Source organism: Pimephales promelas, chromosome 3 (assembly GCF_988280905.1).
Source record: "Pimephales promelas chromosome 3, fPimPro1.hap1.1, whole genome shotgun sequence".
Taxonomy (NCBI): Eukaryota; Metazoa; Chordata; class Actinopteri; order Cypriniformes; family Leuciscidae; genus Pimephales; species Pimephales promelas.
This window is the reverse complement of record NC_142771.1, coordinates 3,262,401-3,534,831: the sequence shown is the minus strand read 5'-3', so window position 1 is coordinate 3,534,831 and position 272,431 is coordinate 3,262,401. Positions and strand designations below refer to the sequence as shown.

The 272,431-nt window shown below is 40.2% G+C and overlaps 9 protein-coding genes, 1 long non-coding RNA gene and 3 pseudogenes across 25 annotated transcripts in view; 3 read left to right on the top strand and 10 right to left on the bottom strand.

The window, feature by feature from the left end:
* Nucleotides 1-90,269: 90,269 nt before the first annotated feature.
* LOC148981870 (uncharacterized) lies at nucleotides 90,270-97,909 on the bottom strand (annotated as a pseudogene). The gene is made up of 3 exons (XR_016155283.1): nucleotides 97,719-97,909; nucleotides 96,244-96,447; nucleotides 90,270-92,498 (listed from the first exon to the last, which is right to left on the bottom strand). The product of XR_016155283.1 is annotated as an uncharacterized LOC148981870 (transcript).
* Nucleotides 97,910-98,598: 689 nt separating this feature from the next.
* Nucleotides 98,599-110,047, bottom strand: LOC148981869 (uncharacterized). 8 transcript variants are annotated; one of them, XM_089129124.1, is made up of 5 exons: nucleotides 109,967-110,029; nucleotides 109,752-109,876; nucleotides 108,651-108,906; nucleotides 103,542-104,920; nucleotides 98,600-99,420 (listed from the first exon to the last, which is right to left on the bottom strand). In XM_089129124.1, the coding sequence occupies exons 3-5, from the start codon at nucleotides 108,706-108,708 to the stop codon at nucleotides 99,415-99,417; spliced, it is 1,443 nt and encodes a 480-aa protein (XP_088985250.1). In that variant the 5' UTR covers nucleotides 108,709-108,906; nucleotides 109,752-109,876; nucleotides 109,967-110,029; the 3' UTR covers nucleotides 98,600-99,414. The 8 variants fall into 8 exon arrangements, with proteins under 8 accessions (XP_088985257.1, XP_088985250.1, XP_088985254.1 ...); XM_089129128.1 differs by having other exon boundaries at nucleotides 108,651-108,790; XM_089129127.1 differs by lacking the exon at nucleotides 109,752-109,876 and having other exon boundaries at nucleotides 109,986-110,047.
* Nucleotides 110,048-112,918: 2,871 nt separating this feature from the next.
* On the top strand, nucleotides 112,919-118,797 carry LOC148981868 (uncharacterized). The gene is made up of 2 exons (XM_089129096.1): nucleotides 112,919-113,175; nucleotides 116,343-118,797. The coding sequence occupies exons 1-2, from the start codon at nucleotides 113,118-113,120 to the stop codon at nucleotides 117,980-117,982; spliced, it is 1,698 nt and encodes a 565-aa protein (XP_088985222.1). The 5' UTR covers nucleotides 112,919-113,117; the 3' UTR covers nucleotides 117,983-118,797.
* Nucleotides 118,798-119,758: 961 nt separating this feature from the next.
* LOC148981867 (uncharacterized) lies at nucleotides 119,759-121,205 on the bottom strand. Its single transcript, XR_016155302.1, has 4 exons — nucleotides 120,721-121,205; nucleotides 120,554-120,628; nucleotides 120,365-120,433; nucleotides 119,759-120,282 (listed from the first exon to the last, which is right to left on the bottom strand). It is a non-coding gene; the product is annotated as an uncharacterized LOC148981867 (long non-coding RNA).
* Nucleotides 121,206-126,367: 5,162 nt separating this feature from the next.
* Nucleotides 126,368-139,168, bottom strand: LOC148981866 (uncharacterized). The gene is made up of 2 exons (XM_089129044.1): nucleotides 138,781-139,168; nucleotides 126,368-129,543 (listed from the first exon to the last, which is right to left on the bottom strand). The coding sequence occupies exons 1-2, from the start codon at nucleotides 138,836-138,838 to the stop codon at nucleotides 127,526-127,528; spliced, it is 2,076 nt and encodes a 691-aa protein (XP_088985170.1). The 5' UTR covers nucleotides 138,839-139,168; the 3' UTR covers nucleotides 126,368-127,525.
* Nucleotides 139,169-145,054: 5,886 nt separating this feature from the next.
* On the bottom strand, nucleotides 145,055-163,045 carry LOC148981865 (uncharacterized). Its single transcript, XM_089129020.1, has 2 exons — nucleotides 162,908-163,045; nucleotides 145,055-150,187 (listed from the first exon to the last, which is right to left on the bottom strand). The coding sequence occupies exons 1-2, from the start codon at nucleotides 162,963-162,965 to the stop codon at nucleotides 147,867-147,869; spliced, it is 2,379 nt and encodes a 792-aa protein (XP_088985146.1). The 5' UTR covers nucleotides 162,966-163,045; the 3' UTR covers nucleotides 145,055-147,866.
* A 63-nt stretch (nucleotides 163,046-163,108) lies between these two features.
* Nucleotides 163,109-230,474, bottom strand: LOC120486165 (uncharacterized). Of its 7 annotated transcripts, XM_089129087.1 has the most exons (6): nucleotides 230,422-230,443; nucleotides 230,161-230,227; nucleotides 220,179-220,497; nucleotides 219,856-220,067; nucleotides 217,176-218,841; nucleotides 163,109-163,173 (listed from the first exon to the last, which is right to left on the bottom strand). In XM_089129087.1, exons 4-6 carry the CDS (start codon nucleotides 219,911-219,913, stop codon nucleotides 163,158-163,160), a joined length of 1,740 nt encoding a protein of 579 aa, XP_088985213.1. In that variant the 5' UTR covers nucleotides 219,914-220,067; nucleotides 220,179-220,497; nucleotides 230,161-230,227; nucleotides 230,422-230,443; the 3' UTR covers nucleotides 163,109-163,157. The 7 variants fall into 7 exon arrangements, with proteins under 7 accessions (XP_088985213.1, XP_088985214.1, XP_088985215.1 ...); XM_089129088.1 differs by lacking the exon at nucleotides 220,179-220,497 and having other exon boundaries at nucleotides 219,856-219,995; nucleotides 230,422-230,474; XM_089129089.1 differs by lacking the exon at nucleotides 220,179-220,497 and having other exon boundaries at nucleotides 230,422-230,452.
* Nucleotides 183,034-196,975, bottom strand: LOC148981864 (uncharacterized). Its single transcript, XM_089129042.1, has 2 exons — nucleotides 196,843-196,975; nucleotides 183,034-185,215 (listed from the first exon to the last, which is right to left on the bottom strand). Exons 1-2 carry the CDS (start codon nucleotides 196,898-196,900, stop codon nucleotides 183,168-183,170), a joined length of 2,106 nt encoding a protein of 701 aa, XP_088985168.1. The 5' UTR covers nucleotides 196,901-196,975; the 3' UTR covers nucleotides 183,034-183,167.
* Nucleotides 199,324-209,560, bottom strand: LOC148981863 (uncharacterized; annotated as a pseudogene). Its single transcript, XR_016155305.1, has 2 exons — nucleotides 209,488-209,560; nucleotides 199,324-203,418 (listed from the first exon to the last, which is right to left on the bottom strand). The product of XR_016155305.1 is annotated as an uncharacterized LOC148981863 (transcript).
* Nucleotides 220,208-237,284, top strand: LOC148981862 (uncharacterized; annotated as a pseudogene).
* Nucleotides 237,285-238,464: 1,180 nt separating this feature from the next.
* On the bottom strand, nucleotides 238,465-243,808 carry LOC120486170 (uncharacterized). The gene is made up of 3 exons (XM_089129134.1): nucleotides 243,502-243,808; nucleotides 238,932-240,285; nucleotides 238,465-238,762 (listed from the first exon to the last, which is right to left on the bottom strand). Exons 2-3 carry the CDS (start codon nucleotides 240,278-240,280, stop codon nucleotides 238,684-238,686), a joined length of 1,428 nt encoding a protein of 475 aa, XP_088985260.1. The 5' UTR covers nucleotides 240,281-240,285; nucleotides 243,502-243,808; the 3' UTR covers nucleotides 238,465-238,683.
* A 3,044-nt stretch (nucleotides 243,809-246,852) lies between these two features.
* On the bottom strand, nucleotides 246,853-253,681 carry LOC120486169 (uncharacterized). Its single transcript, XM_089127490.1, has 7 exons — nucleotides 253,585-253,681; nucleotides 252,991-253,305; nucleotides 252,544-252,894; nucleotides 250,205-250,291; nucleotides 249,737-249,796; nucleotides 249,511-249,591; nucleotides 246,853-246,928 (listed from the first exon to the last, which is right to left on the bottom strand). Exons 1-7 carry the CDS (start codon nucleotides 253,679-253,681, stop codon nucleotides 246,873-246,875), a joined length of 1,047 nt encoding a protein of 348 aa, XP_088983616.1. The 3' UTR covers nucleotides 246,853-246,872.
* An 11,350-nt stretch (nucleotides 253,682-265,031) lies between these two features.
* Nucleotides 265,032-272,431, top strand: part of LOC148981861 (uncharacterized) — a 25,122-nt gene continuing 17,722 nt past the window's right edge. Inside the window, exons 1-2 of the mRNA XM_089129260.1 lie at nucleotides 265,032-265,494; nucleotides 265,801-266,151. Coding sequence (XP_088985386.1) covers nucleotides 265,113-265,494; nucleotides 265,801-266,151 — 733 coding nt within the window. The 5' untranslated portion in view covers nucleotides 265,032-265,112. The remainder of the gene's footprint in view (nucleotides 265,495-265,800; nucleotides 266,152-272,431) is intronic.

Sequence of the window (272,431 nt, the reverse complement as noted above, 5' to 3'; positions counted from 1 at the left end):
GAAATATACAGAGCGACCGCAAAAACGGAAGTTCAAAGACAATATTCTAAAGATGACGGCGCCCACGTTTCTCTGGTGCATAAGGTCTATAGGAGAGGAAGAATTTTGCAAACTCGTTAATTCATCTAAATCAACAACTTGTATGCTAGACCCTATACCAACTAAACAACTGAAAAACACATCTCTTTGACCTAGCATACACAACACACTATCGACTTCCTACATTCAAAATTAGGCTGCATAGTTTAGATCAGCTGGAACCGGGAACACGTCCCATAAATCCTGATGTACTTGCGTGATTACTTCAAAATTAAGTTTTATTAATTAAGTTCGGGAGGAGCACGTTCAGATAATTAACACGAGTGGACAGCAATCAATGATAAGAGGGTACATATAGACTCAGCAGTTTTACCTCGATCCATTGACAGTTTGCAGCATCCCTTCTCCACACTCCTAGTTCTCCACACTCCTCTTTCTAAAAATCACTTACGTACAGGGGGAGTACTCTGGGTTCAGGCAGAAATCCGAGCTCGGAGCCCTCCATCCGGACAGCACGCCAAATACGCATTGAATCTTACTCACTCAAAATTATATGTAAGTGTGAACTCGTGAAATGGACAGATTCTCTTAAAGGGTTAGTTCACCCAAAAATGAAAATTAAGTCATTAATTACTCACCCCCATGCTGTACCAACCCCGTAAGACCTTCGTTCGTCTTCGGAACACAAATGAAGATATTTTTGATTAAATTTGAGAGCTGTATAACTACCACATTGGCTCCTAAGGGACTGCCTCTTGGCGGCCCAAAAAGTCAATGAAGAAAATGTTTAAATATCCCAAGTGACTACCGTGGCTCAACTATATGTTTATCAAGCGACGCGAATACTTTTTGTGCGAAAAAACAAACAAAAATAACGAGTTTATTCGACTATTTCTTTTCTTCCTTGTAGGCCAGAACGAGACTTCCTTATAGATTTCCACGACGCATGCGCGAGAATTGCGATCTGAAGTAGTGAAGCTGGTGTGAGCAGATCGCAAATCTCGCGCATGCGTCGTGGAAATCTATAAGGAAGTCTCGTTCTGGCATACAAGGAAGAAAAGAAATAGTCGAATAAACTCGTTATTTTTGTTTGTTTTTTCGCACAAAAAGTATTCGCGTCGCTTGATAAACATATAGTTGAGCCACGGTAGTCACTTGGGATATTTAAACATTTTCTTCATTGACTTTCTGGGCCGTCAAGAGGCAGTCCCTTAGGAGCCAATGTGGTAGTTATACAGCTCTCAAATTTAATCAAAAATATCTTCATTTGTGTTCCGAAGACGAACGAAGGTCTTACGGGGTTGGTACAGCATGGGGGTGAGTAATTAATGACTTAATTTTCATTTTTGGGTGAACTAACCCTTTAATGTTTCGATCCAATTTGTTTTGTAATCACTGTGTAATCACTGTTCCTACGTTGGCCACAGGAGAACTGGCCCCCGACTGAGCCTGGGTTCTCCCAAGGTTTTTTTTCTCCATTCAATCACCTGATGGAGTTCTGGTTCCTTGCCACTGTTGCCTTGGCTTTTGGCTTGCTTAGTTGGGGACATTTAATATTCAACAATATTATTGATCGGTGTTGTATTATTTTCATGTTATCACTGTGAAGCTGCTTTGATAGAATCTGTATTGTAAAAAGCGCTATATAAATAAACGTGACTTGACTTGACTAGAAAGTCTAAGGCCTTCAACAGGTTGACCAAACCTATCTAATCTGATGCCTATTACACGCCAAAATAAGATTACTGTGGGGACAAAAAGTAAGACTATTAAGTTAGCACTTTTAAACATCCGCTTACTTAAAAATAAATCATTTCTAGTCAACGACTTAATAACCACATAAAACCTGGATTTCATGTTCCTAACTGAAACTTGGCTAGAAGACAGCTGTAGTGCAATGGTCCTAAACGAAACATCCCTTCCAAACTTTTATGAGTGTCTGCAGAGCTTTTAGGAGAGGTGGGGGTTTAGCTTAGCCTGGATGCCAGCCCGAACCCCGCCCACAAAATTTTTGGGTCGGGAAGTTTGGTCTGGACTCGATCCATTGAGGAGAAATTATGATTAGTCAAAAAATGAACGGGCCAATCAGATTGCCAGGGCGGGCTTTATACGATGAAGGACAGATGATCTGCAGGGACGTAATCATCACGTTATCAAAGAGCGCTTAACTGGTTTCCCTCAGAGATGACTGCAGCTGGAGAATTGAGATGTATAGATTCCGCTGTCGCGTCTGTTGTGAAATAAATTGACAGTGCTTTCATTTTAATATACAAACAGAAAACTGCAATCAAGGCATTTGTCGATCGGAAAGATATTTTTGCCGTCCTGGTCCTTCCTACATGATTCGGGAAAAGTGTAACTTATCTGCTGGCTCTGATGATCGCTAAGAAGATGAGACGTAATGAAAAGCCAGTGGTCGTTGTGGTTTCTCCTTTGGTCGCACTCATTGAGGAGTAAGTAAAAGAAGCAACACTCATTTTTTTAACTTTCTATAGTTCTATAGTTGAAAACTGCGCTATGCAAAGTATTTGACTTACTGCGTTGTTCTGATTGGTTGTAGGTCTACCGACTATCCAATTGAGTGCAGAGGTTTTTTTTTCCCTGGTTCGGTTAAGACAAGCCTCATAATCAAAGCCCTACGGAGCAGTATCAGACTCACATTCTGACTAAAATATGAGTATGTCGAAGTCAGGCTATGTTTAGCTGCTCTTTTTAAAGATGTCTACCAATGTAAGCAAATATCATTTGGGAATTACCCGTCTTTCGAATATCTGGGTATTGTGTTAATAGGTGCCCCACGCATTTTACTTATCAATGTTTACAGGCCTCCAAAATACTCTCCAGCCTTTGCTGAGGACTTTACAGAACTGTTATGAACAATTGCCTCTGAGTTGGACTGTTTTGCCATTGCTAGAGTTTTGAATATTCACATAGATAATGCAGAAAACAATATGGCAAAAGAAATCAAAACTGTTTTTAAAACTTTTGATCGAGACTCAGGTCTAAGTCTAATGGCCCTCTATCAGGATCCAGAGTTTCAAGAAGATGCAAGAAAAAGTTTCTCTGATCTTCTTGAAACTCTGGATTCTGATCGAGGGCCACGGGACTTAGACCTGAGTGCCAAAATGGAGGCTCTAGACCCTTCCAGAGCTGAGATATTGAGACATTTATAATGGCATTAATGCTATGTTGGATCTCAGTATCTCAGCTCTTGAGGGGTCTAGAGCCCCTATTTTGGCACTCAGGTCTAAGTCTCATGGCCCTCTATCAGAATCCAGAGTTTTAAGAAAATTGGAGAAACTTAATTTTTCGCCCCGAAAAAAAAAACAAAAAACGAAAGGGGTACCACTGTCGTTTTTTTTTTCGGGTCGAAATTTTGAGTTTCTCTGATCTTCTCGAAACTCTGGATTCTGATAGAGGGCCACGAGACTTAGGCCTGAGTGCCAAAATGGAGGCTCTAGACCCTTCCAGAGCTGAGATATTGAGATATTTATAATGGCATTAATGCTATGTTGAATCTCAGTATCTCAGCTCTTGAGGGGTCTAGAGCCCCTATTTTGGCACTCAGGTCTAAGTCTCATGGCCCTCTATCAGAATCCAGAGTTTTGAGAAAATTGGAGAAACTTAATTTTTCGCCCCGAAAAAAAAAACAAAAAACGAAAGGGGTACCACTGTCGTTTTTTTTTTCGGGTCGAAATTTTGAGTTTCTCTGATCTTCTCGAAACTCTGGATTCTGATAGAGGGCCACGAGACTTAGACCCAAGTGCCAAAATGGAGGCTCTAGACCCTTCCAGAGCTGAGATATTGAGATCCCACGTAGCATTTATGCCATTATAAATATCTCAATATCTCAGCTCTGGAAGGGTCTAGAGCCTCCATTTTTGCACTCAGGTCTAAGTCCCATGGCCCTCGATCAGAATCCAGAGTTTCAAGAAGATCAGAGAAACTCAAAATTTCAACCCCAAAAAAAACGACAGGGCTACTGTCGACTTTTTCGGTGCAAGAAAAAAAGTTTATCTGATCTTCTTGAAACTCAGGATTCTGATAGAGGGCCATGAGACTTAGACCTGAGTGTAAAAATTGAGGCTCTAGACCCTTCCAGAGCTGAGATATTGAGATCCCACATAGCATTTATGCCATTATAAAAATAGTGGGTTCGCAGACGGTGGAATTTTAGGACGGTGCTTGGTGCTACGGACCCCAGGGGGCCTGCTGAGTGCAGTAAAATAGTTTTTATCTCAACAGGAACTTTACTTAAAATGTCTATCAAATATTCTACCCGAAACCCCATTCAATAGATTGCAGGGATGGTGTCCAATTGCAGCATGTTTCATGGCAAGTGAGCATACATGCACTCTGAAATTTTAACGGCTATAACTCTGGGACCAAGCTGCCCAGATGCACCAAACTCGGGTCAAAGTAGGGTCCCTCTCCAACGGGCCCTAACCCGAGGCTCTAGCGCCCCCACAGGCCGAGATATGGAGCCCAACAGGAAAGGGGTCACTTCAGAAGGAAGGTTCCCAGAACCTCGGGACTCTGGGGTCTGAGAGGGCCCCTAGTGGCCACTCATCACCACAAAGGATGATCCTCTGGGACTCGTCATTTCCGAGATATTGACCGTTTTGTCCATTGTGAAATGCTCCAGAAGTTGAAAAAGGGGGCTGACATATGACGTCCATTGTAATGGACACAGGGTCTGAATGGGTTAAAGTCAAGTGAGACTCAATCTCATGTCTCCATTGCAGCTTTTGCTCCACGCATCCACACTTTTGTGTCCAGTCTCGAACCGGGAACCTCCCGACAGGGGAGAACACGCTCAACCCACTGTGCCACTGGCACTTCCACATGAAGATTTCTTTTTTTGGGTGTATGTCATTTTTATTTGTACAAAACCAGTGAAAATGAAGCATTTTAACACAAAGAGTGAGATTCGAACCCAAATCCTCCACATGATGGAGTAACGCTCAAACCACTGAGCCACTGGAGCTTCCACACTTAATCTTTATTTTGGTGGCATGTCTTTTTTATTTTGGCAAAACTGTTCAAAATAAAGCATTTAAATGCAATGAGTGGGATTTGAACCCAAATCCTCCACATGATGGAGCAACTCTCAAACCACTGAGCTTCCTCTTTTTTGGGTGTCATGTCTTTTTTATTTGGACAAAACTGTTCAAAATAAAACTTTTGAATGCAAAGAGTGGGGTTTGAACCCAAATCCTCCACATGATGGGACAACACTCAAACCACTGAGCCACTGGAGCTTCCACTTTTACACTTATTTATGTTGGGGTAATGTTTTTTTATTTGGACAAAACCAGTGAAAATAAAGCATTTTAACGCAAAGAGTGGGATTTGAACCCAAATGCTCCACATGATGGAGCAACACTCAAACCACTGAGCCACTGGAGCTTCCACTGTTGACCCTCTTTTTTTCCTCTTTTTTTATGTGTTTTTTTTTTTTAGAAAACCACATAAAAGCACATAACCCACTATTTCTGAAAAGTACTAACCCCGGCCTTCATGCAATAAACTGCAAGTGGACAGAATCCCACCTGCAATCTATTGAATGGTGATTCAGACAGTTTATTTGATGGACATTTTATAATTAAAGTTCCTGTCATGATGAAAACCATTTATCTGCACTCAGAGGGGCCCCCTGAGTCTGTGGCACCAAGCACCATCCCATAATTCCTTCGAATACGGGCTTTGGAGGATGCATAACTGAATTGGGACAGCCTTCATGACACCGCGATGATGCAATCGCTTCGCGGCTGCAGCCTTTGAATTGGGACGTCCTTTGTCGAGCGGCTGTGACGCAATCGGCCTTCAAATACGGCCAAGCGTCCTTCAAATACGGACTTCGGAGGATGCAGCAGATTGGAGAAACTTAATTTTTCGCCCGAAAACGAAAAAAAACGAAAGGGGTAACACTGTCGGATTTTTTTTCGGGTAGAAATTTTGAGTTTCGATATCTCAGCTCTGGAAGGGTCTAGAGCCTCCATTTTTGCACTCAGGTCAAAGTCTCGTGGTCCTCTATCAGAATCCAGAGTTTTGAGAAGATTGGAGAAAATTAATTTTTTGCCTGAAAACGAAAAAAAACGAAAGGGGTAACACTGTCGTTTTTTTTTCGGGTCGAAATTTTGAATTTTGATATCTCAGCTCTGGAAGGGTCTAGAGCCTCCATTTTTGCGCTCAGGTCAAAGTCTCGCGGCCCTCTATCATAATCCAGAGTTTTGAGAAGATTGGAGAAACTTGATTTTTCGCCCGAAAATGAAAAAAAAAACGTAAGGGGTAACACTGTCGTTTTTTTTTTCGGGTCGAAATTTTGAGTTTCGATATCTCAGCTCTGGAAGGGTCTAGAGCCTCCATTTTTGCGCTCAGGTCAAAGTCTCGCGGCCCTCTATCATAATCCAGAGTTTTGAGAAGATTGGAGAAACTTGATTTTTCGCCCGAAAACGAAAAAAAACGAAAGGGGTAACACTGTCGTTTTTTTTGGGGTCGAAATTTTGAGTTTCGATATCTCAGCTCTGGAAGGGTCTAGAGCCTCCATTTTTGCGCTCAGGTCAAAGTCTCGCGGCCCTCTATCATAATCCAGAGTTTTGAGAAGATTGGAGAAACTTGATTTTTCGCCCGAAAACGAAAAAAAAAAACGTAAGGGGTAACACTGTCGTTTTTTTTGGGGTCGAAATTTTGAGTTTCGATATCTCAGCTCTGGAAGGGTCTAGAGCCTCCATTTTTGCGCTCAGGTCAAAGTCTCGCGGCCCTCTATCATAATCCAGAGTTTTGAGAAGATTGGAGAAACTTGATTTTTCGCCCGAAAACGAAAAAAAAAAACGTAAGGGGTAACACTGTCGTTTTTTTTTCGGGTCGAAATTTTGAGTTTCGATATCTCAGCTCTGGAAGGGTCTAGAGCCTCCATTTTTGCGCTCAGGTCAAAGTCTCGCGGCCCTCTATCATAATCCAGAGTTTTGAGAAGATCGGAGAAACTTGATTTTTCGCCCGAAAACGAAAAAAACGTGAGGGGTAACACTGTCGTTTTTTTTTCGGGTCGAAATTTTGAGTTTCGATATCTCAGCTCTGGAAGGGTCTAGAGCCTCCATTTTTGCGCTCAGGTCAAAGTCTCGCGGCCCTCTATCATAATCCAGAGTTTTGAGAAGATTGGAGAAACTTGATTTTTCGCCCGAAAACTAAAAAAACGTGAGGGGTAACACTGTCGGTTTTTTTTCGGGTCGAAATTTTGAGTTTCGATATCTCAGCTCTGGAAGGGTCTAGAGCCTCCATTTTTGCGCTCAGGTCAAAGTCTCGCGGCCCTCTATCATAATCCAGAGTTTTGAGAAGATTGGAGAAACTTGATTTTTCGCCCGAAAACTAAAAAAAACGTAAGGGGTAACACTGTCGTTTTTTTTTTCGGGTCGAAATTTTGAGTTTCGATATCTCAGCTCTGGAAGGGTCTAGAGCCTCCATTTTTGCGCTAAGGTCAAAGTCTTGCGGCCCTCTATCATAATCCAAAGTTTTGAGAAGATTGGAGAAACTTGATTTTTCGCCCGAAAACGGAAAAAAAAACGTAAGGGGTAACACTGTCGTTTTTTTTTCGGGTCGAAATTTTGAGTTTCGATATCTCAGCTCTGGAAGGGTCTAGAGCCTCCATTTTTGCGCTCAGGTCAAAGTCTCGCGGCCCTCTATCATAATCCAGAGTTTTGAGAAGATCGGAGAAACTTGATTTTTCGCCCGAAAACGAAAAAAAAAAACGTAAGGGGTAACACTGTCGTTTTTTTTTTTCGGGTCGAAATTTTGAGTTTCGATATCTCAGCTCTGGAAGGGTCTAGAGCCTCAATTTTTGCGCTCAGGTCAAAGTCTCGCGGCCCTCTATCATAATCCAGAGTTTTGAGAAGATCGGAGAAACTTGATTTTTCGCCCGAAAACGAAAAAAAAACGTAAGGGGTAACACTGTCGTTTTTTTTTCGGGTCGAAATTTTGAGTTTCGATATCTCAGCTCTGGAAGGGTCTAGAGCCTCCATTTTTGCGCTCAGGTCAAAGTCTCGCGGCCCTCTATCATAATCCAGAGTTTTGAGAAGATTGGAGAAACTTGATTTTTCGCCCGAAAACGAAAAAAAACGTAAGGGGTAACACTGTCGTTTTTTTTTTCGGGTCGAAATTTTGAGTTTCGATATCTCAGCTCTGGAAGGGTCTAGAGCCTCCATTTTTGCGCTCAGGTCAAAGTCTCGCGGCCCTCTACCATAATCCAGAGTTTTGAGAAGATTGGAGAAACTTGATTTTTCGCCCGAAAACGAAAAAAAAAACGTAAGGGGTAACACTGTAGGTTTTTTTTTCGGGTCGAAATTTTGAGTTTCGATATCTCAGGTCTGGAAGGGTCTAGAGCCTCCATTTTTGCGCTCAGGTCAAAGTCTCGCGGCCCTCTATCATAATCCAGAGTTTTGAGATGATTGGAGAAACTTGATTTTTCGCCCGAAAATGAAAAAAAACGAAAGGGGTAACACTGTCGTTTTTTTTTTCGGGTCGAAATTTTGAGTTTCGATATCTCAGCTCTGGAAGGGTCTAGAGCCTCCATTTTTGCGCTCAGGTCAAAGTCTCGCGGCCCTCTATCATATTCCAGAGTTTTGAGAAGATTGGAGAAACTTGATTTTTTGCCCGAAAACTAAAAAAAACGCAAGGGGTAACACTGTCGTTTTTTTTTTCGGGTCGAAATTTTGAGTTTCGATATCTCAGCTCTGGAAGGGTCTAGAGCCTCCATTTTTGCGCTCAGGTCAAAGTCTCGCGGCCCTCTATCATAATCCAGAGTTTTGAGAAGATTGGAGAAACTTGATTTTTCGCCCGAAAACGAAAAAAAACGTAAGGGGTAACACTGTCGTTTTTTTTTCGGGTCGAAATTTTGAGTTTCGATATCTCAGCTCTGGAAGGGTCTAGAGCCTCCATTTTAGCGCTCAGGTCAAAGTCTCGCGGCCCTCTATCATAATCCAGAGTTTTGAGAAGATCGGAGAAACTTGATTTTTCGCCCGAAAACGAAAAAAACGTGAGGGGTAACACTGTCGTTTTTTTTTCGGGTCGAAATTTTGAGTTTCGATATCTCAGCTCTGGAAGGGAATAGAGCCTCCATTTTTGCGCTCAGGTCAAAGTCTCGCGGCCCTCTATCATAATCCAGAGTTTTGAGAAGATTGGAGAAACTTGATTTTTCGCCCGAAAACTAAAAAAACGTGAGGGGTAACACTGTCGGTTTTTTTTCGGGTCGAAATTTTGAGTTTCGATATCTCAGCTCTGGAAGGGTCTAGAGCCTCCATTTTTGCGCTCAGGTCAAAGTCTCGCGGCCCTCTATGATAATCCAGAGTTTTGAGAAGATTGGAGAAACTTGATTTTTCGCCCGAAAACTAAAAAAAAACGTAAGGGGTAACACTGTCGTTTTTTTTTTCGGGTCGAAATTTTGAGTTTCGATATCTCAGCTCTGGAAGGGTCTAGAGCCTCCATTTTTGCGCTAAGGTCAAAGTCTTGCGGCCCTCTATCATAATCCAGAGTTTTGAGAAGATTGGAGAAACTTGATTTTTCGCCCGAAAACGAAAAAAAACGTAAGGGGTAACACTGTCGTTTTTTTTTCGGGTCGAAATTTTGAGTTTCGATATCTCAGCTCTGGAAGGGTCTAGAGCCTCCATTTTTGCGCTCAGGTCAAAGTCTCGCGGCCCTCTATCATAATCCAGAGTTTTGAGAAGATCGGAGAAACTTGATTTTTCGCCCGAAAACGAAAAAAAAACATAAGGGGTAACACTGTCGTTTTTTTTTTCGGGTCGAAATTTTGAGTTTCGATATCTCAGCTCTGGAAGGGTCTAGAGCCTCAATTTTTGCGCTCAGGTCAAAGTCTCGCGGCCCTCTATCATAATCCAGAGTTTTGAGAAGATCGGAGAAACTTGATTTTTCGCCCGAAAACGAAAAAAAAAACGTAAGGGGTAACACTGTCGTTTTTTTTTCGGGTCGAAATTTTGAGTTTCGATATCTCAGCTCTGGAAGGGTCTAGAGCCTCCATTTTTGCGCTCAGGTCAAAGTCTCGCGGCCCTCTATCATAATCCAGAGTTTTGAGAAGATTGGAGAAACTTGATTTTTCGCCCGAAAACGAAAAAAAACGTAAGGGGTAACACTGTCGTTTTTTTTTTCGGGTCGAAATTTTGAGTTTCGATATCTCAGCTCTGGAAGGGTCTAGAGCCTCCATTTTTGCGCTCAGGTCAAAGTCTCGCGGCCCTCTACCATAATCCAGAGTTTTGAGAAGATTGGAGAAACTTGATTTTTCGCCCGAAAACGAAAAAAAAAACGTAAGGGGTAACACTGTCGGTTTTTTTTTCGGGTCGAAATTTTGAGTTTCGATATCTCAGGTCTGGAAGGGTCTAGAGCCTCCATTTTTGCGCTCAGGTCAAAGTCTCGCGGCCCTCTATCATAATCCAGAGTTTTGAGAAGATTGGAGAAACTTGATTTTTCGCCCGAAAACGAAAAAAAACGAAAGGGGTAACACTGTCGTTTTTTTTTTCGGGTCGAAATTTTGAGTTTCGATATCTCAGCTCTGGAAGGGTCTAGAGCCTCCATTTTTGCGCTCAGGTCAAAGTCTCGCGGCCCTCTATCATAATCCAGAGTTTTGAGAAGATTGGAGAAACTTGATTTTTCGCCCGAAAACGAAAAAAAACGTAAGGGGTAACACTGTCGTTTTTTTTTCGGGTCGAAATTTTGAGTTTCGATATCTCAGCTCTGGAAGGGTCTAGAGCCTCCATTTTAGCGCTCAGGTCAAAGTCTCGCGGCCCTCTATCATAATCCAGAGTTTTGAGAAGATCGGAGAAACTTGATTTTTCGCCCGAAAACGAAAAAAAAAACGTAAGGGGTAACACTGTCGTTTTTTTTTCGGGTCGAAATTTTGAGTTTCGATATCTCAGCTCTGGAAGGGTCTAGAGCCTCAATTTTTGCGCTCAGGTCAAAGTCTCGCGGCCCTCTATCATAATCCAGAGTTTTGAGAAGATCGGAGAAACTTGATTTTTCGCCCGAAAACGAAAAAAAACGTAAGGGGTAACACTGTCGTTTTTTTTTCGGGTCGAAATTTTGAGTTTCGATATCTCAGCTCTGGAAGGGTCTAGAGCCTCAATTTTTGCGCTCAGGTCAAAGTCTCGCGGCCCTCTATCATAATCCAGAGTTTTGAGAAGATCGGAGAAACTTGATTTTTCGCCCAAAAACGAAAAAAAACGTAAGGGGTAACACTGTCGTTTTTTTTTCGGGTCGAAATTTTGAGTTTCGATATCTCAGCTCTGGAAGGGTCTAGAGCCTCCATTTTTGCGCTCAGGTCAAAGTCTCGCGGCCCTCTATCATAATCCAGAGTTTTGAGAAGATTGGAGAAACTTGATTTTTCGCCCGAAAACGAAAAAAAACGTAAGGGGTAACACTGTCGTTTTTTTTTTCGGGTCGAAATTTTGAGTTTCGATATCTCAGCTCTGGAAGGGTCTAGAGCCTCCATTTTAGCGCTCAGGTCAAAGTCTCGCGGCCCTCTATCATAATCCAGAGTTTTGAGAAGATTGGAGAAACTTGATTTTTCGCCCGAAAACGAAAAAAAAAACGTAAGGGGTAACACTGTCGGTTTTTTTTCGGGTCGAAATTTTGAGTTTCGATATCTCAGCTCTGGAAGGGTCTAGAGCCTCCATTTTTGCGCTCAGGTCAAAGTCTCGCGGCCCTCTATCATAATCCAGAGTTTTGAGAAGATTGGAGAAACTTGATTTTTCGCCCGAAAACTAAAAAAAAACGTAAGGGGTAACACTGTCGTTTATTTTTTTTCGGGTCGAAATTTTGAGTTTCGATATCTCAGCTCTGGAAGGGTCTAGAGCCTCCATTTTTGCGCTCAGGTCAAAGTCTCGCGGCCCTCTATCATAATCCAGAGTTTTGAGAAGATTGGAGAAACTAGATTTTTCGCCCGAAAACGAAAAAAAAACGTAAGGGGTAACACTGTCGTTTTTTTTTTCGGGTCGAAATTTTGAGTTTCGATATCTCAGCTCTGGAATGGTCTAGAGCCTCCATTTTTGCGCTCAGGTCAAAGTCTCGCGGCCCTCTATCATAATCCAGAGTTTTGAGAAGATTGGAGAAACTTGATTTTTTGCCCGAAAACGAAAAAAACGTAAGGGGTAACACTGTCGTTTTTTTTGGGGTCGAAATTTTGAGTTTCGATATCTCAGCTCTGGAAGGGTCTAGAGCCTCCATTTTTGCGCTCAGGTCAAAGTCTCGCGGCCCTCTATCATAATCCAGAGTTTTGAGAAGATTGGAGAAACTTGATTTTTCGCCCGAAAACGAAAAAAAACGTAAGGGGTAACACTCGTTTTTTTTTTTCGGGTCGAAATTTTGAGTTTCGATATCTCAGCTCTGGAAGGGTCTAGAGCCTCCATTTTTGCACTCAGGTCAAAGTCTCGTGGCCCTCTATCATAATCCAGAGTTTTGAGAAGATTGGAGAAACTTGATTTTTCGCCCGAAAACGAAAAAAAACGTAAGGGGTAACACTGTCGTTTTTTTTTTCGGGTCGAAATTTTGAGTTTCGATATCTCAGCTCTGGAAGGGTCTAGAGCCTCCATTTTTGCGCTCAGGTCAAAGTCTCGCGGCCCTCTATCATAATCCAGAGTTTTGAGAAGATTGGAGAAACTTGATTTTTCGCCCGAAAACGAAAAAAAACGTAAGGGGTAACACTGTCGTTTTTTTTCGGGTCGAAATTTTGAGTTTCGATATCTCAGCTCTGGAAGGGTCTAGAGCCTCCATTTTTGCGCTCAGGTCAAAGTCTCGCGGCCCTCTATCATAATCCAGAGTTTTAATAAGATTGGAGAAACTTGATTTTTCGCCCGAAAACGAAAAAAAAACGTAAGGGGTAACACTGTCGTTTTTTTTTTGGGTCGAAATTTTGAGTTTCGATATCTCAGCTCTGGAAGGGTCTAGAGCCTCCATTTTAGCGCTCAGGTCAAAGTCTCGCGGCCCTCTATCATAATCCAGAGTTTTGAGAAGATTGGAGAAACTTGATTTTTCGCCCGAAAACGAAAAAAAACGTAAGGGGTAACACTGTCGTTTTTTTTTCGGGTCGAAATTTTGAGTTTCGATATCTCAGCTCTGGAAGGGTCTAGAGCCTCCATTTTTGCGCTCAGGTCAAAGTCTCGCGGCCCTCTATCATAATCCAGAGTTTTGAGAATATCGGAGAAACTTGATTTTTCGCCCGAAAACGAAAAAAAAAACGTAAGGGGTGACACTGTCGTTTTTTTTCGGGTCGAAATTTTGAGTTTCGATATCTCAGCTCTGGAAGGGTCTAGAGCCTCCATTTTTGCGCTCAGGTCAAAGTCTCGCGGCCCTCTATCATAATCCAGAGTTTTGAGAAGATCGGAGAAACTTGATTTTTCGCCCGAAAACGAAAAAAAAAACGTAAGGGGTGACACTGTCGGTTTTTTTCGGGTCGAAATTTTGAGTTTCGATATCTCAGCTCTGGAAGGGTCTAGAGCCTCCATTTTTGCGCTCAGGTCAAAGTCTCGCGGCCCTCTATCATAATCCAGAGTTTTGAGAAGATTGGAGAAACTTGATTTTTCGCCCGAAAACGAAAAAAAACGAAAGGGGTAACACTGTCGTTTTTTTTTTCGGGTCGAAATTTTGAGTTTCGATATCTCAGCTCTGGAAGGGTCTAGAGCCTCCATTTTTGCGCTCAGGTCAAAGTCTCGCGGCCCTCTATCATAATCCAGAGTTTTGAGAAGATTGGAGAAACTTGATTTTTCGCCCGAAAACGAAAAAAAACGTAAGGGGTAACACTGTCGTTTTTTTTTCGGGTCGAAATTTTGAGTTTCGATATCTCAGCTCTGGAAGGGTCTAGAGCCTCCATTTTAGCGCTCAGGTCAAAGTCTCGCGGCCCTCTATCATAATCCAGAGTTTTGAGAAGATCGGAGAAACTTGATTTTTCGCCCGAAAACGAAAAAAAAAACGTAAGGGGTAACACTGTCGTTTTTTTTTCGGGTCGAAATTTTGAGTTTCGATATCTCAGCTCTGGAAGGGTCTAGAGCCTCAATTTTTGCGCTCAGGTCAAAGTCTCGCGGCCCTCTATCATAATCCAGAGTTTTGAGAAGATCGGAGAAACTTGATTTTTCGCCCGAAAACGAAAAAAAACGTAAGGGGTAACACTGTCGTTTTTTTTTCGGGTCGAAATTTTGAGTTTCGATATCTCAGCTCTGGAAGGGTCTAGAGCCTCAATTTTTGCGCTCAGGTCAAAGTCTCGCGGCCCTCTATCATAATCCAGAGTTTTGAGAAGATCGGAGAAACTTGATTTTTCGCCCGAAAACGAAAAAAAAAACGTAAGGGGTAACACTGTCGTTTTTTTTTCGGGTCGAAATTTTGAGTTTCGATATCTCAGCTCTGGAAGGGTCTAGAGCCTCCATTTTTGCGCTCAGGTCAAAGTCTCGCGGCCCTCTATCATAATCCAGAGTTTTGAGAAGATTGGAGAAACTTGATTTTTCGCCCGAAAACTAAAAAAAAACGTAAGGGGTAACACTGTCGTTTATTTTTTTTCGGGTCGAAATTTTGAGTTTCGATATCTCAGCTCTGGAAGGGTCTAGAGCCTCCATTTTAGCGCTCAGGTCAAAGTCTCGCGGCCCTCTATCATAATCCAGAGTTTTGAGAAGATTGGAGAAACTAGATTTTTCGCCCGAAAACGAAAAAAAAACGTAAGGGGTAACACTGTCGTTTTTTTTTTCGGGTCGAAATTTTGAGTTTCGATATCTCAGCTCTGGAATGGTCTAGAGCCTCCATTTTTGCGCTCAGGTCAAAGTCTCGCGGCCCTCTATCATAATCCAGAGTTTTGAGAAGATTGGAGAAACTTGATTTTTTGCCCGAAAACGAAAAAAACGTAAGGGGTAACACTGTCGTTTTTTTTGGGGTCGAAATTTTGAGTTTCGATATCTCAGCTCTGGAAGGGTCTAGAGCCTCCATTTTTGCGCTCAGGTCAAAGTCTCGCGGCCCTCTATCATAATCCAGAGTTTTGAGAAGATTGGAGAAACTTGATTTTTCGCCCGAAAACGAAAAAAAACGTAAGGGGTAACACTCGTTTTTTTTTTTCGGGTCGAAATTTTGAGTTTCGATATCTCAGCTCTGGAAGGGTCTAGAGCCTCCATTTTTGCACTCAGGTCAAAGTCTCGTGGCCCTCTATCATAATCCAGAGTTTTGAGAAGATTGGAGAAACTTGATTTTTCGCCCGAAAACGAAAAAAAACGTAAGGGGTAACACTGTCGTTTTTTTTTTCGGGTCGAAATTTTGAGTTTCGATATCTCAGCTCTGGAAGGGTCTAGAGCCTCCATTTTTGCGCTCAGGTCAAAGTCTCGCGGCCCTCTATCATAATCCAGAGTTTTGAGAAGATTGGAGAAACTTGATTTTTCGCCCGAAAACGAAAAAAAACGTAAGGGGTAACACTGTCGTTTTTTTTCGGGTCGAAATTTTGAGTTTCGATATCTCAGCTCTGGAAGGGTCTAGAGCCTCCATTTTTGCGCTCAGGTCAAAGTCTCGCGGCCCTCTATCATAATCCAGAGTTTTAATAAGATTGGAGAAACTTGATTTTTCGCCCGAAAACGAAAAAAAAACGTAAGGGGTAACACTGTCGTTTTTTTTTTGGGTCGAAATTTTGAGTTTCGATATCTCAGCTCTGGAAGGGTCTAGAGCCTCCATTTTAGCGCTCAGGTCAAAGTCTCGCGGCCCTCTATCATAATCCAGAGTTTTGAGAAGATTGGAGAAACTTGATTTTTCGCCCGAAAACGAAAAAAAACGTAAGGGGTAACACTGTCGGTTTTTTTTCGGGTCGAAATTTTGAGTTTCGATATCTCAGCTCTGGAAGGGTCTAGAGCCTCCATTTTTGCGCTCAGGTCAAAGTCTCGCGGCCCTCTATCATAATCCAGAGTTTTGAGAATATCGGAGAAACTTGATTTTTCGCCCGAAAACGAAAAAAAAAACGTAAGGGGTGACACTGTCGTTTTTTTTCGGGTCGAAATTTTGAGTTTCGATATCTCAGCTCTGGAAGGGTCTAGAGCCTCCATTTTTGCGCTCAGGTCAAAGTCTCGCGGCCCTCTATCATAATCCAGAGTTTTGAGAAGATTGGAGAAACTTGATTTTTCGCCCGAAAACGAAAAAAAACGAAAGGGGTAACACTGTCGTTTTTTTTTTTCGGGTCGAAATTTTGAGTTTCGATATCTCAGCTCTGGAAGGGTCTAGAGCCTCCATTTTTGCGCTCAGGTCAAAGTCTCGCGGCCCTCTATCATAATCCAGAGTTTTGAGAAGATTGGAGAAACTTGATTTTTCGCCCGAAAACGAAAAAAAACGTAAGGGGTAACACTGTCGTTTTTTTTTCGGGTCGAAATTTTGAGTTTCGATATCTCAGCTCTGGAAGGGTCTAGAGCCTCCATTTTAGCGCTCAGGTCAAAGTCTCGCGGCCCTCTATCATAATCCAGAGTTTTGAGAAGATCGGAGAAACTTGATTTTTCGCCCGAAAACGAAAAAAAAAACGTAAGGGGTAACACTGTCGTTTTTTTTTCGGGTCGAAATTTTGAGTTTCGATATCTCAGCTCTGGAAGGGTCTAGAGCCTCAATTTTTGCGCTCAGGTCAAAGTCTCGCGGCCCTCTATCATAATCCAGAGTTTTGAGAAGATCGGAGAAACTTGATTTTTCGCCCGAAAACGAAAAAAAACGTAAGGGGTAACACTGTCGTTTTTTTTTCGGGTCGAAATTTTGAGTTTCGATATCTCAGCTCTGGAAGGGTCTAGAGCCTCAATTTTTGCGCTCAGGTCAAAGTCTCGCGGCCCTCTATCATAATCCAGAGTTTTGAGAAGATCGGAGAAACTTGATTTTTCGCCCGAAAACGAAAAAAAACGTAAGGGGTAACACTGTCGTTTTTTTTTCGGGTCGAAATTTTGAGTTTCGATATCTCAGCTCTGGAAGGGTCTAGAGCCTCCATTTTTGCGCTCAGGTCAAAGTCTCGCGGCCCTCTATCATAATCCAGAGTTTTGAGAAGATTGGAGAAACTTGATTTTTCGCCCGAAAACGAAAAAAAACGTAAGGGGTAACACTGTCGTTTTTTTTTTCGGGTCGAAATTTTGAGTTTCGATATCTCAGCTCTGGAAGGGTCTAGAGCCTCCATTTTAGCGCTCAGGTCAAAGTCTCGCGGCCCTCTATCATAATCCAGAGTTTTGAGAAGATTGGAGAAACTTGATTTTTCGCCCGAAAACGAAAAAAAAAACGTAAGGGGTAACACTGTCGTTTTTTTTTCGGGTCGAAATTTTGAGTTTCGATATCTCAGCTCTGGAAGGGTCTAGAGCCTCCATTTTTGCGCTCAGGTCAAAGTCTCGCGGCCCTCTATCATAATCCAGAGTTTTGAGAAGATTGGAGAAACTTGATTTTTCGCCCGAAAACTAAAAAAAAACGTAAGGGGTAACACTGTCGTTTATTTTTTTTCGGGTCGAAATTTTGAGTTTCGATATCTCAGCTCTGGAAGGGTCTAGAGCCTCCATTTTTGCGCTCAGGTCAAAGTCTCGCGGCCCTCTATCATAATCCAGAGTTTTGAGAAGATTGGAGAAACTAGATTTTTCGCCCGAAAACGAAAAAAAAACGTAAGGGGTAACACTGTCGTTTTTTTTTTCGGGTCGAAATTTTGAGTTTCGATATCTCAGCTCTGGAATGGTCTAGAGCCTCCATTTTTGCGCTCAGGTCAAAGTCTCGCGGCCCTCTATCATAATCCAGAGTTTTGAGAAGATTGGAGAAACTTGATTTTTTGCCCGAAAACGAAAAAAACGTAAGGGGTAACACTGTCGTTTTTTTTGGGGTCGAAATTTTGAGTTTCGATATCTCAGCTCTGGAAGGGTCTAGAGCCTCCATTTTTGCGCTCAGGTCAAAGTCTCGCGGCCCTCTATCATAATCCAGAGTTTTGAGAAGATTGGAGAAACTTGATTTTTCGCCCGAAAACGAAAAAAAACGTAAGGGGTAACACTCGTTTTTTTTTTTCGGGTCGAAATTTTGAGTTTCGATATCTCAGCTCTGGAAGGGTCTAGAGCCTCCATTTTTGCACTCAGGTCAAAGTCTCGTGGCCCTCTATCATAATCCAGAGTTTTGAGAAGATTGGAGAAACTTGATTTTTCGCCCGAAAACGAAAAAAAACGTAAGGGGTAACACTGTCGTTTTTTTTTTCGGGTCGAAATTTTGAGTTTCGATATCTCAGCTCTGGAAGGGTCTAGAGCCTCCATTTTTGCGCTCAGGTCAAAGTCTCGCGGCCCTCTATCATAATCCAGAGTTTTGAGAAGATTGGAGAAACTTGATTTTTCGCCCGAAAACGAAAAAAAAACGTAAGGGGTAACACTGTCGTTTTTTTTCGGGTCGAAATTTTGAGTTTCGATATCTCAGCTCTGGAAGGGTCTAGAGCCTCCATTTTTGCACTCAGGTCAAAGTCTCGCGGCCCTCTATCATAATCCAGAGTTTTGAGAAGATTGGAGAAACTTGATTTTTCGCCCGAAAACGAAAAAAAAAACGTAAGGGGTAACACTGTCGTTTTTTTTTCGGGTCGAAATTTTGAGTTTCGATATCTCAGCTCTGGAAGGGTCTAGAGCCTCCATTTTTGCGCTCAGGTCAAAGTCTCGCGGCCCTCTATCATAATCCAGAGTTTTGAGAAGATTGGAGAAACTTGATTTTTCGCCCGAAAACTAAAAAAAAACGTAAGGGGTAACACTGTCGTTTATTTTTTTTCGGGTCGAAATTTTGAGTTTCGATATCTCAGCTCTGGAAGGGTCTAGAGCCTCCATTTTTGCGCTCAGGTCAAAGTCTCGCGGCCCTCTATCATAATCCAGAGTTTTGAGAAGATTGGAGAAACTAGATTTTTCGCCCGAAAACGAAAAAAAAACGTAAGGGGTAACACTGTCGTTTTTTTTTTCGGGTCGAAATTTTGAGTTTCGATATCTCAGCTCTGGAATGGTCTAGAGCCTCCATTTTTGCGCTCAGGTCAAAGTCTCGCGGCCCTCTATCATAATCCAGAGTTTTGAGAAGATTGGAGAAACTTGATTTTTTGCCCGAAAACGAAAAAAACGTAAGGGGTAACACTGTCGTTTTTTTTGGGGTCGAAATTTTGAGTTTCGATATCTCAGCTCTGGAAGGGTCTAGAGCCTCCATTTTTGCGCTCAGGTCAAAGTCTCGCGGCCCTCTATCATAATCCAGAGTTTTGAGAAGATTGGAGAAACTTGATTTTTCGCCCGAAAACGAAAAAAAACGTAAGGGGTAACACTCGTTTTTTTTTTCGGGTCGAAATTTTGAGTTTCGATATCTCAGCTCTGGAAGGGTCTAGAGCCTCCATTTTTGCACTCAGGTCAAAGTCTCGTGGCCCTCTATCATAATCCAGAGTTTTGAGAAGATTGGAGAAACTTGATTTTTCGCCCGAAAACGAAAAAAAACGTAAGGGGTAACACTGTCGTTTTTTTTTTCGGGTCGAAATTTTGAGTTTCGATATCTCAGCTCTGGAAGGGTCTAGAGCCTCCATTTTTGCGCTCAGGTCAAAGTCTCGCGGCCCTCTATCATAATCCAGAGTTTTGAGAAGATTGGAGAAACTTGATTTTTCGCCCGAAAACGAAAAAAAAACGTAAGGGGTAACACTGTCGTTTTTTTTCGGGTCGAAATTTTGAGTTTCGATATCTCAGCTCTGGAAGGGTCTAGAGCCTCCATTTTTGCACTCAGGTCAAAGTCTCGCGGCCCTCTATCATAATCCAGAGTTTTAATAAGATTGGAGAAACTTGATTTTTCGCCCGAAAACGAAAAAAAAACGTAAGGGGTAACACTGTCGTTTTTTTTTGGGTCGAAATTTTGAGTTTCGATATCTCAGCTCTGGAAGGGTCTAGAGCCTCCATTTTAGCGCTCAGGTCAAAGTCTCGCGGCCCTCTATCATAATCCAGAGTTTTGAGAAGATTGGAGAAACTTGATTTTTCGCCCGAAAACGAAAAAAAACGTAAGGGGTAACACTGTCGTTTTTTTTTCGGGTCGAAATTTTGAGTTTCGATATCTCAGCTCTGGAAGGGTCTAGAGCCTCCATTTTTGCGCTCAGGTCAAAGTCTCGCGGCCCTCTATCATAATCCAGAGTTTTGAGAATATCGGAGAAACTTGATTTTTCGCCCGAAAACGAAAAAAAAAACGTAAGGGGTGACACTGTCGTTTTTTTTCGGGTCGAAATTTTGAGTTTCGATATCTCAGCTCTGGAAGGGTCTAGAGCCTCCATTTTTGCGCTCAGGTCAAAGTCTCGCGGCCCTCTATCATAATCCAGAGTTTTGAGAAGATCGGAGAAACTTGATTTTTCGCCCGAAAACGAAAAAAAAAACGTAAGGGGTGACACTGTCGGTTTTTTTCGGGTCGAAATTTTGAGTTTCGATATCTCAGCTCTGGAAGGGTCTAGAGCCTCCATTTTTGCGCTCAGGTCAAAGTCTCGCGGCCCTCTATCATAATCCAGAGTTTTGAGAAGATTGGAGAAACTTGATTTTTCGCCCGAAAACGAAAAAAAACGTAAGGGGTAACACTCGTTTTTTTTTTTCGGGTCGAAATTTTGAGTTTCGATATCTCAGCTCTGGAAGGGTCTAGAGCCTCCATTTTTGCACTCAGGTCAAAGTCTCGTGGCCCTCTATCATAATCCAGAGTTTTGAGAAGATTGGAGAAACTTGATTTTTCGCCCGAAAACGAAAAAAAACGTAAGGGGTAACACTGTCGTTTTTTTTTTCGGGTCGAAATTTTGAGTTTCGATATCTCAGCTCTGGAAGGGTCTAGAGCCTCCATTTTTGCGCTCAGGTCAAAGTCTCGCGGCCCTCTATCATAATCCAGAGTTTTGAGAAGATTGGAGAAACTTGATTTTTCGCCCGAAAACGAAAAAAAACGTAAGGGGTAACACTGTCGTTTTTTTTCGGGTCGAAATTTTGAGTTTCGATATCTCAGCTCTGGAAGGGTCTAGAGCCTCCATTTTAGCGCTCAGGTCAAAGTCTCGCGGCCCTCTATCATAATCCAGAGTTTTGAGAAGATTGGAGAAACTTGATTTTTCGCCCGAAAACGAAAAAAAACGTAAGGGGTAACACTGTCGTTTTTTTTTCGGGTCGAAATTTTGAGTTTCGATATCTCAGCTCTGGAAGGGTCTAGAGCCTCCATTTTTGCGCTCAGGTCAAAGTCTCGCGGCCCTCTATCATAATCCAGAGTTTTGAGAAGATTGGAGAAACTTGATTTTTCGCCCGAAAACGAAAAATAACGTAAGGGGTAACACTGTCGTTTTTTTTTCGGGTCGAAATTTTGAGTTTCGATATCTCAGCTCTGGAAGGGTCTAGAGCCTCCGTTTTTGCGCTCAGGTCAAAGTCTCGCGGCCCTCTATCATAATCCAGAGTTTTGAGAGTATTGGAGAAACTTGATTTTTCGCCCGAAAACGAAAAAAAAAACGTAAGGGGTAACACTGTCGTTTTTTTTTCGGGTCGAAATTTTGAGTTTCGATATCTCAGCTCTGGAAGGGTCTAGAGCCTCCGTTTTTGCGCTCAGGTCAAAGTCTCGCGGCCCTCTATCATAATCCAGAGTTTTGAGAAGATCGGAGAAACTTGATTTTTTGCCCGAAAACGAAAAAAAACGTGAGGAGTAACACTGTCGTTTTTTTTTCGAGTCGAAATTTTGAGTTTCGATATCTCAGCTCTGGAAGGGTCTAGAGCCTCCATTTTTGCGCTCAGGTCAAAGTCTCGCGGCCCTCTATCATAATCCAGAGTTTTGAGAAGATTGGAGAAACTTGATTTTTCGCCCGAAAACGAAAAAAAACGTAAGGGGTAACACTGTCGTTTTTTTTTCGGGTCGAAATTTTGAGTTTCGATATCTCAGCTCTGGAAGGGTCTAGAGCCTCCATTTTTGCGCTCAGGTCAAAGTCTCGCGGCCCTCTATCATAATCCAGAGTTTTGAGAAGATTGGAGAAACTTGATTTTTCGCCCGAAAACGAAAAAAAACGTAAGGGGTAACACTGTCGTTTTTCTTTCGGGTCGAAATTTTGAGTTTCGATATCTCAGCTCTGGAAGGGTCTAGAGCCTCCATTTTGCGCTCAGGTCAAAGTCTCGCGGCCCTCTATCATAATCCAGAGTTTTGAGAAGATCGGAGAAACTTGATTTTTCGCCCGAAAACTAAAAAAAACGTAAGGGGTAACACTGTCGTTTTTTTTTCGGGTCGAAATTTTGAGTTTTGATATCTCAGCTCTGGAAGGGTCTAGAGCCTCCATTTTTGCGTTCAGGTCAAAGTCTCGCGGCCCTCTGTCATAATCCAGAGTTTTGAGAAGATCGGAGAAACTTGATTTTTCGCCCGAAAACTAAAAAAAACGAAAGGGGTAACACTGTCGTTTTTTTTTTCGGGTCGAAATTTTGAGTTTCGATATCTCAGCTCTGGAAGGGTCTAGAGCCTCCATTTTTGCGCTCAGGTCAAAGTCTCGCGGCCCTCTGTCATAATCCAGAGTTTTGAGAAGATCGGAGAAACTTGATTTTTCGCCCGAAAACGAAAAAAACGTAAGGGGTAACACTGTCGTTTTTTTTTCGGGTCGAAATTTTGAGTTTCGATATCTCAGCTCTGGAAGGGTCTAGAGCCTCCATTTTTGCGCTCAGGTCAAAGTCTCGCGGCCCTCTATCATAATCCAGAGTTTTGAGAAGATCGGAGAAACTTGATTTTTCGCCCGAAAACGAAAAAAAACGTAAGGGGTAACACTGTCGTTTTTTTTTCGGGTCGAAATTTTGAGTTTCGATATCTCAGCTCTGGAAGGGTCTAGAGCCTCCATTTTTGCGCTCAGGTCAAAGTCTCGCGGCCCTCTGTCATAATCCAGAGTTTTGAGAAGATCGGAGAAACTTGATTTTTCGCCCGAAAACGAAAAAAACGTAAGGGGTAACACTGTCGTTTTTTTTTCGGGTCGAAATTTTGAGTTTCGATATCTCAGCTCTGGAAGGGTCTAGAGCCTCCATTTTTGCGCTCAGGTCAAAGTCTCGCGGCCCTCTATCATAATCCAGAGTTTTGAGAAGATTGGAGAAACTTGATTTTTCGCCCGAAAACGAAAAATAACGTAAGGGGTAACACTGTCGTTTTTTTTTCGGGTCGAAATTTTGAGTTTCGATATCTCAGCTCTGGAAGGGTCTAGAGCCTCCGTTTTTGCGCTCAGGTCAAAGTCTCGCAGCCCTCTATCATAATCCAGAGTTTTGAGAATATTGGAGAAACTTGATTTTTCGCCCGAAAACGAAAAAAAAACGTAAGGGGTAACACTGTCGTTTTTTTTTTGGGTCGAAAATTTGAGTTTCGATATCTCAGCTCTGGAAGGGTCTAGAGCCTCCGTTTTTGCGCTCAGGTCAAAGTCTCGCGGCCCTCTATCATAATCCAGAGTTTTGAGAAGATCGGAGAAACTTGATTTTTCGCCCGAAAACGAAAAAAAACGTGAGGAGTAACACTGTCGTTTTTTTTTTCGAGTCGAAATTTTGAGTTTCGATATCTCAGCTCTGGAAGGGTCTAGAGCCTCCATTTTTGCGCTCAGGTCAAAGTCTCGCGGCCCTCTATCATAATCCAGAGTTTTGAGAAGATTGGAGAAACTTGATTTTTCGCCCGAAAACGAAAAAAAACGTAAGGGGTAACACTGTCGTTTTTCTTTCGGGTCGAAATTTTGAGTTTCGATATCTCAGCTCTGGAAAGGTCTAGAGCCTCCATTTTTGCGCTCAGGTCAAAGTCTCGCGGCCCTCTATCATAATCCAGAGTTTTGAGAAGATTGGAGAAACTTGATTTTTCGCCCGAAAACGAAAAAAAACGTAAGGGGTAACACTGTCGTTTTTTTTTCGGGTCGAAATTTTGAGTTTCGATATCTCAGCTCTGGAAGGGTCTAGAGCCTCCATTTTTGCGCTCAGGTCAAAGTCTCGCGGCCCTCTATCATAATCCAGAGTTTTGAGAAGATCGGAGAAACTTGATTTTTCGCCCGAAAACTAAAAAAAACATAAGGGGTAACACTGTCGTTTTTTTTTCGGGTCGAAATTTTGAGTTTCGATATCTCAGCTCTGGAAGGGTCTAGAGCCTCCGTTTTTGCGCTCAGGTCAAAGTCTCGCGGCCCTCTATCATAATCTAGAGTTTTGAGAAGATTGGAGAAACTTGATTTTTCGCCCGAAAACGAAAAAAAACGTAAGGGGTAACACTGTCGTTTTTCTTTCGGGTCGAAATTTTGAGTTTCGATATCTCAGCTCTGGAAAGGTCTAGAGCCTCCATTTTTGCGCTCAGGTCAAAGTCTCGCGGCCCTCTATCATAATCCAGAGTTTTGAGAAGATTGGAGAAACTTGATTTTTCGCCCGAAAACGAAAAAAAACGTAAGGGGTAACACTGTCGTTTTTTTTTCGGGTCGAAATTTTGAGTTTCGATATCTCAGCTCTGGAAGGGTCTAGAGCCTCCATTTTTGCGCTCAGGTCAAAGTCTCGCGGCCCTCTATCATAATCCAGAGTTTTGAGAAGATCGGAGAAACTTGATTTTTCGCCCGAAAACTAAAAAAAACATAAGGGGTAACACTGTCGTTTTTTTTTCGGGTCGAAATTTTGAGTTTCGATATCTCAGCTCTGGAAGGGTCTAGAGCCTCCATTTTTGCGCTCAGGTCAAAGTCTCGCGGCCCTCTGTCATAATCCGGAGTTTTGAGAAGATCTGAGAAACTTGATTTTTCGCCCGAAAACGAAAAAAACGTAAGGGGTAACACTGTCGTTTTTTTTTCGGGTCGAAATTTTGAGTTTCGATATCTCAGCTCTGGAAGGGTCTAGAGCCTCCGTTCGATATCTCAGCCTCCATTTTTGCGCTCAGGTCAAAGTCTCGCGGCCCTCTATCATAATCCAGAGTTTTGAGAAGATCGGAGAAACTTGATTTTTCGCCCGAAAACGAAAAAAAACGTAAGGGGTAACACTGTCGTTTTTTTTTCGGGTCGAAATTTTGAGTTTCGATATCTCAGCTCTGGAAGGGTCTAGAGCCTCCATTTTTGCGCTCAGGTCAAAGTCTCGCGGCCCTCTATCATAATCCAGAGTTTTGAGAAGATTGGAGAAACTTGATTTTTCGCCCGAAAACGAAAAAAAACGTAAGGGGTAACACTGTCGTTTTTTTTTTCGGGTCGAAATTTTGAGTTTCGATATCTCAGCTCTGGAAGGGTCTAGAGCCTCCATTTTTGCGCTCAGGTCAAAGTCTCGCGGCCCTCTATCATAATCCAGAGTTTTGAGAAGATTGGAGAAACTTGATTTTTCGCCCGAAAACGAAAAAAAACGTAAGGGGTAACACTGTCGTTTTTTTTTTCGGGTCGAAATTTTGAGTTTCGATATCTCAGCTCTGGAAGGGTCTAGAGCCTCCATTTTTGCGCTCAGGTCAAAGTCTCGCGGCCCTCTATCATAATCCAGAGTTTTGAGAAGATCGGAGAAACTTGATTTTTCGCCCGAAAACTAAAAAAAACATAAGGGGTAACACTGTCGTTTTTTTTTCGGGTCGAAATTTTGAGTTTCGATATCTCAGCTCTGGAAGGGTCTAGAGCCTCCATTTTTGCGCTCAGGTCAAAGTCTCGCGGCCCTCTGTCATAATCCGGAGTTTTGAGAAGATCGGAGAAACTTGATTTTTCGCCCGAAAACGAAAAAAACGTAAGGGGTAACACTGTCGTTTTTTTTTCGGGTCGAAATTTTGAGTTTCGATATCTCAGCTCTGGAAGGGTCTAGAGCCTCCGTTCGATATCTCAGCCTCCATTTTTGCGCTCAGGTCAAAGTCTCGCGGCCCTCTATCATAATCCAGAGTTTTGAGAAGATCGGAGAAACTTGATTTTTCGCCCGAAAACGAAAAAAAACGTAAGGGGTAACACTGTCGTTTTTTTTTCGGGTCGAAATTTTGAGTTTCGATATCTCAGCTCTGGAAGGGTCTAGAGCCTCCATTTTTGCGCTCAGGTCAAAGTCTCGCGGCCCTCTATCATAATCCAGAGTTTTGAGAAGATTGGAGAAACTTGATTTTTCGCCCGAAAACGAAAAAAAACGTAAGGGGTAACACTGTCGTTTTTTTTTTCGGGTCGAAATTTTGAGTTTCGATATCTCAGCTCTGGAAGGGTCTAGAGCCTCCATTTTTGCGCTCAGGTCAAAGTCTTGCGGCCGTCTATCATAATCCAGAGTTTTGAGAAGATTGGAGAAACTTGATTTTTCGCCCGAAAACGAAAAAAAACGAAAGGGGTAACACTGTCGTTTTTTTTTGGGTCGAAATTTTGAGTTTCGATGTCTCAGCTCTGGAAGGGTCTAGAGCCTCCATTTTTGCGCTCAGGTCAAAGTCTCGCGGCCCTCTATCATAATCCAGAGTTTTAATAAGATTGGAGAAACTTGATTTTTCGCCCGAAAACGAAAAAAAACGTAAGGGGTAACACTGTCGTTTTTTTTTCGGGTCGAAATTTTGAGTTTCGATATCTCAGCTCTGGAAGGGTCTAGAGCCTCCATTTTTGCGCTCATGTCAAAGTATCGTGGCCCTCTATCATAATCCAGAGTTTTGAGAAGATTGGAGAAACTTGATTTTTCGCCCGAAAACGAAAAAAAAACGTAAGGGGTAACACTGTCGTTTTTTTTTCGGGTCGAAATTTTGAGTTTCGATATCTCAGCTCTGGAAGGGTCTAGAGCCTCCATTTTTGCGCTCAGGTCAAAGTCTCGCGGCCCTCTATCATAATCCAGAGTTTTGAGAAGATCGGAGAAACTTGATTTTTCGCCCGAAAACGAAAAAAAACGTAAGGGGTAACACTGTCGTTTTTTTTTCGGGTCGAAATTTTGAGTTTCGATATCTCAGCTCTGGAAGGGTCTAGAGCCTCCATTTTTGCGCTCAGGTCAAAGTCTCGCGGCCCTCTATCATAATCCAGAGTTTTGAGAAGATTGGAGAAACTTGATTTTTCGCCCGAAAACGAAAAAAAACGTAAGGGGTAACACTGTCGTTTTTTTTTTCGGGTCGAAATTTTGAGTTTCGATATCTCAGCTCTGGAAGGGTCTAGAGCCTCCATTTTAGCGCTCAGGTCAAAGTCTCGCGGCCCTCTATCATAATCCAGAGTTTTGAGAAGATTGGAGAAACTTGATTTTTCGCCCGAAAACGAAAAAAAACGTAAGGGGTAACACTGTCGTTTTTTTTTCGGGTCGAAATTTTGAGTTTCGATATCTCAGCTCTGGAAGGGTCTAGAGCCTCCATTTTTGCGCTCAGGTCAAAGTCTCGCGGCCCTCTATCATAATCTAGAGTTTTGAGAAGATTGGAGAAACTTGATTTTTTGCCCGAAAACGAAAAAAAACGTAAGGGGTAACACTGTCGTTTTTCTTTCGGGTCGAAATTTTGAGTTTCGATATCTCAGCTCTGGAAAGGTCTAGAGCCTCCATTTTTGCGCTCAGGTCAAAGTCTCGCGGCCCTCTATCATAATCCAGAGTTTTGAGAAGATTGGAGAAACTTGATTTTTCGCCCGAAAACGAAAAAAAACGTAAGGGGTAACACTGTCGTTTTTTTTTCGGGTCGAAATTTTGAGTTTCGATATCTCAGCTCTGGAAAGGTCTAGAGCCTCCATTTTTGCGCTCAGGTCAAAGTCTCGCGGCCCTCTATCATAATCCAGAGTTTTGAGAAGATCGGAGAAACTTGATTTTTCGCCCGAAAACTAAAAAAAACATAAGGGGTAACACTGTCGTTTTTTTTTCGGGTCGAAATTTTGAGTTTCGATATCTCAGCTCTGGAAGGGTCTAGAGCCTCCATTTTTGCGCTCAGGTCAAAGTCTCGCGGCCCTCTGTCATAATCCGGAGTTTTGAGAAGATCGGAGAAACTTGATTTTTCGCCCGAAAACGAAAAAAACGTAAGGGGTAACACTGTCGTTTTTTTTTCGGGTCGAAATTTTGAGTTTCGATATCTCAGCTCTGGAAGGGTCTAGAGCCTCCGTTCGATATCTCAGCCTCCATTTTTGCGCTCAGGTCAAAGTCTCGCGGCCCTCTATCATAATCCAGAGTTTTGAGAAGATCGGAGAAACTTGATTTTTCGCCCGAAAACGAAAAAAAACGTAAGGGGTAACACTGTCGTTTTTTTTTCGGGTCGAAATTTTGAGTTTCGATATCTCAGCTCTGGAAGGGTCTAGAGCCTCCATTTTTGCGCTCAGGTCAAAGTCTCGCGGCCCTCTATCATAATCCAGAGTTTTGAGAAGATTGGAGAAACTTGATTTTTCGCCCGAAAACGAAAAAAAACGTAAGGGGTAACACTGTCGTTTTTTTTTTCGGGTCGAAATTTTGAGTTTCGATATCTCAGCTCTGGAAGGGTCTAGAGCCTCCATTTTTGCGCTCAGGTCAAAGTCTTGCGGCCGTCTATCATAATCCAGAGTTTTGAGAAGATTGGAGAAACTTGATTTTTCGCCCGAAAACGAAAAAAAACGAAAGGGGTAACACTGTCGTTTTTTTTTGGGTCGAAATTTTGAGTTTCGATATCTCAGCTCTGGAAGGGTCTAGAGCCTCCATTTTTGCGCTCAGGTCAAAGTCTCGCGGCCCTCTATCATAATCCAGAGTTTTAATAAGATTGGAGAAACTTGATTTTTCGCCCGAAAACGAAAAAAAACGTAAGGGGTAACACTGTCGTTTTTTTTTCGGGTCGAAATTTTGAGTTTCGATATCTCAGCTCTGGAAGGGTCTAGAGCCTCCATTTTTGCGCTCAGGTCAAAGTCTCGTGGCCCTCTATCATAATCCAGAGTTTTGAGAAGATTGGAGAAACTTGATTTTTCGCCCGAAAACGAAAAAAAAACGTAAGGGGTAACACTGTCGTTTTTTTTTCGGGTCGAAATTTTGAGTTTCGATATCTCAGCTCTGGAAGGGTCTAGAGCCTCCATTTTTGCGCTCAGGTCAAAGTCTCGCGGCCCTCTATCATAATCCAGAGTTTTGAGAAGATCGGAGAAACTTGATTTTTCGCCCGAAAACGAAAAAAAACGTAAGGGGTAACACTGTCGTTTTTTTTTCGGGTCGAAATTTTGAGTTTCGATATCTCAGCTCTGGAAGGGTCTAGAGCCTCCATTTTTGCGCTCAGGTCAAAGTCTCGCGGCCCTCTATCATAATCCAGAGTTTTGAGAATATTGGAGAAACTTGATTTTTCGCCCGAAAACGAAAAAAAAAACGTAAGGGGTAACACTGTCGTTTTTTTTTCGGGTCGAAATTTTGAGTTTCGATATCTCAGCTCTGGAAGGGTCTAGAGCCTCCGTTTTTGCGCTCAGGTCAAAGTCTCGCGGCCCTCTATCATAATCCAGAGTTTTAATAAGATTGGAGAAACTTGATTTTTCGCCCGAAAACGAAAAAAAACGTAAGGGGTAACACTGTCGTTTTTTTTTTCGGGTCGAAATTTTGAGTTTCGATATCTCAGCTCTGGAAGGGTCTAGAGCCTCCATTTTTGCGCTCAGGTCAAAGTCTCGCGGCCCTCTATCATAATCCAGAGTTTTGAGAAGATCGGAGAAACTTGATTTTTCGCCCGAAAACGAAAAAAAAACGTAAGGGGTAACACTGTGGGGTTTTTTTTCGGGTCGAAATTTTGAGTTTCGATATCTCAGCTCTGGAAGGGTCTAGAGCCTCCATTTTTGCGCTCAGGTCAAAGTCTCGCGGCCCTCTATCATAATCCAGAGTTTTGAGAAGATTGGAGAAACTTGATTTTTCGCCCGAAAACGAAAAAAAACGTAAGGGGTAACACTGTCGTTTTTTTTTTCAGGGTCGAAATTTTGAGTTTCGATATCTCAGCTCTGGAAGGGTCTAGAGCCTCCATTTTTGCGCTCAGGTCAAAGTCTCGCGGCCCTCTACCATAATCCAGAGTTTTGAGAAGATTGGAGAAACTTGATTTTTCGCCCGAAAACGAAAAAAAAACGTAAGGGGTAACAATGTCGTTTTTTTTTTCGGGTCGAAATTTTGAGTTTCGATATCTCAGCTCTGGAAGGGTCTAGAGCCTCCATTTTGCGCTCAGGTCAAAGTCTCGCGGCCCTCTATCATAATCCAGAGTTTTGAGAAGATCGGAGAAACTTGATTTTTCGCCCGAAAACTAAAAAAAACGTAAGGGGTAACACTGTCGTTTTTTTTTCGGGTCGAAATTTTGAGTTTCGATATCTCAGCTCTGGAAGGGTCTAGAGACTCCATTTTTCCACTCAGGTCTAAGTCCCATGGCCCTCGATCAGAATCCAGAGTTTCAAGAAGATCAGAGAAACTCAAAATTTCAACCCCAAACAAAACGACAGGGCTACTGTCGACTTTTTCGGTGCAAGAAAAAAAGTTTCTCCAATCTTCGCAAAACTCTGGATTATGATAGAGGGCCGCGAGACTTTGACCTGAGCGCAAAAATGGAGGCTCTAGACCCTTCCAGAGCTGAGATATCGAAACTCAAAATTTCGACCCGAAAAAAAAACGACAGTGTTACCCCTTCCTTTTTTCTTCGTTTTCGGGCGAAAAATCAAGTTTCTCCAATCTTCTCAAAACTCTGGATTATGATAGAGGGCCGCGAGACTTTGACCTGAGTGCAAAAATGGAGGCTCTAGACCCTTCCAGAGCTGAGATATCGAAACTCAAAATTTCGACCCGAAAAAAAAACGACAGTGTTACCCCTTCCTTTTTTCTTCGTTTTCGGGCGAAAAATCAAGTTTCTCCAATCTTCTCAAAACTCTGGATTATGATAGAGGGCCGCGAGACTTTGACCTGAGTGCAAAAACGGAGGCTCTAGACCCTTCCAGAGCTGAGATATCGAAACTCAAAATTTCGACCCGAAAAAAAAACGACAGTGTTACCCCTTACGTTATTTTTCGTTTTCGGGCGAAAAATCAAGTTTCTCCAATCTTCTCAAAACTCTGGATTATGACAGAGGGCCGCGAGACTTTGACCTGAGCGCAAAAATGGAGGCTCTAGACCCTTCCAGAGCTGAGATATCGAAACTCAAAATTTCGACCCCAAAAAAACCGACAGTGTTACCCCTTTCGTTTTTTTTCGTTTTCGGGCAAAAAATCAAGTTTCTCCAATCTTCTCAAAACTCTGGATTATGATAGACGGCCGCAAGACTTTGACCTGAGCGCAAAAATGGAGGCTCTAGACCCTTCCAGAGCTGAGATATCGAAACTCAAAATTTAGACCCGAAAAAAAACGACAGTGTTACCCCTTACGTTTTTTTTCGTTTTCGGGCGAAAAATCAAGTTTCTCCAATCTTCTCAAAACTCTGGATTATGATAGAGGGCCGCGAGACTTTGACCTGAGCGCAAAAATGGACGCTCTAGACCCTTCCAGAGCTGAGATATCGAAACTCAAAATTTCGACCCGAAAAAAAAAAGACAGTGTTACCCCTTACGTTTTTTTTCATTTTCGGGCGAAAAATCAAGTTTCTCCAATCTTCTCAAAACTCTGGATTATGATAGAGGGCCACGAGACTTTGACCTGAGTGCAAAAATGGAGGCTCTAGACCCTTCCAGAGCTGAGATATCGAAACTCAAAATTTCGACCCGAAAAAAAAACGACAGTGTTACCCCTTACGTTTTTTTTCGTTTTCGGGCGAAAAATCAAGTTTCTCCAATCTTCTCAAAACTCTGGATTATGATAGAGGGCCGCAAGACTTTGACCTGAGCGCAAAAATGGAGGCTCTAGACCCTTCCAGAGCTGAGATATCGAAACTCAAAATTTCGACCCGAAAAAAAAAACGACAGTGTTACCCCTTACGTTTTTTTTCGTTTTCGGGCGAAAAATCAAGTTTCTCCAATCTTCTCAAAACTCTGGATTATGATAGAGGGCCGCGAGACTTTGACCTGAGCGCAAAAATGGAGGCTCTAGACCCTTCCAGAGCTGAGATATCGAAACTCAAAATTTCGACCCGAAAAAAAAACGACAGTGTTACCCCTTACGTTTTTTTAGTTTTCGGGCGAAAAATCAAGTTTCTCCAATCTTCTCAAAACTCTGGATTATGATAGAGGGCCGCGAGATTTTGACCTGAGCGCAAAAATGGAGGCTCTATTCCCTTCCAGAGCTGAGATATCGAAACTCAAAATTTCGACCCGAAAAAAAAACGACAGTGTTACCCCTCACGTTTTTTTCGTTTTCGGGCGAAAAATCAAGTTTCTCCGATCTTCTCAAAACTCTGGATTATGATAGAGGGCCGCGAGACTTTGACCTGAGCGCAAAAATGGAGGCTCTATTCCCTTCCAGAGCTGAGATATCGAAACTCAAAATTTCGACCCGAAAAAAAAACGACAGTGTTACCCCTTACGTTTTTTTTCGTTTTTGGGCGAAAAATCAAGTTTCTCCAATCTTCTCAAAACTCTGGATTATGATAGAGGGCCGCGAGACTTTGACCTGAGTGCAAAAATGGAGGCTCTAGACCCTTCCAGAGCTGAGATATCGAAACTCAAAATTTCGACCCGAAAAAAAAACGACAGTGTTACCCCTTACGTTTTTTTTCGTTTTCGGGCGAAAAATCAAGTTTCTCCAATCTTCTCAAAACTCTGGATTATGATAGAGGGCCACGAGACTTTGACCTGAGTGCAAAAATGGAGGCTCTAGACCCTTCCAGAGCTGAGATATCGAAACTCAAAATTTCGACCCGAAAAAAAAACGACAGTGTTACCCCTTACGTTTTTTTTAGTTTTCGGGCGAAAAATCAAGTTTCTCCAATCTTCTCAAAACTCTGGTTTATGATAGAGGGCCGCGAGACTTTGACCTGAGCGCAAAAATGGAGGCTCTAGACCCTTCCAGAGCTGAGATATCGAAACTCAAAATTTCGACCCGAAAAAAAAACGACAGTGTTACCCCTTACGTTTTTTTTTCGTTTTCGGGCGAAAAATCAAGTTTCTCCAATCTTCTCAAAACTCTGGATTATGATAGAGGGCCACGAGACTTTGACCTGAGCGCAAAAATGGAGGCTCTAGACCCTTCCAGAGCTGAGATATCGAAACTCAAAATTTTGACCCGAAAAAAAAACGACAGTGTTACCCTTTCCTTTTTTCTTCGTTTTCGGGCGAAAAATCAAGTTTCTCCAATCTTCTCAAAACTCTGGATTATGATAGAGGGCCGCGAGACTTTGACCTGAGCGCAAAAATGGAGGCTCTAGACCCTTCCAGAGCTGAGATATCGAAACTCAAAATTTCGACCCGAAAAAAAAACGACAGTGTTACCCCTTCCTTTTTTCTTCGTTTTCGGGCGAAAAATCAAGTTTCTCCAATCTTCTCAAAACTCTGGATTATGATAGAGGGCCGCGAGACTTTGACCTGAGTGCAAAAACGGAGGCTCTAGACCCTTCCAGAGCTGAGATATCGAAACTCAAAATTTCGACCCGAAAAAAAAACGACAGTGTTACCCCTTACGTTATTTTTCGTTTTCGGGCGAAAAATCAAGTTTCTCCAATCTTCTCAAAACTCTGGATTATGATAGAGGGCCGCGAGACTTTGACCTGAGCGCAAAAATGGAGGCTGAGATATCGAACGGAGGCTCTAGACCCTTCCAGAGCTGAGATATCGAAACTCAAAATTTCGACCCCAAAAAAACCGACAGTGTTACCCCTTTCGTTTTTTTTTCGTTTTCGGGCAAAAAATCAAGTTTCTCCAATCTTCTCAAAACTCTGGATTATGATAGAGGGCCGCGAGACTTTGACCTGAGCGCAAAAATGGAGGCTCTAGACCCTTCCAGAGCTGAGATATCGAAACTCAAAATTTCAACCCGAAAAAAAAACGACAGTGTTACCCCTTACGTTTTTTTTTCGTTTTCGGGCGAAAAATCAAGTTTCTCCAATCTTCTCAAAACTCTGGATTATGGTAGAGGGCCGCGAGACTTTGACCTGAGCGCAAAAATGGAGGCTCTAGACCCTTCCAGAGCTGAGATATCGAAACTCAAAATTTCGACCCGAAAAAAAAAACGACAGTGTTACCCCTTACGTTTTTTTTCGTATTCGGGCGAAAAATCAAGTTTCTCCAATCTTCTCAAAACTCTGGATTATGATAGAGGGCCGCGAGACTTTGACCTGAGCGCAAAAATGGAGGCTCTAGACCCTTCCAGAGCTGAGATATCGAAACTCAAAATTTCGACCCGAAAAAAAAACGACAGTGTTACCCCTTACGTTTTTTTTCGTTTTCGGGCAAAAAATCAAGTTTCTCCAATCTTCTCAAAACTCTGGATTATGATAGACGGCCGCAAGACTTTGACCTGAGCGCAAAAATGGAGGCTCTAGACCCTTCCAGAGCTGAGATATCGAAACTCAAAATTTCGACCCGAAAAAAAAACGACAGTGTTACCCCTTAAGTTTTTTTTCGTTTTCGGGCGAAAAATCAAGTTTCTCCAATCTTCTCAAAACTCTGGATTATGATAGAGGGCCACGAGACTTTGACCTGAGCGCAAAAATGGAGGCTCTAGACCCTTCCAGAGCTGAGATATCGAAACTCAAAATTTCGACCCGAAAAAAAAACGACAGTGTTACCCCTTACGTTTTTTTTCGTTTTCGGGCGAAAAATCAAGTTTCTCCAATCTTCTCAAAACTCTGGATTATGATAGAGGGCCGCGAGACTTTGACCTGAGCGCAAAAATGGAGGCTCTAGACCCTTCCAGAGCTGAGATATCGAAACTCAAAATTTCGACCCGAAAAAAAAACGACAGTGTTACCCCTTACGTTTTTTTTCGTTTTCGGGCGAAAAATCAAGTTTCTCCGATCTTCTCAAAACTCTGGATTATGATAGAGGGCCGCGAGACTTTGACCTGAGCGCAAAAATTGAGGCTCTAGACCCTTCCAGAGCTGAGATATCGAAACTCAAAATTTCGACCCGAAAAAAAAACGACAGTGTTACCCCTTACGTTTTTTTTCGTTTTCGGGCGAAAAATCAAGTTTCTCCAATCTTCTCAAAACTCTGGATTATGATAGAGGGCCGCGAGACTTTGACCTGAGCGCAAAAATGGAGGCTCTAGACCCTTCCAGAGCTGAGATATCGAAACTCAAAATTTCGACCCGAAAAAAAAAACGACAGTGTTACCCCTTACGTTTTTTTTAGTTTTCGAGCAAAAAATCAAGTTTCTTCAATCTTCTCAAAACTCTGGATTATGATAGAGGGCCGCGAGACTTTGACCTGAGCGCAAAAATGGAGGCTCTAGACCCTTCAAGAGCTGAGATATCGAAACTCAAAATTTCGACCCGAAAAAAAAACGACAGTGTTACCCCTTTCGTTTTTTTTCATTTTCGGGCGAAAAATCAAGTTTCTCCAATCTTCTCAAAACTCTGGATTATGGTAGAGGGCCGCGAGACTTTGACCTGAGCGCAAAAATGGAGGCTCTAGACCCTTCCAGAGCTGAGATATCGAAACTCAAAATTTCGACCCGAAAAAAAAAACGACAGTGTTACCCCTTACGTTTTTTTTTCGTTTTCGGGCGAAAAATCAAGTTTCTCCAATCTTCTCAAAACTCTGGATTATGATAGAGGGCCGCGAGACTTTGACCTGAGCGCAAAAATGGAGGCTCTAGACCCTTCCAGAGCTGAGATATCGAAACTCAAAATTTCGACCCGAAAAAAAAACGACAGTGTTACCCCTTACGTTTTTTTTCGTTTTCGGGCGAAAAATCAAGTTTCTCCGATCTTCTCAAAACTCTGGATTATGATAGAGGGCCGCGAGACTTTGACCTGAGCGCAAAAATGGAGGCTCTAGACCCTTCCAGAGCTGAGATATCGAAACTCAAAATTTCGACCCGAAAAAAAAACGACAGTGTTACCCCTTAAGTTTTTTTTCGTTTTCGGGCGAAAAATCAAGTTTCTCCAATCTTCTCAAAACTCTGGATTATGATAGAGGGCCACGAGACTTTGACCTGAGCGCAAAAATGGAGGCTCTAGACCCTTCCAGAGCTGAGATATCGAAACTCAAAATTTCGACCCGAAAAAAAAACGACAGTGTTACCCCTTACGTTTTTTTTCGTTTTCGGGCGAAAAATCAAGTTTCTCCAATCTTCTCAAAACTCTGGATTATGATAGAGGGCCACGAGACTTTGACCTGAGTGCAAAAATGGAGGCTCTAGACCCTTCCAGAGCTGAGATATCGAAACTCAAAATTTCGACCCGAAAAAAAAACGACAGTGTTACCCCTTACGTTTTTTTTCGTTTTCGGGCGAAAAATCAAGTTTCTCCAATCTTCTCAAAACTCTGGATTATGATAGAGGGCCGCGAGACTTTGACCTGAGCGCAAAAATGGAGGCTCTAGACCCTTCCAGAGCTGAGATATCGAAACTCAAAATTTCGACCCGAAAAAAAAACGACAGTGTTACCCCTTACGTTTTTTTTCGTTTTCGGGCGAAAAATCAAGTTTCTCCAATCTTCTCAAAACTCTGGATTATGATAGAGGGCCACGAGACTTTGACCTGAGCGCAAAAATGGAGGCTCTAGACCCTTCCAGAGCTGAGATATCGAAACTCAAAATTTCGACCCGAAAAAAAAAACGACAGTGTTACCCCTTACGTTTTTTTTCGTTTTCGGGCGAAAAATCAAGTTTCTCCAATCTTCTCAAAACTCTGGATTATGATAGAGGGCCGCGAGACTTTGACCTGAGCGCAAAAATGGAGGCTCTAGACCCTTCCAGAGCTGAGATATCGAAACTCAAAATTTCGACCCGAAAAAAAAACGACAGTGTTACCCCTTACGTTTTTTTAGTTTTCGGGCGAAAAATCAAGTTTCTCCAATCTTCTCAAAACTCTGGATTATGATAGAGGGCCGCGAGATTTTGACCTGAGCGCAAAAATGGAGGCTCTATTCCCTTCCAGAGCTGAGATATCGAAACTCAAAATTTCGACCCGAAAAAAAAACGACAGTGTTACCCCTCCCGTTTTTTTCGTTTTCGGGCGAAAAATCAAGTTTCTCCGATCTTCTCAAAACTCTGGATTATGATAGAGGGCCGCGAGACTTTGACCTGAGCGCAAAAATGGAGGCTCTATTCCCTTCCAGAGCTGAGATATCGAAACTCAAAATTTCGACCCGAAAAAAAAACGACAGTGTTACCCCTTACGTTTTTTTTCGTTTTTGGGCGAAAAATCAAGTTTCTCCAATCTTCTCAAAACTCTGGATTATGATAGAGGGCCGCGAGACTTTGACCTGAGTGCAAAAATGGAGGCTCTAGACCCTTCCAGAGCTGAGATATCGAAACTCAAAATTTCGACCCGAAAAAAAAACGACAGTGTTACCCCTTACGTTTTTTTTCGTTTTCGGGCGAAAAATCAAGTTTCTCCAATCTTCTCAAAACTCTGGATTATGATAGAGGGCCACGAGACTTTGACCTGAGTGCAAAAATGGAGGCTCTAGACCCTTCCAGAGCTGAGATATCGAAACTCAAAATTTCGACCCGAAAAAAAAACGACAGTGTTACCCCTTACGTTTTTTTTAGTTTTCGGGCGAAAAATCAAGTTTCTCCAATCTTCTCAAAACTCTGGTTTATGATAGAGGGCCGCGAGACTTTGACCTGAGCGCAAAAATGGAGGCTCTAGACCCTTCCAGAGCTGAGATATCGAAACTCAAAATTTCGACCCGAAAAAAAAACGACAGTGTTACCCCTTACGTTTTTTTTTCGTTTTCGGGCGAAAAATCAAGTTTCTCCAATCTTCTCAAAACTCTGGATTATGATAGAGGGCCACGAGACTTTGACCTGAGCGCAAAAATGGAGGCTCTAGACCCTTCCAGAGCTGAGATATCGAAACTCAAAATTTTGACCCGAAAAAAAAACGACAGTGTTACCCTTTCCTTTTTTCTTCGTTTTCGGGCGAAAAATCAAGTTTCTCCAATCTTCTCAAAACTCTGGATTATGATAGAGGGCCGCGAGACTTTGACCTGAGCGCAAAAATGGAGGCTCTAGACCCTTCCAGAGCTGAGATATCGAAACTCAAAATTTCGACCCGAAAAAAAAACGACAGTGTTACCCCTTCCTTTTTTCTTCGTTTTCGGGCGAAAAATCAAGTTTCTCCAATCTTCTCAAAACTCTGGATTATGATAGAGGGCCGCGAGACTTTGACCTGAGTGCAAAAACGGAGGCTCTAGACCCTTCCAGAGCTGAGATATCGAAACTCAAAATTTCGACCCGAAAAAAAAACGACAGTGTTACCCCTTACGTTATTTTTCGTTTTCGGGCGAAAAATCAAGTTTCTCCAATCTTCTCAAAACTCTGGATTATGATAGAGGGCCGCGAGACTTTGACCTGAGCGCAAAAATGGAGGCTGAGATATCGAACGGAGGCTCTAGACCCTTCCAGAGCTGAGATATCGAAACTCAAAATTTCGACCCCAAAAAAACCGACAGTGTTACCCCTTTCGTTTTTTTTCGTTTTCGGGCAAAAAATCAAGTTTCTCCAATCTTCTCAAAACTCTGGATTATGATAGAGGGCCGCGAGACTTTGACCTGAGCGCAAAAATGGAGGCTCTAGACCCTTCCAGAGCTGAGATATCGAAACTCAAAATTTCAACCCGAAAAAAAAACGACAGTGTTACCCCTTACGTTTTTTTTTCGTTTTCGGGCGAAAAATCAAGTTTCTCCAATCTTCTCAAAACTCTGGATTATGGTAGAGGGCCGCGAGACTTTGACCTGAGCGCAAAAATGGAGGCTCTAGACCCTTCCAGAGCTGAGATATCGAAACTCAAAATTTCGACCCGAAAAAAAAAACGACAGTGTTACCCCTTACGTTTTTTTTCGTATTCGGGCGAAAAATCAAGTTTCTCCAATCTTCTCAAAACTCTGGATTATGATAGAGGGCCGCGAGACTTTGACCTGAGCGCAAAAATGGAGGCTCTAGACCCTTCCAGAGCTGAGATATCGAAACTCAAAATTTCGACCCGAAAAAAAAACGACAGTGTTACCCCTTACGTTTTTTTTCGTTTTCGGGCGAAAAATCAAGTTTCTCCGATCTTCTCAAAACTCTGGATTATGATAGAGGGCCGCGAGACTTTGACCTGAGCGCAAAAATTGAGGCTCTAGACCCTTCCAGAGCTGAGATATCGAAACTCAAAATTTCGACCCGAAAAAAAAACGACAGTGTTACCCCTTACGTTTTTTTTTCGTTTTCGGGCGAAAAATCAAGTTTCTCCAATCTTCTCAAAACTCTGGATTATGATAGAGGGCCGCGAGACTTTGACCTGAGCGCTAAAATGGAGGCTCTAGACCCTTCCAGAGCTGAGATATCGAAACTCAAAATTTCGACCCGAAAAAAAAACGACAGTGTTACCCCTTACGTTTTTTTTCGTTTTCGGGCGAAAAATCAAGTTTCTCCAATCTTCTCAAAACTCTGGATTATGATAGAGGGCCGCGAGACTTTGACCTGAGCGCAAAAATGGAGGCTCTAGACCCTTCCAGAGCTGAGATATCGAAACTCAAAATTTCGACCCGAAAAAAAAAACGACAGTGTTACCCCTTACGTTTTTTTTAGTTTTCGAGCAAAAAATCAAGTTTCTTCAATCTTCTCAAAACTCTGGATTATGATAGAGGGCCGCGAGACTTTGACCTGAGCGCAAAAATGGAGGCTCTAGACCCTTCAAGAGCTGAGATATCGAAACTCAAAATTTCGACCCGAAAAAAAAACGACAGTGTTACCCCTTTCGTTTTTTTTCATTTTCGGGCGAAAAATCAAGTTTCTCCAATCTTCTCAAAACTCTGGATTATGGTAGAGGGCCGCGAGACTTTGACCTGAGCGCAAAAATGGAGGCTCTAGACCCTTCCAGAGCTGAGATATCGAAACTCAAAATTTCGACCCGAAAAAAAAAACGACAGTGTTACCCCTTACGTTTTTTTTCGTTTTCGGGCGAAAAATCAAGTTTCTCCAATCTTCTCAAAACTCTGGATTATGATAGAGGGCCGCGAGACTTTGACCTGAGCGCAAAAATGGAGGCTCTAGACCAGTGGTGTAGTCTAGTTTTTTGTAGTGAGTATACTGTGATATACCAGCAGCCCCCCGCCCCCCCGCCCGCCCGCCGCCACCACCACCCATTTGCGAAAAATTTTCAAAACTTGTGTAATATTCCTTTAAAGTTCTGTCTTAATAGATTTGATTATTATGATTTTATAAATTACATTTTACTATGCAATTTCTTTCATAATTCCATTGAGTTACTTTATTTATCACTATAAACTGTTTTAAATTAAAGACATTTGAGCTTCTGTGTGTTTTAATAAACTATTATTAATAGCATTAGGCCTACTTGAAGTAGGCCTATACTCTACTGTGCAATAGTATTATATTTCTTTTAAACTAGATTTTGACAGGTTGCATGAAGCAGGGGCGTCACTAGGATTTTGATCATCACTTAGGATTTTTTCTAAAAAAAAAAAAAAAAAAAAAAGGTGACACTTTAGTTTAGGATCTAATGCTTACTATTAACCAGTTTCATTACATGCAAAGGCAGGATTTTATAATCACTGTTGTCCCAAATGTGAGGTAGGTTAGTTAGGGGAGTTCAGGGTTTTCCTGAGAAACATTTTATTTCTCTGATCTACATATGTGCATTTTAGGATGTTTTGAAGGCCAAAAAAAAATAGATAACAGCTTTAAAACCATGTCAGTGGGCAGCTGAGCAGCTGATTATTTTTCTCTCCCCATCAGCATCACCCTCTTTTTCTCTTTGATTTTCTCTTGCCCTGTCTCTTCCCCTCCTAAAGATGAGCTATGACTGATATAGGCTTTTCATTTTTGTCTGTCAGTGAAGAAAGTAAACATGGGGTCAACTGATAGGTGGATTTTCCCTATGAATAATTTTTCTCGGACACGTTTATTTACTGAAAGCTACTAAAGCTACGTAATTAGTTTATTAAATACATTCAAAACATATACACATTCATTATTGATCTTATGACTAATACAGGGCCGTAGACAGGGCTTTATAATCACAGGTGTCCTAAATTTGAGGTTGGTGCTTCAATTTTTTTGATTTCTCTGATGTGCATTTCAAGACGTTTTAAGACCAAAAAAAGAATAAGAAATAGCTTTAAAACCATGTCAGTGGGCAGTAAATTCTCTCCCCCTTCGAAGGCTGAGCTTTTTTAATGTAATAGCCTAAAGGCTACAATTTTTATTATATTCTCAATATGTACACATTCGTTACTTGTGGCTAAAATGATGAAAAGGTCTTTGTTAATGTTTCTTGTCCCCTCGCAATGACAGTAAACTATTAAATTGCATCAGTCACGTTACAGGCCTATTTATTTCACTTCAAAATGGCGAAATTAGACAAAACTATAGCCTATTAGTTTGCCTGATTATTTTTTGTCATTCGTTTAACATTTATGACCTAAAAAATGTAAATATGAAATGTTAAGTTTAGCCACTTACATCTTTTCTCGCACTTGCCCGTAAACTGAAGCGTCGAGTCGCTCTGCTGAAATTCGCGCTCAGCAGCGTCTTTGAAATAAAGCCCGCCTACTTTGATTTGATTTGTCATCTCAAATATTCTGACATTGACGAGCAGTGACAGACCAATGAGCTCAGATGAACACGAACACACACACACTACACACACCCTGTCCTCTGTTTTTGACGTGCTCTCTGCTCGCGCGCTGAATCTGATTATAACAGAACTTAAGGGAACACGAAATTCTGCCGCCTTACGTTTAGGGGGGCTGATGTCGTAGGAAATTTATTTCACAAAACGATGTTGTTACGAATCCTCACGCTTTTTAAAGTGGGCATACAGAGATCTTTGACATTTCCTAGTGGGTATACGCAAATCCTTGACATTTTCTAGTGGGTATACGGCGTATACCTGCGTATCACGTAGACTACACTACTGCTCTAGACCCTTCCAGAGCTGAGATATCGAAACTCAAAATTTCGACCCGAAAAAAAAACGACAGTGTTACCCCTTACGTTTTTTTTCGTTTTCGGGCGAAAAATCAAGTTTCTCCGATCTTCTCAAAACTCTGGATTATGATAGAGGGCCGCGAGACTTTGACCTGAGCGCAAAAATGGAGGCTCTAGACCCTTCCAGAGCTGAGATATCGAAACTCAAAATTTCGACCCGAAAAAAAAACGACAGTGTTACCCCTTAAGTTTTTTTTCGTTTTCGGGCGAAAAATCAAGTTTCTCCAATCTTCTCAAAACTCTGGATTATGATAGAGGGCCACGAGACTTTGACCTGAGCGCAAAAATGGAGGCTCTAGACCCTTCCAGAGCTGAGATATCGAAACTCAAAATTTCGACCCGAAAAAAAAACGACAGTGTTACCCCTTACGTTTTTTTTCGTTTTCGGGCGAAAAATCAAGTTTCTCCAATCTTCTCAAAACTCTGGATTATGATAGAGGGCCGCGAGACTTTGACCTGAGCGCAAAAATGGAGGCTCTAGACCCTTCCAGAGCTGAGATATCGAAACTCAAAATTTCAACCCGAAAAAAAAAACGACAGTGTTACCCCTTACGTTTTTTTTTCGTTTTCGGGCGAAAAATCAAGTTTCTCCAATCTTCTCAAAACTCTGGATTATGGTAGAGGGCCGCGAGACTTTGACCTGAGCGCAAAAATGGAGGCTCTAGACCCTTCCAGAGCTGAGATATCGAAACTCAAAATTTCGACCCGAAAAAAAAAACGACAGTGTTACCCCTTACGTTTTTTTTCGTATTCGGGCGAAAAATCAAGTTTCTCCAATCTTCTCAAAACTCTGGATTATGATAGAGGGCCGCGAGACTTTGACCTGAGCGCAAAAATGGAGGCTCTAGACCCTTCCAGAGCTGAGATATCGAAACTCAAAATTTCGACCCGAAAAAAAAACGACAGTGTTACCCCTTACGTTTTTTTTCGTTTTCGGGCGAAAAATCAAGTTTCTCCGATCTTCTCAAAACTCTGGATTATGATAGAGGGCCGCGAGACTTTGACCTGAGCGCAAAAATTGAGGCTCTAGACCCTTCCAGAGCTGAGATATCGAAACTCAAAATTTCGACCCGAAAAAAAAACGACAGTGTTACCCCTTACGTTTTTTTTCGTTTTCGGGCGAAAAATCAAGTTTCTCCAATCTTCTCAAAACTCTGGATTATGATAGAGGGCCGCGAGACTTTGACCTGAGCGCAAAAATGGAGGCTCTAGACCCTTCCAGAGCTGAGATATCGAAACTCAAAATTTCGACCCGAAAAAAAAAACGACAGTGTTACCCCTTACGTTTTTTTTAGTTTTCGAGCAAAAAATCAAGTTTCTTCAATCTTCTCAAAACTCTGGATTATGATAGAGGGCCGCGAGACTTTGACCTGAGCGCAAAAATGGAGGCTCTAGACCCTTCAAGAGCTGAGATATCGAAACTCAAAATTTCGACCCGAAAAAAAAACGACAGTGTTACCCCTTTCGTTTTTTTTCATTTTCGGGCGAAAAATCAAGTTTCTCCAATCTTCTCAAAACTCTGGATTATGGTAGAGGGCCGCGAGACTTTGACCTGAGCGCAAAAATGGAGGCTCTAGACCCTTCCAGAGCTGAGATATCGAAACTCAAAATTTCGACCCGAAAAAAAAAACGACAGTGTTACCCCTTACGTTTTTTTTCGTTTTCGGGCGAAAAATCAAGTTTCTCCAATCTTCTCAAAACTCTGGATTATGATAGAGGGCCGCGAGACTTTGACCTGAGCGCAAAAATGGAGGCTCTAGACCCTTCCAGAGCTGAGATATCGAAACTCAAAATTTCGACCCGAAAAAAAAACGACAGTGTTACCCCTTACGTTTTTTTTCGTTTTCGGGCGAAAAATCAAGTTTCTCCGATCTTCTCAAAACTCTGGATTATGATAGAGGGCCGCGAGACTTTGACCTGAGCGCAAAAATGGAGGCTCTAGACCCTTCCAGAGCTGAGATATCGAAACTCAAAATTTCGACCCGAAAAAAAAACGACAGTGTTACCCCTTAAGTTTTTTTTCGTTTTCGGGCGAAAAATCAAGTTTCTCCAATCTTCTCAAAACTCTGGATTATGATAGAGGGCCACGAGACTTTGACCTGAGCGCAAAAATGGAGGCTCTAGACCCTTCCAGAGCTGAGATATCGAAACTCAAAATTTCGACCCGAAAAAAAAACGACAGTATTACCCCTTACGTTTTTTTTCGTTTTCGGGCGAAAAATCAAGTTTCTCCAATCTTCTCAAAACTCTGGATTATGATAGAGGGCCGCGAGACTTTGACCTGAGCGCAAAAATGGAGGCTCTAGACCCTTCCAGAGCTGAGATATCGAAACTCAAAATTTCGACCCGAAAAAAAAAACGACAGTGTTACCCCTTACGTTTTTTTTAGTTTTCGAGCAAAAAATCAAGTTTCTTCAATCTTCTCAAAACTCTGGATTATGATAGAGGGCCGCGAGACTTTGACCTGAGCGCAAAAATGGAGGCTCTAGACCCTTCAAGAGCTGAGATATCGAAACTCAAAATTTCGACCCGAAAAAAAAACGACAGTGTTACCCCTTTCGTTTTTTTTCATTTTCGGGCGAAAAATCAAGTTTCTCCAATCTTCTCAAAACTCTGGATTATGGTAGAGGGCCGCGAGACTTTGACCTGAGCGCAAAAATGGAGGCTCTAGACCCTTCCAGAGCTGAGATATCGAAACTCAAAATTTCGACCCGGAAAAAAAACTGACAGTGTTACCCCTTACGTTTTTTTTCGTTTTCGGGCGAAAAATCAAGTTTCTCCAATCTTCTCAAAACTCTGGATTATGATAGAGGGCCGCGAGACTTTGACCTGAGCGCAAAAATGGAGGCTCTAGACCCTTCCAGAGCTGAGATATCGAAACTCAAAATTTCGACCCGAAAAAAAAACGACAGTGTTACCCCTTACGTTTTTTTTCGTTTTCGGGCGAAAAATCAAGTTTCTCCGATCTTCTCAAAACTCTGGATTATGATAGAGGGCCGCGAGACTTTGACCTGAGCGCAAAAATGGAGGCTCTAGACCCTTCCAGAGCTGAGATATCGAAACTCAAAATTTCGACCCGAAAAAAAAACGACAGTGTTACCCCTTAAGTTTTTTTTCGTTTTCGGGCGAAAAATCAAGTTTCTCCAATCTTCTCAAAACTCTGGATTATGATAGAGGGCCACGAGACTTTGACCTGAGCGCAAAAATGGAGGCTCTAGACCCTTCCAGAGCTGAGATATCGAAACTCAAAATTTCGACCCGAAAAAAAAACGACAGTGTTACCCCTTACGTTTTTTTTCGTTTTCGGGCGAAAAATCAAGTTTCTCCAATCTTCTCAAAACTCTGGATTATGATAGAGGGCCGCGAGACTTTGACCTGAGCGCAAAAATGGAGGCTCTAGACCCTTCCAGAGCTGAGATATCGAAACTCAAAATTTCGACCCGGAAAAAAAACTGACAGTGTTACCCCTTACGTTTTTTTTCGTTTTCGGGCGAAAAATCAAGTTTCTCCAATCTTCTCAAAACTCTGGATTATGATAGAGGGCCGCGAGACTTTGACCTGAGCGCAAAAATGGAGGCTCTAGACCCTTCCAGAGCTGAGATATCGAAACTCAAAATTTCGACCCGAAAAAAAAACGACAGTGTTACCCCTTACGTTTTTTTTCGTTTTCGGGCGAAAAATCAAGTTTCTCCGATCTTCTCAAAACTCTGGATTATGATAGAGGGCCGCGAGACTTTGACCTGAGCGCAAAAATGGAGGCTCTAGACCCTTCCAGAGCTGAGATATCGAAACTCAAAATTTCGACCCGAAAAAAAAACGACAGTGTTACCCCTTAAGTTTTTTTTCGTTTTCGGGCGAAAAATCAAGTTTCTCCAATCTTCTCAAAACTCTGGATTATGATAGAGGGCCACGAGACTTTGACCTGAGCGCAAAAATGGAGGCTCTAGACCCTTCCAGAGCTGAGATATCGAAACTCAAAATTTCGACCCGAAAAAAAAACGACAGTGTTACCCCTTACGTTTTTTTTCGTTTTCGGGCGAAAAATCAAGTTTCTCCAATCTTCTCAAAACTCTGGATTATGATAGAGGGCCGCGAGACTTTGACCTGAGCGCAAAAATGGAGGCTCTAGACCCTTCCAGAGCTGAGATATCGAAACTCAAAATTTCAACCCGAAAAAAAAAACGACAGTGTTACCCCTTACGTTTTTTTTTCGTTTTCGGGCGAAAAATCAAGTTTCTCCAATCTTCTCAAAACTCTGGATTATGGTAGAGGGCCGCGAGACTTTGACCTGAGCGCAAAAATGGAGGCTCTAGACCCTTCCAGAGCTGAGATATCGAAACTCAAAATTTCGACCCGAAAAAAAAAACGACAGTGTTACCCCTTACGTTTTTTTTCGTATTCGGGCGAAAAATCAAGTTTCTCCAATCTTCTCAAAACTCTGGATTATGATAGAGGGCCGCGAGACTTTGACCTGAGCGCAAAAATGGAGGCTCTAGACCCTTCCAGAGCTGAGATATCGAAACTCAAAATTTCGACCCGAAAAAAAAACGACAGTGTTACCCCTTACGTTTTTTTTCGTTTTCGGGCGAAAAATCAAGTTTCTCCGATCTTCTCAAAACTCTGGATTATGATAGAGGGCCGCGAGACTTTGACCTGAGCGCAAAAATTGAGGCTCTAGACCCTTCCAGAGCTGAGATATCGAAACTCAAAATTTCGACCCGAAAAAAAAACGACAGTGTTACCCCTTACGTTTTTTTTTCGTTTTCGGGCGAAAAATCAAGTTTCTCCAATCTTCTCAAAACTCTGGATTATGATAGAGGGCCGCGAGACTTTGACCTGAGCGCTAAAATGGAGGCTCTAGACCCTTCCAGAGCTGAGATATCGAAACTCAAAATTTCGACCCGAAAAAAAAACGACAGTGTTACCCCTTACGTTTTTTTTCGTTTTCGGGCGAAAAATCAAGTTTCTCCAATCTTCTCAAAACTCTGGATTATGATAGAGGGCCGCGAGACTTTGACCTGAGCGCAAAAATGGAGGCTCTAGACCCTTCCAGAGCTGAGATATCGAAACTCAAAATTTCGACCCGAAAAAAAAAACGACAGTGTTACCCCTTACGTTTTTTTAGTTTTCGAGCAAAAAATCAAGTTTCTTCAATCTTCTCAAAACTCTGGATTATGATAGAGGGCCGCGAGACTTTGACCTGAGCGCAAAAATGGAGGCTCTAGACCCTTCAAGAGCTGAGATATCGAAACTCAAAATTTCGACCCGAAAAAAAAACGACAGTGTTACCCCTTTCGTTTTTTTTCATTTTCGGGCGAAAAATCAAGTTTCTCCAATCTTCTCAAAACTCTGGATTATGGTAGAGGGCCGCGAGACTTTGACCTGAGCGCAAAAATGGAGGCTCTAGACCCTTCCAGAGCTGAGATATCGAAACTCAAAATTTCGACCCGAAAAAAAAACGACAGTGTTACCCCTTAAGTTTTTTTTCGTTTTCGGGCGAAAAATCAAGTTTCTCCAATCTTCTCAAAACTCTGGATTATGATAGAGGGCCACGAGACTTTGACCTGAGCGCAAAAATGGAGGCTCTAGACCCTTCCAGAGCTGAGATATCGAAACTCAAAATTTCGACCCGAAAAAAAAACGACAGTGTTACCCCTTACGTTTTTTTTCGTTTTCGGGCGAAAAATCAAGTTTCTCCAATCTTATTAAAACTCTGGATTATGATAGAGGGCCGCGAGACTTTGACCTGAGCGCAAAAATGGAGGCTCTAGACCCTTCCAGAGCTGAGATATCGAAACTCAAAATTTCGACCCAAAAAAAAACGACAGTGTTACCCCTTTCGTTTTTTTTCGTTTTCGGGCGAAAAATCAAGTTTCTCCAATCTTCTCAAAACTCTGGATTATGATAGACGGCCGCAAGACTTTGACCTGAGCGCAAAAATGGAGGCTCTAGACCCTTCCAGAGCTGAGATATCGAAACTCAAAATTTCGACCCGAAAAAAAAAACGACAGTGTTACCCCTTACGTTTTTTTTCGTTTTCGGGCGAAAAATCAAGTTTCTCCAATCTTCTCAAAACTCTGGATTATGGTAGAGGGCCGCGAGACTTTGACCTGAGCGCAAAAATGGAGGCTCTAGACCCTTCCAGAGCTGAGATATCGAAACTCAAAATTTCGACCCGAAAAAAAAAACGACAGTGTTACCCCTTACGTTTTTTTTCGTTTTCGGGCGAAAAATCAAGTTTCTCCAATCTTCTCAAAACTCTGGATTATGATAGAGGGCCGCGAGACTTTGACCTGAGCGCAAAAATGGAGGCTCTAGACCCTTCCAGAGCTGAGATATCGAAACTCAAAATTTCGACCCGAAAAAAAACCGACAGTGTTACCCCTTACGTTTTTTTTCGTTTTCGGGCGAAAAATCAAGTTTCTCCGATCTTCTCAAAACTCTGGATTATGATAGAGGGCCGCGAGACTTTGACCTGAGCGCAAAAATGGAGGCTCTAGACCCTTCCAGAGCTGAGATATCGAAACTCAAAATTTCGACCCGAAAAAAAAACGACAGTGTTACCCCTTAAGTTTTTTTTCGTTTTCGGGCGAAAAATCAAGTTTCTCCAATCTTCTCAAAACTCTGGATTATGATAGAGGGCCACGAGACTTTGACCTGAGCGCAAAAATGGAGGCTCTAGACCCTTCCAGAGCTGAGATATCGAAACTCAAAATTTCGACCCGAAAAAAAAACGACAGTGTTACCCCTTACGTTTTTTTTCGTTTTCGGGCGAAAAATCAAGTTTCTCCAATCTTCTCAAAACTCTGGATTATGATAGAGGGCCGCGAGACTTTGACCTGAGCGCAAAAATGGAGGCTCTAGACCCTTCCAGAGCTGAGATATCGAAACTCAAAATTTCAACCCGAAAAAAAAAACGACAGTGTTACCCCTTACGTTTTTTTTTCGTTTTCGGGCGAAAAATCAAGTTTCTCCAATCTTCTCAAAACTCTGGATTATGGTAGAGGGCCGCGAGACTTTGACCTGAGCGCAAAAATGGAGGCTCTAGACCCTTCCAGAGCTGAGATATCGAAACTCAAAATTTCGACCCGAAAAAAAAAACGACAGTGTTACCCCTTACGTTTTTTTTCGTATTCGGGCGAAAAATCAAGTTTCTCCAATCTTCTCAAAACTCTGGATTATGATAGAGGGCCGCGAGACTTTGACCTGAGCGCAAAAATGGAGGCTCTAGACCCTTCCAGAGCTGAGATATCGAAACTCAAAATTTCGACCCGAAAAAAAAACGACAGTGTTACCCCTTACGTTTTTTTTCGTTTTCGGGCGAAAAATCAAGTTTCTCCGATCTTCTCAAAACTCTGGATTATGATAGAGGGCCGCGAGACTTTGACCTGAGCGCAAAAATTGAGGCTCTAGACCCTTCCAGAGCTGAGATATCGAAACTCAAAATTTCGACCCGAAAAAAAAACGACAGTGTTACCCCTTACGTTTTTTTTTCGTTTTCGGGCGAAAAATCAAGTTTCTCCAATCTTCTCAAAACTCTGGATTATGATAGAGGGCCGCGAGACTTTGACCTGAGCGCTAAAATGGAGGCTCTAGACCCTTCCAGAGCTGAGATATCGAAACTCAAAATTTCGACCCGAAAAAAAAACGACAGTGTTACCCCTTACGTTTTTTTTCGTTTTCGGGCGAAAAATCAAGTTTCTCCAATCTTCTCAAAACTCTGGATTATGATAGAGGGCCGCGAGACTTTGACCTGAGCGCAAAAATGGAGGCTCCAGACCCTTCCAGAGCTGAGATATCGAAACTCAAAATTTCGACCCGAAAAAAAAACGACAGTGTTACCCCTTACGTTTTTTTTAGTTTTCGAGCAAAAAATCAAGTTTCTTCAATCTTCTCAAAACTCTGGATTATGATAGAGGGCCGCGAGACTTTGACCTGAGCGCAAAAATGGAGGCTCTAGACCCTTCAAGAGCTGAGATATCGAAACTCAAAATTTCGACCCGAAAAAAAAACGACAGTGTTACCCCTTTCGTTTTTTTTCATTTTCGGGCGAAAAATCAAGTTTCTCCAATCTTCTCAAAACTCTGGATTATGGTAGAGGGCCGCGAGACTTTGACCTGAGCGCAAAAATGGAGGCTCTAGACCCTTCCAGAGCTGAGATATCGAAACTCAAAATTTCGACCCGAAAAAAAAAACGACAGTGTTACCCCTTACGTTTTTTTTCGTTTTCGGGCGAAAAATCAAGTTTCTCCAATCTTCTCAAAACTCTGGATTATGATAGAGGGCCGCGAGACTTTGACCTGAGCGCAAAAATGGAGGCTCTAGACCCTTCCAGAGCTGAGATATCGAAACTCAAAATTTCGACCCGAAAAAAAAACGACAGTGTTACCCCTTACGTTTTTTTTCGTTTTCGGGCGAAAAATCAAGTTTCTCCGATCTTCTCAAAACTCTGGATTATGATAGAGGGCCGCGAGACTTTGACCTGAGCGCAAAAATGGAGGCTCTAGACCCTTCCAGAGCTGAGATATCGAAACTCAAAATTTCGACCCGAAAAAAAAACGACAGTGTTACCCCTTAAGTTTTTTTTCGTTTTCGGGCGAAAAATCAAGTTTCTCCAATCTTCTCAAAACTCTGGATTATGATAGAGGGCCACGAGACTTTGACCTGAGCGCAAAAATGGAGGCTCTAGACCCTTCCAGAGCTGAGATATCGAAACTCAAAATTTCGACCCGAAAAAAAAACGACAGTGTTACCCCTTACGTTTTTTTTCGTTTTCGGGCGAAAAATCAAGTTTCTCCAATCTTATTAAAACTCTGGATTATGATAGAGGGCCGCGAGACTTTGACCTGAGCGCAAAAATGGAGGCTCTAGACCCTTCCAGAGCTGAGATATCGAAACTCAAAATTTCGACCCAAAAAAAAACGACAGTGTTACCCCTTTCGTTTTTTTTCGTTTTCGGGCGAAAAATCAAGTTTCTCCAATCTTCTCAAAACTCTGGATTATGATAGACGGCCGCAAGACTTTGACCTGAGCGCAAAAATGGAGGCTCTAGACCCTTCCAGAGCTGAGATATCGAAACTCAAAATTTCGACCCGAAAAAAAAAACGACAGTGTTACCCCTTACGTTTTTTTTCGTTTTCGGGCGAAAAATCAAGTTTCTCCAATCTTCTCAAAACTCTGGATTATGATAGAGGGCCGCGAGACTTTGACCTGAGCGCAAAAATGGAGGCTCTAGACCCTTCCAGAGCTGAGATATCGAAACTCAAAATTTCGACCCGAAAAAAAAACGACAGTGTTACCCCTTACGTTTTTTTTCGTTTTCGGGCGAAAAATCAAGTTTCTCCGATCTTCTCAAAACTCTGGATTATGATAGAGGGCCGCGAGACTTTGACCTGAGCGCAAAAATTGAGGCTCTAGACCCTTCCAGAGCTGAGATATCGAAACTCAAAATTTCGACCCGAAAAAAAAACGACAGTGTTACCCCTTACGTTTTTTTTTCGTTTTCGGGCGAAAAATCAAGTTTCTCCAATCTTCTCAAAACTCTGGATTATGATAGAGGGCCACGAGACTTTGACCTGAGCGCAAAAATGGAGGCTCTAGACCCTTCCAGAGCTGAGATATCGAAACTCAAAATTTCGACCCGAAAAAAAAACGACAGTGTTACCCCTTACGTTTTTTTTCGTTTTCGGGCGAAAAATCAAGTTTCTCCAATCTTATTAAAACTCTGGATTATGATAGAGGGCCGCGAGACTTTGACCTGAGCGCAAAAATGGAGGCTCTAGACCCTTCCAGAGCTGAGATATCGAAACTCAAAATTTCGACCCAAAAAAAAACGACAGTGTTACCCCTTTCGTTTTTTTTCGTTTTCGGGCGAAAAATCAAGTTTCTCCAATCTTCTCAAAACTCTGGATTATGATAGACGGCCGCGAGACTTTGACCTGAGCGCAAAAATGGAGGCTCTAGACCCTTCCAGAGCTGAGATATCGAAACTCAAAATTTCGACCCGAAAAAAAAACGACAGTGTTACCCCTTACGTTTTTTTTTTCGTTTTCGGGCGAAAAATCAAGTTTCTCCAATCTTCTCAAAACTCTGGATTATGACAGAGGGCCGCGAGACTTTGACCTGAGCGCAAAAATGGAGGCTCTAGACCCTTCCAGAGCTGAGATATCGAAACTCAAAATTTCGACCCCAAAAAAACCGACAGTGTTACCCCTTTCGTTTTTTTTCGTTTTCGGGCAAAAAATCAAGTTTCTCCAATCTTCTCAAAACTCTGGATTATGATAGACGGCCGCAAGACTTTGACCTGAGCGCAAAAATGGAGGCTCTAGACCCTTCCAGACCTGAGATATCGAAACTCAAAATTTAGACCCGAAAAAAAACGACAGTGTTACCCCTTACGTTATTTTTCGTTTTCGGGCGAAAAATCAAGTTTCTCCAATCTTCTCAAAACTCTGGATTATGACAGAGGGCCGCGAGACTTTGACCTGAGCGCAAAAATGGAGGCTCTAGACCCTTCCAGAGCTGAGATATCGAAACTCAAAATTTCGACCCCAAAAAAACCGACAGTGTTACCCCTTTCGTTTTTTTTTCGTTTTCGGGCAAAAAATCAAGTTTCTCCAATCTTCTCAAAACTCTGGATTATGATAGACGGCCGCAAGACTTTGACCTGAGCGCAAAAATGGAGGCTCTAGACCCTTCCAGAGCTGAGATATCGAAACTCAAAATTTAGACCCGAAAAAAAACGACAGTGTTACCCCTTACGTTTTTTTTCGTTTTCGGGCGAAAAATCAAGTTTCTCCAATCTTCTCAAAACTCTGGATTATGATAGAGGGCCGCGAGACTTTGACCTGAGCGCAAAAATGGAGGCTCTAGACCCTTCCAGAGCTGAGATATCGAAACTCAAAATTTCGACCCGAAAAAAAAAACGACAGTGTTACCCCTTACGTTTTTTTTCATTTTCGGGCGAAAAATCAAGTTTCTCCAATCTTCTCAAAACTCTGGATTATGATAGAGGGCCACGAGACTTTGACCTGAGTGCAAAAATGGAGGCTCTAGACCCTTCCAGAGCTGAGATATCGAAACTCAAAATTTCGACCTGAAAAAAAAAACGACAGTGTTACCCCTTACGTTTTTTTTAGTTTTCGAGCAAAAAATCAAGTTTCTTCAATCTTCTCAAAACTCTGGATTATGATAGAGGGCCGCGAGACTTTGACCTGAGCGCAAAAATGGAGGCTCTAGACCCTTCAAGAGCTGAGATATCGAAACTCAAAATTTCGACCCGAAAAAAAAACGACAGTGTTACCCCTTTCGTTTTTTTTCATTTTCGGGCGAAAAATCAAGTTTCTCCAATCTTCTCAAAACTCTGGATTATGGTAGAGGGCCGCGAGACTTTGACCTGAGCGCAAAAATGGAGGCTCTAGACCCTTCCAGAGCTGAGATATCGAAACTCAAAATTTCGACCCGAAAAAAAAAACGACAGTGTTACCCCTTACGTTTTTTTTCGTTTTCGGGCGAAAAATCAAGTTTCTCCAATCTTCTCAAAACTCTGGATTATGATAGAGGGCCGCGAGACTTTGACCTGAGCGCAAAAATGGAGGCTCTAGACCCTTCCAGAGCTGAGATATCGAAACTCAAAATTTCGACCCGAAAAAAAAACGACAGTGTTACCCCTTACGTTTTTTTTCGTTTTCGGGCGAAAAATCAAGTTTCTCCAATCTTCTCAAAACTCTGGATTATGATAGAGGGCCACGAGACTTTGACCTGAGCGCAAAAATGGAGGCTCTAGACCCTTCCAGAGCTGAGATATCGAAACTCAAAATTTCGACCCGAAAAAAAAACGACAGTGTTACCCCTTACGTTTTTTTTCGTTTTCGGGCGAAAAATCAAGTTTCTCCAATCTTATTAAAACTCTGGATTATGATAGAGGGCCGCGAGACTTTGACCTGAGCGCAAAAATGGAGGCTCTAGACCCTTCCAGAGCTGAGATATCGAAACTCAAAATTTCGACCCAAAAAAAAACGACAGTGTTACCCCTTTCGTTTTTTTTCGTTTTCGGGCGAAAAATCAAGTTTCTCCAATCTTCTCAAAACTCTGGATTATGATAGACGGCCGCAAGACTTTGACCTGAGCGCAAAAATGGAGGCTCTAGACCCTTCCAGAGCTGAGATATCGAAACTCAAAATTTCGACCCGAAAAAAAAAACGACAGTGTTACCCCTTACGTTTTTTTTCGTTTTCGGGCGAAAAATCAAGTTTCTCCAATCTTCTCAAAACTCTGGATTATGATAGAGGGCCGCGAGACTTTGACCTGAGCGCAAAAATGGAGGCTCTAGACCCTTCCAGAGCTGAGATATCGAAACTCAAAATTTCGACCCGAAAAAAAAACGACAGTGTTACCCCTTACGTTTTTTTTCGTTTTCGGGCGAAAAATCAAGTTTCTCCGATCTTCTCAAAACTCTGGATTATGATAGAGGGCCGCGAGACTTTGACCTGAGCGCAAAAATTGAGGCTCTAGACCCTTCCAGAGCTGAGATATCGAAACTCAAAATTTCGACCCGAAAAAAAAACGACAGTGTTACCCCTTACGTTTTTTTTTCGTTTTCGGGCGAAAAATCAAGTTTCTCCAATCTTCTCAAAACTCTGGATTATGATAGAGGGCCACGAGACTTTGACCTGAGCGCAAAAATGGAGGCTCTAGACCCTTCCAGAGCTGAGATATCGAAACTCAAAATTTCGACCCGAAAAAAAAACGACAGTGTTACCCCTTACGTTTTTTTTCGTTTTCGGGCGAAAAATCAAGTTTCTCCAATCTTATTAAAACTCTGGATTATGATAGAGGGCCGCGAGACTTTGACCTGAGCGCAAAAATGGAGGCTCTAGACCCTTCCAGAGCTGAGATATCGAAACTCAAAATTTCGACCCAAAAAAAAACGACAGTGTTACCCCTTTCGTTTTTTTTCGTTTTCGGGCGAAAAATCAAGTTTCTCCAATCTTCTCAAAACTCTGGATTATGATAGACGGCCGCGAGACTTTGACCTGAGCGCAAAAATGGAGGCTCTAGACCCTTCCAGAGCTGAGATATCGAAACTCAAAATTTCGACCCGAAAAAAAAACGACAGTGTTACCCCTTACGGTTTTTTTTTCGTTTTCGGGCGAAAAATCAAGTTTCTCCAATCTTCTCAAAACTCTGGATTATGGTAGAGGGCCGCGAGACTTTGACCTGAGCGCAAAAATGGAGGCTCTACACCCTTCCAGAGCTGAGATATCGAAACTCAAAATTTCGACCCGAAAAAAAAACGACAGTGTTACCCTTTCCTTTTTTCTTCGTTTTCGGGCGAAAAATCAAGTTTCTCCAATCTTCTCAAAACTCTGGATTATGATAGAGGGCCGCGAGACTTTGACCTGAGCGCAAAAATGGAGGCTCTAGACCCTTCCAGAGCTGAGATATCGAAACTCAAAATTTCGACCCGAAAAAAAAACGACAGTGTTACCCCTTCCTTTTTTCTTCGTTTTCGGGCGAAAAATCAAGTTTCTCCAATCTTCTCAAAACTCTGGATTATGATAGAGGGCCGCGAGACTTTGACCTGAGTGCAAAAAGGAGGCTCTAGACCCTTCCAGAGCTGAGATATCGAAACTCAAAATTTCGACCCGAAAAAAAAAACGACAGTGTTACCCCTTACGTTATTTTTCGTTTTCGGGCGAAAAATCAAGTTTCTCCAATCTTCTCAAAACTCTGGATTATGACAGAGGGCCGCGAGACTTTGACCTGAGCGCAAAAATGGAGGCTCTAGACCCTTCCAGAGCTGAGATATCGAAACTCAAAATTTAGACCCGAAAAAAAACGACAGTGTTACCCCTTACGTTTTTTTTCGTTTTCGGGCGAAAAATCAAGTTTCTCCAATCTTCTCAAAACTCTGGATTATGATAGAGGGCCGCGAGACTTTGACCTGAGCGCAAAAATGGAGGCTCTAGACCCTTCCAGAGCTGAGATATCGAAACTCAAAATTTCGACCCGAAAAAAAAAAACGACAGTGTTACCCCTTACGTTTTTTTTCATTTTCGGGCGAAAAATCAAGTTTCTCCAATCTTCTCAAAACTCTGGATTATGATAGAGGGCCACGAGACTTTGACCTGAGTGCAAAAATGGAGGCTCTAGACCCTTCCAGAGCTGAGATATCGAAACTCAAAATTTCGACCCGAAAAAAAAACGACAGTGTTACCCCTTACGTTTTTTTTCGTTTTCGGGCGAAAAATCAAGTTTCTCCAATCTTCTCAAAACTCTGGATTATGATAGAGGGCCGCAAGACTTTGACCTGAGCGCAAAAATGGAGGCTCTAGACCCTTCCAGAGCTGAGATATCGAAACTCAAAATTTCGACCCGAAAAAAAAAACGACAGTGTTACCCCTTACGTTTTTTTTCGTTTTCGGGCGAAAAATCAAGTTTCTCCAATCTTCTCAAAACTCTGGATTATGATAGAGGGCCGCGAGACTTTGACCTGAGCGCAAAAATGGAGGCTCTAGACCCTTCCAGAGCTGAGATATCGAAACTCAAAATTTCGACCCGAAAAAAAAACGACAGTGTTACCCCTTACGTTTTTTTAGTTTTCGGGCGAAAAATCAAGTTTCTCCAATCTTCTCAAAACTCTGGATTATGATAGAGGGCCGCGAGATTTTGACCTGAGCGCAAAAATGGAGGCTCTATTCCCTTCCAGAGCTGAGATATCGAAACTCAAAATTTCGACCCGAAAAAAAAACGACAGTGTTACCCCTCACGTTTTTTTCGTTTTCGGGCGAAAAATCAAGTTTCTCCGATCTTCTCAAAACTCTGGATTATGATAGAGGGCCGCGAGACTTTGACCTGAGCGCAAAAATGGAGGCTCTATTCCCTTCCAGAGCTGAGATATCGAAACTCAAAATTTCGACCCGAAAAAAAAACGACAGTGTTACCCCTTACGTTTTTTTTCGTTTTTGGGCGAAAAATCAAGTTTCTCCAATCTTCTCAAAACTCTGGATTATGATAGAGGGCCGCGAGACTTTGACCTGAGTGCAAAAATGGAGGCTCTAGACCCTTCCAGAGCTGAGATATCGAAACTCAAAATTTCGACCCGAAAAAAAAACGACAGTGTTACCCCTTACGTTTTTTTTCGTTTTCGGGCGAAAAATCAAGTTTCTCCAATCTTCTCAAAACTCTGGATTATGATAGAGGGCCACGAGACTTTGACCTGAGTGCAAAAATGGAGGCTCTAGACCCTTCCAGAGCTGAGATATCGAAACTCAAAATTTCGACCCGAAAAAAAAACGACAGTGTTACCCCTTACGTTTTTTTTAGTTTTCGGGCGAAAAATCAAGTTTCTCCAATCTTCTCAAAACTCTGGTTTATGATAGAGGGCCGCGAGACTTTGACCTGAGCGCAAAAATGGAGGCTCTAGACCCTTCCAGAGCTGAGATATCGAAACTCAAAATTTCGACCCGAAAAAAAAACGACAGTGTTACCCCTTCCTTTTTTCTTCGTTTTCGGGCGAAAAATCAAGTTTCTCCAATCTTCTCAAAACTCTGGATTATGATAGAGGGCCGCGAGACTTTGACCTGAGTGCAAAAACGGAGGCTCTAGACCCTTCCAGAGCTGAGATATCGAAACTCAAAATTTCGACCCGAAAAAAAAACGACAGTGTTACCCCTTACGTTATTTTTCGTTTTCGGGCGAAAAATCAAGTTTCTCCAATCTTCTCAAAACTCTGGATTATGATAGAGGGCCGCGAGACTTTGACCTGAGCGCAAAAATGGAGGCTGAGATATCGAACGGAGGCTCTAGACCCTTCCAGAGCTGAGATATCGAAACTCAAAATTTCGACCCCAAAAAAACCGACAGTGTTACCCCTTTCGTTTTTTTTCGTTTTCGGGCAAAAAATCAAGTTTCTCCAATCTTCTCAAAACTCTGGATTATGATAGAGGGCCGCGAGACTTTGACCTGAGCGCAAAAATGGAGGCTCTAGACCCTTCCAGAGCTGAGATATCGAAACTCAAAATTTCGACCCGAAAAAAAAAACGACAGTGTTACCCCTTACGTTTTTTTTTCGTTTTCGGGCGAAAAATCAAGTTTCTCCAATCTTCTCAAAACTCTGGATTATGGTAGAGGGCCGCGAGACTTTGACCTGAGCGCAAAAATGGAGGCTCTAGACCCTTCCAGAGCTGAGATATCGAAACTCAAAATTTCGACCCGAAAAAAAAAACGACAGTGTTACCCCTTACGTTTTTTTTCGTATTCGGGCGAAAAATCAAGTTTCTCCAATCTTCTCAAAACTCTGGATTATGATAGAGGGCCGCGAGACTTTGACCTGAGCGCAAAAATGGAGGCTCTAGACCCTTCCAGAGCTGAGATATCGAAACTCAAAATTTCGACCCGAAAAAAAAACGACAGTGTTACCCCTTACGTTTTTTTTCGTTTTCGGGCGAAAAATCAAGTTTCTCCGATCTTCTCAAAACTCTGGATTATGATAGAGGGCCACGAGACTTTGACCTGAGCGCTAAAATGGAGGCTCTAGACCCTTCCAGAGCTGAGATATCGAAACTCAAAATTTCGACCCGAAAAAAAAACGACAGTGTTACCCCTTACGTTTTTTTTCGTTTTCGGGCGAAAAATCAAGTTTCTCCAATCTTCTCAAAACTCTGGATTATGATAGAGGGCCGCGAGACTTTGACCTGAGCGCAAAAATGGAGGCTCTAGACCCTTCCAGAGCTGAGATATCGAAACTCAAAATTTCGACCCGAAAAAAAAAACGACAGTGTTACCCCTTACGTTTTTTTTAGTTTTCGAGCAAAAAATCAAGTTTCTTCAATCTTCTCAAAACTCTGGATTATGATAGAGGGCCGCGAGACTTTGACCTGAGCGCAAAAATGGAGGCTCTAGACCCTTCAAGAGCTGAGATATCGAAACTCAAAATTTCGACCCGAAAAAAAAACGACAGTGTTACCCCTTTCGTTTTTTTTCATTTTCGGGCGAAAAATCAAGTTTCTCCAATCTTCTCAAAACTCTGGATTATGGTAGAGGGCCGCGAGACTTTGACCTGAGCGCAAAAATGGAGGCTCTAGACCCTTCCAGAGCTGAGATATCGAAACTCAAAATTTCGACCCGAAAAAAAAAACGACAGTGTTACCCCTTACGTTTTTTTTCGTTTTCGGGCGAAAAATCAAGTTTCTCCAATCTTCTCAAAACTCTGGATTATGATAGAGGGCCGCGAGACTTTGACCTGAGCGCAAAAATGGAGGCTCTAGACCCTTCCAGAGCTGAGATATCGAAACTCAAAATTTCGACCCGAAAAAAAAACGACAGTGTTACCCCTTACGTTTTTTTTCGTTTTCGGGCGAAAAATCAAGTTTCTCCGATCTTCTCAAAACTCTGGATTATGATAGAGGGCCGCGAGACTTTGACCTGAGCGCAAAAATGGAGGCTCTAGACCCTTCCAGAGCTGAGATATCGAAACTCAAAATTTCGACCCGAAAAAAAAACGACAGTGTTACCCCTTACGTTTTTTTTCGTTTTCGGGCGAAAAATCAAGTTTCTCCAATCTTCTCAAAACTCTGGATTATGATAGAGGGCCACGAGACTTTGACCTGAGCGCAAAAATGGAGGCTCTAGACCCTTCCAGAGCTGAGATATCGAAACTCAAAATTTCGACCTGAAAAAAAAACGACAGTGTTACCCCTTACGTTTTTTTTCGTTTTCGGGCGAAAAATCAAGTTTCTCCAATCTTATTAAAACTCTGGATTATGATAGAGGGCCGCGAGACTTTGACCTGAGCGCAAAAATGGAGGCTCTAGACCCTTCCAGAGCTGAGATATCGAAACTCAAAATTTCGACCCAAAAAAAAACGACAGTGTTACCCCTTTCGTTTTTTTTCGTTTTCGGGCGAAAAATCAAGTTTCTCCAATCTTCTCAAAACTCTGGATTATGATAGACGGCCGCAAGACTTTGACCTGAGCGCAAAAATGGAGGCTCTAGACCCTTCCAGAGCTGAGATATCGAAACTCAAAATTTCGACCCGAAAAAAAAAACGACAGTGTTACCCCTTACGTTTTTTTTCGTTTTCGGGCGAAAAATCAAGTTTCTCCAATCTTCTCAAAACTCTGGATTATGATAGAGGGCCGCGAGACTTTGACCTGAGCGCAAAAATGGAGGCTCTAGACCCTTCCAGAGCTGAGATATCGAAACTCAAAATTTCGACCCGAAAAAAAAACGACAGTGTTACCCCTTACGTTTTTTTTCGTTTTCGGGCGAAAAATCAAGTTTCTCCGATCTTCTCAAAACTCTGGATTATGATAGAGGGCCGCGAGACTTTGACCTGAGCGCAAAAATTGAGGCTCTAGACCCTTCCAGAGCTGAGATATCGAAACTCAAAATTTCGACCCGAAAAAAAAACGACAGTGTTACCCCTTACGTTTTTTTTTCGTTTTCGGGCGAAAAATCAAGTTTCTCCAATCTTCTCAAAACTCTGGATTATGATAGAGGGCCACGAGACTTTGACCTGAGCGCAAAAATGGAGGCTCTAGACCCTTCCAGAGCTGAGATATCGAAACTCAAAATTTCGACCCGAAAAAAAACCGACAGTGTTACCCCTTACGTTTTTTTTCGTTTTCGGGCGAAAAATCAAGTTTCTCCAATCTTATTAAAACTCTGGATTATGATAGAGGGCCGCGAGACTTTGACCTGAGCGCAAAAATGGAGGCTCTAGACCCTTCCAGAGCTGAGATATCGAAACTCAAAATTTCGACCCAAAAAAAAACGACAGTGTTACCCCTTTCGTTTTTTTTCGTTTTCGGGCGAAAAATCAAGTTTCTCCAATCTTCTCAAAACTCTGGATTATGATAGACGGCCGCAAGACTTTGACCTGAGCGCAAAAATGGAGGCTCTAGACCCTTCCAGAGCTGAGATATCGAAACTCAAAATTTCGACCCGAAAAAAAACGACAGTGTTACCCCTTACGTTTTTTTTCGTTTTCGGGCGAAAAATCAAGTTTCTCCAATCTTCTCAAAACTCTGGATTATGATAGAGGGCCGCGAGACTTTGACCTGAGCGCAAAAATGGAGGCTCTAGACCCTTCCAGAGCTGAGATATCGAAACTCAAAATTTCGACCCGAAAAAAAAAACGACAGTGTTACCCCTTACGTTTTTTTTCGTTTTCGGGCAAAAAATCAAGTTTCTTCAATCTTCTCAAAACTCTGGATTATGATAGAGGGCCGCGAGACTTTGACCTGAGCGCAAAAATGGAGGCTCTAGACCCTTCCAGAGCTGAGATATCGAAACTCAAAATTTCGACCCGAAAAAAAAACGACAGTATTACCCCTTACGTTTTTTTTTCGTTTTCGGGCGAAAAATCAAGTTTCTCCAATCTTCTCAAAACTCTGGATTATGATAGAGGGCCGCGAGACTTTGACCTGAGCGCAAAAATGGAGGCTCTAGACCCTTCCAGAGCTGAGATATCGAAACTCAAAATTTCGACCCGAAAGAAAAACGACAGTGTTACCCCTTACGCTTTTTTTTTCGTTTTCGGGCGAAAAATCAAGTTTCTCCAATCTTCTCAAAACTCTGGATTATGATAGAGGGCCGCGAGACTTTGACCTGAGCGCAAAAATGGAGGCTCTAGACCCTTCCAGAGCTGAGATATCGAAACTCAAAATTTCGACCCGAAAAAAAAAACGACAGTGTTACCCCTTACGTTTTTTTTCGTTTTCGGGCGAAAAATCAAGTTTCTCCAATCTTCTCAAAACTCTGGATTATGATAGAGGGCCGCGAGACTTTGACCTGAGCGCAAAAATGGAGGCTCTAGACCCTTCCAGAGCTGAGATATCGAAACTCAAAATTTCGACCCGAAAAAAAAAAGACAGTGTTACCCCTTACGTTTTTTTTCGTTTTCGGGCGAAAAATCAAGTTTCTCCAATCTTCTCAAAACTCTGGATTATGATAGAGGGCCGCGAGACTTTGACCTGAGCGCAAAAATGGAGGCTCTAGACCCTTCCAGAGCTGAGATATCGAAACTCAAAATTTCGACCCGAAAAAAAAAACGACAGTGTTACCCCTTACGTTTTTTTTAGTTTTCGGGCAAAAAATCAAGTTTCTTCAATCTTCTCAAAACTCTGGATTATGATAGAGGGCCGCGAGACTTTGACCTGAGCGCAAAAATGGAGGCTCTAGACCCTTCCAGAGCTGAGATATCGAAACTCAAAATTTCGACCCGAAAAAAAAACGACAGTATTACCCCTTACGTTTTTTTTTCGTTTTCGGGCGAAAAATCAAGTTTCTCCAATCTTCTCAAAACTCTGGATTATGATAGAGGGCCGCGAGACTTTGACCTGAGCGCAAAAATGGAGGCTCTAGACCCTTCCAGAGCTGAGATATCGAAACTCAAAATTTCGACCCGAAAGAAAAACGACAGTGTTACCCCTTACGTTTTTTTTTTCGTTTTCGGGCGAAAAATCAAGTTTCTCCAATCTTCTCAAAACTCTGGATTATGATAGAGGGCCGCGAGACTTTGACCTGAGCGCAAAAATGGAGGCTCTAGACCCTTCCAGAGCTGAGATATCGAAACTCAAAATTTCGACCCGAAAGAAAAACGACAGTGTTACCCCTTACGTTTTTTTTTCGTTTTCGGGCGAAAAATCAAGTTTCTCCAATCTTCTCAAAACTCTAGATTATGATAGAGGGCCGCGAGACTTTGACCTGAGCGCAAAAATGGAGGCTCTAGACCCTTCCAGAGCTGAGATATCGAAACTCAAAATTTCGACCCGAAAAAAAAACGACAGTGTTACCCCTCACGTTTTTTTCGTTTTCGGGCGAAAAATCAAGTTTCTCCAATCTTCTCAAAACTCTGGATTATGATAGAGGGCCACGAGACTTTGACCTGAGCGCAAAAATGGAGGCTCTAGACCCTTCCAGAGCTGAGATATCGAAACTCAAAATTTCGACCCGAAAAAAAAATGACATTGTTACTCCTCACGTTTTTGTTCGTTTTCGGGCGAAAAATCAAGTTTTTCCGATCTTCTTAAAACTCTGGATTATAATAGAGGGCCGCGAGACTTTGACCTGAGCGCAAAAATGGAGGCTCTAGACCCTTCCAGAGCTGAGATATCGAAACTCAAAATTTCGACCCGAAAAAAAACGACAGTATTACCCCTTACGTTTTTTTTCGTTTTCGGGCGAAAAATCAAGTTTCTCCAATCTTCTCAAAACTCTGGATTATGATAGAGGGCCGCGAGACTTTGACCTGAGCGCAAAAATGGAGGCTCTAGACCCTTCCAGAGCTGAGATATCGAAACTCAAAATTTCGACCCGAAAAAAAAACGACAGTGTTACCCCTTACGTTTTTTTTCGTTTTCGGGCGAAAAATCAAGTTTCTCCAATCTTATTAAAACTCTGGATTATGATAGAGGGCCGCGAGACTTTGACCTGAGCGCAAAAATGGAGGCTCTAGACCCTTCCAGAGCTGAGATATCGAAACTCAAAATTTCGACCCGAAAAAAAAAACGACAGTGTTACCCCTTACGTTTTTTTTCGTTTTCGGGCGAAAAATCAAGTTTCTCCAATCTTCTCAAAACTCTGGATTATGATAGAGGGCCGCGAGACTTTGACCTGAGCGCAAAAATGGAGGCTCTAGACCCTTCCAGAGCTGAGATATCGAAACTCAAAATTTCGACCCGAAAAAAAAACGACAGTGTTACCCCTTACGTTTTTTTTCGTTTTCGGGCGAAAAATCAAGTTTCTCCGATCTTCTCAAAACTCTGGATTATGATAGAGGGCCGCGAGACTTTGACCTGAGCGCAAAAATGGAGGCTCTAGACCCTTCCAGAGCTGAGATATCGAAACTCAAAATTTCGACCCGAAAAAAAAACGACAGTATTACCCCTTACGTTTTTTTTTCGTTTTCGGGCGAAAAATCAAGTTTCTCCAATCTTCTCAAAACTCTGGATTATGATAGAGGGCCGCGAGACTTTGACCTGAGCGCAAAAATGGAGGCTCTAGACCCTTCCAGAGCTGAGATATCGAAACTCAAAATTTCGACCCGAAAGAAAAACGACAGTGTTACCCCTTACGTTTTTTTTTTCGTTTTCGGGCGAAAAATCAAGTTTCTCCAATCTTCTCAAAACTCTGGATTATGATAGAGGGCCGCGAGACTTTGACCTGAGCGCAAAAATGGAGGCTCTAGACCCTTCCAGAGCTGAGATATCGAAACTCAAAATTTCGACCCGAAAGAAAAACGACAGTGTTACCCCTTACGTTTTTTTTTCGTTTTCGGGCGAAAAATCAAGTTTCTCCAATCTTCTCAAAACTCTAGATTATGATAGAGGGCCGCGAGACTTTGACCTGAGCGCAAAAATGGAGGCTCTAGACCCTTCCAGAGCTGAGATATCGAAACTCAAAATTTCGACCCGAAAAAAAAACGACAGTGTTACCCCTCACGTTTTTTTCGTTTTCGGGCGAAAAATCAAGTTTCTCCAATCTTCTCAAAACTCTGGATTATGATAGAGGGCCACGAGACTTTGACCTGAGCGCAAAAATGGAGGCTCTAGACCCTTCCAGAGCTGAGATATCGAAACTCAAAATTTCGACCCGAAAAAAAAATGACATTGTTACTCCTCACGTTTTTGTTCGTTTTCGGGCGAAAAATCAAGTTTTTCCGATCTTCTTAAAACTCTGGATTATAATAGAGGGCCGCGAGACTTTGACCTGAGCGCAAAAATGGAGGCTCTAGACCCTTCCAGAGCTGAGATATCGAAACTCAAAATTTCGACCCGAAAAAAAACGACAGTATTACCCCTTACGTTTTTTTTCGTTTTCGGGCGAAAAATCAAGTTTCTCCAATCTTCTCAAAACTCTGGATTATGATAGAGGGCCGCGAGACTTTGACCTGAGCGCAAAAATGGAGGCTCTAGACCCTTCCAGAGCTGAGATATCGAAACTCAAAATTTCGACCCGAAAAAAAAACGACAGTGTTACCCCTCACGTTTTTTTCGTTTTCGGGCGAAAAATCAAGTTTCTCCAATCTTCTCAAAACTCTGGATTATGATAGAGGGCCACGAGACTTTGACCTGAGCGCAAAAATGGAGGCTCTAGACCCTTCCAGAGCTGAGATATCGAAACTCAAAATTTCGACCCGAAAAAAAAATGACATTGTTACTCCTCACGTTTTTGTTCGTTTTCGGGCGAAAAATCAAGTTTTTCCGATCTTCTTAAAACTCTGGATTATAATAGAGGGCCGCGAGACTTTGACCTGAGCGCAAAAATGGAGGCTCTAGACCCTTCCAGAGCTGAGATATCGAAACTCAAAATTTCGACCCGAAAAAAAAAACGACAGTGTTACCCCTTACGTTTTTTTTTAGTTTTCGGGCGAAAAATCAAGTTTCTCCAATCTTCTCAAAACTCTGGATTATGATAGAGGGCCGCGAGACTTTGACCTGAGCGCAAAAATGGAGGCTCTAGACCCTTCCAGAGCTGAGATATCGAAACTCAAAATTTCGACCCGAAAAAAAAACGACAGTGTTACCCCTCACGTTTTTTTCGTTTTCGGGCGAAAAATCAAGTTTCTCCGATCTTCTCAAAACTCTGGATTATGATAGAGGGCCGCGAGACTTTGACCTGAGCGCAAAAATGGAGGCTCTATTCCCTTCCAGAGCTGAGATATCGAAACTCAAAATTTCGACCCGAAAAAAAAACGACAGTGTTACCCCTTACGTTTTTTTCCGTTTTTGGGCGAAAAATCAAGTTTCTCCAATCTTCTCAAAACTCTGGATTATGATAGAGGGCCGCGATACTTTGACCTGAGTGCAAAAATGGAGGCTCTAGACCCTTCCAGAGCTGAGATATCGAAACTCAAAATTTCGACCCGAAAAAAAAACGACAGTGTTACCCCTTACGTTTTTTTTCGTTTTCGGGCGAAAAATCAAGTTTCTCCAATCTTCTCAAAACTCTGGATTATGATAGAGGGCCACGAGACTTTGACCTGAGTGCAAAAATGGAGGCTCTAGACCCTTCCAGAGCTGAGATATCGAAACTCAAAATTTCGACCCGAAAAAAAAACGACAGTGTTACCCTTACGTTTTTTTTAGTTTTCGGGCGAAAAATCAAGTTTCTCCAATCTTCTCAAAACTCTGGTTTATGATAGAGGGCCGCGAGACTTTGACCTGAGCGCAAAAATGGAGGCTCTAGACCCTTCCAGAGCTGAGATATCGAAACTCAAAATTTCGACCCGAAAAAAAAACGACAGTGTTACCCCTTACGTTTTTTTTTTCGTTTTCGGGCGAAAAATCAAGTTTCTCCAATCTTCTCAAAACTCTGGATTATGGTAGAGGGCCGCGAGACTTTGACCTGAGCGCAAAAATGGAGGCTCTACACCCTTCCAGAGCTGAGATATCGAAACTCAAAATTTTGACCCGAAAAAAAACGACAGTGTTACCCTTTCCTTTTTTCTTCGTTTTCGGGCGAAAAATCAAGTTTCTCCAATCTTCTCAAAACTCTGGATTATGATAGAGGGCCGCGAGACTTTGACCTGAGCGCAAAAATGGAGGCTCTAGACCCTTCCAGAGCTGAGATATCGAAACTCAAAATTTCGACCCGAAAAAAAAACGACAGTGTTACCCCTTCCTTTTTTCTTCGTTTTCGGGCGAAAAATCAAGTTTCTCCAATCTTCTCAAAACTCTGGATTATGATAGAGGGCCGCGAGACTTTGACCTGAGTGCAAAAACGGAGGCTCTAGACCCTTCCAGAGCTGAGATATCGAAACTTAAAATTTCGACCCGAAAAAAAAACGACAGTGTTACCCCTTACGTTATTTTTCGTTTTCGGGCGAAAAATCAAGTTTCTCCAATCTTCTCAAAACTCTGGATTATGATAGAGGGCCGCGAGACTTTGACCTGAGCGCAAAAATGGAGGCTGAGATATCGAACGGAGGCTCTAGACCCTTCCAGAGCTGAGATATCGAAACTCAAAATTTCGACCCCAAAAAAACCGACAGTGTTACCCCTTTCGTTTTTTTTCGTTTTCGGGCAAAAAATCAAGTTTCTCCAATCTTCTCAAAACTCTGGATTATGATAGACGGCCGCAAGACTTTGACCTGAGCGCAAAAATGGAGGCTCTAGACCCTTCCAGAGCTGAGATATCGAAACTCAAAATTTCGACCCGAAAAAAAAAACGACAGTTACCCCTTACGTTTTTTTTTCGTTTTCGGGCGAAAAATCAAGTTTCTCCAATCTTCTCAAAACTCTGGATTATGGTAGAGGGCCGCGAGACTTTGACCTGAGCGCAAAAATGGAGGCTCTAGACCCTTCCAGAGCTGAGATATCGAAACTCAAAATTTCGACCCGAAAAAAAAAACGACAGTGTTACCCCTCACGTTTTTTTTCGTTTTCGGGCGAAAAATCAAGTTTCTCCAATCTTCTCAAAACTCTGGATTATGATAGAGGGCCGCGAGACTTTGACCTGAGCGCAAAAATGGAGGCTCTAGACCCTTCCAGAGCTGAGATATCGAAACTCAAAATTTCGACCCGAAAAAAAAACGACAGTGTTACCCCTTACGTTTTTTTTCGTTTTCGGGCGAAAAATCAAGTTTCTCCGATCTTCTCAAAACTCTGGATTATGATAGAGGGCCGCGAGACTTTGACCTGAGCGCAAAAATTGAGGCTCTAGACCCTTCCAGAGCTGAGATATCGAAACTCAAAATTTCGACCCGAAAAAAAAACGACAGTGTTACCCCTTACGTTTTTTTTTCGTTTTCGGGCGAAAAATCAAGTTTCTCCAATCTTCTCAAAACTCTGGATTATGATAGAGGGCCGCGAGACTTTGACCTGAGCGCTAAAATGGAGGCTCTAGACCCTTCCAGAGCTGAGATATCGAAACTCAAAATTTCGACCCGAAAAAAAAAACGACAGTGTTACCCCTTACGTTTTTTTTCGTTTTCGGGCGAAAAATCAAGTTTCTCCAATCTTCTCAAAACTCTGGATTATGATAGAGGGCCGCGAGACTTTGACCTGAGCGCAAAAATGGAGGCTCTAGACCCTTCAAGAGCTGAGATATCGAAACTCAAAATTTCGACCCGAAAAAAAAACGACAGTGTTACCCCTTTCGTTTTTTTTCATTTTCGGGCGAAAAATCAAGTTTCTCCAATCTTCTCAAAACTCTGGATTATGATAGAGGGCCGCGAGACTTTGACCTGAGCGCAAAAATGGAGGCTCTAGAGCCTTCCAGACCTGAGATATCGAAACTCAAAATTTCGACCCGAAAAAAAAAACGACATTGTCACCCCTTACGTTTTTTTTTCGTTTTCGGGCGAAAAATCAAGTTTCTCCAATCTTCTCAAAACTCTGGATTATGGTAGAGGGCCGCGAGACTTTGACCTGAGCGCAAAAATGGAGGCTCTAGACCCTTCCAGAGCTGAGATATCGAAACTCAAAATTTCGACCCGAAAAAAAAAACGACAGTGTTACCCCTTACGTTTTTTTTCGTTTTCGGGCGAAAAATCAAGTTTCTCCAATCTTCTCAAAACTCTGGATTATGATAGAGGGCCGCGAGACTTTGACCTGAGCGCAAAAATGGAGGCTCTAGACCCTTCCAGAGCTGAGATATCGAAACTCAAAATTTCGACCCGAAAAAAAAACGACAGTGTTACCCCTTACGTTTTTTTTCGTTTTCGGGCGAAAAATCAAGTTTCTCCGATCTTCTCAAAACTCTGGATTATGATAGAGGGCCGCGAGACTTTGACCTGAGCGCAAAAATGGAGGCTCTAGACCCTTCCAGAGCTGAGATATCGAAACTCAAAATTTCGACCCGAAAAAAAAACGACAGTGTTACCCCTTACGTTATTTTTCGTTTTCGGGCGAAAAATCAAGTTTCTCCAATCTTCTCAAAACTCTGGATTATGATAGAGGGCCGCGAGACTTTGACCTGAGCGCAAAAATGGAGGCTGAGATATCGAACGGAGGCTCTAGACCCTTCCAGAGCTGAGATATCGAAACTCAAAATTTCGACCCCAAAAAAACCGACAGTGTTACCCCTTTCGTTTTTTTTCGTTTTCGGGCAAAAAATCAAGTTTCTCCAATCTTCTCAAAACTCTGGATTATGATAGACGGCCGCAAGACTTTGACCTGAGCGCAAAAATGGAGGCTCTAGACCCTTCCAGAGCTGAGATATCGAAACTCAAAATTTCGACCCGAAAAAAAAAACGACAGTGTTACCCCTTACGTTTTTTTTTCGTTTTCGGGCGAAAAATCAAGTTTCTCCAATCTTCTCAAAACTCTGGATTATGGTAGAGGGCCGCGAGACTTTGACCTGAGCGCAAAAATGGAGGCTCTAGACCCTTCCAGAGCTGAGATATCGAAACTCAAAATTTCGACCCGAAAAAAAAAACGACAGTGTTACCCCTTACGTTTTTTTTTCGTTTTCGGGCGAAAAATCAAGTTTCTCCAATCTTCTCAAAACTCTGGATTATGATAGAGGGCCGCGAGACTTTGACCTGAGCGCAAAAATTGAGGCTCTAGACCCTTCCAGAGCTGAGATATCGAAACTCAAAATTTCGACCCGAAAAAAAAACGACAGTGTTACCCCTTACGTTTTTTTTTCGTTTTCGGGCGAAAAATCAAGTTTCTCCAATCTTCTCAAAACTCTGGATTATGATAGAGGGCCGCGAGACTTTGACCTGAGCGCTAAAATGGAGGCTCTAGACCCTTCCAGAGCTGAGATATCGAAACTCAAAATTTCGACCCGAAAAAAAAAACGACAGTGTTACCCCTTACGTTTTTTTTCGTTTTCGGGCGAAAAATCAAGTTTCTCCAATCTTCTCAAAACTCTGGATTATGATAGAGGGCCGCGAGACTTTGACCTGAGCGCAAAAATGGAGGCTCTAGACCCTTCAAGAGCTGAGATATCGAAACTCAAAATTTTGACCCGAAAAAAAACCGACAGTGTTACCCCTTTCGTTTTTTTTCATTTTCGGGCGAAAAATCAAGTTTCTCCAATCTTCTCAAAACTCTGGATTATGATAGAGGGCCGCGAGACTTTGACCTGAGCGCAAAAATGGAGGCTCTAGAGCCTTCCAGACCTGAGATATCGAAACTCAAAATTTCGACCCGAAAAAAAAAACGACATTGTCACCCCTTACGTTTTTTTTTCGTTTTCGGGCGAAAAATCAAGTTTCTCCAATCTTCTCAAAACTCTGGATTATGGTAGAGGGCCGCGAGACTTTGACCTGAGCGCAAAAATGGAGGCTCTAGACCCTTCCAGAGCTGAGATATCGAAACTCAAAATTTCGACCCGAAAAAAAAAACGACAGTGTTACCCCTTACGTTTTTTTTTGTTTTCGGGCGAAAAATCAAGTTTCTCCAATCTTCTCAAAACTCTGGATTATGATAGAGGGCCGCGAGACTTTGACCTGAGCGCAAAAATGGAGGCTCTAGACCCTTCCAGAGCTGAGATATCGAAACTCAAAATTTCGACCCGAAAAAAAAACGACAGTGTTACCCCTTACGTTTTTTTTCGTTTTCGGGCGAAAAATCAAGTTTCTCCGATCTTCTCAAAACTCTGGATTATGATAGAGGGCCGCGAGACTTTGACCTGAGCGCAAAAATGGAGGCTCTAGACCCTTCCAGAGCTGAGATATCGAAACTCAAAATTTCGACCCGAAAAAAAAACGACAGTGTTACCCCTTACGTTTTTTTTTCGTTTTCGGGCGAAAAATCAAGTTTCTCCAATCTTCTCAAAACTCTGGATTATGATAGAGGGCCACGAGACTTTGACCTGAGCGCAAAAATGGAGGCTCTAGACCCTTCCAGAGCTGAGATATCGAAACTCAAAATTTCGACCCGAAAAAAAAACGACAGTGTTACCCCTTACGTTTTTTTTCGTTTTCGGGCGAAAAATCAAGTTTCTCCAATCTTATTAAAACTCTGGATTATGATAGAGGGCCGCGAGACTTTGACCTGAGCGCAAAAATGGAGGCTCTAGACCCTTCCAGAGCTGAGATATCGAAACTCAAAATTTCGACCCAAAAAAAAACGACAGTGTTACCCCTTTCGTTTTTTTTCGTTTTCGGGCGAAAAATCAAGTTTCTCCAATCTTCTCAAAACTCTGGATTATGATAGACGGCCGCAAGACTTTGACCTGAGCGCAAAAATGGAGGCTCTAGACCCTTCCAGAGCTGAGATATCGAAACTCAAAATTTCGACCCGAAAAAAAAAACGACAGTGTTACCCCTTACGTTTTTTTTCGTTTTCGGGCGAAAAATCAAGTTTCTCCAATCTTCTCAAAACTCTGGATTATGATAGAGGGCCGCGAGACTTTGACCTGAGCGCAAAAATGGAGGCTCTAGACCCTTCCAGAGCTGAGATATCGAAACTCAAAATTTCGACCCGAAAAAAAAACGACAGTGTTACCCCTTACGTTTTTTTTCGTTTTCGGGCGAAAAATCAAGTTTCTCCGATCTTCTCAAAACTCTGGATTATGATAGAGGGCCGCGAGACTTTGACCTGAGCGCAAAAATTGAGGCTCTAGACCCTTCCAGAGCTGAGATATCGAAACTCAAAATTTCGACCCGAAAAAAAAACGACAGTGTTACCCCTTACGTTTTTTTTTCGTTTTCGGGCGAAAAATCAAGTTTCTCCAATCTTCTCAAAACTCTGGATTATGATAGAGGGCCACGAGACTTTGACCTGAGCGCAAAAATGGAGGCTCTAGACCCTTCCAGAGCTGAGATATCGAAACTCAAAATTTCGACCCGAAAAAAAAACGACAGTGTTACCCCTTACGTTTTTTTTCGTTTTCGGGCGAAAAATCAAGTTTCTCCAATCTTATTAAAACTCTGGATTATGATAGAGGGCCGCGAGACTTTGACCTGAGCGCAAAAATGGAGGCTCTAGACCCTTCCAGAGCTGAGATATCGAAACTCAAAATTTCGACCCAAAAAAAAACGACACTGTTACCCCTTTCGTTTTTTTTCGTTTTCGGGCGAAAAATCAAGTTTCTCCAATCTTCTCAAAACTCTGGATTATGATAGACGGCCGCAAGACTTTGACCTGAGCGCAAAAATGGAGGCTCTAGACCCTTCCAGAGCTGAGATATCGAAACTCAAAATTTCGACCCGAAAAAAAACGACAGTGTTACCCCTTACGTTTTTTTTTGTTTTCGGGCGAAAAATCAAGTTTCTCCAATCTTCTCAAAACTCTGGATTATGATAGAGGGCCGCGAGACTTTGACCTGAGCACAAAAATGGAGGCTCTAGACCCTTCCAGAGCTGAGATATCGAAACTCAAAATTTCGACCCGAAAAAAAAAACGACAGTGTTACCCCTTACGTTTTTTTTCGTTTTCGGGCGAAAAATCAAGTTTCTCCAATCTTCTCAAAACTCTGGATTATGATAGAGGGCCGCGAGACTTTGACCTGAGCGCAAAAATGGAGGCTCTAGACCCTTCCAGAGCTGAGATATCGAAACTCAAAATTTCGACCCGAAAAAAAAAAACGACAGTGTTACCCCTTACGTTTTTTTTCGTTTTCGGGCGAAAAATCAAGTTTCTCCAATCTTCTCAAAACTCTGGATTATGATAGAGGGCCGCGAGACTTTGACCTGAGCGCAAAAATGGAGGCTCTAGACCCTTCCAGAGCTGAGATATCGAAACTCAAAATTTCGACCCGAAAAAAAAAACGACAGTGTTACCCCTTACGTTTTTTTTTAGTTTTCGGGCAAAAAATCAAGTTTCTTCAATCTTCTCAAAACTCTGGATTATGATAGAGGGCCGCGAGACTTTGACCTGAGCGCAAAAATGGAGGCTCTAGACCCTTCCAGAGCTGAGATATCGAAACTCAAAATTTCGACCCGAAAAAAAAACGACAGTATTACCCCTTACGTTTTTTTTTCGTTTTCGGGCGAAAAATCAAGTTTCTCCAATCTTCTCAAAACTCTGGATTATGATAGAGGGCCGCGAGACTTTGACCTGAGCGCAAAAATGGAGGCTCTAGACCCTTCCAGAGCTGAGATATCGAAATTCAAAATTTCGACCCGAAAGAAAAACGACAGTGTTACCCCTTACGTTTTTTTTTTCGTTTTCAAGCGAAAAATCAAGTTTCTCCAATCTTCTCAAAACTCTGGATTATGATAGAGGGCCGCGAGACTTTGACCTGAGCGCAAAAATGGAGGCTCTAGACCCTTCCAGAGCTGAGATATCGAAACTCAAAATTTCGACCCGAAAGAAAAACGACAGTGTTACCCCTTACGTTTTTTTTTTTCGTTTTCGGGCGAAAAATCAAGTTTCTCCAATCTTCTCAAAACTCTAGATTATGATAGAGGGCCGCGAGACTTTGACCTGAGCGCAAAAATGGAGGCTCTAGACCCTTCCAGAGCTGAGATATCGAAACTCAAAATTTCGACCCGAAAAAAAAAACGACAGTGTTACTCCTCACGTTTTTTTTCGTTTTCGGGCGAAAAATCAAGTTTCTCCGATCTTCTCAAAACTCTGGATTATGATAGAGGGCCGCGAGACTTTGATCTGAGCGCAAAAATGGAGGCTCTAGACCCTTCCAGAGCTGAGATATCGAAACTCAAAATTTCGACCCGAAAAAAAACGACAGTATTACCCCTTACGTTTTTTTTCGTTTTCGGGCGAAAAATCAAGTTTCTCCAATCTTCTCAAAACTCTGGATTATGATAGAGGGCCGCGAGACTTTGACCTGAGCGCAAAAATGGAGGCTCTAGACCCTTCCAGAGCTGAGATATCGAAACTCAAAATTTCGACCCGAAAAAAAAACGACAGTGTTACCCCTTACGTTTTTTTTCGTTTTCGGGCGAAAAATCAAGTTTCTCCGATCTTCTCAAAACTCTGGATTATGATAGAGGGCCGCGAGACTTTGACCTGAGCGCAAAAATTGAGGCTCTAGACCCTTCCAGAGCTGAGATATCGAAACTCAAAATTTCGACCCGAAAAAAAAAACGACAGTGTTACCCCTTACGTTTTTTTTCGTTTTCGGGCGAAAAATCAAGTTTCTCCAATCTTCTCAAAACTCTGGATTATGATAGAGGGCCGCGAGACTTTGACCTGAGCGCAAAAATGGAGGCTCTAGACCCTTCCAGAGCTGAGATATCGAAACTCAAAATTTTGACCCGAAAAAAAAACGACAGTGTTACCCTTTCCTTTTTTCTTCGTTTTCGGGCGAAAAATCAAGTTTCTCCAATCTTCTCAAAACTCTGGATTATGATAGAGGGCCGCGAGACTTTGACCTGAGCGCAAAAATGGAGGCTCTAGACCCTTCCAGAGCTGAGATATCGAAACTCAAAATTTCGACCCGAAAAAAAAACGACAGTGTTACCCCTTCCTTTTTTCTTCGTTTTCGGGCGAAAAATCAAGTTTCTCCAATCTTCTCAAAACTCTGGATTATGATAGAGGGCCGCGAGACTTTGACCTGAGTGCAAAAACGGAGGCTCTAGACCCTTCCAGAGCTGAGATATCGAAACTCAAAATTTCGACCCGAAAAAAAAACGACAGTGTTACCCCTTACGTTATTTTTCGTTTTCGGGCGAAAAATCAAGTTTCTCCAATCTTCTCAAAACTCTGGATTATGATAGAGGGCCGCGAGACTTTGACCTGAGCGCAAAAATGGAGGCTGAGATATCGAACGGAGGCTCTAGACCCTTCCAGAGCTGAGATATCGAAACTCAAAATTTCGACCCCAAAAAAACCGACAGTGTTACCCCTTTCGTTTTTTTTCGTTTTCGGGCAAAAAATCAAGTTTCTCCAATCTTCTCAAAACTCTGGATTATGATAGACGGCCGCAAGACTTTGACCTGAGCGCAAAAATGGAGGCTCTAGACCCTTCCAGAGCTGAGATATCGAAACTCAAAATTTCGACCCGAAAAAAAAAACGACAGTGTTACCCCTTACGTTTTTTTTTCGTTTTCGGGCGAAAAATCAAGTTTCTCCAATCTTCTCAAAACTCTGGATTATGGTAGAGGGCCGCGAGACTTTGACCTGAGCGCAAAAATGGAGGCTCTAGACCCTTCCAGAGCTGAGATATCGAAACTCAAAATTTCGACCCGAAAAAAAAAACGACAGTGTTACCCCTTACGTTTTTTTTCGTTTTCGGGCGAAAAATCAAGTTTCTCCAATCTTCTCAAAACTCTGGATTATGATAGAGGGCCGCGAGACTTTGACCTGAGCGCAAAAATGGAGGCTCTAGACCCTTCCAGAGCTGAGATATCGAAACTCAAAATTTCGACCCGAAAAAAAAACGACAGTGTTACCCCTTACGTTTTTTTTTCCGTTTTCGGGCGAAAAATCAAGTTTCTCCGATCTTCTCAAAACTCTGGATTATGATAGAGGGCCGCGAGACTTTGACCTGAGCGCAAAAATTGAGGCTCTAGACCCTTCCAGAGCTGAGATATCGAAACTCAAAATTTCGACCCGAAAAAAAAAACGACAGTGTTACCCCTTACGTTTTTTTTCGTTTTCGGGCGAAAAATCAAGTTTCTCCAATCTTCTCAAAACTCTGGATTATGATAGAGGGCCGCGAGACTTTGACCTGAGCGCAAAAATGGAGGCTCTAGACCCTTCCAGAGCTGAGATATCGAAACTCAAAATTTCGACCCGAAAAAAAAAACGACAGTGTTACCCCTTACGTTTTTTTTAGTTTTCGAGCAAAAAATCAAGTTTCTTCAATCTTCTCAAAACTCTGGATTATGATAGAGGGCCGCGAGACTTTGACCTGAGCGCAAAAATGGAGGCTCTAGACCCTTCAAGAGCTGAGATATCGAAACTCAAAATTTCGACCCGAAAAAAAACGACAGTGTCACCCCTTTCGTTTTTTTTCATTTTCCGGCGAAAAATCAAGTTTCTCCAATCTTCTCAAAACTCTGGATTATGATAGAGGGCCGCGAGACTTTGACCTGAGCGCAAAAATGGAGGCTCTAGACCCTTCCAGACCTGAGATATCGAAACTCAAAATTTCGACCCGAAAAAAAAAACGACATTGTCACCCCTTACGTTTTTTTTTCGTTTTCGGGCGAAAAATCAAGTTTCTCCAATCTTCTCAAAACTCTGGATTATGGTAGAGGGCCGCGAGACTTTGACCTGAGCGCAAAAATGGAGGCTCTAGACCCTTCCAGAGCTGAGATATCGAAACTCAAAATTTCGACCCGAAAAAAAAAACGACAGTGTTACCCCTTACGTTTTTTTTCGTTTTCGGGCGAAAAATCAAGTTTCTCCAATCTTCTCAAAACTCTGGATTATGATAGAGGGCCGCGAGACTTTGACCTGAGCGCAAAAATGGAGGCTCTAGACCCTTCCAGAGCTGAGATATCGAAACTCAAAATTTCGACCCGAAAAAAAAACGACAGTGTTACCCCTTACGTTTTTTTTCGTTTTCGGGCGAAAAATCAAGTTTCTCCGATCTTCTCAAAACTCTGGATTATGATAGAGGGCCGCGAGACTTTGACCTGAGCGCAAAAATGGAGGCTCTAGACCCTTCCAGAGCTGAGATATCGAAACTCAAAATTTCGACCCGAAAAAAAAACGACAGTGTTACCCCTTACGTTTTTTTTTCGTTTTCGTGCGAAAAATCAAGTTTCTCCAATCTTCTCAAAACTCTGGATTATGATAGAGGGCCACGAGACTTTGACCTGAGCGCAAAAATGGAGGCTCTAGACCCTTCCAGAGCTGAGATATCGAAACTCAAAATTTTGACCCAAAAAAAAACGACAGTGTTACCCCTTTCGTTTTTTTTCGTTTTCGGGCGAAAAATCAAGTTTCTCCAATCTTATTAAAACTCTGGATTATGATAGAGGGCCGCGAGACTTTGACCTGAGCGCAAAAATGGAGGCTCTAGACCCTTCCAGAGCTGAGATATCGAAACTCAAAATTTCGACCCAAAAAAAAACGACAGTGTTACCCCTTTCGTTTTTTTTCGTTTTCGGGCGAAAAATCAAGTTTCTCCAATCTTCTCAAAACTCTGGATTATGATAGACGGCCGCAAGACTTTGACCTGAGCGCAAAAATGGAGGCTCTAGACCCTTCCAGAGCTGAGATATCGAAACTCAAAATTTCGACCCGAAAAAAAAAACGACAGTGTTACCCCTTACGTTTTTTTTCGTTTTCGGGCGAAAAATCAAGTTTCTCCAATCTTCTCAAAACTCTGGATTATGATAGAGGGCCGCGAGACTTTGACCTGAGCGCAAAAATGGAGGCTCTAGACCCTTCCAGACCTGAGATATCGAAACTCAAAATTTCGACCCGAAAAAAAAAACGACATTGTCACCCCTTACGTTTTTTTTTCGTTTTCGGGCGAAAAATCAAGTTTCTCCAATCTTCTCAAAACTCTGGATTATGGTAGAGGGCCGCGAGACTTTGACCTGAGCGCAAAAATGGAGGCTCTAGACCCTTCCAGAGCTGAGATATCGAAACTCAAAATTTCGACCCGAAAAAAAAAACGACAGTGTTACCCCTTACGTTTTTTTTCGTTTTCGGGCGAAAAATCAAGTTTCTCCAATCTTCTCAAAACTCTGGATTATGATAGAGGGCCGCGAGACTTTGACCTGAGCGCAAAAATGGAGGCTCTAGACCCTTCCAGAGCTGAGATATCGAAACTCAAAATTTCGACCCGAAAAAAAAACGACAGTGTTACCCCTTACGTTTTTTTTCGTTTTCGGGCGAAAAATCAAGTTTCTCCGATCTTCTCAAAACTCTGGATTATGATAGAGGGCCGCGAGACTTTGACCTGAGCGCAAAAATGGAGGCTCTAGACCCTTCCAGAGCTGAGATATCGAAACTCAAAATTTCGACCCGAAAAAAAAACGACAGTGTTACCCCTTACGTTTTTTTTTCGTTTTCGTGCGAAAAATCAAGTTTCTCCAATCTTCTCAAAACTCTGGATTATGATAGAGGGCCACGAGACTTTGACCTGAGCGCAAAAATGGAGGCTCTAGACCCTTCCAGAGCTGAGATATCGAAACTCAAAATTTTGACCCAAAAAAAAACGACAGTGTTACCCCTTTCGTTTTTTTTCGTTTTCGGGCGAAAAATCAAGTTTCTCCAATCTTATTAAAACTCTGGATTATGATAGAGGGCCGCGAGACTTTGACCTGAGCGCAAAAATGGAGGCTCTAGACCCTTCCAGAGCTGAGATATCGAAACTCAAAATTTCGACCCAAAAAAAAACGACAGTGTTACCCCTTTCGTTTTTTTTCGTTTTCGGGCGAAAAATCAAGTTTCTCCAATCTTCTCAAAACTCTGGATTATGATAGACGGCCGCAAGACTTTGACCTGAGCGCAAAAATGGAGGCTCTAGACCCTTCCAGAGCTGAGATATCGAAACTCAAAATTTCGACCCGAAAAAAAAAACGACAGTGTTACCCCTTACGTTTTTTTTCATTTTCGGGCGAAAAATCAAGTTTCTCCAATCTTCTCAAAACTCTGGATTATGATAGAGGGCCGCGAGACTTTGACCTGAGCGCAAAAATGGAGGCTCTAGACCCTTCCAGAGCTGAGATATCGAAACTCAAAATTTCGACCCGAAAAAAAAACGACAGTGTTACCCCTTACGTTTTTTTTCGTTTTCGGGCGAAAAATCAAGTTTCTCCGATCTTCTCAAAACTCTGGATTATGATAGAGGGCCGCGAGACTTTGACCTGAGCGCAAAAATTGAGGCTCTAGACCCTTCCAGAGCTGAGATATCGAAACTCAAAATTTCGACCCGAAAAAAAAACGACAGTGTTACCCCTTACGTTTTTTTTTCGTTTTCGGGCGAAAAATCAAGTTTCTCCAATCTTCTCAAAACTCTGGATTATGATAGAGGGCCACGAGACTTTGACCTGAGCGCAAAAATGGAGGCTCTAGACCCTTCCAGAGCTGAGATATCGAAACTCAAAATTTCGACCCGAAAAAAAAACGACAGTGTTACCCCTTATGTTTTTTTTCGTTTTCGGGCGAAAAATCAAGTTTCTCCAATCTTATTAAAACTCTGGATTATGATAGAGGGCCGCGAGACTTTGACCTGAGCGCAAAAATGGAGGCTCTAGACCCTTCCAGAGCTGAGATATCGAAACTCAAAATTTCGACCCAAAAAAAAACGACAGTGTTACCCCTTTCGTTTTTTTTCGTTTTCGGGCGAAAAATCAAGTTTCTCCAATCTTCTCAAAACTCTGGATTATGATAGACGGCCGCAAGACTTTGACCTGAGCGCAAAAATGGAGGCTCTAGACCCTTCCAGAGCTGAGATATCGAAACTCAAAATTTCGACCCGAAAAAAAACGACAGTGTTACCCCTTACGTTTTTTTTTCGTTTTCGGGTGAAAAATCAAGTTTCTCCAATCTTCTCAAAACTCTGGATTATGATAGAGGGCCGCGAGACTTTGACCTGAGCGCAAAAATGGAGGCTCTAGACCCTTCCAGAGCTGAGATATCGAAACTCAAAATTTCTACCCGAAAAAAAAAACGACAGTGTTACCCCTTACGTTTTTTTTCGTTTTCGGGCGAAAAATCAAGTTTCTCCAATCTTCTCAAAACTCTGGATTATGATAGAGGGCCGCGAGACTTTGACCTGAGCGCAAAAATGGAGGCTCTAGACCCTTCCAGAGCTGAGATATCGAAACTCAAAATTTCGACCCGAAAAAAAAAAACGACAGTGTTACCCCTTACGTTTTTTTTTTCGTTTTCGGGCGAAAAATCAAGTTTCTCCAATCTTCTCAAAACTCTGGATTATGATAGAGGGCCGCGAGACTTTGACCTGAGCGCAAAAATGGAGGCTCTAGACCCTTCCAGAGCTGAGATATCGAAACTCAAAATTTCGACCCGAAAAAAAAAACGACAGTGTTACCCCTTACGTTTTTTTTAGTTTTCGGGCAAAAAATCAAGTTTCTTCAATCTTCTCAAAACTCTGGATTATGATAGAGGGCCGCGAGACTTTGACCTGAGCGCAAAAATGGAGGCTCTAGACCCTTCCAGAGCTGAGATATCGAAACTCAAAATTTCGACCCGAAAAAAAAACGACAGTATTACCCCTTACGTTTTTTTTTTCGTTTTCGGGCGAAAAATCAAGTTTCTCCAATCTTCTCAAAACTCTGGATTATGATAGAGGGCCGCGAGACTTTGACCTGAGCGCAAAAATGGAGGCTCTAGACCCTTCCAGAGCTGAGATATCGAAACTCAAAATTTCGACCCGAAAGAAAAACGACAGTGTTACCCCTTACGTTTTTTTTTTCGTTTTCGGGCGAAAAATCAAGTTTCTCCAATCTTCTCAAAACTCTGGATTATGATAGAGGGCCGCGAGACTTTGACCTGAGCGCAAAAATGGAGGCTCTAGACCCTTCCAGAGCTGAGATATCGAAACTCAAAATTTCGACCCGAAAGAAAAACGACAGTGTTACCCCTTACGTTTTTTTTTCGTTTTCGGGCGAAAAATCAAGTTTCTCCAATCTTCTCAAAACTCTAGATTATGATAGAGGGCCGCGAGACTTTGACCTGAGCGCAAAAATGGAGGCTCTAGACCCTTCCAGAGCTGAGATATCGAAACTCAAAATTTCGACCCGAAAAAAAAACGACAGTGTTACTCCTCACGTTTTTTTTCGTTTTCGGGCGAAAAATCAAGTTTCTCCGATCTTCTCAAAACTCTGGATTATGATAGAGGGCCGCGAGACTTTGACCTGAGCGCAAAAATTGAGGCTCTAGACCCTTCCAGAGCTGAGATATCGAAACTCAAAATTTCGACCCGAAAAAAAAAACGACAGTGTTACCCCTTACGTTTTTTTTCGTTTTCGGGCGAAAAATCAAGTTTCTCCAATCTTCTCAAAACTCTGGATTATGATAGAGGGCCGCGAGACTTTGACCTGAGCGCAAAAATGGAGGCTCTAGACCCTTCCAGAGCTGAGATATCGAAACTCAAAATTTCGACCCGAAAAAAAAAACGACAGTGTTACCCCTTACGTTTTTTTTAGTTTTCGAGCAAAAAATCAAGTTTCTTCAATCTTCTCAAAACTCTGGATTATGATAGAGGGCCGCGAGACTTTGACCTGAGCGCAAAAATGGAGGCTCTAGACCCTTCAAGAGCTGAGATATCGAAACTCAAAATTTCGACCCGAAAAAAAAACGACAGTGTTACCCCTTTCGTTTTTTTTTCATTTTCGGGCGAAAAATCAAGTTTCTCCAATCTTCTCAAAACTCTGGATTATGATAGAGGGCCGCGAGACTTTGACCTGAGCGCAAAAATGGAGGCTCTAGACCCTTCCAGACCTGAGATATCGAAACTCAAAATTTCGACCCGAAAAAAAAAACGACATTGTCACCCCTTACGTTTTTTTTTCGTTTTCGGGCGAAAAATCAAGTTTCTCCAATCTTCTCAAAACTCTGGATTATGATAGACGGCCGCAAGACTTTGACCTGAGCGCAAAAATGGAGGCTCTAGACCCTTCCAGAGCTGAGATATCGAAACTCAAAATTTCGACCCGAAAAAAAAAACGACAGTGTTACCCCTTACGTTTTTTTTTCGTTTTCGGGCGAAAAATCAAGTTTCTCCAATCTTCTCAAAACTCTGGATTATGATAGAGGGCCGCGAGACTTTGACCTGAGTGCAAAAGTGGAGGATCTAGACCCTTCCAGAGCTGAGATATCGAAACTCAAAATTTCGACCCGAAAAAAAACCCGACAGTGTTACCCCTTTCGTTTTTTTTTTCGTTTTCGGGCGAAAAATTAAGTTTCTCCAATCTGCTGCATCCTCCGAAGTCCGTATTTGAAGGACGCTTGGCCGTATTTGAAGGCCGATTGCGTCACAGCCGCTCGACAAAGGACGTCCCAATTCAAAGGCGGCAGCCGCGAAGGCCGCATTTGAAGGCCGATTGCATCATCGCGGTGGCATGAAGGGTGTCCCAATTCAGTTATGCATCCTCCAAAGCCCGTATTACGAAGGAATTATGGGATGGTGCTTGGTGCCACAGACTCAGGGGGCCCCTCTGAGTGCAGATAAATGGTTTTCATCATGACAGGAACTTTAATTATAAAATGTCCATCAAATAAACTGTCTGAATCACCATTCAATAGATTGCAGGTGGGATTCTGTCCACTTGCAGTTTATTGCATGAAGGCCGGGGTTAGTACTTTTCAGAAATAGTGGGTTATGTGCTTTTATGTGGTTTTCTAAAAAAAAACACATAAAAAAGAGGAAAAAAAGAGGATCAACAGTGGAATCTCCAGTGGCTCAGTGGTTTTAGTGTTGCTCCATCATGTGGAGCATTTGGGTTCAAATCCCACTCTTTGCGTTAAAATGCTTTATTTTCACTGGTTTTGTCCAAATAAAAAAACATTACCCCAACATAAATAAGTGTAAAAGTGGAAGCTCCAGTGGCTCAGTGGTTTGAGTGTTGTCCCATCATGTGGAGGATTTGGGTTCAAACCCCACTCTTTGCATTCAAAAGTTTTATTTTGAACAGTTTTGTCCAAATAAAAAAGACATGACACCCAAAAAAGAGGAGAAAAAGAGAAAGCTCCAGTGGCTCAGTGGTTTGAGAGTTGCTCCATCATGTGGAGGATTTGGGTTCAAATCCCACTCATTGCATTTAAATGCTTTATTTTGAACGGTTTTGCCAAAATAAAAAAGACATGCCACCAAAATAAAGATTAAGTGTGGAAGCTCCAGTGGCTCAGTGGTTTGAGCGTTGCTCCATCATGTGGAGGATTTGGGTTCGAATCTCACTCTTTGTGTTAAAATGCTTCATTTTCACTGGTTTTGTACAAATAAAAATGACATACACCCAAAAAAAGAAATCTTCATGTGGAAGTGCCAGTGGCACAGTGGGTTGAGCGTGTTCTCCCCTGTCGGGAGGTTCCCGGTTCGAGACTGGACACAGAAGCGTGGATGCGTGGAGCAAAAGCTGCAATGGAGACATGAGTGATGTGCCTCCACATGATGGAGCAACTCTCAAACCACTGAGCCACTGGAGCTTTCTCTTTTTCTCCTCTTTTTTGGGTGTCATGTCTTTTTTATTTGGAAAAAACTGTTCAAAATAAAACTTTTGAATGCAAAGAGTGGGGTTTGAACCCAAATCCTCCACATGATGGGACAACACTCAAACCACTGAGCCACTGGAGCTTCCACTTTTACACTTTTTTATGTTGGGGTAATGTTTTTTTATTTGGACAAAACCAGTGAAAATAAAGCATTTTAACGCAAAGAGTGGGATTTGAACCCAAATGCTCCACATGATGGAGCAACACTAAAACCACTGAGCCACTGGAGATTCCACTGTTGATCCTCTTTTTTTCCTCTTTTTTATGTTTTTTTTTTTTGAGAAAACCACATAAAAGCACATAACCCACTATTTCTGAAAAGTACTAACCCCGGCCTTCATGCAATAAACTGCAAGTGGACAGAATCCCACCTGCAATCTATTGAATGGTGATTCAGACAGTTTATTTGATGGACATTTTATGATTAAAGTTCCTGTCATGATGAAAACCATTTATCTGCACTCAGAGGGGCCCCCTGAGTCTGTGGCACCAAGCACCATCCCATAATTCCTTCGAATACGGGCTTTGGAGGATGCATAACTGAATTGGGACAGCCTTCATGCCACCGCGATGATGCAATAGGCCTTCAAATGCGGCCTTCGCGGCTGCAGCCTTTGAATTGGGACGTCCTTTGTCGAGCGGCTGTGACGCAATCGGCTTTCAAATACGGCCAAGCGTCCTTCAAATACGGACTTCGGAGGATGCAGCAGATTGGAGAAACTTAATTTTTCGCCCGAAAACGAAAAAAAACGAAAGGGGTAACACTGTCGGGGTTTTTTTCGGGTCGAAATTTTGAGTTTCGATAGCTCAGGTCTGGAAGGGTCTAGAGCCTCCATTTTTGCACTCAGGTCAAAGTCTCGTGGTCCTCTATCAGAATCCAGAGTTTTGAGAAGATTGGAGAAACTTAATTTTTTGCCTGAAAACGAAAAAAAACGAAAGGGGTAACACTGTCGGTTTTTTTTTCGGGTCGAAATTTTGAATTTTGATATCTCAGCTCTGGAAGGGTCTAGAGCCTCCACTTTTGCACTCAGGTCAAAGTCTCGTGGCCCTCTATCAGAATCCAGAGTTTTGAGAAGATTGGAGAAACTTAATTTTTCGCCCGAAAACGAAAAAAAACGAAAGGGGTAACACTGTCGTTTTTTTTTTCGGGTCGAAATTTTGAATTTTGATATCTCAGCTCTGGAAGGGTCTAGATCCTCCATTTTTGCGCTCAGGTCAAAGTCTCGTGGCCCTCTATCAGAATCCAGAGTTTTGAGAAGATTGGAGAAACTTAATTTTTTGCCTGAAAACGAAAAAAAACGAAAGGGGTAACACTGTCGTTTTTTTTTTCGGGTCGAAATTTTGAATTTTGATATCTCAGCTCTGGAAGGGTCTAGATCCTCAATTTTTGCGCTCAGGTCAAAGTCTCGCGGCCCTCTATCATAATCCAGAGTTTTGAGAAGATTGGAGAAACTTAATTTTTCGCCCGAAAACGAAAAAAAAACGAAAGGGGTAACACTGTCGTTTTTTTTTCGGTTTGAAATTTTGAATTTTGATATCTCAGCTCTGGAAGGGTCTAGATCCTCCATGTTTGCACTCAGGTCAAAGTCTCGTGGCCCTCTATCAGAATCCAGAGTTTTGAGAAGATTGGAGAAAATTAATTTTTCGCCCGAAATAGAAAAAAAACGAAAGGGGTAACACTGTCGTATTTTTTTCTGGTCGAAATTTTGAGTTTCGATATCTCAGCTCTGGAAGGGTCTAGATCCTCCATTTTTGCACTCAGGTCAAAGTCTCGTGGCCCTCTGTCAAAATCCAGAGTTTTGAGAAGATTGGAGAAACTTAATTTTTCGCCCGAAAACGAAAAAAAACGAAAGGGGTAACACTGTCGTTTTTTTTTTCGGGTCGAAATTTTGAATTTCGATATCTCAGCTCTGGAAGGGTCTAGAGCCTCCATTTTTGCACTCAGGTCAAAGTATTGTGGCCCTCTATCAGAATCCAGAGTTTTGAGAAGATTGGAGAAACTTAATTTTTCGCCCAAAAATGAAAAAAAAAAACGAAAGTGGTAACACTGTCGTTTTTTTTTCGGGTCGAAATTTTGAATTTCGATATCTCAACTCTGGAAGTGTCTAGATCATCCATTTTTGCACTCAGGTCAAAGTCTCACAGCCCTCGATTATAATCCAGAGTTTTGAGAAGATTGGAGAAACTTAATTTTTCGCCCGAAAACGAAAAAAACGTGAGGGGTAACACTGTCGGTTTTTTTTTTCGGGTCGAAATTTTGAATTTTGATATCTCAGCTCTGGAAGGGTCTAGATCCTCCATTTTTGCACTCAGGTCAAAGTCTCACAGCCCTCTATCTTAATCCAGAGTTTTGAGAAGATTGGAGAAACTTAATTTTTCGCCCGAAAACGAAAGAAAATGAAAGGGGTAACACTGTCGTTTTTTTTTCGGGTCGAAATTTTTAATTTCGATATCTCAGCTCTGGAAGGGTCTAGAGCCTCCATTTTTGCACTCAGGTCAAAGTCTTTTGGCCCTCTATCAGAATCCAGAGTTTTGAGAAGATTGGATAAACTTAATTTTTCGCCCAAAAATGAAAAAAAAAACGAAAGGGGTAACACTGTCGTTTTTTTTCGGGTCGAAATTTTGAATTTCGAAATCTCAGCTCTGGAAGGGTCTAGATAATCCATTTCTGCACTCAGGTCAAAGTCTCACAGCCCTCTATCATAATCCAGAGTTTTGAGAAGATTGGAGAAACTTAATTTTTCGCCCGAAAACGAAAAAAAACGAAAGGGGTAACACTGTCGTTTTTTTTTCGGGTCGAAATTTTGAATTTCGATATCTCAGCTCTGGAAGGGTCTAGATCCTCCATTTTTGCACTCAGGTCAAAGTCTCACAGCCCTCTATCATAATCCAGAGTTTTGAGAAGATTGGAGAAACTTCATTTTTCACCCAAAAACGAAAAAAAACTAAAGGGAAAAAAACGGAAAAAAAAACGAAACACTGTCGTTTTTTTTTTTCGGGTCGAAGTATCGAAGTATTTCGATATCTCAGCTCTGGAAGGGTCTAGAGCCTCCATTTTTGCACTCAGGACCAAGGAAAGGGCCTCACAGTAAATGAGATCAGATCACAAGGTTACTGGATTCCAGGTATGAGCAGAGCAGTAGCATCCCATGTGCATCACTGTTTGACTTGTCGTAAGCTCAGTAGACCAACAGAAGAACAAAGAATGGCAGACCTTCCCTCAGAGCGTACAAATCCATCCCCACCATTCACATACTGCGGTATGGACTGCTTTGGTCCTTTTGTCACTAAGCAGGGTCGGCAGGTACATAAAAGGTACGGCCTCCTTTTCACATGCTTCAGCTCCAGAGCTATTCATATAGAAATGCTAAATGACATGTCTATAGATGCCTTCATTAATGGCCTGCGCTTTTTCGTTGCATTACGGGGAGCAGTGAGCTAAATCAAATGTGACCAAGGCACCAACTTTGTAAGAGCCAAGAATGAACTGAAAAATGCTCTAAAGGAAATTGACACAGATCGTTTGACAGTGTTCTTAGCTGAGAAGCAATTCAACTTTGTCCTGAATGCGCCCCGTTCAAGTCATGCAGGTGGGGTATGGGAGAGACAAATCAGAACAGTGAGAAATGTTCTTCGCTTGACTCTCTCACAGTCTTCTGACAGTCTTCTCTTTTATGAAGCTATGATGATTGTTAACAGTAGACCACTCTCAGTTGACAACTTAAACGACCCCAACAGCCTTGCACCTCTCACCCCCAATAAACTGCTTGCTATGAAATCCATTCCAGCATTACCACCACCAGGCAGAATCGTCAGAGAAGACATCTATGCAAGGAAAAGGTAGCGTCATGTTCAGTATCTAGTAGAGCAGTTTTGGAGTCGTTGGCGTAAGGAGTATCTATTCAACATCGCCACCAGGCAGTGCTGGGACACAGCAAGGAAAAACTTGTGAGTGATATTGTCATGGAAAAGGCTGAAGATCTGCCCAAAAATGAGTAGCGTCTCGGCCAGAGTTACAGAGACAACTACAGATAAAGACGGGCTTGTGAGACGAGTCAAGGTATGCCTTGGTGACCGGAATCTGGGAAAGGATGGTCGTGGACTCAACAAGCTGTCCGTCATTGAACGGCCAGTTCAGAAGCTGATCCTGTTGCTAGAAACTAATCTAGCTGCTTCTGAGAACAACCGAGTGTGTCCTTTTCCTCATATCAATTAAATTCTAATATTCACTCACCATAGTATCTGAGTTGAAGGTTAATTTTTTTTTTAAATCATTTGTGATTTATATTTCGTAGTGTTATACAAATCACTCATGATTTGGTGGGATTGTAAAACACCATAAAATCTCCCAATTTCTGAAATAGTCCGTCACCTTTACCTCCAGCCATAGAGAGCGGTGTGGTCATGGAATAACTGAATAAAGTTTTCACAAAAAGGGGACTCTTATTGAACCTGAGCTAAAAACTCTTAATTTGTTTTTTGTTTTGGTTTATTAATGTTTTCACTGAATACAACATCTTGACGCTGCATTTTTATTTTGTTTTAAAAGAGCATCTGTCACTTACCACACATAATGTCCATGTAAGGAAGTGCAGTGGCGCGCTGTGTGTATGTTGGCGCACTTTCGATGTGACGCATCATTCTGCTTAGAGCTTCCTGAGAAGTGAAACGATTTTTCCGAACTGTTAAAATGTCTATGAAAACATAGCTTTAAAACGTTTATTTCTACCTTTCAGCTCCTGGCTTATAAGACTGATCTCTTGAAAAGGCGTATGTATGACACACCAATTCGTATTTCCATTTTTGGCGTACTATCAACACGCATAATCACTTTCATCGTGTTTATGAACGCTGTTGACTTAACGTTACATTACTGCATATATAAATATATGACCTACCCCAACCCCGTCCCTAAACCTACCCCGGGTTAATAGCATTTACGAGTCTTCCCCTACCATACTAGGAAAAAAAATATTGCTCCCCAGATGTAGATCTACATTTTTCTTAGTTTTGCTCTGACATTTAACAGCATGTACATACATGCGGAATCACTCGGACATTTAACGGCGTAGACATACACGCAGATAGCTCAAAATACATATAGATAACACACCTCTTGACTTGAAAGTGGCGTGTAAGTGCAAAAGTCATGATGTCATGTTGACCTGATAAAGGGCTCAAGGTACCGTTTTCAATTTATGTTGTCCGCTAAATGAGACTAAAGTGTATGTTTCGTTATCATTTGAATGGTCAATGGTTCGTTAGCATAACCAATGCACGTGTATAAATCAGTGAAGTTATTCGAGTGTGTTTGATTGATTGTCATGCACATGCAAAACACTGTAGTGTTAATCAGTTTCTCTCAGATAGATTGTTTCAGGAAGGCCTTTATTTGGTCATTTAATACATTTCATGTCTTTCTCTCTGAATTGAGATTGTCAACTATACAAAATAATACATAGTTAATTCAGTTGTGTCATTTAGTCCATTGTAAAAGGAGATTGTTGTAATTAATACAATTTATAATTCACATTCAGGTTTTATCCACAAGTTTCCTACGCCCCATGAGGCCTTGCGTCAAAAGTGGGCGCGACTTCCGGTTGGAAGTAAACAAAGCGCGATTTGACATGCTTGACACTCGTTCATTCAACAGTTGACAGTCATTCAAGTTATAGCGATCCAAACTAGCTAACGATGTGGGAACACAACCTCAACGAAATTCAAAAGGGTGAAATAACAGTACCTTTACCCTCCGCAGTAGTTGATTGGGAGTATTATTATAACATTATTAATAATCAATACTCATCAAGGCATGGTGACAGACAGTTGTGTGAGCTGACAAACAATTAAAATAAAAAATACACACTTAGTCATTGTGCTTTGGAGTTTATTCAAAATTATAATATGAATGTGCTACTTGAATACATTAACTGGCACATTTGGTATTCTGTCAACACAGGCTTTGATCCTGAGTTTAGGTGTAACATCAGTAGAAAACAGCCAAACACATGCTGATAGAGTTTATAGAACATTAAGAATTTAAACAAATGTACACAGGAAGATTCGTTGTCTTTTGGGAGGTGATGGAAACTACAGTCGTTGGCAGCAGAGTATGTGAGCGGAGTGGAGCGGCAACAATTTCCCCTCCACGCTCCAAGCATTATATAATCACTCCGCTCCAGCTCCGCTCCGGGTTCACCATTTACCGCTCCCGCTCCACTCCTCGCTCACTGATATCAGAAACACCGCTCCGTGTTCGCTCCCCAATGAAATTCCGAATAAAGTATTTAAGTATGCTTTAAAATCTCACAAAATGTCTCCTCATCATAATAGATATATAGGCATAGTAAATAAATAAAAAAACAACGTTAGGAGAATAGTTGCAATGTTGTTTATTGGATTTGGATAGTGTGCAAACTTTTCCTATGACATGCTTATTACAGGTTATCAGCATTATAAATTAAATATCGTTGCTGCTTTTTGCAGAGCACATTTTGTTTGGAAAGCAGAAAATAACTACGTTTTCATCAGTTATTTATCTACGGGTCGCTACATTTCTCACAGATTCATGCTCATTTAAAATCAAATACTGACAGATAGCCGACTGTATGATTACATTTGTTTGAATGCAATGCATTAGTGAGAAAGTGATTGCGTTGGTGAATAAGTGTTACCTGTTTAAAATGTGCTTTCACCCCGCCCGATCCAGCGCCCCATCTCATGAAAGTGCGTAGGCTATCTATATTTTATTTCTCGTGGGCATAGCCTACGATACGCACTTAATGGCAAGAACGCACTTCACACCCATCCTAACCAAGGGGTTTAGTGTGCGTCATTTGCACGCACAAACAATTTTTTGGCATATAATAATAGGCACGAGAAATAAAATGTGTGCTATAGATTCGCACTTTCATGAGATCGTGGTGCCCGCTCATATTCAGTACAGGCTTGATAACTATAACCTCCCGCAGCCACTCATGTCCATCGGCGTCATCATAACCCTCACATTTTTTTTCTGATTTGAGTGATCCATCTGTATCATGCTAGCGTAATGTGTTTAACACGTGAATCCTTACTAAAAATGCAGTTCTATAATGAGCCGTTGGCATGAATTGTCCTCGTGATAGAGCGGTAGTGGAGCGCGCTCGGAGCGAGTGAAAACCACGACGCTCCGACTTTTAAAAAATCCGCTCCGCGCTCCATTCAAAATCATGCCGCTCCACTCCTCGCTCCGCTCCCACTCCACTCCGCTCACATACTCTGGTTGGCAGGATCAGAGACGGGCTCTGGCAGGATCACTCTGATTTCGTTTTCAGCTTATGTTCAAAACAATCCCGTTTAAGCCACTGAATTAGTTTAGAATTAGAGCAGCACATGTTGTCCCTGAGCTCCGTAACGACATCTCTCATAAAGATTTGCGTCTTTAAATAGTAAAATAATTCTCCGAAAAACAGCTAGCCTCTTCGCTAACTAACACACAAAATACCATTGGAATGCTACTTCTGCCGCGTCACCGGAAGTTTCACCCACTTTATTTTTTACAGGAGCGCCCCTCGGAAACTTGTGGATACAGTACAGTAAAGCAAGGATATTTCATCAGCCTGCTCAATAAAAAGTTGAGTTGTCGCAACATTCATTTAGCTATTACTTACTCGGAAAAAATTCTTTCAAAACATCAGTCCCTGAGAGTACCTTGCATCTGTTCAGCCGGGAATGCTACTATCTCGTCATAGTGTGAACATTTGTAAGGTTTTTTTCCAGTGTGAATCTTCTCATGTTTTTTCAGAGCTGATGAATCAATTAATCTCTTGTCGCAGTGTGAACACTTACAGGTTTTTCTCCAGTGTGGGTCCTCTCATGTCTTTTCAGAGATGATGATCGACTGAATCTCTTGTCACAGTGTGAACACTCGTAAGGTTTTTCTCCAGTGTGGATCATCTCATGTTTTTTCAGAGATGATGAATCAATTAATCTCTTGTCGCAGTGTGAACACTTGTAAGGTTTTTCTCCAGTGTGGATCCTCTCATGTGTTTTCAGAGTTGATGAATGATTGAATCTCTTGTCACAGTGTGAACACTTGTAAGGTTTTTCTCCAGTGTGGATCTTCTCATGTTTTTTCAGAGTTGATGAATGATTGAATCTCTTGTCACAGTGTGAACACTTGTAAGGGGTTTCTCCAGTGTGGATCCTCTCATGTGTTATCAGAGTTCCTGACAGACTGAATCTCCTGTCACAGTGTGAACACTTGTAAGGTTTTTCTCCAGTGTGGATCTTCTCATGTTTTTTCAGAGCTGATGAGTCACTGAATCTCTTGTCACAGTGTGAACACTTGTAAGGTTTTTCTCCAGTGTGGATCATCTCATGTGTTTTCAGATGTCCTGACTGAATGAATCTCTTGTCACAGTGTGAACACTTGTAAGGTTTTTCTCCAGTGTGGATCCTCTCATGTGTTTTCAGAGATGATAAGTCACTGAATCTCTTGTCACAGTGTGAACACTTGTAAGGTTTTTCTCCAGTGTAGTCTCTCACACCAGTGTGTATTTTCTGATGTTTATGTAAATATGACAGCTGTGAAAAACTCTTTCCACACACAGAACATGAATGTGGCTTGTCCTCCATATGAATTCTCAGGTGTCTCTTCAGGTCTGATGCCCAGAGAAATGCTTTGCCACACTGATCACATGTGAACAACTCTCCGGTGTGGATCCTCATGTGAGCTTTAAGGTGTCCTAATTGACTGAAATTATTCCCACATTGTTTGCATGAGAACGGCTTCTCTCTTGTTATGGCTCTTGTTTTCTTTAAATATGTCTTTTTAGTCTTTGAGCGACTCAAAGTTTTTTCTCCAGGTTTGACATGATGTTCCTCCTTCACTTCTCTCAGTTCTTCTCTCTCCTCCTTCACTTCTTTCAGTTCTTCTCTCTCCTCCTTCACTTCTCTCAGTTCTTCTCTCTTCTCCACTTCTATCAGTTCTTCTCTCTCCTCCTTCACTTCTATCAGTTCTTCTCTCTCCTCCTCCACTTCTCTCAGTTCTTCTCTCTCCTCCTTCACTTCTATCAGTTCTTCTCTCTCCTCCTTCACTTCTATCAGTTCTTCTCTCTCCTCCTCCACTTCTCTCAGTTCTTCTCTCTCCTCCTTCACTTCTATCAGTTCTTCTCTCTCCTCCTTCACTTCTCTCAGTTCTTCTCTCTCCTCCTTCACTTCTATCAGTTCTTCTCTCTCCTCCTTCACTTCTATCAGTTCTTCTCTCTCCTCCTTCACTTCCATCAGTTCTTCTCTCTCCTCCTTCACTTCTCTCAGTTCTTCACTCTCCTCCTTCACTTCTCTCAGTTCTTCTCTCTCCTCCTTCACTTCCATCAGTTTTTCTCTCTCCTCCTTCACTTCTATCAGTTCTTCTCTCTCCTCCTTCACTTCTATCAGTTCTTCTCTCTCCTCCTTCACTTCCATCAGTTCTTCTCTCTCCTCCTTCACTTCTCTCAGTTCTTCACTCTCCTCCTTCACTTCTCTCAGTTCTTCTCTCTCCTCCTTCACTTCTATCAGTTCTTCTCTCTCCTCCTTCACTTCTATCAGTTCTTCTCTCTCCTCCTTCACTTCCATCTGGTCTGAAATGAAAAAAAAAATCAAATTTTCAAATGTTGTAAATAATCTATATAATTCAAAGAGATAAATATGAATGGAGATAAAAAAATATCCCAGAAGTAACAGACAACTGCTATAAACTACTAAAATAATTTATGTATTTTTATAAATGAATTATACATTGAAACTTCCCAAGAATGAGATACACTGATCTTCCAGTTATTATGTTGAACATTACAGACAAAAATCCCATGTTTCTGTATTGAGAACTATTAAAGTGTTAATTGCAGGTTACATTTTTTCACAAAGATAATACAATGTCCTTACTAAACAAAGAGAAGAACCGCCGTGTTTTTTTATATACCAAAATGGTGGGTATATTATGAAACGTTGGTACTTTATACTCCCCTCCCTTCCACTAGGCTGGGCGTGACGTAATAAAAGGGACTCCAAGCCAAGAGTTACAGTTAGTCTAACGGCAAGTCGGCTAACAATTCTATCGAAATGTTTTTAGATTAATTTTTCAGATTTACGTGTGCAAGTGAGTAACCTAATTTTGAAGTTTGTTGGTTAAATTTAGTTTGATTTAATTGGAACTGATTTGAAAACTGAAGTTTTCCCAAACTTGCAAACTTAAAGAGGCCGGCGGGTCCTCTGAATCTTGTGGGTCGCCAGCACTCGCCATACTCTTCCTAACTGCTGCTATCTCTGACTCACTCACTGGGCCGTTGACCTGACAAAAAACTACATAGGCGGAGCTACAGATTATGTGTCCCTAAAGAACCTGCATATCTAACAGTAGTTCTGAATTACATTAATTAATTTGCTCAGGAATTTTATTTATTTTATTCCGTATAACAGTTATGCTCAGTGTATATGCATGCGGTCCATCAAGAATTTGATGGTTTCCCACCTCCTCAGTCTCCCGGTCGTTCTCCATAGTCAAGCCACAAACAGAAGTATGGGTTGCTAGTAGGGTTGCCACCTGTGCCGGTTTTACCGGGATTGTCCTTCTTTTTAATAACCTGTCCCGGGAAATGAAAGCACTTTCCCGGGACACTGAATGTCCCGGTTTTCAAAAGGCTACGTGAATATGTATGTTCAAACTGTGTAGTGCCAATATGACATCATGACTTTTGCGTAAACATATCTCTACGCATTTTGAGCTATCCGTGTGTATCCGCGTGTATGTCTACGCCATTAACGTCCGAGTGATTCCGCGTGTCTGTACACGCCGTCAAATATTCGCGCGAAACGAAGCAAAATGTAGATCTACATCTGGGGAGCGATCTTTTTTTTTCCCTTGGATGGTAAAGGAACAGTCATAAATGCCATTAACCCCAGTGACGGGTAGGTTTAGGGACGGGGTTGAGGTTAGTCATATATTTATATATACAGTAATAACGTTAAGTCAACGGCGTTCATAAACACACTGAAAAGCGATTAAGCGAAAATGGAACTACGAATTGGCGTGTCATACACACGCTACTTCATGAGATCAGTCTGGTAGTGCTGGTAGCAGGGCTCCACATAAGCAATGGCCCGATGGCCCGGGGCCAGTAAAAGAGTATGCGGGCTAGTTGATTGGCCAGTCACTTGCCCGCGCGGGCCAGTAACTGGCGATCAGCTAAACATACAGCAAACGTCATACACAATGTGGCACGAAGAGTGTCAATGTTAAAATGCCAAAGAACTTTAGAAGACCGATAAACTCGGACGTTATTGTTATTGCTGTCGCTGGAGAAATACATGTAGGCTATCATTTATTATTGCTATAAAAAATTAACCATCTCGCTGAGTCGCCAGCCATGTCTAGGCCTATATATAATACAATTAAACCATTTGTCTGTGATGCATTTTGCTATTCGCGCAGTCCAGAAGAGGGAGAGAGAGAGAGATAGCTCATGCGGTGCCACAGCGCGCACAACACCTGACGGAGGACAGAACTAAACATTCAAGTTATGATTACACTTTAGATCTGTGATATAATAATATGATTTTATTTTAGATTTCAGCTTCCAAAGATTATAGAATATATTTGAGGTAAAACCATTAAAACCTGCATTCTGTCTAGCGCAACGTCCTTACCATCACAGCAGTACAGTAGCACGCTGCCATTTCTCCTTAACTCAAACTTTAATACAGAATCAGCACGATCGGTGATTGTTGTAAAATGCAGTCATTTCTGTTGCTAAATTGCGGGGTGCGTTTAATAATAAAAAGAGCTATTAAAAGCACAAAAAGCGCAAGAGATGCTGTTCCCGATGCGGCGCGCGCTCCGAAACAGACCGCAGCGAGATAAGTATATACTTTGGGCTTCATGTGCGCGTCTAAACGACCAAATGTACACAACAATGTGTCAAAATGACTGGCTTGGAGATTCACTTAATCAGTTTATATCTAAAATGGATGCAGTTATGGAAATAGTTGGGAGAAAATGGTGCATCAGTAGTAGACTTACATCTGCATTCGTTCTTAAAGGGGAAGCAGTCTAATATGCGGACGATTGCGACATTACTGCGAATCAAACAACTAAAGGCAAAAAGAAAATCACCCACTGCTCTTGAATGAATAACTTTAGCTTTAATAAGTAAGATGAGGAGACTGAGGGAAAAAGACAGAGAGTGATCGAGATGAGGAGAGAGCAGGTATTGACAAATAATCTACTGGACGCTGAAATTAGGTTATTTTTGCATGTCTCCAGGGTCTCTCTCTTAATTCCTGAACTTCCTTCACTGTTTTGATTAATCCTAATGTATATAATAAATACAGTTTAATGGAAAAGTGCTTTTCCTTTTATTTCTTTCAGGGCCAGTCAAAATATAGAAGGGGCCAGCAAAACTCTGATCTACTGGCCCCGGGGGCCAGTGGGGATTTTTTTCTTATGTTGAGCCCTGCTGGTAGACTTGTCGTGACTGTTTTCCAAAGATGGCGCCGCCTGTATACACGAAGTGAACTGTCTTTATAAAGTATCTTCTTATTAAACGGTCTGTTTACAAAGTTCTCAATGCTTCGTTTTGCATGTATGTTTGAGTCCCCAATATGTTACTGTGTTAGTGTGGGGCTATTTTGAGCCTTGTTAGTGGTATAAACTAGCGATTTCTTTGTACTTAGTAAATGCCCCCATTACTAGCATTATACGCTAAAAAGTTTTTAGAGATAAAACTCTTTACATTCGATTATCATGAAAACAAATCTCAAAGAACGATTGACTAGGTACCGATGTTTTATTAGACCAAAGGTTCATTTTGCACCGGAGTTCTCCTTTAAAATACACAATACACTGGCATATTTTGATTAATATTTTGACACCATCAGATTGATATTTAAATTACATTAAAATCTTTCTAAAACGTTTGAATTATTAAGGCCCGTTCGAGAAACAAAAGATCAATTGAATTTTACTGCGAGAAAGAACACAAATGTTTGCAGTAAAGCAGAATAGATTGTACATTTTGAAATTATTATTATTTGTTATACACGTCTGTAAAAATTTGCACAGTTTAGGTCAACGTTCTGATAACATTGTTAACAAATTGTAAACCATATATAAAATACATGTAAAATAAAGCTATTTAGTTTGACTTGATGTTGACAATTGATATGAAACTTTACTGACCATTTTTTGGAAGAAAAAAAAACGACTTCTGCAGCCATTTCATAGTTTATCTGTTTATCTAAAAGTTATTATATGCTTGAATGTTTCTAACATGAATGTTCTTCAGCATCATGAATGAATGAATGAATGAATGAAGAATAAACACCAACCTCTTTGTTCTTCAGGACCTTCAGTGTCTTTCATTCTGCAGGGTTCTGGATCACTCATGTTCTCACTGTCCTCTTTAATAAACTCAGTCTTTGCAGATTTCAGCTCTTCCTGATGCTCTGATGATCGTCTTTACTTGTAGATGATGGGAATTTACAGCATTTATTGGAGAATGACAGTGGGAGGAGCTTCAATAATGATGTGATCTGCCAAAATTTCAAAAAAAGTTACTGAATTTGTTTTTAATCTCACAGACAACAGATTAAAATAATTCTTCCAAATTTAAATAATGATAAGAAAATGAAACAAGCTACATTATAAGCTACATAAAATAAGCTACATTATAGTAACCAACAAATTCTCACAGTCTGTTCACACTAATGACATGAGTTAAGTGTCAATTTACAGGAGATCTGAAGACATCAGCATAATAAATGAGGTGAAAACAGGAACTATTGTCATGAAATAAAGAGTGTTTTCAGCAGATCTGTTAATATTGATGATCCTCAGACTATCAACACTCATTCAACAAGACATTCAGGATCATCAGCAGATCATCTCACTTTATTCCGAGTGTTTACTGTTAGAAACAAATTATTTGAGTTAGGATATGAAAAGCCTGTAAAACTGCTCTAGTGAAAGGCAATACTGTTATTTTTCACAATATAAAATGGATAAATCATCAATAACAGAAGAAAAGGTTTTATTAAAATATATATTTACTAACCTCTACAGGCAAATAACTATAGTTTGACTTTATAATATCTATTAATTGCAATTAATTCAATCATTAACATGTTACAGATTTGTAAATGGACAATGATAATAAAACTCTTAAAAAATTACGCTGTTTCCTGTCAGTCTTCATTAATATTTGGGTCAGTGATAAACAAGGTTTGTCAAGATGAGAAATTCTAAGATTTTATTTAAGTTATCTCTAAATGTAATTTTTTTTATTTGGTTTTTCAATATTTTTCAGGACATGCTGACAACACCAACATAGCATAGCAAGGGTTTTGCTTAACCATTTACAGTTTTCTAATGATGAAAATGTTAAATAATTTTTATTTTATCTTCTGTGATGGTGAAAAAGCCACATCACATCAACTATATGTAATCTGCCAAAGATAAATGTAGACAAAGAAGTAAACATGAAAATGGCAACAGCAACACTTCCAAATCAATTTCCCTCACAGATCTCAAACTTTGCCTTGACACAGTTACAGTTCTCACTCCAAACATCGAGACAATCACTCAAACGAACACACACTCGCTCATGTCTGAATGAACTCCACATATTCTCCTCAGACTCGCTGCTGCTGCACTAAATGTGTATTTCAGGAGGAAGACGCCAGAAAAGACACTCAAGTATCGCTGTGATCGATGAAAACAATAAATGAGTCTGTCGCTTAATCAATAGTATAAAGTGTGTGATGGGTATGTAAATATGAGAAATACCGTGAACTGCTCTCCTCACCTCAGAAGACTCGACGCTGAAAATTCAATGAGGGAAGAGACGGCGCGAACGGTGACGTCATCGGCATCCGAAGCACGGGCGCACATTGCGCGCGAACGGGACAAATCTTCTTCTTTCGAAGTTTTATGGCAGTTGGCAATGCAGCTAAAATGCCCATTTACCGCTACCAACTGGACAGGAGTGTTAAGCGTTAACCGAGTGAAGATCTATTAAACTACATTCTGTTAGCCAATGCTGTTTCCCTTATATAATCTCTCCATTTTTTTTTCCTTTTTATATCCTGCCTGGACGCTGACTTTCTATTTACTCACTAAAGCTGAATAGGAGTCTGAGCAAATCTCGCTATATTCAACGTTTTCCATTCATTGAAGTGCCATTAAAATCCCAAGTTAGGTCTACATCTGTTCAAATAAATTAACCCTCTGGGATCTAAGGTGTTTTTGGGGTCCTTGAGATGTTTTGACATGTCCTGACATTTGTGCTTTTTCAGTTGCTTATAAAAGCTATTTCTTTCATAAAAAATTTCATATACCATATTCTAAAATGGTAATAAATTAATTGTATACAAAATTATAAAACATAACTTCATTTAAAATGCATGAAGAGTCCTGAACATGGTAGCTATAATTTGATGCAACTGGTATCGGTCGATTCTGAAAAATATGGTATCTGTCCATCCCTATTTGATACTGGATATCAAGGGTGAATCTGTTAATAATGTAGACAGACAGCAATCTCATTCAAGGTCAGTCATGTGTGGGTAAAATATAATGTATACACCATTTAAAAGCTCTATGGAGAAATTAACAACTTGGAAAGCTTCATGGCTTTCATAACTAAATAATTCCTGATTCAAACAGAAAATAAAGATGGACAAAAACAACAAGGTGTTGATATGGAGTAATGTGTTTAATCAATTATTACATGAAGCAAATACAAACATTAAGTAAAAGTGAATGAGACAGATCTCTCTCTTTACCGACTTATAAGAGCCAAAGCATCTCAAGAGAAGAAGAGAAGTGTCCAGTTTCAAGGTAACACAATAAGGTTCATTAGTTAACATGAATTAAGAATGAACAATACTTCTAAAGCATTTAATAATCTCAGTTAATATCGATTAATAGTACATTATTAAAATCTAAAGTTGTATTTGTTAACAATAGTTAATGCTGTGAACCAAAATGAACAATGACTTATAAAGTAACAAATGCATAGCTCATTGTTAGTTAATATATTAACTAATGTTAACTAATGAGTGTTAATGATTTGCATGGAAGAGTAGAAGTAGAATAGAAAATAAGATGTTCTAATGAAAATCAAACAACGAAGAATGAGTAAATAATGAATATAAGATTCATGTCTCTCTTAAAAGTGGTATGGCCTCTTTTCCAGTGTGTGTTTCAGTTCATCTTCTGTAGAAAAAGGACTTCCTGCACTGAAACTAACACCCCAGTGTCTATTCTGCTGTAATGCTACTAATGAATCTTGATCACAGTTAAATTGGCACTGATCACAGTTAAATGGTCTTTCTCCAGAATGAGAAGAAGACGTGATTTCAGAGAGAAAGCCTGAGCCGCTTCTTCCCAGTGTGAACTCTCATGTGAGTCTTCAGACTTGATGAACACGCAAAGCATTTTTTACACTGAGGGCAGGAGACGGATGTTTGGCTTCTGTTTTCCTTTCTTGTTCACGTCCATCAGGTCTAAAAGACAAATTAAATCAAGTGAGATTTCAAATGAGAGACAAAGTAAACAAATATATGTAAGGCCTGCATGAATATGACGAAAATCATAATTGTCATTATTAAGTACGATGAACACAATTTACATTGAACCTACACTTACTTAAAGGATTAATAGGAACACCTGTTCAATTTCTCGTTATTGCAATTATCTAATCAACCAATCACATGGCAGTTGCCCCAATGCATTTAGGGGTGTGGTCCTGGTCAAGACAATCTCCTGAACTCCAAACTGAATGTCAGAATGGGAAAGAAAGGTGATTTAAGCAATTTTGAGCGTGGCATAGTTATTGGTGTCTGAGTATTTCACAATCTGCTCAGTTACTGGGATTTTCACGCACAACCATTTCTAGGGTTTACAAAGAATGGTGTGAAAAGGGAAAAACATCCAGTATGCGGCAGTCCTGTGGGCGAAAATGCCTTGTTGATGCTAGAGGTCAGAGGAGAATGGGCCGACTGATTCAAGCTGATAGAAGAGAAACTTTGACTGAAATAACCACTCGTTACAACCGAGGTATTCAGCAAAGCATTTGTGAAGAAGACACAACACACACAACCTTGAGGTGGATGGGCTACAACAGCAGAAGACCCCACCGGGTACCACTCATCTCCACTACAAATAGGAAAAAGAGGCCACAATTCGCAAGAGCTCACCAAAATTGGACAGTTGAAGACTGGAAAAATGTTGCCTGGTCTGATGAGTCTCGATTCAGATGGTAGACTCAGAATTTGTCGTAAACAGAATGAGAACATGGATCCATCATGCCTTGTTACCACTGTGCAGGCTGCTGGTGGTGGTGTAATGGTGTGGGGGATGTTTTCTTGGCACACTTTGCTCCTTAGTGCCAATTGGGCATCGATTAAAGGCCACGGCCTACCTGAGCATTGTTTCTGACCATGTCCATCCCTTTATGGCCACCATGTACCCAGCAGGAAAATGCACCATGTCACAAAGCTCGACTCATTTCAAATTGGTTTCTTGAACATGACAATGAGTTGACTGTACTAAAATGGCCGCCACAGTCACCAGATCTCAACCCAATAGAGGATCTTTGGGATGTGGTGGAACGGGAGCTTCGTGCCCTGGATGTGCATCCCACAAATCTCCATCAACTGCAAGATGCTATCCTATTAATATGGGCCGACATTTCTAAAAAATGCTTTCAGCACCTTGTTGAATCAATGCCACATAGAATTCAGGCAGTCTTGAAGGTGATAGGGGACAAACACAGAATTAGTATGGAGTTCGTAATAATCCTTTAGGTGAGTGTGTATATATATTAGGGGTGTAACGATACATGTATTCGTATTAAACTTTCGTGTATGTGTGAGGGATAGGCTGTCCTCGATAATGTCAAATCGCACATTGTTAAAACAACAATTACGATATTATCGCAGACGATATATATCACACACCCATGAGGGGTCGTACACACTAGGACGAATATCGACGCACGTTATTCGTCAGCATTCGTTCTTTATTTTCCAACACCAACGAGACCAGCAGGTCTACATTCATCTTGCCTTGCACCTTCCTCGTCTTATTTCTTCCCGGCAGTGTAGACGCTACTTGGCGTATTTCTTCGCCGCTACGTATGTGTGCTCAGGAAGACAGTTTTATGTTTGAGCGGCGCCCCCAATTGTGTTTTACTGTAACTTCAGAAGCTCCAGACACGTGAGCAAAAGCTCCAATCTCATTGGTCGGATAGTTTTTGATGCGGCGCGTCAAACCAAAAAAACGAACCAGAGGCGTTTTTTTTTTTTAAATGACGCTTTTACGCGTGTTGGTGTGCACACTCACATTGGTGCCCTTTGTTTAGTCATGAGGCGTTAAACGTCGGTGTGAACAGGATGCTTGTAGTTTCTTTTGCACTTTAATGGAATCAAAATGCTCCACATGAAACTTTGGTCTTCCGACCTTTTCCCAATTTATTTTGATTAGTATGTACGAGGGAAAAAGCAAAACAGTTTGAAGACGGCCTTGTTTATACTTTTGTCTGGCTCCGCAGAGGGAGAGTGTGTGTTCTCTCAGTTTAACATGAACATACACCCTGTCACAAGCACAGCAGTTCATCTACATTACTCAGCGATCGAATAAGACTTTGGCGTGAAAAAAAATGCTTTGGCGGTCACCACTCTTATTGCAAACAGCATAATTTTTATTGGTTAATAAGATACTAAATACTCCTTTGCTCAAATCGCTTTGATGTCATGAAACAGATGTGTAGGACGCCATGCTATGGTGCCCGATAAAGGACAAAAGGGACTAGGGATGCACCGATACCGATACCGGTATCTGGTATCGGCCTCGATACCACATTTTCTAAAGTACTCGTACTCGTTAAAAGTCCCCCGATACCGGGGACCGATACCATGTTCTGAGAAATGGGTTAATCACAGGCGCCGAGTGCCCACCCCCAGGCTCCGGCTGCAGCTCAGAGCGGGGAGATGGGGAGACATGTCAGCCGTGTGGAACAGTGATGCGCGGGTCAATGTATAAACAACCCGCACACTACCAATGTTTTCAACTACCCGCCCGCTACTCGGACCGCAAAAAAGTAAGAAAATATTGTACCCGACCCTCTTCCTGACCGTATTTTTTAAAAGTAGTACATGCTCATCGTAGCGTCATTGGGCCATAGACGTGTAACAACACAGCATCGCAAGAAGACGTAGCCTACATATAACAAAGCGGGCACTTTGGTCATCATCTTTCATTATTTCGGTAAATGTCTCCCACACTTACACTTTCTATTTGTGTATTTGCGGAGCTTCCACTCCCCAGTCTTCACCTTTTCTCTTGCCGCCTCCATCTCTCTGCAGACTAGTGATCATAGACATGGCCGGTTTGTGAACGAATCGGTTCTTTTTAATGAACCGGTCGAACCAGTACGCTAAATCGAACTGAATCATTCGCATCAGTTCACGTCTTGCGTCAGTGCTGATCCACAAGTTACTACAGTTACTCACTTTCAGACATGCCTGACAGTCCCTCCGAGTTGAAATAAACCAATATCCCGAATTATATTTTACTCCAGTAACTCTAACAGTTCACTGAACTGAGACATGTTGTTGCCACAGCTGAGAGAAGTGATAAGCACGAGCAGCTGATACTGCGCATCCGCGTAGTAACGAATGATGCGCAGTAAGTAATAAATTCGGCCTATATATTTCATAGAAAATTGTTTCTAGTACTATATAAATACAAAGGTTTAATTGGCATCTTTTTCCAAACGACCTGAGCGACCGCGACCCGAATATCATTAAAAATATTTTTGGATGACCCGTAACTGGCCGCGGGTGACCGCGGCGCAGGCACCCGCTCATTTTGGATCAACCCGTGCATCACTGGTGTGGAACAATTTCAAAGTGAATGGCTTTGGATTAGGAGAATAAGTTTACTTGTAGTCGCCAAGTTACTTATAGTCAGTTGAATGTCTGTTGGGGGACCAAATAGGCTAAATAAAGTGTTATCAGATATTAAGCTGATCGTACTAATACTCTAGTCTACTAATACTCTAATGACAGTTAGTTGACATATAATTGAAAAGTTACTTATAGTTAGTAAAGTGGACTATCGAAATAAAGTGTTACCCAAGTAATTTAATCAAGGACCTAAAAACCCGTATATAAAAATATTTAAATCATGTTTTTTTTATTTTTTATTAAGTACTCGGTATCGGCGAGTACTGAAATGCAAGAACTCGTACTCGTACTCGTTTTCCAAAAAAGTGGTATCGGTGCATCCCTAAAAGGGACAGTTGTGAGCTCACAGTCTGTATATCCTATGGCTGGGACTTGGTGCAGGAGCATCGATAAGAGGAATCGTTAACGTCGAGGGCATATAATATCGAAGGTTCATAAAACTTAGAACAGTTCTCGAGTGGAACCAGTTTTCAATTCCCATCCCTACTGGAGACTGTAAGCTGGATCACAAACAGTTGGTACTGATCTCTATCGCTCATTATGGCTGATAAGAAACTATAGAGTCTGTTTCTCAACACATAAAATTAACCACTCACTGTGATTTCAGACTGTGATTGTTTTTCATATGAGTGAATAAAGATGATAACTGAACAAACCTTAGCATGGATCATCTTCATGTGCAGCTTCAGGGGACTTTTTAAAGCAAAACTCATTCCACACTGATCACAAGTGTGCAGCTTCTCTCCGCTGTGGGTCTTCTCATGTACTTTTAGATTTGATGGCCAATTGAATCTCTTGTCACAGTTTGAACACTTGTAAGGTTTTTCTCCAGTGTGGATCATCTCATGTGTTTTCAGAGATGATGACTCACAGAATCTCTTGTCACAGTGTGAACACTTGTAAGGTTTTTCTCCAGTGTGGATCCTCACGTGTGTTTTCAGAGCTGATGACTGATTGAATCTCTTGTCACAGTGTGAACACTTGTAAGGTTTTTCTCCAGTGTGAATCCTCTCGTGTATTTTCAGATTTGCTGACACACTGAATCTCTTGTCACAGTGTGAACACTCGTAAGGTTTTTCTCCAGTGTGAATTATCTGGTGCAGTTTTAAACATTGTTCTGTAGTAAAAGTCTTCTCACACTCAAAGCACATATAAACTCTTACACCAGTGTGAGTTCTTTGATGTAGTTGTAAATTATGCCGCAGTGAAAATCTCTTTCCACATTCAGAACATGAATGCGGCTTCTCCTCCGTATGAACCATCAGGTGTGCCTTCAGGTTTGATGCCCTACGAAATGCTTTTCCACACTGATCACATGCGAATGATTTCTCTCCAGTGTGGATCCTCATGTGAACATCAAGGTGTACTGATTGCGCGAAACTCTTCCCACACTGATAACATGTGTGAGGCTTTTCTCCAGTGTGGATCATCATGTGTCGACTAAGATTTCCTTTTAGTGTGAAACTCTTCCCGCACTGATCACATGTGTGAGGCTTCTCTCCAGTATGAACTCTCACGTGCTGCTGAAGACTACCTTTGTTTTTGAAACTCTTCCCACACTGATCACATGTGTGAGGCTTTTCTCCAGTGTGGATCATCATGTGTCGACTAAGATGAGGTTGTGCTGTGAAACTCTTCCCACACTGATCACATGTGAATGGCCTCTCTCCAGTGTGGATCCTCATGTGCTGCTCAAGACTAACTTTGTCTCTAGTGTGGATCCTCATGTGAATCTCTAGATTATCTTTCCTTGGGAAACTTTTCCCGCACTGATCACATGAGAACAGCTTCTGTCCAGTATGAACTATCATGTGACGGTCAAGATTACGTGTGTTTAAGAAACTCTTTCCACACTGAGTGCAGGTTGTAGATTTCTTGGCTCTTCTTCTCTTTAAAACTTTATTTTTAGTCTTTGAGCGACTCAAAGGTTTTTCTGCAGGTTGGACATGATGTTTCTCCTCCATTTCACTCAGTTCTTCTCTCTCCTCCTTTACTTCACCCAGTTCTTCACTCTCTTCCTTCACTTTCATCAGGTCTGAAATGAAAGAAAATGTTTTAATTTTCAGCATATCAAAATAATTTAAAGAGAGAGATATAAAGTGAAAGGACGTAAAGGTTGATTTCACATGCTATTTATAGCTCATACCTTCATGAAACATTATTTACAGCAGATTCTTACGATTAAAATATAATCTATTGCAGCGGTTTTCAATAGGTGTGGTGCGACACGCCAAGAAAAATAAAAATAAACTAGGATACAGCTCTATTGATATTGGTAATTGTGCGTTTATTAGATTTAAAAAATGCATAGTTTCCTTGTCCCAAGTCAACAGAAGTCAGCATTAAGGGAGGAGACAGGACCCAGCGAAAAGAAAAAAAAAGAAAAAATGATCCTGAGAATTTAAAGTTAGGATTCACCTGGTCGGGTCCGAGACAGCACCTGTATGCAAAACTTCGGCGTCACATTGAAACTAAGCACAAGAATCTAGTGAACAAACCCGTTGAGTTTTTTGAGAGGAAGTCATAGAAAACATAATATTGTTTGGCACTATTAACATTGTAGCGCATCAACATTAATAATATACAATAATATGTATTTAAGGGGCCAGAAGGCCAATTAACTGAAAAGGAATTATTCATTGATTTCTAGGGAATCTTAAAAGAATCACTTATACGGCCGAGCAAATGACTCGTTTAACGTTCATTTGAACGGGCCGTACCCAGACAGCAAACTGACATTGAATCAACGTGGAAACGACGTCTCTCATGACATCGAAACAACGTTGGCATTGTTTTGCTCATCGAATTAACGTTGAACCGACGTCGGACGCGGCATTCTTCAAAGCTAAATGAAAATCGAAAATTGGTTTGCTTTAATAACGTTGAAACAACGTTGATTTCAACTTGTTTTTCCGTTAGTTTTGAAAGAATGACGCGTCTGTTCAACGTTAATTCGATGAGCAAAACAATGTCAGATCAACGTTGTTTCGATGTCATGTTTCCACGTTGATTCAATGTCAGTTTGCTATCTGGGTCACTATAACCTTTGCAGCGGATATAAATATCCAATCTATAGAGAAACACAATTTATTATTTCGTCTTCCCCCATTTCAAGTCAAGTGTATATTCAGTCCAGTCCAGGGTCACTTCACTCTCTGCACATTTACCAACGGAACCAACCAACCCTGCTACGTAGGCTGTGACGTCACTGCAATATGGCGACTCGCTAGCTACAGAGCTAGCTAGAAATTACGAAAATACTTTTGTCATATCTGTGGTTTTAACTACTTTTTAAAAATGACATTTTAGGCAAAGTGATTTTTTTCTAATATATGTAGCTACTATGTAGCCAAAACATAGACGTTTCATTTCCCCTTTAAGTCACATGTTCTCTAGACTCGCAACTATGGAAACAAAGATGCTAACATCCTGTCACGCGCAAATAGACCCGCCCTCCTCTGACTCAGATTGGCCTTGAACCTGATGGTATTAAACAAACCAACAATGGCAGCGAGTATTACAGTGGAGTGAAAAGCAAAACAGAAATATAGAAGGCATTTTTATTTTTTTATAACAGAAACATGAAACGTACACAAAAATGGTGCTGTGGGACAAAGTGAGACTAGCCACATATCAAATGCCATGTATGTAGATATTATGTTTATAGTGGATCAACGCAAATAACACAATAGATGTTTTGGAACTTTTGATATTTATTGCCCCTCAACAGGCCACAACTGGGCAAAATTAAATTAAGCTTGTTAAGCAATATACCATTAGAGAAGGCTACTTTTGGGTTAGCTGGGCTCATCGACATACCTGTCTCTCGTTGACTGACTGGCTTGTGTTGTTCCTTGTGTGTCCTGTCCTGTCCGACTATGCGTTTTGATGGGGTCGTCAGCAATTTATGATCGCTAGCCGTTAGTGATGACGGGTCGATCGCGAATGAGCGTTAGTGATGATGGATCGACTCGTTTGCGAATGAGCGTAGCCGTTAGTGATGATGGGTCGTTCGCGAATGAGCGTTAGTGATGATGGATCGACTCGTTCGCGAATTAGCTTTTGATGGGTCGTTTGAGATTCGCGAATGAGCCGACTCTAAGAGTCTGGCTCGCTTATCTAAAGAGCCGACTCTATTTTATTTTTTTTGTACAAATTTATCCTATAGAAATTAAATAATTATGTAATAAAAATTTAAATATTATAGTCAAAGTCATTTAAAGAGCCGTTTGTGAGCCAAAAGAGCCGGCTCTTTTCAGTGAGCTGAGTCAAAAGAGCCAAATTCACATCACTACTATGCATGCTTTCGAACACCCGCCCAACTCTACTTGATTGGCTTACAATGACATTTTACTCTACCTCAGCCAATCGTCAGCATTTAAGCGCTTGTCTCGTGCTCTGCTCGCTCAGAGATCTAGTTGGTCTGAAAAAAAAAAACAGCTTCATCAGTTATAGTAACACGCCACATTTCTTGGCAGTAACGGTAACAGCGTTATTAAGATCAATTCGATTACTCGTTACTGAAAAAAATAACGCCGTTATTCCCATCACTGATCTGGACCTGTCGGTGATTCACAATCCTGCTGTGTGATTGTGTTCTGACTAGGGTTGCCAACCGCTCCGTATAATACGGAATCGTTCCGTATTTGTCACATAAATGACTTAATTCCGTATTGAACTGACACGGAACGCACTTTGTTCCGTATTTTTGAGAATCAGTTCAGTGCAAATCCATGACAGACACATCTTCTAATATATCTCAGACAGACTATGAATGAAGACCTCACCAGTTGAGCCACTCCACTCGTGGTCGAGTAGTTTTACCGCAAATTAGTTAAAATATCCTCTAATCTAGAGCGATCTTGCCTGCGAGTTTGAGCTTCTAATGGCGCGGACGCAAAACCAGGACTGGAGTCCAAGCACATTCCTCTGCACTCTAAGCGTTCTGTTATCACTCTGATTTCGTCCACTACGGGTTTTCCAGTCTCACTCACAGGAAAAACTGTTCCACGTTCAATTGATTTTAAAAGATAATTTTGTTTTACTGACTGCCCCACCCGCAAGATTTTTTTTTTTTTACATTTTAAGGTTAAATGCATCAGTCTAGTCAAAATTAAGAGCTTCAAACCATGAACTGCTCGTTAAACAAAGTATTAATTTTTACTAGGACAATAAAGAGGGCTCAAACATCTTTTTAGTTATGAGAGTCTAAGTCTACTACATTACATTATCAATGGTGTTTTATGTTTTAATGTAATAATGATTTATATAATTATTCCTATGACGTACAATCCATATAGCCTATATAGGCTACTATATAAATGAAAATTAATATTTCAAAAGTATATTTTAATCAACATTACACTATAATATAGAAAAATTAAAATACTTTTGTCCTATTTCTACACTTAAAATAAACCCTTGAGCTTTTATTTAGGAGAAAACAGATAGCCATGCTGATCGCGTGATTAATTCAACTAAAAAAATATATAAACTAAATAAATCCATGGTTCATTGTTGGCAAAATGATCATGATAGCCTTCATATCTAGAATATGTGGTATAGTCATTGATTAGGCATACTTTGCTAATCTTTAAATTAATATAGACCTAATAAGTGATTATAATATGCTATATGAATTCTACCCACTAAACCCACTTTTGGGTTTTTTTGAAAACCAAAAATTAAACTGTACCATTTCATAGGCTATGTTTCTAACATGAATGTTCTCCAGCATCATGTATGAATGAAGAATAAACACCAACCTCTTTGTTCTTCAGGATCTTCAGTGTGTTTCATTCTGCAGGGTTCTGGATCACTCATGTTCTCACTGTCCTCTTTAATAAACTCAGTCTTTACAGATTTCAGCTCATCCTGATGCTCTGATGATCGTCTACACTTGTAGCTGAGGGGAATATTTCAGCATTTATTGGATAATTACAGTGGGAGGAGCTTCTCTGATGATGAATTACAATGGGAGGAGCTTCAATGATGATGAATTACAGTGTGTGAGGAGCTGGTCTAGCAAAATCAAAAATATACATTAGTTACTGAGTTTGTTTTTATGCTCATGGACAACGGAATCTTAAGTGTAAAATAATCAATGTATAGCCTAGACAATGGTAAGAAAAACAGTAAGCAAAAACATAAGTAGCCTAAATCTACAGATTTGTCACCAACAAATCCCCTCAGTCTGCCGACGCCAATGAAATGAGCTTTAAGTGTCAGAAGATGTGAACATCAGCATACTAAATGAGGTGAAAACAGGAACTATTGTCATGAAATAAAGAGTGTTTTCAGCAGATCTGTTAATATTGACGATCCTCAGACTATCAACAATCATTCAACAAGACATTCAGGATCATCAGCAGATCATCTCACTTTATTCTGAGTGTTTACTGTTAGAAACATTAATTTGAGTCAATATGACAAATGAAATTACTCATATGACTAGTGTCATATGACACTATTGAAATATTACTGGAAAAACAGCTGTATTAGAAGACAGTACTGTTATTTGTTACAATATTACACATATAAATAAAGTTAAAAAATTAATAACTGCATCATTGCAATAGATAACGTGTTGCAGTTGTGCAGAAATGATCACAACACCTTAATTAAAACAAAGAGTAACTTAGCTACCACAAAATAATATTGTTTGCTATATCAAACTGTATCGATGATTATCTAGGCTAGTATTTATGTAAAATGCCTCGCGTGGCTCCCTATTGGCTCAATGTATTATTTACAGTTTTTAAGTTTTTAAATCAGGATCTTTTCCGTTGCTAAAGTTGTGAAAATAGTAAATAAAACAGCAGCAGCGACACATAAGATCGTTTCCCCTCACATATCTCAAAATTTACCTCACTCAAACGAACACACACTCGCTCTGGTCTGAATGAACTCCACATATTCTCCTCAGGCTCGCTGCTGCTGCACTAAATGTGTACTTCAGGAGGAAGACGCCAGAAAAGACGCAAAAGTATCGCTGTGATCGATGAAAACAATACAGAAATGAGTCTGTCGCTTAATCAAACTGTATAAGTGTGTGTGATGGGTGTGTAAATATGAGAAATACCGAGAACTGCTCTCCTCACCGAAGACTCAACGCTGAAACTCTTCCAGTTAAAGTGTGATTGCGTCACAGCGGCGCGACGAATGTTGTCCCAATTCAATACTGATTCAAAACCATATTTTTTTTAACAAATTTTGAACACTTGTGCAACGGAACAGCAGAGATTGATCGCGTCAGTCACTCTCTGATTTTCTACACTAAATAAGATATAAAGCACTATTCTGCCTCTTTTCATAAAAAAAAAAAACAACTTGGCTACACAAATGTGCTTACCTAGCTTTATTAACAACACAATATACACAACCTTTTTGTTTAAAAATATGAAACATTATAATGTTATATATAACTGATGTTTAACAGAATATTTTATTTTATTATAAATCTAGGCCTACATTAAGTTTAAAGAATGTATGTATAATAAAATAAAATATTATATATATATATATATATATATATATATATATATATATATATATATATATATATATATATATATATATATATATAATGAAACGACACAACCCTGTCTCTTATTATTGGTGTCAGTTTTAAAGATCAATAAGCCATTATAAAAGCATAAATAGCCAAAAATATGAAATTGCATGCAAATTAACTTATAATTAAAACTTATTTAAAACGTATAATTAAAAACATTGATAAAAACCACACAGAACACTAAAAAATAGCATTTTACCATGAAATATTGTGATTAAAATCATTCAGAAATCAGATTTTTCTTGCATTGTTGTGTGACTTTATATCCAAACTGCTTTAAAAATGAAAAAAGAAAAAACATTTGATCTAATATTTTAGATAAAATACACATTTTAGTCCCAATGCTAAAAAACAATAACTTTTGAAACTCAATCCTGTTACTTTCAGTCCTGTTACTATTTTTTTTTTTCATTTTCTAAAAAATAAAATGAAACCACTATTTTTATCAGTTTTGTTTGGCCCATAATTTATACAATTATTTAATGACTCAATTCTTAAAAAATAAATAAGCTTGAGACTTCGGTCGTCTTTAAAATGTAAAAATGCCTTTGCGTTTTTTTTTTTTGTTTTTTTTATCAAAATACCCCTTGCTTTAATAGTGATTTTATTTTATTTTTATTTATTTTTTTTGAACATATACACACATAAACACTTTCTTGTGGGGAAAACAAAGGAATTAATTGACATGCTTCTAAACTTGCTTTTTAAATGACACATGATTTTCAGTAACAGGACTGAGAAAACATGCGTCCATATATTTATGTTTGAAACAATGATTATGTGGACTGAAATGTGTATTACTGTAATGAAAGCATGATATCAGGTTTTGAAGCTCTTTTACACGTGTTATCATTTTGGATTTATTTACTAAGACTTGTGAAAATAGTAACAAAGCGAATACAGTTATCTTAAACGTATAATAAAAATATTTAGATAAATTAGCACACTATGACATTCTAAAAAAAAAAAAAAACTTTTATTTATTTTAGTATTGCTGAAGCTCTGTCTGAAATGTAAATTGAGGATAACAACAAAAGTGCTCCCTCTGTGCCCACATCTCTAATCTTCTTTCCAATAACAATGGCCAAATGTTTAAGGTGATAACATCTCTTTGAAGCCCCCTAATCAAGATGGTTCTCGAATACCCGCTGTCACTCCCACACTATAGGTGATAAACGTGACTCTGTGATACTTTTAAGATTTTAAGGAATTGATTCTATGATAAATAAGCTCTTTTAAGTGAAGGAACATTTCAATATATATATATTGGAGTGGAAGTTGGATCGGAGCAGACTATAATTTCTTACAAGTTTGAGAGACCCAAGTCTGACTGTGCTGATCCTAGGTCCAGGTCCACTTCCCTACATATTCAATAAGGGACAAAAAGTAGCCTATTTGATTCACTGCCAATTTTGCAGGTTTTCCCACTTGCGTAGAAGTCTGTCATTTTTAGCATAGGGTTAGGGTTAAACAACAAAAATCCCGAAAATCACACTATATGATTTTTAAGTAATTAATTTGCATTTTATTGCATGACAGAAATATTTCATACATTAGAAAAGCAGATCTTGATATATTTGGTACAGAAACCTTTGTTTGCAATTACATAGATCATACGTTCCATGTAGTTTTTGCACACACTGCAGCAGGGATTTTGGCTTTTATTATTATATACAATATAAAATGTTTCAAAGCAGCTTCACAATTGTAACAAATTCAAAATCACCCGATATTCAGCTCAAGTCACTTCAGTGTTCATTCAGTTCAATAACTGTAACATTCATCAATCGTGCACATGTATGACAAACCAACCCGATCTCACGACCAAATCGCACGAATTCGACGAATGATTAAAAAGTGGCTAATTCGTAACAATTCGTATGACCTGCTAAATCGTACATACTTTACGAATTGGCCAATTCGTATGAATTCGTACGAATGACCAACCCCTGACCCCGCCCCTAAACCTACCCATCACGTGGGTTTAGACAAATCAAGATCAACATCCAAAAGATGATTTTTTTATTCCTCTTTTTAGGCAACTTTAGCATGGGTGTCCAAACTTATTCACATCACTGTATTATACTGGTGTCGAATGATCTACGTTTCCACTTAAAGCTAATTTCGTTGGTGTCAACGGACAGAGGTTTTTTTTTTTTTTTTTTTTTTTAGTGATTTCTTTTGTCTCATGCAAAAGCCTGTATAAGCAGAAACTAGGTCACAGGGTTTGGGAAACACATGGGAAACTACCCAGATTACTCTTAACACCCAAAGATAAGTGTACTCCCATTGGCTCCCTGGCGATAAGATAAGGCTGAAGGCTGGCCATTGTAACAGCTGCTGCTCACTTTGTTGCTTGTCTAATGAAGTTTATTCTCCTGAGACCTGAAACTTCGACTCAGAGATTTATTAGAGAACTTTGAATTTGCCACAACATGTTCAACTGTTTTTTGTTTTTTTTTTACTGCAAGAATTGACATTAAATTATTGCTCTCCAGAAGAATGAAAGCAAACTTATATATTTTTGATTTTGTCTCTCTTTGATTTTTTGATCTCTTCCACACATGCTGGAATATTCCCAACGGCTACAAGTGAAGACGAGCATCAGGAAGAGCTGAAATCTGCAAAGACTGAGTTTATTAAAGAGGACAGTGAGAACATGAGTGATCCAGAACCCTGCAGAATGAAACACACTGAAGATCCTGAAGAACAAAGAGGTTGGTGTTTATTCGTCATTCATTCGTGATGCAGAAATATATAAGTTTGCTTTTTATATATCTGCTTCTCAATATTTTTGCAACTATTACCAAAATTTTGGACATTTCTCAATATAGTTTAGGCTACAGCTATGTGATTTGTTATTTTTTAACAATAACTGAAAACACCATGAACAAGTAGTCCTATATCATCTTTCCAAAATGGCTGACAGGGTTGTAAGGATAACTTTTAAAGGGCTAGTTCACCCAAAAATAAAAAATCTGTCAATAATTACTCAGGCTTGTGTTGTTGTTCCAACCCTGTAAGACTTTTGTTCATCGTCGGACCCCAAATGTAGATATTTGTGATTAAATCTGAGAGCTGGCCCTAGTGAAAAAAAAGTATACTTTATTGTAGTTGAATATATTCCCTTTTTCGATAGTACATTGCACATATACTAACAAAAAATGTACTATCTTTGAATATATTAAAAGTATATTAACATCATGCTTTTTACCTATTTTCACAATAAAACTTTTAACACACTTTAAAATAATTGTACTTAAGTATATTGAAAAACAAGCATACTTTTAACATATTTCTAAAAAGTGCAATATAAGTACATTGATTACAAATATATGCGGATCACTCAATCTATCCTGCATATATTGAAATTCTGAAGATATGAACTAAAAGGTAAGAATTACAAGATCTTATTTGAGTCTTGTTGTGCTTCCTTTAAGATTATAATAATGTAACTGGTATTAAATAAATAAATATACACAAATAAAAACTACAATCAAATAATAAAACATACATTCCAAAATAAAATTAAATTCACAGAATTATTATTATTATTTTTTTTGTGAACTAACCTTTTAAGTAAAGTTTGTAAACCCATTTGCATAAAGCCGCTCACAGTAAGATTTTTGTCTTAAGTATAGTGATGGCTGATGGGTACCGAAAATGGTATTACGAGCTTTTGGATATAATGGAAGTCACTTCCTGTACAAATTTGCAACAGTTCTAGTCTTTCTGTCTTTAAATCTCATCTTAAAACGTGTATCTGTATGAGCAGGCTTTATGTGATTTAATGTTTGATGCTGTACTGGTTTCATGTCTTTGCTTTATGGATTTTGTAAGGTATCCTTGAGTGCCACGAAAGGCAACTAAATAAAAAAATATTATTATTATTATTAGTAGTAGTAGTAGTAGTAGTAGTAGGCCTAGTAGTAAAAGTAGTAGTATTAAACGTGACCTGGGGCTAAATTATTAACTACTGCAGTTTCGATAAGCTCCGACATTATCGGTTCTGGTAATAAATAAATAAATAAATGGAATTATTTAAAAATAAAATAAATAATATATTTTTTTATTATTATTGTTATGCTAGTCGTTTCTATATGCGATAAAATAATTTGTCTATGATCCATGGTCTCATTAAGTTCTACGTAAGATCCTTGCTGGACTTTACACTTCGGTTTAAACAAAGACTTTTATTTTGATACTTATTATTGAGTTTTCCTTAGTTTTCCTATGGTTTCCTGTTTAAAAGAGGAAGTATGCCATATTTCTTCAGTGCTTGAGTTGTGCAAGGTGCTCCATGTGGTTGCAGGCAAGACAAAAATGCGCCCGAAAGACAAAAATGTTGTATGTAAAAAAAAAAAAAAATCAGACTAAAAGCGTGTGTAAGCCAGAATCTGCGCAGAATTCACTTTAAATCACAGTCAGTGTAAGATTGCGTGCACATCCGTCTCCACAAAATAACTATATGGAGCTTACAACATCTAGTTTTACTATGAATATCCTCATCTGCATATTATTTCCATATGGATTATTCATCCACATCATAACATGTTTATTGGAACAAGACATAACAAAAATATGAAATACGGATGTCATTAATAAAAATAATTGCATAGCCTAGCCTTGTTTTTTGAATAAATAAATCAAATAGTGTAAGTTTTTCTCAATCTTTTCCACTGGCCAAATATCATTTTTAGTTAATTTATATTTTTTGGAAATAGTTTTATTTGCACAAAACTATTAATATTCATATTAACATGTCCGACTTGGTACAAAAACTGCGATAAAACCTGTTGGAAAGCATCTTTTGCAGCGATTTTTGTGTGAGCATAAACACAAACTAAAGTTTAATGCGATCTATGAATAGGGATTGAATTTAATAAACAAATTACAAGCATTGGTTTTCAGATAAATCTTAGCATATTCATATAACGCCAGCGATATGTTATGACGATTTTCCCGTAATCGTTCAAAAGTTTAAATTTCGAGTCCTAGTTTCGATTCACAGTCCGTCGACCGGAAAAAGAAACCACTGAATACCAATTAAGAAGCGTCCACCAAAAGCGTTGGCATAACCGAGCGAAGCAACTTGAGTCGTCCTAATGGTGCGTTCACATCAGATGCGAATAGCACGTCAAATTCGCACCTACCGCATCTAGTTATACAGTGGGAAAATTTTGAATCCATTCGCGCGTTAAGAGCGAAATTGACACGTGTAAAAAAAACAAAGTTTGAAACAAAATTTACGCAATTAGTTTGCATTGACTTAACATTGAAATCACTCGCGTCAGACGCTCTATTCGTGTCTGGTGTGAACGCAGCATCAAACCGAGACATGGATATGTTCCAAAAGTGCCCTCGACGCCGTTCAGAAATCAGGTTATTTGGCTGGTTGCTCTCTCCTCGCCAGATCACGAAGGTTTTAGAAGTTGTTTCCTATAGTTTATTTGCCATTCTGCAGCAGGTTAGCAGGTAACATCTTCAACTACCTACAGCATCATACACTCAAGTGTAAGTGTGTTTTCATGAGGTTTTCAAAAATAAAGCTGAAGAAAGTGTACCCTTGTGAAAATATATTCATAATTTATCATATTTAAATTAAAGTCCATAGATTTGATATTTATATTTTACTTGAAAACAGCCCCGTGAGAAAGACTATTTCCTTCAAAAAGAGCGTTGGTGAGTTAGCTCGTTTAAAATATCCTAAAATTTGTTGACTTAAAAGAATCGGAATCGAAACAAGGAATCGGAATCATTCAAATTCGAAACGATACCCAACCATAGTTACGTCAGAGCTCACTTTTATGTCTTTTCACTACTATTTCACAACTAATTTGATTTACTGAAAATGAAATTAATCTTTTTTTTTCTTTCGTGTCAGAGCTGATGGAAGAGAACGGAGAGAGTGAAGAACTGAGTGAAGAGGAGGAGGAACATCATGTCAAACCTGGAGAAAAACCTTTGAGTCGCTCAAAGACTAAACAGACATTTTTAAAAAAAAGAAGAGCCAAGAAATCTACAACCTGCAATCTGTGTGGAAAGAGTATCAGAACCAAGCATCTCAATGAACACATGAGTGTTCATACCGGAGAGAAGCCGTTCTCTTGTGATCAATGTGGAAAGAGCTTCACACAAAAATCAAATCTTAAGCAACACATGATGATCCACACCGGAGAGAAGCCGCATGAATGTGATCAATGTGGGACAAGCTTCGCAGCTAAAGTATGTCTTCAGGGACACATGAGGATCCACACCGGAGAGAAACCATTCCCATGTGATCAGTGCGGGAAGAGTTTTGCATACAAACGAAGTCTTGATGTTCACATGATAGCTCACTCTCAAGTGAAGCCGTTCACCTGCGATCAGTGCGAGAAGTGTTTCACACAAAAAATACACCTTAAGGTTCACATGAGGATCCACACTGGAGAGAAGCCGTACGCATGCGATAAATGTGAGAAGACGTTCACGAATTCACCACACCTTAAGATTCACATGATGATCCACACGGGAGAAAAGCCGTTCATGTGTGATCAGTGTGACAAGAGATTCCCAACCAAATACAGTCTTGATCTTCACCTAAGAGTTCACACCGGAGTGAGACCGTTCGCATGTGATCAGTGCGAGAAGAGTTTCATGGATTCCAGTAAACTTAAAAGACACATGAAAGTCCACACTGGAGAGAAGCCGTACGAATGTGATAAATGTGGGACGAGTTTCACAGAATCATCAAACCTTAAGAGTCACATGATGATCCACACCGGAGAGAAGCCGTTCACATGCGATAAATGTGGAAAGAGTTTCAGGGATTCACGATACCTTAAGAGTCACATGAGAATCCACACTGGAGAAAAGGCTTTCACGTGTGATCAGTGTGAGAAGAGATTCTCAAACAAAGAAAATCTTAGGCTTCACATGAGAATTCACACTGGAGAGAAGCCGTTCACATGTGATCAATGTGGGAAGAGTTTCAGACAAAAACCATGGCTTGAGCTTCACATGAGAGTTCATACTGGAGAGAAGCCATATATGTGTGAACACTGTGAAAAGAGATTCACTCGGAGACAAAATCTTAATGCTCACATGAAGACCCACACCAGAGAGAAGCCGTTCTCCTGTGATCAGTGCGGCAAAACATTTCTGCTGTCATCAAACCTGAAAAAACACCTGACAGTTCATACGAAGGAGAAGCCGTATTCATGTTCTGTGTGCAGAAAGAGTTTTTCATTTCTGCAAAGTTTACAAAGACATAAGAAAATGCACACTGGTGTGAAAGATTTCATGTGCTTTGAGTGTGAGAAGACTTTTATTTCAAGCAGCCGTTTAAAACAGCACCAGAGAATTCACACTGGAGAAAAACCTTACAAGTGTTCACACTGCGACAAGAGATTCAGTCTGTCAACACATCTGAAAAGACATGAGAAAATCCACACTGGAGAAAAACCTTACAAGTGTTCACACTGTGACAAGAGATTCAGTGATTCATCAAATCTGAAAAGACATGAGAAAATCCACACTGGATAAAAACCTTAAAAGTGTTCACACTGCGGCGAGATTCAGTCAGTCGTCATGACTGAAAAACACATTAAATGATCCACAGTGGAATACAGAGACAACGTCACAGATGCAACACCATCATCAACACCAGCTCCACAACCTCGATCAGCTTCGCCTGGATACTAATCCAGCACACCGTCACCAGTTCATCAGCAGTCACCTCTCACTTCACAATCATCTGGTCTTGTTGTTCAACACTGGTCAACTTAACCAGCTCCTTACCTGTTCATCTCACGTTTGAGACTACTCACCTTCTTCATCCTCAAAGAGACAATTACTAGCCAGCTACGTTTATTCAATTGATCTTCATCCAGAACAATCACCTGTTGTTTGTACTCAATCTATGCCACCTGTTTCCGTGAATTGTATTACCAATGTTGCTTCCTTCTGTCCGCTCACGGATGACAGACTCTTCCAGATTATTTCTACATTTACCCAAGGTACAGTGAGTACATGTATCCAGTATTTTTGTATTTGCCGAGAAGTTTCTCTACTCAAAAGACCAAGATTCCTTGCAAATAGAACATGCGCAGAACACAAATCACTATGGGGATATGCCGATACGCGTTTACATGACCAAATATTCGTGTTAGAAAAGGGGTACCCCAGGTATAATATCCCGATATGAGCATATTCGGGTTTTTTCCGGTGTTTACATGGCCGTTCACGCCCGGGTTATTGCTAATATCCCGGTTTCGAACGGGTTATTGGCTGCATGTAAACATAGTCAATGTGTTCAAGGTAATCGTGTCTAACCCTAGACATCCTGGACACCATTCATCCTCCATTAATATCATCACTTTTCCCTGTCACTGTTTTAATGAATGTGTGTGTTTTTCTTTTGATTACTTTGTGTGTGTTAGAGTAGTTCAATAAAGTCTTGCTTGATTTTACAAGTGTCTTCTCTTGTGCACGTTACTGTCTTTAACTGTAGATATTGTTTCCTTGCTTATATTCAGTGATCATAATTTTCAAGAGTGCTAAAAGACAGCAAAGGAAGGACATCCGGTTTATGAAGCTTGATTTACAGAGACTGAAACGCCTAGATGTCCATGTCTTTCTTTCTTTAGTCGAAAATAAATTAAGGTTTTTGATGAAAAAAATTTCGAGCATTTTCCACACGGCACCCTTTAGCGTCAATATAATATAATTCGGTTATGGGCAGGTTTAGTTCTGGGGTAGGGTTAGGGTTAGACCACTAGGAGGCGCCTTCTGCGTCTCATATTGATGCTAAAGGGTGCCATGTGTGTTGGATGTCTACGTATTGGCAAAATCGTCAGTATATGAGGCCTTGGGATGAGAACGGTCTGAGCAATCAGTGTGATTTCCAGATGATGGAGATTTTGTAGGACGCATTTGAACACATTCAGAGTATAGCTCTGTTCTCAAAATAGGTTAAACCGCTGATAAAGCAGATTTCAGGAAGTGTCTAGAGACGGCCAAACATGGTGTGGAAATGTTCAGCTGGTGACTAGTTTATTGTCTGTGTGAATCGAAACATTCAGACTTTCACATCAGAACTATTAGGATAAATTTCAGCTCATAAATATGTATATTTTGTTCTCAAATTCAAATCTACAAGCTCTCGAATGTTCCTACTCTTGAACCTTCATTCAAGTATTCATTTAAAACGTGAAACTTTCAGCTAACAAGAGCAAGTTTAGTTATGTGTGTTTTTACAGGAATGGAAGAGGCGAAAACTTTCCCCTTTTTCATTCTCTTTATTGTCACATGTAAAAAAAAATAAAGAAATAACATATTTAATTTCGTGACATACAAAATGCAAAGTCAAAGTTTCGAATATCTTATGAAAATATAATGTGAGTAAACACTGATGTAATTCTCAGACGGACGACTCTCTATAAAAGAAGCAGCAGATATACAAGCTGAACGCAGGACGATCATGTGCGCAAGGTTAAAGCTCTGTGTGTGTGTGTGTGTGTGCACAAAGGATAAAGCTCTCTGTGTGTGTGTTAATTGTAATATTTGGCATGTTTGTGTGCTGTTTCCGTCCCTGTGTGTGTATAATAAGCAGATTGTGTGTGCGTTGTGGACCCTGTAGGCACACATTAGTAACGGACTCTTTAAATAACAAAAAATACTGCGCCATTGACTTTAAACCAGGTTTGTGTTGGACAACGGCTCAGTCTATTTCATTGCATTTTCAAATGCATTTACTTGTTGTTGTTCACAGAGGCGTAAAGTTGATCCTGCGGTTTATCTTCTCTTCATCTGATGGCAGCGTAAGTCACTGTATCATTATGATCCTGAAAGAACAGATTCTGTCCATCAATGTTTGAACCACAGCGATTATTATTATTATTAGTGCATGTGCTGATATCTACTCACATCGAGAGCTTTTACTGGCTTTGTATGGGAAGAAGTGACCTCAGAATAAGTGACATCATCTGTCTGCTCCTAAACATCAATGCAAACGTACAGAGAGTCGAGTTTAACACACAGAACAGACATTTCTCTCACTAAAATATGTAGAATAACACAAAAGTGAACGTAATATTTGATGATTTAGAGACTCACATCGGCTCTTAGATCAGGAGGAATGGACATGTTGATCGTCTCATACGTCCCTTTATCTTCATTCTCATCTTTGACCTTTAGACAACAAACAATTAAAACTGCATGAATGACACTTTATTGAGCTTTAAAGACTAATCAAATCTAAATCACTGCATTCCTGAACTCACCGCAGAGTCGCCAGTCTCTCTTTTATTACCTGAAAACAAGTGCATCATGAAATTAAATCAGAATTTGTTGAAGCATTAAAAATGAATGATAAAAATGATTGACTTGATAACTCGTTGAGATTGACCAGTATCAGGAATAAACTTCTGTTTGAGAATTGAATATACACTCACCGGCCACTTTATTAGGTACACCTGTCCAACTGCTCATTAACACTTAATTTCTAAGCAGCCAATCACATGGCGGCAACTTAGTGCAATTTACAGGAGATCTGAAGACATCAGCATAATAAATGAGGTGAAAACATTAACTATTGTCATGAAATAAAGAGTGTTTTCAGCAGATCTGTTAATATTGATGATCCTCAGACTATCAACACTCATTCAACAAGACATTCAGGATCATCAGCAGATCATCTCACTTTATTCTGAGTGTTTGCTGTTAGAAACACATTATTTGAGCCAGGATAAATTATAAAAGCCTGTAAATCTGCTAAAGTATATTGAAAGACGTTTTTGTTTTTCACAATATAGGCCTTAACATGGATAAATCATCAATAAACAAAATATGTCAATAACCTATCTTTACGGCCCTCTACAGGCAAATAACTACAACACCATAATATGTGAATCTACATATAGTTGGACTTTATAATTACTATTAATTGCAATAAACAGAGGTGTCAAAAATATTCACATTCATTACTCAAGTGAAAGTATATACTTTAGGTAATAAGAAATTCTTAACCAAGAGAAGTAGATTTCTAAAGGCCAAATAATGACTAATGTTATAATAAAATGTTAGTTGAAAATGTGGGATGCACTAGGGTACCTGTTTTAGTGACACTATAATGTAGAGTTGCAAACACAAACACACACGCTTTCTCTCTCTATTTAACACATAATCTCCTCTTCTCTGTCCGTCTCTCTCTCACACTAACACACACTCTTTTCTCTCTTCTCTCTCTCTCTCTCTCTCTCTCTCTCTCTCTCTCTCTCTCTCTCTCTCTCTCTCTCTCTCTCTCTCTCTCTCTCTCTCTCACACACACACACACACACACTAACGATTATCTTTGCCACTTATCCCGCGATTGTAATAGCCTACAGTATTGTAAAAACGGCTGTCTCCAAATCAATATTTGACGCGATTTGACCCGTATTCTTGAGCAGAAAACTGTTGATTTCTCCGTCGCTTACCTCGTTTCTAGGTTTCCCTCAGAGGAGTTTTGCCGCTTTGCACAACCAAATATCACTGCAGCCTCTCACAGGTTAAAAAGGAAAACACAAAGCCAATCAGTTTAGCGATGTGTGTTCAGGGGGCGGGACTCTATTATTATCCGTGCGTGTTATTGGTCAATTTTTTGAATGATGACAAGCCAGAATGACAACATACTGGGAGTAATGGGAAATGGGAGTAACGAAGAGGCTATTTTTAAAACGTAGGAGTAGAAAGTACAGATAATTGCGTGAAAATGTAAGAAGTAAAAATAAAAGGCTGAAAAATAATTACTCCAGTAGCCTACAGTATAGATACCCAAAATTTCTACTTAAGTAAGGTAACGAAATATTTCTTGTACTTCGTTACTTGACACATTTGGCAATAAAGTAATTCAATCATTAACATGTTCAAACTGACAATGATCATAAAACTCCTTACGTGAAAAGTAGGCCTTACGTTTCCTGTCACACTTCATTAATATTTATCTATATTCTCATGCATAGATTTGAAATTCCCCACATTCGTTACTCATACAGCTGGAGATGACTCTGTTTCAGAAGATGAGGATGATGATGAAGTTGTTAGGGTGCAACCTCATTTGTCACCTCTTTCTGGCAATGTGTACAGCTATAATGCAAACATTAGCAATGCATTATCAGAGCCCGTTTCTCTATGAGACGCTGAGGAAAACAACATACGCTTATTATTGTTTATCATGCAAGTTCTACAGCCAAAAGTAATAGAATGACACGTAATCTTTCACATCACATATTTTAGCTTTATGTACGTGTACTGCAGGGTAAGTTAAAAAATACAGCTGGTCGCTTTCACTTATAGCGTCAGCTAAATGAATAACTATATCTTTGATATCGGTTACACACAGTGACTGAGCTTGTGCTTGTACGTTAATGACAGATACCTACCGTTATAAGTTAGACTAACAGTTCTAACAATGTACTGTCACATACGAGCGTACATCTTTACGATTATATTTGGCTAATCGCCATTAGTAAATTTTTGCGATATATAATTAATTTGCAAAACATCTCTCATTTGAAGCATAAACACAATTTACAGAAAAAGCTTCTTGTAGCAGCCTATGTTCCTGCTGGATCATGCAGCCTATCTGGCAACCTTGAGTCAGGGAGGAGGGAGAGGGGATGCAGCAGTAATTTAGAAGTGATTGCAGTACGAGTTTTGGCCACATTCTTACATATGGCTTATTTAAGATAATCCAAAGTATCTTTTTTTCAGTGTAGAGGGCGTAACACGTACTGAGGCAAAGTGAAAACAGAAGGTATAAACTGAAAATCACAATTTTCCATTGGACCAATGTAAATATATATATATATTTTTTGAATGAATTGCACTGATGTTTCACTTTTTTCAGTGCATAGCAATGCTACAGGTCAGCTATGAGCAAAGAAATAAACCAGAACTGGACCTTATCTGAGCTAAAAAAATGTAAAAAAAAATCTGTTTATTAAACATTATTTATATATTTTTTTACTGTTGGTGGCCATTTTAGGATGCTACATTACTTATTCTAACTTGTGTTAGTGAGAAAAGAGAGATACTGTGGAGTTACCCAATTACCCAAATTATAATAAAATGGTGTTCAACAGATGTAAATGAGTCATTAAAGGATTAGTTCACTTTAAAAAAAAAACCTTTCCTGATAATCTTCTCACCCCCATGTCATCCAAGATGTCCATAATAATAATAATTATTATTATTGCCCACTTCAGGTTGGTGGAGAGATCCTTCCTCAAGTGGAGGAGTTTAAGTATCTTGGGGAGATTGACAGACGGATCGGTGCAGCTTCAGCAGTAATGCGGTCGATGTACCGGTCTGTTGTGGTGAAGAAGGAGCTGAGCCGTAAGGCAAAGCTCTCGATTTACCGGTCAATCTACGTTCCTACTCTCACCTATGGTCATGAGCTTTGGGTCACGACCGAAAGGACAAGATCCCGGATACAGGCGGCCGAAATGAGCTTTCTCCGCAGGGTGGCTGGGCGATCCCTTAGAGATAGGGTGAGAAGCTCGGTCACTCGGGAGGAGCTCAGAGTAGAGCTGCTGCTCCTCCACATCGAGAAGGGTCAGCTGAGGTGGCTCGGGCATCTGTTCCGGATGCCTCCTGGACGCCTTCCTGGGGAGGTGTTCCGGGCACGTCCCACTGGGCGGAGGCCCCGGGGAAGACCTAGGACACGCTGGAGAGACTATGTCTTCCGGCTGGCCTGGGAACGCCTCGGTATCCCCCCAGAAGAGCTGGAGGAAGTGTCTAGGGAGAGGGAAGTCTGGGCATCTCTGCTTAGACTGCTGCCCCCGCGACCCGGCCCCGGATGAGCGGAAGAAGATGGTATGGTATGGCATTAAATTTATATAGCGCCTTTCTGGACATTCAAAGCGCTTCTCATAGAGGGGGAATCTCCTCAACCACCTCCAATGTGCAGCATCGCACCAATGATGCGATGGCAGCCATATTGCACCAGAACACCCACCACACTCCAGCTTACTGGTGGAGCGGAGAATTGGTAGAGCCAATTGGTATATATGGGGATGATTAGGAGGCCATGATGGACAGAGGACACTGGGCAAATTTGGCCGGGATGCCGGGGTTACACCCCTCAGGCTGATCTCATGAAGTAGCGTGTGTATGACACGCCAATTCGTATTTCCATTTTTGGCGTGCTATCAAGACGCATAATCGCCTTTCAGCGTGTTTATGAACGCCGTTGACTTAACGTTATATAAATATATGACTTACCTCAACCCCATCCCTAAACTTAACCGTCACTGGGGTTAATGGCATTTATGACTGGAGATTTGACTGCGCGTACGGACACGCATGGCGTAGACATATACGCATAGACGCGGATAGCTCAAAATGCGTAGAGATAACATGCCACCTGACTCGAAAGTGGCGTATATGTTTACGCAAAAGTCATGATGTCATGTTGCAACCCTACTGTTTTGAAAGTCATCCTAGGATTTTTTGTGACCAGAGAGTCAGGACCTCGGTTTAATGTCTCATCCGAAGGATGGTGCTCCTTGACAGTATAGTGTCCCCATCACTATACTGGGGCATTAGGACCCACACAGACCACAGGGTGAGCGCCCCCTGCTGGACTCACTAACACCTTTTCCAGCAGCAACCTGGTTTTCTCAGAAGGTCTCCCATTCAGGTACTAACCAGGCTCAGCCCTGCTTAGCTTCAGTGGGCAACCAGTCTTGGGCTACAGGGTGATATGGCTGCAGGATATGTCTATCCGCCCATGTCTTTCTTTCTTCAGTCGAAAAGAAATTAATGTTTTTAATGAAAACATTCTTCACTGCACAAATGCTCGCCTTGCTCTGTTCTGTGATGCACGTTCGTGACTCTCCTGTTCGAACTTGTTCATCAAAATGAACTAATCTTTTCGAGTCATTTAGTTCATTTCGTTCGTTGAATGAATGAAATGACACTAAAAAAGCTTTGTTTTTATAAGCGATAAGCGATGTCGGGTGATGTGACTTCTTGTTGACGTTAAGGCTGTTTACATGGAAACGATTCTGAAGAGAAAAGTGGCGTTCCGTTATCACTTTTTATTCTGCGTTTAGACGAGCGTTTTGGATGGGAAATCCGCGTGCAAATGGTGACGCAAAAGTGTGTGAAATTCAATGTAGTATGCACTCCAGGCGTCTAGGAGTGCATACTACAACACCAAGTCCGTGCGCCTGCCTACAACCTTCACTGTCAAGCAGAATTTGCGCTTTTACCCTTTACACGGGAACACGGCGGTGGAGCGTTTATAAGATTTCCACACTGGAGGGTGGTTTCACTTTTTTAAGTTTTTAAGCCCCAAAACCGCTGTCGCTGTGTAAACGAAAGGCACATCCGATGACATATTTTTACGTTTTCACCCGCGAGTGTTCTCGTGTAAACAGGGCCTTAAAATATTTTCTAACAAAACGGAGGCTAGATAGACCCTCCCTCCTCCTCATCCGTGTACTGAACCCCCAAACCCCACCCCCAGGGGCTTCTTGACAGTTATTGGCTGGAACAGTTTGTTATGTTTCGTGGAGCGTGTTGCCGCAGTTTGTCTTTGTTGCCATTTATGGAGCCTGGGTTGTCTGCATAGACCGCATTTTTTTACAATGTTTTTAGGGGACAAGCATCTAGCGCATAGTGGGGAGATGCTTGCTGTATGTGACAAAAATGTTCTGGCCTTGGAGCACCTTTAATTTATAGGGAATCTTAAAAGAGTCAAATGACTCGTTCAGCATTCATTCGAACGAACCGTAACTATAACCTCTGCAGCGGATATAAATATCCAAACTATAGTGAAACACTATTTATTAGCAAGGTAACTTAGATCAGCAGTTCAAGACATTAAATCTGTAAGCACATAACACAAGAACGATTCTCTTTAAAATATAAACAAGACTTTATTGATTATTCTAACACATCTAATATCTAACACAATCACACGCACACACACATTCATACGAGTTGCAGAAAGAAAGAGAGTGAGAAAGAATGAGTTTTAAGAGTGAGATGGTGAAATCCCAAGTTTCTATATGCACTTATATGACATGACCTGAACGAACCATCAGTCATTAATTTAACCTTTCTTTCGTTTCTTATGCAGGTTTTTAAATTTTATCTCAATGCACCAGTTCAGTTAAGAGTCTCAGGGTTACTTGCTTGACGGCATAAAAGGGCATTTCCCTTGTTCGTTGTTTGGCGGTCTCCTCGTGCCTGGATAGATGTCTCTGGGCGGCCAATCACATGGTGTGCTGGCGAATGGATGAAAGTGTTTTGAAGTTCGAAGTGCTTTGCAATCGAAACGAGTTAACGAAACTTTGCAGCAAAACTTAACTCAGAACCAAGACTCTCACGGAAAAGAAAAGAAAGCTAAGAAAGGAAAGAAAAGTGAGACGAGTTGTTGGATGGCATTGAATGGAAGCTGTTTAACCCATGGATGTTCTCCTGATGTTGTTTGGGTTCGTTTGTCTGCTAGTCTACTACATTGTTTGTTGTCTATCAGGTTACTCGTCATGCTCCTCCAGCACAACTTTCAGATAACTCTCAGATAACTCCAAGATGACTCCAACCCTTTGTTCGGGTCGAGAATTTTTAACTCAAATGTTTGTCCCGCCTCCTTAAAGAGTTGGTATTTCCTTCAGCTCTCATCATAAATCATCTGTTATCTAGGATCCCCATTCTCTCCAGCTTTAGCAGAGAGTACAGAGGATACAGTTTAGACATGACTATTACAAGAAAGAACACCAAACAATTTACACAGATTTCACTCAAGCCATTTTCTGAATCAAGATATATATGATCTTACTGATAGGAAACCTGATACACTTTCATTCACACATCTAATAGTTATAACAATTACATGACTTTCTACTTCTATCTAAGCATAATAGGTTTGTTGGCTAGTGTAGACTAACTGGAGCCGGGATCTTTATGGTTCTGGAATGTTGATCTTAGGTCCGGAGTGTTGAATTCTGTTTGAATGAAACCAATGGGAGATTCATTTGTGTTTGGTTCACCCTCAACTCATGTATTTTCAGATTTTTTTTGCCACACTGAATATTGTCACAGTGTGAACACTTTGTAAGGTTTTTCTCCAGTGTGGATCTTCTCATGTTTATTCCGATTTTTTGACAAAGTGAATCTCTTGTCACATTGTGAACACTTGTAAGGTTTTTCTCCAGTGTGGATCCTCTCATGTGATTTCAGATTTGTTGACTGACTGAATCTCTTGTCACAGTGTGAACACTTGTAAGGTTTTTCTCCAGTATGGATCATCTTGTGCGTTTTCAGACGTGAAGACATACTGAAACTCTTGTCACAGTTTGAACACTTGTAAGGTTTTTCTCCAGTGTGGATCATCTCATGTGTTTTCAGATATGATGACCCACTGAATCTCTTGTCACAGTGTGAACACTTGTAAGGTTTTTCTCCAGTGTGGATCATCTCGTGTTTTTTCAGAGATGATGACCCACTGAATCTCTTGTCGCAGTGTGAACACTTGTAAGGTTTTTCTCCAGTGTGGATCCTCTCATGTGATTTCAGATGTGTTGACTGACTGAATCTCTTGTCACAGTGTGAACACTTGTAAGGTTTTTCTCCAGTGTGGATCATCTTGTGTGTTTTCAGACGTGAAGACATACTGAAACTCTTGTCGCAGTGTGAACACTTGTAAGGTTTTTCTCCAGTGTGGCTCCTCTCATGTGTTTTCAGAGATGATGACTGACTGAATCTCTTGTCACAGTGTGAACACTTGTAAGGTTTTTCTCCAGTGTGGATCGTCTCATGTATTTTCAGATTTGTTGACTGACTGAATCTCTTGTCACAGTGTGAACACTTGTAAGGTTTTTCTCCAGTGTGGCTCCTCTCATGTGTTTTCAGAGATGATAAGTCACTGAATCTCTTGTCACAGTGTGAACACTTGTAAGGTTTTTCTCCAGTGTGGATCTTCTCATGTGTTTTCAGATGTGAAGACAGACTGAATCTCTTGTCACAGTGTGAACAGTTGTAAGGTTTTTCTCCAGTGTGGCTCCTCTCATGTGTTTTCAGATTTGTTGACTGACTGAATCTCTTGTCACAGTGTGAACACTTATAAGGTTTTTCTCCAGTGTGGATCCTCTTATGTTTTTTCAGATTTGCTGACTGATTGAATCTCTTGTCACAGTGTGAACACTTGTAAGGTTTTTCTCCAGTGTGGATCATCTCATGTGTTTTCAGAGTTGATGACTGACCGAATCTCTTGTCACAGTGTGAACACTTGTAAGGTTTTTCTCCAGTGTGAATTCTCTGGTGTATGTTTAAATCTTTCCCTGTTGCAAAAGTCTTCTCACACTCAAAGCACATGTACTCTCTCACAGCAGTGTGAGTTTTCTGGTGTTTATGTAAATATGACAGCTGTAAAAATCTCTTTCCACACACAGAACATGAATGTGGCTTCTCCTTCATATGAATTCTCAGGTGTTTCTTCAGGTGTGATGCCCAGAGAAATGCTTTGCCGCACTGATCACATGAGAACGGCTTCTCTCCGGTGTGGATCCTCATGTGAGCTTTAAGGTGTCCTAATTGACTGAAATTATTCCCACATTGTTTGCATGAGAACGGCTTCTCTCTGTGGATCATCATATGTCTCTCACGATTGTATTTGTGTGTGAAACTCTTTCCAAACTGAGTACAGGTGAAAGATTTTTTGGCTATTGTTTTCTTTAAATATGTCTTTTTAATCTTTGAGTCAAAAGGATTTTCTTCAGGTTTGACATGATGTTCCTCCTCCACTTCCATCAGTTCTTCTCTCTCCTCCTTCACTTCACTCAGTTCTTCTCTCTCCTCCTTCACTTCTCTCAGTTCTTCTCTCTCCTCCTTCACTTCTCTCAGTTCTTCTCTCTCCTCCTTCACTTCTCTCAGTTCTTCACTCTCCTCCTTCACTTCTCTCAGTTCTTCTCTCTCTTCCTCCACTTCTCTCATTTCTTCTCTCTCCTCCTTCACTTCCATCAGTTCTTCTCTCTCCTCCTTCACTTCTCTCAGTTCTTCTCTCTCCTCCTTCACTTCTCTCAGTTTTTCACTCTCCTCCTTCACTTCCATCAGGTCTGAAATGAAAGAAAAAAATCAAATTTTCAAATGTTGTAAATAATCTTAATAATTCAAAGAGAGAAATATGAATGGAGATAAAAAAAAATTATCCCAGAAGTACTAACTGCTATAAACTACTACAATAATTTATGTATTTCTATAAATTAATTATACATCCATGAAACTTCCCATTAATGAGATACACTGATCTTTCAGTAATTATGTTGAAAATCATTATAGGCAAAAATCCCATGTTTCTGTATTGAGAACTATTAAAGGTATTGTAGGCTGGAATTGTATAAAAAAAACTTTTTTCCACATTTATTTAAACTTTATGTATATATCAATGCATAAATTAAAATATAAGTACTATAAAAGTATAGTACTATAGTACTATAGAAAGTATAAAAATCGAGTGTCTGTAGACCTCTCACGACTGTTTTAAAGACAGAGATTAATAGAGATTACTACCAGGGTAATATAATATCGACATGGCTACAAGTTCCCATGTTTTGTCTGATTTAACTAGTCATGTAAGTTATCTTGTCATTTACTAGTTAAGCTCTTAGCCAGTTTAATATTTCGTTCCCACTGCGTCTTATACGCAGCTTTGAGTAAACATAAAAAGAACGTCTCTGTGTAACCCATGTTCTCTGAATAGGGAACGAAACGCTGCGTTCGCTGCCAAATATCTCGCGCTGCTGACAAGCTTCCTTTTTCGACAGAGAACTCTGAGGAGCAGATGATGCGCGCGCCAATATATGACGACGTAAGCGTCAAGGCGGCGCGAATGGTGATTCTATATCCGTAGACAATCGTTATTCTGACGCGTAATTTTACATGTGAAATGCAGCCAAACATTTCACGTGTACATTTCACGTGTGTTTAATCTCCTCGCTATCAGCAGACGTTCCGGGAGTCTCCCGCATATTGATAACGGCTCCCGGATGATCGCAAATAAGTTCAAATCTCCCGGAATCTAGAGCGAGCAAGCAAGAGCGCGCGTGCAAGACAGATCAGACAGTGCTTCAATAAACCGTATAGTGCGCGCACGTCGGAGAGGGAGACAGAGAGAGACTGTGTGTGTGCGCCTCATGCCATAGACTCAGGAATCGAAATCAGGCACCGAAGTTTTCATTCTTATTCGGTCTGGTTACTACCATTTACGTCAGTTTCGGTACCCAACCCTACGTACCACCTTAATTAACTTTTATTAATTTGATCATTTAAATATCAGTTTGTTGTGTATTGTTAATTGTGTTTATTTCTCTGAGTGTGTGCCCTCTATAGGTGAGAGGGGGAAAGTTGTATAAAGGATAGGCCACCCCTGACAGGATGGGGGCGCTGGTGCAAGAGCACACAGTCTTTTGACCGTGCACATGGAGCTAGAGTGGCATGGTGCAACAAACCTGCAAGCGGCCTAAAAGTTGTTTGTTTTGTTTTATGTTACAATGCATCTTTTTTTTTTATTTAATAAACTTCAGTTATTTGTTTGGAGCATCAACACACCTCTCTGGATCTATTCATGATACATTTTGCACGTGTCAGAAACAAAGCATCTGCATCTCCCACAGTGGACAAGAAACTTGTTTTCACCCCTACACCCTCTCGATCCCAGCATGGAGATCGGAAAGGAATAGAAGGCTCATCTGGGCTGGTGGCTTACGGATGGGGAGGAACCAGTCATCCAAAATACCATGAGCGGGTTCCTCCCAGATGCGCCTCCACTGCAACTGCAATCTGTCCGTGGCACGCCCCATAATGTCAACCAGCTCAGCGTACACTGGGCAGGAGGGCTGAAATGGTCTGGTCTCAACCAAACTGACATCCTTTTCTATATATATTGTGACGAGCACCCTCAGAGGAAGCAGCGTCGCCCTGGCAACCAACACAAAACACCTGCACGTCCTCATCGCTGGCTGATCGGTCACAGCTGCTCCCAATCAGCCCACAGCCACATAAGCAGCACATGCTTAGCAAACAGACAGACACTAGTCTCGAACTGAATGTAAGTGCTGGTCTAACCCTTCTCTCTATTCTCCCCAGAAAGCAGCGAGTGACCGACAGCCCATCCTTTGTGGAGCACGTTTTGGAAACCCACTTTCATTTGAATTGAGCACAGAAGAGCACTTAAAGCACCAGCCACCACACGTCAGCTGAACTTTTCACCAACGTTATTTGTTTGTAAATAAATCCACCCTCTGGGGCCTTTTCACGAAGCCAGCCTTGTCAAGTGTTTCTTCACCCCGTGACAGTGGTGGAGAATGCAGGCATGTTCATGAAGAATCACCGACAAGTTCACCGCCCCAACCTCTGAATTTTTTTCTCTTTTCCTGTGCACTACAAGTGGCGGAAAGCGGCACGCTCATCCCCGCAATGGAGGAAATATTAAAACGCCTCGCTGAAGTGAGCATTCGCCAGCAACAAATTGTGGAACATCTTGCCACTCGCCAGGGCAGGATGGAGGAAGAACTCATCATCATTGGTGCTTCCGCCACCCAGCGCATTCCGCTACCTGATTCTCGCGCCCAAGCAACCCGCCTGCTGCCGAAGATGACTGCTGATGACGACGTGGAAGCCTTCCTGCAGGTCTTTGAAACCACCGCTAAGAATGAGGCATGGCCCGAGGACGAGTGGGCACGCGCGCTGGCACCCCTCCTCACCGGAGAAGCCCAAAGAGCTTATTTCTCACTCCCCCGTACCGATGCCGAAGATTATAACAAAGTCAAGCAGGAAATTTTGGCGAGGCTCGGCCTCTCTTCCATCTGCGCTGCCCAGCAGTTTCGGGAATGGGAGTTCAAGCCCCGTGTGCCGGCCCGAGCGCAAGCAGCCGAGCTCAGCCGTATTGCTCAACACAGGCTCTTGGAAGGAAACCCCACCGCAGCTCAGGTAGTGGAACGAGTGGTGGTCGATCGCCTCCTCCGCGCTCTACCCCGCGCACATCGACAAGCGGTTGGGATGAGGAACCCCACCAACATCCTGGAGCTTGTGGAGGCGATGGAGCTGGCGGATGCCATCCATCACCGTGAGGCTGGGGACCGAGCACAGCCGTTTCCCCGAAGGGTGGTCCAGGAGCGACGCCCGCTCGAAGGGACCCCACGACCGGTCAGCAGACCGATGGTTTCCCCACCGCGAGATGAACCCATGCCCAGCGCTGAACCACCGTCACCCCAGCGAGCATGGTTAGCGGGTTGCATCGTCCACCAGCATGTACCATCGGGAGCTGTGTGGCCCCCGAAGCGGCCAGAAGAACTTCCTCCCGATTACCTGTGTGCACGGAGACACTCGCCAAGTACCATCGCGTATAATCACTATCTCGTCACCCCAAGGTACCTGGCCGGTGGAGGCTGGCCTGGTGAAGGACCTGCCGGTGGCCGTACTACTTGGAAGAGATTGGCCCGGCTTCGACAGACTGCTCACCACCGCTACTCAGACTGCCAGCCCCGAAGGGAACCGTCAAAGACGGAGACGGCCTCGTGGACCCCGCCGCCGACCTGCCCTGCTCGCCTCCGACAGCGGGAGAGATGGTGAGTCCCCCTCCCAAATGACTAATCTGTTTTATGATGTATACCAACAGGCTGCGGGAGGGGGCTCCTTTGCCAAGGAACAACGGGAGGACGATCGGCTCAAGCATTGTTGGGCCCAGGTGCGAGCCATCGATGGAAAAGACGTCCTCCCCTGGCCCCACCCTCTCCCGCATTTTGTCATTGAGAATGGCCTGCTGTACTGTGTCGCTCAGCGGAGGGGGGAGGAGAAGAAATTGCTGGTTGTTCCTAGAGCCAAGACCGGAACCATCCTAGAGCTGGCGCATTCCCATCCCATGGCAGGACACCTCGGGGCAGCCAACACCACTCAGCGCATCCGCGACCGTTTTCTCTGGCCGGGTCTAGAGGCCGAAGTGAAGCGGTTCTGCCAAGCCTGCCCGACTTGCCAGGTCAAGTCGCCCCGGACCCCTCCCTCAGCCCGCTCATCCCGTTGCCGATCATCGAAGTGCCCTTCGAGCGGATTGGAATGGACATAGTGGGGCCGTTGCCAAAGTCTGCCCGGGGGCACGAACACATCCTGGTGATCGTCGACTATGCCACCCGGTACCCAGAAGCAGTTGCCCTACGTAAGGCCACCGCCCAGGAGCTGTTTCTGTTGGCCAGCCGAGTCGGTCTCCCCTCGGAGATCCTGACTGACCAGGGGACCCCGTTCATGTCTCGGCTGATGGCGGATCTCTGCAGGCTGCTACAGGTGAAACAGTTGAGGACCACAGTCTACCATCCCCAGACGGATGGACTCGTGGAGAGATTCAACCAGACCCTTAAACAGATGCTTAGACGAGTGACAGCAGAGGATAAGCGGGATTGGGACCTCATGATTCCCTACGTGCTCTTTGGAATCCGCGAAGTTCCCCAGGCCTCAACTGGGTTCACCCCCTTTGAGTTCTTGTTCGGTCGTCAACCACGGGGACTTGTGGATGTCGCCAGGGAAGCTTGGGAGCAGCAGCCTGCCCCTCATCGTACTATCATCGAACATGTTCGACAGATGAGAGAACGGATCGATCGAGTAATGCCATTGGTCCGTGAACACCTCTGCAAGGCCCAGCAAGCACAGCAACGCCACTATGACAGGGCAGCCCAACCACGGGAATTCCAGCCCGGAGACCGCGTCATGGTCCTGGTCCCCAGCTCTGCATGCAAGTTCCTGGCCTCCTGGAAAGGGCCATATACGGTACTGGAAAGAATTGGACCCGTCACATACAGGCTGAGGCAACCTGGTCGGCGGCAGGCGGACCAACTCTACCATGTCAACCTCCTAAAGAAGTGGGTGGGGACACGGGACCAGCTGGCTGCCTTGAGTCTCACCGAACCTGTGGTTGTTGACGTCAACCCTCATCTCTCGGCTGCCCAGAAGGGGGAGTTGCAGCACCTGGTCAGTCAGTTCCAGGATGTCTTCTCTACCCAGCCCGGGCGGACCAGCGTGATCCAGCACGACATCAAGACATCCCCTGGAGTCATCGTCAGGCAACGGCCCTACCGTATCCCAGAAGCTCGTCGGCAGGCTATTGAGGATGAGATCCAACAAATGCTGAAGTTGGGGGTTATTGAACCATCCCGGAGTCCATGGTCCAGTCCCATTGTGATGGTCCCAAAGCCGGATGGCACCTTCCGCTTTTGTAATGATTTCCGCCGCCTGAACGAAGTCTCTGAATTCGACGGGTACCCTATGCCTCGGGTCGACGAACTGCTGGACCGCCTCGGAAGGGCCCGGTACATCAGCACCCTAGATCTCACCAAGGGCTATTGGACTCTCTGGAGGGCTATTGGACCACTCTCTGAAGCTGCTAAGCCGAAGACTGCCTTCTCGACTCCCAGTGGCCAATGGCATTACCGGACCCTTCCCTTTGGCCTGCACGGGGCCCCTGCGACATTCCAGAGAATGATGGACATCATCCTGCGGACCCACCAGGCATACGCAGCGGCCTACCTAGATGACGTGGTGATTCACTCCGAGGCATGGGAGGAACATTTGGATCGTCTGCGGAGGGTGCTCTCAGAACTCCGGCGGGCTGGACTCACCGCCAATCCCCGAAAATGTCACCTAGCCCTCTCCGAGGCCAAGTACCTGGGCTTCCAAGTCGGACGAGGCCTCATACGGCCGCAGGAAAAGAAAGTAGAGGCCATCCACACTGCCCCGAAACCCCGGACGAAGACCCAGGTACGAGCCTTCTTGGGGTTGGCGGGTTATTATCGATGTTTTATCCCCAACTTCTCCTCTTTAGCCGCCCCCCTGACAGACCTGACCAGGAAGGGGCAGCCAGAGAAAGTATGCTGGACCCCAGCGGTCGAGGAGGCCTTCGCCCGGGTCAAAGCAGCGCTTACGTCCTCACCCGTACTCCGCGCTCCCGATTTCAGCTGCCCCTTTCTGCTGCAGACGGATGCCTCCGACACAGGACTGGGAGCCATCCTGTCCCAAATCCAGGAAGGTGAGGAACATCCGATCATTTATATCAGCAGGAAGCTGTCCCCGGCCGAGAGGAAGTACGCTGCCGTGGAGAAGGAAGCCCTGGCTATCAAGTGGGCAGTCCTGGAGCTCCGGTATTACCTCCTGGGCTGCAAGTTCACCCTGGTCACAGACCACGCTCCCCTGCAGTGGATGGCCCGCACCAAGGACACCAATGCCAGGGTGACTCGCTGGTTTCTAGCGCTACAGGACTTCCACTTTGAGGTACGACATCGGGCCGGGGTCGCCAACGCGAATGCCGATGGCCTCTCACGGATCTGGACAGCTTATGCAGGTCTGTCAGGGGTCATTCCCAACCCTCCCCATACTTCACCCCTGCTATCTCCATTCGTTCACAGGACCAGAACGACGCTTAGGGGGGGGGGGGGGGAATGTGACGAGCACCCTCAGAGGAAGCAGCGTCGCCCTGGCAACCAACACAAAACACCTGCACGTCCTCATCGCTGGCTGATCGGTCACAGCTGCTCCCAATCAGCCCACAGCCACATAAGCAGCACATGCTTGGCAAACAGACAGACACTAGTCTCGAACTGAATGGAAGTGCTGGTCTAACCCTTCTCTCTATTCTCCCCAGAAAGCAGCGAGTGACCGACAGCCCATCCTATGTGGAGCACGTTTTGGAAACCCTCTTTCATTTGAATTGAGCACAGAAGAGCACTTAAAGCACCAGCCACCACACGCCAGCTGAACTTTTCACCAACGTTATTTGTTTGTAAATAAATCCACTCTCTGGAGCCTTTTCACGAAGCCAGCCTTGTCGAGTGTTTCTTTACCCCGACGGGGTGACCCCGTGACAATATATATATATTTTTACAGCCAACTCCTGCCCTGCCTGAAGAGAACAGTTACAGATTCACCAGAGAGAGAAAGCGAGATATTCAACATTAATCTGTAACTTGCGCTCGTCAGCTGGTAGATAATCCGCGAGGTTACCGCCCCTCTCCCGACAATCTGCCAGCTCCATCTGAAAGCTCCACGAGCTCAACCGCCACTGAGCCTCAGCCCGAGCGGAAACTGGAACCGCGGGGTTCAGATGCCGCGCCCGCTTCCCTCGAGAAGTGAGACAGATGAGAGCAGAGAGTTCTGAAAGGAAAACTCTCAGTTCGCGCAGAAAACTCCCTCGAGAGCTTCCCACGCGTGCTCTTCTCTCAGGCAGAACACGCACAGATCGTATGAATCCTCCGGTGTCAAATATCTGGACACAAGTCGGCACACTCGCGAAAAGTGTTTCTCTGCGTCTCTGCACGCTTAATCGTTGATACTATCAAACAGACAAACGGTCCCTGAAGACGAAAAGGTGTCACGGTTTCAAGGCGCCCTTCTTATACATCCAGATTGCCGCGCTCATCATTCAAGCTGATGATGCACGTGCTGTCGCCGGTCAACCTGATTACTGTGAGTTGATATTTGATTTCAGACACCTGTCACGCCTGAGGCGTTCCCCATAGCGTCATTCGATGTATTGTTGAGTTCCCTTCGAAAGGGAACAACTACTAGTTGACTAGAAAACACTTTAGTCGGAGGCAGCCGTTATTCCACATATTTTCGAGCCACCAGAGCGGAATGAGTGAGCCGAGGAATATTCCAGACTGATCTCATGAAGTAGCATGTGTATGCCACGCCAATTCGTATTTCCATTTTTGGCGTGCTATCAAGACGCATAATCGCATTTCAGCGTGTTTATGAACTCCGTTGACTTAACGTTATATAAATATATGACTTACCTCAACCCCGTCCCTAAACCTAACCGTCACTGGGGTTAATGGCATTTATGACTGTTCCCTTACCATCCTAGGTAAAAAAAAGATATGACTTACCTCAATCCCATCCCTAAACTTAACCGTCACTGGGGTTAATGGCATTTATGACTGGAGATTTGACTGCGTGTACAGACACGCGGAATGACGCGGACGTTAATGGTGTAGACATACACGCATACATACGGATAGCTCAAAATGCGTACAGATAACACGCCACCTGACTCGAAAGTGGCGTTTATGTTTACGCAAAAGTCATGATGTCATGTTGAATATTTAGAAATGCGCTCTCTGCTCACATGCTCTGATCGGAACAAAGGAATATTGATATTCATAATTATTTATTAGCTTATAATTCATACACTGCCCATCATTTTAATCCAATATCAAACACAGTAGCCTATGTTATGTCTATTTTCGTTTTTTTAGACCTGCCTTGCCAAATGGATTGCTCTTCTTTTATTTTTTACATTTTGATAGCTGCACTTTTATTTTCTGTTTTTTGAATTCCATGCCAGTTATGACAAAGCTGCACTTTTATTTCTTTATTTTTTAACTTGCTTTTATGTTATTTGATGTAGATAGTTAATTTGTTTTTAGATACTACTTGTACATCAGTAAATTAGAACATTTTAAGCTTGTTGCGTATTTCATTAGCATTGTGTTGGGGTGATGGGGGCAGTGGGGCTTAAATTCCCCCTTGTCCAAAGTTGGGGAGTGACCGAAAAAATTTGAGAACCTCTGCGTTAAGTCAAACCACCATGTAAAAACGTTGTAATCCTAGTTGCTGGTCCCTGTTATGACGCCATCACCCAGTAAAAAATATGTGACCTTTGAAGAAACCCCAATAAATGTTATTTTAACGCATTTTAAGAGAAATGTTGACATATATACCTATTGAGCATTTTAATTTACACATTAATTTGTTGTGGTGGTTAACCTGCAATTTACAGTTTAAATGTGTTTGATCACATAATTATCTAACGTGATATGAACATTAAAATACACTATACTGGCATATTTTGACACCAACAGATTGATAATTAAATTTCATTCAAATCTTTCTAAAACGTTTGAATTATTAAGGCCCGTTCAAGAAACAAAAGATCAGTTGAGTTTCCCTGCAAGAAAGAACACAAATGTTTGCAGTAAAGCGGAATAGATTGTACATTTTGAAATTATTATTATTTGTTATACAAGTCTGTAAAAATTTGCACAGTTTAGATCAACGTTCTGATAACATTGTTAACAAATTGTAAACCATATACAAAATACATGTAAAATAAAGCTATTTAGTTTGACTTGATGTTGACAATTGATATGAAACTTTACTGACCATTTTTTTAAGAAAAAAAAACTACTTTTGCAGCCATTTCATAGTTTATCTGTTTATCTAAAAGTTATTATATGCTTGAATGTTTCTAACATGAATGTTCTTCAGCATCATGAATGAATGAATGAATGATTGAATGAAGAATAAACACCAACCTCTTTGTTCTTCAGGACCTTCAGTGTCTTTCATTCTGCAGGGTTCTGGATCACTCATGTTCTCACTGTCCTCTTTAATAAACTCAGTCTTTGCAGATTTCAGCTCTTCCTGATGCTCGTCTATACTTGTAGCTGATGGGAATTTACAGCATTTATTGGAGAATTACAGTTACAGGAGCTTCACTGATGATAAATTACAGTGGGAGAAGCTTCACTGATGATGAAATACAGTGGGTGGAGCTTCAATGATAATGTAATCTGCCAAAATTTCGAAGTTATTGAGTTTATTTTTATGCTCATGGACAACAAATTAAAATAATGTAAATTCTTCCAAATATAATTAATGATAAGAAAAAAAGTTGAAAGCATAAAAAGAAATAAACATAGGCTACATTATAGTGACCAACAAATTTTCTCAGTCTGTTTACACTAATGACATGAGTTAAGTGTCAATTTACAGGAGATCTGAAGACATCAGCATAATAAAAGAGGAGAAAACAGGAACTATTGTCATGAAATAAAGAGTGTTTTCAGCAGATCTGTTAATATTGATGATCCTCAGACTATCAACACTCATTCAACAAGCCATTCAGGATCATCAGCAGATCATCTCACTTTATACTGAGTGTTTGCTGTTAGAAACACATTATTTGAGCCATGATACATGATAAAAGCCTGTAAATCTGCTAAAGTATATTGAAAGACGTTACTGTTTTTCACAATATAGGCCTTAACATGGATAAATCATCAATAACAAAATATGTCAATAACCTATCTTTACGAACCTCTATAGGCAAATATCTACAACACCATAATATGTGAATCTACATATAGTTGGACTTTATAATTACTATGAATTGCAATAAACAGAGGTGTCAAAAATATTCACATTCATTACTCAAGTAAAAGTATAGATACATTAGGTTATAAGAAATTCGTAACCAAGAGAAGTATAGATTTCTAAAGGCCAAATAATGTTATAATAAAATGTTAGTTGAAAATGTGGGATGCACTAGGCTACCTGTTTCAGTTTCTTTGAAGGGATTTTGACCCTATAATGTAGAGTTGCAAACACAAACACACACGCTTTCTCTCTCTATTTAACACATAATCTTCTCCTCTTCTCGATCCGTCTCTCTCTCACACAAATCTCTCTATCTCACACTAACACACTATTTTCTCTCTCTCTCTCTCTCACTCACTCTCTCACACACACTCACACACGCATACATACTAAACACACACACTAACGATTATCTTTGCCACTTATCCCGCGATTGTCATACAGTATTGTAAAAACGGCTGTCCTCAAATCAATATTTGACGCGATTTAACCCGTATTCTTGGGCAGAAAACTGTTGATTTCTCCGTCGCTTACCTCGTCTCTAGGTTTCCCTCAGAGGAGTTTTGCCGCTCTGCACAACCAAATATCACTGCAGCCTCTCACAGGTTAGAAGGAAAACACAAAGCCAATCAGTTTAGCGATGTGTGTTCAGGGGGCGGGACTCTATTATTATCCGTGCGTGTTATTGGTCAATTTTTTGAATGATGACAAGCCAGAATGACAACATACCTAAAAGAAATGGGAGTAACGACGAGGCTATTTTTAAAACGTAGGAGTAGAAAGTACAGATAATTGCGTGAAAATGTAAAAAGTAAAAAGTCGGCTGAAAAATAATTACTCCAGTACATGTATAGATATCTAAAATTTCTACTTAAGTAAGGTAAGGAAATATTTCTTGTACTTCGTTACTTGACACATCTGGCAATAAAGTAATGTTACAGATTTGTACAGAAACTGACAATGATCATAAAACTCCTTACGTTTCCTGCCACACTTCATTAATATTTATCTATTTGAAATTCCCCCACAGTCATAGAGGAGATGACTCCATTTCAGAAGATGAGGATGATGATGAAGTTGTTAGGGTGCAACCTCATTTGTCACCACTTTTGGCAATGTGTACAGCTATAATGCTAACATTAGCAATGCATTATCAGAGCCTGTTTCTCTGTCATTATGATGAGACGCTGAGGAAAAAAAACATTAGCATGCTTATTATTGTTTATCATGCAAGTTCTACAGCCAAAAGTAATAGAATGACGTAATCTTTCACATCACATATTTTAGCTTTATGTACGTGTACTGCAGGGTAAGTTAAAAAATACAGCTGGTCGCTTTTACTTATAGCGTCAGCTAAATGAATAGCTATATCTTTGATATCGGTTACACACAGTGACTGAGCTTGTGCTTACGTTAATGACAGATACCTACCGTTATAAGTTAGACTAACAGTTCTAACAATCTACTGTCACATACGAGCGTACATCCCCAGATAGCAAACTGACATTGAATCAACGTGGAAATATGACATCGAAACAACGTTGATCTGACATTGTTTTGCTCATCGAATTAACGTTGAACCAACGTCAGACGCGTCATTCTTTCAAAACTAACGGAAAATCAACTTGAAATCAATGCGTTGTTTCAACGTAATGAAAGCAAACCAATTTTCGATTTTCATTTAGCTTTGAAGAATGCCGCGTCTGACGTTGGTTCAACGTTAATTCGATGAGCAAATCAACGTTGTTTCAATGTCATGAGAGACGTCGTTTCCACGTTGATTCAATGTCAGTTTAGTTTGCTGTCTGGGTCTTTACAATTATATTTGGCTAATTGCCATTAGTAAATTTTTGCGATATATAATTAATTTGCAAAACATCTCTCATTTGAAGCATAAACATAATTAACAGAAAAAGCTTCTTGTAGCAGCCTATGTTCCTGCTGGATCATGCAGCCTATCTGGCAACCTTGAGTCAGGGAGGAGGGAGAGGGGATGCAGCGGTAATTTAAAAGTGATTGCAGTACCAGTTTTGGCCACATTCTTACATACGGCTTATTTAAGTTAATCCAAAGTATCTTTTTTTCAGTGTAAAGGGCGTAACACGTACTGAGGCAAAGTGAAAACAGGAGATATAAACTGAAAATCACAATTTTCCATTGGACCAATGTAAATATGTATATATATATATATATATTTTTTTTTTTTTTTTTTTTTTTGAATGAATTGCACTGATGTTTCACTTTTTTCAGTGCATAGCAATGCTACAGGTCAGCTATGAGCAAAGAAATAAACCAGAACTGGACCTTATCTGAGCTAAAAAAATGTAAAAAAAAATCTGTTTATTAAACATTATTTATATATTTTTTTTACTGTTGGTGGCCATTTTAGGATGCTACATTACTTATTCTAACTTGTGTTAGTGAGAAAAGAGAGATACTGTGGAGTGATACCATTACCCAAATTATAATAAAATGATGTTTAACTAGGGTGACCACCTGCTAATAAGCCCAAGGGGGGACAACGGGTATGTTTCTGAGGGACAATGTGGGACACTGCACCCCACGGGCAGACTCACTGATAGTGGTTTACCCATATCTAGAATTGTTACTATTGCCTTACTGTTTGTACATGAATAATTGTTTAAAAAAAAGCACATACCTTAGCACATACATTAATAATGCCATATTCCCTAAACATGTGTAATTGCTGATATATGCTCATGAATAGGCCGACCAATGTGTATTTTTTTCTAAATAAAGATGAATATTTTGAACATTCAATGAATTGACAGATGCACTTCCACTTACGATTTACTTTAGCTATTTAATTTCATTTATTTTTTTATTACAATTAATTCACTTTAAATCAATAAAAATATAAAATTATAGGATTAACAGGAATTATAGTTGCTCAACACCACAGGAACAGTTTTAAAAAAAGTCTAAGAAAAGTCTAAACTCACAACTCCAGAGGTTCGCGGAACGAGAAGGTGCGCTGTCATGACAACAATGAAAAAGTTGACATCAACCTAGTCAGCAGGTCACGTGGGAGTGGCAACCAGTGCTGGGGAAGTTCACTTTCTACATGAACTAGTTCAAAGTTCAGTTCACATATTTTAAAATGATCTAGTTCAGTTCAAAATTTGCACAGAAATGTAAAATTTTTCCCATCTTCACCGACCTCGTTATAAAATCAGTTTAAATTATCATACGACGCCTTTGTCGACACTGGTGGCTTGTGTTGCCAGATTGGGGTTTTTTTTCGCTACATATTGAGCCCTGTTTAGGGTGAGTTTTAGCCGGGATTTCGCCTGGAAGGCTCTATAGAAATCTGGCACCCCATTGAACGAAAGTTAAACTGAGAGAGCGTGTGTTCCCAGACACCAGAAAGAACGAGTTCCCACGTTCATCAGGACAGGCAGTTAAACAATACGTTCAGTTCACCCAAAATATGAACAAGTTCATGAATGTGAACGTGTTCAGGCACAACGTTTGGCTGCCTGGGTCTTGAGGATATAGAGACTTTTTTTGTTTTGTTTGAGCAAGCATTGCTAAAAAAAAGCTTCAAACGCTGTGCGCTACGCGGGACGGGTGGTCACCCTATGTTTAACAGATGTAAATGAGTCATTAAAGGATTAGTTAACTTTAAAAAAAAAACCTTTGCTGATAATCTTCTCACCCCCATGTAATCCAAGATGTCCATAATAATAATAATAATTCATTAAATATATATAGCGCCTTTCTGGACACTCAAAGTGCTTCACATAGAGGGGGAATCTCCTCAACCACCACCAATGTGCACACTCCAGCTTACTGGTGGAGCGGAGAATTGGTAGAGCCAATTAGAGCCAATTGGTATACATGGGGATGATTAGGAGGCCATGATGGACAGAGCACACTGGGCAAATTTGGCCAGGATGCTGGGATTGCACCCCTACTCTTTTGAAAGACATCCTGGGGTTTTTTGTGACCACAGAGAGTCAGGACCTCGGTTTAACGTCTCATCCGAATGACGGTGCTCCTTGACAGTATAGTGTCCCCATCACTATACTGGGGCATTAGGACCCACACAGACCACAGGGTGAGCGCCCCCTGCTGGCCTCACTAACACCTCTTCCAGCAGCAACCTGGTTTTCTCAGAAGGTCTCCCATTCAGGTACTAACCAGGCTCAGCCCTGCTTAGCTTCAGTGGGCAACCAGTCTTGGGCTACAGGGTGATATGGCTGCAGGATATGTCTATCCGCCCATGTCTTTCTTTCTTCAGTCGAAAAGAAATTAATGTTTTTGATGAAAACATTCGTCACTGCACAAATGCTCTGACCTTGCACTGTTCTGTGATGCACGTTCGTGACTCTCCTGTTCGAACTCGTTCAACAAAATGAACTAATCTTTTCGAGTCATTTAGTTCATTTCATTCGTTGAATGAATGAAATGACATGAAAAAAGATTTGCTTTTATAAGCGATGTCGGGTGACGTGACTTCTTTTTGACGTTAAGGCTATGTTTACACGGAAACGATTCTGAAGAGAAAACGCAAAAGTGGCGTTGCGTTATCACTTTTTATTCTGCGTTTAGACGAGCGTTTTGGGTGGGAAATCCGCGTTCAAATGGTGACGCAAAAGTGTGTGAAATTCAATGTAGTGTGTGTAAGACAGTGTATTGCCTTGTCCACAAGGTGTCCCCATAATGCTATTATGTTAAAACTGATGCAAGTGTCTTTAGCTCTATTTGTGCCTCTTGTGATACCGTAGCGTTGATACGTGAGTGTTGCTCATATTTTCCTCATGTTTTCAACGTTAGAGATAAGCCACGTTAATGGTAGTGGGAAAAAGAAATGTAAAATATATTTGTTGATATCGCACTAAAGTTCAGTTTATTGAGATATTTTGTGTTGTAAACTGTTAAAGACCTAAATGCAGCAAGTTATCATTTTTTGTTTTTTCTTTAAAATGTGATTAATGTATTGTGGCTAACGCAAAGCTTTGTGTGATGATATGAGCAGCATGAGCTTGTTGTTGAGTTGCACGTGCATTGAAATGTACTTGCTAGTTTAAAACTTAAGCTCAGTTCATGTTTTCAACGTTATTGACGCTGAGCTGTGAAAATAAACGGTCAAGCCACGATCCCGAATCCTTCTGTGTCCGAGTCCTCGCTTTCTACCACCACCTTTCTACCACATATGCATTTCAGGCGGCTAGGAGTGCATACTACAACAGCACCAAGTCAGTGCGCCTGCGTGCTACCTTCACTGTCAAGCAGAATTTGCGTTTTTACCCTTTACACGGGAATGCGGCGGTGGAGCGTTTTTAAGATTTGGTTTGATAAGGTTTTAAGTTTTCCTTTTTTGCGTTTTTAAGCCCCAAAACCGCCGTCACCGTATAAACGAAAGGCACATCCGATGACATATTTTTACGTTTTAACCCACGAGTGTTCTCGTGTAAAGTCAAGTCAAGTCACATTTATTTATATAGCGCTTTTCACAATACAGATTGTATCAAAGCAGCTTCACAGTGATAACATGAAAGTAGTACAACACAGATCAACAACATTGCTAAACACTAAATAACCCCAACTGAGCAAGCTCAAAGCAAGCCAAAAGCAAGGCGACAGTGGCAAGTAACCAAACTCCATCAGATTGGATGGAGAAAAAACCTTGGGAGAACCCAGGCTCAGTCGGGGGCCAGTTCTCCTCTGGCTTACATTCATATAAATATTAAATATAATTATTGTTTATGAATCAAACGGCGCCATAACATATCGCAGGCGTTGAGTCGTCTCATCACAGGCGTTGGGGCATCCGAAATCCCCATGTGAGGCTGGACACAAAACTGGACCTGACGAACGCCATTTTTCTCGGGACAAGCGTCCCGAGATAACAGCAGAAAGGCAGATGGGAAATAATTAGCATAGCTGATGTTCATAATGATTTCCGTTATAACTCACAAACTCTCCGTAACCTGAACTCTCCGCAACCCAACCCAACCATACGAGCCGACCCGTTTGTCTAAAAGGCTGTCGAGCCCCACTGGTGCGTTAAGCAGTTTCAGTGGCAAACGGTTCCGTATGGCATAACAGAGGACTAGAAGGTAAGCATTATGTGAATGCTTGACTAAAGAGATGCGTCTTTAATCTAGTTTTAAACTGTGTCAGCGAGTCAGAGGCTCGGACCGTATCGGGAAGGCCATTCCAGAGTTTTGGAGCTAAATGCGAGAACGCCCTCCCTCCTTTACTGGACTTCGATATCCTAGGAATGACCAGAAGCCTTGAATTTAGTGATCTTAAGGAACGCGGTGGATTGTAGGGCGAAAGAAGGTCCGTTAAGTACATAGGTGCTAAACCATTTAGGGCTTTATAGGTCAGTAGCAGTATTTTGTAGTTGATGCGGAACTTAATAGGTAACCAGTGTAGAGATGATAAAATCGGTGTTATATGATCATATTTTCTTGACCTAGTAAGAACTCTAGCAGCTGCATTTTGTACTAACTGTAGCTTGTTTATTGAAGTTGCAGGACAACCGGCTAATAAAGCATTACAGTAATCTAGTCTCGAGGTCATGTAAACAGGGCCTTAAAATATTTTCAAACAAAACGGAGGCTAGATAGACCCTACCTCCTCCTCATCTGTGTACTGACCCCCTAAACCCCACCCCCAGGGGCTTCTTGTCAGTTATTGGCTGGAACAGTTTGTTATGTTTCGTGGAGCGTGTTGCCGCAGTTTGTCTTTGTTGCCATTTATGGAGCCTGGGTTGTCTGCATAGACCGCGTTTTTTTCTACAGTGTTTTTAGGGGACAAGCATCTAGCGGATAGTCGGGAGATGCTTGCTGTATGTGACAAAAAATGTTCTGGCCTAAAAAACATGCGACATCGCTTGGAGCACCTTTAATTTATAGGGAATCTTAAAAGAGTCAAATGACTTGTTCAGCATTCATTCGAACGGGCTGTAACTATAACCTCTGCAGCGGATATAAATGTCCAAACTATAGTGAAACACTATTTATTAGCAAGGTAACTTAGATCAGCAGTTCAAGACATTAAAACTGTAAGCACATAACACAACGATTCTCTTTAAAATATAAACAAGACTTTATTGAATATTCTAACACATCTAATATCTAACACAATCACACGCACACACACATTCATACGAGTTGCAGAAAGAAAGAGTGAGAAAGAATGAGTTTTAAGAGTGAGATGGTGAAATCCCAAGTTTCTATATGCACTTATATGACATGACCTGAACGAACCATCAATCATTAATTTAACCTTTCTTTCGTTTCTTATGCAGGTTATTAAATTTTATTTCAATGCACCAGTTCAGTTAAGAGTCTTAAGGTTACTTGCTTGACGGCATAAAAGGGCGTTTCCCTGGTTCGTTGTTTGGCGGTCTCCTTGTGCCTGGATAGACGTCTCTGGGCGGCCAATCACATGGTGTGCTGGCGAATGGATGAAAGTGTTTAAGTTCGAAGTGCTTTGCAATCGAAACGAGTTAACGAAACTTTGCAGCAAAACTTAACTCAGAACCGAGACTCTCACGGAAAAGAAAAGAAAGCTAAGAAAGGAAAGAAAAGTGAGACGAGTTGTTGGATGGCGTTGAATGGAAGCTGTTTAATCCATGGATGTTCTCCTGATGTTGTTTGGGTTCGTTTGTCTGCTAGTCTACTACATTGTTTCTTGTCTATCGGGTTACTTGTCATGTTTCTCCAGCACAACTTTCAGATAACTCTCAGATAACTCCAAGATGACTCCAACCCTTTGTTCGGGTTGAGAATTTTTAACTCAAATGTTTGTCCCGCCTCCTGGAAGAGTTGGTATTTCCTTCAGCTCTCATCATAAATCATCTGTTATCTAGGATCCACATTCTCTCCAGCTTTAGCAGAGAGTACAGAGGATACAGTTTAGACATGACTATTACAAGAAAGAACACCAAACAATTTACACAGATTTCACTCAAGCCATTTTCTGAATCAAGATCATATGATCTTACTGATAGGAAACATGATACTCTTTCATTCACACATCTAATAGTTATAACAATTACATGACTTCTATGTGATCTAAGCATAATAGGTTTGTTGGCTAGTGTAGACTAGGTGGAACCGGGATCTTTAAGGTTCTGGAATGTTGATCTTAGGTCCGGAGTGTTGAATTCTGTTGGAATGAATCCCATGGGAGATTCATTTGTGTTTGGGTTACCCTCAACTCCTACATGTGTTTTCAGATTTTTTTGGCACACTGAATATCGTCACAGTGTGAACACTTTGTAAGGTTTTTCTCCAGTGTGAATCTTCTCATGTTTTTTCCGATTTTTTGACATACTGAATCTCTTGTCACAGTGTGAACACTTGTAAGGTTTTTCTCCAGTGTGAGTCCTCTCATGTGATTTCAGATTTGTTGACACACTGAATCTTTTGTCACAGTATGAACACTTGTAAGGTTTTTCTCCAGTGTGGATCATCTCATGTTTTTTCAGAATTTTTGACACACTGAATCTCTTGTCACAGTGTGAACACTTGTAAGGTTTTTCTCCAGTGTGGCTCCTCTCATGTGTTTTCAGACATGAAGACGTCCTGAAACTCTTGTCGCAGTGTGAACACTTGTAAGGATTTTCTCCAGTGTGGATCATCTCATGTGTTTTCAGAGCTGATGAGTGACTGAATCTCTTGTCACAGTGTGAACAGTTGTAAGGTTTTTCTCCAGTGTGGATCATCTCATGTGTTTTCAGAGCTGATGAGTGACTGAATCTCTTGTCACAGTGTGAACAGTTGTAAGGTTTTTCGCCAGTGTGGATCCTCTCATGTGTTTTCAGAGCTGATGAGTGACTGAATCTCTTGTCACAGTGTGAACAGTTGTAAGGTTTTTCTCCAGTGTGGATCATCTGATGTGTTTTCAGATTTGTTGATCGACTGAAACTCTTGTCACAGTGTGAACACTTGTAAGGATTTTCTCCAGTGTGGATCTTCTCATGTGTTTTCAGAGCTGATGAGTGACTGAATCTCTTGTCACAGTGTGAACAGTTGAAAGGTTTTTCTCCAGTGTGGATCATCTGATGTGTTTTCAGATTTGTTGATCGACTGAAACTCTTGTCACAGTGTGAACACTTGTAAGGATTTTCTCCAGTGTGGATCTTCTCATGTGCTTTCAGAGATGATGAGTGACTGAATCTCTTGTCACAGTGTGAACAGTTGTAAGAATTTTCTCCAGTGTGAATCCTCTCATGTGTTTTCAGAGTTGATGAGTGACTGAATCTCTTGTCACAGTGTGAACACTTGTAAGGTTTTTCTCCAGTGTGAATCCTCTCATGACTTTTCAGATGTGTTGATCGATTGAAACTCTTGTCACAGTGTGAACACTTGTAAGGTTTTTCTCCAGTGTGGATCATCTCATGTGTTTTCAGAGTTGATGACTGACTGAATCTCTTGTCACAGTGTGAACACTCGTAAGTTTTTTCTCCAGTGTGAATTCTCTGGTGCAGTTTTAAACTTTCCGCTGTAGTAAAAGTCTTCTCACACTCAAAGCACATGTACTCTCTCACAGCAGTGTGAGTTTTCTGGTGTTTATGTAAATATGACAGCTGTGAAAAACTCTTTCCACACACAGAACATGAATGTGGCTTCTCCTTCATATGAATTCTCAGGTGTGTCTTCAGGTCTGATGCCCTGAGAAATGCTTTGCCACACTGATCACATGAGAATGGCTTCTCTCCGGTGTGGATCATCATGTGAGCTTTAAGGTTTCCTAATTGACTGAAATTATTCCCACATTGTTTGCATGAGAACGGCTTCTCTCTGTGGATCATCATATGTCTCTCACGATTGTATTTGTGTGTGAAACTCTTTCCAAACTGAGTACAGGTGAAAGATTTCTTGGCTCTTCTTTTCTTTAAAAATGTATGTTTAGTCTTTGAGCGACTCAAAGGTTTTTCTCCAGGTTGGACATGATGTTCCTCCTCCACTTCTCTCAGTTCTTCTTTCTCCTCCTTCACTTCTCTCAGTTCTTCTTTCTCCTCCTTCACTTCTCTCAGTTCTTCTCTCTCCTCCTTCACTTCTCTCAGTTCTTCTTTCTCCTCTTTCACTTCTCTCAGTTCTTCTTTCTCCTCCTTCACTTCTCTCAGTTCTTCTCTCTCCTCCTTCACTTCTCTCAGTTCTTCTTTCTCCTCTTTCACTTCTCTCAGTTCTTCTCTCTCCTCCTTCACTTCCATCAGTTCTTCTCTCTCCTCCTTCACTTCTCTCAGTTCTTCTCTCTTCTCCTCCACTTCTCTCAGTTCTTCTCTCTCCTCCTTCACTTCCATCAGTTCTTCTCTCTCCTTCTTCACTTCTCGCAGTTCTTCTCTCTCCTCCTTCACTTCTCTCAGTTCTTCTCTCTCCTCCTTCACTTCTCTCAGTTCTTCTCTCTCCTCCTTCACTTCTCTCAGTTCTTCTCTCTCCTCCTTTACTTCTCTCAGTTCTTCTCTCTCCTCCTTCACTTCACTCAGTTCTTCTCTCTCCTCCTTCACTTCTCTCAGTTCTTCTCTCTCCTCCTTCACTTGTCTCAGTTCTTCTCTCTCCTCCTTCACTTCCATCAGGTCTGAAATGAAAGAAGAAAAAAAAAATTCAAATGTTGTAAATCTAAATAATTCAAAGAGATAAATATGAATGGAGATTAAAAAAAAAATACAGACAACTGCTATAAACTACTACAATAATTTATGTATTTCTATAAATCAACATCCACGAAACTTCCCATTAATGAGATACACTGATCTTCCAGTTTTTATGTTGAAAATCATTATAGACAAAAATCCCATGTTTCTGTATTGAGAACTATTAAAGTGTTAATTGCAGGTTACATTTTTCATGAAGATAATACAATGTGGTTTTGCCATGTTTTTTTATACCAAAATGGTGGGTATAATATGAAATGTTGGTACTTTTTTCTCCCCTCCCTTCCACTAGGCTGGGCGTGACGTAATAAAAGGGACTCCAAGCCAAGAGTTACAGTTAGTCTAACGGCAAGTCGGCTAGCCATGATTTCTGGCAATTTCCTCCCCACTCTCACACCAGACTGGTTCAAAATTGTAGGGCTGTGGTCCATCAAGAATTTGATGGTTTCCCACCTCCTCAGTCTCCCGGTCGTTCTCCATAGTCAAGCCACAAACAGTAGGAATCTAGAAGAGTATGGGTTGCTAGTAGGGTTGCCACCTGTCCTGGTTTTACCGGGATTGTCGTTCTTTTTAATAACCTGTCCTGGGAAATTTAAGCACTCTCCCAGGACACTGAATGTCCCGGTTTTCGAAAGGCTACGTGAATATGTATGTTCAAACTGTTTAGTGCGGTCGCTTGCACGACAGAGAGGGAGAGACGGAGCCGGCTCTCCCTATAAGCCCCGCCGCCACTAGGGGCCCCCTAACTACAGATGGTAGTTACCAGTGTCGCCGCTCAAAGTGTGGGAGGAAAATGCCTTTATTTCTTTATTCGTTCATGGTGAGTCCGCATCGTCAACTTCATCTTTGCAGCGACACAGTGAAAACACAAGTTTCTTAATAAATTAATATTTAAATTAAATGTCTCCTTGCCATTTTTTTACACATTCACTTTTGCCGGCTCATTATTTGATCATTATCCTGTATAGCCTATTTAACTTATTAAATCAATATAAAGGGGCGATTTGTCCACTAGTGGCTTAATAAACGTCTCAGGTTACGACTGTAACCCATGTTCCCTGAGAACAGGGAACGAGACAATACGTCGAATGACGCTATGGGGAACGTCTCAGGCGTGACAGGTGTCTGAAATCAAATATCAACTCACAGTGATCATGTTGACCGGCGACAGCCTGTGCATCATCAGCTTGAATGATGAGCGCGTCAATCTGTATGTATAAGAAGGGCACCTTGAAACCTTGACAACATCCTATCGTCTGAAGGGACCTGTTGCAGGCAGGCCCCGAGGCATGGCAACGAGACTACTGTCTCGTTCCCTGTTCTCAGGGAACATAGGTTACAGTCGTAACCTGAGAAGTTCCCTGTCGAAGGGAACTCAACAATACGTTGAATGATGCTATGGGGAACGAAATACCCACTCTGCCATGCTGAGGGGAGTGCATGCCGAAAGGCAGTGACAACTGTCAGAACCAGTAATTCCAAGGAACACTGAAACCACTCACCCTATGTCACATCAAGCTGTCAGTGACAGCACTCCCTACCGGTCAAAGCCCAAGGTACTGAACCAAGAAAAAACAGAACGTAATAACCTGGGTAAATCTGGGCCAGCTCAAAGGCTTTAGGACCACAACTTCCAAATAGAAGGGGCACTTCTAGGGAGTATGGCTAGGGGACCAAAGAGACCCCCAGCCAGTCACTATTGAGGAGAACACTCCTCCTGAAATGCCCCCAGGCTGGCCTGGTGATCTGTACTAAGTCTGGCCATAGCCTGTCCGTCCAAGACAGAACCTCTGGAAATTGCTTAGGAAAGGCATCCAAAAACTGAAGGCCTGCGAAGCTGTCAGAAACCATAGAGTTTCGGATCACAGAGACGGGATCCTCCGGAGAGTGTGACTCAACCTCAAAACAACGGGAATCGTTCACTCAATCCACGAGTTTCCACCCAGTGCTCGCTGTTGAGCACTGAGGAAGTAAGAGAGGGATCAAAATCAGGAAGGTCAATGACACCTAAGACCAGATGACCCCCTGTGTGGGGAGCTCCGAAACATGAGGGCTCATGTCAGGAAGGCCGTACATTGTGCAGCCTGAAACCCAATGACCACAGCATGTGGAAGCTCATCCTTCAGGAAAGCCAGAGGCCAATAACCTGACAGACCCATAATGTGGGGCTACCTACGAAAAAGGTCTAATGAGCAAGGTTATAATCGTTAACGAAAACTAACGAAAAAATGAAAACGAGGTGGGAAAAAACATGGTTGTTAACTGAAATAAAAAATAAAAACGAGGCATTACAAAAAAACGATAATTAACTAAAACTATAATGTGTGTTTGCAAAACTAAATAAAATAAAATAAAATTATAGGGTAAATGTCCTTAGTTTTCGGCTGAATCACAATTCTCTGTCTTCGTCTTACCCCTAGCCCTTGTCCCTCGAAACCGAGTGGTAAGCGCTAGTGCAAACATAACCCTATGAAATGACACACCATTCGGTTACGTCATCTTGCATCGTCCTTAATCTGTCACCCGGGGCAACAAGTGTTGATCACAAACTTCTTGAAACTTTCAAGATGCCGTCAAAATGTCCGGGATTCGGCTTTTGCTTTCCGTCTGCACTATTCATTATGTTTACATGCACAAGGTGGTGTTTCAATCGGACCGAATTCATTCATTTAAATCGGTGAATCTGAATGTATTGTTGATCTAATATTCCAGTGTTTTCGTCTCAGTCGGGATCCGTTTGAAGCTGAATACATCATCTGAGAAGCTAATCACGTACGTGTCAGTGACCAAATAATGTACACATAATGAATGGCGACTGTAGAAAGCAAAAGCTGAATCCCGGACATTTTAGATGATCTTGAAATGTGGGACTGATTGTGCAAATAAGCAATGTAACGTTAGCATAGCATAGCAGCAATTTTTTTTAAAAACGTTTCAATAAACAACATAGTTGCAAATATATATGTACACAACTGTGTAGAGCACAAAACAAGACGGTCATATTTTTTTATCAATCATTTAAGTGAAAAAACTTGTGCATTTCTTACCCCTTGGTTTCAAGTAAGCTCGCAAAAATTCTTGGTCTTAAGAGGTATACTGTATACCCCTTCACCTTACCCCTACCCCTAGATCAAAATGAGAATTGGGATAGGCCTTCCTCTCACATGAACGCGCAAAACTAAGGGGAAGGGGTAAGACAGAGAATTGGGATTCAGCTTTCGTCTTTGTCACTGTCCTTCATTTTTAACGCTAAAACACGCAGTGTATTCGTTCAGCAGCATTTCCTTTCCGTGCTCTCCCTCCGTCTCTCATCTGTCAGTGACTGTCGCATGCATGCGTGCGTGCGCACACACACATAAACACACACACAAGCAAGTTTGCTTAAGGTTGGTATCTCGTGAACACCTACACAATCACACATTAAAAAGTGGTGTACACATTTTTTTAATTCTGAATACAATTTTGTCAGTGTGTGTGTTAATGTCGACCCGAGAAGCTTGCGCTTTCTTTGGAAAGTTAACTTGTCACAGATTTGAGGTAAAATGCACTCGGGTTGTCGGTGTCAAAACACTAAGCTGTGATTCAAATGATGATGATGATGATATCGTATATCATATATTATATATAGGGCTTGACATTAACACCCGCCAACCCGCCAAATGCGGGTGGATTTCACGCGTGGCGGGTAACACGGTCACTCCCACTAGCCACTTTGGCGTGTTGAAAAATTGTAGTCTTGTCAAAGACATCTGACATAACAAACGAATTTGAAATTTATCACTACGACACTACAACTCCCATGAGTACTACCTGCACATAGTCTACTCTAGTGTTTGCTCATTGGTCCATTCGTGAATCCTCTTGAACGACAACTGTAAACAAGAGGATGTACAGAGATTAAACTTGCGGACTGGCCGTCGGACTGAGGGCTGTTTTTTGATCTGCCCTTAATTATCAACTTAATGTGATGATATAGCGATCTTTTTTAATAGCAGGAGAATCCAGACCACAGGCGCGTCTCACGCTCTCCTGCAGTGCCGCTGCGCGATGGTCAAATATAACATCCAGACTTTTGTCAAAAAAACGATCACACATCGCATCGCACTGGTCGCATGCACACACACATCAACACAGCGTTCAGTCAGTTCGTGAGTGTGCGTGGCCGATATAAAGAAAAAAATAATCTTCATGATTAAGGGACACGGTATAACTACTAGCAGGGCTGACCTTTTGTCATGTCATATCACAACTAACTTTCCAGAGTTAATTCTATGTTTTAATAAAATTAATCATGCCATGAAAGAAAGCAGGAGATGCGTTTGTGGGAATAATCTGGAAATAAAGACTTGTAGGCCTATACTTGTTTCAGGTGGACATATCTCCAGTTACTCAGAGTTACCAGAGCTTCATGATGATAATTATTATGTCAGAGCTCTGGGGAAATGCTGATGCAAAACAAACAATCCAAAGTCCCTAAAACTGTCATAAAGACCTAAAAAGGCTATTTTATGTGTTTATCTTAATAGACAACATGTTTTCAAAAAAAGCAGTTTTACAACCTTATCAGAGCTAATGATAATATTTGTACATTTTAGCACGTTTAAGCCCCATTGTCAACTTTAATCAAATAAAACATAATTTTCCAACAACAAAAATGTGACTGGTCAAAATGCTGCGTGGCTAGTAATTTTGGAAAACCACTAGTTTTACTAGCAAAAAAGTTACCACTAGCAAAAAAGTTAATGTCAAGCCGTATACATATATATATATATATATATATATATATATATATATATATATATATATATATACAGTCGTGCTCAGAATTAATGGGACCCCTGGTAAATATGATGAAAACTGGCTGTAAAAAATAATTCTGCATTGTTTATCCTTTTGATCTTCCATTCAAAAAAATGGCAAAATTCTAACCTTTCATTGAAGCAAAAGAATTGAAAAAAATGTTTTTCTCCAAAACACTCTGGCCATAATTGTTGGCACCCCTAGAATTTTTACATCGTACTCAGATGACCAGGAAGGCCTGGTAAGGCCTGTAACCTGGTGACCACAACCTGTGGGAGCTTACTCCACCAAGTGGAAGTTAGCCAGAGAAGGGCGTCCTCGTAGCCTACTTAAGCGACTGGACACCTCTTAAAGTGGGACCCGAGGAAAAACCAGGGTCTGAGCCACATAAGAAGGGACCGAAGCGTACCACGCGTGACCCTTACAATAAGAAATGGATTTTAGCAAGTACACATGACATCTTGTCGTGTGACTTACCACAATAAGAGGTGAAGTATGGGTTTGTGTACTTCACTCTGAACCACAGTATGTGGGAACTCATAACCAGGAAGGCCCCTTTGAGGCCTGTACTCTAGCGACCACATTGTGTGGGAGCTCATAACCAGGAGGCCTGGTGAGGCCTGTAAGCTGACAACCACAGTATGTGGGAGCTCATTACCAGGAAGGCCTGGTGAGGCCTGTAACCTGGTGACCACAATGTGTGGGAGCTCATAACCAGGAAGGCCTGGTGAGGCCTGTAACCTGGCGACCACAGCATGTGGGAGCTCATAACCAGGACCTGAGATCCTGTCTCCCGCAGGAGTTACACCTCCTGCATGTCCTACTCCCCCTACTGGGAGGAGGGGGTGCATGGGAAGCCACAATGGTCTTCTGGCCTGCCTATGGCTGGGCAGAGGACCTCCACGTTATGCAGCTCTTAAATGCCGCAGAATCCGCCCTCCCTTAACTTATCAACCACCGTCTCGACAGAAGGGCCGAAAAGCTCAGAAAACGAAACCGGCGAATCGAGGAGAAAAGTTTCCTTTCTCCCCGATGTCAGCCTGGTAGAGCCACAGATGTCTCTCCGTGGCCACCATATCACCGATGGAACAAAAGATTGCTTGGTGGCCCGGAGTCCTGCAGCAGATCGGTCTGGTAGGCCTGAAAACCACAAGGAAAGGGAACAACTTCGAAAACGAAAGGGAACAACTACTAGTTGACTAGAAAACACTTTAGTCAGAGGCAGCCGTTATTCCACATATTTTCGAGCCACCAGAGCGGAATGAGCGAGCCGAGGAATATTCAGAAATGCGGTAAAATAACGTATGACGTGTCTCAACCATTCAGAAAGCTGCAAGAAATTAGGCTACATTTGCGCTGAATTATTTCCCATTTTCAAGTAGATTATAACATCCGTAGCTTGTCAGATGCAGAATGAAATGGATGTAAATAAAATGCCCCATCACAATGCGTAGCCTAATGACGCACAATGGCTGATCTTGAGCTCTTAGAAGATGTGGCAATTAAATGGAAGTGAGTGAACGCATCATCTTCACAACAAAAGGTGTGGAAAAAATATATTATTTATTCAAGAATTCCCTCATTATGCAGTTTATTTCAGTTAGGACAGTCTTGATTTCGCCCAACTCCTTGGCCACCTCTCTAATTGAATTAATGACTGGACGCATTTTTGCCTCGACTTTGATGTCCGACTAGGGTTGCAACGGTATGAGATTTTCACGGTATGATAATCGTCTCAGAAAATATCACGGTTTCACGGTATACAATATTAAAACTATCATTATTATAATCAGCATCAGCTACAATGGCCCTTAAATGAATAAAAACAGATATTGTTTTTGGTTGAACATGGTTTATTGTAACAAAGGTTTTTTCAATAGAGTCTTTATGAAATGTATATTTATTTCCTCAGAAATTCTGGGTTGTCTGAAATAACTGATCTGGATTCTGTGATTGAATACAAAATGTATTTTTGAGAATGCAATCAGATAAAATGTAACAGCTTTAGTTTGTCTACACAAGAGAAGTTTAATAAATTAAAACATGGACAAAAAAACTATACACAATAGTAATATATTTTAATCATAGGCTAAACCAAACTTTTTTTTTCCAGGTTGTAGGGGAGAGCGGGGCACAACCTAACGCTTTTTGCTTTTGGCTCAATTAATTAAAAAATAATTAGGTTAGATTAATACTTTTTTTTACACAAGCAACATGCACATCTCTGCTACAAATGAACACTTAAAGTTTTTTTCTAGGACCTACCATTTTCGTACAGTTGGACTGAAAGTGACAGAAGTGCAAATGTTACAACTTACCCCATATGCGGGGTTAATTGTAACAGAGAGAGGGGTTAGTTGTAACACTTGTGTGTAACACACATAATTCAGTACTATTTTATTTGTATAGTTTGATATTGTTTGTGCATCTGTATAGACAGATATCCATACATATCCCTCATCCAATCATCCTTCTATTATGGATCAATATCATGGATAGAGACATAGAAAAGGGCTGCATAGTTTTGCAATAAATAATAATAAATAAAATTATAAATATTGTAATTGCAATTAAATTAGATTTGTGTGTGGCAGCTGCATGATGTACAATTATTATTATTATTATTAATAACAGTAATGATAATACAAATTAGCTTAAAATAAAAATTTAAAGGGTTTATTGCATTAATAACAGGCCATATTTTTAATAAATAAACAAGTTATCATTCATAGAACACTAAATTTTAAACATTTTAAATCCCAACATTGTTTGTGAACGTCTAACAAAGTTAAATGTATACTCAAACCTGAAAAGTTGTGTGGCTCCATTTTCATTTGCTTATCATTGTACACTTGGAGGCTTAGTTGTACCACTCTGTTAGAATTAACCCCGCTGTGTATTACATATTTTAAACCTAGCTAACAGTCGCTAGGAATTGCTGACATGTTTCAAAACGGTGCTATGTTTGAGCCAACAAGACGGTGATTAAGGCAATATAAAGTTAGATTTGGAAACGTATACACCCAACTCAGAAACCGAAAAAAAACTATGATGAAAAAAATTACTTTCATGGTGTCAAAACACTCTTTGTCCAGTATCTTCACGAAATATAATCAAAACTTTCCGCAAATTCGCGGGAGACCGTCTTCTGGCAGCAAGAGAAAAATAGCGGAAAGACAGCCTGCTTGATCCTGACGAACTGTGTAAACGGTCCGTGTTACATTTAACCCCGCGTTAACACCTACTGAACACCTATGAATTTCAGTCAGTGTATTTGATGATTATTCTTTAAAAAAATAATTATAAAGTGCACATTAAGTGTTCTCTGTCTAGATATGTTCATGTGTTCACGTCTTCGTAGTGGCTGAGACAGCTTTAAAAACCATGAGCGTCATGCGTACTTGAGTGTGTAGCCTACTAGATCTACTAGACGAAACGGCGCTGCTCATTCAGAGACACGCTGAAGGGGCTTGCACACCAGTCTTTTTGCGTTGTATATTCACAGACACGCACATCGCGATTTAATTTAGGCTACTGCATAGCTATATTTTGCTTTATTTATCCATCTATCTTTTTAAATCGCACATTTTACGTGGCATCTGTTTTGTCAGATAATCAGACCGGGATTCCCTCAGCATGACAGAAATAATATGGCCTTAAGTTATAAAAGTTATGAATAACCTTTATCTTCACGGAGGTATGGTGTTCCTAAATATGGGAGAACATGTTCGACGTGTTTACTCCTTTTGCAGCCACTCTTCGTCCACATATCTTGCAAACTGGATATCCATCTTCAAGGACAACATCACGATAGTTTTTCGGATATAAGTTACAAAATATTCCCATACTGCAGATTTTTTTTTTTTTTTGGCGGGAGATAGAGATTCGCAGCCTCTGTCTCGGACATTTTCAGCGCTGTACGGATATGGAGTAAGCAGTCAAGCTGAAAGAAGTTGCATGCGGCAGTGCAGGTGAATTCTGTTTTTTTTTTTTTTTTTTTTTTACCGCGGATAAGCAAATGTGCACGATATGATAATCGTACACGTCAATATCGCGATAAACCGTCATACCGGTATACCGTTACAACCCTATGTCCGACCATTTCTTTTTTATTTCGGCCACAGTCCGAGGTTGTGAGGCTACAGCATTTACGGCGTCTGCAACCTTTTGCCACTCAAGTGCCTTTTTGGCATTAGTAGGCTAATGCCCACACTGTGCCCTCCAAACAACATTTTTCTCCTCTTTTCCACTTTGCCAACGATAACTTCTACTTCACATTGAGTAAAGTTACATATTTTATTTCCTCTCTGTGTTTAACATGATTTCGCAATTGATGAATATTAACTTGTGGGCGTTTCACGGACTATTTATGGGCAACTATGGGCGTGACATGAAGCCGCAAAAGCTGCACTACATTTAGAATTGATTGTGATTTATGAAGGGAAAAATGCGTAGGATGTGCGTGCGAACGGTTTTATAAATCCGAATATTTCTGTGCGTACGCACGTCCTATGTTTCATCCGTACGCCACTTCTGACGCAAATCCTACGCAACGTTTTATAAATGAGGCCCCTGGTGAGGCCTGTAACCTGGCGACCACAGTATGTGGGAGCTCATAACCAGGAGGCCTGGTGAGGCCTGTAACCTGGTGACCTCAATGTGTGGGAGCTCATAACCAGGAAGGGCTGGTGAAGCCTGTAACCTGGCGACCACAGTATGTGGGAGCTCATAACCAGAAAGGCCTGGTGAGGCCTGTAACCTGGCGACCACAGTATGTGGGAGCTCATAACCAGAAAGGCGTGGTGAGGCCTGTAACCTGGCGACCACAGCATGTGGGAGCTCATAACCAGAAAGGCCTGGAGAGGCCTGTTACCTGGCGACCACAGCATGTGGGAGCTCATAACCAGGAAGGCCTGGTGAGGCCTGTAACCTGGCGACCACAGCATGTGGGAGCTCATAACCAGAAAGGCCTGGAGAGGCCTGTTACCTGGCGACCACAGCATGTGGGAGCTCATAACCAGAAAGGCCTGGAGAGGCCTGTTACCTGGCGACCACAGTATGTGGGAGCTCATAACCAGGAAGGGCTGGTGAGGCCTGTAACCTGGCGACCACAGTATGTGGGAGCTCATAACCAGAAAGGCCTGGTGAGGCCTGTAACCTGGCGACCACAGCATGTGGGAGCTCATAACCAGAAAGGCCTGTTGAGGCCTGTTACCTGGCGAACACAGTACGTGGGAGCTCATAACCAGGAAGGCCTGGTGAGGCCTGTAACCCGGCAACCACAGTATGTGGGAGCTCATAACCAGGAGGCCTGTAACCTGGCGACCACAGTATGTGGGAGCTCGTAACTAGGAAGGCCTGGTGAGGCCTGTAACCTGGCGACCACAGTATGTGGGAGCTCGTAACTAGGAAGGCCTGGTGAGGCCTGTAACCTAGCGACCACAGTATGTGGGAGCTCATAACCAGAAAGGCCTGGAGAGGCCTGTTACCTGGCGAACACAGTATGTGGGAGCTCATAACCAGGACCTGAGATCCTGTCTCCCACAGGAGTTACGCCTCCTGCATGTCCTACTCCCCCTACTGGGAGGAGGGGGTGCACGGGAAGCCACAATGGTCTTCTGGGTCTGTCTGTGATCCTCAGACCATGACAGACCAGGCCCCTCCGCCTGCCTGTGGCTGGGCAGAGGACCTCCACGTTATGCAGCTCTTAAACGCAGCAGAATGCGCCCTCCCTGAACTTATTGACCACCGTCTCGACAGAAGGGCCGAAAAGCTCGGAAAACGAAACCGGCGAATCGGGGAGAAAAGTTTCCTTTCTCCCCAATGTCAGCCTGGTAGAGCCACAGATGTCTCTCCGTGGCCACCATATCACAGATGGAAAAAAAGATTGCTTGGTGGCCCGGAGTCCCGCAGCAGATCGGTCTGGTAGGCCTAAAAACCACAAGGAAAGGGAACAACTTCGAAAACGAAAGGGAACAACTACTAGTTGACTAGAAAACACTTTAGTCAGAGGCAGCCGTTATTCCACATATTTTCGAGCCACCAGAGCGGAATAAGCCAGCCGAGGAATATTCAGAAATGCACTCTCCGCTCACATGTTCTGATTGATATTTATAATTATTCATTAGTTTATATCTCATACACTGCCCATCATTTTAATCCCATATCAAACACAGTTATGTTATGTCTATTTTCATTTTAAATAGACCTGCCTTGCCAAATGGATTTCTCTTCTTTTATTTTTTACATTTTGATAGCTGCACTTTTATTTTCTGTTTTTTGAATTCCATGCCAGTTATGACAAAGCTGCACTTTTATTTCTTTATTTTTTAACTTGCTGTTATGTTATTAGATGTACATAGTTAATTTGTATTTAGATACTACTTGTACATCAGTAAATTAGAACATTTTAAGCTTGTTGCGTATTTCATTAGCATTGTGTTGGGGTGATGGGGGCAGTTGGGCTTAAGTCAAACAACCATGTAAAAACGTTGTAATCCAGGTTGCTGGTCCCTCTTATGACGTTATCACCAAGTAATTGTAAAAAAAATATGTGACCTTTGAAGAAACCCCAATAAATGTTATTTTGACGCATTTTAAGAGAAATGTTGACATAAGCCGCGTTTCCACCGCAGGAACTTTCCCCAGGAACTAGGAACTTTGGGGTGGTACTCGGTGTGTTTACACCGCAGGAACCAGGGTCTAAATGAAGTTCCGGGTAAAAATTTCCCAGAAAATCCCTGCTGGTGAGGAAGTACTTTTTCGGAGTTCATGAACTTTCGGGGTGGGACTTGAACGCTGAACATGCTGATTGGTTCTTACCACGCTATTTTTTCTGCCCGATGGCGCGCGTTTGTCCCATCCAGCTCACGGTCAATGTCCGCAGATATAACAAACGTCTACTTAGCATTAGCTAAGTAATGCTACTCTACATAGCTACTCTAGCATTATGAGCTTTCTGAATACGCTTTGGGTGCTCGTCTCTTTTCTGCCGTTTTGTTAATTACCTCGTTTGTAAATTAATCGCACACAAAAAAGCAGCAAAGCTTAAATCTCCTCCATACAAAACTCAAAACAAACGCGTAGGCTAGGAAGAGCAGTCGCACGTAGTTCAACGTCAACTTCCCTCCCTGGACCGCTACTTTAGTATGCGGTGTAAACGCAGTAAGCAAGTGGTCTGGGGAAAAAAAAAAGTTTCTGTGAAAAAAGTTCCTGGGACAAATAGTTCCTGGTAATTGCAGTGGAAACAAGGCTATATACCTATTGAGCACTTTAATTTACACATTAATTTGTTCTGGTGTTTAACCTGCAATTTACAGTTCAAATGTGTTTGATCACATAATTATCTAACGTGAAATGAACATTAAAATACACAATACTGGCATATTTTGACACCAACAGATTGATAATTAAATTTCATTCAAATCTTTCTAAAACGTTTGAATTATTAAAGCCTGTTAAAGAAACAAAAGATCAATTAAATTTCCCTGCAAGAAAGAACACAAATGTTTGCAGTAAAGCGGAAAAGATTGTACATTTTGAAATTATTATTATTTGTTATACAAGTCTGTAAAAATTTGCACAGTTTAGGTCAACCTTCTGATAACATTGTTAACAAATTGTAAACCATATACAAAATACATGTAAAATAAAGCTATTTAGTTTGACTTGATGTTGACAATTGATATGAAACTTTACTGACCATTTTTTTGAAGAAAAAAAAAACTACTTTTGCAGCCATTTCATAGTTTATCTGTTTATCTAAAAGTTATTATATGCTTGAATGTTTCTAACATGAATGTTCTTCAGCATCATGAATAAATGAATGAAGAATAAACACCAACCTCTTTGTTCTTCAGGATCTTCAGTGTCTTTCATTCTGCAGGGTTCTGGATCACTCATGTTCTCACTGTCCTCTTTAATAAACTCAAGTCTTTACAGATTTCAGCTCTTCCTGATGCTCTGAGGCTCGTCTATACTTGTAGCTGATGGGAATTTACAGCATTTATTGGAGAATACAGTTACAGGATCTTCACTGATGATAAATTACAGTGGGAGGAGCTTCACTGATGATGAAATACAGTGGGTGGAGCTTCAATGATGATGTAATCTGCCAACATTTCAAAGTTATTGAGTTTATTTTTATGCTCATGGACAACAAATTAAAATAATGTAAATTCTTCCAAATATAATTAATGATAAGAAAAAAAGTTGAAAGCATAAAAAGAAATAAACATAGGCTACATTATAGTGACCAACAAATTCTCACAGTCTGTTTACACTAATGCCATGAGTTAAGTGTCAATTTACAGGAGATCTGAAGACATCAGCATAATAAAAGAGGAGAAAACAGGAACTATTGTCATGAAATAAAGAGTGTTTTCAGCAGATCTGTTAATATTGATGATCCTCAGACTATCAACACTCATTCAACAAGCCATTCAGGATCATCAGCAGATCATCTCACTTTATTCTGAGTGTTTGCTGTTAGAAACACATTATTTGAGCCATGATACATGATAAAAGCCTGTAAATCCGCTAAAGTATATTGAAAGACGTTACTGTTTTTCACAATATAGGCCTTAACATGGATAAATCATCAATAACAAAATATGTCAATAACCTATCTTTACGAACCTCTATAGACAAATATCTACAACACCATAATATGTGAATCTACATATAGTTGGACTTTATAATTACTATTAATTGCAATAAACAGAAGGGTCAAAAATATTCACATTCATTACTCAAGTAAAAGTATAGATACATTAGGTTGTAAGAAATTCTTAACCAAGAGAAGTATAGATTTCTAAAGGCCAAATAATGACTATAATGTTATAATAAAATGTTAGTAGAAAATGTGGGATGCACTAGGCTACCTGTTTCAGTTTCTTTGAAGGGATATTTTGACCCTATAATGTAGAGTTGCAAACACAAACACACACGCTTTCTCTCTCTATTTAACACATACTCTTCTCCTCTTCTCTCTCCGTCTCTCTCTCACACACACTCTCTCTCTATCTCACACTCTTTTCTCTCTCTCTCTCTCTCTCTCTCTCTCTCTCTCTCTCTCTCTCTCTCTCTCTCTCTCTCTCTCTCTCTCACACACACACACTAACGATTATCTTTGCCACTTATCCCGCGATTGTCATACAGTATTGTAAAAACGGCTGTCCCCAAATCAATATTTGACGCGATTTAACCCGTATTCTTGGGCAGAAAACTGTTGATTTCTCCGTCGCTTACCTCGTTTCTAGGTTTCCCTCAGAGGAGTTTTGCCGCTTTGCACAACCGAATGTAACTTCTTCTTCTTATTATTTGTTTTTACCGGCGGTTGGCAACCAGCTTTTGGTGCATTACCGCCACCTTCTGCTTCGGAGTGTGAATCAGACATTAGGCTTACAATCTAATTTCCACATTTAAAAAAAAAAGAAAAAAAAATACCACCATATTACTCGTATTCACTAATTTCCCTTCACACTTTTCCTATATCCCTATTTATCCTCATATCCGATCATACAAACCTGTTTTCCTTAAAAAAGTTAACAATATCCTAACCTGTGCTCTATCACCTATATTCAACACTCCTTTTAATGTTAACTCTTGTTCCCCTAATTCTCTCAATTTATTCCTCATTATAACTCTCTGTGACTCATACCTCCTACATCTTATTATTATATGCTCCACTGACTCTACTTCCTGACACCACTCGCACAAGCCTGTTTCATGTTTTCCTATCAATTTCAGTGATTTGTTTAACCCCTTCAGACCTGAATTATGTTTTAAGTTTCTGAAAAATATAAAAGTACATTTTCCCAGCTCATGAGGCTTCTATAAATGAAAACAAATGAAAAAAAAAAATTTATATAATGGCTTTCATTGTGATTTTTTTTGTCCATTCCAATGGACATCAGGTCAAAACAGGTGTACTTCCCAAAAATGTACCAACATAAAATAAATTAATAAACATAAAATTTGTTGGTCTATACTTTAAGCTTTTTCTCAAGGTCAAAGAAATTCCAGCAGTATACCATTTCAACTATAATTTTGAGGTTTTTGTTGTACAGATTGCACATTGTTTGTAACAAACTAAATATCTTCCAATCAATCAATCTGGTCATATTGGAGTCATTTTCTGTGTGCATCTTTCTTTTTTTAGATCAAAAACTTGAACATTATAACATTACAACTTTAATCGTAAGTTTTTTCCTTTATATATTGCACATATGTTTATTCATAACAAAATAAACCTAGGAATCAATCAATGCATTCATGTTAGAGTCATTTCCGTTGTGCATCCTGTGTTTTCTTGTATTTTTACAGTACTGGCAGGACGGTTGCCAGCAAGTCACTGTATTTCTATTTCCAGTAACTAGTGTAATTCACTTTACAGTGCACAAGATCAGTAATGCAAACTGCAAAATAGTACTTTACTGTATTTTTACTGTATTTCGTAATTGCGCAATTTGATTACTTCCGTAATCAATTATACGGCATTGTACTGTAATATATATTGATACATTACTGCTAAATATTATTGTAATTTTCAAAATAGTTACTAATAATGATAATTTTATATTATAATAATATCATATAGTTATTTGGAAAATATATAGGAAAACAAAATACTATTGAAGTCAATGGCTACTGTCAGCTGTTTTGTTTCCGACATTCTTTAAAATACCTATTTTGTGTTCAGCAGAATAAAAACGGTATGAAACTCATACAGGTTTGGAACAACATGAGGGTGAGTAAGTGATGACAAATATAATTTGTGGGTGAACTATACCTTTAAAGGGATAGTTCACCAAAAAATTTAAATTACCCCATGATTTAATCACCCTGGCCTCCAGCTATAGGTGTATATGACATTCTTCTCTCAGATGAAAACAATCACAGTTATATTAAACAATGTTCTGACCCTTCCAAGCTTTATATTGGCTGTAAATGGTTGTTTCTGTTTTGAAAGTCCATAAAAGTGCATCTATCCATGATACAAGTGCATCTATCCTTCATAAAAGTGCATCTATCCATGATAAAAACGCATCTATGCATCATAAAAGTGCATCTATCTATAAAAAATATATATTAATATAAAATATTACAAATATTCATATTTAAGTTGTGCTTTAGATTTAAGTTAAATCCGTATGTTCTTTTGGCCAGAAGTTATTTTACTATATAAAGTTTTAAATATGGATATTTTTCTTACATCTTCATCTTCCTCATCACTCCACATAAAGTCAACATCTGAGATATTTTCATCAGCTATATGTTCAAGCACTTCAGAACTGAATATTCTGCACATGAAAAAAATTCAAAAATGTATCAGTACTGTGATATTATTTTTTTTTATAAAAGAAATTTCAATCAGCATTACTGAAAATGTGACTTCAGTAACAGGCTTTCAAACCTACTGTCCATTCTAATGGACAGACACATTTAAAAAAATCCTGATTTAAAATGTGCAATTCTACAGTCGATTTTTAACTTTAATTAATAAGTTCAATCTTTCTATTTTACATACAAACCATGAAATACTGGAAAAAATATATACAAAATGTAAATATAACTTAGAAAATGTTGCTTGCTTCTGTGTTTGGAGTGAAGTGCTGACATGCTTCTCTTCAATGTAGTGTTTTTTATATATAATTACCACATGCAGAGCTTTTCTGGCATTTGATTGGATGACAAACGTCCAATCTCATGGACTGCAGGCTTTAAACTAGGTGAAAAGCTCCAGATGTTAAAAAAAGGGGGCTGACATGTGATGTCCATTGTAATGGACACAGGGTCTGAATGGGTTAAAGCACTATGGCCCAACCTTAACCTTGTCATTACAGTTTCCTCTCTTCTGTGCCCACCACCTAATCTAGTTATTTTTACACTCTTTTGAATTTGATATAAATGCCTTCCTTTCTCCTCTCTGTCCCATCTTTCTTGCCACATTTGGTTAGATTTTTCCCAGACAATACTTTTAACCTCTGCTCTACTTATTTTAATATGCATTTCTATATTTTCCTTCTTTAATGCCCTTTTCGCCAATTCATCCACCAGCTCATTCCCTTTCACCCCTACATGTGCTGGAACCCACATAAATTGTACCTGTCCTCCTTGATTTTTTATCCTTGTCACTGACTGAAGGACTTCATACAATATATCCTGACGGCTCCCAGAATGAAAAGATCTTAAGCTCATTAGTACTGAGGATGAATCGGAGCATATCAGCACCTTTTCTTGCCTTGTTATTTCCACCCACCTTACCGCAACTAACACTGCCACCATTTCCACTGTATATACTCCCAAAAAATCTGATGTTCTTTTATTAATTCCTATTCCTTTTGCAGGTATTGCCACCCCATATCCTGTCACTCCTGTCTCAGGTTTCTTAGAACCATCTGTATATATATGTATGAAGTATTATATTCTTTATTTAATTGGTAATTAAATGCTCCAACCATATCTATTTGACCTTTTTCTTTCCTTTTTAGCTCTAACAAATACCAGTCAATATCTGGTCATACAAGTACCCATGGAGCCACCGTCGAAAATACAACTGCAGGGCTTTACATACTCCAAATTCTTTTGCTACCTCATTACCTACTCGACTTAAATTATCTCCATTAAATCTTGTATTCTCCCACGTCTCCTGCAATACTACCTTAGTAGGGTGGAAATCATTATGTCCCTGCAAATTGGCCCAATAGTTTGTCATCAGCTGCCTCCTTCTTAATGCTAACGGCATTTCTCCCATTTCTACTTGAAGTGCAGGTATCGGTGAAGTTTTAAAAGCACCACTACACACTCTTAATGCCTGTGCCTGAATCATGTCTAGCTTCTGTAGTTGAGTTTTAGCTGCTGACCCATAAGCTACACTTCCATAATCCAACACAGATCTTATCAATGCCACATATATTGCTTTTAATGCAGAGCAACTTGCTCCCCATTCCCTGCCTGTCAAACATCTCATCACGTTAATAACTTTTTTACATTTTCCTTCTATTTTCTTTATGTGATCTGCCCATGATAACCGAGAATCGAAGTTCCTTCCAACCCTTTCTAATTCTTTCCCATACATATTTAACTTCAACCCTTCCTTAATTTGTTTCCTGGTGACAAAGACTGTTTGTGTTTTTTCTACTGATAACTTAAACCCCCAATCATATCCCCACTCCACCACCTCATCAATTGCTCCTTGTACTTTACTAATTGCATACTCCATATTCCTTCCCCTTTTCCACAAAGCCCCATCATCCGCAAACAGTGACCTCCCTATATCCATTGGCACCTTTGTGAAGACATCATTGATCATAATGATAAAAAGTAGTGGGCTTATCACACTGCCTTGAGGCGTTCCATTGTCCACTTCGTACTGACTTGACATGTCTGACCCTATTCTTACTTCTATTTTTCTTCCAAACAAAATTTTTTTTATCCAGTTAAAGACTCCAACCCCCACCAAATGCAACTTTATTAACAACCCTTCCTTCCACATCATGTCATACGCTTTTTCTATATCGAAAAACACTGTGATGACTGATTCTTTATTTGCCTGAGCCTTTCTTATTTCATTTTCTAGTCTAATCACCGAATCCATGGTACTCCTTCCTTTCCTAAAACCACTTTGATAATTTGCCAGTTTTCCATTTTTTTCTAACATATACGATAACCTTTCTGTTATCATCCTCTCCATAATTTTGCACACATTTGATGTTAATGCTATTGGTCTGTAACTACTGGGTTTAGAAGGATCTTTGCCAGGTTTCCTTATTGGAACGACTACTGCCTCTTTCCATGCTACTGGTAATCTACCCTCCTCCCACACTCTGTTATAAAAGTGCAACAACTTTAAGAGCGCTCCTTCCCCTAGATGTTTTAGCATCACATAGCATATCTGACCTTTCCCTGGAGATGTCGGTTTAGCTCTGTTTATTGCTCTCGTCAACTCAGCCATATTAAAAGGTTCATCAATTTTATCCCCAACTTTATCCCTCCATTTTAACACATCTGGATGCCGACTCATTGTTCTTTCCCTTCTCATTTTGCATATTTCTGATAGGTTGCTTGAACTGTGAATTTTTACAAATGCTTTTACAATCATCTCTGCCTTATCCTTATTAGAGATTGCTGTTCCTTCCTCAGTAGTTAAAACTGGAATATCCCATTCCCTCCTTATTCCTCCCATCCTTTTTATCATTCCCCAAACCTCTCCCACAGGTGTTGTTCTTCCTATTTCATTGCAGAACTCCTTCCAACTCGCCCTTTTAGCTTGACGTAGTGTTCTTCTCACAATAGCCTGTGCTTTTTTATACTGAATTAAATGCTGCAAGTTATGGGTGTTTTTAACTCGCTTAAACGCTTTATTCCTGTTTTTTACAGCCTGACGACACTCTTCTGTCCACCATGGTACCAGTTTTTTATTCCTCATTTGTTTACTCTTGGGAATAGATCCACCTGCTGCCATTATAATTGCTGATGTTATTTGTTTGTTTATTTCATCTATATTCCCTGAAGTGTCTATCTTTGATATTGATTCCTCACTTAATTGCTGAAATTTTTCCCAATCTGCTCTTCTAAAACCCCATTTTGGCACTCCTCCACCTGGTCTTACTTCCATGCGCTCTCCCACTGAGCATGTTACTGGGTAGTGATCACTGCCCACTGTTGAATCATTCCAAACACGCCAGTTACTTATTCCAGCCAAAGCATTAGACACTAATGTAATATCTAATGCTGACTCATTTCCTGTTGTTATGTTTATTCTTGTTCCTCTTCCGTCATTCATACACACTAACTCCTTATCATCCATCAAATCTTCTATCACCCTTCCATTTGCATCTGTATGCGAACCCCCGCAAATTTTACTATGGGCATTAAAATCTGCACACCATATTACTTTTTGTCTATTATTTCCTTGTATCCTTGACAACTGATCTACTTCCAACCTCTTACAAGGATTATAGTAGTTTATTATAACCACTTCCTCTCCTCTTTCCCACAATGCTACCACTATGTATTCTAGATCCTTTCCCTATTCTAGAACCCTATACGGAATATTTTGTTTAATAAATGTAGCACATCCTCCTCCTCCTCCCCGTCCTCCATTATCTCTGTCATTTCTTATCCCTATATACCCATGAATCACATACTCTAAATTTGGCTTTAACCAAGTCTCCTGGATACACACTACATCTGGATTCACGTACTTTACTATCTTTAATGAAATGTTTGAATTCCTGACCATTGGCCAGTATGCTTCTTGCATTCCATTGTAAAATAACAACCATTAATATTAACCAATACATGGTGAATCCTGGCTTGACTGATTAGTGAGATTCTCCCTCACTTCTTCCCATGTCAGTCCCATTAGTCCCAAATGATTTACTGCTGCTTTAACAACCAGCTGTATTTTATAATTTTTTGATTTAACTTCAGCAGTACTATTTATCACTCCTGCAATAAATGTTACCAAGTCCTTTTTGTCCACATACATCTTGTCACTTTTCCTTTGCTGTTGTTCTCCAATTCCCAATTCTGCTTGCTCTGTGGTGATATTGTCATGTACTCTTGACAATCTTGCTGCTTCAGCATAAGTGATCCTTCTTTCCACTCTTATTTTCTGGATTTTATTTTCCTGCCTCATCACCTTACATCCTCCATATGCCACATTATGGTTCCCTCCACAATTACAACATTTTGGTTGCACTCCCGTTCCACAATCTCCGTAGTCATGTTCGCCCCCACATCTCGCACATCTCTTCTTCTCTCAACAGTTATTGGCTATATGTCCAAACCTCTGACAGTTAAAACACCTCAATGGTCTTGGTACATACATTCTTACTGGGTAGCCAAGGTATACCTTTTTTGGCATATTTTCCCCCTCAAATTCAATCAATACCGTTTCACTGTCCTTTTTCACTCCTTCTCTTGTTGTTTTAAGTCTTTGCGCTATCACTATTTCCCCCCCTTTAAGATGTCTTTTAAGTTCTTCCATTCCTACATTCATAGGTGCCCCTGTGATCACTCCTTTACATCCTCCTCCATTTCCTGCTCCCACCCTCCTAGTTTTTATCACTCTTAGTAGTTTTCCAATCTCTTTTACTTTGATTGCTTTCTCAAATTGACCCTCATTTGTACATTTTACCAACAAATTTCCATCATTTAGGACCTTTGCATATACTATCTCCCCTATCTTACTAGCCAGATGTTTTGTTAAAACAAATGGGTTGATAATCTTCAAGCTCTCTTGATCTTTGTCATTGAATCTTATTATGACAATAAAATTCTCTTTTTCCTTCTTATTTTGTTCATGTCCTTCTTCCTCACTTTCAGACCCCTCATCATTTTCTTTTCTTATTCTTTTATTCCCTTTAACTTGACTGCCTTTCTCTTTTGGAAACTCTCCCTTCAATGTTCCCTCATTTTCTTCATCTTTCCCTTCACTACAATCCATTTCTGCCCACCTACCTATGTCTGATTCATTCACGAAGCAGTCGTGCTCAACCGCTCCTAAAACAAAATTTCCTACATTTTTCGAATCTCCCGCTTTCAGTCGATTACTCTTTCCTCGATCACGTCCTGCTGAAGTCGCCGCCATTCCTCCTGTTAGGCGCGTTTCCACCCAACCAAATGTAACTGCAGCCTCTCACAGGATAGAAGGAAAACACAAAGCCAATCAGTTTAGCGATGTGTGTTCAGGGGGCGGGACTCTATTATTTTCCGTGCGTGTTATTGGTCAATTTTTTGAATGATGACAAGCCAGAATGACAACATACCTAAAAGAAATGGGAGTAACGACGAGGCTATTTTTAAAACGTAGGAGTAGAAAGTACAGATAATTGCGTGAAAATGTAAAAAGTAAAAAGTCGGCTGAAAAATAATTACTCCAGTACAGTATAGATACCCAAAATTTCTACTTAAGTAAGGTAACGAAATATTTCTTGTACTTCGTTACTTGACAAATCTGGCAATAAAGTAATTCAATCATTAACATACATGTTACAGATTTGTACAGAAACTGACAATGATCATAAAAAAAAAACTGTTTTTATTAAACATTATTTTTATATTTTTTTTACTGTTGGTGGCCATTTTAGGATGCTACATTACTTATTCTAACTTGTGTTAGTGAGAAAAGAGAGATACTGTGGAGTGATACCATTACCCAAATTATAATAAAATGGTGTTTAACAGATGTTAATGAGTCATTAAACAGGGATGTGATTTTTCCGGATTAATCCGGAATTCCGGATTTTCCGACCTGAAAATGACCTACGTGAATCATGCAGATCTGTAAAAAAAAGAAAAGAAAAAAAAGAGGGGTGGGGGGGGGGTTTCGGGTGTCGGCAGCCGGAGTGAAAAGGAGAGAATATGAGGATATATAACCCATAACTGGCTGACGTGCGTACAGAAATTTCCTTTCAAAGTATCAACAAGGACGTATTTGCGTTCAGCCAGAGAATGTCTAATTGGTTCAGCTTGTTCACCTGCTCAATTTCGTATCTCAGTCGCTCGCGTGCTGGTATCGTTGTCAGTTGACAAGAACATCACGGCCCAGAACGTTCCCCTAACGTTCCCGAATGGTCTGATGAGGTTATTTTTTTGGGAACCAAACAAGAACGTTATAGGAACGTTCCATGTAGGTTATTTTTAGGTTCCATTTTTATAACGTAAGGAGAATGTTCCGGGAACGTTCCCTTAACCTTAAGGGAAAGTTCTAGGAACGTTCTGGGAACCAAAAACTAACGTTCCCAGAATCTAAATTTGTTTGCTGGGAGGTCACCAGGGCTGGGCGATATATCGATATATTTCAAATTTGCGCTATGATCCTTGCTCCAAGCAAGCTGCTGACTGCTTTTGTAGAAATATGTAACGTTAGCAGCTATATCATGCATTCTGTCAGTTGCAGTCCTGACACCTCCGTCTCAAAAGCATTAGTGTACAACGCGACAAATACTCCCAGAGGAACAGCTACATCAGTTCAGAAAAGTTAATTTGCATGTGCTTTAAAGCCTTGCACCGGTTAAACATGTCATTCACTGCTAGTGCTGATGCGCTGTTCTGAGCGCGAACACCTGACGTGCACATGCACTAAAAGCTTGTCTAACAGCGCCTGGTTGCTGGACTAAGTTATCTTTCGAGTATTAATACTGTCAAATACACACAAGGTTAACATAAGAACATTTGGTTATGTCTAAACTCAATTCAAAGCAAACCGAGAAAATTTAGAGAAATCTGCTTGTCAAATGCTCCGTGACGTGTCGCGTACAGGTCTTAAAGTGACAGTAGCCCAAATAATAAAAATGCAGCCGCTCGTTCTTAAAGGGATAGTTGACCCCAAAATGAAAATTCATTATTATCGGACTGTCATTATTTATTCACTGTAATGTTGTTCCAAACCTATTAATTAATTATTTCTTGTGCTGAGCAAAAAAGAAAATATTTTGAAGAATGTGGGTAACCAGACAGTTGCTAGTCCCCATTGACTTCCATAGGGAAAAATTGACTATGGAAATCACTGGGGTACATGTTTGGTTACCCACATTCTTCCAAATAACTTAAACAGAAGAAAGAAACTTATTCAGGTTTAAAACAACTTGAGAGAGTAAAAGATGACAATTACAATTTTTGGGAGAACTATCTATTTAATGTTAATTAAACAACAAAACACAGAGGAAATCACTCACTGCTCTTGACTGAGAACTTTAATAGTAGCTTTAATAAGAATCAATGTATAATGTATACAGTGAAGACTATGTTTGACTTTGATTGAACATTTGCTCTCACTTTGCAAAGCAAAGTGTTCCCAATGCAAAGCTTCACGAGATAGGATGCAAGTGGCAAAACTAAACATCTACCAAAGCTCAGCTTCAGGAAGGGGATGTTTACAGGTAAAGATAAAGAGACTGAGAGAAGAAGAACGAGAGAAGGAGATGGAGATAAGAGAGGAGAGGTAAAGCAATAGCCTATTGCATACTGTGGCCAGTATGAGAACTTTATTTGCAATTTATTCCTATTGAACAGAAATATACACAAATATACAAATAGCCCAAGTTCTTTGACAATTACTGTGGAAAAATAATATGCCCCCGAACCCAAGATCACTTTTGGGACCTCTGTATTTATAAAACCCCGTGTACAGCTTTTGCACTGAATAGAAAATTATATTTTTGCAAAATACAATGAATTACACTGGCTGGCTCGCCACCCCAATATGTTACGGGCGGACGGACACCACCCTTAACATGGAGGGGAGACGCACACAGGTCAGCTCGTGTCAAAAATAGGGGTGTTTTATTTAGTAATTGATTAATTCAGGTGTGCTTAACCTCAGTAGTCATGGCAACAATAATCAGACACACCTGAATTAATCAATTTGGCCAATAATGGCAGACAGGAAACAAGGAGCTGGCTGAAGTTCAGGAAGTAGTGCAGCTGGGCATAAAGCCAATTAAGAGCAAGGAAAACTCAGACTCTCAAACACATGTAGAAATACACAGCGGGCTGGGGAACGTTACAAAGGCTGTACAGAAGAGCACACTATTGCAGACTTATATACTGAGGTTTTAATTACATTATTTTACTGTAATATAGTCAGTGGGGAACTAAAGTGGGCATGTGGGTAAAATGAGTCTCACTCCAGCCCTGAAACCTCTCACTCAAAGTACAAACCTACACATCAAATCTCCAAATCCATAAGCTATTTCTAAGCCTTTGACTCAGTTTTCAATTGCACAAAACACTTTTTTTTTAAAACACTACACACAATTCTCTACCTAAAACACAAAACATCTAGCAATCAAAATACTACAATTATTCACCAGGTCACGCAAACACTCCTCATATGTGCAAACTCTAATTGTTTTACTGATCAATCACTGCTTTACTGTAGTATAAGCCTATAATAGGTCAAAGGTCAGATTACCTGTTTCGAACAATAGATGCCAACAATGGACAGAGACCCCCACAGACTCAATTGTGTCCTTTACTGTATTATAAAGAATATACTTTTGGTTTACATATGTGATTTTGTTGTATACTGTACACAACAGGAATGTTTGGCCTAATGAATTTTTTCTGTTTCTACATTGCATTGGTGATTGTAGTGTACTTGTTACCCCTCTCAGAAGATTACTTTCACTGTAGAACATTGTATTGAAATGTAGATATAGGCGTATGGAAGACCAAAGAGCTTTAGATTTAGAAAAAAAAAAAACAATGTTTACATGGTGTATCAAAAAATGCTCTATTATGAAATAAGTGTTTGCCATTTGATGGAAATGCTTCATTCTTATATGTGTTAAAGGCATTTTGAATGCAGTTACATTTTTGAAGGAGATGTGAGGCATTTTGCATTTTGTGAGTGAAGTTTTGGGAATTGTGTGTAGAGTATTGAAAAAAGGTGAAATAGTTTTGAAAATGTGTGTAAGGGCCAATCCCAATTCTACCCCTTACCCCTTCACTTTCCCCTTCCCCTCCGTTTTGCGCGTCCACGAGAAGGGCTGTCCCAATTCTCTTTTGGTTGGAGGGGGAGGGCTAGGGGAAAGGGCCAGATAGCCCTTCAAATGAAGATTTTTCGGGAGCACACTTCAAACAAAGGGGTATGAGAAGTGTCACTGCTAACCCAGGCTACAGACGCAAAATGGCTGCCCAAGCAAAAAAGAAGACCCATAAATGTAAGTATTTGTGGCTTTAATAAGTATTGTAACGACAAATAATGATTTGCTTTATGTTACATTCAATATTGTGTTCATATTTACGGTCAGTTTCTTCACAGAAACGTTTGTAAAAAAATCGCTAAAATTACTGTAGTTTGCTAATGTAGTGGAGGCCAGCTAGTAGTTGCTGTGCGAGTAAACCTCACTCCCTGATCTCAATAGGCGCTCTAGCGACAGACGCTAGAGGCTGCAGTCTTTAGCCTCCTTGTTAGAGCGCCTGACTCTCATGCCGGAGACCCGGGTTCGAGGCCCGCTCGGAGCGGGTTGAGTGGGACCCGGGTGTGAGGGGTTACACTAACGATAGTCCCGCAACATATTTTTGTCGTCTCCGTTGTTTCCTGCGAACTTCACAAGATAAATGCAAGAAAATAGCTGTAACCCACGCGACTGAGATAACTGCAGCTGTCGACGGCATCTTGGAAGTTGTGATAAACATTGGCGCATCTCCTGTGACGTAGGCGCTAGCGACGACTTATAATGACGTTTAACGGAGGCGTAGTGGTGTCCCATTTCTTAGGGGAATATTTTCACCCCTACGCATTGCCACTCTGTTTGAAGGGTCAAGGGGAAGGCGAAGGGGTAGGGCTAGGGGAAAGTGAAGGGGTAAGGGGTAGAATTGGGATTGGCCCTAAGTTTCTAAAGACTGCTGCACAGTGGCAGCGACTAGCGTCTTGAGCTCAAACAACACTAAGAGAGAGCTTACGAATGACCCAGACCAACCTTACGAAAGTGTGACTTACAGAAGATATACTTAGCGTACGAACGTTTCGGGAACCGTCCCATAAGGTTAAGAGAGAGGTTAAGGAATAGGTTAAGAACTACTTAGAGATAAGAACTTTTTGGGGAACCGGGCCCAAATCATTAATCAACGACGAATTCATCATCGGCACTTCATTTCTTTGTTCACTTACATGTGGACTACATATTGCTTCTTTTGCTGCCCATTTTGCTACTTCATCTACAAATCTGTTTCCTGTGGCTTCATCAGATTCACCTGTTTTATGACCAGCTACTTTAATAATTGAAAGCTTCAATGGTTGCTGTGCTGCACTAATCAGTTCAGCCACAACATTATGATGCGAAATTGGTTTTCCGTCGGAGGTTTTGAAATTTCTTTCCTCCCACAATTTAGCAAAATCATGGACTACACCGTAGGCATATTTGGAGTCAGTGTATATATTGATGCACTGACCTTTAGCCAATTGACAAGCTCTTTTTAATGCAATCAGTCCTGCAACTTGTGCTGATTTATATGGCAGTGAATGCGCTTCAATTACTTTATCAGGTAATTCAACAATAGCGTAACGGCACAAATATGTACTGTCATTTGGCTTAAAGCAGGATCCATCGATATACCAATGCTTTCCCTCCTCCAGGACAGACGTAGAAACGTCTGGCCTGCAGGCAGTAGAAGTTTGGATCCTGGTCAGGCAGTCGTGGTCGTCACTCTCTAATTCGCCTTGCGTTAGCAATCTGTGCAAATGTACAGTAGGGCCATGAAGAACAGAAGTTACTTTCAACGTTAAATTAGCAGTTGCTAACAAAATAGCCTCATAGCCTCAGTGGCGGTTCTACTCTGAATTACACCCAGGGCGAGACCCCCTTCGAGTTTAAATCTGTTAAAGAAAGCTACTGGACTCTCGCCAGCTTTTTGTTTCGTATTAGCTGCATGGGAGATGTCTTGTCTAGCAGATGACAACTTCATCAAGAATGTCGTTAATTGTTTGAAAAAAAGTTGAAGTTTACCTGCATTGGCCCAAACCCAATCAACATCGTAATCATCCATCACGCGAACTCCACGAAAAGATCGCGACAAATCAACAGGTTCTGAATCTCTGATCAGAATACTACGGGCCGGCGGCGTGTCATGTATTGGACGTAACAGATACTTCCTCAGTAATTTCAGCCGGGAGTGTTTTAGTTAATATAAAAACGATAATCACGCCCTGTCAATTGACTGTAAGCTGTCAGTCGCTTCAAAACTGAAACATACTGATGTGGAGTTTTAGTCGGATCTGGAAGTTCTTTGCGAATAGCTACAACGTCGACAAGAGGCAACGGATGCACTTTAAAGCCGTCTGAAGTTTCCACAAAAGGAAACGTAGTCGCAGCCTTTAATTCAGGATACAGTTTATTTCTCACAGGCGTCTCACAAACTGCTGGAGTCTGAATGGACTCATATTTAGGAGGGTGGGTGACGCTTACATCGGCAGTGTGAGAGAAGCTTTTTTTTCTCTCACTCTGTGTGACTGGATTTTGAGCGGTCTGCGTCTCTCAGGCTGCGCACTGAGTGCACCCTGGGAGGGAGACGATTTTTGATCTTTATTTCTTTCTGCAGTTTTATCTATCTCTGGTCCGCGATTCCAGTATTTTTTCATCGTTTCCCACGTTTTATAGGATCGTTTTATATAATCAAAATCCCAATTTGGATCACCCCAATTTCCAAAAATCATGTCTTTAGCACTTTGCATGTATGCACCTTTGAACGAACCTTCACGAGGAAACGGATCTAGCTGTGTTTTACCTGCTGACCAGCCAGCTAAATTTGATAGATATGGTTCTGTGAAAAATGCTTGATCATTCCGAATCATAAAATTTTTCGGGGTTTCATCAATTAACGGCGGACTTATTTTATTTCCCATTTTAAGCCACACAAAAATTTCTCCTCTAATTCAGAGTAAACAAATTTCAAAATAGTCAAATGGAAAACAAAGGCAAATTGTTAGTACAGATAGGAAACAAAGAGATGGAGGGAAAAAATAGAAGAGGGGAAAATTTTTTTTTAGGCCTATGTATATGTGGCAGGAAGGGCGTTTCTGTCTTAATTCTTCATTATGATCGATGGCCCGTCTAGCCTATCATATGTGCTCTTGGGCTTTAAAACAGTCAAGCAGTTATCGCTCGTCAGGCTTGACTTGCGTCGTTAACGCGCTCCCGTCATTGCCTCCCGGAAACCGGATGTGAGCACCCGAACCGGTAAGGAGTATGCACTGCTGTTCTTTTTTTTAGCTCCTGAAGTGTAGTTACGAGAAGTGTGTTCTTTTAGAAACGCTGTTTTTCTTTGGAGAGCGTGCTGCTGTCCTCCGCAGCACCAGCTCGTTACTGTTCGTCATTGTTTGCGTGTACTGGATGCGTGTACTGGATGTGGAAGGTAGGGAGAGTTCACTAATCTCTCGCTAACCGTGCTCTTTTGAAATGCGTGTTTTTAAAGTGCTAGTTTGTTTTTAAGGATGTGTCCTAACGAATACCCAACGCGTTCTCATCCCAAAGCGCCATATAGGACGCTTTTGCAAAAGCGTAAATATCCAACGCACATGGCACCCTTTAACGTCTAATGAGACGCTTCGGTTAGGGTTAAGTTTAGGTAAGGTGTAGGGTAAGGGTTAGACCACTAGGGGGCGCCTTCTGCCCAAATATATCTGCGTCCCATTTCACGTTAAAGGGAGCCATGTGCGTTGGATATTTACGCTTTTGCAAAAGCGTCCTATATGGCACTTTGGGATGAGAACGGGCTCGAATACCCTGTCTCAGTGGTGAGAACCTGAGTTCCTCTCCAGAGAAAGCTACGTTTCCTTTTCCTCGACGATCGGTACGTAGTTTTTTGCGCATGTATTCAGTTGGAGAATTTATCTAGCAGAGTAACACTCTTGTTGTTTATAGGGCCCTGTTACAGGTCTGTAAAGGACCACATTCCAGTTGGGGGCTCCGTGTTCATTTATAGCCACAGTGCTGTCCTGTTTCACTTATGCGCTAATCCCGTGTCGACTGTATCAACTGTCATCTGATTCTATCGTAATTTGGGACTTCAGTTTATATTTTCTTTAGTTTCTTTTTTTTTTTTTGCTGTCACATAGTTTTCATTTTCTTTTGAACTGATATTAGCTGTAGAGATTGGTGCTAGAATTCGAACTGTAATTCCTGCTCTTCTCTCAATTTAATTTATTTGGATGTTTCTAATTGTTTTCTCATGTATTTGATTTTGCTTTTGAACTGTAATCCTTGTTTCTCTCTCGATCTAATTCATTTTGTTTCTAATTGTTTTGTTCATTTGATTTTTGCTTCCAAAGTTGAATTATCTATTTTTTCAATTTTCTCTTTGAAATAATAGTTCATTTCTTCGGATTGTGTTATTTTGCTCCCAACTGCCTGAACTGTTTTTTTTATTAATAATCTTGACTGAAGTTTGGTTTATTTTCTTTAATTATTTCTTTATACATTTTGCTGCTGTTGGCATTTGTATTTAGTGTCAACTAACTGTTTAATCCAATTCACTCATTGTAATTATTTTGGTTTCTTTGATTTAGGTGTTAATAATCTTTCCAGCTATCAAAGTGTTTTTTTTTTCTTTTTATTATTTTCTGAATCTGACATATACCCTGTGTGTGTGTGTGTGAGCACAGTGCAGTGGTTCTGCACCTGTCGGTGGTACGCTACGACTCTCTGCCTCTGTGTCTCTCGTCCCTGTTTAGACCTGCTGCTAAACCTTTAGGGGTTCATTGAATTCGGACAAAGTGTCTTATATCCTTTTTTATACTGCTCCGTTTTTAAGATTTGTCAATAAAACTCATTTTTGTACGACAACCCATGTCTCTGACTCTTTTGGGTGATACGAACTTGTGTATGCCTTTTTGTAGAGGCTAATTTAAATTCTCTGGGTGAAATTCCCAGGGTGGCGTAGTCGGAATTTCGATGATGCAATACTATTAATTATAATTCTTTAAGAAACCCCCCTTACTGCCCTCGTGTCCCCCGCCACATATAGTCTACTCACAACCTCAAAAAATGAATGGAGTTATTCGAAATATCTCGCGAATATACTTCCTAAAAAACAGGGGAGAGTGATCAATTTCCTCTGTTCATCCCGTATTTATCAAAACACGAGGTCAAACCCAAAACATCAAAAGAGGTAGCAATTCTCTTTTGTGCTCTTCCCACGCATTTTATAAAAGAAAACGCGAGGAACGACGTCATCCCGCAACGATATGAGGAGAAATTTAACAAAAAATAGTGATGGGGATCAGACCTCCTTTTTTTGCTCTTCCCGCATTAAGTCAAACACAAGGATAACCATTCTCCCAATCGATTACGAGGATTTTACCAAATATGGTAAAACTTCACGGCACTAAAATTAAAACAATAACTTTTTCTCAGCAAACAGTAAGAATCAACTCTCTCCCTTCTTTTTAAAAGAGAAAAAATTTAATTCTTACCGTTTGGAGAAATCCCGGACGAGCCCCCAAATTGTTAGAAATGAAAGACTTCCAACAAGTGCCTTTTCCTCCACGTCCTTTTATTGAGTTGTGAACAGACCATACAGGATCAAAATCACCAGCGCTGGGGGAGCATGAAAAGATAGCTCAGCCTCCCCATATGTGACATGCAGATATATATATGAAAATATCAAGGGGAGTTATCTGGTCTTATCCTATAGAATTATATATGACCTCATACCATATCATATATAAGTTGTATAACATTTATATAATAAGTCCAAATATGGTCAATATCCGTTGAAAATACCCTCGGGAACCTAGGGATCCTAGAAGACCTTCTATATGTAACAAAAGAAAGAAGAACAGAAAGGGGAGAGGGAGAAACTCTCCAGATGTTTGAACTTACACACATACATACAGAGGAATGTGCAAGCGAAGCATAAACTCTTCATAGAGCCTTTACACTCTTTGGCCTAATGGACATAGCCGAGACTAAAAAGACTTATATTTCTGACACCCTCCCTCTTCCTCATCCATGTACTGACCCCCCAAACCCCACCCCCCAAACCCCACCCCCAGGGCCTTCTGGTCAGTTATTGGCTGGAACAGTTTGTTATGTTTTGTGGAGCGTGTTGCCACAATTTGTCTTTGTTGCCATTTATGGAGCCTGGGTTGTCTGCATAGACCGCGTTTTTTTCTAGAGTGTTTTTAGGGGACAAGCATCTAGCGGATAGTCGGGAGATGCTTGCTGTATGTGACAAAAAATGTTCTGGCCTAAAAAACATGTGACATCGCTTGGAGCACCTTTAATTTATAGGGAATCTTAAAAGAGTCAAATGACTCGTTCAGCATTCATTCGAACGGGCCGTAACTATAACCTCTGCAGCAGATATAAATATCCAAACTATAGTGAAACACTATTTATTAGCAAGGTAACTTAGATCAGCAGTTCAAGACATTAAATCTGTAAGCACATAACACAAGAACGATTCTCTTTAAAACATAAACAAGACTTTATTGATTATTCTCAATTAACACATCTAATATCTAACACAATCACACGCACACACTCATTCATACGAGTTGCAGAAAGAAAGAGTGAGAAAGAATGAGTTTTAAGAGTGAGATGGTGAAATCCCAAGTTTCTATATGCACTTATATGACATGACCTGAACGAACCATCAATCATTAATTTAACCTTTCTATCGTTTCGTATGCAGGTTATTAAATTTTATTTCAATGCACCAGTTCAGTTAAGAGTCTCAAGGTTACTTGCTTGACGGCATAAAAGGGCGTTTCCCTGGTTCGTTGTTTGGCGGTCTCCTCGTGCCTGGATAGATGTCTCTGGGCGGCCAATCACATGGTGTGCTGGCGAATGGATGAAAGTGTTTAAGTTCGAACTCGAAGTGCTTTGCAATCGAAACGAGTTAACGAAACTTTGCAGCAAAAATTAACTCAGAACCGAGACTCTCACAGAAAAGAAAAGAAAGCTAAGAAAGGAAAGAAAAGTTAGACGAGTTGTTGGATGGCATTGAATGGAAGCTGTTTAACCCATGGATGTTCTCCTGATGTTGTTTGGGTTCGTTTGTCTGCTAGTCTACTACATTGTTTCTTGTCTATCGGGTTACTCGTCATGCTTCTCCAGCACAACTTTCAGATAACTCCAAGATGACTCCAATCCTTTGTTCGGGTCTAGAATTTTTAACTCAAATGTTTGTCCCGCCTCCTGGAAGAGTTGGTATTTCCTTCAGCTCTCATTGTAAATCATCTGTTATCTAGGATCCACATTCTCTCCAGCTTTAGCAGAGTACAGAAGATACAGTTTAGACATGACTATTACAAGAAAGAACACCAAACAATTTACACAGATTTCACTCAAGCCATTTTCTGAATCAAGATCATATGATCTTACTGATCAAAAACATGATACACTTTCATTCACAAATCTTATAGTTATAACAATTACATGACTTCTATGTGATCTAAGCATAATGGGTTTGTTGGCTAGTGTAGACTAGGTGGAACCGGGATCTTTATGGTTCTGGAATGTTGATCTTAGGTCCGGAGTGTTGAATTCTGTTGGAATGAATCCCATGGGAGATTCATTTGTGTTTGGTTCACCCTCAACTCCTACATGTGTTTTCAGATTTTTTTTGGCACACTGAATATCGTCACAGTGTGAACACTTTGTAAGGTTTTTCTCCAGTGTGGCTCCTCTCATGTGTTTTCAGACGTGAAGACATACTGAAACTCTTGTCGCAGTGTGAACACTTGTAAGGATTTTCTCCAGTGTGGATCATCTCATGTGTTTTCAGAGATGATGAGTAACTGAATCTCTCGTCACAGTGTGAACACTTGTAAGGTTTTTCTCCAGTGTGGATCCTCTCATGTGTTTTCAGAGCTGATGAGTGACTGAAACTCTTGTCGCAGTGTGAACACTTGTAAGGATTTTCTCCAGTGTGGCTCCTCTCATGTGTTTTCAAAGATGATGAGTGACTGAATCTCTTGTCACAGTGTGAACACTTGTAAGGTTTTTCTCCAGTGTGGATCCTCTCATGTGTTTTCAGAGCTGATGAGTGACTGAAACTCTTGTCGCAGTGTGAACACTTGTAAGGATTTTCTCCAGTGTGGCTCCTCTCATGTGTTTTCAGAGATGATGAGTAACTGAATCTCTCGTCACAGTGTGAACACTTGTAAGGTTTTTCTCCAGTGTGGATCCTCTCATGTGTTTTCAGAGATGATGAGTGACTGAATCTCTTGTCGCAGTGTGAACACTTGTAAGGTTTTTCTCCAGTGTGGATCTTCTCATGTGTTTTCAGACGTGAAGACATACTGAAACTCTTGTCACAGTGTGAACACTTGTAAGGATTTTCTCCAGTGTGGATCCTCTCATGTGTTTTCAGAGATGATGAGTAACTGAATCTCTCGTCACAGTGTGAACACTTGTAAGGTTTTTCTCCAGTGTGGATCCTCTCATGTGTTTTCAGAGATGATGAGTGACTGAATCTCTTGTCGCAGTGTGAACACTTGTAAGGTTTTTCTCCAGTGTGGATCTTCTCATGTGTTTTCAGATGTGAAGACAGACTGAATCTCTTGTCGCAGTGTGAACACTTGTAAAGTTTTTCTCCAGTGTGGATCTTCTGATGTGTTTTCAGGTTTGCTGACTGACTGAATCTCTTGTCGCAGAGTGAACACTTGTAAGGTTTTTCTCCAGTGTGGATCCTCTTATGTTTTTTCAGGTTTGCTGACTGACTGAATCTCTTATCACAGTGTGAACACTTGTAAGGTTTTTCTCCAGTGTGGATCATCTCATGTGTTTTTAGATCTGATGACCGACTGAATCCCTTGTCACAGTGTGAACACTTGTATTTTTTTTCTCCAGTGTGAATTCTCTGGTGTATGATTAAATCTTTCCCTGTTGCAAAAGTCTTCTCACACTCAAAGCACATGTACTCTCTCACAGCAGTGTGAGTTTTCTGATGTTTATGTAAATATGACAGCTGTGAAAAACTCTTTCCACACACAGAACATGAATGTGGCTTCTCCTTCATATGAATTCTCAGGTGTGTCTTCAGGTCTGATGCCCAGAGAAATGCTTTGCCACACTGATCACATGAGAATGGCTTCTCTCCGGTGTGGATCCTCATGTGAGCTTTAAGGTGTCCTAATTGACTGAAATTATTCCCACATTGTTTGCATGAGAACGGCTTCTCTCTGTGGATCATCATATGTCTCTCACGATTGTATTTGTGTGTGAATTTCTTTCCAAACTGAGAGCAGGTGAAAGATTTCTTGGCTCTTCTTTTCTTTAAAAATGTCTTTTTAGTCTTTGAGTTGAAAGGATTTTCTTCAGGTTTGACATGATGTTCCACCTCCACTTCCATCAGTTCTTCTCTCTCCTCCTTCACTTCTCTCAGTTCTTCTCTCTCCTCCTTCACTTCTCTCAGTTCTTCTCTCTCCTCCTTCACTTCTCTCAGTTCTTCTCTCTCCTCCTTCACTTCACTCAGTTCTTCTCTCTCCTCCTTCACTTCTCTCAGATCTTCTCTCTCCTCCTTCACTTCTCTCAGTTCTTCTCTCTCCTCCTTCACTTCTCTCAGTTCTTCTCTCTCCTCCTTCACTTCTCTCAGTTCTTCTCTCTCCTCCTTCACTTCTCTCAGTTCTTCTCTCTCCTCCTTCACTTCTCTCAGTTCTTCTCTCTCCTCCTTCACTTCCATCAGGTCTGAAATGAAAGAAAAAAAAATATTTTTCAAATGTTGTAAATAATCTTAATAATTCAAAGAGAGAAATATGAATGGAGATAAAAAAAAATTATCCCAGAAGTAACAGACAACTGCTATAAACTACTACAATAATTTATGTATTTCTACAAATCAATTATAGATCCACGAAACTTCCCATTAATGAGATACACTGATCTTCCAGTTATTATGTTGAAAATCATTATAGACAAAAATCCCATGTTTCTGTATTGACAGCTGTGAAAATCTCTTTCCACCCACAGAACATGAATGTGGCTTGTCCTTCATATGAATTCTCAGGTGTGTCTTCAGGTCTGATGCCCAGAGAAATGCTTTGCCACACTGATCACATGAGAACGGCTTCTCTCCGGTGTGGATCATCATGTGAGCTTTAAGGTGTCCCGATTGACTGAAATTATTCCCACATTGTTTGCATGAGAACGGTGATCATATGTCTCTCACAATTGTATTTGTGTGTGAATTTCTTTCCAAACTGAGTGCAGGTGAAAGATTTCTTGGCTATTGTTTTCTTTAAATATGTCTTTTTAGTCTTCACTCTTCTCATTCACTTCCATCAGTTCTTCTCTGTCCTTCTTCACTTCACCCAGTTCTTCTCTCTCCTCCTTCAACTTCACTCAGTTAAAGTGAACTTTTAAAGTGTTAATTGCAGGTTACATTTTTCACGAAGATAATACAATGTGGTTTTGTCATTTTTTTTATACCAAAATGGTGGGTATATTATGAAACGTTGGTACTTTTTTCTCCCCACCCTTTCACTAGGCTGGGCGTGACGTAATAAAAGGGACTCCAAGCCAAGAGTTACAGTTAGTCTAACGGCAAGTTGGCTAGCCATGATTTCTGGCAATTTCCTCCCCTCTCTCACGCTAGACTGGTTCAAATTTGTAGGGCTGTGGTCCATCAAGAATTTGATGGTTTCCCACCTCCTCAGTCTCCCAGTCGTTCTCCATAGTCAAGCCACAAACAGTAGGAATCTAGAAGAGTATGGGTTGCTAGTAGGGTTGCCACCTGTCCTGGTTTTACCGGGATTGTCCTTCTTTATAATAACCTGTCCTGGGAAATTTAAGCACTCTCCCGGGACACTGAATGTCCCGGTTTTCGAAAGGCTATGTGAATATGCATGTTCTGTTTAGTGCGGTCGCATGCACGACAGAGAGGGAGAGACGGAGCCGGCTCTCCCTATAAGCTCCGCTGCCACTAGGGGCCCCCTAACTACAGATGGTAGTTACCGGTGTCACCGCTCAAAGTGTGGGAGGAAAATGCCCTTATTTCTTTATTCGTTCATGGTGAGTTCGCATCGTCAACTTCATCTTTGCAGCGAAACAGAAAAAACAAGTTTCTTAGTAAATTAATATTTAAATTAAATGTCTCCTTGCTATTTTTTTACACATTCACTTTTGCCGGCTCATTATTTGATCATTATCCTGTATAGCCTATTTAACTTATTAAATCAATATAAAGGGGCGATTTGTCCACTAATGGCTTAATAAACGTCTCAGGTTACGACTGTAACCCATGTTCCTTGAGAACAGGGAACGAGACAATACGTCGAATGACGCTATGGGGAACGCCTCAGGCGTGACAGGTGTCTGAAATCAAATATCAACTCACAGTAATCATGTTGACCGGCGACAGCCCGTGCATCATCAGCTTGAATGATGAGCGCGTCAATCTGTATGTATAAGAAGGGAAACAATGACAACATCCTATCGTCTGAAGGGACTGTTGCAGGCAGGCCCCGAGGCATGGCAACGAGACTATTGTCTCGTTCCCTGTTCTCAGGGAACATAGGTTACAGTCGTAACCTGAGAAGTTCCCTGTCGAAGGGAACTCAACAATGCGTCGAATGACGCTATGGGGAACGAAATACCCACTCTGCCATGCTGAGGGGAGTGCATGCCGAAAAGGCAGTGACAACTGTCAGAACCAGTAATTCCAAGGAACACTGAAACCACTCACCCTACGTCACATCGAGCTGTCAGTGTCAGCACTCCCTACCGGTCATAGCCCAAGGTACTGAACCAAGAAAAAACAGAACGTAATAACGTGGGTAAATCTGGGCGAGCTCAAAGGCTTTAGGACCACAACTTCCAAATAGAAGGGGCACTTCTAGGGAGTATGGCTAGGGGACCAAAGAGACCCCCAGCCAGTCACTATTGAGGAGAACACTCCTCCTGAAATCCCCTCAGGCTGGCCTGGTGATCTGTACTAAGACACACAGTGTGGCCATAGCCTGTCCGTCCAAGACAGAACCTCTGGAAATTGCCTAGGAAAGGCATCCAAAAACTGAAGGCCTGCGAAGCTGGCAGAAACCATAGAGTTTTGGATCACAGAGACGGGATCCTCCGGAGAGTGTGACTCAACCTCAAAACAACGGGAATCGTTCACTCAATACACTAGTTTCCACCCAGTGCTCGCTGTTGAGCACTGAGGAAGTAAGAGAGGGATCAAAATCAGGAAGGTCAATGACACCTAAGACCAGATGACCCCCTGTGTGGGGAGCTCCGAAACATGAGGGCTCATGTCAGGAAGGCCGTACATTGTGCAGCCTGAAACCCAACGACCACAGCATGGGGAAGCTCATCCTTCAGGAAAGCCAGAGGCCAATAACCCGACAGACCCATAATGTAATTTTCTTCGAAAAAGGTCTAATGATGAGATCTAAAACCACCAGTTGTGGGAGATATCTTGAACAAGGGAAGTGCCTGTTGTAATGTATTGCGACAAAAGACACATCTAGAATTGACCGAAGCATACCACGCGTGACCCTCACCCTAATAAATGGATTTTAGAAAGTACACAAGACATCTTGTTGTGTGACTTACCACAATAATAGGTAAAGTATGGGTTTGTGTACTTCACTCTGAATTCAGGAAGGCCTGTTGAGGCCTGTAACCTGGCGACCACAGTGTGTGGGAGCTCATGACTAGGAAGGCCTGGTAAAGCCTGTAACCTGGTGACCACAATATGTGGGAGCTCATACCATACCCAAGGAGGCCTGGTAAGGCCTGTAACCTGGCGATCACAACGGGTGGAAGCTCGTACTCAGGAAGGTTAGTAAGACCCAGCCTGGTGACCACAACCTGTGGGAGCTTACTTTCAGGAAGACCTGATAAGGCCTGTACCTGAAAAACCACACCAAGTGGGAGCTACTTCCAGAAGTTAGCTCTTAAGAACTCTTAAAGTGGGACCTGAGGAAAGACAAGGGTCTGAGCCACATAAGAAGGGACCGAAGCATACAGCGTGTGACCCTCACCATAAGAAATGGATTTTAGAAAGTACACAAGACATCTTTTCATCTTAATCATCTTTTAAAAGATTCCCCCGTTTTGAATTTGTCAGTTGGTGGTTTGATAATTGAACAAGTGGCGGAGGCCAAATTGCTCGGGGTGATTGTGGACAGCAGGTTGACCTGGAACGCTCATATAAAATTAATATTGAATAAAATGGGCAGGAGTATGGCCACAGTTCGTCATTGTAGAAAATGTATACCGTTTCGTATACGGAAAACTTTAGTGGAATCAATAGTTTTGTGTCATCTAGACTATTGTTCCATTATTTGGGCTTCAACTACAGAGAACAATTTAAACAGATTACAGATTGCACAAAATAAAGCATGTCGGCTTGTTCTAAATTGTTCTTTTAGAACAAGTGTAAGAGATATGCATAATCAGTTAGCATGGCTTCATGTAAGAAGTAGAATTAATTATTCTCTTATTAAATTCTTAAAAAATATAATTATTTCTAAAGCACCTGAAATTATTTATGGTAGATTGACCTTCTTCAGTGACGTTCATATTTATTCCACTCGTCAATCAAGTGAAGGGCGTTTCTTGTTACCTGTCTGTCGAACTAATCAACTTCAGAGGACATCGTGTTACAGAGCAGTGGTGGCATGGAACTCGCTCCCATTATTTTTGGTCTCAGAGAGTCACAATGTTGGTTTTTCCAAAAAATTGAGACTGTATTTATTTACTTTGGAGTAATTGTAATTTTTATAATTAATAATGACTGGACAATGAGCTATAATAATTGAAATGTGATTTTCATATTTTTTTTTTTTTTTTTGTACCCAGAGAGTGGTAATATTTTGCATATTTAAGAGCTTGTATTCTGATGTTATGTTTAGTGTGTGTGTGTGTGTGTGTGTGTGTGTGTGTGTGTGTGTGAGAGAGTTTGATGATTTATGATGTTGTGTGCACTTCTGTATCTGTCTTTATTGTTGTACAGCTTTGATGTTAAGTTTTTGTTAAAATGTTGTGACCCCAGGAAGAATAGCTGCTGCTTAATGTAGCAGCTAATGGGGATCAAAATAATAAACATAAACATATAAACATAAACATCTCGTTGTGTGACTTACCACAATAATAGGTAAAGTATGGGTTCGTGTACTTCACTCTGAATTCAGGAAGGCCTGGTGAGGCCTGTCACCCAGCAACCACAATATGTGTGAGCTCATAACCAGGAAGGCCTGTTGAGGCCTGTAACCTGGCGACCACATTAGGTGGGAGCTCGTACTCAGGAAGGTCAGTGAGACCCAGCCCCGTGACCACAACCTGTGGGAGCTTACTCCACCAAGTGGAAGTTAGCCAGAGAAAGGCGTCCTCGTAGCCTACTTAAACGACAAACCAGGGTCTAAGCCACATAAGAAGGGACCAAAGCGTACCACGCGTGACCCTTACAACAGTGTTGTAGTACTCGAGACTCGGACTCGTCTCGGACTCGGTCTCGAGACCATATTTTAATGGTCTTGGTCTTGTCATGGACTCGTGTGCATTTGGACTCGGAATTGACTCGTACTCGAACATTTTTTTTTAGGACTCGGACTTATTCCCGAGTCCACTCGAGTTCAATTCAAAATATTTTTCATGATTATTAATGTATGTTAATGAAATATTTATTTAAATTGATTGACACGCCCAGTGATTGGTGATTTTCTAGTGCGCAACTGCGCATGACAAATTGTAATAAAATTACTTTTAACAGGCCTTTTTACCCTAAACTGATCATATTTTTTAAACTAAGTAAATTCAGTAAAAAAAAAAAGGATTTCTCTAAGTAAATAAAAGTAAATTAGGTAATCAACCCTCACTGGTCTCGGTCTCGACTCGGACTCGACCGTCTCTGGTCTCGGACTCGACTCGGACTCGACTCTCTATGGACTCGGTCTTGACTCGGACTCGACTCTCTCTGGTCTCGGTCTCGACTCGGACTCGACTCTCTCTGGTCTCGGACTCGACTCTCTATGGACTCGGTCTTGACTCGGACTCGACTCTCTCTGGTCTCGGTCTCGACTCGGACTCGAGTGAGGTGGTCTCGACTACAACACTGCCTTACAATAAGAAATGGATTTTAGCAAGTACACATGGCATCTCATCGTGTGACTTACCACAATAAGAAATGGATTTTAGCAAGTACACATGACATCTCATCGTGTGACTTACCACAATAAGAAATGGATTTTAGCAAGTACACATGACATCTCATCGTGTGACTTACCACAATAAGAGGTGAAGTATGGGTTTGTGTACTTCACTCTGAACCACAGTACGTGGGAACTCATAACCAGGAAGGCCCCTTTGAGGCCTTTACTCTAGCGACCACAATGTGTGGGAGCTCATAACCAGGAAGGCCTGGGGTCTCATTTATAAAGCGTGCGTACGCACAAAACGGGGCTGGAAACGTACGTACGCCAGTTTACATGCAAAGTTTGTGATCTATAAAAAACAAACTTGACGGGAGAATATGCGCACCATTAAGCAAACTTTGAGCCGTGCGTACGCACACTCTGGAGACAAAGGGAATGGGAGACACCGATGGTGAGCTATAGTTAAATGTCTTTTTGGTCACTTTTAGACCGAAAATCTAAAGAAAATTATAGCCTATCTATAAGCTACAAAAAGAAAATAGCCTACAAATAAAATTTCACTCACCAAGCCAATCACTTGAAATCAATATCCATCCCTTCTTAAGAGTCCGCGCAGAGAGCGCGTTGGGCCGTTTAGTGAAACTGACGCACATAATTTAACGGCAGATGAACAGTAAATCTTCATGAGTAGGCTAATGCAGTGCACATTCTCAATAACAGTTTAAATAAATGAAATAATGATTTAAACTATGTTTTACTTCTGATATAAACATTTACATTAAATATGCCATTCTCATTAATGGAGTTGAACACTTAAACTACATGAAATCATAAGAAGTGACAAAAAAAATATTCAATAAATAGAAATATATATTTGTTGTGGATGCAATGCTTTTGAACACTTTCCCTCTGGCATGCTGTGTTTTAACTAGAGATAATTGCTAATCATGATAATAGCAGACACGGCACATCTGTATTTCATATTTTCCTAACGTCTTGTACGTTAACATGGTATCACGTGGATGAATAATCACATGCAAATGATATGCAGATGAGGATATGCATATTTAAACTAGGCGTTGAAAGCTCCATATATGGTTATTTCGGGGAGGAGACGCATGTGCGCGCATTCTTCCACTGACTGAGATTTATAAAGGGATTTCTGCGCAGGTTCTGGCGTACGCACGGTTTTATAAATCTGAATATTTTTGGGCGTACGCCATTTTTGGCTTTCGGGCGCACGTTCACTTTTAGTAAGGATCCTACGCACAGTTTTATAAATGAGACCCCAGGGGCCTCATTTATAAACGTTGCGTACGCACAAAAGAAGGCGTACGCCACTCTCTACGGAATAGTTGGTATTTATAAAAAAAAAAACTTGACGGTAAAATGTGCGGTCCTTCACGCAAGCTCTGACCCAGGCGTATGCACAAAAACAGGTGAAATGAGAAATGCCGACACCGTCGGCAGTTGGAAAAAACACGTGAAAGTGTGTGAAACTGTAGACGGTCGTGTAAAATAAATTGCAATACTGCCTCACATAAATAACACGAAGACACAAAGCAAGTCTTACAATTAACAGCCTAAATTACACGAACACCCGTTTCATCGATCTGTAACAGAAATGCAAATTAACACATAGCCTATTTCCAAAAAGAAAGTGAAATATTTTCTGCTATAATATTGGTATGCAGTTTATCCTCATAAATAAGATGGTAAACAGAACGAAATAATGTACAAAACTGATATTCTCGCCAATATGTCTGTCTAACGGAGCAGATATAGCAATTAGATAGTCAGTCAGATAGATAGATAATTGGGGAGATATATAGATAGATCGATAAATATTATTTGTCCACTGGGAAACGTTGTTTTGATAATCTACGGAATCATGGTATTCATGTACAGGGGTTGGACAATGAAACTGAAACACTGGCCAATGTTGGAGGTTTCACATCTATATGCCTGGCGGCCAATCTTCAGATTGAAGCACGGGTGGATCAGTGATGGTTTGAGCTCCAATATCATGACAATCCTGATTGTATTTGATGGACACGACACTGCCGAGGACTACCAAACCCTTCTGGAGGATCATGAGCACCTGATGCTCAAACCGTGTATCAGCATGATCATGCACCAACACACACAGCAAGACTTGTGACAGAAGGGTTTGATGAAGATGAAAGTGACGTTGAACATCTCCCATGGTCTGCAACGTCCCCAGATCTGAATATTATTGAGGTGTTTTGAAAGAGCGAGTCCACCAGCATCATATAGTGACCTGGACACTGTTCTGGAAGAGGAACGGCTCATAATCCCTCTGGTCACTGTGAAGGACTTCTAGCTGTCAATTGGTGCTGTATTTGGATGCAAAATGAGGCCCTCACCATTCTAACAAATTATTGTGTTGTAAAACCAGGTGTTTCAGTTTCATTGTCCAACCCCTGTATATGCCTTTAGTTTTTTTTATTTTGATAAAATAACGTATGACGTGTCTCAACCATTCAGAAAGCTGCAAGAAATTAGGCTACATTTGCGCTGAATTATTTCCCATTTTCAAGTAGATTATAACATCCGTAGCTTGTCAGATGCAGAATGAAATGGATGTAAATAAAATGCCCCATCACAATGCGTAGCCTAATGACGCACAATGGCTGATCTTGAGCTCTTAGAAGATGTGGCAATTAAATGGAAGTGAGTGAACGCATCATCTTCACAACAAAAGGTGTGGAAAAAATATATTATTTATTCAAGAATTCCCTCATTATGCAGTTTATTTCAGTTAGGACAGTCTTGATTTCGCCCAACTCCTTGGCCACCTCTCTAATTGAATTAATGACTGGACGCATTTTTGCCTCGACTTTGATGTCCGACCATTTCTTTTTTATTTCGGCCACAGTCCGAGGTTGTGAGGCTACAGCATTTACGGCGTCTGCAACCTTTTGCCACTCAAGTGCCTTTTTGGCATTAGTAGCTATTTTCTCCTCTTTTCCACTTTGCCAACGATAACTTCTACTTCACATTGAGTAAAGTTACATATTTTATTTCCTCTCTGTGTTTAACATGATTTCGCAATTGATGAATATTAACTTGTGGGCGTTTCACGGACTATTTATGGGCAACTATGGGCGTGACATGAAGCCGCAAAAGCTGCACTACATTTAGAATTGATTGTGATTTATGAAGGGAAAAATGCGTAGGATGTGCGTGCGAACGGTTTTATAAATCCGAATATTTCTGTGCGTACGCACGTCCTATGTTTCATCCGTACGCCACTTCTGACGCAAATCCTACGCAACGTTTTATAAATGAGGCCCCTGGTGAGGCCTGTAACCTGGCGACCACAGTATGTGGGAGCTCATAACCAGGAGGCCTGGTGAGGCCTGTAACCTGGTGACCTCAATGTGTGGGAGCTCATAACCAGAAAGGCCTGGTGAGGCCTGTTACCTGGCGACCACAGCATGTGGGAGCTCATAACCAGAAAGGCCTGTTGAGGCCTGTTACCTGGCGAACACAGTACGTGGGAGCTCATAACCAGGAAGGCCTGGTGAGGCCTGTAACCCGGCAACCACAGTATGTGGGAGCTCATAACCAGGAGGCCTGTAACCTGGCGACCACAGTATGTGGGAGCTCATAACCAGGAAGGCCTGGTGAGGCCTGTAACCTGGCGACCACAGTATGTGGGAGCTTGTAACTAGGAAGGCCTGGTGAGGCCTGTAACCTGGCGACCACAGTATGTGGGAGCTCGTAACTAGGAAGGCCTGGTGAGGCCTGTAACCTAGCGACCACAGCATGTGGGAACTCATAACCAGAAAGGCCTGGAGAGGCCTGTTACCTGGCGAACACAGTATGTGGGAGCTCATAACCAGGAAGGCCTGGTGAGGCCTGTAACCCGGCAACCACAGCATGTGGGAGCTCATAACCAGGACCTGAGATCCTGTCTCCCACAGGAGTTACGCCTCCTGCGTGTCCTACTCCCCCTACTGGGAGGAGGGGGAGCACGGGAAGCCACAATGGTCTTCTGGGTCTGTCTGTGATCCTCAGACCATGACAGACCAGGCCCCTCCGCCTGCCTGTGGCTGGGCAGAGGACCTCCACGTTATGCAGCTCTTAAACGCAGCAGAATGCGCCCTCCCTGAACTTATTATCGACCACCGTCTCGACAGAAGGGCCGAAAAGCTTGGAAAACGAAACCGGCGAATCGGGGAGAAAAGTTTCCTTTCTCCCCGATGTCAGCCTGGTAGAGCCACAGATGTCTCTCCGTGGCCACCATATCACTGATGGAACAAAAGATTGCTTGGTGGCCCGGAGTCCTGCAGCAGATCGGTCTGGTAGGCCTGAAAACCACAAGGAAAGGGAACAACTTTGAAAACGAAAGGGAACAACTACTAGTTGACTAGAAAACACTTTAGTCAGAGGCAGCCGTTATTCCACATATTTTCGAGCCACCAGAGCGGAATAAGCCAGTCGAGGAATATTCAGAAATGCACTCTCCGCTCACATGTTCTGATTGATATTTATAATTATTCATTAGTTTATATCTCATACACTGCCCATCATTTTAATCCCATATCAAACACAGTTATGTTATGTCTATTTTTATTTTAAATAGACCTGCCTTGCCAAATGGATTTCTCTTCTTTTATTTTTTACATTTTGATAGCTGCACTTTTATTTTCTGTTTTTTGAATTCCATGCCAGTTATGACAAAGCTGCACTTTTATTTCTTTATTTTTTAACTTGCTGTTATGTTATTAGATGTACATAGTTAATTTGTATTTAGATACTACTTGTACATCAGTAAATTAGAACATTTTAAGCTTGTTGCGTATTTCATTAGCATTGTGTTGGGGTGATGGGGGCAGTTGGGCTTAAGTCAAACAACCATGTAAAAACGTTGTAATCCAGGTTGCTGGTCCCTCTTATGACGTTATCACCAAGTAATTGTAAAAAAAATATGTGACCTTTGAAGAAACCCCAATAAATGTTATTTTGACGCATTTTAAGAGAAATGTTGACATAAGCCGCGTTTCCACCGCAGGAACTTTCCCCAGGAACTAGGAACTTTGGGGTGGTACTCGGTGTGTTTACACCGCAGGAACCAGGGTCTAAATGAAGTTCCAGGTAAAAAATTTCCTCCCCAGAAAGTCCCTGCTGGCGAGGAAGTACTTTTTTAGAGTTCAGGAATTTTCGGGGTGGGACTTGTACGCTGAACATGCTGATTGGTTCTTAACACGCTATTTTTTCTGCCCGATGGCGCGCGTTCGTCCCATCCAGCTCACGGTCAATGTCCACTGATAACAAATGTATACTTTTATATCTAGCATTATGAGCTTTATGAATACGCTTTGGGTGCTCGTCTCTTTTTTGCTGTTTTGTTAATTACCTCGTTAGTAAACCAATCGCACACAAAAAAGCAGCAAAGCGCTTGAATCTTCTCCATACAAAACTCAAAACAAACGCGTAGGCTAGGAAGAGCAGTCGCACGCAGTTCAACGTCATCTTCCCACCCTGGACCGGTACTTTAGTATGCGGTGTAAACGCAGTAAGCAGGCGGTCTGGGGAAAAAAAGTTCCTGTGAAAAAAGTTCCTGCGACAAATAGTTCCTGGTAATTGCAGTGAAAACGCGGCTATACCTATTGAGCACTTTATTTACACATTAATTTGTTGTGGTGGTTAACCTGCAATTTACAGTTTAAATGTGTTTGATCACATAATTATCTAACGTGAAATGAACATTAAAATAAACTATACTGGCATATTTTGACACCAACAGATTGATAACTAAATTTCATTCAAATCTTTCTAAAATGTTTGAATTATTAAGGCCCGTTCAAGAAACAAAAGATCAATTAAATTTCCCTGCAAGAAAGAACACAAATGTTTGCAGTAAAGCAGAATAGATTGTACATTTTGAAATTATTATTATTTGTTATACAAGTCTGTAAAAAATTGCACAGTTTAGGTCAACGTTCTGATAACATTGTTAACAAATTGTAAACCATATATAAAATACATGTAAAATAAAGCTATTTAGTTTGACTTGATGTTGACAATTGATATGAAACTTTACCGACCATTTTTTTTTTTAAAAACTACTTTTGCAGCCATTTCATAGTTTATCTGTTTATCTAAAAGTTATTATATGCTTGAATGTTCCTAACATGAATGTTCTTCAGCATAATGAATGAATGAATGAATGAATGAAGAATAAACACCAACCTCTTTGTTCTTCAGGATCTTCAGTGTCTTTCATTCTGCAGGGTTCTGGATCACTCATGTTCTCACTGTCCTCTTTAATAAACTCAGTCTTTGCAGATTTCAGCTCTTCCTGATGCTCGTCTATACTTGTAGCTGATGGGAATTTACAAGCATTTATTGGAGAATTACAGTTACAGGAGCTTCACTGATGATAAATTACAGTGGGAGGAGCTTCACTGATGATGAAATACAGTGGGTGGAGCTTCAATGATAATGTAATCTGCCAAAATTTCAAAGTTATTGAGTTTATTTTTATGCTCATGGACAACAAATTAAAATAAATGTAAATTCTTCCAAATATAATTAATGATAAGAAAAAAAGTTGAAAGCATAAAAAGAAATAAAAATAGGCTACATTATAGTGACCAACAAATTCTCACAGTCTGTTCACACTAATGACATGAGTTAGTGTCAATTTACAGGAGATCTGAAGACATCAGCATAATAAAAGAGGAGAAAACAGGAACTATTGTCATGAAATAAAGAGTGTTTTCAGCAGATCTGTTAATATTGATGATCCTCAGACTATCAACACTCATTCAACAAGCCATTCAGGATCATCAGCAGATCATCTCACTTTATTCTGAGTGTTTGCTGTTAGAAACACATTATTTGAGTCAGGATAAATGATAAAAGCCTGTAAATCTGCTAAAGTATATTGAAAGACGTTACTGTTTTTCACAATATAGGCCTTAACATGGATAAATCATCAATAACAAAATATGTCAATAACCTATCTTTACGAACCTCTATAGGCAAATATCTACAACACCATAATATGTCTACATATGGTTGGACTTTATAATTACTATTAATTGCAATAAACAGAGGTGTCAAAAATATTCACATTCATTACTCAAGTATAGATACTTTAGGTTATAAGAAATTCTTAACCAAGAGAAGTATAGATTTCTAAAGGCCAAATAATGACTATAATGTTATAATGTTAGTTGAAAATGTGGGATGCACTAGGCTACCTGTTTCAGTTTCTTTGAAGGGATATTTTGACCCTATAATGTAGAGTTGCAAACCCAAACACACACGCTTTCTCTCTCTATTTAACACATAATCTTCTCTTCTCTCTCCGTCTCTCTCTCACACTCACTCTCTCTATCTCACACTAACACACACTCTTTTCTCTCTCTCTCTCTCTCTCTCACTCACACACACACACACACACACACACACACACACACACACACACACACACACACACACTCTAACGATTATCTTTGCCACTTATCCCGCGATTGTACAGTATTGTAAAAACGGCTGTCTCCAAATCAATATTTGACGCGATTTAACCCGTATTCTTGGGCAGAAAACTGTTGATTTCTCCGTCGCTTACCTCGACTCTAGGTTTCCCTCAGAGGAGTTTTGCCGCTTTGCACAACCAAATATCACTGCAGCCTCTCACAGGTTAAAAAGGAAAACACAAAGCCAATCAGTTTAGCGATGTGTGTTCAGGGGGCGGGACTCTATTATTATCCGTGCGTGTTATTGGTCAATTTTTTGAACGATGACAAGCCAGAATGACAACATACCTAAAAGAAATAAGAGTAACGACGAGGCTATTTTTAAAACGTAGGAGTAGAAAGTACAGATAATTGCGTGAAAATGTAAAAAGTAAAAAGTCGGCTGAAAAATAATTACTCCAGTACATGTATAGATATCTAAAATTTCTACTTAAGTAAGGTAACGAAATATTTCTTGTACTTCGTTACTTGACACATCTGGCAATAAAGTAATTCAATCATTAACATACATGTTACAGATTTGTACAGAAACTGACAATGATCATAAAACTCTTCATAAGCCACACTTCATATATTTATCTGTATTCTCATGCATAGATTTGAAATTCCCCCACATTCGTTAGTCATACAGGAGATGACTCCATTTCAGAAGATGAGGATGATGATGAAGTTGTTAGGGTGGAACCTCATTTGTACAGCAATGTGTACAGCTATAACGCTAACATTAGCAATGCATTATCAGAGCCTGTTTCTCTCATTATGATGAGACGCTGAATGCTACATTACTTATTCTAACTTGTGTTAGTGAGAAAAGAGAGATACTGTGGAGTGATACCATTACCCAAATTATAATAAAATGATGTTTAACTAGGGTGACCACCTGCTAATAAGCCCAAGGGGGGACAAGGGGTATGTTTCTGAGGGACAATGTGGGACACTGCACCCCACGGGCAGACTCACTGATAGTGGTTTACCCATCTAGAATTGTTACTATTGCCTTACTGTTTGTACATGAATAATTGTTTAAAAAAAGCACATACCTTAGCACATACATTAATAATGCCCTATTCCCTAAACATGTGTAATTGCTGATATATGCCCATGAATAGGCCAACCAATGTGTATTTTTTTTCTAAATAAAGATGAATATTTTGAACATTCAATGAATTGACAGATGCACTTCCACTTACGATTTACTTTAGCTATTTAATTTCATTTATTTTTTATTACAATTAATTCACTTTAAATCAATAAAAATATAAAATTATAGGATTAACAGGAATTACAGTTGCTCAACACCACAGGAACAGTTTAAAAAAAAGTCTAAGAAAAGTCTAAACTCACAACTCCAGAGGTTCGCGGAACGAGAAGGTGCGCTGTCATGACAACAATGAAAAAGTTGACATCAACCTAGTCAGCAGGTCACGTGGGAGTGGCAACCAGTGCTGGGGAAGTTCACTTTCTACATGAACTAGTTCAAAGTTCAGTTCACACATTTTAAAATGAACTAGTTCAGTTCAAAATTTGCACAGAAATGTAAGATTTTTCCCATCTTCACCGACCTCGTTATAAAATCCGTTTAAATTATCATACGACGCCTTTGTCGACACTGGTGGCTTGTGTTGCCAGATTGGGGTTTTTTTTCGCTACATATTGAGCCCTGTTTAGGGTGAGTTTTAGCCGGGATTTCGCCTGGAAGGCTCTATAGAAATCTGGCACCCCATTGAACGAAAGTTAAACTGAGAGAGCGTGTGTTCCCAGACACCAGAAAGAACGAGTTCCCACGTTCATCAGGACAGGCAGTTAAACAATACGTTCAGTTCACCCAAAATGTGAACAAGTTCATGAACGTGAATGTGTTCAGGCACAACGTTTGGCTGCCTGGGTCTTGAGGATATAGAGACTTTTTTTTTTTTTTTGAGCAAGCATTGCTGATAATCTTCTCACCCCCCTGTAATCCAAGATGTCCATAATAATAATAATAATTCATTAAATGTATATAGCGCCTTTCTGGACAAACGAGTTAACGAAACTTTGCAGCAAAACTTAACTCAGAACCGAGACTCTCACGGAAAAGAAAAGAAAGCTAAGAAAGGAAAGAAAAGTGAGACGAGTTGTTGGATGGCGTTGAATGGAAGCTGTTTAACCCATGGATGTTCTCCTGATGTTGTTTGGGTTCGTTTGTCTGCTAGTCTACTACATTGTTTCTTGTCTATCGGGTTACTCGTCATGCTTCTCCAGCACAACTTTCAGATAACTCTCAGATAACTCCAAGATGACTCCAACCCTTTGTTCGGGTCTAGAATTTTTAACTCAAATGTTTGTCCCGCCTCCTGGAAGAGTTGGTATTTCCTTCAGCTCTCATCATAAATCATCTGTTATCTTGGATCCCCATTCTCTCCAGCTTTAGCAGAGAGTACAGAGGATACAGTTTAGACATGACTATTACAAGAAAGAACACCAAACAATTTACACAGATTTCACTCAAGCCATTTTCTGAATCAAGATCCAACATGACATCATGACTTTTGCGTAAACATATACGCCACTTTCGCGCCAGGTGGCGTGTTATCTCTACGCATTTTGAGCTATCCGCGTGTATGCGTATATGCCGACGCCATTAACGTCCGCGTCATTTCGCGTGTCTGTACACGCAGTCAACTCTCCAGTCATAAATGCCATTAACCCCAGTGACGGTTAAGTTCAGGGATGGGGTTGAGGTAAGTCATATCTTTTTCTTTCCTAGGATGGTAAGGGAACAGTCATAAATGCCATTAACCCCAGTGATGGTTAGGTTTAGGGACGGGGTTGAGGTAAGTCATATATTTATATAACGTTAAGTCAACGGAGTTCATAAACACGCTGAAAGGCGATTATGCGTCTTGATAGCACGCCAAAAATGGAAATACGAATTGGTGTGTCATACACACACTATTTCATGAGATCAGTCTGCAAGATCATATGATCTTACTGATAGGAAACATGATACACTTTCATTCACACATCTAATAGTTATAACAATTACATGACTTCTATGTGATCTAAGCATAATAGGTTTGTTGGCTAGTGTAGACTAGGTGGAACCGGGATCTTTATGGTTCTGGAATGTTGATCTTAGGTCCGGAGTGTTGAATTCTGTTGGAATGAATCCCATGGGAGATTCATTTGTGTTTGGTTCACCCTCAACTCCTACATGTGTTTTCAGATTTTTTTTGGCACACTGAATATCGTCACAGTGTGAACACTTTGTAAGGTTTTTCTCTAGTGTGGATCTTCTCATGTTTTTTCCGATTTTTTGACAAACTGAATCTCTTGTCACAGTGTGAACACTTGTAAGGTTTTTCTCCAGTGTGAGTCCTCTCATGTGATTTCAGATTTGTTGACTGACTGAATCTTTTGTCACAGTGTGAACACTTGTAAGGTTTTTCTCCAGTGTGGATCATCTCATGTGTTTTCAGACGTGAAGGCATACTGAAACTCTTGTCACAGTGTGAACACTTGTAAGGATTTTCTCCAGTGTGGAGCCTCTCGTGTGTTTTCAGAGATGATAAGTAACTGAATCTCTTGTCGCAGTGTGAACACTTGTAAGGTTTTTCTCCAGTGTGGATCCTCTCATGTGTTTTCAGAGATGATGAGTGACTGAATCTCTTGTCGCAGTGTGAACACTTGTAAGGTTTTTCTCCAGTGTGGATCTTCTCATGTGTTTTCAGATGTGAAGACAGACTGAATCTCTTGTCGCAGTGTGAACACTTGTAAGGTTTTTCTCCAGTGTGGATCTTCTGATGTGTTTTCAGGTTTGCTGATTGACTGAATCTCTTGTCGCAGTGTGAACACTTGTAAGGTTTTTCTCCAGTGTGAATCCTCTCATGTGTTTTCAGGTTTGCTGATTGACTGAATCTCTTGTCACAGTGTGAACACTTGTAAGGTTTTTCTCCAGTGTGAATTCTCTGGTGTATGATTAAATCTTTCCCTGTTGCAAAAGTCTTCTCACACTCAAAGCACACATACTCTCTCACAGCAGTGTGAGTTTTCTGATGTTTATGTAAATATGACAGCTGTGAAAAACTCTTTCCACACACAGAACATGAATGTGGCTTGTCCTTCATATGAATTCTCAGGTGTGTCTTCAGGTCTGATGCCCAGAGAAATGCTTTGCCACACTGATCACATGAGAACGGCTTCTCTCCGGTGTGGATCCTCATGTGAGCTTTAAGGTTTCCTAATTGACTGAAATTATTCCCACATTGTTTGCATGAGAACGGCTTCTCTCTGTGGATTATCATATGTCTCTCACGATTGTATTTGTGTGTGAAACTCTTTCCAAACTGAGTGCAGGTGAATGATTTCTTGGCTTTTGTTTTCTTTAAATATGTCTTTTGAGTCTTTGAGTTGAAAGGATTTTCTTCAGGTTTGACATGATGTTCCACCTCCACTTCACTCAGTTCTCCACTCTCCTCCTCCACTTCACTGAGTGAAGAACTGGGTGAAGTGGAAGAGGAGAGTGAAGAACTGGGTGAAGAACTGAGTGAAGTGGAGGAGGAGAGTGAAGAACTGGGTGAAGTGGAGGAGGAGAGTGAAGAACTGGGTGAAGAACTGGGTGAAGAACTGAGTGAAGAACTGAGTGAAGTGGAGGAGGAGAGTGAAGAACTTTCTTCACTCTCCTCCTCCACTTCACTCAGTTCTTCACTCTCCTCCTCCACTTCACCCAGTTCTTCACTCTCCTCCTCCACTTCACCCAGTTCTTCACTCTCCTCTTCCACTTCACTCAGTTCTTCTCTCTCCTCCTTCACTTCCATCAGTTCTTCTCTCTCCTCCTTCACTTCACTCAGTTCTTCTCTCTCCTCCTTCACTTCACTCAGTTCTTCTCTCTCCTCCTTCACTTCACTCAGTTCTTCTCTCTCCTCCTTCACTTCACTCAGTTCTTCTCTCTCCTCCTTCACTTCTCTCAGTTCTTCACTCTCCTCCTTCACTTCTCTCAGTTCTTCTCTCTCCTCCTTCACTTCTCTCAGTTCTTCACTCTCCTCCTTCACTTCTCTCAGTTCTTCTCTCTCCTCCTTCACTTCTCTCAGTTCTTCACTCTCCTCCTTCACTTCTCTCAGTTCTTCTCTCTCCTCCTTCACTTCTCTCAGTTCTTCTCTCTCCTCCTTCACTTCTCTCAGTTCTTCTCTCTCCTCATTCACTTCCATCAGTTCTTCTCTCTCCTCCTTCACTTCTCTCAGTTCTTCTCTCTCCTCCTTCACTTCACTCAGTTCTTCTCTCTCCTCCTTCACTTCCATCAGGTCTGAAATGAAAGAAAAAAAAATCAAATTTTCAAATGTTGTAAAATCTAAATAATTCAAAGAGATAAATATGAATGGAGATAAAAAAAAAATATCCCAGAAGTAACAGACAACTGCTATAAACTACTACAATAATTTATGTATTTCTATAAATCAATTATACATCCACGAAACTCCCCATTAATGAGATACACTGATCTTCCAGTTATTATGTTGAAAATCATTATAGACAAAAATCCCATGTTTCTGTATTGAGAACTATTAAAGTGTTAATTGCAGGTTACATTTTTCACGAAGATAATACATTGTGGTTTTGCCATGTTTTTTTTTTTTATACCAAAATGGTGGGTATAATATGAAACGTTGGTACTTTTTTCTCCCCTCCCTTCCACTAGGCTGGGCGTGACGTAATAAAAGGGACTCCAAGCCAAGAGTTACAGTTAGTCTAACGGCAAGTCGGCTAGCCACGATTTCTGGCAATTTCCTCCCCACTCTCACGCCAGACTGGTTCAAATTTGTAGGGCTGTGGTCCATCAAGAATTTGATGGTTTCCCACCTCCTCGGTCTCCCGGTCGTTCTCCATAGTCAAGCCACAAACAGTAGGAATCTAGAAAAGTATGGGTTGCTAGTAGGGTTGCCACCTGTCCTGGTTTTACCGGGATTGTCCTTCTTTTAATAACCTGTCCTGGGAAATTTAAGCACTCTCCCGGGACACTGAATGTCCCGGTTTTCGAAAGGCTACGTGAATATGTATGTTCAAACTGTTTAGTGCGGTCGCATGCACGACAGAGAGGGAGAGACGGAGCCGGCTCTCCCTATAAGCCCCGCCGCCACTAGGGGCCCCCTAACTACAGATGGTAGTTACCGGTGTCGCCGCTCAAAGTGTGGGAGGAAAATGCCTTTATTTCTTTATTCGTTCATGGTGAGTCCGCATCGTCAACTTCATCTTTGCAGCGACACAGTGAAAACACAAGTTTCTTAATAAATTAATATTTAAATTAAATGTCTCCTTGCTATTTTTTTACACATTCACTTTTGCTGGCTCATTATTTTATCATTATCCTGTATAGCCTATTTAACTTATTAAATCAATATAAAGGGGCGATTTGTCCACTAATGGCTTAATAAACGTCTCAGGTTACGACTGTAACCTATGTTCCCTGAGAACAGGGAACGAGACAATACGTCGAATGACACTATGGGGAACGCCTCAGGCGTGAGAGGTGTCTGAAATCAAATATCAACTCACAGTAATCATGTTGACTGGCGACAGCCCGTGCATCATCAGCTTGAATGATGAGCGCGTCAATCTGTATGTATAAGAAGGGCACCTTGAAACCGTAACATCCTATCGTCTGAAGGGACTGTTGCAGGCAGGCCCCGAGGCATGGCAAAGAGACTATTGTCTTGTTCCCTGTTCTCAGGGAACATAGGTTACTGTCGTAACCTGAGACGTTCCCTGTTGAAGGGAACTCAACAATACGTAGAATGACGCTATGGGGAACGAAATACCCACTCTGCCATGCTGTGGGGAGTGCATGCCGAAAAGGCAGTGACAACTGTCAGAACCAGTAATTCCAAGGAACACTGAAACCACTCACCCTATGTCACATCAAGCTGTCAGTGACAGCACTCCCTACCGGTCATAGCCCAAGGTAATGAACCAAGAATAAAAAAACAGAACGTAATCACGTGGGTAAATCTGGGCCAGCTCAAAGGCTTTAGGACCACAACGTCCAAATAGAAGGGGTCCCTTCTAGGGAGTATGGCTAGGGGACCAAAGAGACCCCCAGCCAGTCACTATTGAGGAGAACACACCTCCTGAAATGCCCCCAGGCTGGCCTGGTGATCTGTACTAAGACACACAGTCTGGCCATAGCCTGTCCGTCCAAGACAGAACCTCTGCAAATTGCCTAGGAAAGGCATCCAAAAACTGAAGGCCTGCGAAGCTGGCAGAAACCATCGAGTTTTGGATCACAGAGACGGGATCCTCCGGAGAGTGTGACTCAACCTCAAAACAACGGGAATCGTTCACTCAATCCACGAGTTTCCACCCAGTGCTCGCTGTTGAGCACTGAGGAAGTAAGAGAGGGATCAAAATCAGGAAGGTCAATGAGACCTAAGATCAGATGACCCCCTGTGTGGGGAGCTCCGAAACATGAGGGCTCATGTCAGGAAGGCCGTACATTGTGCAGCCTGAAACCCAACGACCACAGCATGTGGAAGCTCATCCCTCAGGAAAGCCAGAAGCCAATAACCCGACAGACCCATAATGTGGGATTACCTTCGAAAAAGGTCTAATGATGAGATCTAAAACCACCAGTTGTGGGAGATATCTTGAATAAGGGAAGTGCCTGTTGTAATTTATTGCGACAAAAGACACATCTAGAAGGGACCGAAGCGTACCACGCGTGACCCTCACCCTAATAAATGGATTTTAGAAAGTACACAAGACATCTCGTTGTGTGACTTACCACAATAATAGGTGAAGTATGGGTTCGTGTACTTCACTCTGAATTCAGGAAGGCCTGTTGAGGCCTGTAACCTGGCAACCACAGTGTGTGGGAGCTCATGACTAGGAAGGCCTGGTAAAGCCTGTAACCTGGCGACCACAGTATGTAGGAGCTCATAACCATGAAGGCCTAGTGAGGCCTGGTAACCCAGCAACCACAATATGTGTGAGCTCATAACCAGGAAGGCCTGTTGAGGCCTGTAACCCGGCGACCACAGTGTGTGGGAGCTCATGACCAGGAAGGCCTGGTAAGGCCTGTAACCTGGCGACCACATCAGGTGGGAGCTCGTACTCAGGAAGATCAGTGAGACCCAGCCTGGTGACCACAACCTGTGGGAGCTTACTCCACCAAGTGGAAGTTAGCCAGAGAAGGGTGTCCTCGTAGCCTACTTAAGCGACTGGACGTCTCTTAAAGTGGGACCCGAGGAAAAACCAAGGGTCTGAGCTACATAAGAAGGGACCGAAGCGTACCACGCATGACCCTTACAATAAGAAATGAATTTTAGCAAGTACACATGACATCTTGTCGTGTGACTTACCACAATAAGAGGTGAAGTATGGGTTTGTGTACTTCACTCTGAACCACAGTATGTGGGAACTCATAACCAGGAAGGCCCCTTTGAGGCCTGTACTCTAGCGACCACAATGTGTGGGAGCTCATAACCAGGAAGGCCTGGTGAGGCCTGTAACCTGGCGACCACAGTATGTGGGAGCTCATAACCAGGAGGCCTGGTGAGGCCTGTAACCTGGCGACCACAGTATGTGGGAGCTCATAACCAGGAAGGCCTGGTGAGGCCTGTAACCTGGCGACCACAGTATCTGAGAGCTCATATCCTGGTGACCACAGTATGTGGGAGCTCGTAACTAGGAAGGCCTGGTGAGGCCTGTAACCTGGCGACCACAGTATGTGGGAGCTCATAACCAGGAGGCCTGGTGAGGCCTGTAACCTGGCGACCACAGTATCTGAGAGCTCATATCCTGGTGACCACAGTATGTGGGAGCTCGTAACTAGGAAGGCCTGGTGAGGCCTGTAACCTGGCAACCACAGTATGTGAGAGCTCATATCCTGGTGACCACAGTATGTGGGAGCTCATAACCAGGAAGGCCTGGTGAGGCCTGTAACCTGGCGAACACAGTATGTGGGAGCTCATAACCAGGAAGGCCTGGTGAGGCCTGTAACCCGGCAACCACAGTATTTGGGAGCTCATAACCAGGACCTGAGATCCTGTCTCCCGCAGGAGTTACGCCTCCTGCGTGTCCTACTCCCCCTACTGGGAGGAGGGGGTGCACGGGAAGCCACAATGGTCTTCTGGGTCTGTCTGTGATCCTCAGACCATGACAGACCAGGCCCCTCCACCTGCCTGTGGCTGGGCAGAGGACCTCCACGTTATGCAGCTCTTAAACCCCGCAGAATGCGCCCTCCCTGAACTTATCGACCACCGTCTCGACAGAAGGGCCGAAAAGCTCGGAAAACGAAACCGGCGAATCGAGGAGAAAAGTTTCCTTTCTCCCCGATGTCAGCCTGGTAGAGCCACAGATGTCTCTCCGTGGCCACCATATCACTGATGGAACAAAAGATTGCTTGGTGGCCCGGAGTCCCGCAGCAGATCGGTCTGGTAGGCCTGAAAACCACAAGGAAAGGGAACAACTTCGAAAACAAAAGGGAACAACTACTAGTTGACTAGAAAACACTTTAGTCGGAGGCAGCCGTTATTCCACATATTTTCGAGCCACCAGAGCGGAATGAGCGAGCCGAGGAATATTCAGAAATGCGCTCTCCGCTCACATGCTCTGATCGGAACAAAGGAATATTGATATTAATAATTATTCATTAGTTTATCTCATACACTGCCCATCATTTTAATCCCATATCAAACACAGTTATGTTATGTCTATTTTCATTTTAAATAGACCTGCCTTGCCAAATGGATTTCTCTTCTTTTATTTTTTACATTTTGATAGCTGCACTTTTATTTTCTGTTTTTTGAATTCCACGCCAGTTATGAAACAGCTGCACTTTTATTTCTTTATTTTTTAACTTGCTGTTATGTTATTTGATTTATATAGTTAATTTGTATTTAGATACTACTTGTACATCAGTAAATTAGAACATTTTAAGCTTGTTGCGTATGTCATTAGCATTGTGTTGGGGTGATGGGGGCAGTGGGGCTTAAATTCCCCCTTGTCCAAATTTGGGGAGTGACCGAAAAAATTTGAGAACCACTGCGTTAAGTCAAACAACCATGTAAAAACGTTGTAATCCAGGTTGCTGGTCCCTCTTATGACATTATCACCAAGTAATTGTAAAAAAAAATATGTGACCTTTGAAGAAACCCCAATAAATGTTATTTTGACGTATTTTAAGAGAAATGTTGACATAAGCCGCGTTTCCACCGCAGGAACTTTCCCCAGGAACTAGGAACTTTGGGGTGGTACTCGGTGTGTTTACACCGCAGGAACCAGGGTCTAAATGAAGTTCCGGGTAAAAATTTCCTCCCCAGAAAGTCCTGAAAAGTACTTTTTCAGAGTTCAGGAACTTTCGGGGTGGGACTTGTACGCTGAACATGCTGATTGGTTCTTACCAAGCTATTTTTTCTGCCCGATGGCGCGTTCGTCCCATCCAGCTCACGGTCAATGTCCGCTGATAACAAACGTCTACTTTTATATCTAGCATTATGAGCTTTCTGAATACGCTCACAAAAAAAAAAAAAAAAAAAAAAAAAAAAAAAAAAAAAAAAAATCGCACACAAAAAAGCAGCAAAGCTTGAATCTCCTCCATACAAAACTCAAAACAAACGCGTAGGCTAGGAAGAGCAATCGCACGCAGTTCAACGTCAACTTCCCGCCCTGGACCGGTACTTTAGTATGCGGTGTAAACGCAGTAAGCAAGTGGTCTGGGGAAAAAAAAGTTCCTGTGAAAAAAGTTCCTGGGACAAATAGTTCCTGGTAATTGCAGTGGAAATGCGGCTATATACCTATTGAGTACTTTAATTTACACATTAATTTGTTGTGGTGGTTAACCTGCAATTTACAGTTTAAATGTGTTTGATCACATAATTATCTAACGTGATATGAACATTAAAATACACAATACTGGCATATTTTGACACCAACAGATTGATAACTAAATTACATTAAAATCTTTCTAAAACGTTTGAATTATTAAGGCCCGTTCAAGAAACAAAAGATCAATTGAATTTCCCTGCAAGAAAGAACACAAATGTTTGCAGTAAAGCGGAACAGATTGTACATTTTGAAATTATTATTATTTGTTATACAAGTCTGTAAAAATTTGCACAGTTTAGGTCAACGTTCTGATAACATTGTTAACAAATTGTAAACCATATATAAAATACATGTAAAATAAAGCTATTTAGTTTGACTTGATGTTGACAATTGATATGAAACTTTACTGACCATTTTTTGAAGAAAAAAAAAAACTACTTTTGCAGCCATTTCATAGTTTATCTGTTTATCTAAAAGTTATTATACGCTTGAATGTTTCTAACATGAATGTTCTTTAGCATCATGAATGAATGAATAAAGAATAAACACCAACCTCTTTGTTCTTCAGCATCTTCAGTGTCTTTTATTCTGCAGGGTTCTGGATCACTCATGTTCTCACTGTCCTCTTTAATAAACTCAGTCTTTGCAGATTTCAGCTCTTCCTGATGCTCTGATGCTCGTCTTTACTTGTAGCTGATGGGAATTTACAGCATTTATTGGAGAATTACAGTTACAAGAGCTTCACTGATGATAAATTACAGTGGGAGGAGCTTCACTGATGATGTAATCTGCCAAAATTTCAAAGTTATTGAGTTTATTTTTATGCTCATGGACAACAAATTAAAATAATGTAAATTCTTCCAAATATAATTAATGATAAGAAAAAAAGTTGAAAGCATAAAAAGAAATAAACATAGGCTACATTATAGTGACCAACAAATTCTCACAGAGTTAAGTGTCAATTTACAGGAGATCTGAAGACATCAGCATAATAAAAGAGGAGAAAACAGGAACTATTGTCATGAAATAAAGAGTGTTTTCAGCAGATCTGTTAATATTGATGATCCTCAGACTATCAACACTCATTCAACAAGCCCTTCAGGATCATCAGCAGATCATCTCACTTTATTCTGAGTGTTTGCTCTTAGAAACACAATATTTGAGTCAGGATAAATTATAAAAGCCAGTAAATCTGCTACAGTATTTTGAAAGACGTTACTGTTTTTTACAATATAGGCCTTAACATGGATAAATCATCAATAACAAAATATGTCAATAACCTATCTTTACGATCCTCTACAGGCAAATAACTACAACACCATAATATATGAATCTACATATAGTTGGACTTTATAATTACAATTAATTGCAATAAACAGAAGGGTCAAAAGTATGCACATTACTTACTCAAGTAAAAGAATAGATACTAGGGTTTAAAGTCTCAAAGCTTTTTACTCAAGTAAAAGTGTAAAAGTAGCCCACTGGTTTCAAAACTACTTTTAAGTATAAAAGTAAAAGTAATGTATGGATAAAAATTCCATTAAGGACAAAAGATAAGCTATATATTTCTAAAGGCCATAATGACTATAATGCTAGAATAAAATGTTAGTTGAAAAATTTGGGATGCACTAGGGTACCTGTTTCAGTATCTTTGTGGGGATATTTTGATCCTATCACACACGCTTTCTCTCTCTATTTAACACACTCTTCTCATCTTCTCTCTCTGTCTCTCTCTCTCTCACACACACACACGTCTACCTCACACTAACACACACTTTTCTTTCTCTCTCTCTCTCTCTCTCTCTCTCTCACACACACTAACGATCATCTTTGCCACTTATCCCGCGATTGTCATACAGTATAGTAAAAACGGCTGTCCTCAAATCAATATTTGACGCGATTTGACCCGTATTCTTGAGCAGAAAACTGTTGATTTCTCCGTCGCTTACCTCGTCTCTAGGTTTCCCTCAGAGGAGTTTTGCCGCTCTGCACAACCAAATATCACTGCAGCCTCTCACAGGTTAGAAGGAAAACACAAAGCCAATCAGTTTAGCGATGTGTGTTGAGGGGGCGGGACTCTATTATTATCCGTGCGTGTTATTGGTCAATTTTTTGAATGATGACAAGCCAGAAGGACAACATACCTAAAAGAAATGTGAGTAACGACGAGGCTATTTTTAAAACGTAGGAGTAGAAAGTACAGATAATTGCGAGAAAATGTAAGACGTAAAAAAATAGAACCTACTCATTCGATTTCTTTTTTAATCAAACTAGCTAATCAAAACAATATATGAATAGTCCATTTAACATTTGTAAAGTTAGTTTGTAACAAAATTTGAGCCGTTAATGTAGGCTATGTTTTTTCGCCCTTTTGCAAACATCTTTTTTTCTTTTTCTTTTCGAAAGATCATGATGTGTTATCGGGCCTATACTGTTGTATTCCAGGGTACACCATACATCGATGGAGTCGCCCCTGCCGAACCCAGCAACATTTCATTTTATGATTATCCAAAGCGTCTTACCGTTTAATTGAGGTGTTTTTTTAATGCAATTGAAGACGAAAAGTAAAGTCATGAACACAATTCTTTCTTCCTTTTTCTTTACAGCTAGTGATGTTTAGGTGATCGTTAAATAAAGTACAGAATTGTTTAATATTGGTGTTGTCTATTCTTATTTGTTTTCTTTGCATTCAAAATATCAAAAAACAGGTTTTGTAATGTTAGCATGTAATGTATATTAGACCATTATAGGTTGAACTGAAAGAGAAATTGGAATTTGAATAAAAAAACAAAACATTGTAATATACAGACTGATCTCATGAAGTAGCGCGTGTATGACACGCCAATTCGTATTTCCATTTTTGGCGTGCTATCAACACGCATAATCGCTTTTCAGCGTATTTATGAACGCCGTTGACTTAACGTTATTACTGTATATATAAATACATGACTTACCTCAACCCCGTCCCTAAACCTAACCCTCACTGGAGTTAATGGCATTTATGACTGTTCCCTTACCATCCTAGGAAAGAAAAACATAGTTCCCCAGATGTAGATCTACATTTTGCTTTGTTTTGGTCGGACATTTGACGGCGTGTATGGACACGCGGAACGACGCGAACGTTAATGGCGTAGACAAACACGCATACATGATAGCTTAAAATGCGTAGAGATAACACGCCACTTGACTCGAAATTAGCGTGTATGTTTACGCAAAAGTCATGATGTCATGTTGGTAATATAATATCACATACTATTTTTCAGAAGATAGTTCAATGTGTAATTGTATCCCTTCCATCAGTAACATAATTATATTTTTGGCACATGCATTATGCAGGGAAGGCAAATATTTATTTGGATAACTAAATAAAACAAGACCATAATATTGCATCCTATTGTTTTTAAATGCATTTGGATAAGGGTGCGCTGTCTCGTAAACGAGCGTTCTGAGAACGTGGGACTCTGTGTGCGGGTGTTATAAAATCTTCTGAACAGCAGGAGGCGCTGTCTCGAAAAAAAATGAGGGGTCTGAGAATGCGGGACTCTGGGTGGGGGACTGTAGATGCAGGCTCCAAGTCTGCAACTTCATAATATTGGAGTAAAATTATAAGACTGTAGCTTAGATTTAAAGTCATGTGTCAACTCCACGGCGTAGCTACGTCGTCACTACTACGGGATCGTGGCCCTTTTATGCTTCTGCATCAGGTTGCGTTGCATCGTGGTGCATTTCTCCACCAGCAGTCTAGGGGGGGGTGAGTGGTTCGCGAATCTCTTTGCTAGTTTGTTTTGGTTCCGTGCGCAGCGAGCGAAAGAGAGAGAATGTTGTTGCAGCTGGAGATAATCGACGCTGAACAACAAAAGACGACACAAACTTTGTCCCAATAGAAACAACACGGATGTCCAGGGCCCGAGCTGCCATAGCTGTTCGGAATGACTTGAAGGCTTTTTTCAGTCTCCACATGGAACTGTGGCATGGCAGGATAAGGTAGTGTCCCGTGGCAGACTTGGTTAGTACTGTATTATCAATGATGTAACCGTGAACATTGTATTGAAAATAAACAAACTGTTTCAAAACAAACGTTGATTTATTGATTGATTGAAGTTTATTGCGAGCAAAAAAGAAAGAAAAGAATATAGACATTTATTAATGAAATAAAAAACAACAGTTTATTTTTAGTTTAATTCTTTATTTACTTTCTTTATAAGAGTATTATAATTATCAGTAAGAGGGTGCAAATGTTAAAAATAGCGCTATAGCGGGAGGGGGAAAACGGAAAAGCTACACTCCTAAAATTATGTATAATCTGACTAGTCAAAGCCCTTGATGTCTGCGTCGCCTCGAAGCGTAGTTATAAATTTTTGGAGGTGCACGTCGAGCTACGACGGAGGTGTCAGCGAGGGGTTCGCGTCGACGGATAGGGGTCTGCGGGGGTACGCCGTCGATTCGACGTAGAAACATAAAACAGGCTTTACAAATAACGGAAGACTGTTCCATAATGGACCGGCCACTGAAAACGCACGATCACCTCGCAACTTCGCAATCTTGATCTTGGATATGACAGTATAATGCTGTCTGAGGTTCGCAAGCATCTTGTTGAATTTTTCATATTTAAAAGATCTGACCGATAGGATGGTGCAAGACCAATCAAAGCCTTAAAAACTAGCAACAAATTTTAAAATTCAACTCTATAACACACTGGCAACACATTTAGAGACAATACAATTTTATTAGAGAGATTAAAATTGTAAAATGTAATAAAATGAGTAATGTGTTCTCGTCTATGAATCCCAGTTAAAAACCTGACTGCGGCATTTTGGACGATCTGAAAACGTGATATGGAGGATTGGGGTAACCCAATATACAGTGAATTGCAATAGTCCAAACGAGATAAAACAACAGCATGTGTGACAGTTTTAAGATCGTTAAAAGATAGAAAAGGTTCAACTTGACAGAAGTTTAAGATGGAAAAAACAAGACTTTACCACAGAATTTATATGTTGGTCAAACTTGAGAGATGAATCAAAAATAACTCCCAAGTTTTTCACAGTGGGTTTGATATAAGAGTCTAAATAATCGTAGTCAGTAATCGGGTTTCCTTTTCCAACAGAGGGGCCATAAACAATTGCTTCAGTCTTACTCTCATTTAAGTGCAGAAAATTCGAGGACATCCAGGATAGTACGTCAGATAAACAGGCAAGCAAAGTTTGTAGGCCTTGCTTGTCATTATGTTTCAAAGGGAGATATATTTGGGTGTCATCTGCATAAAAATGAAGACACCTAAAAATTTAGCCTAGTTGTAACATGTATAGTGAAAATTAAATGGGAGCCAAAATATACCCTTGAGGAACACCACAGGTAACTCATGCTACAGATGATACAGCGCGACAAATACCCACTGAAAAGGTCTATTACTAAGATAAGATCGAAACCAACTAAGGGCAGTTCCTTGAATGCCCACACACTTTTCAAGGCGCGATAAAAGAATATCATGATCAACTGCATCAAATGCCGCACTCAAATCTAATAGCACAAAATTGCTGAGTTCCCAGAGTCAACAAATAATAAAATATCATTTAAAACTCTTAGAAGTGCTGACTCAGTACTATGTTTTTTACTAAATCCAGATTGAAAATTTTTAAAATATATTTTTTAAAATGATTAATCTGATCTGTCATTTCGACTAGTCAGGAAGACGTTGTTGATATCTACAATTTTAATTCTGGATAGTCAAACTTAGCTTTTACATGTTAAAAGGGCTTGCCATACAGAGACGTAGGCTCAGAGAGAGGCTCACCATATTCAAACCAAATTATCTGACTTTCTGTTGGTCGGAGCTAATAATTGTAAATTAGAAAGTTGTCTGGCTCGGGGAGAACAATATACATACCGATTTTTGTAACTGTAGATAAAACTAATCCCCCCACTTTTGCCAAAAGGTGGCGCTACTGAGCCCTCACCACGCCCGTTTCTGAAACTTTGCACATGTCCACTGGCTAAGAAATGTGATGTGTCTGTCGAGTTTTATGCAATTTCAAGCATGCTAAGAGTTTCAAAAGCATCAAACAAGAATATTAAAGATTGATGCGTTGCCACGGCAACAGTATCTAAGATATCAATAATCTTTTCACAGGTCTATATCTGCCGTGTGTTTACATTATACACAAAGTTTGAAGCAAATCGGGTAAAAATAAGAGGGTTATTTCAAAGCAAAGTGAAACACTTCCTGCTGCTAGTAGGTGGCACTATAACTTTGACTCACAATAGTCACATCCATGTGACCGGCCTCTTACAACAAATGCACTGCTAAAGTTTCACCAAGGTCAGTTAATTTATAAAGAAATTAACACACTTCCTGTTTCTCTTTTCGCGCCATAATTTCGTTTCCTCGCCACGGCCAAACCGTTCGAGATATCAAAAATCCCCTCGCAAACTTTCATCCTCAATGTCTTGACTTCATGCTGACCGAGTTTTGTGCCATACGTTTGAATTCTCTAGGAGGAGTATTTCAAATTCCATTGCATACGTTTTCCAAACAATCCCAAATAGCCGACTTCCTGTTGGGCTGGGGTAAAAAGTAAGAGTGTGAAGTATATATGAACTGATGAGATCTATATGTGTAACGAGTTTCATATTATTACATGCAAGCGTGTTTGATTTATGAACCAAGTTTTCGGAGCCCGTTGCGGGGGGCGCTGTCGAGCCCCCCTGCCACTCCTGGGTACCAGCTTCAGCCCGGCCCTGATGGCTGCGGGTTTTGACCCATGTGCAAAGTTTCAAGAGTTTTCGAGCATGTTAAGGGCCCCAAAAGTGCCAGAACATTTAAAAAAATGCATCCTAAGGAAAACAAAAGGGCCTTCGCCCTTTCCGGGCTTCGGCCCTAAAAATTGAGTCTGAATAATATCACATGCTGAGGTGGTAGGCTTCAGCTTAGCAACTGAATCCATTAAACCCAGCAATGTGATCAGTTCAAATGAGTTTACAAAACTTAGTGGGAATTAAATCAACAGGGTAATCAGTACACGGAATGATGGACTGTCTAATTATATTTATTTTAATGGGCCATTACCGGAGAGGCACACCACAATCATTAGCCTAACATATTTGTGCATTTCATGGTATATTCACACATTTCAGCACATTTACAACTGATATGATAATAAGGCAGCATTTAAAATAGTCAAAATATAATCTAACACCAACTAGGCCAATTTTCTAAAATAATTTCAAAATTCTAGCTTTCATTCATAATGATCAAAACATATCATTGACACATACAAATATAAATTTCCTAACCAAGGGGTTTACAGTGTGTAGCATATGCATAGATGGCTTAACTCATTATCTTGTGAATAGCGCGCTCCGTGAGTAGGCATGAACAAATTAAAGTTAATGAGCTCGTAAGGAGCTCAACTGAAATCGCTCTTTACTTGCAGATTATTGAAGTGGAAAATATTTGATTTTTATATAAATTACTTCATTTAAAAGATGCAATCTCAAGCTTTATGCCCATGGGTATGTTTGCCTGTTTGGCTGAATTTTCGCGGAGTTACAGATTTTTTACAAAGCATTTGAAATTGGAGTTCACTGAGAGAGAGTGCAGAACTTGCATCATGTTAATTTTTCTTTATTTGGCAAAAAGCAAAACACTTTATTTTTATTGTGAGCATACAGAAAAAAAATAGAAACTAAACAGGATTGATTGACGTATAACACGAAAATGAAAAATCTAAACTAACGGAGCATTTTAAGTTTATTTTGCATTGCTAAAAAAAAAAAACGAGCAAAACGTGGGGGTGTGTTTTTGGTGAAGGAAGACATAACTTCTCACATTTCATAATTTCTTTTAGCTTTTCATCATCGTTGGGAGAATGAGACCATTTTACCAGGTGCACTGTGACGCTTTAAAAGACACCAAACATGAATAGTTTGATTTTGAACACACATAACATTGCATTAGTTTTTAGTGTTTTTCAGGTAAGGAGGAGGAGGGGGTGTGGGTGAGACAGTGTGGGTGAAGTGTAAACTGCACTGTGTGCTGTGTCTCCAAAGTTCCTGTAACATATGCAAGAGGCAGTTACATATTCAAGAGATAGTTCAAGTGTTACTTGCCAGGAGGACCTTTTGTCACATTGATGGGTCGATCAAAAATACTGGCAACAGCCTTACAAAAGACAACTGGAACCTTTTCTGAAGGTGAAAAAGCAGCTTTTGTTACTCAGCACATAAAGATGAACTACTTACTGCCATATCAGACTGTAGTGATGTAGTTTCTCAACTGCATGGATCTTCATGTGTTGTTTCAGGTGACTTTTAAAAGAGAAACTCTTTCCACACTGATCACATGTGTGCGGCTTCTCTCTGTTGTGGATCATCTCATGTGTTTTCAGATAGGATAACAGAATGAATCTCTTGTCACAGTGTGAACACTTGTAAGGTTTTTCTCCAGTGTGGATCTTCTCATGCGTTTTCAGATATCCTGACACACTGAATCTCTTGTCACAGTGTGAACACTTGTAAGGTTTTTCTCCAGTGTGGATCATCTCATGTGTTTTGAGATATCCTGACTGATTGAATCTCTTGTCACACTGTGAACACTTGTAAGGTTTTTCTCCAGTGTGGATCATCTCATGCTTTTTCAGAGTTGATGACTGACTGAATCTCTTGTCGCAGTGTGAACACTTGTAAGGTTTTTCTCCAGTGTGGATCATCTCGTGTGTTTTCAGATATGATGACCCACTGAATCTCTTGTCACAGTGTGAACACTTGTAAGGTTTTTCTCCAGTGTGGATCATCTCGTGTGTTTTCAGATATGATGACTGACTGAATTGCTTGTCGCAGTGTGAACACTTGTAAGGTTTTTCTCCAGTGTGGATCATCTCATGTATTTTCAGATATGATGACAGACTGAATCTCTTGTCACAGTGTGAACACTTGTAAGGTTTTTCTCCAGTGTGGATCATCTCATGTGTTTTCAGAGATGATGACAGACTGAATCCCTTGTCACACTGTGAACACTTGTAAGGTTTTTCTCCAGTGTGGATCATCTCATGTTTTTTCAGATATGACAGACTGAATCTCTTGTCACAGTGTGAACACTTGTAAGGTTTTTCTCCAGTGTGGATCATCTCATGTCTTTTCAGATGTGTTGATCGACTGAATCTCTTGTCACAGTGTGAACACTTGTAAGGTTTTTCTCCAGTGTGGATCTTCTCATGTTTTCTCAGAGATGATAACTCACTGAATCTTTTGTCACAGTGTGAACACTTGTAAGGTTTTTCTCCAGTGTGGATCCTCTCATGTATTTTCAGGGTTACCGGCCGATTGAATCTTTTATCACAGTGTGAACACTTGTAAGGTTTTTCTCCAATGTACATTTTCTGGAGCCATTTCAACTTGTTCTCTCCGGTGTGGATCCTCATGTGAACATCAAGACTTTGGTTGCTTTTGAGACTCTTTCCACACTGAGTGCAGGTTGTAGATTTCTTAGCTCTTCTTTTCTTTAAAAAGGTATTTTTTTTAGTCTTTGAGCGACTCAAAGGTTCACTCAGTTCTTCTCTCTCCTCCTCCACTTCAATCATTTCTTCTCTCTCCTCCTTCACTTCTCTCAGTTCTTCTCTCTCCACCTTCACTTCAATCATTTCTTCTCTCTCCTCCTTGACTTCACTCAGTTCTTCTCTCTCCTCCTTGACTTCACTCAGTTCTTCTCTCTCCTCCTTGACTTCTCGCAGTTCTTCACTCTCCTCCTTGACTTCACTCAGTTCTTCACTCTCCTCCTTAACTTCACTCAGTTCTTCTCTCTCCTCCTTCACTTCCATCAGTTCTTCTCTCTCCACCTTCACTTCAATCATTTCTTCTCTCTCCTCCTTGACTTCACTCAGTTCTCTCTCCTCGCTCTCTTCCATCAGGTCTGACATGAAAGAAAAACTCATTTTAAAATGTCTAAATAATAAAAAGTTCAAAGAGACATATGGAGTGAATGAAGTTTAATAATAAATTTTAAATATTTTTATAATTTCATTATACGTCCCTGAAACTTTCCATGAATGAGGTACATTGATCTTCCAGTTATTTAAAAAAAAACATTATATGCACAATTCCCTTGTTTCTGTAGTGAGATCTATTAAATATCTTTGTTCAATGGCTCTTATCTAACATGATATGAACATTAAAATTAGGGTTGGGTTTTATCAAATACCAGTGCCTACTCGATATTTTTTAAACGGTTCCTTAACGGTTCTTGAAACGGTACTTAAGACAACGAAACCGCGCACACTCAAAGTGTCAAAAAATAATACCCCTTTATTTACAGGGCCAAACTGGACACAATGTTAACTTATATCTTTAAACAATATAAATACAAGTAACATATGGTAATAATAAATATAACAATATAAAATAAAAATTCTCATTTACATAATATCAAATAAAAAAAATATTGTATCAAACAATGTAGTAATACTGGAGATTAATAGAGATTTCTACCACAGTAATCTAATATCGACATGGCAACAGGTTCCATGTTTTGTCTGCTTGAACCAGTCATGTGAGTTATCTGATCATTGTACTAGATTTACGCAGTGCTTAGCTTGGCGAGTTTGGTATTTCGTTTCCACAAACACAAATGTTTGCAGTAAAACAGAGTGGATTGAAAATTTTTACATTTTGGACAATTATTAAAAAAACTCAGGTCAAAATTCTAGCAACCTTTTACAAAAGTTTTTGTTATATAAAAATAAATAAAATAAAATTTAAAAAATTCGATTTAGTTTGGCCTGATCTTGACAATAAATCTGAAACTTCCCTTTACTGACCATTTGTTAAAAAAAAAAAACTTTTGCAGCCATTTCATAGTTTAATTGTGTGCTTGAATGTTTCATGAATGTTCTTCGGCATCAAGAATGAATGTAGAATAAACACCTACCTCTTTGTTCTTCAGGATCTTCAGTGCGTTTCATTCTGCAGGGTTCTGGATCACTCATGTTCTTACTGTCCTCTTTATTAAACTCAGTCTTTGCAGATTTCAGCTCTTCCTGATGCTTTGATGCTCGTCTTCACTTGATGCTGGTGGGAATTTACAGCATTTATTGAATAATTACAGTGGGAGGAGCTTCACTGATGATGAAAATAAAATATCTGCCAAAATCAAAAATATACAAGTTCCTGAGTTTGTTTTTATGCTCATGGACATTAGAATATAATAATGTAAATTATTCCAAATATAAAGAACAAGAACTGTAAGATTACCATTAGATGATAATCATTAGGGCATCAAGATGGGTAGTAGAAGGAGAGCGCTTGGCTTCTGGGATGAGACTACCACCAATCAGAGCATACATTGATACATGACAACCACGACTACAACAGTGGCCTGCACTAATCGGTTATTGGGGAAGTTATTAGATAATATTGAATGGGCACAAATGCAATTTAAGCCATCTAAATCAAGGAGCATCTCGATAATTAAAGGATAGGTAGTAGATAAAACATTCTTCATTAATGGTGAGGCAATACCAACAGTTTCTGAGAAGCCAGTGAAGAGTCTTGGGAGATGGTACGATGGGATCTAAAGGACACAGTTCGAGTGGGAGAAGTTAGACGACAAGCAGTGGAAGGGTTGAAGAGCATAAACAGCTGTGCTCTGCCAGGCAAACTAAAGCTCTGGTGCTTTCAGTTTGGTCTACTGCCGAGGTTGCTGTGGCCACTGACAGTGTACGAGGTTTCTTTGACAACAGTGGATAAGCTGGAAGCGTTAATAAGTTCATACATCAGGAAAATGGTTGGGAGTTCCACGCTGCCTCAGCAGAGTAAGACTTTATAGTAAAGGAATATTGCAGCTGCCAGTCTCTGCTTTAACCAAGGAGTTTAAGTGTGCCAAGGTCAGTCTGGAAATGACCTTAGTAGAGTCACGTGACAAATGTGTAAGGGAGGCAGCCACTGTGTTCAAAACTGGTAGAAAGTGGTCAGCAAGGAAATCTGTAGTAGAGGCAAAGCCTGCCCTTCAAATTGGGGATATCGTGGGACAGGTACAGCATGAAATAGGGGGTTTTGGGCTCAGTTTAGCTCCACCTAAATGGCACAAGGCAGGCCCAGCTCAAAGGAGGAAGCTGGTAGTCAACGAAGTGCGAAAGATGGAGGAGAGGATGAGGTGTATAAAGGCCATTTCCCAGGCCAAGCAGGGAAAGTGGATGAGATGGGAGAGTGTGGAACAACACAAGATGGGCTGGCAAGACTTTCGGTCAATGGAAGAGAGTAGGATCAGTTTCCTTATAAGGTCAACATAAGATGTTCTCCCATCACTACAGAACCTAAACCTCTGGGTAGGAGAGGATCGCTCTTGTCCTTTGTGTTCATCAACTGCCACATTAAGGCACATTTTGACAGGATGTAAGGTGGCTCTTAGCCAAGGTCGATTTACTTGGCGCCATGACCAAGTACTGCGATGTTTGGCTTTAGCATTGGAAGGCAAGCGTAATATGACCAATAAGTTGCCGCTTGTTCTAGCAAAACATTACATGCTGAAGACAATATTCCTCTGCCCAGGTGAGCAACCACCAAGAAAAGGTGTTAACACCAATTCTCGCCCAGGACAACAGGAGGCTGCTAGGGACTGGAAGATGCTGGCTGATCTTGATCAACGGCTTATTTTTCCACCTGAGATTGCCGCGTATGGTTGGGTTGCAAAGAGATTGTGGTTGGGTCTCAGCAGGAGGAGGGATGTAGAGGTCAGTAAGCTGGGCTGAGTTGAGTGGGGGATGGAGGGGGTGACTCTGGGACGCCAGAGTCACTGTCGAGCCCTCTTGAGGTGTCGTGGGCTAGTCGACAAAACACTGAGGATGGAAGGTGCCCATTTGAAGACCCTAGAGATGTCCCCTGCTCGGCTCAATCCAGACAGTTGTCGTGCTGGTCCACTAGGGAGACCACACCGTAGTTGCAACCATCATGTGCTCTGACGGCAAGTACACTGCAGCCGTTACTACCGGACAGAAGGGGAGTCACACCACCCTATGGAAAGAAGCGTACATGGATGGAGAAGAATAGTTTACTGTAAAACTACGTCTTAGTTTTGCTTATCTTGGCGAAAGCCTACAACAAATCAGCATGAAGTTTTAACATCTACTCTCATGAAATGGAAATCTTACTGTGGTCAGATGAACCAATGTTTCAGCTTAAATTTGGGAGAACATGGAATTGAGTTCTGAGTCACAAAGACGAAAGGCACCAACCAGACTTTCACCAGCGACAGGTCCAAAAGCAAACATCTGTCCTGGTATTGAGGTGCATTATTGCATGAGTAACTTGCATTATTGTGAAGGTACCATTGACATTAGGGGTGTAACGGTACATGTATTCGTATTGAACCGTTTCGGTTCAAGGCTTCCGGTTCGGTACGCATACAAACCGAACGATTGCTTGGACCATTTTTCTTGCCGGCAAAATTCGTGCTGACGCGGCCAACACAACGTTGCGCAACATCCAAATGGCAAGGGTAATGAAAGCAGAACGAAACTGCGCTCCTCGTTATGTGCTTCACGGATCGTTTATCAGTTCGGACCAGCAACATCTGTGCAGCGCGAGCCGATCTCGATCAAGCAACACTGTTACTACACAGCGGAGATCCGGTAAAGAAAACATTTGAATTCGCCACTGAGGTAATAACATCGCGCGAGATCTAGCGAGCAACATTCACATTTCTCTGTTATTAACCGTAGATCTCTATTAGATCAAACAGCGCTGTCATGAAAACCAGGAGAAACATTGTGCCATGAATGAACTAAGTTAGTAATACTTTCGTCCACAGACCAGCAACATTCACCATGGGTTTAATATAGTAACACTAACTGGAACCATGTTGGCTGGAATTGTGAAATGCTTTCAAGTACTTCACACATCTTTTTCCAGCACTTCAAAATTCAAATATTATATAAATAAATATATATTTAAATGTTATTTTTAATGTGATGACCAAAACATTATTTGTTCATCCTTCAAAGATGACCCCCATTTATAAACCTGAAAGTTTCAAGATCTAGAAAAACTCACACTTATTTAAAAATATTTTTTCTTTAACCCTCTGAGACCTAAGGGTATTTTTACAATAAATTTTCCGTCTGGTGTCATTTACTAAAAAAGCTTGTAAAATATCAACCCTTTGGTGCACAGACAATTGACACACCTCTTTTTTTTTAGGACAAATTGAACTTTCAGCATATTTGTGTTACATTGATGTTACCTGAATGTAAAATAAGTTATGGGACCATAAAGACAAATGAAAAAATAAATCGGAAATGGAATCACTCAATTATTTATTGAAATCACACACAAATAAATAAAAGCTAAGCAATTTTCCTCTGGAAAATAGTTTGTTCATGTCTTTGGAGTCCTGGAGCACAGGAATAAACATTATAACTTGTACAGAACAAAAACTTTTGACATTTTTCCAAAAGAAGTCCAGGCATTTGGGGCCTCATGAAATTCACTGGTGCCAAGCCTCAAAACAGTTCCTATCAGCAATCACACAGAGGGCCACATCACAGGTTTTGGATTTCTATTTTATTTATTCTTTTATTTATTATGTTCTTTTTATTCTTTTATAATACATTTATACTACTATAATACTTTTTTACAGTAAATAAATAAATGGCACTTCAGCTGGGTCTATCCTGGTAATCTAGTTCCTCATCTGTCAAAAAGCTCTGTTCTCCTGAAAATCCTTCAACCTGCAATGCAACAAAATAGACCAGCGCTTTATTTACGTCCATTTCGCTGTGTTTCTCTGTGAATCGCGTGTCTCCGTGAGTCTCTCTATCTCTCTACACTATATCAGCGCTTGGTTCATGCGTAATGATGCACACCAATGTTTACTACGGATCAGCCTGTAATTGGTCAAAAAACATCACGTGAAAACATCACGTGATAGCCAGAATGTCCGCTAGCATCGAGCTAGCGGCAAAAATGACGGAATATTTATGAATTATGGACTTCAAGAGTATCAAAGTTTGACAAAGTGTTTGGATTTATTGCTGAAAACCTCTGAAAGGAAGCACAAGTTCCAGGCTGGATAGAAAACCTTCTGTAAAGGCTAGAAAGACCCGAAAGACACCCCCGTGATGGCTAGCTCGTTAGATTTCTGCTGGAAAAAACGGTAAGAAAATCGATAAATCTGTCATCGAGTTATGTAAACATTTATCGGAGGTGACGTGTGGCATCGTCGACGATGCCGTCGGGCTCAGGGGGTTAAACAAATAGGAAATTTCTCTGGCATTTCTTTCTTTTTGCTGTATCGAAAACGTACCGAACCGTGACTTTAAAACCGAGGTACGTACCGAACCGTGATTTTTGTGTACCGTTACACCCCTAATTGACATGGATGCATATATTTGAATTGCACAGAAATATAGCACCATCAAGATGACATCTTTCCCGGAAAGCAAGACAATGCCAGGCCTCATTCTGTACATGCTACAACAGAGTGGTTTCTAGACACTGCACCATAGAAGAAATGTGCCTGCCTGTTTACTGCAGTCCAGATATGTCTCTTATGGAAAATGTATGACCCATCATGAAAAGGAGAATCAGGCAATGATGACCACAGACTGTTGAGCAGCTGTCTTGTATCAGACAAGATTGGGCATACGCACTACCAAAACTCCAACAATTAGTATCCTCAACTCCCAAATGATTAAAAAGTATAATTAAAAGGAAAGGTGATGTGACGCAGTGGTAAACATGTCTCCCAACTATTTGGGGTGTGTTGCAGCCATCAAAAAATCAAAATTTGTTCAAAATACAATTAGCCTTTCGCCGAGCCCCGCCCCCCTTAGTTACTGTTGCTACCTCCGTCAAACAAATGGTCAAGCACGTGCAGCGTGACAGATTGCCATGACGGCAACGGGTATTCCCGTGCGTGTCAGTGACCTTTTTTGGAGCAATACCTCCGCGATATCAAGCAAGATCAAAGCCAAAGGGGTTACAGTATGCGGTGAAGGGATTTATTCAAAATATAAAAATAAGAAATGAATGAGACACGACTACTGTTGCGGCTAATGCTGCTTACCAGTCTCAAGAAAAATCAGAAAAACCCCATGACCATGCTACCTCAAATGCAACCAGCACAGCCTTGAAGATTTTATAAACTGGTTCAGTGGCTACTTGTTTAGAGTAAGAAATATATAACTTGAGCTGCATATTTAGTATTTTTGCCTCCGATACAGGAATACACATTCGCTTTAACAAGCAGGTTGTTCATTACCACAGCAACCGCTTGCATGTCATGCTGAATGCGATTTTCATGTTTAAAAATTAACTAACGTTATGCATAAGAGATGGAAAGAGGCAGAGAACCATATATTATTTAAGTTTATTTCTATTTGTAACGAAGTGGGGCGGTACTCACCGGTACGCAGTACCGGCACTTCTACATTTTACTCTTAAGCGTACCTGCACTACTTGTTGGTGCGTACCGCTACTTCTCACATGTAGCCGGTACTCTATACCACTGACAGAAAAAGCGTGACGGCAACCGGAGCTGATCGCGGGATTCACGGCCACCGCAAGTGTGAGTAGCGCGTATCTTTTTCGGCTTGCATGTTAATCAATGAGTCCATTCACACTGCGTCCGCGAGGAGGAGCGTTGCGTGAGCAGCAGTGAGTAGGGCTGTGCCATATCATACCGTCCACGATAATACCGGTATAAAATTTTACATGATAAAAAATTGTCATATCGCGATATTGATGATATGATGACGTATGGCGTATTTACGTTACTTAGCGCGTGCACAACAACACAGCGGCATGTCAGCCTCCGGATCAGATCAAGATTTAGTTCCTAAAAAGGGCGCTACTTCAATAGTATGGAAGTTGTTTGAGTACAAGAGGTCAGATCTCCAACAACACAATTTTTTTTGTCAAATATGCATGAAAACTCGTTTCACCACTTCCATACTAGCGTACATTTTGCATTCGCCTAACGTTAATCTTCCTTCAGAGTTTCCGCAGTTCGGGTACAACAGTCAACACGATTAAACTCTTTCTAAGATGATTCAATGTTACTATTATTATATTTGATCTGTAAATAAAAGGTCTATGGTTTCGCATAAAACAACTTTATCTTGCTGGACTTTATTGCTGTAACTAAATCATCATGTTACTTTCTACCGGCCGGGTGTCTGTTAGAGCAAAACACTAGAGTCAGAGCACTATTGTTCATCACGCGCACAGTAACTGAAATGTAAAACTGTTAAAAGAAAGGACTCAATAAATGATTGCATAGCTAGATGCTGTATATTATACACGATGCTACGCATCAATATTTATTTCCTTTGTGCTTTGAACTGTTCAGTGCGGAGTATTCGACGCGCTGCGCGTGCGCGCTGTGACTCCGTGTTGCTTCAAGCGCATCATTCAGCGCTCGGGATGCGCATAAGCGCTGTGCGATATATTGGAGCCTTTCATATCATAATACTTTTGCGCAATGAAAGATTATTAATAGCCTTTGTTCTGTCCTATCGATCATATGTTGCTGCCTCATTAAACAGCTGTGCTATACATTTTAAACATGCCTCAATTTTATAGTAGACTAGGCTATATAATAATTAATCCTTTTGATTTGTTACCTTGTTTTTTTTTCATGAATGTACAATACAAAGAGCAATGTGTAAAGTTTTACCAGATTTAGTGTTACAATTGTCTCTTATTTATTCCCCACTAAATGTTTTTTCCCTAAATGTTCCGATTTTATACAATTATTGTATAAATTAGGTATTGTATACCTCATTTGATGCTAATCCAACAACTATGCAAGGCAACTGTTACATTTAAATTTTTTGTACTTCAAAGTTTAGGTAAATTTTATTAGGTGACAATATTGTGCAGGCTTCTGAAGTTATTGATAATATTGTTAATGTATTACTGTAGTTATTGTTAAAATAAAATGATGAGTTATGTTATACTTTTTTTTTCACTAATGCTGCTGCCAGCCAGCTGCAATCACCAATAAAACATTGTTTCATATATATTTTTTCTATATCGTGATAAATATTATTATCGCAAATATTCTTGAAATATCGTGATATAATTTTTAGGCTATATCGCCCACCCCTAGCAGTGAGTCTATTTTTGTTGTGGTCAGGCTCATTTAAGGTGAACGCACACTTTTGATGGAGAAAATATATGATTTTATACAAAAAGTTACCAAAATGCAAAGAATTTGTCTAGTGTGCAACTTAACAAGAACTGGAGTAGGCTACGTCAGAAAAGAAAAAGATTTATACAAGATTTTTATATTTATACATATATTTTATATTTATATATTTATACAAAATTTAGCCATTTAAACTTGTCTTAAATTATTCAGTTTGGGTAAAACTATGTTTTATAAATAAATAAAATGAGCAAGTTAATCAGAATATAAGCTTTTCTTTCAGTTTATGTAGCCTACATGCCAAAATCAAACCTAGTGTAGGCCTACTTTTTTATGTTTGCTGTAAGTATGACTTAAAAGACAATATCAGAAGCTGTTTTCTAGGTTGTTTCTGTTGTTTACCATTTACATGCAATTGTTGTATACTTCCCATCTTAACAAACTTCAAGAATCAAGTTTATTAATGACCAACTTCTAAAAAGAGAATGTTTCTTTTTAAAGAAATGTGCACACACACACACGACTTGTTTAAATATATTTATGTTGTTAATAATTAACAATAAATTGTTGTTGTGAGAGCAATATTTCCACGTTTTGTTTTTCCCTGTAAAAATTTCAAATCTCATGATTTGCCAATGCAAGAGAGTACTGGCACCTGGGGGGCACTTCAAGCACTGGTTGTCGATGTCAAAACTCTATAAGCTGTGATTCAAATTTTAAATAATGTTTTGTCATTATTTTACTCTTACACTGAATGTTTGCTGCTTCGGTCCAGATTAGTGTTGTGTAAATTTAGTATAGGTGTGGAAATTGGAAAGCTGTGGGATTTTTATATAGAAGATATGTTTGTTGGTAAAGGATTTTCACATTGTAGGCTACATTTTATGTACTGGTTTTGATGTTGAATAGACATTTCTAAAATTGTATGATGCTTTTGTTGAGTTATTACACAATTCTTTTTCTGACCTTTTTCAACATTGCCCCTGACAAATAACCCAAAATACAAAAAAAAAGACTAAAACTAACACTAAACCTAATAAAAACTAAACTAAAACTAAGCATTTTCAAAAAATAGAAACTAAACTAAACTAGTAAGCCCACGTTTAAAACTAATTAAAACTAAACTGAATTTGAAAACAAAAATTCGAAACGAAATAAAAATAAAAACTAATGAAAAATGCAAAACTATAATAACCTTGGTAGCAAGAGAAGCATTAACAATAGAGGGAATGCATTGATGTTACTTTCCCACCGGAACAACCCCCCTCAGCCTGACTGAGTGGCGAAAGATCTGCTGCGTGACTGGATTTAATAGGGGAAACTGCGAAAATGGTAGCAAAAGTCGAGACGCGAAATTTGAACTTGCAGTGACAGATTTGAGAAGTTGCAATTGCCAATGTGAGGTTGTACTGCGAATTTGAATGGTAGAAGAAGTGAAAATTTGTATTTCAAGTTTGTGTCTGTCATTGCATCTTTGTGAATTGCATTTTACACATTTGTGACTGCTTGTCTGCAGCTTCAAATTCAAAATACACATTTGTGACTATTGTCTGCGAGTGCAAATCTCAGCGTTCAAGTTCAGATTTTTATTTTATAATTTTTTATTTTATTATTTTCATATTGGAGCTGTGAGAGTAAAAGTTTGCATAAACGTACGAATATGTATTGTACAAGTTTTCAAATTCACATCTACACTCTCGAGTTTTGCTACTAATTTACCTTCATAATAATCCCCTCTAGTAATGTCTTTTCATTAAGTATACAAAATGCAAAAATAATTTCGAACCTTTATTTTTTTCAACGGTCATATTCGTCACCTCAAAATATATGCAAATTAGCACATATTTAATTAGATATAGGCTGATTAGCATATTTAAACATAATTTTTTTTTTTTTTACTAAAGTAAACTACTACATTGCTAGGGGAAATGATCTCGGTCCTACAGAAAACTTGCAATACATTTGTTTTCCTATTCATGCAAGTAGTCAACTGATAAAGATTCATGGTGGCATCTGAAGCATGATCATGGGGGGGGGGGGGGGGGGGGTCAGATCTTTTATTACTTATGACAGCTTGGTCTGTCTTGAGTATGCTGGTCACATGATTTGCTTTCACTTTTTTGTTGAAAAGAAGAGAAAATTAAGTAATAATATGTTGTTCATGTTGTTATTTAGCACGTTTTGAAATGTGTGTCTCCTGAGACATGTTGCCTGTTGAGGGTATAAAAAGGGGATTAAACTACGTCTATTTAAAATGCACTATCCGAACTTAAATGATTGTAATTCAAGAATGCTTTGGAATATAGACCTAAATTTGGTCTTGTTTTAAAGAAAAGAAGTTCAAAACTTACATTAAATTAAATGTACTATACTTAATATTTATTCTTTTTATAAAACATGTATTTTACAAAATATATATTTACTATAAAATTACTATAGAATCAAAGCCGGGTTTCATCTTGAGTTCATAAGCTTTCAAAATATAATCTGTCAACATTAGATCAGGTGAAGAATGGTATATAATTGTTTTAAATATACAGTGGAAGTAACAGTTTACAGATTAATGACATGGTCCTTTTTTATACCTTAATCAGGCAACGTATATTATGAAACACAACTCATAAAATCCAAAATATATAAAATTTTAAAAATATGGATATGTTTTAAGTCCAGATTATATAAAAAATTTAATTAAATTATTTTTGCTCAACATTTTCGACTCTAGCCTGTTTAAGGGTTAAAGAGGAGTAGTATACGGCAAAATTAGCAAAAACACGTTAAAGCGTGAATGCTAAAATGGCATCAACAGGCAACAAAATACACAAGTTTTTCACAAAATATAACTATGGTTCAATCTCATTCAATGACACAGCATTTACCAAAACTACGTTATATTATAAAATATATACAAACATTTTCTTGATGCGTTTACATGACGGTGTGTTGCAAGTTTGCTAGTATTTGTATTTGTTGCCTATGTGTAGGCTATGGTAACTGACGATGCTAGTCAAACAAATATGATAACCTCTGCTATTCAATCACATTGAAACTTTAAACAAATGATATAAATATTAAGAGCAAAAATACCTTCAAAGAAGAGTAGTCCGAGGCAAAATGTGCAAAAACACAACGAAGTCCGCCTACTCTCTCACTCCTGCATGGACAAACACACGTGAATGAAGCGATAGACCGATCACGATTAAAAGCGCCAGTTTCAAAAGTTCGCTAATTACACGGATACACGTCATGAAGTATTTATCAACACAGTTTTAACACGATGTTCACTGATAAAGAGACCGTAAATACGACATATGTACGAGAATAAAAGAGTGAAAGATACTGACTGACCTTCTAGTTTCTCCGTGAGTCTACGCGCGAATGAAACGGGGGAGAGAAGCACTTCCCCCCTATGGCACTTCCTAATGGGCGTGTCACACCGCAAGCGTGAGCTCCGCGTCATCCTCGTCATAGGGAGCCAGTCTTTACAACTATACAATATTTTTTAGAAGTTGGTCATTAATAAACTTGATAGCCCTAGTGAAAAAAAGTATACTTTATTGTATTTGAAATATACTCTTTTTCAATAATACATAATTGTACAACTAACAATATATAATTTCTAGATATATTAAAACTAAATACTAACATCATGCTTTTACCTATTTTCATAATAAAACTTTTAGCACACTTTAAAATCATTTTATTTTATTATATTTTCAAAACAAATATATATTTTAGTAAAAAATATAGGCTACTTGAAGTGAAAATTCAGTTTATTTTTTAAAAGTGTATTTATTTGCACTTTAATAAGTGTATTTATTTGGGTGGATTTTCTGCAGGGGTTCAGGCGGAAAGACTGCCGAATGACTAAAGAAAAGTTATTAGCAAGATGGTAGAAAACTGCACATTTCTTGTCTATTCCACCCACTGCCACTCATACCAACCAACGACGGAAATAAGCGCAGTTACAATACGATAGCTTAATACGCTTAATACTTCAAAGTCAAAACTATTTAGCACATTAGTTGTAATTGAAAAGGTTTAAAGTCCATGTAAAAGCAATTCTACAAAAAAAAAAACTCTAAACACATTATAAATGTTACAAATGTATTGCTAAAACATATTACAAAGACTGTGAACTGTGAAGTACTGAATATTGGAGTTAAAAGCCGTTGAAAAAACAGAGTTACAACACTGTGCTTCCGAAGTACTCTCGCTGGTAAATTAATGCAATTACTGCATTTTTATACTTTTAGCCGACACATTATCACACATTAGCAGACCTCTCGTAAATCTAGTCAGTAGTTATATTTTATGTAGCCAGTTTTAGTAAATGTTTATTGGAAGATAATAGTTTAATTGCAGCGATAGCTTATGTGACCAACACTTACAACACTAACATTAGCTAACTTACGGTAACCTGATGTACATAATATATAATATTATATATATATATATATATATATATATATAGTAGGGGTGTCACGATTCTCCAAATCCTCGATTCGATTAAGTTATCGATTCTAAGGTCACGATTCGATTCGATTCTCGATTTAAAAAAAAAAATGTAAAGCGCAGATTGCTATGCAATTTTTAGACTACACATTTATGCATTATGCAATATAAATTTGTTCACAATGTACACTACACCATTGCCAAATTTAAAATATAACAAAAACAAGTAACATAACTTTATAGTATAACATTTAAAGCCCCTGAAATGACTAGAAAAAAAGTTTAGTTAATTTTGATGAACGAGATTGAACAATAGAGTCAGTAAAACGATCCGAACTTTCCATCACGGACGCGACATGGGGCGTGGCAGTATCGACGATACCATTTTTTATTTCGATTTCGATACCATTGAATTAATTTCGATCGAATTCGATTTAATATCGAAATCGTGACACCCCTAATATATAGAAACCTTCCTGATGCCGCGGAGGTATCACAAGGTCCAGAACGGAGTCCACTTGCACAGCGCAACGGATCAGATAAGGATTGCGGATCCAGACTAGATCTGCGGCAGACCCTATCCGGACCCGTTCATTTCGGTCTGAAAACCTTTCAGATCACTCATTCAAAATTAAAAATTAAAAATGGCCAAAACTACAAAAATATTTCAAACCTATTGGTGGACCAACATTAGATAGACTGCTCACTAAACAACATAATGTCCAAAAGACGTCTTTTCAAAGTCTTTGTCACAAAAGTCGGACGTTGAAAAGACGTCCACTCAGGAGCCAGAATTAAAGTTTTTCCCAGCTAACAAAAAAAGGTCCCCAGAACATCCCCTAAATGACGTTCAAGAGGACGTTCCCAGGACCGCAGCGGCCATTCGGGACGTTTATGGGACTTTCATGTTTAGTCGTCTGAATATCATTTTATTTTATTTTACTTCTGGCTAACTAAAGAAAACAGACACGGTGTAAGGAACAAAGTAAATCATTTATTTAAAACAATTGTAAAGGTGCCATTTCCGTGTGTGTGTGTGTGTGTGTGTCTTCAAATGCGCTGGCAGCTGTGTGTGTGTGTGTTTAGCCCCGTTCACACCGCCAGCGATTTTGTCGCTGTGTGTCGCTAGGCTCTGTACTGTGATGTTGCTTGTGGGCGTTCGTAGTGCTGTCGCTCTGATGTTATTGGTAGACTGCACGTCTGGCCATATCTATACAAAAGACCATCACAAGTGATATATAATTTTAATTTGACTGGGAATAAATTACTTTTAAGGCTAAAAAGAAACCATATGCTGTTGGGAGAGTGTTTTTATATCTCCACACAGACTGATCTCATGAAATAGCGTGTGCATGACACGCCAATTCGTATTTCCATTTTTGGCGTGCTATCAAGACGCATAATCGCCTTTCAGCGTGTTTATGAACGCCGTTGACTTAACGTTATATAAATATATGACTTACCTCAACCCCGTCCCTAAACCTAACCGTCACTGGGGTTAATGGCATTTATGACTGTTCCCTTACCATCCTAGGAAAGAAAAAGATATGACTTACCTCAACCCCATCCCTAAACTTAACCGTCACTGGGGTTAATGGCATTTATGACTGGAGATTTGACTGCGTGTACAGACACACGGAATGACGCGGGCGTTAATGGCGTAGACATATACGCATACACGCGGATACACGCGGATAGCTCAAAATGCGTAGAGATAACACGTCACCTGGCGCGAAAGTGGCGTATATGTTTACGCAAAAGTCATGATGTCATGTTGCTCCACAGCTGTGTTCAGTAGATTAAATCATTTACTAGATCAACGATCGATCGAATGAACAAATTAAACTCACTGCTGTTACAAATTATAAAAACATCATTCGAATTTGACAAATAATCAATTTTCTTGCCCCTAATAGTCAACGTAATGCAGGGGAAATTGTAAAATGAACTGCAGCAGTGCTAAACGTGCATCATAAAATTACAAAACTCGAACTATAACGTTAAATGTATGAATTAAACTCACTGAGACTGTCGACAGTTTCTTTTCCATGCATCATTTTATTATCCATGTCATGTGGTTACAGTCAAATCATATAAAACAGTGAAATCGTCCTCAAACTCTTTCTTTCTGTCTTCCCTGCACTCGAGACGGTGACATGAGCTTCACTGAAAGTCTTCTTTCCTATTGGTTGTCGCTCGCGAAAATCGCTTCTCGATTTGCATAAAGTTGAAAATTCTCAACTTTTGTTGCTTGTCGCGCCCACATTCTGTCGCCAACGGTCACTGTCGCTCGTGTCGCCGGATGTCGCCAGCGTTCCATTGAAATGAATGGGATCTTGTCCCTTTGTCGCTGCGTGCCGCTGGCGGTGTGAAGGGGGCTTTTGTCGGTCAGCTATGTGATTAATCCGATGGCAATTCTCCCCCTTTGGCGTCTACCTAAAACAACAAAATGAACATATTCAGTTATGATTTTATCAATAAGTGAAATGTAACGTTGTCTTATTTCAGCTGTTAGCTTCGTAGTGTTAGCATAACGGTTATCAGCAGTACACTGCGGACAACTTCAACAAATGTTTTAAAAGGTAACATTTTCATATAATTTAAAGATGGACAGTGGTTATGGTGACTAATTTATAATAATCTAATTAAAAATACCTTTTAGACAGACAACGGACAGAGAAATCACAAGGCTCGGTCTGAGAAGTACCGTTAACTGTCACTACGCTACCCAGCTGAGCGTTGCCATGGATACAAACCATAGACTGTGATACAAACCGCGTACATAAGGAATGACGTCACTCGCTTAGGCGCATTTGATCCTATGATTTGATCGTCACTCGCTTGTTTCTCCAATGTTTTTTTTTTTATTTGATCTGCATGTGCTATCAGTCTTAAGTGCAATAATTAGAACAATATTTTTCCTAAAATAAATTATTTTTAATAAAACCAGTCACCTTCTCCTGACCAACGTTTGACAAGTAAATGTTTAGGATACTTTTATTGTCTTACCCGTGTTATTATCCACTTTCCAGCAATTTTTCATTCTTCACGTTTTCCTTGGCTGCATTCATCATTTGAAGTAGATGCATTCTTTTAGAGCTCCTGGTATTCAATGTGGAATAGCCTTTATAAATTGTAGCTCATATTCATTTGAATCAGTTGTCATGTTTTTGATGTTTAAATTATAATGGGTGAAAACAGATTATTACTGATTATTACGTGGTATTATTACATCTTTAATTAGTGATTAGAATTTACATGAAGTAACATGAAAGTTATTATCTTAACATTAAAACACTAACATTTTTAGCATTAACTTAATTTTGCAATCAATGCAAATATTTGCATTTATATTTTAGTTTAATTATTCGTTTGTCTGAGTTGTAAAGTGTCAGTTGATGATAGCAAACATGGGCGACTGGATTTTGCAAGTGTTGTCATGGAAATGCCAGGTGAGGGACGAAATAGGGATGTTCGCAAACTGGCCCGGACAAATGTCCTCAGAATGTCCGTCAGCGAACGTTATAGAATGGACCAAATGTGAACGCCATCTCCATACGACTCTCCATTGGAAATAAATGACTTCCGGTCCGACGGCGGTCGTTTGTCGTGTGCAGTGGAAAGGCGGCTTTACAAAGGGGACCAAATGCGCACGTCATCAGAATGTCCGTCCGCGAACGTTACAAAGAGGACCAAATGCGCACGTCATCGGAATGTCTGTCCGCGAACGTTACAAAGGGGACCTAATGCGGACCTAAGGGGACGTTTGAAAAGTCCGGGGGACATCCCTTGTTTGCTGGGTTATGACGTCTTTTTTGACGTGTTCTGCACTTACATTTAGACGTTCATCGAACAAGTTTAAAAACTAGTTCAAATGTGGCCATTGTGGACATGTTTTCAACATTATTGTCTCATTTAGACAATTTATATTTATATATTTATTTCTGGACCAAATAAACACTCTCAGGGTGCATTAAATTAAAACTTATGTTTATATCAATGTAATTTTCTTACATTGTTTAGATGAGGTTTAGATAATGATATGTTTCATTTTAAAAGCCAAGAAAAAGTAAGATTGGCTGTCATCAGTTCCTAGTTGATGACAAAATCACAAAGTGAGCATTTAATGTTGTGTTTAGACTTTTGTCTTTATATCTGCCATTTATAACCACCAATCTTGTGGAACTGTGTTATTTGGACCAGTAACATTAAATTATAATTTATTTATTATCACTTAAAGAAAAGTTAAATTTATTTTATTTATTATGTTCCTGAAAATTACATTCTTAATTTAGCTCTCTGTGCTGTGCATTTTACGAAAGACAGCTTCCAGAATCTCCAACAATTCAATGCCGGATTCAACAAGAAACTGTTATGAAAACATGAAGCACTTCCAACTTTAAAACCAGAGGCAGCAGTTGTTAGAGCAACCTGTAAGTAAGACTTAGTAATTTTAAGTGTATTTGCATGTAAAATTTCAGACGTAATGTTTTAGTTTTATAAAATTTCAGCGCTGGCTTTACCCACATGGAAAGAACCTATATAAACATGTTTTAATATAGGTTTTGATATAGGTTTTTTTTTTTTAATAGATGTGACATACATAAAATTGGCCATTTTCCTATTTTATATGTACATAAATTTATATACACATGCATAGATGTACTTAGATACATGTACAGTGGGGAAAAAAAGTATTTAGTCAGCCACTGATTGTGCAAGTTCTCCTACTTAGAATAATGAGAGAGGTCTGTAATTTTCATCATATGTACACTTTAACTACGAGAGACAAAATGAGAAGAAGAAAAAAAAATCAGGAAATCACATTGTAGGAGGACACACTCCAAACTCAACCATGGCCAAGACCAAAGAGCTGTCGAAGGACACTAGGAAGAAAATTGTAGACCTGCACCAGGCTGGGAAGAGTGAATCTACAATAGGCAAGTAGCTTGGTGTGAAACAAATCAACTGTGGGAGCAATTGTACGAAAATGGATGACATACAAGACCACTGATAATCTCCCTTGATCTGGTGCTACAAGCAAGATCTCATCCCATCCCATCAAAATAATCATGAGAACGGTGTGCAAAACTCCCAGAACTACACAGAGGGACCTGATGAATGACCTGCAGAGAGCTGGGACCAAAGTAACAAAGGCTACCATAAGTAACACACTACACCGAGAGGGACTCAAATCCTGCAGTGCCAGACGTGTCCCCCTGCTTAAGCCAGTCCATGTCCAGGCCCATCTGAAGTTTGCAAGAGAGCATATGGATGCTCCAGAAGAGGATTGGGAGAATATCATGAGGTCAGATGAAACCAAAATAGAACTTTTTGGTTAAAAATCAACTCGTCGTGTTTGGAGTTGCATTCTTACACAGTACTGTGAAGCATGGGGGAGGAAACATCATGTTTGGGGCTGTTTTTCTGCAAAGGGGACAGGAAAACTGATCCGTGTTGAGGGAAGAATGAACAGGGCCATGTATCGTGAGATTTTAAGCCAAAACCTCCATCTATCAGTGAGAGCCTTGAAGATGAAACGTGGCTGGATCTTCCAGCATGACAATGATCCCAAACACACTGCCTGGGCAATGAAGGAGTGGCTCCATAAAAAGCATTTCAAGGTCCTGAAGTGGCCAAGTCAATCTCCAGACCTCAACCCCATAGAAAATTTGTGGAGCGAGTGGAAAGTCCGTGTTGACCAGCGACAGCCCCGAAACATCACTGCTTTAGAGGAGATCTGCATAGAGGAATAAGCATATATATATATATATATATATATATATATATATATATATATATATATATATATATATATATACACATATAGGTACAAGTATGCACACATACATGTACACCTATATGTACATGTATGCACAGCAGTGTTAAGTTAATGAGATAATTAAGTGAATAATTGAGTGATGATTAAGCATCACTGAAGATCACTGCAAATTTAAGTCACCATTATGGTGATCAGTGTTTGCTTTAGTTGGGCCAAGAGCCCAACTAAACTACAATCATTAACTTTAGATTTTGTTTGGCTGCTGTACATGAGTTATAACAGCCAGACGAACAAATAGAAAAGGTGATCAGATGGTGTATCATTATTTCACAATCATTTGACCTGAATTACAGAACTCATATATGTCAATTTCTGAGTTAGGTTTACTTGATTAATTATAACAGCACTATCCTTGTATGGCATCATATTTTTAGCCTTTTTCAATGATAATAAATGATCAAAAAAATATATTTCTGTTGGCACACACATAAATCAAGAATTACCGTATGAATCTCAGCAATGGTGACAAACAGATCACTTCTGAACATTAGCTCATTATTTATGAGTTTTTACTGGTGGCATCCAGAACACACTGCAACATGATTTATAATTGTCACAATTGTTGAGATTCTGATCCTTGATGTCTTTGTGTCTAAAAACTACCAAATAATTTTACCAATAATTTTATTTATTTTTTTGTATATGAGACGTGTATAGAAATTTCTTTGGATCAATTTGTAAAAGTTGAAAACACTATGCTATGCAAGAATAGTGCTGCTATAATTGATAAACTATGTAATAAAACCATATGACATTTCTGGAAAAGTATGTCTACTTGAAGTGTGTACTGTGTGTTTTGATAATAAATATTCAATCATTTGGTTATTAATAAACATGTCTTTATTTAAATTATCTTAATTTTTTAAAATAATCAGATCTGCTGATCCTATTTTCTTTACCTAATATCACATGAAGAATTAAGATAAGCCATAAAAGATAACTGTTTATCAAGTTATCTAGTTGGAAATATCTTGACCCCTTCGTTCAAGTACACGTAAAATGGTATCGGATATTAACCGTCGCTAAGTCTGACGCGAAAGATGGGGAAATATACGAATCCGATGTTCTAGGGAAAAAACAGTCTTTCAGAGTCATTCAGAATAAAATCAAACGTTTACATTTTATTGATCAGATAATGAAGCAATAATTCAAAATCCAATTTAAAAGGATAAAATCATCAGTTAAGCATTTCATAACAATGATTCAGAAATCACAGAAACATTTACCAGGTGCACTGTGACACTTTAAAAGACACCAAACATGAATAGTATCATTTTGTACACACATAACATTGCATTAGTTTTCAGTGTTTTTCAGGTGAGGAGGAGGGGGTGTTGGTGAGACAGTGTGGGTGAAGTGTAAACTGCACTGTGTGCTGTGTCTCCAAAGTCCCTGTTACGTATGCAAAAGATAGTTCAAGTGTTAATTTCAGGAGGGCCTTTTGTCACATTGTTGGGTCGATCAGACACACTGGCACCAGCCTTACAAAAGACAACTGGAACCTTTTCTGAAGGTGAAAAAGCAGCTTTTGTTTCTCAGCACATAAAGATGAAGTACTTACTGCCATATCAGACTGTAGTGGTGTGGTTTCTCAACTGCATGGATCTTCATGTGTCGTTTCAGGCGAGCTTTAAAAGAGAAACACTTTTCACACTGATCACACGTGTGCGGCTTCTCTCTGCTGTGGATCTTCTCATGTGTTTTCAGAGATGATGACTTACTGAATATCTTGCCACAGTGTGAACACATGTAAGGTTTTTCTCCAGTGTGGATCTTCTCATGCGTTTTCAGATTTGCTGACTGACTGAATCTCTTGTCGCAGTGTGAACAATTGTAAGGTTTTTCTCCAGTGTGGATCTTCTCATGTTTTTTTAGATTTGATAACAGACTGAATCTCTTGTTACAGTGTGAACATTTGTAGGGTTTTTCTCCAGTGTGGATCCTCTCATGTGATTTTAGATTTGATAACAGACGGAATCTCTTTTCACAGTGTGAACACTTATAAGGTTTTTCTCCAGTGTGGATCATCTCATGTGATTTTAGATTTGATGACCCACTGAATCTCTTGTCACAGTGTGAACATTTGTAAGGTTTTTCTCCAGTGTGGATCCTCTCATGTTTTTTTAGAGATGATGAGTCACTGAATCTCTTGTCACAGTGTGAACACTTGTAAGTTTTTTCTCCAGTGTGGATTATCTCATGTGTTTTCATATTTGATAACAGACAGAATCTCTTGTCACAGTGTGAACACTCGTAAGGTTTTTCTCCAGTGTGGATCTTCTCATGTGTTTTCAGATTTGATGACAGACTGAATCTCTTGTCGCACTGTGAACACTTGTAAGGTTTTTCTCCAGTGTGGATCCTCACATGTTTTTTCAGAGTTGATGACTGACTGAATTTCTTGTTGCAGTGTGAACACTTGTAAGGTTTTTCTCCAGTGTGGATCTTCTCATGTGATTTCAGAGTTGATGACACACTGAATCTCTTGTCACAGTGAGAACACTTGTAAGGTTTTTCTCCAGTGTGGATCCTCTCATGTTTTTTCAGATTTGATGACTGACTGAATCTCTTGTCACAGTGTGAACACTTGTAAGGTTTGTAAGACCTTAACTTGTTCTCTCCGGTGTGGATCCTCATGTGAATATTAAGATTTCGTTTGCTTTTGAGACTCTTTCCACACTGAGTGCAGGTTGTAGATTTATCATCTCTTTTCTTTAAAAAAGTATTTTTTTTAGTCTTTGAGCAACTCAAAGGTTCACACAGTTCTTCACTCTCCTCCTTCACTTCTCTCAGTTCTTCACTCTCCTCCTTCACTTCTCTCAGTTCTTCTCTCTCCACCTTCACTTCAATCAGTTCTTCTCTCTCCTCCTTCACTTCTCTCAGTTCTTCTCTCTCCTCGCTCTCTTCCATTGCGTCTGACATGAAAGAAAAACTCAGTTTAAAAATGTCTAAATAGTTAAAATAGAGCAATATGGAGTGAGTGAAGATTAATTACAAATTTTAAATATTTTTATAAATTCATTAAACGTCCCTGAAACTTTCCATGAATGAGGTACACTGATCTTCCAGTTATTTAAACTCCCTTGTTTCTGTAGTGAGAACTATTAAATATCTTTGATCAATGACTCTTATCAAACATGATATGAACATTAAAATTAGGGTTGGGTTTTACCAAATACCAGTACCTACTCGCTATTTTTTACATGGTTCCGGTGCCTTATCGGTTCTTGAAACGGTACTTAAAGGGTTAGTTCACCCAAAAATGAAAATTAAGTCATTAAGTACTCACCCCCATGCTGTACCAACCCCGTAAGACCTTCGTTCGTCTTCGGAACACAAATGAAGATATTTTTGATTAAATTTGAGAGCTGTATAACTACCACATTGGCTCCTAAGGGACTGCCTCTTGACGGCCCAGAAAGTCAATGAAGAAAATGTTTAAATATCCCAAGTGACTACCGTGGCTCAACTATATGTTTATCAAGCGACGCGAATACTTTTTGTGCGAAAAAACAAACAAAAATAACGAGTTTATTCGACTATTTCTTTTCTTCCTTGTAGGCCAGAACGAGACTTCCTTATAGATTTCCACGACGCATGCGCGAGAATTGCGATCTGAAGTAGTGTAAGCTGGCGTAAGCAGATCGCAAATCTCGCGCATGCGTCGTGGAAATCTAAGGAATTCTCGTTCTGGCCTACAAGGAAGAAAAGAAATAGTCGAATAAACTCGTTATTTTTGTTTGTTTTTTCGCACAAAAAGTATTCGCGTCGCTTGATAAACATATAGTTGAGCCACGGTAGTCATTGGGATATTTAAACATTTTCTTCATTGACTTTCTGGGCCGTCAAGAGGCAGTCCCTTAGGAGCCAATGTGGTAGTTATACAGCTCTCAAATTTAATCAAAAATATCTTCATTTGTGTTCTGAAGACGAACGAAGGTCTTACGGGGTTGGTACAGCATGGGGGTGAGTACTTAATGACTTAATTTTCATTTTTGGGTGAACTAACCCTTTAAGACAACGAAACCGCGCACACTCAAAAAGTGTCAAAATTATACCCCTTTATTTACAGGGCCAAACTGGACACAATATTAAGTTATATCTTTAAACAATATAAATACAAGTAACATATGGTAATTATAAATAAACCAATATAAAATAAAAATTCACATTTACATAATATCAAATAAAACAATATATCAAACAATGTAATAATAGTGGAGATTAATAGAGATTACTACCACGGTAATCTAATATCGACATGGCAACAGTTATCTGATCATTGTACTAGATTTATGCAGCGCTTAGCTTGGCGAGTTTGGTATTTCGTTCCCACTGTATCTTAGCTACACAGCTTTGAGTAAACCTATGAAAGAGAATGCGTTACTCATTTATGCTTCACAGACCATTTATTAGTTCGAACCAATAATAGACAGAGTAGCGCATAGCCTTTCTTATAAATATCTATGGAGCAGCGCCCTGTGAACTTAAAATAAAACTGCATTTTGTAATATCTGTCCGTTAAAGCTACAATGTGTGATTTTTACTGTTCTGTGGTTGTTGGTTAACTAATACATTTTTACATACATCATAATTAAAATGTAGTGTTCTGATGTTTATTATTACCTAACATTACAGATCCATTCATTTATAGATTTGATATATATTGAAATTATATGCAAATGATGGATGAGCAGTCAAAATGACTGCTATGGCCATCAGGGATGGATATTAGCACCCGCCACCAGCCAAATGCGGGTGATTTTGTGTTGTGGCAAAATCCATGTTAAATTTACTTTTAAATAAATAAATAATAATACTGCTAACATTAATTGTGAACATTGTCTTAAGGTGCTGAAGGAGAAAATTAAGTAATATCATGTTGTTCATTTAGCACGTTTTGAGTTGTATGTGTCTCCTGAGACATTGCCTGTTTAGGGTATAAAACATGGATAAAACTAGACCTATTTAAATGCCTTATTCAAACTTAAATGATTGCAATTCCAGAATGCTTTGGAATATAGACCTAATTTTGCCTTTGTTTAAAAGAAAAGAAGTTTAAAACTTACATTAAATCAACATACTATACTTAATATTTATTATTTTTTATAAAATATGTATTTTACAAAATATATTTTACTATAAAATCAAAGCCATATATATCTTACCAAGTTGTGTTCCAAATTTGAAGTTGATATCACAAAATTTGAGGTTGCCATGAGATTTTGTTCAGGTGTAATACCAAAAAATATCCACCAGGTGACTTACATTCCATTGAATTTAATTGTATGCATTCTGCCATAACAAATTAATAAACTTCTGTCCAAATATCACTTCTGTCACATATGGAACCTTGAGACTCAGAGATTTCTGACAATATGCGTTTTGTCAAAATTAAAAAGGTTTTGATCATAAATTATGAAACATGACGATGCCCAAAAGGGGAGGAGCACATTAAAAGAATTTAGAGCACCGTTTCTATGGTAGCATAAGTTCGTCCAATTTCTTAACGGGCTTAAGAGTTCATATGATTTCGATTGATATACAATTTGTCAACATTAGATCAGGTGAAGAATGGGATATAATTGTTTTAAACATACAGTGGAAGTAACAATTAATAGATTAATGACACGGTTCTTTTTTATACCCTAATCAGGCAACCTATCTCATGAGACACAATTCATAAAATCCAAAATATATCAATTTTTTTAATATTTTGGATATGTTTTAAGTCCAGATCATATAAAAAATTAAATTACATTATTTTTTTGCTTAGCATTTTCCACTCTTGCCTGTTTAAGGGTTAAGAGGAGTAGTATTTAGCAAAAACATGCTAAAATGGCATCAACAGGCAACAAAATACATAAGTGTTTCACAAAATATATGGCTCAATCTTGTTCAATGACACAGCATTATTACCAAAACTACGTTATATTATAAAATACAAACATTTTCTTGATGTGTTTATGACGGTGTGTTGCTTGCAAGTATGCTAGTATTTTTACTTGAATTTGTTGCCTATGTGTAGGCTATGGTAACTGACGATGCTAGTCAAACAAATATGATAACTTCTGCCATTCAATCACATTGAAACTTAAAACAAATGATATAAACATTAAGAGCAAACATACCTTTAAAGAAGAGTAGTCCAAGACAAAATGAGCAAAAACAAAACGAAGTCCGCCTACTCTCTCACTCCTGCATTGACAAACACACGTGAATGAACTGAAGCGATAGACCGATCACGATTAAAAGCGCCAGTTTCAAAAGTTCGCGAATTACACGGAGACACGTCATGAAGTATTTATCAACACAGTTTTAACACGATGTTCTCTGATAAACAGACCGTAAATACGACATATGTACGAGTAGAGAGTGATACTGACTGAGCCTCTAGTTTCTCAGTGAGTCTACGCGCGAATGAAAGAGGGGAGAGAAAGCAGTAGCACTTCCTAATGGGCGTGTCACACCGCAAGCGTGAGCTCCGCGTCATCCTCGTCACAGGGAGCCAGTCTTTACAACTATACAATATTTTTTTTAGGTATTATTATTTTAATTTATGTTGTATTTTTTCATTTACTGTAATGTATAATTATTTCAATAAAAAAAAATACAATATTTTTTTGAAGTTTTATAAAAAATATTTTATAAAAAACATTTATAAACTTGATAGCCCTAGTGAAAAAGTATACTTTATTGTATTTTAAATAGACTCTCTTTTTCAATAATGGGATAGTAGCCTAAATACTAACAGCATGCTTTTACTTTCATAATAAAACTTTTAACACACTTTAAAATAATTTTACTTTAGTATATTTTCTAAACAAATATATATTTTCGAAAACTATAAGCTACTTGAAGTGAGAATTCAATTTATTTTTCAAAAGTGTATTCATTTGCACTTGTAAGGGTGGATTTTCTGCAGGGATTCAGGCTGCAAGACTGTCGAATGACTAAAGAAATGTTATTAGCGAGATGGTAGAAAACTGTACATTTCTTCTCTATTCCACCCAATGCCACTTATCCACCTTATTCTGCTCTAATAAGGTGCCAACTTCCAGTTCGAATCTGATCTATGCGTTTTTGCTATGTGTTTCATATTGTGTCATCCCCACATCGCTAAACTACATAAAACAACAACAACAAACAAACAAATGTGATCTGATCACGTTATTTTTTATTATATCACATTCAAACAAAATAAACTTTTTTCTTTTCTTCATAACTTCCAAATGATAGCTTATGCATGACTGCACGATCTCCTAATACAGCAATACAATAGGTGCCTCTGCTGCACCATAGGTTCTTAGCCCGTAACTATAAATTGTGTTCTATAAGCAATGTGTAATGCGCAAATTGAAAATACAAACAGGATCATTGCATATCTTCAGTCAGGGCTAACTGTCCAGCTAGTAATTTATCTAGCTGTGTTTAAAGATTTGTATTCTTTGACATTTGTGCCTCTGCATTTTTAGATTGCACTTTTACCATTTAGCATCTAAACTTGAAGATAGACACGTTGTTAACTCACATAGCCGTGTACAACTTATGAAGTTTAAAGGAGCTGTATGCAAGAAATTTATTTCAATTATCATAAAATTTCCCTGACATATCACTAGACAATAAGAAATCATGTTCATTTCAAATACTGACAACAGTAGTCCGGCCAGGATATTGTCATTTAAAAAGTGAAGTCGCAGCCGTTGACTGATGTTGATGTTGTCAAGTTGTGTTTTGTTCTGATGCGATCTACCAATCACGGACTTAGCATTCGGGTTGCCAGCTCTTCTCTAGTTACAGCTCTTCACTTCTCACAGCTGCAGATACAAACGTGTCGGAATCGGATAAAAAAATTATAACGTTGCGAAACCCCAAAAAACTTGATATGAATCCGAAATGCTCCAAAAAATCCAAAATTAATAATTAACAGAAAAAACTCACTAGGACTCGTCACTTGCCAATGGAAGCTTCTTGTAGAAGCCTACATTCCTGCTGGATCATGCAGCATATCTGGCAACCTCGAGTCAACGGAGAAGGGGGAGAAACACCCTAATTTGAAAGTGATTGCAGTACCCGTTTTGGCCACAATCTTGCATAGATTGAACTCGTCTCGATCGTGGAGGTGGAAAAATAAGTTATTTGTGACATGCAAGATCTATTGTTTTAAAATTAAAATGCAAAAGAAAAGGCAAGTCGGCTGCTTTTGTCAATTTCAAGTTTTAATTTAAATTATTTGCGATTTTAATATAGTAAATATTTGACCACTTGCTTGAGCAACTTTTAAATCATGAGTAATAGCCCTAACTTACATTGTTTAAATTGTGTTTAAACGTGCATACAAAGAATCGCAATGCTGACACAACTTTTTGTTTTTAAAAATAAGTTGCAGCATAACTTCTGGACTTTAAATAAACATATTAAGTATGTGTTTGTTGTACAGCCGCGGATCAGTTATTCACTGTGCAAACGCATCATAATATGTGAACGCACTAACAGCACGCTCCTGCACCGCAACACACACTGCAAACGGGTGTAAAACGGACGTTAGATCAACCTACAGTTCTTAGAAACTTAGATGTGTTTAAGAACTCTTTTTTGCGTACAACAGCAGCACTCATCTTGTTTGTTTATTAGTGGATGCGGATGACCAGTCGTAGACCGGAAACTGACATGCCGACTTCTGACAAAAGCGGAAGTTCGAAATACGCTTGTGCACATAGCCTATGATTGGGTGTCACCAGTTATGACGTGTCCTTCCCTGATTCATCAGCCACCCATCACATGACCCGTTTCCTGTTGACACCGGCACGCACATGCCCAGTGTTGGTGAATGGTCACGTGATCTGTGTTTTCAGTCGTTTTAATGTGGACGGAGATCAATAATAAATACACAGATAAAACGCTGCGGATGGAGATCATATTTGTTTTAGTTCTCCGTTTTTAAACGAAAACACAGTAGTGTGGACGGGGCCTAAAACCCAAATGTGAGACATTCAAACTGACCAATCAGATAATTACACTTCCCCCATTGTTCTAAAGGTGTGACAATTCATTGACCCCAATTGGCAAACATCAAAAGAAATAAAAAATGATGAAATAATTGAGGCTTTAAACTTCATAAGTTGTACACGGCTACGTGAGTTAACAACATGCCTTTCTTCAAGTATAGATGTGGCTGACTTGACTTGATTATTAAATTATCTTCATACAAACTATTCCATAATCATGGATAAGTCAAACAAACTCAAGAGTCTGTATGAAGTTGTACAGTGATGTTTTGAGGTTTGGAAACATGTTACTATTTGTAGCATACATCTCAGGAAAGGTGACATAATAAACCCAATTGCAGAGGGTTAGATGACAATTTCTTCAGGGTGGTCAGAGTTTTCTCTTTTTTTCTGAGAATAAAAAATAAAACATTGAACAATTCTCTGTAAGTTTTTGCTATTTTAAACATTGGTGCAGATTTGCTCAAAACTTACCAGTATTTCAATGTAATATGTTATTGTAATATTGTGGGCATCTCTATTTCCTCTGGGTTCTGCAAGTTCTTCCTCCCTGCAAAATAAAAGCATTGACTGTCCTGTCATATAATTCAAAATAAAATTATTGCCTGTCCTCTCATATAATTCTTGTTGCGATAAAGGGGTAGGGTGAAGGGGTAGGTTGTCCCGATTCTTGTTGAGATAGAGGGGGAGGGTGTCCCGATTTTTGTTGAGATACAGGGGTAGGGTGAAGGGGTAGGTTGTCCTGATTCTTGTTGAGATAGAGGGGTTGAGATAGAGGGGTAGGGTGAAGGGGTAGGTTGTCCTGATTCTTGTTGAGATAGAGGGGTAGGGAAAAGGGGTAGGTTGTCCTGATTCTTGTTGAGATAGAGAGGTAGGGTGAAGGTTTAGAGTGTAGGGATTCTTGTTGAGATAGAGGGATAGGGTGAAGGGGTAGGGTGTCCCGATTCTTGCTGAGATAGAGGGGTAGGGTGTCCCGATAAAGAGATAGAGGGATAGGGTGAAGGGGTAGGGTGTCCCAATTCTTGTTGAGATAGAGGGATAGGGTGAAGGGGTAGGGTGTCCTGATTCTTGTTGAGAGGGGTAGGGTGAAGGGGTAGGTTGTCCTGATTCTTGTTGAGAGGGGTAGGGTGAAGGGGTAGGTTGTCCCGATTCTTGTTGAGATAGAGAGGTAGGGTGAAGGTTTAGAGTGTAGGGATTCTTGTTGAGATAGAGGGATAGGGTGAAGGGGTAGGGTGTCCCGATTCTTGCTGAGATAGAGGGGTAGGGTGTCCCGATAAAGAGATAGAGGGATAGGGTGAAGGGGTAGGGTGTCCCAATTCTTGTTGAGATAGAGGGATAGGGTGAAGGGGTAGGGTGTCCTGATTCTTGTTGAGATAGAGGGGTAGGGTGTCCCGATTCTTGTTGCGATAAAGGGGTAGGGTGAAGGGGTAGGGTGTCCCGATTCTTGTTGAGATAGAGGGATAGGGTGAAGGGGCAGGTTGTCCTGATTCTTGTTGCGATAAAGGGGTAGGGTGAAGGGGCAGGTTGTCCTGATTCTTGTTGCGATAAAGGGGTAGGGCGAAGGGGTAGGTTGTCCCGATTCTTGTTGAGATAGAGGGGTAGGGTGAAGGGGTAGGTTGTCCCGATTCTTGTTGAGATAGAGAGGTAGGGTGAAGGTTTAGGGTGTAGGGATTCTTGTTGAGATAGAGGGATAGGGTGAAGGGGTAGGGTGTCCCAATTCTTGTTGAGATAGAGGGGTAGGGTGAAGGGGCAGGTTGTCCTGATTCTTGTTGCGATAAAGGGGTAGGGTGAAGGGGCAGGTTGTCCTGATTCTTGTTGAGATAGTAGGATAGGGAGAAGGGGTAGGTTGTCCTGATTCTTGTTGCAATAAAGGGGTAGAGCGAAGGGGTAGGTTGCCCCAATTCTTGTTGAGATAGAGGGGTAGGGTGTCCCGATTCTTGTTGCGATAAAGGGGTAGGGTAAAGGGGCAGGTTGTCCTGATTCTTGTTGCGATAAAGGGGTAGGGTGAAGGGGCAGGTTGTCCTGATTCTTGTTGAGATAGAGGGATAGGGTGAAGGGGCAGGTTGTCCTAATTCTTGTTGAGATAGAGGGATAGGGTGAAGGGGCAGGTTGTCCTGATTCTTGTTGAGATAGAGGGGTAGGGTGAAGGGGTAGGGTGTCCCGATTCTTGTTGAGATAGAGGGGTAGGGTGTCCCGATTCTTGTTGAGATAGAGAGGTAGGGTGTCCCGATTCTTGTTGCGATAAAGGGATAGGGTGAAGGGGTAGGGTGTCCTGATTCTTGTTGAGATAGAGGGGTAGGGTGTCCCGATTCTTGTTGCGATAGAGGGGTAGGGTGTCCCGATTCTTGTTGAGATAGAGGGGTAGGGTGTCCTGATTCTTGTTGAGATAGAGGGGTAGGGTAAAGGTGTAGGACTACATAGCCCTCGAAACAGAGATTTTTCAGAGGCACACTCCAAACGCAGCGCAATGAGAAAGATCGCAGAATGCATCGTGAATCACCGGCGAGATGGCTTCGCAAAACAGTTAAACATTAAAATTTAGCCCCAGATAACACCACCATGCACTTTATTTACTCTTATAATAATAATAATATACTCTTTTTAATCAAGAAATTGTATAATAAATTACCTATCTGAAACAGAAAACATACATTTCGAGAAAGGAATGTTATAATCATCATGTTTCCTCAAAGTTAAGAGCAGCTCAATGTCAGTCATTGTCATGGAAAAATCTTGTAAAAACTTGTCGCTTCCGTAACGTCAGAGCCATCGTCGACGACTGATGACGTATCGTGTTCATGAAGGGTTGTTACATTTCGTAGGGGAATATTTCAACCCCTTGGCCCTTGTAACTCTGTTTTAAATAGACTTGAAAACAAGGGCTGAATTGGGATTGAGCCTTAGTGTCAGTACGTTATTATTATGCACTATTGATCATTATCATTGTATCATATGTTCATTATCGATTAATGTTATTATGCACTGAGGTTGATCTCAATTGTGCCCCTCTGGAAAAATGTAGGGCCGTCTGTGAAGTTGTGTCTGGCGTCCGGTCAATGTGTGTTTATCATGATTGCAGATGTTCAGATCAGACGAGTGTGAATCTTCAGAGTGTGTGCGGCTCAAACTCACCAGCTCTTCTTGCACAGATGATCTGAAGAAGAATCACAGTAGGAGCAGCAAACACTGCCATCTCAACAATACTCACAATCACTGCAGGAAACATGAGAGGAAGAAGAGAAACTGGACATGACTGAAGTCAAGGGTCTTCATCTATCAGCAGTTATTGATGAAGCATTTACAGACTGACTGATAGTGTAATGTTAGAAAGCTGTCAGTCTAAATCAACGTGTCGTACCTCTGTATAATAATCCAGCACTCACACACACTACAGTTTCTGATGCTGTGTCGTCTGGACCTGTGGATCACGTGTGTTAGTTCAGGTCAACACATAATACATCATATACACAACATCATCAACACACAATACTTGAGCTTCACATCACAGAAATGATGAATATGATCAATACAGAGGGATTGTTATACATTTATGTAATTTAATGGTTTGTGTTCATTCAGCATTATAACAGGTTTGAAAACATTTGTAAACATGTAAACACATGAAACCATTTCTACTTTGAGTTCAGCGAATCACAGTGAAGTGTGAAAATCTTATTACTTTGCACACAGTTCCTGATCCCCTGTTCTCTGTCTCTTAATGTCTTAACAGAGGAATCAGGTATATATCTAGGGACTGATTTTTGAAGAAAAGTGCATCTGAGAGACACTGCACAGCGCTGATGTGAGAAAGACAGCGATGAAGTACCTTTAGATACGTGTGTGTTTGTTGTTGAGGGAGATTGAGAGTGTGTGATGTGGACTGGATTCACTGCTGTCGTTGAATCAGCTTGAGCTGTAAAAGAGGAATGCTTGTTCAGATGATTCATACCTGTAGATTTGACTTAACACAAGATAACTCTAGCATTATCTATAGTTATAGCATTCTCTATCATTATTTATAAAACGGTTAGTTCCAATCCTTGATTCTGATTGGTCAAGAGCTGTGCTTTATTCACGATAAAACAGGGCTATGACCGCTTCACCCAACGGTTCTATTTATCACTGCGCCCTTAGCAACATCCTTAGCAACCACACATATCAACATAGGCTTAACACTGAAAACAACTTAAGAATTAAAAAGGCTAAAATGTTTTAAGTAAATTTCTATTTACTAGGTGGCATGACGATGGATAAGTGGTTTGAGGAACAATTTGGAGAGAAATACGAAACGTCATGTTGAAGTGCTGAAATGTAACATTGACACATTCGAGAAGACTCGTAATGAAAAAAATACCGTGCAGCAAACCCAATGGGCAGTGAAATGCTTCAGTGACTGGTGTAGAGAAAAGGGTTGCAGCATAGATTTTAAACAAATCACCAAGACGGAACTCAACGCACTTTAATATCCATGACTTCTACAGAACTCCACAGGAGAAAAATATGGGATCAGTAGCTATGTAGCGTTACGTCTGAACAGATTCCTGAATGATCCACCTTTGAGTTTGTCCTGGTGTCTGATGAGAGACAGCGAATTCACCTCATCCAATAATGTTTTTGTTGAAGTTGTAAAGACAATGAGAAGAGAGGGTCGTGATAAAACAGAGCATCACACACCGATTTCTACTAAAGATTTCAGCACCATAAAACTGTCCGATGCGCTTAATCCCAACACACCTGTCACTACACCAGTCACCGAAGCATTTCACTGCCCGTTTGCTGCACGGTATTTTTTTTTCATTACGAGTCTTCTCGCTTGTACATTTCAGCACTTCAGCATGACAGTTCGTATTTGTAGAAGTCTCTCCAAATTGTTCCTCAAACCACTTATCCATCGTCATGCCACCTAGTATAAATTGAAATTTACTTTAAACATTTTAGCCTTTTTAAATTATGTCTGTGAGTTGACATACGTGTAAAAGTAAAGAGCTACTGGAGGCCAAACTTAAAACAAAGAAAGCACTGGAGTGACATTCTTGCTGCAACAGAAAACACCGCTGACAGCGCTGAGCCCCAACTAAAATATCACCACAGTGGAGCCGATTGAAATGAGTCAAATATTTAATGCGTGCACAATAAACGGAGATGTTCAAATAAATTTAAATAAACAACAATAAATAAAGTATCTCTTGTTAGGCAGCATTTTAGCAACTAAATTAATAACTAGATTAAAGACATATACACTAGACCTCACCTGGGGGTTCTAAGCATGCGTCAAAACCGCCGCCATCTTGGAACAGGGGTCTTGTCATAGGAAGTAGCTAGGTAACGCTGCTATCTCTGCCTTCACTTCGAATTCATTGATGGTGGCGGACTTTTGTGCAGCGTATGAAGTTCACGGATGAAATCTGAACTAGGAAGAATGTTTAAAAAAAAAAAAATTCTTTCTGGAATCAATGATAAATACATGTCTGACCGTTGGAACAAACCAAAAAAACAAGAAAAATCGCATTCATGATGATTTATGGTGATTTTATTTCCGTTAGACCTGTGTCTACTACATTGACGCTGATGCATTAAAGTGGAGGGGCTCCCCTGTTTCAAGATGGCGGCTCTATTGACGCATTCGTTCCAATGAACTGCCGTATCCAAGGTGAGGTCTAGTGTATATGTCTATGACTGTTATCTATCAAAATATGTGCCCATGTTTTGTTTAATTTTATTTGTTAGTTTGCTGAGAGATAAGCTATGCCTATTTGTGTGAGGAAATTTCACAAATTTTGTGTTGTAAAAATATAAAAAGAATGAGACAAAGTTTGCTGCACGGCATGTTGTTTTTATTTGAGCTTTCCTGCATGTTACACATTGGAACGTTGTTGTTCACAGTCAGGGACTATATTTTTCTAGCGGAAGGAATGTTTTTATTGATTAAACTGCATGAAAGTTGCACCAATACATTGTTTTTTATTTTAATATTGTGTGGCAACCGTTTTATAAAAGCAATAAGGTACTCGAGGCAAGTGCTGTATCGTGAATAAGTGACGGCTGAAGGCACTCCGCTTCGCGTCGATTCACGATACAGCACAGCCTCTCGTACCTTATTGCTTACATATAGCAACAATCTAACAGAAAGTCTTATAACACTGATTCATGAGACTGTTTTCTCACCTGAATACTTGACAGTGTATGTGACTGAGGTCTGGGGTTGATTTCTGCGAGTAAGCTGACATCTCCACTCTCTGTTGTTATCTTCATTCAGGAGTATTGTAGTCAGAGTGATGTTACAGGGATGTGATGATGATGATGATGATGATGATGATGATATCTGATATCTGGAGTCTGTCTTCAGATCAACACCAGCCTGATTCACCCACAACAGCTCAACTCCCTTATAACGAACCCAATAATCACAGGAGTATCTAATATTTGAATACAACTGACAGGAGAGAGTCACAGAGCGGCCTGGACTGATCTCAGTCTGTGAGGATGAAGATGATGATGATGATGGAGACACTGAAACTGAACACAAGACACAAATCACAGACTCTTCAATCATCATCTGAGTTTAATAAAGAATCTGCCCTTTTTAAATTGACCATATAATCATAAACTTACCATGAAGAACATGCAGATAAACACGTGCATCAGTTCCTTGTTGTGTGCCGTTCACAAATTGTCTGCATCTGTAATCTCCATAATCTTCTCCTGTGACGTTCTTGATGTTCAGAGAGCAGTCAGACTCCAGACTCAGTCTCTCATGTCTCTCTGTGTCTTTCTTCTTTATCCCTAAATTAATCAGTTCAACTGTTGAATATCTGAATCTGTTATAGAGCCATGTAGTTGATTTGCAGCCAGAAAGAGTTTTATTACAGGACAGACGGACATCTACACCAGAACTGATGAACACATGATCATCCGCTCCACTGGTGCCTGAAACACAAGTACATTTCAGTGACCATTTAATATCAATAAAGTAAACCCGTGACAGCAGGACATTCTCAGTGTCAGATGTTAGTTATTCGGGAATAAAACTGTATTTGCAAAGGCAACATTGACTGTGAGATCAGAACATGTAGAGGACGAATAAAACATGTTCAAACGAACTCATCACAGACTTCATGCCAGACCAGATCTATTAAAATGTCTTATGTGTAAATTGATATTTAACCCTTTCCCGTGAGTTTAAAGAGCATGTAGAAATGTATTTACCTGCAAGAAGTGAAGAGAGAATGATCAGTCCCAGCAGACACAGATCACACTGATCAGACATCTTCTGTTTCTGACAGTGTTGCCTTCTGTTGAACATCATGACTTTATGTTTAGAGACTCAGATCCTCACCAGCTTTTACAACTAAACTGTATGAAGCAACCTGCTAAAATGGAGAAGAGGAACTACCAACAGAGTCCACAGCCATACTCAGTGTAATCACGATCACGAATCAGAGATGATGATCACTGCTCGATGCGGTCAAACTAACTGAATACCGAGGAACATGTTTCCAAACCTAAACATGTAATGTCACAATATAAGCACAGCCCACAAGCCCACAGTCACCTTGCTCAATTAAAACCAGACAAAAGGTTACACAAGCGGCTAACAAAGGGGAAGCAAAATTAAAAATATAATCCTTCATATATTTTCTTAACCCTCCTATTATCCTTGACCCCATTCAATGTTTAACGTCTGTAAAAACATATTTTTTTTATTATTTGCTTCAGATTTAATGACTTTTCCTAATTTAATGGGGACAACTCTGTAACATAAAATTAAACTGCTAATATTTTTTTCAAGTCCTGAACACATTTTGTAGCATTAGTGTTCCTTGGGGTCAATTTGACCCCAGGCTCTTTTAGTTGTATAATAAAACAGAAGAAATATTACAATTTCACACACATTTGTTTTGGTTGTTTTATTGAGGTCACTATAACATGTGATAATTTAAATATATAATGTAATTTTACATATTCAATATCATATTCAAAAAACTCTATTTGGGCTATAACCAAACAGAACCATATCTGTAGTATTGCGAGAACTACTAGTAGTTCACATGACATGTGTCATAATTCTCAAGAGTACTAATAATTCTTTCCTGTGCATTGGGGAGGGGAAAACATCATTTTTATGAGAATTTTAATGTTTCCCGTGCCACGGGGGAGGGGAAAACATAATTTTTGCGAGAACTTTGAAGTTTCCCGTGCCATGGGGGAGGGGAAAACATCATTTTTGTGAGAATTTTAATGTTTCCCGTGCCATGGGGGAGGGGAAAACGTCATTTTTGTGAGAATTTTAATGTTTCCCGTGCCATGGGGGAGGGGAAAACATAATTTTTGCGAAAACTTTGATGTTTCCCGTGCCATGGGGGAGGGGACAACGTCATTTTTGTGGGAATTTTAATGTTTCCCGTGCCATGGGGGAGGGGAAAACATCATTTTTGCGAGATTGACCCCAAACATACATCGTGTTACTATCCTTGATAAAATAAATAGTTTTTCTTTCCAAATGTTATAGATAACAAAAATGTATTATAAAACAAATAAAACACCAGATATATTTATACTTTTCCAATTTTAGGTCAATCAGTAAGATTTTATGTTAATTTGTAAATTTGTCCATAGACGTGCAATGGGTATTCTGGATGTATGAGGGGTTCGGTGGGGTTAGGTGGGGTGGGTGGATGTCAACTTACAAGGTTACTTAAGTAGTCAACAATGACATAATTTAACTGAGACAAACCTTTGTTAAAAAAAAAGATCATATTGTGGAGATTTAAATTACTGGGGTCAAATTGACCCCAATGGGTAAAAAGTGTTATCAGATTTTAGGGTAACAGGAGGGTTGAACATGTGTTTTTGCACTGAATCAGGCTATGATCGACCTCTGTCATGTTTGACCTCTGTCATGTTTACACTGAATCAGGCTATTCTCCTCTGTCATGTTACTCCTACCAGCTTTCTGATCTTGATCCAGTAGAGGATTTATTTAATGTGTGATTCTGATTCTGGTTCGATCCAAAACTTAACGTCAGAATCAGCCAAATCAGGGATTGTAGTAAATTAGTGATGGGTCGATCATGAACGATTCCGGTCATTTTGAACGAATCTTTAATATGACTTGGGAGTACAGAGTTGTCTCAGAGAGTGATTCGTTCATTTTGTACATTTTGCACAAAGTGAACTGTCTTTATAAAGTTTCTTCTTATTAAACAGTCTGTTACAAGGTTCTCAATGCTTCGTTTTGCATGTATGGACCCTCAATATGTTACTAGCTAGAACTTAATATGGAACTTAAGTTATAGGAACTGTCCATTTCTAAACAGTTCTAAGAACTACTCTCCCCCAAACTCGGTTTTGCTGCTTGTATTAGCACTGGCCAAGTGGCCATAGGAACTAGTAGGAGGGGTAACGCAAGCACGGCGACGGTCTTTATAGCGTCATCACTAGACGTAGCGCGGCCACATACAACAACAACAAACCAGCATTTAAGCACAGTCAGAATTATTTAATTAATTTCATTCTTTTAATGGCAAAATTTTATGTTCATAAATGCAAATTCTCCTGTAAAAAGCCTAATTTTATTTTATTTAGGAAAGAAATTGAGCTTTATATTGATTCACTCCGATTTTCTATGAAGCAAAAAGCGTTTAAAACATTGAAAATATGCAAATGTTATAATATCTTTATATAAGTTTACAATACCCCCCTAGTATGAAAGACTTTGTAATTTATATATTGTATGTTAATTTTGCTAAGATTGTTCTTAATAAAAAAAAAAATAAAAAAAAAATAAAAACAAAGACTGATTGAAATGTTCCTGTTTTGCCTTGCCGGGACCTTAATAACGGAGAACGTACGGCGGCGTTTAAAGATTATGCTTGAGTTCTGTACAGAGAAACACAGAAGACGAATGCTCCAGCGTAATATGATATTAAGAAGATAAAAGAGCAGAGAGCAGGAGGCAAACAAAACGACGGGTAAGTTTAGCTAGCATTAGCAATTAGCTGGTTGAATGCGTTATGTTTGTCTTAATCCTCGTTGTAATGTTTTGCAAAAACACACAGCGTATGGCAGACAGCGCGCTACAAGTTCTGTGTTGACAGTGGGCATGGCTTATAAGTTGAACCAATCAATGTAGACCTAGGGAAAGGGAAGTAAAAAAGTCCTCGCTCTAGACTAGGTACTGAAAGAGTTATAGGAACTACGGTCTGAGGAACTAAAAAATCCCCAATTTAGTCCAGTCAGAACACGAGAAAAAAAGGGTTATAGGAACGTTAGGTTCTAGGAACTGCAAAAGTCCCTCCGGTCGGAAAGCGGCTACTGCGTTAGTGTGGGGCTATTTTGAGCCTTGTTAGTGGTATAAACTAGCGATTTCTTTTTACTTAGTCAATGCCCCCAGTACTAGAATTATACGCTAATCAGTTTTAGAGATAAAACTCTTTACATTCGATTATCATGAAAACAAATCTCAGAGAACGATTGACTAGATACCAATGTTTTATTAGACCAAAGGTTCATTTTGCGCCGGAGTTGCCCTTTAAGTGGTGAGACTGCAAGAAGGCTACTTTCCATACAGACTTCAGTTTTCTGCTGTGAGGGGCCACCCACTGCCGTTTTATACATCACTCACATGAACACCACACACCACTCTGCTGTTTTCCTGTATACCATACAAGGAGACAAAAACATCTCTAGACCCTAGAAAGAGGAACTGTTTTGTCAGGATGTCAAATAGACATATAAAGCCTTTAGTTGCAAAGACATCTTCAGCTCACATTTGGACACAGTGCACAGTTCTCTGTTTTGATTATTATTAATCAACCAAAAAGTATTTTAACATTCTTGCATACATCTTCATGAGACATGTTAAAACAAAATTCTTTCAAAAAAATAAAAATAATTAAAAAAAAACAACGGCATGATTTTTTTTCTTTTAATTTAGACAAATTTAAATGTATCTGAAACTGGGCATGGGAAAGGGAAGTACAATTAAGTGTAGTGTAGTTGTAAGTGTAGTTTTTGTGTGCAATTTTTGTGTGATTAATGTTAAATGGGGGATTTAGTATTGTTCAATGTTTTGCTATGCGAATTTAGTTGAGTTTCTGTTTTTTTTTTTATAGGGGGAGCGGGGGGTTGCATTTCTTAACGTAAACAGTTTTAAGTAACTGATTACCTATTTTTTTTAAGTTTTGCCTACTTATTCAGGTTTATAGTAGCAATGAGTGCTTTCGAATCATTGCTCGATGAAGCTTCGAAACCTTTATGAGTCTTTTGTTTCGAATCAGTGGTTGGAGCGTCAATCAAGTTTATAACCGAGGCTTCGTTAACTCATAACTTTCGAAATCGAAATTTCAATGGTTCACCACTGGGGGGCGATGATCTCTGTGAACCCATGAATCATGTGGATGAACTGAGAACCATCTAATCTGATCCGGATAGGAACTTTTCAGGATCACCAAATCTGGATAACCAGTGCTCAAACAGGATAGGAAATCACAATGTACAACTATGAAGAGCAACAGGTAGACAAAAAAAGAGACAAACACTGTACATTGAGGATATTTATAAGTTTTAAATATAGATGTGTTGAATAAAATAAAAAAAAGACTTAATGTCAAATACTCCACAATAATTTCAGACTTCCTCATCTGATGTGGAGAGACCAGCTTGTCTGAGCGTAGCCTTTAGGAGGCGGATATCAAGTCTGGCCTTGGTTTGCTGCAGAGTCAGTCGTTCCTCTGCCAGAATGAGCAAAAAGGACGTGCAACAAGAGACGCAATAGTTAGACACGTCACTATTTCTGGATTTGGATTCGTTTTGGATTTCAAAAATCAGTAATTGCCATTCTTTGCATTTTTTGGTTATTCTGTAATCATTGCATGCATCACTAATAAATATTCTAAAAACAAAAATATTTTCGATTGTGATGAATATATATATATAAATTAGTGACTGGATAAAATGTATTGTTTTTGGTCCATTTTGACAGCTGTTTGGGGGATTATTTTATGAGGCCAAACTCTTTCTACTTTGCTGTAGGCCTGAAAGGCTGAATACGCTAAAGCCTACCTAATCACCTGACGGATGAACAAATAAAATAAAAACGTATGAATAAAAAAAGGATATCTTGTAAGATACTGCATGATCCAAATATAGTATTATTTGATACATTTTTAAAGTTTTTATTACATTTTGGGCATTAAAATCCACGTTGAATCTGATGGGATCAGTTTAATCCAGATTTTTTGGATCAGAGTGATCCAAATCCTACAAAAAAGCTCAGAAAACCCCAAACTAAAGGTTTGATCCGGATCAGAACCAAGATTGGATTAAGTGATCTAATCCGATTATGTAATCTGTTTTTTCTTTTGAAAAACCCATTTTCAAGATTTGATCCAATCCGTTATCCAAAATCCTAGTGGATTACTTTTGAAAAACCGGGCCCAGGATATCTATTTCTCAGGCTGGAGAGAGTAAAGCTCAACATTATAATCATGTGTAGAAACTCTTCCTGAAGACATTTAAGACCTACTTTACAGACACTCATGAAGTGTGTGCAAATACTTTCTGTTCCTCAAAACTGGCTCGTCTCTTCACTGGTGTTGATTCGTCATAAGAGACGTGATGAAACTCAGTTGAACTGATGATGATCATCAAAATACCTTAAAAACTGTTTTAGAGTTCATTTTCTACGAGTGAGTCACGGATAGTGGAAGAAGAAATCTAATTTTATTATTAAAAATACAATTATTTTATTTCTAGATTTTAAAGTCATACGTGAAACTGCTAAAATAAAGAAGTGAGACTAACAGTAATGCTCTCGTGTGCAAAAGTAGATATAAACTGTTCAGATCAGATGTGTGTTGAGCCAGTGCGGTTAACAGTGTATGCACTTCTCACACGTTTCACACACACTTCACTGTCACTATAGCAACTCTAGCAGAATTAATAACCAAAGATTATAACCAGAGGAGGAGCTGTAACTGAAGAGAAAGACGGACAGAAGCAGAAATGTCTGATCAGTATGATCTGTGTCTGCTGGGACTGATCATTCTCTCTTCACTTCTCACAGGTAAAGAAATCTGTATTTTCTCTAAACACATTTAGTGGAATTAGTCTGGAAAGAGTTGATTTGAACATGCTCAGTTTATTCTTGCACACATTCACGTTGTGATCTCAGAGTTGTGTATTGATACACACAGATCATACTGTATTATTCCTGATACTGGACATAGTGTCACTCAAACATCTGATGATGAAGAATGATCTTCATATTAAAGGCCATGGTGCAGGTTAAACACTACTGTCGATTAATGGGTACATAAAGCAGTTAAGATATGTATATGAAGTTAGAAATATCTCAAAAATGGTGTTAAAGTCCCGTTTTTGTAGTTTTTGTTTAGTGACGGACTCGGCGATGACGTCACATGAGGCAGACGCAGCTGCAGGCTGCAGGCAGCGGCGCGCTTCAGAATCGGTTCACAGTAAAGTCTGATGGTTCAAAGCCGAGGAGATCGATGTTCTCGTCAGGGCTGTAAAAGAAATAGAAGTGACATTGGGGATGGACAAACCCACCCATATTAGCTTCGGTTATGCATATCAATTTGGGCAAATGTGTATGCTTTATGCCTATTTTTCCTATCGTCATCATGAACACAACAATGATTTCCCTCGTGTTTAAATAGTTTTCCTTATAATAATGCATCATTTGTAAAAAGTAAAATGCATCTGTGTAAATGAGAGAATCATCTACTATGTGTATGCGCGTTGTTCACTCTGTATCTGCAAGCATGCGGATAAAATAACATCTGAAAGTACACGCAACGCGCCACTGACTTTAGACTTGGTTAGGGTGACCAACAGTCCTGTTTTACCAGGACATTTTCTGTTTTCACGTCCTGTCCTGGCTGTTTTTATTTTATTTTTTTAATTATGAAAATGTCCTGGTTTTCAAAAAACTTCTGGGAAAGATCAGATGGGCAAACAAGCATGAGGAAGAAAAACAGGATACGGAGGAAGAAAACTAGATACATTTTGTTAGTTCGTTTTTGTAAGTTTGTGAGAGCTATTTTTGTTACATTTGATTTGGAGGTATTTATTTTAGTTATTTCTTAATTATATATTTATTTTTCTAATACAGAAGAGACATTTCATTCATTCAAACCTAAAATAATTATATATTTATTTTTCTAATACAGAAGAGACATTTCATTCATTCAAACCTGTAATAAAACAGGCTCTGAGAAGCCTATCTGAATTTGTGTCTTGTAATAGTCACATTTCAAGACAAGTCACATTTATTTATATAGCGCTTTTCACAATACAGATTGTATCAAAGCAGCTTCACAGTGATAACATGAAAGTAGCACAACACAGATCAACAACATTGCTAAACACTAAATAACCCCAACTGAGCAAGCTCAAAGCAAGCCAAAAGCAAGGCGACAGTGGCAAGGAACCAAAACTCCATCAGATTGGATGGAGAAAAAACCTTGGGAGAACCCAGGCTCAGTCGGGGGCCAGTTCTCCTCTGGCTTACATTCATATTGTTTATATATAAATATTAAATATAAATATTGTTTATGAATCAAACGGCGCCATAACATATCGCAGGCGTTGAGTCGTCTCATCACAGGCGTTTTCTCGGGACAAGCGTCCCGAGATAACAGCAGAAAGGCAGATGGGAAATAATTAGCATAGCTGATGTTCATAATGATTTCCATTATAACTCACAAACTCTCCGTAACCTGAACTCTCCGCAACCCAACCATACGAGCCGACCCGTTTGTCTAGAAGGCTGTCGAGCCCCACTGGTGCGTTAAGCAGTTTCAGTGGCAAACGGTTCCGTATGGCATAACAGACGACTAGAAGGTAAGCATTATGTGAATGCTTGACTAAAGAGAAGCGTCTTTAATCTAGTTTTAAACTGTGTCAGCGAGTCAGAGGCTCGGACCGTATTGGGAAGGCCATTCCAGAGTTTTGGAGCTAAATGCGAGAATGCCCTCCCTCCTTTACTGGACTTCGATATCCTAGGAATGACCAGAAGCCTTGAATTTAGTGATCTTAAGGAACGCGGTGGATTGTAGGGCGAAAGAAGGTCCGTTAAGTACATAGGTGCTAAACCATTTAGGGCTTTATAGGTCAGTAGCAGTATTTTGTAGTTGATGCGGAACTTAATAGGTAACCAGTGTAGAGATGATAAAATCGGTGTTATATGATCATATTTTCTTGACCTAGTAAGAACTCTAGCAGCTGCATTTTGTACTAACTGTAGCTTGTTTATTGAGGTTGCAGGACAACCGGCTAATAAAGCATTACAGTAATCTAGTCTCGAGGTCATGAATGCGTGAACTAATTTTTCAGATATAACAATATAATATAACAATATATAACAATTTTCTATCCATACAGAGGAGGCAGGCTACTTTAAATATACTGATACAGATGTAACGTGTACATATCCAGCATTCTGGATATGAGGCATAATGCCTGAATCCATTTGTGCTACACATAGCATACTCACACTTCATGCAAGATAATGGTCCCCTTCAAACCAGCACGCATGAGTATGTTCATGAACAACAGCTATAGGTGACAGGAGATGTGTTGCATACACAATAAACATGAATCAGAGACGTTTCCAACCTACTTACAGAGTTTAAAACTTAAGAATCTTTCCTACTTATCCCTAGGCAATACCAGTACAGTGCATACAGACAGGCTATACGCTGGGCTTATGGTGTTTTAAGCAAGAGCAGAAGAAGCCTCTCGTGTGGTTTCAACCATCAGACAACAATTCCAAAGTCGTGACCAGACCTATCAGGGCTTTCAATCGCCTCGTTTGGATGAAAATTAATTTAAAAATATAATTGCTTATTCTGTTGTCATCACCCAATTGCCCTCAAAATGTTATAAAGTACACAGAACACATGAATTTTTATAAGAATAAAACAGTTTATTGGCATTGCTTGTAATGGTTACTAAACATTTTCTGAACAAGGACAAAGATTACTGAACAAAGACACAGGTTTCAAGTAAACAACTCTATACAAAAAATCTTTAGCCTGTAATAGTGTAGTCCAGAGAGCCATAGAGAGAGAGAGTTACGACACTCCCATAGACCGCCATAGGAACTCTGGAATGAGGAACTAACGCGTGTCGTGGAGCTGGTAAATTAATGAAATTACTGTATTGTTTTACTTTTACACACATTAGCCTACCTCTCGTGAATCTAGTCAGTACATTTTATGTAGCCAGTTTTAGTTAATGCTTATTGGAAGATAATGCATTAATTGCAGCAAGCTATAGCTTACATGACCAACTCTTCATTAAAGTTAGCTAACTTATGGTAACCTGAAGTATATATTATTTATAATATATATTCACGTATGTATGTAGGCCTATGCATATATACACACATAACCCTAACCCATTTAAATAAATGAATTGTGTGTGTGTGTGTGTGTGTGTGTGTGTGTGTGTGTGTGTGTGTGTGTATATATATACACACACACACACACACACACACACACACACAATTAATATATTATGTTTATGGGTTAAGGTTAGTTATGTGTGATTCAAATATACATGTGTACTGTACATCAAATACATGTATTTGTATGTGTTTTCTGATATGGTTTAGTCCATGATTAGGGTAGGAAGAAGGGGCACATTAGCCATGCTGAAATTAATCCCGTTAACAGTTATGGATTATTAACTATCTCTCCGGTTTCATTTTATGTTAATAAAGTTTATTTTTACCGAACATTACTGCAAATTTGTACATGCACACTTATATTTTATGTTGGTTGTAATTCTGAACAGACCGCCTCTCCAGACCGCTTTGCGTGATCACGAAGGTAGGCTAATGGCTGAATCGGAATTTATAAACAAGATCACGGGAATCAATAGCCTAAGAAAAAAAAGTAATGATTTTGTGCAAAGTAAAACCAAAGAAACAGCACACAAAGAAAAAAACAAAACATGCAGAATGCAGGAAACCACCACTAAATGAGATGACAGGGACAGAAGGAAAGAAGATAACTAACAACTAAAATAAATAAATACAACTAAACCATTGGACTTGTCTGTGGAAAGAAAATAATGTGAAATTAGGTTCTTGAAGCATGACTGCCGGGCTAGGTAGAGGCTGACGGCCTCCTCAGGAACCTGTTTGAAGGATGGGGCGATGGGGACAAACTGGCGCTAACCTCTCGAAGAGCCGCAGGTGAATTGGTGTAGCTTTCCCGAAGGGCCTTCATTAATGATGTTGCATAACCTGCAGACATAATAATAATACTGTATAAAGATCATTGCCACTAATGGAAAAACATGAAATTGTCCTGCATATGAATTATAGCAAACATAAACAGTAAACAGAATGTTATGAGATTGCCAGGGAGATTACGCATTGGACCCTGATATGCACTACTAAATGTTTTAAAAAAATAAATAAATAAAAAAATGCAGACCATATTTGATGATTTGAATGTTACTATTAAATGTTATACAATACTAGTGGTAATACACGTGGTAAAGTTAGTAACATAAACTCTGTGAGGTATTGAATTACTGAGAGGTAACTTAGCTAATCTCTGAAGTGAAAAGTGGATAAACTGTTTCTGACCTAATTTCAGCAGGTAAACTGCATTTAGCCTTTACTACAGCCCTGATGACACGGTCAATGAAAAAGAGAACAGTAGCAGTCTAACGTTATAACAAAACGCAAACACACGATTGCGAAAGCCGCTTGATGATCATCACCACTGATCCAAACACTACCAACGAAGCCTTCATGACAATATGGACATTTACTTCTGGGCAATTTTGTTTTGGCTCAAATTCGTGAATCACGAAAAATGCTCTTCTAATGTCATAGTGATCGTGCTTGTAGTGGAGGCTATTATGTCAAAGGGAACACGGTAGTTATACAAAATACACACAGAGCTAGCTAACATGCAGCTTGTAAACATTAACGTTAGCATGATGCTTACCGTGGCAATTTCTCGCTTGCGGCAGACGGTGTCTCTCGACCTCGGGACAGGGCAAGCAGAGAGGTTTGCGTTCACAGACGGCAGTGCGGTTGGAAGTAATTTAGCACTCCTCTCACTCTTTAATCCAAGTGAAGTAAGACCATCTTGGCATCCCCTGAGTGGTTATCCTCCTCTTTGAAATGCGCGCTGCATATTCTCGAGTAGGCGGCGACAGAGCTAACGTTAACTTAGCTGAAAAATCTGCTCGCCTAATCTTGACAAACTGCACCCAGCTTCGGAAGATCTATCTATCTATATTTACTTATAAATCTGTCACTGTCAGTGTCACTGCTTCACTAGCTAGCTAACTTACTCCTCGTATCACTCTCCCTCAATGGTAGGCGGGCCGCGGGGCTGTCTGTCGTCCAACAGTCAGCGAGTGCCTCATGTGACGTCATGGAATGCATTGTGGGAGAAATAAGAATCCTCGCTTAGCTTTAGCTAAAAGCTAACATTTCACCCACTTTTCCGTGTTATATTTTAATTTTTGAGTACCCTACAATATCAGATACAATGGATAACTGTTTAAATGTTTATTACCAACTAGAAAATTGCCAAAAAAGAAAAAAAAAAACCTGCACCATGGCCTTTAAGAGTGTGTCAGTGATTTGAACAGCTCTCTGATAAACACTCATAGTTTATTCTGGAGAGTGTGTTGAATGCTTTAAATGAGGAAAAATACTGTGATTGAGTCTTCTGCTTGTTATGCTGGTAGAGTTTATGGTTTCATTAATAAATATCATAATGATCACTGAGATCTACTGTGTTTCAGGCACCAGTGGAGTGTATGATGATGTGTTCATCAGTTCTGGTGGAAATGTCCGTCTGTCCTGTAATAATGCTCTTTCTGACTGCAAATCAACTACATGGAACTACAGCAGATTCGGAGATTCAACAGTTGAACTGATTACTGGAGGGATAAAGAATAAAGACTCAGAGAGACATGAGAGACTGAGTCTGGAGTCTGACTGCTCTCTGAACATCAAGAACGTCACAGAAGAAGATTATGGAGTTTACATCTGCAGACAATTTGTGAACGACACACAACAAGGATCTGATGCACCTGTTTATCTGCATGTTCTTCATGGTAAGTTTATGATTATATGGTCAATTTAAAATTCTCCCTTTAAACTCAGATGATGATTTATGAGTCAAGTCATCTTCATTTATATAGCGCGTTTAACAATATAGATTGTTTCAAAGCAGCTTTACAGTGATAATAGGAAATTACAGTAACAGATTGTTTTGTCTTTACAGCAGATCTAGAATAAAGTTATTGTCCAGCTGAAGTTAGTTTTGATTGATTCACTTCAATGAAACTTCCAAAAAGAGCAGATTCGTTATTAAACTCAGATGATGATTGAAGAGTCTGTGATTTGTGTCTTGTGTTCAGTTTCAGTGTCATCATCACCTTCATCATCTTCATCCTCACAGACTGAGATCAGTCCAGGCCGCTCTGTGACTCTCTTCTGTCATTTTTATTCATTTATGAGATACTCCTGTGATTTTTGGGTCAGTTCTGATGGACTTGAGGTGTTGTGGGTGAATCAGGCTGGTGTTGATCTGAAGACAGACTCCAGATATCAGATATCACCATCATCATTCTCATCTCAAGATCTCTGTATCATCACCATCACTCTGACTACAACACTCCTGAATGAAGATAATAACAGAGAGTGGAGATGTCAGCTTACTCAGAGAAATCAACTCCAGACGTCAGTCACATACACTGTCAAGTATTCAGGTGAGAAAACAGTCTCATGAATCAGTGTAAAAAAAAAAAAACTAATTTCACAGAAAATAACTGATTTTTTGACGATCATTTTCTTTGATTTTAAATTGTACTCAAAACACTGTAAAATTACAAATAATATCTTCAAAAATAAAAATGCAGCTGATATTTTAGGTATTGTTACATTAAAGACAAAGACATTAAAGTATTTTTCAGGTATTTGATCATAATAATGCATTGTTTTTACAGTTAGAGTGTTTGATCGTAATAATCCAGATAATAGCTGTAAAATAACAGTGTTTTTCTGTAAAACATTAAAGAAAAATATCTGTAAAATGTTTTTTGCGCTTAATTTAAATTAGGATATTTTACTTTATTTTTACGGTATTTGTTTGGCAGTCATTTGACCCTTTTTTACGATTTTATTTTTTACAGTGTATATATAATGATAGATAATGCTAGAGTTATCTTGTGTTAAGTCAAATCTTCAGGTATGAATCATCTGAACAAACATTCCTCTTTTTCCATCAATTCAGTATTGAAACCTCAAGTGATTCGTCAATATTTGTGTATTTGAATGTATATACATATTCATCATTTCTGTGATTTGAAGCTCAAGTATTGTGTGTTGATGATGTTGTGTATATGATGTATTATGTGTTGATCTGAACTAACGGATGTGATCCACAGATCCAGACGAAACAGCATCAGAAACTGTAGTGTGTGTGAGTGCTGGATTATTATACAGAGGTACGACACGTTGATTTAGACTGACAGCTTTATAACATTACACTATCAGTCAGTCTGTAAATGCTTCATCAATAACTGCTGATAGATGAAGACCCTTGACTTCAGTCATGTCCAGTTTCTCTTCTTCCTCTCATGTTTCCTGCAGTGATTGTGAGTATTGTTGAGATTGCACTGTTTGCTGCTCCTACTGTGATTCTTCTTCAGATCATCTGTGCAAGAAGAGCTGGTGAGTTTGAGCCGCACACACTCTGAAGATTCACACTCGTCTGATCTGAACATCTGCAATCATGATAAACACACATTGACCGGACGCCAGACACAAATTCACAGACGGCCCTAAACTCTCAGAAAAAAAGGTACAAAAGCTGTCACTGGGGCTGTACCTTTTCAAAAGGTACACTTTTGTATCCAAAGGCTGCATATTGGTACCTTAGTGGTACATATTAACACCTAAAATGTACTTATTAGCTCATGAAATGGACATATTAGCACCTAAAATTGACATATTACCACCTAAAATGTACATATCAACACCTAAAATGTAAATGTTAGGACCTAATGTACATATTATCACCTAAAATGTACATACAATCACCTAAAATGTACATATTAGCACCTCAAATGTACATACTGTATTAGCACCTAAAATGGACAAAAGTTTACCTTTTGAAAAGGTACAGCCCCAGTGACAGCTTTTGTACCTTTTTTTCTGAGAGTGTACATTTTTCCAGAGGGGCACAATTGAGATCAACCTCAGTGCATAATAACATTAATCGATAATGAACATATGATACAATGATAATGATCAATAGTGCATAATAATATATAATGTACAATGTACTGACACTAAGGCTCAATCCCAATTCACCCCTTGTTTTTAAGTCTATTTAAAACAGAGTTACAAGGGCCAAGGGGTTGAAATATTCCCCTACGAAATGTAACAACCCTTCATGAACACGATACGTCATCAGTCCTTAACTTTGAAGAAACATGAGTCAAAGATTCAATGATCCATTCATAAACATCTAGGCTTGTTCAACTTGAACCGGCGCTGCACAGACAGATCGGTGAATGACATCACAGTACGGCGAGCGAGATTAGAGAGCAGATGCTCCTTACGCTTTTCAATCATTCTCATGGCACCTCATTCTTCATGAATCAGCCGTTTGAACGAATCGCTTGAATGAACGACTCAATGTCTCGTTTAATAAGACCGCTTATCACCTGCATTTCTGCGCTCACTATCGACAACCCCATCAAATCCGTTTACAATTTTATTTTTAAAAATCAGACCAAACACATTTTTATTTTTTTCAGGTGTTATTAAACAATAACTTTTGCCTATTGATAATAAAAAAGTGACTGATAGGGCGGACCAGGCCCCCATTGCCGTGACTGAAAACACACACGAGAGGACAGTCAATGCTTTTATTTTGAATTATACGAGAGGACAGTCAATGCTTTTATTTTGAATTATACGAGAGGACAGTCAATGCTTTTATTTTGAATTATATGAGAGGACAGTCAATGCTTTTATTTTGAATTATATGAGAGGACAGTCAATGCTTTCATTTTGAATTATACGAGAGGACAGTCAATGCTTTTATTTTGAATTATACTAGAGGTCAGTCAATGCTTTTATTTTGAATTATACGAGAGGACAGTCGATGTTTTTATTTTGAATTATATGAGAGGACAGTCAATGCTTTTATTTTGAATTATATGAGAGGACAGTCAATGCTTTTATTTTGAATTATATGAGAGGACAGTCAATGCTTTTATTTTGAATTATATGAGAGGACAGTCAATTGAATTATATGAGAGGACAGTCAATGCTTATATTTTGAATTATATGAGAGGACAGTCAATGCTTTTATTTTGAATTATATGAGAGGACAGTCAATGCTTTTATTTTGAATTATACGAGAGGACAGTCAATGCTTTTATTTTGAATTATATGAGAGGACAGTCAATTGAATTATATGAGAGGACAGTCAATGCTTATATTTTGAATTATATGAGAGGACAGTCAATGCTTATCTTTTGAATTATATGAGAGGACAGTCAATGCTTTTATTTTGAATTATACGAGAGGACAGTCAATGCTTTTATTTTGAATTATATGAGAGGACAGTCAATTGAATTATATGAGAGGACAGTCAATGCTTATATTTTGAATTATATGAGAGGACAGTCAATGCTTTTATTTTGAATTATACGAGAGGGCCGTCAATGCTTTTATTTTGAATTATACGAGAGGACAGTCAATGCTTATATTTTGAATTATATGAGAGGACAGTCAATGCTTTTATTTTGAATTATACGAGAGGTCAGTCAATGCTTTTATTTTGAATTATACGAGAGGACAGTCGATGTTTTTATTTTGAATTATATGAGAGGACAGTCAATGCTTTTATTTTGAATTATATGAGAGGACAGTCAATGCTTTTATTTTGAATTATATGAGAGGACAGTCAATGCTTTTATTTTGAATTATATGAGAGGACAGTCAATTGAATTATATGAGAGGACAGTCAATGCTTATATTTTGAATTATATGAGAGGACAGTCAATGCTTTTATTTTGAATTATATGAGAGGACAGTCAATGCTTTTATTTTGAATTATATGAGAGGACAGTCAATTGAATTATATGAGAGGACAGTCAATGCTTTTATTTTGAATTATATGAGAGGACAGTCAATGCTTTTATTTTGAATTATATGAGAGGACAGTCAATTGAATTATATGAGAGGACAGTCAATGCTTTTATTTTGAATTATATGAGAGGACAGTCAATGCTTTTATTTTGAATTATATGAGAGGACAGTCAATTGAATTATATGAGAGGACAGTCAATGCTTATCTTTTGAATTATATGAGAGGACAGTCAATGCTTTTATTTTGAATTATATGAGAGGACAGTCAATGCTTTTATTTTGAATTATACGAGAGGACAGTCAATGCTTTTATTTTGAATTATATGAGAGGACAGTCAATTGAATTATATGAGAGGATAGTCAATGCTTATATTTTGAATTATATGAGAGGACAGTCAATGCTTATCTTTTGAATTATATGAGAGGACAGTCAATGCTTTTATTTTGAATTATATGAGAGGACAGTCAATGCTTTTATTTTGAATTATACGACAGGACAGTCAATGCTTTTATTTTGAATTATATGAGAGGACAGTCAATTGAATTATATGAGAGGACAGTCAATGCTTATATTTTGAATTATATGAGAGGACAGTCAATGCTTATCTTTTGAATTATATGAGAGGACAGTCAATGCTTTTATTTTGAATTATATGAGAGGACAGTCAATGCTTTTATTTTGAATTATACGAGAGGACAGTCAATGCTTTTATTTTGAATTATATGAGAGGACAGTCAATTGAATTATATGAGAGGACAGTCAATGCTTATATTTTGAATTATATGAGAGGACAGTCAATTGAATTATATGAGAGGACAGTCAATGCTTATATTTTGAATTATATGAGAGGACAGTCAATGCTTTTATTTTGAATTATACGAGAGGGCCGTCAATGCTTTTATTTTGAATTATACGAGAGGACAGTCAATGCTTATATTTTGAATTATATGAGAGGACAGTCAATGCTTTTATTTTGAATTATACCAGAGGACAGTTAATGCTTTTATTTTGAATTATATGACAGGACAGTCATGCTTTTATTTTGCAGGGAGGAAGGACTTGCAGAACCCAGAGGAAATAGAGATGCCCACAATATTACAATAAAATATTGGTAAGTTTTGAGCAAATCTGCAACAATTTTTAAAATAGCAAAAACTTATAGAGGTTCGTTCAATGTTTTATTTAATTATTTTTCTATTTTCAGAAAAAAAGAGAAAAAACTCTGACCACTCTGAAGAAATAGAGACACATCAAGTTTAGATTAAAATATTTTTACAAATAACAGGCAAGATTTATTTTCATTTATATGGATTTTATGGACATTTGTCTACAGTGTTTAAGGTCATTTTATTGTGGTTTGTATAAACTGCTTTAAATGTAATATTACATACAGTTATGGACATATTCAGACGTGTGTAAAAGCTTCAGTGTTCTGTGTGATGGAGCTGATTTGCTGATTCTTCTGTTAGTGTTTTAATTTTTTTTAATCACTGCTACTAAATTTCCTTGTAAATCCGTTTGTTTGCCTTAAATGTTTTTAATAATTTAGCTTTTATTCAGCAATTTCTACTGTTGTTACAAATGTATTAAAATGTTTAATTTGGGTTCCAATACAATAGTATTTTAACTGTTCTCCATTTTGTTGTATAAATGACATCACAGACCTGCTTATCAGAGTTTCCAGCGAGATATTCCTGCCTGTCCTGATCTCTCTATTGTAAGTTAAATTAATCAGAGTACTGAGACTATCACCTTTTGTCGTTGAGCAGTCCGGCTGATTAGATTTATTTTCTCTGCATTTGAATCACACTGTTATGCTGATGAGATCAGCGCTGGGGAGTTTCAGGTAGTGGGTTGACTCCTGTACTTCATTTACATGCTTTGTTTCAGAGTGTCTCCAACTCTATATGACCCTGCCTCTTTTAAAGGTGTAAACTCTGTCGTCCTACAAATCCTGTTCAAATAGGTCAGGGGTCGGCAAGTAAGGTTGGCATCGGGCCAAAAAATATTTTTTCAACTAGATGGCGTGCCAGAACATAGTTACGGATAATTTACTGTAAGAAATGAATTGATGGAAAAAAAAAATATAGAATTGCCTGTGCCAGACTGTTGCAGTGTCTTTTGTAACTGGTAGTTAAGTAAGCGGTTACTTTGTGTTAAATCCTGTAGGACCATCATTAACAAAAAGACACAGTTGTGTGGGGGTGTCCGTGTTTTACACTGGATACAATAATACAGCAATAGGGATGTGACACGAGTTTTATTGATTTAATTAAAGAATATCTAATCGGTCGTGCGATTATTATCTAAAAAAAGATATTAAGATGAAAATAACTAGGAGAGTAAGAGTCACGTTACATACACACATAACATATAAGAACCAATAGCAGTAATTGATTAGGGGAATCCGTACTCACAGCACAATCACAATCTGTACTTTGATCCGTAGTCAAAATCCATAAAGCAACCCAAGACACAAACAAAACAAGAACAGGCAAGACTTCTGAAGTAGTGTAACATAAAACAAGGACTCCGTAACAAACACTAAACAGGCAGGGCATTTATACACAGACCAAGACAATCATGATGGGGAACAGACTCCAATGAACAGAGACAAGGATTGTGGGAAATGTAGTTCCAACAGTGAATGACACCGTGGGGAAGGAGGACCTCTAGTGGACACCAGGGAACATAAACCAGACACTGTGACAGTAAGTATAACATTGCAGAACGAAGCAGAAAAGTGAATCCAATCGCAAGCACATTTATTAACAAAACAAACAGGTAGTGAAGGGTAAACGGAAAACAAAGAAACTCAGACCAGGAACAAGGAAACAGCTAACAGCAACCGTTACAACATTAAGAACTCACTAACACTGGAA

Bases quoted from the DNA above. Each gene is read 5' to 3' on its own strand.
- LOC148981869 (XM_089129127.1), bottom strand. From the start codon at position 108,708: ATGAGTGATCCAGAACCCTGCAGAATGAAACACACTGAAGATCCTGAA. The intron at 104,921-108,650 runs GTTGGTGTTTAT...CTTTCATTTCAG, and splicing joins AGATCCTGAAGAACAAAGAG to ACCTGATGAAAGTGAAGGAA.
- LOC148981868 (XM_089129096.1), top strand. From the start codon at position 113,118: ATGAGTGATCCAGAACCCTGCAGAATGAAACACACTGAAGATCCTGAA. The intron at 113,176-116,342 runs GTTGGTGTTTAT...CTTTCGTGTCAG, and splicing joins AGATCCTGAAGAACAAAGAG to AGCTGATGGAAGAGAACGGA.
- LOC148981866 (XM_089129044.1), bottom strand. From the start codon at position 138,838: ATGAGTGATCCAGAACCCTGCAGAATGAAAGACACTGAAGGTCCTGAA. The intron at 129,544-138,780 runs GTTGGTGTTTAT...CTTTCATTTCAG, and splicing joins AGGTCCTGAAGAACAAAGAG to ACCTGATGGAAGTGAAGGAG.
- LOC148981865 (XM_089129020.1), bottom strand. From the start codon at position 162,965: ATGAGTGATCCAGAACCCTGCAGAATGAAAGACACTGAAGATCCTGAA. The intron at 150,188-162,907 runs GTTGGTGTTTAT...CTTTCATTTCAG, and splicing joins AGATCCTGAAGAACAAAGAG to ACCTGATGGAAGTGAAGGAG.
- LOC148981864 (XM_089129042.1), bottom strand. From the start codon at position 196,900: ATGAGTGATCCAGAACCCTGCAGAATGAAAGACACTGAAGATCCTGAA. The intron at 185,216-196,842 runs GTTGGTGTTTAT...CTTTCATTTCAG, and splicing joins AGATCCTGAAGAACAAAGAG to ACCTGATGGAAGTGAAGGAG.
- LOC120486165 (XM_089129088.1), bottom strand. From the start codon at position 219,913: ATGAGTGATCCAGAACCCTGCAGAATGAAACGCACTGAAGATCCTGAA. The intron at 218,842-219,855 runs GTAGGTGTTTAT...CTTTCATGTCAG, and splicing joins AGATCCTGAAGAACAAAGAG to ACCTGATGGAAGAGAGCGAG.
- LOC120486170 (XM_089129134.1), bottom strand. From the start codon at position 240,280: ATGGAAGAGAGCGAGGAGAGAGAAGAACTGAGAGAAGTGAAGGAGGAG. The intron at 238,763-238,931 runs GTAAGTACTTCA...CATACGTAACAG, and splicing joins CACTACAGTCTGATATGGCA to GGACTTTGGAGACACAGCAC.
- LOC120486169 (XM_089127490.1), bottom strand. From the start codon at position 253,681: ATGTTCAACAGAAGGCAACACTGTCAGAAACAGAAGATGTCTGATCAG. The intron at 253,306-253,584 runs GTAAATACATTT...CTTGTGTTTCAG, and splicing joins TCTCTCTTCACTTCTTGCAG to GCACCAGTGGAGCGGATGAT. The intron at 252,895-252,990 runs GTAAGTTTATGA...TCTTGTGTTCAG, and splicing joins TTATCTGCATGTTCTTCATG to TTTCAGTGTCTCCATCATCA.